The sequence below is a fragment of the Molothrus aeneus genome, chromosome 1 (assembly GCF_037042795.1).
Source record: "Molothrus aeneus isolate 106 chromosome 1, BPBGC_Maene_1.0, whole genome shotgun sequence".
Lineage (NCBI taxonomy): Eukaryota > Metazoa > Chordata > Aves > Passeriformes > Icteridae > Molothrus > Molothrus aeneus.
Window position 1 is genome coordinate 100017241 of NC_089646.1, and position 287614 is coordinate 100304854.

At 40.5% G+C, this 287614-nt stretch overlaps 8 protein-coding genes across 14 annotated transcripts; 4 read left to right on the forward strand and 4 right to left on the reverse strand.

Moving 5' to 3' along the window:
* The first annotated feature begins 9561 nt into the window (after positions 1 to 9561).
* Positions 9562 to 39813, forward strand: PTPN2 (protein tyrosine phosphatase non-receptor type 2). Of its 2 annotated transcripts, XM_066561377.1 has the most exons (10): positions 9562 to 9780; positions 12333 to 12423; positions 19937 to 20037; positions 20714 to 20812; positions 21976 to 22113; positions 28841 to 29050; positions 30434 to 30592; positions 33036 to 33226; positions 34809 to 34910; positions 39451 to 39813. In XM_066561377.1, exons 1-10 carry the CDS (start codon positions 9712 to 9714, stop codon positions 39470 to 39472), a joined length of 1182 nt encoding a protein of 393 aa, XP_066417474.1. In that variant the 5' UTR covers positions 9562 to 9711; the 3' UTR covers positions 39473 to 39813. The 2 variants fall into 2 exon arrangements, with proteins under 2 accessions (XP_066417474.1, XP_066417465.1); XM_066561368.1 differs by lacking the exon at positions 39451 to 39813 and having other exon boundaries at positions 34809 to 38782.
* Positions 39814 to 43120: 3307 nt separating this feature from the next.
* On the reverse strand, positions 43121 to 50463 carry PSMG2 (proteasome assembly chaperone 2). The gene is made up of 7 exons (XM_066561390.1): positions 50192 to 50463; positions 48436 to 48607; positions 47614 to 47672; positions 46664 to 46782; positions 45146 to 45319; positions 43840 to 43960; positions 43121 to 43479 (listed from the first exon to the last, which is right to left on the reverse strand). The coding sequence occupies exons 1-7, from the start codon at positions 50258 to 50260 to the stop codon at positions 43387 to 43389; spliced, it is 807 nt and encodes a 268-aa protein (XP_066417487.1). The 5' UTR covers positions 50261 to 50463; the 3' UTR covers positions 43121 to 43386.
* On the forward strand, positions 50390 to 65384 carry CEP76 (centrosomal protein 76). The gene is made up of 12 exons (XM_066561356.1): positions 50390 to 50503; positions 51822 to 51977; positions 52300 to 52381; positions 52743 to 52967; positions 53467 to 53652; positions 55376 to 55473; positions 56567 to 56695; positions 59147 to 59338; positions 61766 to 61932; positions 62807 to 63140; positions 64372 to 64589; positions 65029 to 65384. The coding sequence occupies exons 1-12, from the start codon at positions 50441 to 50443 to the stop codon at positions 65165 to 65167; spliced, it is 1989 nt and encodes a 662-aa protein (XP_066417453.1). The 5' UTR covers positions 50390 to 50440; the 3' UTR covers positions 65168 to 65384.
* A 2254-nt stretch (positions 65385 to 67638) lies between these two features.
* SPIRE1 (spire type actin nucleation factor 1) lies at positions 67639 to 195978 on the forward strand. Of its 4 annotated transcripts, none has more exons than XM_066561419.1 (17): positions 67639 to 68213; positions 80047 to 80081; positions 122642 to 122875; positions 145254 to 145379; positions 155333 to 155416; positions 157304 to 157468; positions 163942 to 164028; positions 164403 to 164532; positions 168105 to 168146; positions 175090 to 175253; positions 179422 to 179512; positions 180255 to 180352; positions 186508 to 186645; positions 187716 to 187786; positions 188527 to 188554; positions 188649 to 188779; positions 189587 to 195978. In XM_066561419.1, the coding sequence occupies exons 1-17, from the start codon at positions 67907 to 67909 to the stop codon at positions 189837 to 189839; spliced, it is 2184 nt and encodes a 727-aa protein (XP_066417516.1). In that variant the 5' UTR covers positions 67639 to 67906; the 3' UTR covers positions 189840 to 195978. The 4 variants fall into 4 exon arrangements, with proteins under 4 accessions (XP_066417516.1, XP_066417500.1, XP_066417508.1 ...); XM_066561403.1 differs by having other exon boundaries at positions 180255 to 180397; positions 189587 to 194242; XM_066561411.1 differs by lacking the exon at positions 168105 to 168146 and having other exon boundaries at positions 180255 to 180397; positions 189587 to 194242.
* A 3735-nt stretch (positions 195979 to 199713) lies between these two features.
* Positions 199714 to 210734, reverse strand: PRELID3A (PRELI domain containing 3A). 3 transcript variants are annotated; one of them, XM_066561451.1, is made up of 7 exons: positions 210589 to 210734; positions 208079 to 208247; positions 207687 to 207776; positions 206856 to 206926; positions 206659 to 206761; positions 204976 to 205064; positions 201261 to 201375 (listed from the first exon to the last, which is right to left on the reverse strand). In XM_066561451.1, the coding sequence occupies exons 1-6, from the start codon at positions 210618 to 210620 to the stop codon at positions 205011 to 205013; spliced, it is 519 nt and encodes a 172-aa protein (XP_066417548.1). In that variant the 5' UTR covers positions 210621 to 210734; the 3' UTR covers positions 201261 to 201375; positions 204976 to 205010. The 3 variants fall into 3 exon arrangements, 2 of the variants coding, with proteins under 2 accessions (XP_066417536.1, XP_066417548.1); XR_010784654.1 differs by having other exon boundaries at positions 201264 to 201375; positions 204952 to 205064; XM_066561439.1 differs by lacking the exon at positions 204976 to 205064 and having other exon boundaries at positions 199714 to 201375; positions 210589 to 210731.
* A 2847-nt stretch (positions 210735 to 213581) lies between these two features.
* Positions 213582 to 238132, forward strand: AFG3L2 (AFG3 like matrix AAA peptidase subunit 2). The gene is made up of 17 exons (XM_066561462.1): positions 213582 to 213707; positions 218780 to 218879; positions 219357 to 219425; positions 219881 to 219999; positions 220920 to 221072; positions 223222 to 223296; positions 224735 to 224856; positions 227154 to 227427; positions 227973 to 228110; positions 229853 to 230006; positions 230597 to 230704; positions 230855 to 230980; positions 232009 to 232119; positions 232689 to 232804; positions 233642 to 233842; positions 235410 to 235604; positions 237120 to 238132. The coding sequence occupies exons 1-17, from the start codon at positions 213582 to 213584 to the stop codon at positions 237360 to 237362; spliced, it is 2430 nt and encodes an 809-aa protein (XP_066417559.1). The 3' UTR covers positions 237363 to 238132.
* A 4433-nt stretch (positions 238133 to 242565) lies between these two features.
* Positions 242566 to 250568, reverse strand: TUBB6 (tubulin beta 6 class V). The gene is made up of 4 exons (XM_066561475.1): positions 250456 to 250568; positions 249782 to 249890; positions 248562 to 248672; positions 242566 to 244181 (listed from the first exon to the last, which is right to left on the reverse strand). Exons 1-4 carry the CDS (start codon positions 250510 to 250512, stop codon positions 243118 to 243120), a joined length of 1341 nt encoding a protein of 446 aa, XP_066417572.1. The 5' UTR covers positions 250513 to 250568; the 3' UTR covers positions 242566 to 243117.
* A 14361-nt stretch (positions 250569 to 264929) lies between these two features.
* CIDEA (cell death inducing DFFA like effector a) lies at positions 264930 to 277768 on the reverse strand. The gene is made up of 5 exons (XM_066546242.1): positions 277668 to 277768; positions 273617 to 273773; positions 273301 to 273447; positions 270934 to 271115; positions 264930 to 267862 (listed from the first exon to the last, which is right to left on the reverse strand). Exons 1-5 carry the CDS (start codon positions 277703 to 277705, stop codon positions 267730 to 267732), a joined length of 657 nt encoding a protein of 218 aa, XP_066402339.1. The 5' UTR covers positions 277706 to 277768; the 3' UTR covers positions 264930 to 267729.
* Positions 277769 to 287614: the final 9846 nt, after the last annotated feature.

The window sequence follows — 287614 nt, forward strand, 5'->3', positions numbered from 1 at the left end:
TGAAATACAACTATTTCAGATAAATGTATCATTGGTGAGAGGCTTATGTACCATCCCGAAGGGTTGAGCATCTCTTCTGAGCCCCTGCCCTTGAGATGTCTGAAATACAAAGAAAATACCCAGTACATTGAAGCGCTCTGTGGGAGGACAGCAGGAGCAGATGATATTTATATACACAAGTATCATGCACAAAGTATAAGCCTACAAATGGAACATTGAACAGTGTACAGAGACTACTTAACCACCATCTGCTGACTTGCATAGATTAGTGAAAGCAAAAATATTATTTCAATTTTTCCCCCAATAATGCTATAATCTGATGAAAGAAGTAAACTTCCAAGAGTTAATAATGCAGTTATCTGCATGATCATTAAAAGTATCTGCCTTACTTCTTATAGAAATATTTTAATTATCAAGAAAAATATAATTCAGCACTTGATAATTTTAGCTAATTTAATTTTTATCACGTTGTGTTAGAATGGTAGATTTAAAAGTATACATCTGTGAAATTCCCATTAGAAAAACAATTGTATAAAATGCTGTGCATATAAGTTTTCAGTTAGAGTAACAGAGGGCTACAACTTTCAGCATAGATTTCATTAATCTGATTAATTATCAAACCTATTAATGACTCATTCCTCTGTGTGAAAAAAGCACCCCCACTTCTTCCTCTCTGAGAAAAGTGAGAGGTAAAAGAAAGAGAAGGGAAAGTTTTAATATCACCCTGCGAAGCATATGTATTTATGTTTTAGAAATGCAATCCTTGCATTACTTCATTGGAACCTCCTGTCCAAAGAAATTCAAGATTTTTGCCATTTGCTGTGACAGAATTGTGTAAATTCAGTAGTAATATTGCACACTGTTGATGCATATTTGACAGCACAATTATCTGTAATGACTGATGCAGTCACCTCCTTCAGTTGTCCTCTTCATCCTGCTTTCCAAGGTTGCTGAAACTCTGGACATTACGTGAGAGTTATCCTTAACACTTTTTCAGAGACAAAGAAATATTGTCATCACATGATTTGTGATGTTCCCCAGAGAAAACCCCAGGACAAAAACTGTGCACGTGGCAGAGTTTCACAAATAATACATCCCACTTCTCATTCACCATTGCTGCTGGCATATTGTTCCTTGTATGGCATTTACCAGCCAAAATATAGTCTGAATCTAGAAATTGATTGTGCATTTATAAATTCTGATAACAGTATCTGTAAGGTATTACCAATGTGCTGAGAAGCAATGGGAAATCCCAACTGTTCTGATTATGACATACATGTTAATGTAACAACTTAGGGAATGCAGACATGGGTTTATGGCAGTTGTATCTCCTAATCCCTACTCCTAATCAATTCATTGTTCTTTCTTAAGTAAGAAAAATAAAAGGGAAAACTGAGGTGGTCTTTGATGAGCACAAAATAAATTAAAAAACTCCAAACGTCTTTGGTTTTACTCTGCACCTTACCTTTCCTTCTCAGTGCTTCAGAGGGAGCTGGTATGAAGAAAGCAGCCATATTGGACAATGAAAATTAATTTCAAGTGAATTGAGCTTCCAAAATTAGCGTAAGAGAATGGGAGCTAGAAGCTACCTTGATGTTGAAGTGACCGTGTGGGATATTTCTTGAGGAATGCAATCTTAGTAACATACTTTGTTTCTCTATTTCTTTGTAACATTTTTTCCTTTCTGCAAGTCTGTGTTAGAAATTCTGCCACTAAAGAACTTGCAGAGGTCTGCTCGAGGAGGGGTACCATATGATTTTTAAAAGGAAAATAGTTTCTTTTAGTGATGTCTCTTTGTATGCAGTGAGAGAGTAGGAGAAAAAAAAATTAAAATGTATAACATGTAAAAGATCCAGAGAGTTTAATATACCCATTTTGATACTGGACACGTTCTGCACAAGGGCACTTTTCTCCCTGGGTTGTTAATTCCAGTAAGTGGTCATGTCATGACTTGAACTGCTGGAACTGTTCCACTGGCTAAAATAAGATGTTAAAGACCTTGACAGCATTCCAATTGGAAAACGCGTGTTATGGATCCTTCTTTGAGTACATTACATTCAGTTTTTCTTTTCTTTGAGAAAACAAACAAATTGGCTTAGCAGTTATAGCCCATTTGTATGCCACAAGGGTATGAATTAGAGGTTTGAAATGTCTGGAGCAAAGGAAATATAGCATACATTCAAAAGCTCTATTATACTGGTTATGCAAAACAGATTTTTAAGACTACTTACTTTAGTAGATTAATTTCAAAGACATTTTTATAAGAGACATTATGAAATTAAAAAAAGGAAAGGTAAATTTTACACGCACTGCTAATTTGTTTTTGTTAGGAAATCATAGTGCCTGAAAAATTAACAATATTTTCATGGCTCTTTGCCACCTACAGGCAAAATCTATTTTCCTCTTTGCTTTTTGATTTACTTTGGAGGTAAAAAGAGAGGTGCATTGATTATTGCAGTCCTGCCTTGCCAATTAAGTGCAGCAATGTGAATTTTGCTGTAGTGTTCCATGGCCTCACAAGATCCAGTGCCCAAGTTTCCACAGTGGCACAAGTGTGAACACCTTGTCCTCTATAACATACCGAAGGACATCTCAGCAGGAGAAACGAGCCACACACTCATGGAACTCTGCCATCAAAACAGTGACTCAGAGAATGTGGCTCCTACAGGGCTGCTCATTATCTCAAGAGGACAAGCTTCTACGGGAAATTGTATGAAATTCGATATATTAACATCAACTTAAAAACGGGCAAAGATATCACAAATCCTGTACAGACCTACCCCTGCTATCACAGGAAAGACAGAAGTAATTATTGTAATAAATGCTAAAGGCTCACAACCACATGGTAAATTTTAGTATCTATGAAGTTGGTAACAGTATGATATTTTAAATCCCTATTACAGCAAGTAGTACAAGGAAATCCTTTCCTGTTATTGGCACATCAGATTGTCTAATGCAGGAGTATAAATTACAAACATGGATTACAATCTGAAGACTCTTATTTTGAACAACTGGGGCCAAAAAAAAAAAAAAAGGCAAAAACAATTCAGAGATTGTTAGACCCATGAAAATAGTCACAATTGCTTTGTTCTGATGCTGGGAAACACAAAGGAAAACCGGAACATAAAACTGAGAATACAAGTTTATAATAGAAACATTTACTGTTACTCTTCAGGAGAAAGTCTTCTGTCTTCTGCTAAAACAATATTTTCTTACCAGAACTTCTCCTAGCAAACAACAGTGGTCTGGTGCATCACAATCTTTCCTGCTGTAATTCAGAAAATTACCTTAATTTTGTAATTTGGAAGATAAGCTTGAATATAGATGAAGATACATATAATCAAGCATGGAAACCACTAAAATACAGAACCTGTGCTAGAAAGAGGTGACAAGATCATGTTACTATGACTTCACAATTGTAAGAGAACTTGAGTGAAAGACTCCCTGGCCAGCATAAAGAACTACTCCAGAACTGTTTCCAGAACTGCTCGTTAACCATTATGCCATCATACAAACTAGTGCTTTGAAATAATAGCTGTGAGATTAGAAATGGTCTAAGCAGGGAACAGCCCTATTCAGTCTTCGAGGCAATTTAAAAGTCTAATAAACCCTTGATCTTCAAACAAACTTTCAACATGAAAACTATGTCAGCTTCAGGCAGTTACTAAAGATGTCATTTCTGGCAAAAATTGACCTTCTGACAAGGACCATGGAATGATACTAAGCCACACTCACTAAATTAAGAGTTTCTCACTTGCAAATGATGATTTCAATAAATGTCTCTGTAGCTTGGGGTGAAAAGGAAAGAAAGATAGAAAGTCAAGTAATGTACACAAATCATCCCCAGCAAGCAAGATCCTCTCTACAAGCAAGAAAAATAATAACTTGGAGTCATCTTTCTCTTGGCAACTGGCTCTTTCCTTCTTCCCGTAGCTGTACCCAGCACCCCCTGCATTGACTCATAGGCATTAGGCTTTGTGGCTGACTGCACATCCCAGCTTAGGTTGATGGAAGGGCTGTTTCACAAAGCCACAGCAGAGCCTAAAGTTGTTCTGTCCCTCAGACATCCTGGCTGGCTGCCTTTTCTGCCAGCTGGTGTGTCCATTCATTCGTGACAGCACTTCTGCCAGTTACCCTTTTCTTTTCATACTCCACAACTATTTCAGCTTCACCACGGGACTCCAGTGCCATACAGACTGGCACAAATCTCTAGACTGTGAAACAGACTTCCTTAATAGTTCTTAATATTTCCCTTTCTTCTTTGGCCATGAATTTCTTCTACATAGAACTCCAGACAACAGTTTGGACAATCGTATAGTCTGGGCACAGCTGTATTGCCCTTCCCCTCCATAATCCCATCACCTTTACTACAGAGCTGGTTTTTATCAGACACTAGACACTAGGATCCCACTGTTCTGGATTTCTGGCTGATGTGAAAGATCTCCTCAGCTGAAAGCAAATCTGTTTGAGGCCCTTGCACTTCTGCTTTTGTTGCTGCTTCAATGATTTGCATTTTGCTACATACATTTTGAAGGGTTTGCTATGGGGGTCTGGGTGTTTTCTTTCTTTTTTCCCCCCCTTCTTGTTGTATGCTAGAATACAATTTTGGGCAGGGGAAGGAAAGCAATAATATAGCTGAGGAAAAGTATTTGCAGCAACACCCACTTTCAGCTATGAAAATTTTAACGTTCACTCGAGCAAGGAATACAGCTTCCAAAAGTCTGAAATAGGAGTGCACTGTAAATGCACACAAAAAAATGAAACCTGTTTTATCCTGACCACTGGACCTTCTCATTCAGCTTCTCCTACTCCTACCAGATGCCAGAAGAGTGGCCAGCCCTTCTGGGTTTCAAGTCCTATCCAGTTCATCAGGGAAGGAGGATCCTCTTGTCCTTTAGGCCTTGGGCTATAAGACTTAAATCAGGAATTATATGTTCTCCTCCTTTCACATTGTGACAAGCTCAAGCACATTACAGCTCTCTTCCTTAACAATTAAAATTGATGTGGTGTATTTGTGAATAAAACTACCTCAGGGAAGAATTTGTTCTTCATCTACCAATATCTAAAATGGTTCTCAGAAAAGCAGCACAAACCAGATCATTTCCAATAAATGGTGCTTAAGTAGTTCCAGTGAATGACCCAAAAAAGTACACACAGAGGAACAAACACTTAGTCTGTTCCAGACTGGTACTAAAATAATTGTTCAGCCAAGGTCACTGGACAAAAACATTTAAAATTAACTCAATTGGTCTTCATGGGCACCAAAGTCAATTTTGAAATCAAAACTGCTGCAGATACCAATTACTTTGGGGTGACTGCTTTGTCAGTACAGCAAAGGGCTTCTCAAATTATCAGAGATTTTAATTAAAAAACATTGCTTGCTTGTGTTTATGCTAAGACAGAAAACACTACAATATACTAGACATTCCAGCAACTGTGTTGTCCCTCTTTGCATGTCTCACATGGTCTCAAGGGCATAAGGCTTCATGTAGTAGTTCATCTGGGCTTGGCTGCACAGCTAATACTGAGTGGGAGGTTACTATTGGCAGAATAAATTTTCTAATGAGTGTAATTGGTTTATGTTGTATATACAGTTCTCCTTCACAGACCATTAGAAATGTAATCTTGGGCCTATCCTGGGCTCAGATACTAAAAGCCAGAGAACTGGTGCTGCATTTTCAGCATATCTGCAGTAAAAATAAAGCAACCCAAATATGGACAATAGCAATTTCTTCAGAAAACCCTGGTTTACAAGTTACTGCTTTTCTAAGCCAGCTGCAAATCTCAACTAATAAACATTTAGCTTTCCATAAGATGCCTCTGGGCACTGATCTGTATTAGAGATTCTAGATGGAGCTGCTACCATAAAACTCTCTTTCCTAACCACCCAATTACATTGCTGACCCAGTATTAACTACATCCCCAAATATCACAAGCACAATGAAAAGCACATCATGTCATAAATGCTATAAATCCAGACCAATCAGCAAGCTTATATACAGGGAAAAGCCTACCAAAGACTAAAATCAGTGAAGAAGATTTCTATTTTAATTTCTTTATTAAAATACATTATTTTGCAGACAGCTTCCATGTACCTATTTTCTTTCTTACACCCAGCTTGTGCAACATAAGTTTTCTGATGTAAAGAACAATTTTATTCATTGAATTAAAATAAATCTATTTCAAATGAAAATCAATCATTACCTTGAGGATGGGCACTTGGACTCTTTTCTGTACTCTTAAATCACAAACATAATTCACAAATGTTTTCTTATTTGCTTGTTTCATAACTGATCATACATAAAACACTGACTAACTAGAGAGCACCTGCAGAACTACAGACATGACCCATGCCTCAGTCATGCAGGCAGAAAAATCCAAGAAAGCCATTCCCTATATTGATTTCAAAGCTTGAACCCATAGTTCAAGAAGAACTTGTGCAACATTTCCTTGAGTTTCTTGGAAAAACTTGCTATGAACTTACTGATCCATGCTGTCCCATCTGCTGTACTTCAAGGCATCACACAGTTCCATGGTGTTTTCTTCCAGGACTTGGGGGAGCACATGAACCAGTGGACTTGGAGCATTGTGTGGCAGAAAGGAAATGCAGCAGCATTCAGTGACAGGTATTCAAAATCAAAAATCTGTTTCCAAAAAAATGCTTGTTGTTGTTGTTGTTGTTGTTGTTGTTGTTGTTGTTGTTGTTGTGCTTAAACATCAGGTGAGGCCCACAGGAGGCAGGGGCTGTGGTGGGGCTGCGGTGACAGCACATAGGGAACCACAGCAATGGCACAGCCACACTCAGCATTGTGACACTGGTTATGACAGAATCATATGATCTGGAAGGGATCTTAAAGATCCCCTAGCTCCAACCCCTTTGCATTCCACTAGAGCAGGTTGCTCAAAGCTCCATCCAACCTGGCTGTGAACACTTCCAGGGATGGGGCATCCACAACTTCTCTGCACAACCTGTTCCAGTGTCTCACCACCATCTGAGCAAAGAACTTCCTCCTAATACCTAATTTAAACCTACTCTCAATTTAAGGCCATTCACCCTTGTCCTATCACTACATGCCCTTCTAAGAAGAGTCTATCCATGTTTTCTTGTAGGCTTCTTCCAGATACTGGAAGGCCATGAATAGATCACCCCTGAGCCTTCTCTTTTTCAAGCAGAACAAGTCTTTCGGCCTTTCTTCATAAGAGAGGGACTGCATTCATCTGATCAACTTGTTGGCCCTTCTCTGGACTTGCTTCAATAGGTTGATGTCCTTCCTGTGCTGGGGACTCCAAAGCTGGATGCAGCTCTCCAAGTGGGGCTGACAAGAGCAGAGCAGAGGGGCAGAATCCCAGGATGTGGTTGGCTTTCTGGGCTGCAAGCTCACATTGCTGGTCCATGTCCTGCCTCTCACCCAGCAGCACCTCCAAGTGCTTCTTGGCAGGGCTGCTCTCTATGTATTTAGACCCCAGTCTATATTGATGGCGGGGTTTGACCTTACCACTGCGTCTTCTTAAACCTCGTGAGGTTCCCATGGGTCCACTTCTCGAGCTTGTCCAGATCCATGCCATCCTTTCATCTGTCAGCCACAGCACAGTTGTCACGCCCAGCCCCTGTCGGTGTGTACGTGCCCGCTGTCGGGCACTCCGAGGGGCCCGGGGCGGTGGTGGCCGAGCAGGGAGCCGAGGGGAGCCCCTGGGGCCCGCTGCAGGGCGGAGGGCCCTCGGGCATGGCAGAGGGCAGATACAAACGTTTCCAGGGAAACCTCCCAGCCCGTGAGGGGCCGTGTTGGGGGTGGGGGAGAGCCTGCGGCACGGAAAGGGTGTGCCAGGAGTTAAGGTTCAGGACAGGAGCCCGCGGGAGAGGAGGCGGCGGCGGGGCCGAGGGCGGGACTGTCACCGGGGTGCGGGAGGCGCTGTCACCTCTCACAAAATGTGGGAGATTGGGAGAGAATATCTGATCCAGCCTCCCTGCTCCAGCGGGGTCATCCCAAAACACATTGCCCAGAATTATGTCCAAACGGTTCTTGAGTATATCCAGTGAGGGAAACTCCACAACCTCTCTGGGCAATCTGTTCCAGTGTGCGGGCACCGGCACAATAAAGAAATTTCTCTCCATATCCAGGTGGAACTTCCTGTGCATCAGTTTCTGCCGTGGCTCTTGTCCACTACTGAAAAGAGCCTGGCTCTTGGCACCCTCCCTTCAGACACTTACACACACTGATCGTTCGTAGTTCCCCTTTGTGGCACTAATTCACTCATTTTTAAGGCGCCGGGCGTTACCCAGCGCTCTGTGCTGACCCACGATCTGTGCTGGGCCCCGCCTGCCCGGGGGCCCCAGGCTGGTGTCCCCCGGCAGCGCAGCCCTCTCTGGCCGGCCCGACCCTGGGCTGTGCCCAGCGTCTGCCGGAGCCGCCCTTTAAGGGACTTTCTGTCCCAGTGAGGCAATCGCTGCGGGACACGGCGTTTCTGCTTTCGGGACGGCGAGCCCCGCCGAGATTTGTCTGTCCGACACGTCCGAGTCTCCGCACTTCTCCTTTTCGGAACCAGCGGCTGCCGGCGGGGCACATGGCCGCGGGTGTGGCGCTGAGCCCGGCTGCGGACTCGCCGGCGGCTCGAAGAGCTCACGCACCCTTCCTTCGTGCCCGTGTCCGCTCAGTGACATCGGCACAGCGATGCAGCACTATAGGCTGAGGGCGGAGTGGCTGCAAGGTGGAAAAGTGGAAAAGGACAAGTGGTCAACAACAGCTGAACGAGAGCCAGCAGAATGTGAAGGTGGCCAAGAAGGCCAATGGCATCCTGGCTTCTATCAGCAATAGTGTGGCTAGCAGGATCAGGGCAGATTATCCCGCTGCACGCACTTTGGTGAGGTTGTACCTCGTATACTGAGGTCAGTTCTGGGCCCCTCAGTTCAGAAGAACATTGGGGTGCTGGAGCGTGCCCAGAGCAGGGCATTGAGGCTGGTGGAGGGTCTGGAGCCCATGTCCTGTGAGGAGCAGCTGAGGGAGCTGAGGGTGTTTAGCCTGGAGAAGAGGCGGCTCGGGGGTGACCTTATCGCCCTCTACAAGTGCCTGAAAGGAGGTTTTGGCCAGGCTGGGGTCAGTCTCTTCTCCCAGGCAACCAGTGACAGGACCAGAGGACATGTCCTCAGGCTGTGCCAGGGGAGCTTCAGGTTGGACATCAGGAAGAAATTCTTCACAGAAAGGGCGATTAAATACTGGGACGGACTGCCTAGGGAGGGGATGGAGTCACCGTGCCTGGAGGTGTTTAAAGAAGGATGTGGCACTTAGTGCCATGGTCTAGGTGACGCGGTGATGTTCGACTACAGGCTGGACTCGATGATCTCGGATATCTTTTCCAACCGAACCGAATCGGTGATTTTTGTGACAACAAGCGCTCGGTGCCCGTTTGGCGACCGAAGCCCCCGGCCCTGCCGAGCCCCCGCGACACCTGGGCGCGGCCCCGCCCCCCACCGGGCCAGTGACGTCACCCCAGGTGCTTCCCGCCTCCTCGTGCCGGGGAGGCGTGATCTCCGCGGTCCTCGGTGGGCGGGGCGAGGGCCGCGCATGCGCCCGGCGCCGGCTGCGGGACACCCGGTCGCGAGCGTATGTGCGCGCCCGCCGCTGCCGTGAGGCGGGGGGCTGCGCGTGAGCGGTTGCGGGCTCGCCGCTCTGCCTCCTGCGAACAGGCTCGCGCGCCCTGGCGGCTGCCGCCATCATGTCTGCCGCCATCGAGCAGGAGTTCCAGGAGATCGACGCCACGAACGACTGGCAGGCGCGTTATCTGGTGAGCCGAGCGGCGTGGTCGGCTCTAGCCGGAGAGCCGCAGGGAGGGAGGAACGGCGGGGGGAGAAAGACCCGCGGGCCGGCTGCGCCCGTGCCTGGCGTGCGGCTCCGCCGCCGCCTCAGCAGCGGGGAGAGCGGAAGTCGCTGGGCCGACACGACTCTCGCCCTCAGGTGCGAGCAGCGGAGCCGTGGGCAAGCGCTACGCATGCGCACTCGGGGCGTACTCGGGAGGGGGGCGGTGGCGCGCAGGCGCGGGGCGAGGCGCGTGCGCGGGCTCGGCGGCGGCTCCGGGTCCGCGCTGCCGCCCGGGCTGAATGGAGCGGGGCCGCTCCGAGCCGGGGCCGTTCCGAGCCGGGACAGCTGCCCCGGGACTCCCGCGGCTTGCGGGCGGTGTGGGAAGCTGTGCCCGATAGTACGGATTCGGCCGAGGCTTGGGTGCCCCCGCCAGCCCTCCGCTGGTTCGTGCGGCTCCTCAGGCACCCGTGCTCCTTCCTCAGCCCCCGTTCCCGCTGCCTTGGCCAGCTCGGCGTCTGCTGCGGGGGCTCTGCACGAGTGGCAGTAAATAAAGTGCAGTATTTGCAATTTTATTTTTAACGAGATTAAGAACTTCCAAGAACAGTCAGTTCCTTAAACAGGCATTATGTATCAGCTAGCGTCACTAGAGCAGTTATTTAAGCTCGCATTATTTTATAGCACCGTTTCACAAATTAGGAAAGAGAACCGAACCAAAGTTTTCTTTACTGACTTCAAATTATGCTTTTTCTCTGTTGAATCAGTAATTTATTTGATTTATATGTGACTCAAATACAGCATCTCTACTGCAGTATTTCAGATGTTGCAGTTTTGGATATATTTGTTTTACAAATAAGTAGGATCTAGCACCAAGCCTGCCAGAACTCAGGAAGAGTTTGGAAAATGCTTTCAGGCACATGGTGTGGTTCTTTGGGTTATTCTGTGCAGAGTTAGGAATTGGACTTGATGGTCTTTGTGGGTCCCTTCCAGGTCAGGATGTGCTGTGATTCTGTGTGATGGCTGGATATCATGTGGGAAAACTGATTTCCGAATTAGTCATTAATAAATTTAATGCCCTCCCACACCATTACTGTAGAAGTTTTTCTAGCTATTTTAATGTTTCTTTACCAAAGCATGGGTCTGTTTCTGTGCACTGATGGTGCAGGTGCTTTAGGAAACAAAATATGTTGCATCCTGTTACTGAGTAATACAAAATTTACCTTTCATGGAAACTTAGGTATGAATGCCTGCCAGATCCATTTGTTCCATGATCAAGTTCCCAAACTTGTCAGCCATGTAAACAAGAGAAGTTTCAGTGTGCTGTATCAAAATAGAAAACCTAATAGATCAAGAGGTTTTTATACAAATATGTGGAGTATTGCTGCTTGGCAGTTGCTGCTCCATGTTGTGATTTATGTTCTTTGCAGATTGGCAGTACATTTTAAAGAAAGGTCATGCAACCAGTGCTAGAAATTAGAGCTTTCTTTTGTACGTTATATTTCCGCTCATGCCCTTTCTGGCTGTGTTCATTGTCTGGGAATAGACTAGACTATTTAGGAAGTTTGAGGACAGAGATAGTGGGAACATTGAGAAGACCAAAGAATGCTCAGTTGTAATATGAAGTTTAAATGCCCTTTGGGACATAATGATCAAATGTAGCAACATAATCTAAAAACAGAAGGAGAATTCAAAGTAAAATATTGTTAATTCTGTACTAAGCAACATTTCTGCTGAGATGGCATCAGTACAGAGATATAAATACAGAGCAGAATACATTGAAGGCCATTTTCAGTTTTCTACATAAGGTAATTCTGTATGCCTTAGTGAGGTTGTAGAAAAGGTGCACTCAGGGAAGAAATCAATAAAGTAGAACATTCAGAACATGTGAACAGTAGGGTCCTTAAAATAGTGTGTGAGTCTGAGTATCTCAAAGATTATTAGAAGGTTTGTGTTAATGTGTGGGGAGAACAGGCTTTGATTCACATTGGTATTGGTGACTTCAGAATTCTTCATACTGGTTTACATTTAACTACAGCTGTATGGGTTGAGCCATCAAACCCCCAAGAATAATCCTATGGCCCTTAATAGCAGCCATAAAATCATTAACTGGTTCACTTAGGTTTGTGGGGGTTTATGCTGTCAATCGCTTTAAAGGAGCCAGCAGAATACTGCTGTTGCATCTGAGTCCCTTACTGCTTTGGGAGGAAATGTGCAGCTCTGAGGTAAACTGTAAGCATAATAAATATCTGGGATTAGGGGTGTTTTTGCCCCTTGGTCCTGATGCATCAGTTGCTTGTCAAATGGTCTTTACATTTGGTAGTTTTAGCCAAATATAGGAAGATCTAAATGGTAGCAGTTTAGCCATGACTGAAGTGCATCTTCTGGGTGAAAATGACGCTGGGGCAATAAAATTTGGTTTAAAAAATGTTGGTTATTACTAATGTTGCTTAATTAATAGTATGTGTAGAATGTTTATGTGTAGAATGTTAATCTTAATCATGTTGCTGGCTATAAGTCAATTATTTATTTTGTCTTTTTAAGGAAATCCGACACAAATCCAGTGACTACCCTCACAGAGTTGCAAAATATCCAGAAAACAGAAATCGAAACAGATACAGAGATGTTAGTCCATGTGAGTATCCTTTCTGCAATCATTGCACTAGGCCTTCTCTTACCCTGTCGACACTGGAGGTGGTAAATCATGGTCATTGCAAATTTTGCATTGGCATGTATCCTGTGATAAATGTGGGATTTTTGGTAACACATACACAAATGTGTATAACAGGAGGGAGAAGAGTCTGCAGGTTAAGCTCATTGTGCCAAATGGTGAATGAGAGGTGGTTGCAAATCACAGGTATTAATGTATAGGCAAATTTTTGTGAGCTACAGAGTAATGTTTTAGAGGTATTTTTCTCATAGGGAAATTATTTGTTTAATAGTGCTTTATCTGTTGTAAAAAATGAGTATAGAGGTTAAGTTAGTACACCTTGACTAAAAGAAATGTTTTCTTTTTGGACTGAGTGATTCTGTGCATTTTTAAGGTGGTGTGGATAAATGCCACTCAATTTCTACTGTTGCTTTAAAAAATGCTTGAAATTATGTTGGTTTTGCCCATGTAGTAAATAAGGTGTGGAGTGCTTTGTAATTCTACTAATTGCTATAAAATGGTCTTTTTGACATAAGGATCTTACGTCTCACGTGAAAAAAAATTTTTTTAGACCACCTTCTCTGCTACAGAGCTGCTGTGGGCTTCTTTTCATCAGCATTTTACTTCAGAAATTGTAAGCCAAAATTATTGCAAAAAGATATGTGAGCTACAGATAGTGGAAAAAATTACACAGCTTTAATTTTTTTGCAGTATATTAAAGTTGGGACAGACAACATGTTTATGTGTTCCTTATGAAGTTTCCCAGAATACTGAAGGGTCCTAAAAACCACCTTGTTACTGGATCTAGAGCTTTTGGAGGGTTGCTGGTATATTGGGACTTTTTGAGCCTAATCTGAATACCTATTCTAAGATTTGGAGAAGTGCTGAGCTCCTTGTTTCCAGTTGAAAGTTGTGGTGAAAGCATGTGCACAGCACTTCTCAAAATGGCACAGAAAGGGTCCTGGATTGAGTCACACAGGTCAGATGCAGCGCTGCTCCTTAGGCTGCTGCCAGGATGCTCCCCTGGCTCAGTGAATTCCTACTAAATGGGTCCAGTCTGGCGTGGTGCTGACCCCCCCTAAAATTTTCTGTAAATCCATTTCCCACACATGCTGATGGAACTCAGCCTCGGTATTCAGTGCATGGCCTCCTTGCTGTGTCTGCATGGCATCCCAGTGGAGGAGTGTCCAGTGCTGAGGGAGATCCCTCAGATGGGCCAAGGCTGACTGATTGTCACCAGGCTCAGGAAATGGAGCTGGGCCTCTGGTGGACACGAGTTGGTCTGTGCAGAGGCACTTGGGTGTCCTGGCTTTGCTGTCCTGTTGCAGCACAGCATTAGCATCTTACCAGTGCTGAAAGAGATGTTTTATTCAATTTCTGTTTCCTACCTAAGTTGCAATGGGGGTTGTAAGATTAGAATCAAGAAGTAAGATTTGAGCCCAGAAGTCCTAGGTTCTAGTCCTGGGTCTAACATCCTATGCAGTTTCCATGTCAGATGCTGTATCTGTGCATTTATCTACTGTTTCTCCCACACATGAATGTAATTCATGTAAAGAGAGTGAAGATTTACTTTCAAACAGTTTGTGCATTTTTAAAAATAGTGTTTCTAAAAGAAATAAAAATACATTATATTATTTACGTAGTATCTATTAATGCCTCCAGTAATACCTTATGGATGTGACTTGGATTCATCTCCTGCAGTTATGTAGAGCTCAATATTTTCCTTAATCATGGCATGCCTTTTACAGTAGTGGGGAGCATCAAATGCCTTTGCTTTAGTCATAGCAAAACCTGCTTCTGAAATGCATGTTTAGCCAGTAGAAAAAAATATGAATGATTTCATTAATTCCTGGACCCAGTGCAAAAGCAGAGAGACAGATAAAATCTGAAATTGAAGTACTGGTTGGGCTTAGGAAAAGGCTAGAGCTTTTCTGTTACACTCTGACATAGATTATTATTACATGATGAATGAACTGAATAAGATGGTGAATTTTATGAAGAATGAGTAAGTTTCTAGCATTTATAAAAGAAGGATGGTTTGAATTGGTCCACCTAGATAGCTTGCAGAACTGGGCACTAGGAATAAAGTTGTATCAGGAGAACAGAACAAAACACTATTTGAACTAGCTAATTCTTCCTGAATTTTACATCTGTATTTTTAAATATGACTCAATTACTTCAGTAAGAACAATGAGAGTCAGGAGCAGAAAGAGGCCTGGAAGGGGAGTGTATGATAAATAAGATTTCAAGGTAGCAGTGCCTAAATTTCAAAGCAGCTGGGATAAAAGCTGCATAGTTTGGTCACTGTGGTGAACACATCTAATTGTGGTGCATGCATGCAAGGACTTGGTGTTGCAGAAATGTGTGACAACTCAGTCTCGCACAATCTTGACATTTCAGTCCTTCACTTTGCAAATTTCGCTGCTTTTTAACAGTGTTTAGATGAAAAACGGGTGGCACTGATATTCTCAAATAGTCAAATGCCTTCAGAACCAGCTGTTGGACTTTTAAGATCTAGCTACTTAATCATACTGGAAGATGTACTTTAAAGAAAGAGTTTTATTTCTCCAAAAACAATGAAAAAATGGTTTGTTAACCATGGTAGCTGCCAAGCCTGTCTAAAATCTGAGGTGGTGTGTCTGCAAGAGGAAGTGCAAAGGTTGTTCAATTTTACGGGAAATATGTCAATTACGAGTCCAGGAAAAATGTTTTGGGTTGATTTGCCCCATTTCAACTGTGATACCTGGGACAAGTACACTGAAACAAAGTTGTGTCTGTTACATACATTTCTAGATAAAAGTTGATTTCTGTTTGCTGGGAAAGGCTAAGCATCTCTGCCCATTATGGCTGAGTTTCACAGTGTTTCCTGTTTCATAAGTATTTTTGTTAGTGTCCGTTTTCATTGGCTAAAGATCTGTAGCATGTGTAAGTTTGGTTTGGTAAAACCCCTCAAGAATTACTGCCTAGATGAAAAAAAAACCAGCAGTCTAATAGTTTGGTATTAGTCTAGAATAGGCAGAGGAGTATTTTGGCTTCATAGTACTGAAACAGGAAGTTAATCTGAAATAGGTTTGGTTTGACAGCCAGTCATTTCCGGACAGATGAAACCATTTCTCAGAAAACGTTGTTAACAGAGGAAAGTAGCTTGTGGGGTTGTTATTCTTTCTTAATAATTTTAATGAAACTCCAAAGATTTCTGTAATTAACTTTCTTTCTAAATCTTAACCTTAGTTCTTATCAGTGTAGTCTAGTGTCTCAGATTGACTGTAAAGACCTTTAGAGCTGAGGTCCCAGATTTACAGGCAAGAAGGAAATCCCCTCAGCAAAATTGGCAGGATTTTTTTTTTGCCTTTTGCTTTTGGAGGGTAGATGGGGGTTTACACAATTGTCTCTTTAGCCTTCCTTTGTAATATGGTGTGTTGCTCAAGAACCTGGGTCATCTGAGCATTTTTGCTGTGATAGATCATGTTGCTTTTAGAAGATCTTGCAAGGTAGTGATTTCTCATGTTTTCTTCCTGTGGCCTTGAGTAGATTTTGTGTCAGATCTTTCAACCATAGGCTTATAGAGTATAGAGGAGGAACATGAAGAGAATTGTGCTTTACAGGAAACAGATTTGGAGCTGATTTGAATGGTTTTACACATGGTGCTGATTAATTATCATTGCAGGAATGTTTGTTCCCTTTCTGTCCTGTGCTTCAAGTGTGTGTCCTGAAAACAGGCAGATGTTCAGCCCAGAATAAGCCTGCTGCATTTCTTGTCCACATTAGAAGCTGACATTGGTGATTTTTATGACATTATCTAATGATTCTCTAAAACATCTTACCACATGAAACATTGTAAAATAAACTGAACTTGCTGTTCAGTTTGGAGATACTTCTTCCTTTGGGGTTGGGGAAGAGGGGAATTTTATAGCACACACTGATCTAAACTTTATTGTGCCCTAAGATTTTTTCCCATAATCCTGCTTGCAATTGTAAGGATGCTATGTAGTAGTGACATGTATATTTCAGTATGAATACCTTTCAGTGGTGAGCTAGGCCATGACTGATAGGATGGCATTCATTGTGTACAACCAGTGACACAGTGGTGAGGAAAAGTCATTTTGCCTTTCCTTTGCCTTAGGCTACCTCTGAAACTTGAGGCTGTAAGTCTAGTGACAGAGTATTGCAATTTTAATAATTTAGCAGCTCAGATAGGGTAGATTTAGATTAGTGAAATGGAAGGGATTTGTTGGTAGGCGGGAAAGGTTAGGCAGGGTCACTGGGATGTCTTGCGGCTGCATGTTTTATTTATGACTTTCTTTAATCCACTAAGTAGCATTTCTCCTTCTTCTATTGTTAATAGCCCTATATTTGGGGGACCAGAGATGTCTCTTGGATAAAAAATAATTTTGAAGTTATACAGTGTTCTAGAAAAACACTTGTTTTATAATGAAAGCCCTTCATTAACCAACTGCAAGAATTGCGTGATGTAAAATGCCAAACATTTTGTATCTTGATTTTAACTGAATTTGTCATTTTCTGTTAAGCAAGAGGTGAGCAGATGGATGAACATGGTGAAGTTTTGGGAAGTATTGTCAGTGGGATAGAGTTCCACTGGAAATGGGTAATCAGAATTGCTTACTCAGATGGGGTCATTCTGGGAGTGTTTTTTCTCAGTTCGGGAGCCAGAGTGAGAATAATTTTTAAGGTTTCCACTTCCTTTTCAGGCTGTGTAGTTTGTCAAAATAGGGGAATTAGCACTTCAGAAAAGCGGTACTGTGTTTTAGCTGCTGTGGGCATAGCAACACATAAGCTAAATCTTATCTTAAAGATGGGTTTATCATTCATATAAATCTAAGTACTTGGTAACTGGAAATTATATACATACGGGAAATACATTACAGCTAACTCACTGTCAAAAGCTGGCTTGCTTCAGTTAATTCAGAAGAGCAAGCCAGGGTTTGAATGAGGTTTCTAGGTCACTGTGTCCTTTAAGAACCTCATCCCTTGAAAGAAGAGAAATCAATATATTCTAGTGGTTTGTTTGTTTTTTTTTTTTTTTTTTTTGTCCTGTGGACTGTCTGCCAGAGTACTTGCAGGATCTCTTCTGTTTTGGTTGGGGGGGGAGAGAGAGGCTGGCTGTGCATAGAATTAGTTATTAAAGGGACTTAAAAAAACCAACTTGCAGAACTTTATTTGTCATGTTTACAAAGCAAAATTTGTAAGAAGGGAAAAAATGAATCTGAGAATGTAAGGATTAAAGTAGGAAGCCTCCTTGGGGGCTGCAGTTATTTGTCCCTGGCAGCAGTACAGCAGCTGCCGCTGGGTGATTAAACTGTTAACTGTGCTTGCTTGCGTCACCTTTCCGAGAACACTGGTACCGGTATGTGTGATTTACTATAACAAGATCTTAAGTTTTTCCTGTTGGCAAATGACATGTAATATTTACAGAGGTCTTGGTTTCTTTCCAGTAGAAACATTTCAGATAAAGTGATACATGAAAGGAAAAAGTAATGCTTTCCTATCCTGGCAAAATAATACAAAGAGATATATTTTACTTTAAAATGCACATGTGTCTTAATTTTGCTGTGTCTTGGCTTTGATAATTTTTCTCTTTCTTCACACAGGGGTATCATAGTTCTTTTAAGACTCCTGAAAGTTAAGATGGCCTTGCCTTACAGCTGGAATGCTAGTGAAAACAGACTAACCCAGTATATTTCTCAAGCTTTTATATCAAAAATAAATTTTCAGCATTTTTCTGTTCTCTGCACGTTTGTATGTGACTGCATATAAAAGCCAGGAGCTAAGGGAGGTGGGGCAACAACCCCAAATTTGAGTGCTTCAGCAGCAGCAAAACAGTTCTGCTTTACTGTTGACTTCTTTCCTCAAATCCAACAAGATCATCTTTGGTGGTTGCCAATAGCAGTGGGCGAATGTAAAGGCAGATCAAGACCTAGTAAATGTACTTTTCCCAGGTTTCCAAACACATGGAAAGTATTCATATTAAATCATACAAGCACTCTGTAGAACAAGAATCTATCTAATTCTTTAACTGTTTTTTGATTGCCATCAGCTTTTTGCCTATCCAGGTTTATATAAGCCTGGTGCTGCACAGGCTGGCTGTGAGTTCATCTATTGCAGTTGTGCTGAATTTGATACTTGGTAGTTGCTAATGTCTTTGTGTGTTTCCCAAAGTGTTTTGTCTAAAGGAAGTGAGCCTTTTGGTGCAAGGATGGGTGGGCTGGCATTTTAACAGCAGTCTGGGCCCTAATTGAGTTTTGTGGGTCAGGCTAGGTGAATTCAGTTTTAAAAACTGATATTGCATCATAATTCACTCTGTTGTCAGTTTCCTTATGGAATCTCTTCCATCTCTCCCTGAGATATGTTGAATTTTCTTAAAGTAATTTTAGTTTGCTATTTTTTATTTACTCTTCTTATTCTGCTAGATGTTGAGCTTCAGGAGGTTTACAGTCAGTTGAATCTCATTTTCTGGCATGTAGTTGTGTACAAATTTTAAACTGAAATTACTGTTTATTTAATACAGTGACCGATAAATGGCTGAAGGATTACTTACTGCCAACAACTCTGATTACCTAAATATCTTCTAGAGGTTCATAAACCTCCTAGAGGCTCATAAATCACATACTAAAAAGTTCTAGAAACAACCAAAATGACTTTTTATTATGCAGTTCTTTAGTTTGACAGTACGATAATCTTTCTCATTTTAATGGTAGAATTTTAAACAGAGTCCTTTGCTTGCCTCTGCCATAAAAAGGAGAATCGTCAGTCTTGCTTGTGTAATTTTGAGATGAAACCATGTTGTTAGATTAGGCTTCATTTAATTGGATGATTTGTTGACTATTTTTGGTTTTGCATGTGGCTTTTTAGTATTTTTGTGTTGTATAATATTAGACAATAGCTTACAGGGAAAATGAAATTAATCAAATTCAAGCCTGACTTGAATGACTGCAAGTAGATTTTCCTGTTTTTTTTTTTTTTAGCTGTGTGAGCTTAGCTTTATGATTCTACACCAACCTTTGAAACTTCAGTTCACCAAAAGTCTCAGAATTTAGGAAATAATGATAATGAACTTAGGAAACAGTGCTGTGGAGTGATCTGGTGTGATAGGACAGTGTTGCCTGGTGTGAGGTGTGGTGCCGTTGTATTAAGGAAATGTAACTGTTGAGGGATGACTGTGAGGACCTTTAGGCTTGTGCGGGAGTGTTAATTTGTTTGCTTGGGTTTTTTTAAAGAAAAATAGGTATTCCAGTTTTCTGAGCAGCTATTCTATTAATAGCTGCCTGAAATTACTCTGATGAAATGCCAGTGGGAGAATGGGACCGTTATCAAAGTTATGTGAGAAATTAGTTTTTCTTATTTGTAGTTTGCTATTTGGGTCATCCAGCAAAATTTAGTTCTAGTTGCTTGTAGACTAGACCTAAACCTAAACTTTCCTGTTAGAGAGTATTCATAAAGATGGAGGCATCATTAATTCTTGATTTTCTTTGAATTTTAGATGATCACAGTCGTGTAAAACTCCAGAACACCGAGAATGATTATATCAATGCCAGCCTTGTGGTCATAGAAGAAGCCCAGAGATACTATATTTTAACACAGGTAAGCAGTACAATTACTGGGTTATTACAGGGATTGAGAATCTAGGGAGGGGGATTTGTACAGTTGTAATTCATATTTGGATTGTTTCATCTCTCTGTGAATTAAAAGTGTAATTCATATTTGGATTGTTTCATCTCTCTGTGAATTAAAAGTATCTCATTATTACATGAAGTACAATATCTGTGTGATATAGTTGCTAACAGATTATTTTATGTTATAAGAAAAGCTAAAGGGGATATTGAAGTATGAGTAATTTACTGCATATGAAGCTTCTCAAATACTTCTTACACTTTTCTTCAGTTCTTTTGTAAATATGTTGCAACAATACTTTGACCTTTTAAGCCATCTTGTACCTTCTGAGCATGCCTGCAGTAGCTTTTCTTTTAACAGCACAGTAGTAGCGATGCTTAAACCAAAATAACCATTCCCTGAGTTCTTACTGTTTTGTTGTTTGGTTTTGTTTGGTATTTTTTTCCTTAAAAAGCCCCCAGCCTTTTTAAGTTCTGGAATGATCTGTGGCTACTTTCTTGCCTGCCATTTCTATAATTCTATTAATAATTTGTTTAAACTTAAGGGGAAGAGTCTTTCCTGTTTCCCACAGTGAACTATTAACTGTGCTCAAACACTGCTTTGCCTATACATTCTCATGCCTATTTTTGTATTTTTTACTCCACAGGGTCCACTACCTAACACATGTTGTCATTTTTGGCTAATGGTATGGCAACAACAAACCAAAGCAGTTGTCATGTTGAACAGGATTGTTGAAAAAGAATCGGTAAGTGACATTGGGCGTAAAGTTGTAAAATAAGCCACACAATTTTAATACAGTTGAGCAATATTTGGTTGTTACATTAGAAGAACTAATAAATATCCTCACTTGTGTGCAGTATAATGTGTATTTAATATGACAGTGAAGTGTGGGAGCTAAGACCTGCAGTTCACTTTGGTGAAAATAGCATCTAACAAACGTACATCCAGAAAGGTGAAAATAGCATTCTTAGAAAGGATGTACAAATAGAACTGGTGAGGAGTAGAGGCAGTGCAAGATGTTCCCAGGACAAAATGGAAGGTGGGAAAAAAAGTATCTTTAGATTGATTCTTCTAAATGTAATGGAGTAGCACATCTGTTATATAGAGGTGTTAGCTGTGACAATGAAGGCAGACTGCTGCCCAAGAGCAGTTGAATTGATCTATTAAGTTAGTTGTTTTTGGTTCTTTAGAACCATTGACATATGTGCAGAATACACAAATCTTCTGTTATGATGTAGTTTTTCTGCTATGGTGCCTAAAACCATTGCAGATTTTTGTTATAAATGCATGTCATTTGAGATTAATGTTTTTTATTCAATGCAGATTTGTGAAAAAAATTTGACTGGTCTGTTAAAAAGTCACCAATTTTCTTGTGCAAAAAATTTCCTACAGAAAGTTTGAGTGCAGAGCAAGAGGAATACAAGACAAGGAATAGTTTTGCATTGGTTTGTTAGTTCATTCTTTTGTTTAACTAGAACCTTCCAGTATTCAGCAAGCCTGGGTAGAACTAGGTGTGATAGATGAGTTCTGTAAATGTGCAGGTGTGCAAGTCAGAAACTAAGGGGAGAAATGCTGAAATAGCTGAGCAGCGATCTCAGTTCCCTGTGGAGAACTGGAGGGGGGAGGGGGAAGGCTTAAGATGTATTTCAAAGTTTGTTAGCCGTGTGATGGAAGAAAGCATAAACACATAAAACTGGAATGCATAATAGCCACTGAAACAGTTGTAGTAACTTAGCTGTAAACATTGTGGACTTCAGGAATTCCTCAAAGTGGGAGCAGGTACTTGAGTCTTCTGTATTGAACAATGTGGACTCAGAATTTGCACATGCAAAGCCTAAGATACTAGGGTATTTAACAAGATTTTTCTTTTTTTCTTTTCCCTTCTTTTTCTTAAAAAAAATCCATTAGGTGAAGTGTGCACAATACTGGCCAACAAAAAAAGACGACGTTATGACTTTCAATGAAACAGGATTCCGTGTGAGACTGGTGTCTGAAGATGTCAAATCCTATTACACAGTGCATCTACTGCAATTAGAAAATATCAATGTAAGCTTTGCTCAGTCTGTACAGCTCCTATTTGTGGGCTTAAGTGTGTCATGAGAACAACTTAGCATGATGTCACTTCAGGTTTGAGTGAGCTGTTACACTGGAAATTTTAATGCACTTTGCTTCTGAGAATGTTGAAGATGTTTGTGTGGAAATAAGCAGGTGATTTAGACCTCAGTCTATACATTAGGAGAGATAACATCTTTGGCATTTGTGTACTTGTATTTTCCATTTGGCAGTACCTTAACATGCTGAATTCTAAATGATGGTAGTGGTCATTCTAAGAGGAGCTGTAAGAATTAACTTGAGGGAGGAACACAAGAGTGGAAAATTCTGATTTCCTTTGAATATCAGATACCTGACTGAGTAATTACTGATTTTGTACTGGAACTTGAGTTTTCTGTGTAATTTAGTCCAGCTGTCTTAAGTTTTTTGGGGGAGGAGTGATTACCACCTGTAGGTAGGTAACTTCATCTTCTCTTGCTCTGCCTCCCCTTTTGCTCCACAGGACCAGCCATCCTTTTATCTTAAAAAATTAAGCACGTTGACAATTTAACCAAGTTAAGCTCAAAAGAATTGTTTCTAGCCTGAGCTTGGGTTGGAATTGCTTCTGTTTCAGATTGGAAGACAGGATTGAAGAGCTCATCTGTTTGTTCCAGCTATGTCTTGTAAGATATTCTCTCTTCCTATAAATCTTGCCTTATTTTAATTGAAAGTGCTAGTATGGCAAGTTTTCAAGGTTGGCTTTGTCAGAGAACTTGGGAAAAGAAAGCTTGAAGGTGTTCTGCATGTTGTTTTATACAACTATTGATATATTTGTTCCCAGATATTTGAATTTATAGTAACTATTGATAGTATTCTGAGATAATATTCATTAATTCATAACCTCCCTCATGACATCAACATGATAAAACTTGGCATGTTATTGCTTGGTCTTCTCCATTTTAGAAGAACTTTATGAGATACTGTCCTGCTGACCTGAAGAATTTCTCTTTAGTAGTTTGTTTATTGACAGCAAAGGCAAAAGAAAGATGAGTAATGCTGGCTAGCTAGTGCCTGAAAAAGAACAATTCTGCCTTTTGGAAAGCTGAGGCAAGTTTTCCTAACTACCAAAAGGGCTTCTTTGTGAAATTGTTCGGCTGATGTTGGCCCTTACTTTTAAACTTCCTATTTTCAAAGGATGCAATTTTCTTTACATGTTTATGTTTGAACATAACATTAACTGGAAAATGCAGAAATGCCTCAGGGAACAGCACAGTGTGTACTTTAGTAGACTTCTGGGTTGGTACTATTGAGCACTTAAATTTCTGGGTTTGTTTTGGACCAGCAGTGCAGGCCTGTCAGCACTGTACAGAGTTTCTTGTGTGTCATTGTCCTGGTTTAAGATGGCAAACCCAGGACAGTCATATAAATCAGTTTCACAAATACCAGTCTTTCTGTAATGAATTTTTATTTTATATCTCTAGCAGTCTGGTAAGGCTCCATGAATATTAACTCCAACACATAATTTTTGTAGGAGAAGCAGAACATACTTGGTTACTCAAGCAAAAAAAGCTGCATAGTTTCTAGTCTAAAACTGTCAATGTTATATGCAGTCTTTTGTAAGAATTTGATAATTATACCATAAAACTTGTGGGAACTGGCTATTCACAGTAACTTGAAATGTGAGCTTAACTGTGTTTATGTAAGTTATTCTGCAGGGGCCTTTGGTGGGGGCAGAGTGTAAGACATTTAGCCACTCAGTGCCTGGAATATAGGATGACTCATGAACAAAATATACTCTGAATGCCCAGAATACTTAAAATTTAGTATTTCCTTGAAAACAGAGAGAACCAAGGTTGTCTTTATAATGCAAGCATTCTGAGCTCAATTAAGTTTGTCTTACTGCAGCAAATCTCTTTAAGAGATAAACAAAATATGGGTATATGAAGAGTAAAGTGTTTATGTTGTTACCAATGAAACAACCTCTGAGTAGTTGGTTGGTTTTAAAGATTACTTAGAAATACAAGTGGGATTTGGCGCTGTTCTTTCTCAGGATTGTATCCAGGTATTTGTTGGTTTGATTTTTTTCTTTTACATCTGTTCTAGGAAAATTTTGTTCTTGGGGCTAGCACAGAGAAAATGGAGAGAAAATAGTGTTTATTGGTATCTTTCCAAATGTTTTGAAAAGATGCCTAATGTTCTTTGTTTTGCTGGTGATCATTTTTGAATTTGCTTATTTTTTTGCCTGACCCAATCTGCCTTTTAGAATACAGGTATTTGAAGCTGCTTTTCCACCATGGTTCATTTTGTATCTTCCATGGGTTTGGTGGTGTCAGTTGTCAGCTTTTCTGAAAGTTGAGTCCTGCTTTCTACTGGAATAGTTCAGGTATCAGAACTGTCCCTTAATAGAGACTTATTGTGAAGGCTTCCACCAACCAGTGCCTCTTGGAAAATAAAGGAGAAGGAAGATACTGTGCTCATGGTTAAAATTTTATAATAATTTATGAGTGAAGCTGTTGAATGGCTGTGGTTTGAAGCAAAGTCTCCCAGCTTATTGGAGAAGTGATAGTGAGGTGGAGAAGTGATAACGAGAGCCTATTAAATCTATAAAATAATCTTTGCAAAATGCTGCAGGAGAATTGTTAGATACTGACATCTAACTTGGGAAAGACTCCACCTTGTGTTGAATATGTATTTTTATATTATTCTTTATTGTTGCTGTTAGCTTTTTTATTCCTTAATGTCACAACTTTCTGTATTGGTCTTTAGAGAAAGAAAACTTTATTTTCAGTAATTTCACGTACAGAGGAATTCAGACAAACTATGCATGGGCAAATGAACATCAGATCTTCAGGGAAGACAGGGATTACTCTGATAAGGAAATGGAGCAGTAGAATTTGAAACTGCAGAAGGAAACTTTCTGAATTTATCTCAGTCTGCCTTTCTGGACGTAAGAATACAGCAGTGGAAGGAGAGGTTTGCAAAAAAAATGCTTGTTGGCAGAGAAAGGACTAGGACAAACGAGCTAAATTTGATGTGACACTGGTGCTGTGATACTTTAGAGCAAGGACCATTAATAAATCTCTAGTGGAATCTTGAGTCTTCCACAAATAGCAAATATTTGGAAAAACCCATTAGTAAAATGGATTCTCAACTTAGTACCAAGCTTCTGTGTGGCTGTGACTGTCGGATTAAGATAATGCAAGGCTGCTTAGCAGCCCTCACTAGCTGATCCTGTGGATGAACCAGAATGTTTCTGGTAATTATTTGGCCCCCTTATCCTCAAGGCCATTTTTATTTAAATTTTGGAAAACATTTTGGCCATCATGATTAAACAACTAGAGGAGGCTCTGGTAGAAATTGATTTATGATTTTGAATTTCAATTTGTAGAATAATGCCATTATAGGATGCCTTTTCATTTTTATGTGATCAAATTAGTTGTTAATGACTTTAAGGCATGTTCATTAAATATGGAACCAATGTAAGGTTATAGGTTATAAAAGCCATAATCAAAGTGCTACTGAAATAGTCAAATATATCTCCATATATTTGACTATTTCAGTAGCACTTTGATTATGGCTTTTATAAGCAGCGTGTGGAACTTGACAGACCGGCATTGTTTTGTTATCCCCTGTGTAACTTGACCCTGAAGGCACCAACTTAACCTTTGAGCATTTTGGTAGTGTTTTATTCATGTTCAAACTCTCATGTGACTGAAAGACCTGAAGTTACTCTGAAGATTTTTGCTCCTTTTTGTTTTGAGTGATTGGATAGTCACTGTAAAAAGGTTATGGCAAGGCTTGTTTTGCTGGAAGTTAATCTAATGGGATATTCCTGTTCTGTTCAAGTCCTCATGTGGATCTCTGTAACTTGGAGCTTGTCCTTTGATTATACTGTTGACCTTTCCAGCAGTCAGTGCAGAGCTGTGCAGTATGGTGTCTGCTTTACAAGTTCATCAGGTTCAGCTATCTTGGTTATTTATGGAAAGCTTATCCCAGTAGTTCGTAAAACTTCCACAGTTTAAGTAATTTAAAACCAAAATAGTTGTTTTAGTGTTGTTCCATGATGATTCAAGGATTTTTTTTTTTTGAGGGAATAAATCTTGGAAAATTGCATTGTGGTTACCATAGAACTAGCTGGTTTTCAGTTACCATGCAGAGATTTATAATATTTCTATGTTACGTCCCTTGTATATTTCATATAAAATTTTATAGCGCTGCCTGAGTCTTGGAAGTCCAGGGGTTTTTATTTGAAAAGATTAGCTAGTTTCCTGGTAACACTTCAGATTAAATTAGTTGTTATTTAAATTTGACTTTTTGTCCATCAAGAGTTGTGAATCAAAAAGCCAGACCTCTTGTCGTAACAGTCCCACGTCACTTCATGGAAGTGCTGCATGGCTCAGTGACTGGGAGTTGTTTAAGAAAGGGTGGTACAGATCCTCACAAAGGCAATGTTTCAGCTGTACAGCTTGGCTGCCAAGCACCACTTGAAAGAGCCATTCTGTTTAAGAGAGCAGTGTGGGAGGTTTGAAATACTCAAATGGGATTTGGCTGTAGGATTAGAGACTGCGAATTCAAAGATGACCAGCTGGTTCCAGTGCCTCGCAATGGGACTCTTGTAGAGAGATGAAGAGACTAGGTATTTCTAGAATGAGCTGAAGGGATGGAAAATCATGGGATGGATAAAGCCTTCATACAAGAAAGGAAGGAAAAATGTAGTTCTGTGGGTTAGAGCAGAGTGACGTGTACAACAGCACTGTTTCATCTCTCTTTCAGAAGTAACTATCTCAGATTAGTATATAAGTAGGGTGACACTTAGCCATACTTTGTTCTTTTTCTTTAGGAAGAAGATGCCAGTGCTTGTTATGGATGGGATTGGGGTAAAAAAACCCACACAAAAGAATCCCCCCCAACCAAACAAAAGCCCACACAAACAAACCCCACAGGTCACCTTTTCTGAGGTGACAGAAAAGGCATTTTTACCTTCTTGAGGTGTAAGGGATGCTTTCATCTGGAATGCTCTTTCAGAATGTTGAAGTAGGGAGTATCAATTGCTACCTACAGAGACCATCTAGATTCACAAGAACAACTTCAGCCTTTACTTAACATGTGCATTTAGCTCACCTCTCTAGTATTTTCCTTAGTTTTGTTTCTAAAGTGATGAATTGTTTTTCTTAGAAATGGAGGAAATTGCTTAAGTGTTACTTACAGATTTCTTATGAAAAATGTTCCTTCTTCATAATTTTTAAACAAACAGGTCATTCAGTTCATTTGTGAGTTAACTTGCTACTTGAAAAACTAGGTACAGAAGAGCAGTAGGAGAGCAAATGCAAACTCTTTAATGCTTTGCTCCAGACAAGGGGAAGTTCCAGTATATTTATACAATTTTGGGCCTGATATTCCTTTTTTCCTCTATGAAATCTTAACGTAAACTTGTTTTCCCAATACTGTAGATCACACTTTGTTGTCCTTGTTGAGCACCTAGCCAAAAGACAAAATATTTCTGGAAGATAGCTGTGCATCTGAGAGTGACTGGACTCATGTTAATATCCACTGTTTTCTGTGAAAGTATTGGCAGTCTTGCAGTATTGGGCATTGAAGGCAAAAGACAAGTTGAGAGATTTATTTTTGTTACTGCGGAAACCACAAAATGGATTCTTTTAGTTTCACAAAGGAATTTCATAAGTTGTCTCTCATAAGAAGTAGAAACAGACTGAGCAGATGAAGAACAGAATTTATTTTATTTCATGGCTATATTTCACTCTTGCTGAAGAAGAATAGCTTTTCTGGAATACATTGATTTTTTAAATCCATTTGTGTTCAAACTTTGCCAAGGTTTATGTAGGTGTCAGTCTATGTGAAAAATTAAATAACTGAAATAATAAATTATAGGTGAATTAATTAAAAATTAAATAACTGAATTAATACATTTAAAAAAGTAACCGAACATTTATAAAATTCCTGAGCTAAAATCAGAATCACCATGGCAAGGAGCAACATTTAACAGCAGGTCTGGAGTGAGTTCCATAAAAATATGATCCAAATTTCATATACATACTCTCTTGCTGTCATTTCAGTACTTGCAGTTAGTTGGTTATGTTAGGAGAGGAACTCTAACAGAGTGGTTCCAAAGCAGCTGTATGATTTTGGAATCCCCTTTTTTTTACCTAAAAAAGATAGAAGATGTCCAGCAGAAGTCTTGCTAGACATCCTAGACATCCATTATGCTGTATGGCTTTATAGCCTTTTCCAGGAAAGAACGCTTCCTGCTGCTCTCAGTAATGTGGTTAGTATAAAGGAGATATAATACCTCTTGGCACTACAACTTGCTTGAAGCAAAGTGCAGAGCGTGTACAATGCTGACATGGGTTATTTCAGTCATGTTAATTCTAGCTGTCTAGTAACTGCTGTCAGACTTTGAACTGCATTATTGGTAGACAAAGAAGGACATTTGGGAGTAAATAGTAAAGCAAACCAAACATAATCTTGGAAGTTTGAGAAGAAGAAGAAGAAAAAAAAACCACGTGTGGTAATAATTGCAAAGGAGAAAATTACCAACTCAGATAAAACTGCTTCAGTGTGCACTGTTGGTTGTCATCCAGTTTGAAGCAAGTTACTGGGTTATTTGTCTTAATGGGAGGTTTAAAATAGACAAGAGCTGTTGATTGAGCTTGGGGGAATGGGCACTGACTGAGCCAAAGAGGAATCCTTTCTAGTTCTAGTGTTTATTTGTTTTCAATTCTAGAGTGGTGAGTCCAGGATGATCTCTCATTTTCATTATACTACATGGCCAGACTTTGGAGTTCCTGAATCCCCAGCTTCATTCCTGAACTTCCTGTTTAAAGTCAGAGAATCTGGTTCACTGAGTCCCGAGCATGGACCTGCAGTAGTTCACTGCAGTGCGGGAATAGGACGTTCTGGCACATTTTCATTAGTAGATACTTGTCTTGTTCTGGTAAGTGTTTGCATTTTCTCTGTCACCCCTTCCCTTATTCTGACACCCTGCCAAACTTCCCAATATGGGCTTTCTGGTCAGAAGGCTATAAAAACATTGAAGTTAATGACATTCCAGTGGAAACTTAAATTAAGACATCATGCTTTTTTTTTTTTTCTTCACATATTTTGATGGCAAAACCACAGCTCTTGAAATGCATTTACAAATTCCTCTTGAAGTACCCCAGGACAATAATATATTCTCAAAGCTTCCTGGAAAGTAAATGTAAACATTCTTTTCCTTTTACGTAAGATGTGCTTAGAAAAGGTTGAGGATTGGTTGGTTTTTTTCCATATGAAAAAAGCTTGTGAATATATATTGAGATGATTGAATCTGTAAATCTTTTTCTCCAGGGCCTTTTTAAAGCATGGAGAAAATTGTTATTGTTATCTGAACTAGGATGAGAACTCAGGCATGCTCCTAATTCTCCTGCAGTGTGTAATGGAGGGTGATGCAGAATTTCCCCTGCTGTGCAGCCCTCTGGGTAGTGGGGCTTGGCAGCCAGTTCCAGTGCCACATGGATGTATAGATTGTTTGCTTATAGTGAACTGCATCATCTACGATTGCTCATGACATGAGTGAACCATGAATGTTAAATAATATTTTAAATAAATCAAAAATTTTATTGGACTTGAAAGTCCAGGCACAGAGTTTTCTCTTTGTGCTTGGTAATAGTGAAAAAGACAGGTTTAACTGAAATAGAATTTCAATTGAATTACAAGAGACACATTTTGTGGTTTGATTAGATCCTTTCAACTTACTTTTTTGTTGTTGTTTGGTTTGGTTTTTTTTTACTTTTATTTTTCTTTGGTTTTATGCATTTTGAAAAGCATAGGGGTATGAGGCGTATGTTTTGATGGAAGTGTACTTCAGAAACACCCTGTGAATGTAATGTGGGGACAAACATGTTCATTGCTTGGGTTTGGGGTTCTGCTTTACATAAGGAAACTTCTGCCATAATCAGTCAATCTGAATTGCTGTCTATTCAGAAGCAGTAGGAAATATTACTTTACAGCTCTGATTCTTACAGTCCTATTTCAAAGTCCAAATACAAGCCTGAATAAAATTAAGCATATCTATATGTCCTAATTTTAAGACTTAATGTTAGGGTACAGTTTATTTGTTTAATACACTATCCTTGATTTGTTCATAGTAGGTTTTCATTAGATGGTTTGCATTTTTCCTTCAAAAATAAATTAGAAATCATTTGAGATGTTAATCTTCCTTATAACTAATAGAAGCATAATATGGACAAATTAGATTTTAGATTGAATTTTATGATTAATTTTTACTTGTAATTATTTTTATATACCATTGACACTTTCAATGTAACTTGCTTTACAGATGGAGAAAAAAGACCCATTTTCTGTAGATATTAAGAAGGTATTACTGGATATGAGAAAATATCGAATGGGACTTATTCAGACTCCTGATCAACTAAGGTTTTCATATATGGCTGTAATAGAAGGAGCAAAATTTATAATGGGGGATTCAACTATACAGGTAAATGTTTATCTCCATGTATTTGGACAGCAGATTGCAACAGTAGTTAAAAATAAGCTCCAGATGATTTTAAAGCATGTAATTTTGTGAGATCTAAATGATTATCCTTTTTCAGTAGATGCCTAGGAGGTATCAAAGGGTATCTGTTCAGTGACTTCTATCAAACTAAACTCTTGACCCTGTGTATACGTCCCCTCTTAGATAAAATATGAAAATAATTTGTCCAAATGTTTAAAGGAAAAAAAATGGTTCAATTGATATTTTCAATACTAAAAAGGGAAGGTAATGCCCAGTGTCACTTTGAAGATAGCAAGGCTCTGTTTTAGAATTTCTTTGCTATCTTCCTAGCAGATAAGTTGCCTGATGCTACAGAGAATATTTATTAGTAAAGTTGCCTTTACCAATAAATAACCTTTAAAATTTGTGTTACAGTTAGTATCATCTAGCCAAGTAGAATGATTTTGGGTGCAAAGAGATTACCAAATCTCACTGTTTTATCAGTGCAGCTTGCAGACATAACAGCTTACAGCTTTAAGTGGCTAGCCTGGGTGGGAGGGAGAAATGGGAGGAGAGGCTTTGAAACACATTTAATTCTGCTTTTGTATGCTAGGGCTCTTTTATTTTGTTGATTTCTTGAAATCATGAATAGAGCAGATAAGCTAAAACACATTTCCTTTCTTTGTGGTATTGGTAGTGGTCTGATTCTTCCCTTTAACAAATGTTTCTTGATTTGCTGTGTAAATAAAGAAATAATTTTACACTAATGCTAATCAACACCTAGATAGTGTGCTGCTGGTCTGGTACCTGTGCCATATGTCTAGAAGACTTCATGATTCATTCTAATGCTAACAGCAGTTTAGTCTCTTCATTTTGTGGAAGCTGTTTCTGGTGGTATGAGGTATTGTGTCTAGTAATATTTTTCTGCTTGGCTTTTTTTGAAAGCCATGCTCCAAAGTGAGCAGCTCTGGTTCCAATACTTACCCATCTAGATCACAGGATTTCTTACTTCTGGATACAAGGGAGCATTGTCAACTCAGAATACTGCTTGTCATGTTCAAGTGTGTTATTTATTCCTAGTAAGAGAATGCCTAGGAAGGTATACTTCTCATTTGTTCTCTTTTTCTTGTTATGATTGTTCAGATGATCTTCCTTAAATCAGTGTTTCCTGTAGTGCAAGGCATTTGTCCTGATGCTTCTCTCTTTAGGCCTTGGCATTATGTGCAGAAAATCAATTGGCAGCACTCAAAAAAAGCACATTTCTCTTTCAAGGTCAGCTAGGTCATTTTTATTCCATAAGGAATGGTTGACTCTTCAGAGTGTGAGAGCTGTTCACTTCTCTCTGCTAGTGATGGAGAGGGCCTGAAGTTATTGAATGCCTCTCTTATTTAACATTAGCCAAATGTTCATCTCTGATGTCTCCTTGGACTCTGGAAGGCAGTAAACTGTGCAAACACAACTTTAGATTTTAATGGAGGAGTCAGTTCATTGTTAAAACTCATTTTGCCAGCAGTCCATTTATAAGTAACTGATTTTTTTATATCACTTTGAGTTAGATATTTAGTTTAGGCCAGCAGTCTTGAAATCATTCCATGGACAGGAGTCTATTGCTTGGTTTAAGAAGATTCAATTTTCAGTTCATTTACTTTATCATAGACTTCTAAAAGTAACTGATTTTTTTTTCCCCCAAGGTATTCTTTGTCTCTGTAGGCACTGGCTGATTTGTGTGAGAAAAGTAATTGTTTTTTAGGGCTGATTCTTTTCCTTCCTGTGCACTTTCTAGGCTTCTTTTCTGCATGAAATTTTGTTGTAGCAATTAGTTCTTCAGACCATTTATCATTAGGACAGAGATCTAGCAAAACAGGTTTATGTCCAATTTCTTTTTTTATTCCATCTTATTTCAGATTACTTCTCTAAACAAGATGAATAACTGTTTTATGATGCTGCAGATCTCTGGGCTAATGGGCCACTAAGTGAAATAGTAGGCCATGACTCTGGCATAGATAACTCTAAGTTAAATTTTCCCAGTTCTCTCTTTTTAGGCAGTTCTTGTATACAAGGTCCTGCTGTATTTTGAAGCCATAAAAGGTAAGAGCACAGCACAGGCCTGTAGCAAGTAGAGGGACATGGGAAGTGCAGGACAGTGCAGGATTTTATAGGACACAATGCTTCCTAATTGTGGAGCTGCTGTGGACAGTACAAACCCTGAAGGTAGAGGCCTCATACCTTTGCAGTGGCACCATCCTGGAAAAATAGAAAAAAGGATCATTGATGGTTGTGGAGAAGACACATCTTGACCTAACTTTATTTCTTCATCTAGCAATTTTTTTTCTTGATCTGGTAGTTCCTTTAATCTACTTCTGTGACTGTTCTTTTGGAAGACATCTTGGCAAGGGGGCCCTTTAATATTAGGGGAATGTTTGAAATGTGTTCTGCTTGTTTTCAGGAACGGTGGAAGGAGCTCTCTAAGGAGGACCAAGCGCCAAGTTCCGAGCAGTCTCCTCCACGCCCAACCAAAATAACCACAGAGAAGTACAATGGGAACAGCATAGGCCTGGAGAACAATGATCAGATGGAGAAAATAAACACTGACCTGTCCACTAAGGTTCAAGATATCGTAGATGGGAACATTGAAAAGTAGGCAAGATAATGGAACTTTAAAAGGCAGATACACTCTCTCAAAAGGCTGAATTATTAGGCTGCTTTACTTATTGTAAAAACATTCAAGATCTTTCTGCAGTAGCAAGGGAGAACAGGTGGTGTTTGACTGTCTTATTTAATGATTTTAAAAATGCCACCTCAATGATTAGTTGTGATTTGGTTTTATTATTCAGAAGTCAAGAGAAGAAAAGTTAGTGTCTCTAACTGAAGCAGCTTGACCTCACACTTTGAAAGCATTTTCTTAACAGATTATCAGTGAACTCCACTGTGAAGTGTGAATAAGGTCCTAAAATTGTCCAGTATTTCATACTGACTTTTAAATGCAATTCTGACCTGTGTTTCAAAAATTACATGGTTCCTCAGAAACACAAAGGTTTTATCACATACCACTTTCTGTGTCATGGTCAAAATTGTATCTCTGGAGCCATGAATTACCCTCTGTTCATGTTAAATCTGCCTGCTGTGAGTAGGTTCCTGTGGTTTAGCCGTGTCAGGTGAATTTGCCTTTCCCTCAGGAGTGTTGATGCCTCAGCTGGGAGGCACGGTGTCACTTGGGCCTTCCCACATGTGGGTTGCCAGATGTTGATCCATAGCCAGAGATCCAGAAACTGGGCCAGGGCTGTGCCAAGCTGAGCCATGTGGTGCACAGAAGGAGGCAGGGTGTGTCCCAAAGGGCTGCAGCCTGAGATGAGACTCAGCAGTTCAGTGTAGATAGGCTGGAATTGCAAAATAACAGTTAATGCTGTTGTAATAACAGCTAATATAACAGCTGTTATAAAAACACGACTACAGAATTGCTGTCATTCTTTCTCCAAACACTTCATGAGTGTTTTGAGAGAGAATGACAGCAATTCTGTAGTGGTTTGATGGAGCCCCTCACAAGAAGGAAGAAGGAGTGAGGTTATGGGGTTGTGTGTTAGAAGTCAATCGAAGTTGGTTTTTGTGTCAGAGTTATGCTGTCTTAAGAGATTTCAAGGGCACTTTGGAGACATAAATTACAAGGTTGTCCTGCTAGTGTAACACACAGAACTCGGTTTATGGTGTGTCCTGTATCAGGATCTGGTTTGCATCCTGAGATGAGTACCCTTAATCCTGCATGCAGCTGTGAGTAGGGGTTGGAGTCAGTGTATCATTGAGGCTGCTGTAAACTCTGCAGTGGAGGCACCCTTGTAAATACTGGGACACTTGCCGTGGTACCTGGCACTGCATATAAAGGCACCCTCCACACAAAACATCTCAGCCATCAAATGGGGCCCAGACAGGGGTGAAAGACTCAGCTCAGATAACTTAACTTTCTGTTCTCTGTCAAACTCGTAGATGAAGTACCATGTACATCTTTACATCTGTCATTTACTTATTTGTGGGGCTTCGCTATCTGAAACTCTCTACAAGGTGGTTAAAACATAATAAAAGATTGCTTGGTTTGGATTTTATATACTGCTGCTGTATGCTGCTGCTGGGTTAACTCTTGGGCGTGTTGGAAAGAGGTTTGTTTTAATATTATAATAGCCTTTTTTCCTGTTCTTCAGTGTAAGAGTCACCTTTTTTTCTTTTTAAGTTCTGTCCGAAAACGACTGCGGGAGGACAGAAGAGCGCAAACAGCACAGAAGCTGCAGCAGATGAAGCAGAAGCTAAATGAGACTGAAAGAAAAAGAAAAAGGTGGTTATACTGGAAACCTATTCTCACTAAGATTGGGTTTGGTACACTGTTTTTAGTTGGTGCTTATTTTTGCTGGAAAATGTATTTTCAAAAACATTCCTTGTAAGTGAACAGTAAGTGTGACTGCTCCAACAGCTGATTTTGCTGGAAGGTAATGAGTAGGGGTGTGACTTTAAGCATAAACTCCTTATTCCTGGAATGGGTAGAGACTGTTACATACAATAGAGAAGTGATGTAAACTTGATCTCATGTCAACATCTCAGGACTTTCCACTGCAGGTACTTAGAAAAATGAACCGCTGCCCCCCACAGAATTGATGGTTTTTGTTTAATATGAGCAGGTACAAACTTGCTGCAACTGTTTATACACTTTTTAAAACGGTGTTCTACCAGATCTTGAACAAATGCTGAACCATGGAGGTTTAGCTACTGAAGGCTGTCTGGATTTAAATTTACATGCCTGACATAAGCAATAAACAGTGTTGTATCATTTACATTATTAATGCAAAGAAGTTATCCTTAAATATGTGTAATGTGTAATGTACTAGTGACATGAACATAAGCATTTTATATTCTTACGACCTAGGATAAATATATTTTATAATTGCATATTTAATCTTTTTGTAGTTCACTGTACTTTTAAAAGCTCAGTTTGTACAAATTTCTGACCAAAAGAATTTCATTTTGAAACTAAATGTAATTATAATTTGTGCATGAAAAGCATAGTGCAACCATTCCCCACATTTGACTCTCCAGTTTGAAATGAGCAGCTAGGGGTCTGATGAAGCACTTGCCAATTTCTACTCTGTTAATTTACATTCCTTATTTATTTTTTGTAGTTTTCATTATTTAAGACTTGGAATTTTTTTTTAAGGCTTTTGAGAACTTAGCCCCGACTGAAAGTCATACTGTTGATTAATGTATTCAGACTTTAGCTACTGTTTGAAGGCCAACATTGTTCAAGTTCTGACATTCCATTCAATGTAAAACATGATGTTTTGTGTGTCTATAGATTTTTATTGCTAGAACAAATAAAATTAATTCACCAGTAATAGTTATAGGAAACACATCAAAGGAAACGGTAGATGAACTTCCAAGGGTGGCTCTAATAGAAAAGAAATGTTGGTAGTGTTCTGCCATACCCAGTGTTTTCAGCTGTATGAGCCACTTTAGTAGCTTCACAAAGTCTAGAACTGCTTTTCAGGTTCCCCAGCACTGTATTAGACATGCTAGTAAAACACTTTTAGGACTAATATTTTGGGAGTATGTGTGCTAAAGCCCCTTTAAGATTATTGAGCACTCCCTTTCCATTACTTGAGTAGTAACACTTCCTAAATAGTAATTCAACACAAACCACTTTCTGCCCTTTAAATTAACTTTGAATACAGAGATGGTATATGGCTGAATGTAGCTTGTTGTTCAAGCTAGGATCTAGTAATTTGTAGGATTGGATTGTACTTTGAAATGGGAATTTTATTTATTCAAGCATTGCCTTGTTGGGTAACTTCAGAGAAGTTATGTTTTCTCCTTCTGTTTTCTGAGCTTGGTTGTTTTCTGTTGGGTCCTGGGGGTTTTCTTCCACTCCCCTCCCCCATTTTGTAAAGCACTTCTTGGATTTACTGCTGAAAAATACTCAAAAGAGCTGGATGATTATTTGCTCCTTATTCAAAGGAATTGACTTCAATGCTTTCCAGTACGTCCAGGCTTGGTAGTCACATAAGAGGCATGGGGCCCAATTCCTCTGACATTTACTACACCAAGCTAAGTACAGTTTACTCTTTAAAATTCTCATTTCACAATAGCTAATACTATTCTGGACCACACTGTTTGTATAGTAAACAAATGCTGAAGGGTCCAGATGAGGAAAACAAATACAGTTTTGTGGAGCACTGGATTTGGGAAGTTGTGCGTCAGTAGAACGAGACAATTTGTTCCATGGCATTGCTGACCAACTGTGCAGCTCCAATAGCAGAATGACTGCTGGGACAGCTAACTGCTGGGACATAGCACAGGCAGGCAGCTCATGTATTTTAAGACATTTCACAATTTTTACAACCACGGTAACTTTTAGCCAGCAAGAAGACTGTCAAAAGATTTTTTTTTTCCTTTAAATTGAGGATAGGTTTTTCAGTATCAGCTGTAACTGATAGTAGGTGTAAATGTATGTGCCTTATAAAGATATTTTGGTTATGGAAAAATACATGGAATGTAATTTAAGTGCTTTTGTAACAGAAATATTCCAGATTTTATTCTAGATACTTAAAAGCAGCTAAGGAAAAAGTGCAGGCAAAACTTGGACTGATACCACACTGTTATTTATTGCCCTTCTTTTGGCATGAGGAGGATTTCCTCAGCTACCAGTATCCTACAGGCACTGAGCTCTAACTACAGCTTGTCAAGTTGTCACTTGATTTTTTTTCTTCCTAATTCCATCTTCTAAATTCTGGCTTTTCAGTTTTCTTGATCCTGAGTAAGCATTCCTCAGTTCAGGGTGGGGCAGGGCAGGGGGCAGCCAATTCAGATCACCTCATACTCTGTTACCTTCTTGATGCAATAAAGCAGGACTTGCACATTCAGCAGTTGTTCTGTAAAAGTTGGGTTCTGTGATTGCAAGTACCTTGGGAGTCTTAAATGTTAATAATTTAAGGAGGATGAACCAGTACAAGCCTTGGACAAAACTTTTGAACAGTGAATTGTTCATGGTAGTCTGAGAATAGTAAGAAAAATCAAATGATTGGTTTCTTTTTACATTCCAGGAAATAATTTGGATAAAAATCTTCTTTCTGGTCCATCACTAATCCTTAAAACCCAAAATCTGGAGGATTGTTTTCCTTGATGCACACTAAGCCCTTGTGATACTTTGTTATTCTGGAGGATTTAAATTTGCAGCATTTTTGCACAGCTTGGATGTTAAATAGGAACAAATTTGGGCCAAAATGAAGAACTGTCAATCCCGGTCATCTCTATCATAGGAAATGCTTAAAGGGTGAAATTGAAGGACATGCCTTCTGACCTCTCTTCTCTCCCTATCCCTGAGTTCTGGCAAACTGCTGCCTGGTCCCATGCTATTTCTAAAATGTCATTTGGCTCGATTCAAAATTGGTTTTGGTTCGGTTGGTGTTGGTTTTCCTCCTCTTCTCTGGAACTGCATCAGTCAAAATATTTGATGCATAGTGGGCATCTCTGATTAAACATTTGGCTCTCAGATGAACACTTGTGTACAAATCACGCACGTTTTCATAAAGAAATACCTAGCAAACATTTGGACCTCCACTGCAAGGGGTTTGCAAGATTGGAATTAATCCTCTAGGTTTCCTGTTTGTGTTCTGGGTGCAGGGACAGTCCACTTAGTGACGGTACATCTGTATTTTCTTTGAAATGTATTAAGTAAAATAATTTAATTCAGTGTGAAATAGCAATTTGGAAAAAAAACCTCTGGATTTGTTATGGAAGTGAGATGTTGCCAGTGAAATGTGGCTTATTCTGTTAAACCTCGAGTAATATGGTTTACTGACATCAGTTTATGTCCCCCTGAAAAGGGAAGAGGCGTAAATGTGTATGCATGTATGTGTGACTGGATCATGCAGGCGATGAAAAAGCCTGGTTAGCTTTATGTTTAATGAATGTAAACCAAATTATTTAGTTGTTTGGCATTATAGTAAAACCTGAGACACTTGAGGACTGCACGAGAAACTAAATTTACAATGACAAAAGAGGAAGTCTTCTGCAGGGCCAAGTGGCTTAAGCTAGAGGACGGTATTTGCAAAGGTGATGTGACACACAGTAGTCTTCCTGGGCCTTTTTGTTTGCCCCCAAAGTTTTAAGTCAGTCTTTCATTTTTATGTACAAAAAATAAACGTGTTCAAAATTGCATCTCTGTCTGAGTCTTTATTTAATTGGAAGGATAAATACTTGGAAGCCCTCTTTCAATGTGTCATACCTGGTGGAGGAAAGCTGCTTTATGAATCAGTGTAGTACTTGCAGAACTCAAATGCATTTTACTTGTAGTAGCTCGGGGGTGTGGTGCTGTGAAAAGTCTCTTTCTTAGACTCTCGGAGTAGAGCCTTCTCTTGCCTAAAAGCAGAATGTCCAGTGCTGGGGTGTCTTTCTCACTACAGGAAATCTATGCCTAGAAACAGTTACTTTCGAGCTGCTGTAGCAGGATTGGCCTCCAGAGCTGTGCGAGGTGATGTGTTTTGAGATGCAACCTGCCGTAGTCCCTCTGAGGCCCAAGGAGACTTCTGCAGTGCTTGTGGGTTACATGTGTGAGGAAGTGGTTTGCTGGACTGAGACCTGTACTTGAAGCTCTCCAGCAAGGATGTGCCTTACACTGTAACATGGAAATACCTTCTGAAAAGCAACGGCTTTCCAAGAGTACTTGCTCAGAGGCAGTAGTTGCTCCAGGGAACACATGAGAAGCTGTTTGTGTTGACAGTGAGCTGCAAACCTGCTGTCAGTTCTTAGCTCTTTTTTTTTCTTGTTGTTTTTTATCCCCGTACTCTGTACTGAATCGGTGACTTTCTTTTGGTTGTATGTCGCAGGCCGAGACTGACTGACACCTAAGCCTTCGAGACTTGGGAATATTCTGCAGCTATAAACTGCAAATTATTGACATGCAAAGCAAGACATGACCCCCCCTCTTCGGGAACAAAAAGTGAGGTCTGTTAAGTACCAAGAGGACCTCAGTTATCTGTTTACAGCGTAAACTGCACCGAGGGGATGAAGACCACCAGCAGCGTGTGCTACTTTGCAAAACGAAATAATTTGCCATCTTGTGTTTTTATAATGCCTGTATTAATGTAGAAAGATGTAAAAGAATTAAATTAGGAAGTATTTTGTTTTGTACTGCCATTCTTATTGTATTTTTATACTTTTTGGCAGCATTAAATATTTTTTTAAATTGATGATGTGCTGTTGTGTGCGCGTTATGTTAGGGAGAACCTGTTAAGAGTGTGTGTTGTGGAAAAAGAAGGGGTTTGCCTTAAGGTTTCCTGATACCTGTCTTAACTGGAAAATGGCAAAATTATTAGAGTGTGCTTTTTGCAAGTATTTTCATTAATGCTAAGTATTGTAGTTTGATTTAGGAGGAACTCTTGTACATTTCTTTTGTAATACACCACTAAGAATATTATTTTAATAATCTGACCAGTTGGTTTGGTAATTCTTTTTATGTTTGCTATAAAATATGCACAAAATGTTCAGAGTAACTTTGTGATGGGAAAATGTTCTGTTGGTGATTGCTTTAAAGGAAAAAAAGAGGTTGAACTTGACCTTTCTTGACCCAGAGTCCTGTGTAGTTAATGGGAGCTGAGGAACAAAAACGAAGTGCACAAAAGTCAATGGTGTCTGTAATTAAACAGGTTTTTGATTGTGCCACTGCCATGTGTTCTATGTACGGTATTTTCCTCACATCTCCCACTTCTGTCAGCCTTCTCCTTGATATAGTCAGGATGGATTGAAAATGGGTAAGCCAGAGTGCTGCTTAAAGGAGCAGCGAGGTCAGCAGGGTTTCCAGCCCTGTGCCTTCTGTAACAGAGCTGATACCAGTTCTGCACTTGTTCTCTGATGGTTTTGGATAAACCTTAACTCACAAAACGATATATTTACTATGACTGTCTAAACAGGCATGTGGTGGGGTTTTACATGGTAGCAGCCTGAAATCTTATCAGAACTTGGTCTTGAGGGCCATTCATGAAAGCAGTGATATTCAGAGTTGTGTTCAACTTGAAGGGGAAGCAGAAGCAGGGGAGTACTTAATGCTATTACTTGAGCTAAAGACATACTTGACACCATCCTGAAATAGTCTAAATTTCCAGTCTGGTTTGTCCAATTTTTTTTTTCTTTCCATGATTACCATTGTTCTGAGCCTATGCTGGAGGAGAAAACAACATTGTGACTTGATTCAGTTTTCATTTTCAAGTTGGTGCAGCTGTGAAAACAGGAGTGTTTATAGCAAGAGATTAAGCTCTGCCAAAACCACTGCAACAAACCCTGCTATTGTTGATTACAGGAACAGGGCCTGTTATACCACTTGGGACATCTTTGGATAAGGCTTTCAGCTGTTCATGCCTTTTACCTTTAGCTAGGGTTTAGGTTTTCATTCTTTTCCCCCTCTTGGAGTTGTGAGGAAGCATACAGTGCATGACTACTGGCAGTGTGCAAGTGCCGCCTTATTCTACCTGCTGCTATCACAAGCTTGTTTATCTTGTGGGGCATAAACAGCTGAATATCCCAATAAAGATGCTGATTGCCCTTAGTTTTTAAATGGTTTTCAACTACTGAGATGCTGGAATAAAGTTGATGTCAGCCAACTTGATGAATCAGCAAAGGAGATCAAGATAGAGTAGTTCCAAAACTTTTGTTGTGTTTAGTTGAATGCTGTCTTGTTACAGGAGAAGTTTTGCTTTCTGACCTCTATACTTGTTTGGTTATTTCTACACAGGCCCCAATTCTTGACAACTGTTGAGAAAGTGTATTTAAAAAGGTGAAGGAAGGGGAGAGAAAGGACCAAGTGAATGTGTAATTGTAGCCTTTAAAGAAATGGCATTAAAATGATCAGACTTGTGAAAGGCATTTCTTTCCAAATGAAGAAGCTGTGATTTAATGACTGCCATTTCTTTTCCCCATGCTCGAGGGCAGTGTTGCAGAGGTGTTTTTATTTTTGCTGGTGATCTGAACAGCAGGGCAAAGGCACAGCCTTAGTCCTGCAGGAAGGTTTTGGTGCATGCAGGGCTGTGCTGGCCTTGGAGAAGCTGCATCCTTGTTCCTCCCACAAGAATCCGAGTGCCCTCTACATTCTTCACAGGGAACAGGAAAGCCCTAAGGATTTGCTCTTTCAGAAAGTACTCCCAATGTTCTCCTTTTCCCTTCTCGAGGTTTTGCTGGCCATGCCTCTTGAGGAGGTACTGAACATCTTTGGCTCACTTACGAAAAATACTGTGAAGCAAATAATACCCCTTTCATTGCTTGTGTCTGCTCCTTCAGTCCCTCTAGACTTCATTTGCTCTCCTGCTCTATATACACCTCATAGTCACTTGGCTCAGTTTGAATATAGGTATTTTTCCAACTAGCTTTAGGCTTATCAGACTTGCCTTGTGCTACACGTGGCCTTTTGTCTACATTCTTTGACTACATCTGCATTTTGACTCGCCAAATTTGACTTACCAGTCTGGATACCTGTGGGAGCTCCTAAAAACAGATTTTGGTTAATTCTCACTTTTCAACTCTAGAACTGACCATCTTGCATCCATGATTTAAAGTTGTTTTTAAATCAGCTGATGTGACCAAGCACTTCCAAAAGGTCAAAATTGAACACATAGCTAAATACTATAGTGCAACAGGTCCCATGACAAACATGGAACACTGAACTGACCATCAAACAGCTGCTCTCTCAGACTAAGCCTGTGAAATACACAGATACCAGACTGCCTGATATCAGACAAGGTTTCCTGATTCCTTTAAATTTCAGGGCACTGTATTAATGTTTAGTCTAAGAAGGCTTGTTGACCTAGAAAGCTTTAGTTTCAGCATCTTAGCAGCTTCTGGAAATTGAATGGAAGCCTGGAAAGGAGAAGGCTTAGGGGTAACCTAATTGTGGCCTCCCAGTTCCCAGAAGGACCCTACAAGAGAGCTGGAGAGGGACTTTTTAGAAGGGTATAGTGAAAGGATAAAGGGAAATGGCTTCAAACTAAGAGTAGGTTTAGGTTGGGTATTAGGAAGAAATTTTTTACTTTCAGGGTGGTGAGGCACAGGCTTAAGTTGCCCAGAAAAGTTGTAGATGCCTCATCCTTGGAAGTGTTTAAGACCAGGTTGGCTGGGGCTGTGAGCAGCCTGGTCTGGTGGAGGGTGTCCCTGCCTTCTGCCTCCAGGGATTGGAACTAGAGGATCTTCAGGATCCCTTCCAACCCACACTGTTTATGACTCTATATAGACAGAAAAGACAGAGCAGGCTGTTACACTGCTTGCAGTCTCCCCAGTTGAAGCTACCACAACGGCATTGGGAAAAGAAGGCAAAACCAGATCACTTCTGACCTTCACTTACCTCACCAGGAAGTCTTGGAAAAAAAAAGTTAAGATCCACAGAGGACATGGAAGTGGAGGGTTTTATCTTCCAAGAAAATCCATGCCTACACATCACTCTTAAGTTCTCAGCTGCATTAGAAAGGAGCACCTTAAGCTTGTCCATGGCAGTAACACTTAACCAGGGAAAAATTTTGTCAAAAAATATTTTATTAGAAAAAACTTCCAACCAAAGTTACTCAATAAACAACTGTACAAAACATATTTCTTTGGTGAGATTGTGAAAGTTACCTTAATTTCTTTAGCTACCCACATACACAAAAGGAATTTGTTTTAAATAAAGCATTTATGTAGACAGACACCAAAGCAAGCTGCTGCTCCTTGGCAATTACTGTGTAATCACCAGCTCAAGGGACATCTCTGACTGCACACGTGACTCACAGTGAGCTCAGAGCTGATCAGAAGAGAGCAGGTGGGAGACCATTGCCAAAAAGGAGGCGCCAGGAACTCGGTATCTTCCACTGTGAAGAAGGATCTGAGGAATTGTTGCTCTGCAACAAACCCAGGATAATTAAGTTTTAAGTAGTAATGATGTAACTGGGTATTAAAATAATAGGCAGCAGTACAAATGTCAGTGTCATGGTGGGTTGCTTTAAAGAAGGGCACTGGAAGAGAGAACTCAATCAAACCTTTACACAATTTTTGCCCACACCTGTCAAAACAGAAGAACTGGTGTTCAGATTTGTTTTTTCAGGTGGGGAAACTCCCAGTGAGATTTTAATACAAATATATATTTTATTTGGCATATTCTTGATGACCAAGAGCCAAAATGAACCCATCTGGACTGAAGAAAAATTAAAATAATGGATATAAAATATGACAGCAAGAACTTTAGATCAAACAGTACTTACTTCACTTTTAATTAGCTGGAGCCATTCATTAAGATAGTTAACAAGAACAAATGCATCAGGGATGTTGTCTCCTTCTGAGCAAAATTTCAGAAGAACTGCCATCTGGATTCCCTCTGAACAGCTGCAACAGAAATGAGCAGGCATTTATATTGAGTTTTTAGATCCACAGTAATTATATTTATGTATTAAGAGCAGCAACAACATGCATGTATCTTGTGAAAAGCCAAAACCAAAAAGGAGAAATGTATGTGTATATTCTTTTTCCTCCAGATTTCCTAGATCACATTTTCACACTTCATGCTTTTTTGCTTAGTCTTGAATTTGTTCCTTACTTTGCAAAGCAAGAATCCTACATCTTGCAAGAGTATTCAGGCCTTTTACATACTTAGTTTGTATTTTTGTGCTGGTGAGGTGCCTATACACATCCTTTGATACAATCACTCCTTATCTTTCTGTGTATTTTAAACCAGCAGTTTTGCAGGCTGCATATCAGTACTTCACTCAGAATATTCTCATTTTTTAAATTTAGATATTAAGATGGTTATTTTTAATCGTTTTACCTCAAGTCCGGGCAGCTTTTTTCTTTTGCAATTGTATATTGTTTCCATTCTGAAGTCAATCTAAGTGTAAGCATGGCATTAGTAACCTTGCTGCTGTTGAATGCAACAGTGTGGTCAGGTGTCAAAAGTAATAATTAAAAAATAAAAGTCAATTTTCCACCATACACAACACATCTTTTGTAGAACCACACAGTTGTGTTATAACTAAGTATTAGTTTCTAAAATTTAAAAACTCAGCTTTCAGCACAACTTCTGATGCACGTACCTTTTAACAAAACCCCCACATCTCATTTTTTTGCTGGCCCTGAAATCTTAACTCATTCATAGTGCTCAGAGTTGTTTGTGGGTTTTTGGGGTTTTTTGTATAACTGACATTGGAACCATTTGCCTCAGGAAACAGTTTTAGTTAAAGTAGCACAGGTACAGGAATTCTACTATTTACAAATAGTGGTTTGGATATTATCAGATACCAGATTGATTGTGATCATAACTGTAAAGACTTCATTATTTTCCTTTAGCCTATTCCCTTATATTTTTATCTTATTCTAACTTTATGATTCAGGACTCCCTACTTCTCTTCCTCCTAATTATGCACCTGACCTGAAAAAAATTCTTTTCCTATAAATCCCTGTTCTATAAACAGGACTCTTCTTTTCCTGTAACATAGCAGTTTGTAAGATAATTTTATCCAAGTACTAAAAATAAGACTTCTGACATGTTTCCGTGCTTATCTTTAGGCAACTCACCTCTCAGTAAACAATAGTTTTGTGATGCCACCTCCAGGTATATGCAGAACTTTGTCTGTATCATTTATTCCAGGATAAGCTGCTACTTTTTCCATTTCTTTCCAGTTTAGCTCCTTCATGTGGCCTCCAACTGCTTTCTCCAGAGCGGGTGTGAGCAGGTAGCGCAGTGGTGTCCTGGAAACAAGTCAAGGATGCACTCAGTCTGCCAAGGAAGGACTCTGCCCCACTTAGCACTTGCGGCAGACAGAATGTGCCAGCACTGAGGATCTCACACCTGCAGGGAAGAACTGCTCTGACATTCTCTCCCTCTTCAGATCAAAGTGAGTCTATGGCCTCAAAGCTGTACAAACTATTCAACTTCATGCCACAAACAGAATTTAGGTACCCTTTCAGGGGCTCAGTTAACTGGCAAGTGCCAAATACATAAGCACCTAAATAGGGAAACTGCTTATGGTTGTTAAAATAATTTAGAAATAAAATGTGCTTTTCCTTCAGACAGGAGGTGATTAATTCAAAATCTGTTCGGGTAAACTTAGACTTCACCACAGTACAGTATTTTTAGTAAGCTCACACCACCAATACATTTAGACTTTGGTCAAGGTAAAAGTATTTTCCAAATGAACTACCCTCACTCTTTAGTAAATCTTCTATAAGGGAGTTGTTTTGTGGTGCTGAGGGAGCTGGGAGGGTTTAAATCACAACTTATGACTTAGACCTCATCAAATAACCATCAGTCCCTCTCACTTCATTCCATGTTAGCTGGCCATCCTGCAATTGTATGGATTTACTACTATATCTGGGACATGCATAGATGTATTTCTGCAGTTGTTATCCTCAGGCTCTATAGATGTACAGGGCCTCAAAGGAGGCCCCATGCATCTATAGAGCCTGAGGATAACAGCTGCAGAAATTCTGATTTTATTTGTTTCTCATTAAATCACCAGTTAGGATGCCCTCAATCATGAAGAAATGCCTGGTTTTTGGATGGGTAATATCTAGTACAAAAATACTGCAACTGCATCCTTGCAGTTGCCTCCCAACAAATAATAACTGATAACTTCCTATAAAAAAAAAAAAGAACAACAACTTACTGTACCAAGGAAAACCTTTCAAATGTAGAATGATGACAAAGAGGTCAAAAACAAACTACTACTGCAATCAAGTATTAAAAATCTAACCTGTGACCGGTATGTCAGCAGTTAACCCCTGACATTGCCTGCAGCCACAGGAACTTAAAACTGAAGCAGTGCAAGCTAAGTGGAATTTGCTTACAGCTTTTCATTTGATCAGTACATTTGACAGCAGTAACCCAGAAAATTCAGTGACTTATCCTGTAAAATGTCATGTTTTAACAATATACTAAGCATTTTATGCACACATGCAAGCAAACATGCAAGCAATGCACACATGCAAGCAAAACCATCTGCCAGAAATACTCAGGACATAGAAGCAGAGGGAAATATGTCAGTCAAAAAAGCCCAGAAACATCAGTTAGGTCTTTTAAGGACCCAAACATACCCCAGAAGCTGCTCATCATCACGCTGGTATGCGTGGCTGCTGGACAGAAGGACAACCCTGGCACATTTGCTGCTCTTCACCCAAGAAAGCAGGGTTTCACAGAATGGCCTGTACTTGTTCTTCATGCAAAGACACAGACAAAAATGTGAAAAATTTAATGTGTCCTTAACAATACTAGGTTTTACATATAATGTTTAGCACTGATGTAAATTATCCTTCATATCCACTTAAGTCTTCAGCCCCACATGTATTATTAGAAAGCAGAGAACTGCCCTGGTTGTTTACTTAAGCAAAACTACACGCAGAATTACAAGAATTATCATTAAGGCCATGTCAACAACAACAGTACTACCTGTTTTGTGTGCCATTAATACCAGAGGGAAAAGCTTTAGAGCAAGTTGGGATGGCAGGATCACACAGAATTTTTCCACACTTTGAACTGCTAAAATACTGCACCACAATTTTTTTTTCTGTCATGGCATTCTGCTTATCTTAAGTTATAGTCACTGCCCAGTTAATGAGTAATACTAAATTCCTCATTATTACCAAATGATTGCTGTTAAAATGAATCTAGAATACTATGAAATAATTAAATTGGCATGACACACAAAAATAAAGCTATTACAAAGAACACAGAAAAATAATAAATGTAAAGGAAAAAAATAGACAAAACACAGACCATTTTGTATTTTCATGACTCTAAATAACTAAGGAGATATTTACATTAAAATCTACCAACACAGGCTGCTGTTGTGGGGCATGGAAAAACAAACTGCAGAACTCAATGATGCAAAAAGTCTCAGTAAATGCAGAAATCAGTAAAACTTTACCAACTGCAGAAGGTGTTACAGCATGAAGTAGAAAAATACTTTTGCCAGGCCACTTAGTGTTTGCCAGCAGAACTATTCAAACCAAAGGGTGAAGTAAGGACAATCAATGAACATACATACCTTTATAAAAGGTGATCTGATCTGCAGAACTACAAGTTTCTTTGAAGGTAAGGAGTACACTACAAGAAGAAATCATTAAGTCTTGATAAGCAGACACTGAGAAAGAGATCTGGGTTTAAATATATCAAGAATTACCCCATTTACAAACTTCAGGATAATAAACCTTTCAGCTATCAATTCATATGGGAAAGCCTGACAACATTCACTATGTTAAAAACAAGTATTTCTGTGCATTGTACTTTCAATTGTACTAAATTCAAGGACTGAATTATGAAAGATGTATGAGGATATGCCTCCTGTAATGATTCAGATAATGTATGCATCTTTGCAAAGACTGACAGATTATTCTGAGATTACTGTGATTTGAAAGGGTAAAAAAAAAGGAGATACATTGATCAATGTAGGGAAATAAACTAAGAATTTGTAGGGGGACTGGGAGAAACATTACACAGGGAAAAAGGCAAAGGTATGTAGGAAAGAGGAAGAGTGGATAAGAATCCTTCTAAATCAGAAATTCAACTTGTATTCCAATAATTTATTTTAAATATGCGCACACTTGATATTGCTTTGGATTAACACCACAGTTTTGGCTGCACTGCAATGGCTCAAATTCAACATTTCTCACTGGTTCCAAATGTCAAATTGGTTTTTCAAAATAACAACAGGAACCGTTTCCTTTGTGAGGAGTCTGTAGGTTTCTGCAGCTGTTATTACTGACCTTAATTTAAGAACATCAACAGAATACAACAACCACAAAAAAAGTAAATGTGATGTTCTTGAATCTTATGTCCCTTGCAAATACCTTCAGCATTCAACACCCACCTTCAGCATTTATACTCAGCTCCACTGAGTTTTCCTCTGCTGTTGCATATGGATTATTTCCAACCATTGGCACCAGGCAATCAGTGTAGAAGTAACCAACTTTAGTCATGTCAAGTGTGGAAATCACCAGATCTATTGCCAACTGACCGACATTCCCCACGGACACTGCTGGCTGAAGGAACAGAATGAAATTAATTACAGCGTGCTTTGTGGATGGCATAAGGTGCTCTTCAAATAGTGAAAGCTTAAAATCTGGTCAAGCATGATTTCTAAAAGTGGCTGCTCATCCTCTGGCAAAGATGACTATTTCCTACCAGAAGAATTGCTAAATATAGGATTTGGTCTCTGTCTGACAAAAAACATCCTGGCGACTTTTGTGAATAATTCTGTCTCATTGTAAACTGAAAGAACAGCTTGGAAATTTACCTCTTTTCCCACATTTTTGGATTGAGAGTAGGTAAAAGCCACTCAAGCAACTGATGTGAGACTGGCAAAGCTCACTTGATGCCCAAAGGCAGCTCTGGTATTATATATTAAGCCTCTAAATCTCAGACTGACTCATAGACAAGAGTAGGTTGTTCTGCAATTTTTTTTAAGGATAAAAATTATAAGAGTGCCCTTAAATTAATTTCACAGGAATTGCTGCGGGTTATCATCAATCGAGGCAGATACTGACCTAATATGATGGCACGGAAGGAGAAAGTCAAGAGTCTGTGTCCTTCCAAAGAAACTATTACAGGAAGACAACCATAAAACGTTCGGTTGCTTTCCTCTAATTTATAATCAAACCTAAGACTTGCTGCTGCCCATTGGGGAAAGACAGCGAGTTTGAGGCTGGCAGAAGGTGCGGGAAGCCGCGGCAGCGCTGAGGGTCCCTCGCCCTCGCTGGTCCCCAGGTCCCCGGCAGTGCCAGGCGCGGAGCCCGGCAGTGATGTGTTTCCTGCTGCTGGTCAGCTGACCGGGAATGCCTTCCTGTGCAGCCTGCACAGTCATGCCGGGCTCTGCAGCCCTGCCTGGGAAGCGATGGGGTCCCTGAAAATGCCGGAGAAATTGACGGCGTTTGTCCCTCCGCAGCCTGCGCTGGAGCTCTCGTCCCACAGCGACATCGTCACCGCGGGCACATGACCTGACACTGATGTCACACCATGTGTGAAGGCGATAAAAACACTTCCTAAAACAATCCTAATCCGAGATTTAAATGTAGCAAAATGATGTTTTGAACACTGGAAGCATTTATATATCGCATCTAAAGAGAAAAAAAAATCCTAAGCTTTTATTGCAGTGACAACCCACGGGTGCTGCCAATCCAGTAAAAGCGCATAGGGCGCGTCAATTTTTAGAGCAACAGCCATTTAGCTACAGCTCCGAAATAGCAAATAGCTCTTGCTCTAAAATAAAATACAGCTGTTGCAGCTCGGCACGGATCGTCTTGAAGGGGCAAACCTGGGGTTCTGAGGAGGGAGAAATTGTCAGAAACGAAGACCGCGCTAAGCTCTGCTGCAGACAGAGCCCTCCAAACCCTCTTTTCCCCGGCAGAACACCCCAGATTCCACACACACCGCCTGCTCTGCGCTTTCTCCGCTTATCCCGCGGCCAAGTACCCAGGGACGACCCTCGGGCAGGGCAGGGAGGGACACCAGAACCCCCCGTGTCCCGTCCCACCGGAGAGGAGCGGAGCCCTCAGCACAGGGACCGGGGGCAGCGACCCCTCAAACCCACCGAGGGCGGGAAAAGGGGAAGCACGAGCGCGACTCACCATGAGCAGAGTGAAGCCTTTAAAGTCGGGGGCGGCCAAGCCCCCGCCGCGGTCGCACGGAATGAACATGCCGGCGGTGAAAGGAGGAGGGAAGCAGGCAGTGAAGGAAGGAAGGAAGGGAAGAAGGAGGGAGGGAAGGAAGGAAGCGGGGCGCGGACGCCGCACCCCCGTGCTGCCGCCAGGGGGCGGTGGCGGCGCTGCCCGCGCTCGCCGCGAGGCCGTTAGAGCTCGTTCCCTGGCGGCTCCGCCATGTCGCTGCCGCCGGAGAAAGCCTCGGAGCTGAAGCAGATCATCCACCAGCAGCTGCTCAAGGTGGGACCGGCGCCGGAGAGACTCCCCCTGGCCCTCAGGGAGCTGTGCCGGCCCCCGTGCCGCTGTCACACGGCCGCGGGTGGCCGCAGCGCCCGCTGAGGCGGTGGCGGAGCGCTCCCGCTCCGGCGCCCCGCTTTGTTTTCCCAACTTGGGTCGCTGCAGGTGGTTTCCAGGCGCCGCTTGCTCGCTTTCGTGCTGCTTTTTGAGCGAGGGTCTTGAAACTGGCCGGGAAATAAGTAAGGAGGCTGTAACTCCTGTATCTCTTGTCAGTGCAGTGGTGAATATCCCTGCCTGTCACACAGGAGAACGGGGTTCTTGGACCGAGTCCGAGGAGGCCAGCTAGATGATTAGAGGGAGGCAGCTTCGAGGAAAGGCTGAGACAACTGGGATGGTGCAGCCTGGAGAAGAGAAGGCTCAGTGGAGACTTCATAGCAGCCTTCCAGTTCCTGGAGGGAACCTGCAAGAAAAAAGGGGACAGACTTTTTACCAGAGTGTGTAGTGACGGGACAAGGGGAGATGGATTCAAATTGAGAGACAGCAGGTTTAGATTAGATATCAGGAAGAATTTTTCACTGTGATGGGTGCTGAGGCACTGGAGCAGATTGCCCAGAGAAGTTGTGGATGCCCCATCTCTGGAAGTGTTCAAGGCCAGGCTGGGTGGGGTTCTGGGTGACCGGATCCGGTGGAAGGTGTCCCTGCCCATGGCCGGAGCTTTGGAATGAGATGATCTTTAAGGTGTTTTCCAACAAGCCGTTCTGTGATTCTGTTCCAGGTCCCGGTGGCTGTGTTCTTAGCATCCTTCCAGTGTGAGAGCCAGCTCTATAAATCCATCTGCTTTCACGGCTCAGATGATGGGCAGACATTCTCAGACTTCCTTTGAGCATAGGGAAAGCTTGCAAGGGAGATCTACAACTTTTCTGCCTAACCTATATAAAAGCGTATTTTTTCCCCTTAAAAAATAAGGAAGTATGAAATTAAGCTTGAATTTTGGGGGAGATGAGAAGTTGGAACAGTGGCCATTTTGTAGTTGACAGATTTGCAGACCTTTTTGTAAGGAGGGAAGTTCAAGATGAATTGCTGTCAAAGAGCACTGAAAATGTTTAGGTTTTGTATGCTTGTAATTTTTTTTACTGGGAGAGCTGCTTTTGTGAAATAGTGGCTCATTTGATTAGTTCTGCAAGGATCAATATTTTGGTGTAGTTATTTCTGTGTTCTTAGGAAAACCCCCTAGCCTTACAGCCTACAACTTAATTGGTAAGTTGTACCTGCTGCGATACAGAGGGCTGGTGTTTGTAACACAAAATGGATTTTCTTTTAGATGGATGTCCATGGGAGGATACGAGAAGTTCTTGCTGAGACTATACGAGAAGAGCTGGCACCTGAACATCAGCAGCTGTCCACGGAAGATCTGATAAGAGCCCTGAGACAGCGGGGAATCATTGATGATGTTATGAAGGAGCTTAAATTTGTAACTGTAAGTAGCTTTTAAAGAGGGGAAATATTTCTGCTTATTCCTCTTACTGACGTGGTGTTTTGACAAAGTGAAACTGTGCTGCTTCTGGAGGTTTGTAAGGACCTTACTGATGTGAGACATTATAGGAGCAGAGAAGATTAATGCATATGCTGAAATCACTTTGGTATAGTACTGCACTGAAAATATTTGTTCAGTTTTAGAAGGGAGCATACCTAAGGAATGGCATTCAGATGAAATGGAGGATCCTTTAGTTTTTAGAAGACTTTGGTAAAAGCACTGTTGCATCCTTTGAGTCCTTAAAAAGTCTTAATTGTAATTCCAGGATGTGAATGAAACGGGGAGGACTTCAGCTCCAAAACCATCAACACATTTTGTTGACAGAGAACCACCAGTTTTGAAAAAAAGTATGTTTCTTGTTTATTTAAATGTTGGATCATAGTTTTGAAACAAATTTGAGGTGTATGATTTTTGCACTCTGAATTAGTAATCCAGTATGAACTGGCATAAAGGTGGATGTTTCCTCTGCTTATCTGCAGGGAGTAAACTCATGTAAGCAGCAGCAATCAGTGTTGCATTAAATATGATTTATTATTATTTCATTTACTTTACACTAAGATAACTTCCATATATTTTAAAATCACTTTCTCCTAAGCATGTTTCAAAGAAGTTTCTTTTTTTGCTAGTCTCCTGTTAGCTGATATTTAGCAAATTAATCTTTCTAAGATCTGTTTGTAGTCTCTTCATTTTTATTGCTACGCTTTACAGCTAACATTGACCCAACACGGAGGTATCTTTACCTTCAGGTTTTGGGTGGAAAAGCTTTTCTGGAGCATCTTCAGGAACCAGAGCCTCTGCCTGGCCAGATCTGTTCTACCTTCACTCTGTGTTTACATTTTCGAAACCAGCGCTTCCGTTCCAAACCTGTACCCTGTGCCTGTGAGCCAGATTTTCAGGATGGTTTTCTACTTGAAATACACAAAGATAGCCTAGGTAAGGAATATTATGGGTTTAAAACTGATGGTGTTGGGGTTTTTTCTTACCTAAGAGTTATTGTGAAATATGTTTGATATTATTTTGTGGATTTCTTTCCTGGTTTTTGTCATGTTTTCCTGAGGAAACTGATTACTGTATTGGGTTATGCCACTTGTAGATCTTTTCTGCTCTTGCTCTTTTCCTTCTTTTTCACTCTAAAATAACTTGAAATTGACCAGCTTTATAAATTCTTAAATGTTAATTCCATTTTAATTTTTTGTGTATCTGAACTAGTTGTATAGCAATACTGAACTACAAAAATCATTTTATCTTCTCTGTAATCTCTCTGTAGCTCTGTCCTAAAATGAGTATGGTTTTAGAGATGGGACCATTGCTTACACATCTGGACTCAGGATCTTTCTTTATACTTCCTTGCATTTTGTTGCATACTGTTTTAAAATCCTGAGGAGAACTTGGGATGATAATATTATTTCTTATTTTGGTTTAATAATGGCAGGTGATGGAAGCAAGATGGTGGATGCAACCACTATGTTATCTATATGTGACCCAGTGCATATGGTTCTGATCAAGACAGACACATTTGGTGAGACCACACTGGTAGCATCCTATTTCTTGGAGTGGAGGTCTGTCTTGGCTGCAGAGAATGGCATAACAAATGTTGCTGTGGAACTCCTGGGTGTGGGTAAGGATGAAAAATGAGCGTATTATGATGACTTAAAATATTGGGTACTGAGCTTGCTTACAAGCTTGAAGCAGTATTTTTGATCTAGTTCATTTTTTTCTACAATTCAGATGTAACTGTAAAGTATCCTTAGAAAATGCCTAGAAGACTTAATGGTCAGATTTTTCTGTTACCAAGCTGCTAAAATGAGTATTCCAGATGCCATGTAAAAATGGTCCTCATGTCTGGGAATTCTCACTATTGATTATCTGCAAAATCTGGTTAAGGTGTCAGAAACAAACCAACCAAACAAAAATCCAGTAGTTCATCTCCAGGAATATATCTGATCAGTGCACTGGGGAGTAAAATTGAGTTTGTGTGCCTTTCATAGCAAACCAATAATTGCTGGAGAAAGGGATCTCTGCTCTGCTTCCATTTATCCCAGTGGCTGGAAGTGAGTTTTCTGAATGGCTTGGTTTAGGTGCTCAGCAGTTAGTACACGTGTCTATTTTTGTGTGTCACTTGTCCCCAGTCCTCTTCTCAGGAGCTCCTACCCAAGTTTTTAGGATATGATTTAGTGAATAAAGGCTAGGTCTCTCATTACTTCCTACAAGACTTTTTACAAGAGCAGGTAATGACAGGACAAGGGGGAATGGATTCAAACTGAATGAGAGTAAATTTAGATTAGATCTTAGGAAGAAATTCTTTCCTGTGAGGGTGGTGAGGCACTGGAACAAGTTGCCCAGAGAAGCTGTGGATGCCACATTCTGAGAAGTGCTCAAGACCAGGTTGGATGGAACTTTGAGCAACATGATTTTGTGGAAGGTGTTCCTGCCCATGGTAGGGGGATTGGAAATAGGTGATCTCTCAGATCCCATCCAACCCAGGCCATTCTGATTTTAATTTTCTATAATGAATTGGAAATGCATAACCAATAAGTTGGGTTTAATTCTCAGATGGGTTATGGAGCAAGTTAAATTTAATTCTCATAAGCTTTTTTCCAAGTAATATGGTATCAGTCCAATAAATCCAGTGCTTTTTCTCCTCTTCAGAATCCTATCATTGTACAAAATGCATCAAGAGCATCAAAGGATGCTTCCATCTCAGATAAACAGATAAACTATTGTGCAAGGTTTCCACTGTTTGTATTGCTTATGGACCCATCTGTAATCTGTTTTGTAATGCCTATTGTTGTTTATGTAATCTAAAATTTTCAGGGGGGTTGCTGTTTGTTTGTTTGTTGTTTTGGGGAGTTTTTTCTAAGTTGAATAATTTCTTTGTATGACAGCCAGAGTCCTTCATAATGAATTGTGTCCTGGGGGAAGATGAACTCCACTTATTTCCACCCATTTAAATTTGAGCTACTTGTGTAATCAGTAGAAATAGGCACATTTACAGTGTGTGATTCTCTGACTTGATTTTAGATGCCTATTCTAGACATTTCTAGAATACCAATCTAGAATTCATCTCATATGTCCCAGTACTGGCTGCAAATAGGGCCTTGGATAATTGTCTTGGATGTCGACACCTGTGCTTTTTTTGTATATTATGCTTTCTTATAGCCTCATTTGAGTTTGAAATTTAAATAAAAATTCCTAATTTGCCTATGTTGAAAGAAGTTTAGTTACTTCTTGTGATTATATAAGGCTAAAATACATATTTTAATGGTTTGCCCCTGACTGCCTGAAATAATCTAAGCAAAATGAATATGAGAGAACTGATGAAAATTAATTTTGTTTCAAAGGTACAGAATCAAAGGTTTCTGTTGGTGTTTTAAACATCAGACTGGAAATGTATCCACCGCTTAATAAAACACTTTCTTCAGAAATAACTAGTACTCAAGTAAGTAATTTTGGGGAGGGCTAACTTATTCTTTTGTTGGTGGGGGGGAAGATCACTATAGAATTGTAGATGTTGAGGACTGTGGAGTTTTTGAATGTTTAATACTTCTTTTTTTTCTACTAAATTTAAATATAATTCCTTTTTTAAACTGCTTTGTCTATACTGAACATTACTAAAAGTATTACTGTCATAGGTTTTTCTAATTACTTGTATCAAAACCTCTGAAGAAAAAAGAAGGATGCAATATATCTAATTTTCTTCAAGTAGTATATATCCTTTCTTGCTCTTTCCCATGTGAAACAATAATTTCAAGTTAGCTGTTCCACTTGGAAAGCCAGTAAATGTTGGCCTGAAGGTGCATGCAGATATTTTTCTGCACATTAAAATCCAAGCAATCCTTCTGTGCAGAAATGCATTACTTAAAATGAACAGTACTTCAGTCAAGCCTAATATATTAACCTACAAACAAGAAATACAGCTTGAAGTTTTTCCTAATTGGATTTCCATTTAAAAATACTATGGATTTGCATGATACACTTAAAATGTTAAGCTTTATTTTAACATTTATTTTAACATACTTACTGGGTATGATGCCTTGAGAGGCTACCTAGAACAAAGGCTAGACAGTGTTAAAGGAATAAAGTAGGTTTTTATTAAAAGGCCTTTAAAGGTTACACCTTGGGCAGTGCAAGAGCCCAGCCATGGCTACACCCAAGACGGACACTGGGTCACGAGTTCTCACGCTTTTATAAGTTCTGGTTCATTTACATATTGGGGTTAATTATCCAGTTACAACTTCAGGTTATGAAGCCCCATCTTCTCAGATTGCTTTCCTCAATTCACTGTTGTTTGTACTTTTTGGGCCTGAAGCTGCAGTGGTGACCTTGGTTCTCAGGCTGGAAAAGGATCTTTTTGTCTAACTACCCTGTGAAGAGAACTTGCAAACATTTTATAGGAAGTTCAGAGTTATATACTAATGCAGTATAGAATCTGGAAAACATGAAAGCTAAAACTTAAGGCATCATTCATGGGCTTTTTTCTCCTGGTTGGAGTTAGTATGTGCAAGATTGTTTTTTTTTATTCCTACCTACAGTTCACTTTGGAACGTCAGAAAACAGCAGAAAAAGAACGCTTATTTCTTGTGTATGCTAAGCAGTGGTGGAGAGAATACCTGCAGATCAGGCCTACCCACAATGCAAGGCTTGTAAAGATCTTTGCACAGGTTTGTATGTTTTACAAATAGACCAATCCTTTCTTTAAGTTATCTTTTGATTTTATTTTGAACTTCATGCATACGTAATATCTGTATAGATTTATGATATGCTTATGTTTGGGTCAGGGCTAAATGTGGTGTATCTTGCAAAAAAATGAAATTTGAACTTCTGTTTGTCTATTGAAGCTTAAGAGAACAATGCAGACAGGAGGATTGCTCTGACTACTTTTGGTGTACCAAGTGAAAAAGCCTGTTCAGTCTTGTCCTTGAATACTCACAAATGAGAGACTTAGGTGATCTGTACAAACTATTTCAGATAAGTTTTGTAACAGATAAAACAATAACAAAAAATTGACTTCCTAGATGGATTAGAGCAGATCCTCAAAACATTTGAACTCTGTGTCATCTGCAATGCAATCTCTCTGGTTTATGTCACACAACAACTACAGTCATAATTACTTGAGTCTGATAAGTTACTGTATCAGTTACTCCTCAGTAACTGTTCCTCAGGGAAAGGAATGTTATGATCCTTGCATTTTTCACGCTGTGAATTTACCCTGCATAGTAGCAATTTTCCTACCACAGTAACTTCTTATCTCAGAGCAGTGTCCTGAAGCGATCTGTGCCTCCTCTTGAGTGAGGCAACAGCGTCCCTTCTGGCTGTGCCCGGAGTGCACAGGAGCGATGAAAACTTCCCAATCCCAGCCAGCAGCTGAGCCTCCATCCTGGCACTCTCTCACTCCTCATCAGTGGGATGGGGGCAAGAATAAAAACTGCAAAAGCAAGGAAAACTTCATGTGTTGGGAGAAAGGTGGCTTAGTAACAGAAAGCAAGCAAGGAAGGAAGGGAGGGAAAACATTGATGCAAAGACAGTCAGTCCCCTTCTCCCAGAGCAGACAGATGCCCCAATAGTCTCCAAGCAGGGGCAAGTTTAGAAGAAGTCTGTTCCCCACCCTCACTGGTTTTATTGCTGAGCATGCCACTGTATGGCATAGAATATCTCTTTGGTCAGATCAGGTCAGCTTTCCTGGCTGTGTCTCCTTCCAGCTTTCTGTCCAGCTGAACCCACAACTGTGTGGTGGCAGAATGAGAAGCAGAGGTGGCTGTGATCCTATACAAGCCCTGCTCAGCAGCAGCAGCTAAAACCCTGGTGTGTTCACAGCACTCTTTGGGTCACAGATCTAAAACACAGCACTATGAGGGCTGCTGTGAAGAAAACAAACTCCCTTCCAAATAGACCCAATACAAAGGCTAAAGGGTTTCAGGGCAGGGTATAAAGAGAAACAAGTCTATAATTAAATAGGATAGGAACTAGGCCCCTGCTAGTTTAGTACCTATATAGAGCTTATCTTGAGTTTCCCATTGGCCATAGCAAATCTTAGTAAAACTTTCTGGGAACAGAAACGAGTTAATTAGATTAGTTTGATAATGTAGTTACCATCAGGTTTCAGATGAGTAATGCAAAACAGGCATTATACATATGAGATAAAATTTAAAACTAAATCCTGCCTGTGGGGTTTTTTTTAATTGCTTTTGAGCTGTGAAATAGTTTTCAACAGGATTCCAGTCAGCCTCAAATAAATGCTTTTTTTTCCATCAGCTTGCTGGAAAAGCATGACAAAGCCTTAACAAGGACAATGTGTGACTACAGTAAAAATAGGAGACCATAATCTCCTGAAGCTGCAGAGATTCAAAAGGCTTTGATCCCTTTTAAAATATATATGAGCATGAAAGTACCAGTTTAGCCCAGTGAGGAACAGAAGTCCTCTGTGTTCCTTGAAATAGTTTTAATAGATGATAATCATAGTATTTGCCTGCAGCATGTAATAAAACAGATTTTTAAAAGTCATCTTATTTTTTCATTTTTACAAGAACTTAGAAATTCTTAGTATTATTGCTTAGCTTAGATCTAGTTACTAGATCTAGTTGCTTAATAGATCTAGTTACTTCATTTTGAGTAATTTTTATTGCTTGCTGTTATGAAAAGAGATATTCAAATTTAGAAGCAAGTAGACACCTTTTTAACTCTAGAATCAGTTGTTGAATGTTTTAATGTTTTTGGGGGAGGATTTTTTTGTGGTCGTTGTGGAATTTGGTGTGTGAGATTTGTTCTGGCTTGTTTTTATACTTGATGATAATGTGGAAATTGTCAGTAGGCAGCGAATAAACAGTTCCTCACCCATTTGAGAAAATTAATTGCAGCTTGTGCTGTTCCTGGTTTTCAGACATTTAGTCCAGAATGCCCTGTGAGTGACAGAGCCCCACTGAAATCTGTGATGTCTCGAAATGAATGGTCTTAGTGGTCTTGTGTCCTAATTCTGGGGGTATTTTCGTATCTTACTGTTTCTGAGTGATACTTACTCCAGGGAGGATACATCCCAGAGGAAGAAAAATCTAAGCTCAGATTAACGTTTTTGGGACACTTCGGCGGCTGGCGAATAACCCCGTTTCCATGTTCAGGATGAGAACGGGGCGAACCGGCCGGTGTGTTCGTTCGTGCGGCCCCTGCGGGCCGGGCGGCTGCTGGACACGCCGCGGCAGGCAGCGCGCTTCGTCAGCGTCCTGGGCCACGAGAGAGCGCCCGTCATCGGCGGCGGCGGCGGCAAGCAGGAGCAGTGGTGCACCCTGCTCGCCTTCCTGTGCCGGAACAAGGTGCGTCACTGTGCCCTGCTGTGGCACTGCGGGGCTGGTGGCCTGCTCTAACCCAAGGCAGCAGTTTAAAACAGGCTGCAAATGCATGCATTAAAATCAGATTTGGGTGGTTCTGTTGCAGTTGCCCTTGAGGTGTTTTTAAAGAGAAACAGGTGATAAATAGTAGACAAGTGTTGTATTGCACTAAATAGTTTATTTAGTTGTTGTTTTGCACTGGGTGATTCAAAATGGGTACTGAATATGTTATGTCATGTAGATTGTTATTTCCCTTCTCCCATCACATACATGGTCTTTCCCTCATCCACCCCTTTGCTGTACCCCCTGGTGGTCTGGCCCCTGGTTACCCCTCCCCTCGCCCCTCCTCAATGGTATCCCAGTGGCTGCGGTCCTCTTCCCCTGCCCTCATTCCTCGGGTATAAAAGTCCCCTGCACCAAGGCAATGCTCTCTTTTCCACCTGGAAGGTTGCTGGAGCTTGAAGTGTCTCTTCCCAAGCTAATGCCACTCGTCCCCAAGTGGAGAAGAGCGTTTCTTGTCTTTTGCTTCCGTCTATGTAAGACTGTGTGGGCAGGGTCCATAGCCGGAGTGGGCTCAAAACAACAGCCCGAGAGACACGGATTCTTACAGACGAGAAGGCTTTGGAGCAGACTTCCTTTACTACTGTACTTGGGGTCCATTTGTCAATGCATATCTTTGACACTGAAATTGCATCTCTTCTGTTGCATTTCTAAGAACACTTATTGTCATCCAATGAATCCCTACTACTGTGCAGGACACTAGTTAAAATTCTGGACTAATCCAGGAAGAGTAGAAAAAGTCTCTTTAGTCTCTTTTGTTGATTTGATGGTTGGTTTTTTTGTTGTTGTTGGTTTTTGTTTTTATTTTGTTTTGGGTTTATGGTTTTTTTTGTTCAATAGATGGGCTGAAATATGCTGATGGTTTTTATGTTCCATTTTTGCAAGACAGGATTCTTCACTAGACGTTTCAGCCTATTTCTTGCTGGTCTGACATTTGTATCATATGACTCTAATCAAAAAGCACATCAAATTGTAACTGGTTCTAATTTATAGCTCTTCTGTTTTATGAGCAGAAGTACCAGTGATCACTACTGATAACTCTTTGGAGTGGTCAGTGCTTTTCATTGCCATGGAGATATTTCTGCCTTCAAAAATGACATCACTGATGTGTTTGCATTTAAAAGATGTGTTCAGGGCAGCGGAAGCTGTATCCCAGATTTTAGACCTGCCTCCAAGACCACGTAGAACAGGCATTGGCTATTGTCTCTGAATATCAGATGATGCATAGGTGCCCTATAAAGGCAGCTCTGGCTGCTCACTGGCTTTCAGATGGAGATGGCAGTAGGGACTTTGAGGACTGCTGTGTTTGGAGGCACAGAGAAAGGTGTTCCTTCAAGGCAGAAATGGAAAACTGCATGGAAAATAACTGAATTTAGTCCCTGAGACACTAGACACCATTATTTTTCTTGTGGAAAGTTGTATAGTCTTATTAAAATAACAGAGGTTCACTACAAACTTGTTTAAACTTACCTTTCTGCATATTTCCCTTTTATACTGTGGTAGGACGAGATTGTGTTGTTTTGATACATCCAAGAACTCTGAATTTTACATTTTCAACATTCTGAATAGTTATTTGACTAAAAAGCCTTACTGTTCTGCTTCTGAATGCTGTACTTTGTGTTATGAAGCCTTCATTGTTTGAGCAATTTTTGTTCTTACTTTACAGCTAACAATTGTAAAGAGCTCGAGAGACAAAAGATATTAGCCATTGCATTTGGAAATTGTTTTCTGTGAATTATCAGTGGTAGTAATGTGTTTATGAGATAAATGTTTTCCTGACTGAAGGAAAAAAACAGCTGCACATGATTCCCAGCTGTTTTACAGTTAGATCTGTGGGGGGCCTTGTTTTATCTTTGTCTAGTTTCTGAAGATTGACAGCACATTCAAGAAGGTGAAATACCAGTAGAATTACATTTTATTAAGTGAAAAAATTCCTAACTGTGTGAAAATACTGCATAATTTCTAGTCTTACCTCAGGTGTTTGCCTTATATATATTTTTACATTTAATTAGAACATTGTTTTTTGTTGTCATGGTCAATAGATTCTGGTTTTGGGTTTCTTGAAGGTATCTCTGTAATCATAAGAAATATTTCCCAGTGTTAATCATACACTATACTTGAACAAACATTATCAACAGTCTATCATTAGAACATTAATTTTAAACTCATTTATTCTATTACAGAAAACCAAAACTTATCTAGTTTAAATAGTAAAATACTGACTTTTGATACATTCTTTAGATAAATAGGAGATTAACATAACTTGTTAAATGGTTGTTTGATAAATACCACTATTTTATTTCTTTAAGGTTTTATTATTAATAATAATATTTATTGATATTTACTGTCTAGGGTGACTGTGAAGACCATGCTAATCTTCTGTGCAGTCTTCTTCTTGGGTTTGGATTGGAAGCCTTTGTGTGTGTTGGAACAAAAGCAAAAGGAGTCCCCCATACTTGGGTAATGACTTGTGGATCTGATGGAACAATTACATTTTGGGAGAGCTTAACAGGACATAGGTGAGTAAAAAGAATATAAGAAAACAGAACAGTGTATTTTGAGGTTTGTGTAGGATATTTCTGCTCTTGTGGGATTTTTAAATCTTCATATCCTATCATATAATCCAGGTGATGTTTGTCTTTGAATTTTTTTTCCGTCTAGTGCTTTTGCTTGGAAAATAACTGATTCATTGTGAGGGGAAGTATTTCATCAGTTTGTAATATATTAGTGTCCTTAATACTGTATGGTAATTGTTTTGTGTCTTATGGCAGCTGATTGCCATCGATGTTACTGCTGCAATCATTTGTAAAGGAGATGAAATCTGACATGATTGTTTAGGAACCCATATTTTTTGCATGATTTCATCAGTGAAATCAGTGTTGCATTAGTTTTTTTTCCCCTGAAGAAATCTCTCTGAGTTCTCTGAGATTTTCCCTTGGCTTGAGTCATTTCAGAAGGGCACATGTAGTTGTTTGGTGTACTAAAGGTTCTGAAACATGTTCTTTCCAGTGTTCAAAACAAGTAATTCTCTTTTGCCACTGTTTGTGTATCCTGTGATTAGCCTTTGCAGGTGTATTTCCCTAAATGTGATGAATAGCAGGGAAACTGTATGAGCATGTTCTTATAGTTGCAAAATTTAACTGTTTGATTAAACAGCTTATTTTTCTAGATTTAAAGACTAAAAATGATGTAGTATTTGGTTGTATATTATGCCTCCAAAGCATATACAATAACATTTCTGTAAACAAATTAATGCCATTTTGGGTGGAAAAGTTAATGACAAACTTGGCTTGTATTTTTAAAGGAAAAATGGCTGTATCTGTGCCATCTAAATATTTTTTACCTTGCCTTGAAAGAAGTTGTATTAATGAGAAATTGAATCTTTTTGAGTAGGTACATCCACAGACCTATCAACCCTGATGACCCTCCCCTAGCTGAGCAACCCAAGCCACTGTATCCATACCGCACAATTGGTTGTATCTTCAACCATGAGAAGTTCTTTGGAAATTGCCAGCCCTCTGACGCTGTGGAGGTGTGTGTGTTTGACCTGCATGATGAATCCAAATGGAAACCCATGAGTGGAGAAGCAATAAAATCTGTATGTGCTCCTGGAGCAACGTCTTCAGTTCCCCCTTTTCCTCCTCTGTGTGCTTCTACAATAGATGCTGCTGTGACAAGCAACGAGATGGAAGTGCAGCTGAGGATACTGGTCTCTGAACACAGAAAGGTGAGAAAGATTGGCAGTGATCTGTCATGGTAACAGAGGTTCTTGTGTTAATTGTGTACTTGTTTTGGATAGCCATTTGCTAGTTCACATACTTGTATCTTTGCAATGTGTTTTCCGTCAGCTTTTGCAGAAATGTGATATGGGAAAAGTGAAACAACTGAAAAAAAATGTTTGGGAAGACTGTAATAAACTGTTTTAGACTATTATTTGCAGTGGTGATCCACAGCCTCATGTGTGGGCTTTTCCCCCCACCCTGCCTTTGCCCCTCATTCTGGGTCTGTGATCTTCAGCTTACTGACACCTGCAGACCACCCATGAGGGGTCTCTAAAAGCACCAGGAAGATGAAATCTAGTTATTAGTGGGCTTTGCCAATCCAGCACAAATGTTTCTGGTTCCTAGTTAAAAGCAGGCTTTCAGCTTTCGTGATCTTACTCTGACTGCTTTACAAAATCTGAGATACTTTTAGAAGTTAGTTTTGTCCTTTACCAGGATTTTTACAAGGCATAATGTGCTGCCAGAAATGATACTTCTTGTGTTGGACGTGAAGGCAATGATATTTTAAGTCCCTGTTAGCTTATGTCTGTTTTTAATGAGTTTTTTTTATTGTTTCTGTTTTATCTCCCCACACAATGTCAGCCTTTAGGGTGACAAAGTAATTCTCAGAGTATGAGTCTGATGCAGTGTTGAATACATACATAGAAGATTTTTCTACTTCTTTGCATTTGGGATACTGGGAGGAAGGTGCCTGTACATGGTGGGAAGATAGATGGTAGAAAGAAGGTGCCTTTGTGTTTCGGGGAGCTGTTGTGCATCATTTTTTCAGAAAGGGTTTTCCATGAGACATTTGAAAAAATGTCAGGTGAATCTTAGTTGATATTTTCCATAGTTTGGCTGTGTATTTATGCATATCTTCTTACATTTCATACCGCGGTGTTGTAGCTGAAACATCTGGTCTCAACTCTGCTGACCTTATGTTTTAGTCTAATAGTTTAACTTCATTCCTTGATAGATGTTTGACACTTGTGGTGTCACTTGCTTCTGGTGGTGGTGTTTGCTTCTCCCAGTTGGTGTGTGAGTCAATACACGAATCTCACTGCTTCATGAATTCACTGCCATTAAGTACCAATACAAAGATTCTTGGATTTATTTGAATCTATACAGTAGGCAAGTTTAGGCATATCCTGATGTACCTTCTGCACAGTTCTCATTGTTCTGTGACTTGCCTCCCAGGATCTTGGCCTTTCAACTGTTTGGGATGACCAGCTGTCCTATCTGTTGTCACAAGCATTAGCAGCTTATGAGCTGGAGCGCACAACAGGTGTTTCTGCAGGGAATGAGGAGTTTCAGGATGCCATAAGGAGAGCAGTACCTGATGGTCACACCTTCAAAGGGTTTCCTATCCACTTTGTGCACAGGAATGCCAGGAGAGTATTTGCCACGTGTCTTAGGTAAGTCTAAGTGTAAAGATACAGGTCTATGTTAAAACTAAATAGTTATTTTTTTAATAATGAATTTTAAAGAAAATGAATTTCCTTAGGTTAGAGCTGGAGGAGGAGCGGTGTGGTGTGTGTAATGGATCATGAGGTACAGAGCTTTTAGGTTATGTTGGTGATTCAGTGGTGATAGACTTCTTGTGTATTAAATTGAAGAATGAGGAGTTAATTTAATTTCTCTGTACCTCTTAAAAATTATGAGTGGTGGTGTCATTTTCCTCCAAGGCAACAGCCCTTGCACTATAGAACGATATTATCATTTGTAATGACAAACTCAAGATATTCATTTTTACTTAAATGCTAGTCACACTTTAAAAAATTGCACAATGTAATTAAAAGCTTCAACAATATCTTAGGATTGTCTGTTATTCTTGTGCTTCTTTTTGTCATATAGGTCTCCTTTTTGTGAAGAAATAATCTGTTGTAGGGGAGACCAAGTGCGACTTGCAGTTCGTGTACGAGTGTTTGCATACCCTGAATCTGCGTGTGCTGTTTGGATTATGTTTGCTTGTAAATACCGCTCTGTCCTTTGAAAAACTCCCAAATTGTTCATACCTTTTTAGTGCTGCAAAATAATGTATGTGGGTGTAAAATGATTCTATTAAAAACGAATATAGTATTTTATATAAATGCCACTGATTTTGAACACCACAATGTGTGTATCAAAGGGGATTGTGTACACAGTAATGATTGTATTTATAAAGAGAATTTATTCTTTGTAATAAAAGTTACTTTTTATATTTATAGAAATGTGAGTCATGTAACTAAAATGTGTCCAAAAAACATTGGCTTGTTTTTGCAGTTCTGAATTGGTTTAAAAGTTTGTTTAGGGCTGCTTTACCTCTGCAGAGTAAGAGACTCTTTTCTACCTCACCTGTCCCTGTAGTGTACAGTGTGTACTTTGTGAGTGACTGAGATCCAGAAATACTGGTGTTGAGGCATGTGTCCTTCAGACAACAAAATTTATTTCTGCCTCTTGTGGATCTAACAGTAACTTCTGCATTCAGCTTCTGAGAGCAGTTCAGTCAGATAAAGGTAAACTTGTTAATCTGTGAATTTAATAATATATGGATTTATTTAAAAAATAAGCATTAAGACTTGGATACCTGAAGATGTGAATAGCTATGATGGGTTAGATAAAGTAGTTAAACCTGATGCCTTTTGCCTCTTGTTACCTTAAGAAGTTTCTGAGGTAGAAGTTGTAGCCAGGCCATTTTGCTTAACAGCCCTTCATGATTTTGTCTAATTCTGATGCTCAGATCTGTACTTAATTAACTATCTGTGATTTTTGTCATGGGTGGTGATTTTGCTGAGTATCTTTAGGTCTTTATGCTTTGCAAAATGGGAAGCTTGTTGGCCTTACTGAACTTTTCCATACCAAACTTCTCAGGTTTTTCCCCATGTGGACTCCAGGCATCTCTTCTTGTGGCTGGAAAATCTGAAACTGTTTGGTTCCTTCTGTAGAAGCCATTCTGTGTCAGTGATAGCCCATGACCACCTCCTTTGGTTGTCCTTGTAAGAAAGAGGTAGCTCTTTTCTGCTGGTGCTGGACCAAAAAAATTACCTTAGAGAATCTTGCAACACATATAGCAGGAGTGAATGTTGGCATTTTGCATGTACATTTAATCAGCACTCTGGCAGTGTGACACCATTTGTGTCTTTTTTCAAGAGGTGTTAAATACTTCCTATGGCAGCACTGAGGTTTTTTAAATTTAGGACTCTAATAGTACATAATGTACTTACTGGTCCTGCTGCTAACTTTACAAGTCTGCCTGCTCTACAGCATACAGGATGGTGATAAAAGCTTCACAATTTCTCCCCCAATTTCCTTGTATTTAAATGTAGCCTGAAAGGCTGGATCATATTGCATGGTGAATATCACCAAATTCAACAGCATTGCTCAAGTACCAGTTGTATCTTGTATGCAGTGCTGTATGTTACACAAGAGGAAAGAAGCAGCTGCGTTGAGTACAGCTGGAAGTGGAATGGGAAGGGGAGAGGTGGAAGTGGAATGGGAAGGGGAGAGGTGGAAGTGGAATGGGAAGAAAGGAGCTGGAAGTGGAATGGGAAGAGAGGAGCTGCAATGGGAAGAGAGGCGCTGGCTGCTTGCCGCGGGCGGCGGGGCCCTGCCCAGGTGCAGTACCGCTCCTGTACGGCAGGGGGCACCCCCGGCGCTGTCCCTCACACCCTCCCGGCTCCCAGAGGATCAGGCGCGAACTGGGGATTTTGAGTTTCCTTTCACATCTGAGAGGTACAACACTAAAGAAAGAAACAGAGAGTGTTCAGTGTGAGCTGCAGGGTGTTTAGTCTGATTTTTTTTGCGTGAAAGTGCTCGTTTACCTGGGGCTGGTATGAAGGGCCGTGCCCTTCTGGTGCCCAGGTGTGTTCAGAGGCAGGGACGTCAGCTCCCAGCTGCTTGAAGACGATTCCCTTGTTGTTCCCTTTCCAGATTGAGGTGGTTTAACTCTGCTAGCCTCTCTATGTACCCTGGACGCTTCCAGCCTTGCTGCTGCCGAGGATGGAGCTTTCCCGGAGGAAGTGATTGCTTTGGGAGTGCAGACCTGTAATTCAAAGGCACTCGCCCTCCCGCTATGAAAGCGGGGCCCTGCTAGTATGTTTCGCTGTATCCGTGATGGCGCGGGTTGGTGTCAAGTGTTCAGCACTTGGGGGTGCAGGGAGTGTCATTCCGCGTCCCGCCGGGAGTTGTTTGTTTCTGAGGGTGGTGGTTCCCAATACACGGCGCAGAAACAGCGGCCCGGGGGCTGTGGGAGGAGTGCCGCACGTCTGTCGGTGTCTCCGGCGGAGCTGGAAGCGGAGGGCTCGGCAGCGCTGCGGGCTCGGTTGCCGTGGCAGCCCCGAGTGAATGCTCCCCGCGCCCGCCATGGCGGCCGTGCCGGCAGGGGGCGCTGCAGCGGCGGGCGGCGCCGCGCGGCGGGGGCGGGCGAGGACGAGGACGCCATTGCGTTGCTATGAGCTGTCGCTCCCCCTGCGGCGGCGGCGGCAGCGGGCGGACCGGGCGCCGATCCTGTGCCTGCCTTCCTCCTGACTCCTGCCTGTTTCCTGGCTTCTGCTGCCTGCCGCGCGGGCCGGGCTGTCCGTCCGGCGGCCTGGTGGCACTAGCGGGGCGGAGAGGATGAGCACGGCGGGACCGGGCGGCAGCAGCAGCAGCACAAGCGGCAGCAGCAGCATCAGCGCAAGCAGCAGCATCAGCAGCCGCTGCCGCGGCGGCGGGGCCGGTCACTGAGCGAGGAGCACCGCGGCGGACGCAGGGCATGGAGCCCCAGCCCGGCGCCTCCCGCCCGGCCGCCGAGGAGGAGGAGGACGGCGGCGGCGGGTCCGGCGGGCAGCCGGAGGCGCTGTCGCTGGAGGAGATTCTCCGGCTCTACAACCAGCCCATCAACGAGGAGCAGGCGTGGGCCGTGTGCTACCAGTGCTGCGCCTCGCTGCGCGCCCGCGCCCGCCGCGGAGAGACCCCCGCCGCCAGGCTGGGGGCGGCGGCCGCGCAGCTCCGCGTCTGGCGGGACGGCGCCGTCACCCTGGAGCAGGACGAGCCCGACCGGCCGCCCCCGCCCGCCGCAGGTAAGGCCAGGGGGCCACCGGCGGCAGCAGCCGGGGGTCGGGCGCCTGTCTCCATCAGCCTTTGTCCGGGACGTGGCGGTCCTTCCCGCCCGAGGGTCGCGGTGGGCGAGCGCTCGGCTCCTCGGTCATGCCGTGGGGGGTCTGCGTGCGTCTGTGTGTCTCTGTGTGTGTGTGTCTGTGTGTCCCTGCGGCATCTCGGTGTCGTGCGTGGAAAGGTAGAACCGCTCTCCTGGGATGCGATCGCCTGCGTGCGGGTGCGGGCAGGCGAATGCGGGTCCAGTGTTTTATAATTGCGTCGTCTCTCCTGGTGCGTAATCAATCCCGTGTCATCCGCACACCGGGAGGGAGCGCCGCTCTTGCGGGCTCCCCGCTCGCTGGGCTCCTCCGGCCGGGCCGCGCATCCCGCAGGGGCTCCCGGAACAGTTGGGCATCAAAAGGCACCCATTAGAAATATATCCATTTAGATGTGTGCTGACACTAAGTCAGTGAGAAAGCCGTGTACAGGGGCTTAGCACCTACCATCTGTTTCGTTAAAATGCCCAGGAAAGCGTATTTTGCATTGGAAAGGAAAATGAGGGCGCATGTCTGTTTCTCAGCCTTTCAAAGCTTCCGATTTTAAATGTGGAAAGCAGTATTTTTTTTGTTGCAAGTAAAGCTCGATTTCTGAAAAGAAATCAAAGATGGGGAGCAGAAGGATGTGGCCAATACATGATGGTATTCCCCAGTATCAGCCTAGACCACATTCAACGTCACAGAATTTTTCGAGAAGACAGGTTTCAGCATTTTAAAGTTGTGTGAATCAGAAGGCAGTGGTAAATTCACAAAATGGGATTAATGGAGCCCTCAGCATTTAGAGCACGAATATTATGCCTGGTGTTACAATTTAATGAAGCCTTTTGATACAGTCCCTGTCTGAAAAGTCTTTTGGCAGAGAGTTGCAGTAATCCAGTTTGGAGCTAGTGGTACATGCAAATATCAAAATATATTTAGTGGAAGAAAGGACATCATTTAGTTCTGCAATTGTAATGAGTCTAATAATGACTTCCATTTAAATGTGATCTGGTGTGCTTTTAAAATTGTTTTAAAACCCAGGTCTTTGTAATGTTAATTAAATGCCAGACCAGCACCCAGAAATTCCAGGAAAATGCTCTCCTGACCAAAGGCATCTGCATGTCACAAGCACATTGAAGAGTTTTGTGTTGCATGTCGTGTGCTGCTTTTGCTTACAGTCTTTTGAGATGACATCAAGACTTTTTCTTTTCTCTTTCCTATTGCAGAAAATGCATTAGTTTCCTATATTTCTTTCTTTTGTGGCTTTTTTTCTTGCTGTTGGTGGACTTACCCTATTTCCTCTTACACAGTATCATTACTGGCTGTAGGAGAGTGTTGAATATACTTGGATATAAAGTTCAGGCCCCTCACTGATATCCAGCATGTTTATTTTATGCTAAAGCTTTACTGTGAAAATGTTTTAGTCAACATGTGCTAACCTATGTATGTTGATACCACATCTAAATTTTTGGATGGATGAGATTATTTTAAATATTTCAGCCCTGTCTATTTTTATTTTTTCACCTTATTAGTGTATGTATTATTTTGTATAACACCGCATGTGTGTGCTTATATCTTGAGAATCTTAAGAGAGTGTGTCTATGTACCTAAACAAAGATAACCAGTCTGTGAAGACCTGCCAGGAAAGCAGGAGGCGGGAGCTATCCCAGGGAGAGTACCCCCTCCAGTGCCTATAATAGAAAAGGGGAGGCAGGGATTTTTCTGCCAGCTGTCCATTCCTAAAGCATCCTTGGTGAACTCGCTTTTCCATCAGCTGCAGGCCGGTAGGTGCCTGGATTTGAAAAGAGGCAGGATTCCTCCTGGGGTCCTCTCCCTGCCCCTGGCTTTTCTCATCTTCCTAAATTTGAACAGACTTTGGACACAGAGGCCGCTCAGCCTCTAAGCTTTCACGAGGAATTTTTTGTCTTCTTTGGTTTGTGAAACCTGGAGCAGGTTTTCACTGGAAATTGTTATATATGTGATGCATCGAATGTTGGAAGTTCATTATACTGAATATTGAGGAGCTGACAGAAGGCTTGCTTGTCGTTGGTATCTTTTGATCTCTTCCTATTATTTTCCTTATTGCTCACTGCATTCTCTTTACATGATGATTAATGTGCTTCCTCAGCCAGTTACAGCTTGAGCCTCTGGAGTAGTTGTTTGTTTGTAGACTCCTATGTTCTCTTTGCACCGGTGAAAGCTTAGGAAGAACCAGTGCTCTGGCTCTATGGCCTGGGGAGCAGCACAACACAACAGGCCCTGAAGCAGTATGGTCACAGTAATTTTACTTTCAAGATACAAATTAAAGTTCTCTTAGAAAGAAGTACTGACTATGCAGAAACTGATGGTATTTTTCCAAAGCAGTTTCTTGTGAAACAGTTTACCAGTTCATGCTCAATACTTGAAATTCCAAGTAACAATACATAGAAATTGAAGGAAAATGTCCTTGAGGTAGGAAAGAGATGAGTTTCGCTGATAGTGGGGCAGAAAATGCCCTTTGAATTGAATCACATCCTTAAATAAAACCAAACTGATTTTCAGATCTTTCCAGTTTTATCTATGTGATCTATTAATATTTCATTATCTTAAAAAATACAAGGTTTTGGTTAAAAAGAAGTAAAAAGATGAAGGATGAAAAAGCTGCCCAATTATTCCTATTAATGTCACCATTGATATCACCTGAATCCCTGACAAGAGGAGGATCAGGAAGGATTCCTGCCTTTGTATTGCAGACAATTTAGATTTAAATGCCTGTGTCAGGAGGTTTGTTAGAGCAATAGGGGTTCTGCAGGTTAATGCTCTGAGTTGTAAAGCTGTTTTGTTCCAGCAATACATAAAAAATGTATAGGTGTAGGTTGGTGCATAGGTTTGGATAATTCACAGGAACAAATATTGGCTGTTAGTTTCCATTTTAGTAAACAACAGAATCCTGTGTGGGCAAATAAAGGAATCCCTGAAGAATGGTGTCTTTGGGTAGTGAACATTCGGGCTTTGTCCAGGACTGTGGCAAACGAACGATGTGATCAGTCACGCCTGTCAGTGGGGCTCGGGCAACGTCAGGAGCAAACGCAGTCATGTCACAGTTTGCTCTAGAGATGCACATGAAGCCATGTTTTTACAGAGCAATGTGAACCTTTTTGCTTTTCCAGGACCAAAGTAGGAAAGAAAGAAAGATTTTGCATGAATATGCAAAATAAACACAGTGGTTGTCTTAGTGACATCTAAATGCCACAGAAGTGTGGGTTGCTTCAAAATACCCATGGTGGAATTGGAGATGCAGTGTAGAATTTATTTTGACTAATGAGTGCTTTAGCAGTCATTGTAACTTGTAATTTATATGAAAAGAGCTAAGGGTGGCATCCAGTAAAGCGCCAGATGCAATAAAAAAATAACTTCTGAATGAGCTAAAATGTTTGGGGTAAACGTTTGGGAGAGTTGGGGTAAACTCCTCCAAGCTCTCTTCTTGCAGAACCACATTTACACATGTTTTTATAAACCTGAAGCAATAATGAAATGACAGACAGAGGAGCAGAAAACCCACACAAGAGCTGGCAGTTGACACCATGCCCAGGATCTGGGGGCACCGGGATACTGTAGGGTGCCAGAGGCTGTTTCACTGGGGCTGTGCCATTGCTGCAAGCTGGATAAGGAGCTCTTGCTTTTCAGCACAGAGGCTGTGCCACCTCCTTACCAAAGGTGGGAAACAGAACAGTTTTGGGGGTAAGTGGGTTTGGTAAAATGAGGGGTTTCCCTGCATGTTTTGTAAGTGCCGCATCCCTGGCTTAGCAAAGGTGGCCACTGACTTTGGGCATTGCACTGAGCTCCTGAAGAGGAGCAGGCCATGGGGATCTTGGAAGGTGGCAAAGAAGGATACTTTGAACACCAGGCTGGGCTCACTTCCAGCTGTTGGCTGTTCAGGGCTGGCATAATTGTGGCTCTTCTTGGCCTTCATTTCCCTCCCAAGACCCTGAGCTGTGGGTAGTGTCAGTGGCCCTTCTTTTGCCTCATCCTCCAGCCCTAAGAGAGAAAACACACAGGGAAATTACTGCTGGTCTTACCAGAAGCGAGTACTATGCAGATTTTTGTCTTGGAAATCTGCCAGTTGTTCAGCAGGAGGGCATAATGCATGGAGTATTCTGGCTTTGAATCAAAAAGATCACAGAAAAGTTGACTGCATGGTGGCTTTCATGGGACTTGGAGGGCTCAGGGTGAGACATGCTGGAGAAGAATAGTTTATGTTGTCTTGGCAGTTTTAATGACTTCCATGTCCCTCTTACATCCTTGTGTGCCCAGGTTTTGGAAAACAAGAATAGAGAAACAGGATGAATAAATGCAATTCAACTTGTGTGCACGAAGATGTTCTTATCTGTCAGTCTCTGGTGGATTACTGAAGAAAATGCATGATTTTTAGTGGAAAATGAACATACTACCATTTTTCTTCTAATTTTGTTGACCCTTCTTAAAGATGAGGGGTGGAAGTAGCCTTTCTTGATGTTGAAGTTTTGGAAGAGGTGTTGCTATGAATAGTGCTAAACAAATAGTACCTTTAGGATGATGACTTAATTATGTTTGGAATTCAAATCTAATTCAAGGATATTCAGAAACATCTGCATTTAAGAATAGTAAGGCTTGATGTGTTGAGCCTCACTTTCTTGTGTGAGAGTTTTAAGATAGATGCCTATATAGGTATTTTAATATTGGATGTCAAGTAGGAAGAAAATGCTACTAGACAGCAGAGAGGAGCCTCAATGAGTTGATACTTTTTTCTCTTCTTGCCCTACTGATCTGTGGAAGAGAGAAAGCTTAGGCCTTATTTATGCCCGGCTTTCTGTCATCAGTGTGGTTCCCAGTACGTAAGCATGAACTGGAAGGCTTCCAGTCATGGCTCATATGGATGCATCCCATGCACTGGGGGTTATGTGGGCTCTTTGTGAATATCAGCAGATGCTGGGCATTCTATTGTAGGCAGTTCTGGTAGTGAAGACAAAATAAGCAAAGAAAAGATCTCAGCATAACAAAATAATGTATTTGGTTAAAAAAAATGCATATTTCAAATGTCTGCACAAAAGAAATGGAAGGAAATTGCCAACAGGGATAAGTGACCTTGTTTGCCTATATTTGTATGGAGAAATACTGAAGATGGTAAATATGCAGTGAACGAATGAACTCTGATTTGGTGTTGTCTGAAAACTGCATTTACTCCGAAGGAAAACATTGAAATTTGAACTTAGAAAGAAGAACTTTGAGGAATTGTGGGCCCCTGGTATTAATAATGACTTAAAGTAAATGATAAGACTTTAACAGAGATTTTCTTGTCTAATTCAGTAAAAATGTTGCGTTAGGAAGGAAAATGGAATTTTAGCTGTCGTTGTTAACAGCAGTTGAAGAGAAGAGTGAAAAGTGAGCCATCTGCCATGATGTTGTGGAGAGTTAATATCATGTCCCTGTGGGGCATTGCTGGAGAAAGAACAAAGATGCTTTTTTTGGGGTGGGGGGCGGGGGTTTGGAATAGGTGATGGATAATGGAGTCCTGCTTCAGGGCTGGCTGAGGTGATAGTTTACCCCACAGTGCCCGGTGAGAGGTGATGGGTGGGACTGGAGGAGCACAGAGCTTTGAAAAGGAAGACAGTAGCAGTGTTTGATGTGACAGAGGGGAACAGAGAAAGAGAGAGAGCCTTGAACAGGGTGATTCAGAGCAGGACAGGATCAGAGTTACAGCGCAAATGACCTGCACAGCAGCAGAGCTGTGGATGAGTCTTACCCAAGCCTGACTGTGTTTGCCAAGTGTGCAGTAGGAATGTTGCAGGTAACAAGAGGATTAAAGGTATGTAACATCCTGCATCCATGTTGGCAATGAACATGAAAGTGGAGAAGCTTTTTCATAATATCTGTTAAAAAGAAACTGAGGAGTGTTTGCTCTTTGTTTCTGAATTAGTTTATCACATTACAGCATCAGATACAATAAGGAGACAATATTGTTTTATTCCTGATAAAACCTTAAAACAGCTTGCATGACATATGCAACTATGATTGCATTACTGTATTTTATTGCTGTGCACTTTAAGAGGAACAAAAGGAGATGAGTCGCTTTGTATAGTGCTAAGACATAGCTGAGGTAGAGAAGAATTAAGAGAACTCCTTTTTCATTTACTTGAGAGAGTTTATTAACAGCTGGTGACAGTTCTTAACAGATCCAATAGTGCTGACTTATCAGTTTAGAAAAGCTGTAACCTGCTTGAAGCTCTGGATCCATCAAAAGTGATGGGAGAAACTGCTCATGACTTGAATGGAGTCACAGTTCTGCCAGGAGCACACATATGTATTGAATGAGCAGGCAGTTGAGTAGCTCTGGGAAGAATTAGAATGTGATCAAAGTAACAGAAATTTTAAACAATAAAAATCAAGACCCGTGAACTCTGTGAATTCACACTGTTTTTGGAAAGAGTTGATACCTGTACAGGCCTGAGGAGAATGAGTGCAGTATCTGTATTTATTTAAGCATCTACAGAAGAGATTGGTGTCCAGCAGTACTTGGAGATGCAGAACTACCACAGTATTTATCTTAGAGTAACAAAAATTGATGTGATCCCAAGGAAAACTTAACAGGTTTGCTGAAGAGAGCAAGCAGTGGAACACAGAAAAATCCTATGTTGATCACAGCCTTGTGCAGAATAGAAGTGAGACAAGACAATGACCATGTAATTATATCTTAGGAAGTAGCACTAAGGTAGCATGGATTTGTTAATTTGCAATTTAAAATATTTTTATTACAAAATGTAGCTGGGTATTAATACAGAAGACCTCTTAGTCATTACCTTTACTTAGTGCAATAGACAAAAAATGCTTATGACTGTTCAAAATTAGGAGTAACTTCCATGAAGTGTTGAATGGAGGAAAAAGAAGGCATGAAAAAAGATTGGCACAGGGGAGGAAAGTCTGATTGCTGTGGGTCTAGAAACATCTCTAAGAATTTTCCTTGTATTCTCTTAACATTTTTACAGTTTTCTCTTCCCTTTCCTAAGCAGAAAAGTGAGGCCTATAATTACTAAGTCATCAGCTGTAGTCTGATACAGAAATCATGAGTCATAGCCAAAAAGCCACAAGCTCTAAAGTGTCATCCCGTTTCTTGTTGCCTTCTAATTACAGTTTAAAGGAAGGATATGTTGATCCTCAAAGCCTAAGTATTTTTCTTAAAAACTTGGGTCTCTGTGCTTCCTGCTCAGAGGGGGTCTCTACCTCTCCTAATCCAGTCTGCTTCCTTCCACTTCCTCATGTTCTTGCTCTTTTTGACCTTCTTCCCTGCATCCTGACGTGTCTTGCTCCTAGATATCCTTTGCCTATATTTGTCTTTCTGTTTTTCACTTTTTTTTCCCATTTCTTTTTATCTTACAAGTTTTCACTGTCTGTCCTCAGCCTGGCTCATTTCTCCTACATCAATGTTTTCCACTCCCTTAATTTAATTAGAAATCCCATTCTTTGCGTATTTATCTCTTTTCCTTCTGTGGCATGATTGCCTTTGCTTTCTTCTTTCATTCCGTTTTATCGGTGCTCATCTTGACTCTTGTATTGATGAACTTGTCACTTTTGGCAACTAATCTGACCAGTTTCAGATTAGTTACCAAATCTCCAGTTTTTGGTAATTGCAAAGTTACCAAAACTCCACTTTCTGGATGTTTAAATGTGAGTCTGAACTTTTTTTTATTTTTTTACTTGAGGAATCCTCATTCTCTTAAGGGCAAAGAAAAGCTCACTACTGTAGCTACAGTGCCTCTTGAAGATGTAAAAGCTAGAAAGTAAATACAAATTCAGTTTATTGTTAATTTGGGGAGTGTGACTAAAGAGTGTTCAACTCAAGGAACTTGAGTTAGTGACTCTCATGTCCTTCTTGCTCCCTTTCCCAGGTTAGCCCTTATGTTCTTTCTTCATCCTCTTCTTCCACTGTCCTCCAGTACGTACAGGCAGTGTCTGTCATTCCTGAGGGCAACTTGAGTTCTGTTGTTGTAGCAACAGCAGCTTGATTTCACTCCAAACCTGCAGAATTGGGCTGTGACATTTAATTATAATGTTAATCTTTAACACAAAATGAGTTTCAGGTTTGTTGCCAATATGTGCATCAGCCACAATGTTGCCAGAAAAATCAGTGTTTATCATTCAATTCTGGAAGAAGCTGTCTTGAAGGAACTGCCTGTGGATGTGAGCAGAGGAGTCTGAGACACCAGAGGAAGGCTAGGGAGATGCTCTGAGCTGCAGGGCTCTTAAACCAGCTGGTTATCGCCAAAATGGTGCCTCTGTTTGATTGTGGTGTCATATCATTAAAGTCAACTCAGTAGCTTGGTTTTTCTTCAGATAGAGGAGTGCAGATGAGTTGGCACATCCCACAAGCTGTCCTACAAATACCCTGGGTCAGTCCATCCTAACATGCTGAGTTGTCTGTGTTGCTTTTAAAACTCAGTCTTAAATGTGTGCTTCTTACAATTGGTAGGAGTCCAGGGAGCTGCTGCCTGAAGGGATGAGGCAGTCTTCCCTGGTGCTTGAGGAAAGTTTGTTATGACTCCTCTTGCTGAGGGTTTGACAGAAGAATACTTTTCAAAATAGAAATTTTGAAAAACAAAAAATGAATGTGAGGGTTTGGGGTTTCTTTGTAATTTTCTTTTTTCTGTCAAATGTGTCTCTCTGAAGACTTTTTTTAGAAATACAGGAAACCTCCAATGTAAGTCACTTTCCTTCTTTAAAAAACTCTTTCGTTTTTTCATTTCAACAAACTGAGAGTGAAAAATGATCTAATTTTCCAAACCATAGTTTGTTTATAAACTGCAGTTGACAGTTAAAGTTGTGCTGTTTACTAGTAATGAATGCATTAGCTTTTATTTGAAAACTGTCATGGAAAATTACTGTTGAATATTTTTTGGCAGTAAGAGTGGTAAAAATGCTGCACAGATGAATATCTAGTTGAATGGTTCTGAAGTCTGGAAAAGTCTTCATTTATGTTAAGAATCAGCAGCTGCAATAGTTTTTTAAGGCTTCACCTGTTTACCAGAGAAGCATTTCATCATGCTTGCAGACAGAGACTGTTCTATGACTTACGGGGAATTTTTTCTTCTGCAGTGCTAATCAAGGAAGTGTGACCTCTAGGCTTCATTTATGAGTTACTGCTTTTTCAGTCATGTCAGCTGAAGAGAGAAGAAATTTCTACTCCCGGCCACTCTAGATAAAGCCAGTATAAATAAATTGTCTTGCCAAATGAAAGCAAATTCATTTCAGTCTTGATAGATGCATGTGTGCGCATCAACAGTATTGATAATGATCTCTGCAGAAATGTAGTAAATTCCCAATGGAGAGAGTCCACAAGTGACTGTGAACAGCTTTGGGAAATCTGCTAAGTGTATAGCTGGTCTCAAGGTACAGAGGCACATGGAATGGTTAATAATTACCATAATGCAGTGTATATTAAAATGTTGTAAGTCAGTCACTTGCACCAGCTAGGATACTGTCTGGGTGCATGAAAGACTTGTTATTCCCCAGCACATGCCCTCAGGACAATACTGTTGGGGTTTAAAATACTAGTATAAATAGAAATAAATAGTTGAGTTTAATAATAAAAAAAAGCACTCCAGAGTTTGAGTGCTTTTCCTTGAGGAACAGCTTTCATGGAGGTTTATCAAAGGATCTGCAAGATAAGCATCTTGTTACTTTCAGAAATTCAATTTTTGTCTTTCTTGTTTTGGTCCAGGCTGATTTATTTTTCTGTGCTTCAGGACTTGTTTGGGACTTCTGCTAAAAGGATGTTCATAGGATCTCAGCTCTGCTGTGAGGTGCAGCAATGAGTGCTTGGTGCTACTCAGAGGATCTGTGGACAGCTTGGCTCCTGTTCCCTTAGACCATAGGAGATGCAAGTCTGAATATTTTAAACTATCAGTGATTGCAAACGTTGGTGGCCTAGTGTATGCACTGCATTGCTATAGGTTTAAAATTAGTACTTTTTAATGAACAAGTAATTAATTTTTTTTAAAGTAATGTCTTTTTAAAGACAGCATGTGCTTTTTTTCTTCCCCGGTCTTGACTACATTTCTCTGAATTAATCTTGTATCATCTTGTATCATAAAGATACATTGTTTTGGTCACCTGTCATTTGACTGCACAAAAGTAGCCCCTAATAAATCTGCTAATAATCCTAGCAGTTAAAAAACATTCTCAGCAAATCTCCCCTGTTTATAGTTTGTAACAATCACATGAATGTTACCATTTTAAACACCAAAAAATTTATTATGTGGATCTGAAAGTAAGTGAACCAGAGGTACCAGTCCTTTTGAAAAGATAATATGGGATTCAAAAGCCTTTTAAAGTCACTCTTTGCTCTTGAAGTCAGACACCAGCACTAAGCATTAGCTTGCTTTGGCAACAGTTCAAAAGGAAAATAACTTTCACTCTGTTAGGTGGGTGTTCCCTATTAATCCAGGATGTGTTTAACCTTTAGTTTCAAAGGGAAGGTGACCAGTTCTGTATGAAAAATGAGGTTTTTCTGTGCAGGTGACTCTTCCCAGAGCTGAGTGTTTTGCATGCCGTTCACATTTGTCATATGGAGTCAGTGGGATCACTCCTCTGTGCAAGCATTGTGCCAGCCAGTTGGTTGAGCTTCCTTGGGCTTGTCAGCCAGTCTGATGAAATAGTCCTTCCAGTTATGGGTACAAATCATAGGCTTTTCCAAACTACTGCACTAAATCCTTCCTAATCATCACCTGAACATCTGCTCTTAGAATACACATGCACAGTCAAGCAAATGCATCCTGTTCTGGTTTTTGAGTACATAAGATGTCAGAATTCTGTCATGCATTTTGTAGGCTCTATGCTATTGGGTCCAAAGCTGCAAATTCTAAACCAGCTGTGTGAATGCAATGAAGCTGAAAAGCTAAGACAAAAAATGTAACATTTTATATCCATGTGTTTTGAAATTAAAGTTTTGGGTAGATCCCCTTTCAAATGGATGGATTTCTGTGGAAAAATTAAATTCCTTGAATAATTTTTTTCCAGCAGGAAATCATCCTGTCAGGATTCCTTGACCCTACTTTGATAAGGATTATTAATACAAAATTATAAACTTGCTGCTTTTAGTGACATGATTCTTTCCTAATGCACTGTGAAATTTCATTCTTTTTGCTAAGCTGTCAAGCCACTTTGGTATAAAACTATTTTGTGTTTCAGAAAACTGAGATTTCAATTTAATGAAACATTTCAGAAACCTTATTTTTCTTTATTATGCAAATTCCTAAGTGATGTTTTGGAACTCAGAGGAAATGCAAAAATTGACAATTGGGATTTACAAAAATAGTATAGTAATGTTTTAACTTTGTTTGAACTTCATATATCTGTTGAACTCTTTGAAATCCCAGAAGTATCAGATGAAACAGTGGCTTTTCCCTAGTTTATGAATTAATGCTGCTTATTTTCTTGAAATAACTATTTGCTACTGCTTAATTTAAGCCAACATGTTTTCATGTTCCCTCCATGGCTAAACATCAATCATATGATTTAAATAATAAAGCCAGGCATTAAAGACACATCTTTTTAAAAGTCAGTATTGTAAAGGATCCAAAGAAAAATCTTACAGGGTAGGGCCTTCTTGTTGTTAATACCAGGATGCATATATAATAAAAACATTATTGAAATGTGTGATTCAGGTAAGACAAGGAATATTTGGCAATTACTCGAAAAAGAGAAGTGACTCAAGTTTTTAGTTTTGTTCTTCCATTTTCTCTTTATCTGAAAACTTTTTTTTCTCTTACAGATAAATCAGGCCGTTTACACTGCACAGAAATGGAGGTAAGAGAAGTATTTTGTGTTCTCTCTTAGTGGTGATTTAGCTCAGCTCTTTCTTTAACTTATAGTGTAGATGTAGTATGCTTACAGTGTGGAGTGTTCATTGCAAAGTTGTAATGTTTATTGTATTTATGACTTTCACTGGCAGCTGATAAGCGTGTCTTAACATGGGATATTTAGTCTCATGTTCAAAAATACAAGAAAAAAAGGCTGTGTGGTTTTTCAAAACCAAGATTAAAGATTTGTGATGCAGCCAATGTAATCTCATTTGATATTAATCTCTTAAAAACATATGTGTATTTTAAAGAATATTTAATGTAGGTAATTTCTGTTGGATAAATTATTCTATTATACTTACTTTAGAAAGGACTAATTGGTCATGGAATAAATACTTTGTGTTTATGGAATGGCTTGGTGATTTTTCACAACCTGAGAATTTTGGTGGAAGCAGAGAATACAAGTGATCTCAGGGTTGCTTGTTCATTTAAAAGCATCCTGATTTCAGATACTTTTGGTATGACCTTTAATTTATCACTCGGCAATGTTTTGGGGTCCAAGAAATATTGTTGTATGTCTTTCTGTAACAACAGAAACACAAATCCACTTAAATCTGCTTGATTTATATCTTGACCGTTACTTAATTCTGTATATTTGTTACTAAACTGTGATTAGTGTTGTAATCGTTTTATATGTCAGATTCATAGATTTAATCCAGGACTGAATGCAAAACTAAATAGAACATCTAGTTGATCAAGATGTGGACTCACAGTCTAATTTTTATTATCATAAATAATAAGAGTAAATAATACAGTCTACTCAAATAAACTTTTCCAGCAATAAATACAATTTCTGTGTCCTTTGCAGGGCAGCCTTTTCTCACTGCCTTTGAACTTTCTTTGAAATGTAAAACTGAGTTTTCACTGCAACTATTCCATCTGTACCTCAGGCTGAGCCTGGAGATGGGACAAGCAGTGGAGCATCTTTAATTGGCAGCTTGTCAGCATTCTCATCAATAATATATGTGAAGATGACAAAGTACTGTTACCAAGTGGTTTATTCATAGGTAAACTGTGCAGGATGATGGCTGGCTATAATGAAAAAATGAAAGACTAGATAATTCAACTACAGATGGTAAAATGCTAAGGCTATCCAGGTGTTTTCAAGTATTATTAATAATAATAAAACCAGAAATGTTCTTCCTGCAGGATACAGTGTAAGGAGTAATTCATAACAGAGAGAAGTACAGAAATTGGAAGTAGACATGTTTTATTGCTTTGTGTGGTTTGGTTTAAACAAATGCATCCTGCGTTTGTTTCAGGATTTACAAAATCTCAGTTCACAAAATCTAGTGCCTTATTTACAAATTATAATCTAGTGTGTTGAATGCTTTATGTAGTAAGTATGTTTACAATTTTGCTTTGTGTTTTTTAAAAGGAAGATAATCAAAGGCTCTAATATTAAAAATACAGATAATATACCACTGTTAAAATGTTTTTCACAAAAGATTAAGTCTTTCATTTTGGGAAGGTAGAAGTGTTATTGCTTCAAATGGAAATGTCTACTAAGAGTCAGTTCAATATGCTATATTCAATCTTCCATGGGAAAAGAGTTTTCTAATTTTGATCTTCTAAAAGTGTATTTGTTGATAGTTGAAAAGCAGATTGGAGCTTCCCATGAGACAGAGGCTTCACTTTAGAATGTCTCTAATAAGCAGCACTGTGACCATTATCACGTTGACTCTTCGCTTTATCTTTGTCATTTTGAAGGAGGCTGTGAAGGAGTCAGTAACTTTTTTCTCCTCCAAAATTCCTTTGGGGTTGCAGCGTTAGACTTGAAGTTGATGATGTTTGTGTTTTTTAGAACTAGGAATTCAGCAGAGACAGCTCATCTCTCTTTTTTTGATTCCTGTGGCCTAAATGAGCTACTACATACTAGGATATGTGGGAAACTTCTTAAAATATTAAAGAATGACAATCATAACTTTTTTTTTTACAAAACATAAACTAACCAGAATTGGGACACCTTTTATTTCAAGCCAGCAATATGAATGGTGTGTCAAGTTCAGAGTCCAGGTGCCACAGCCATAACAGGAGGATGGGAGTAAGGAATAAGGTGACCTTGTTTAATCTGCACCTGCCTATAACTCTGTTATGTACATAATGATAGCACTCCTTAGTCATCTCAGCCAAGGTGGTGAAATTATATAAAATATGCCAGCCTCATTTGTAAATATTTAGTGCTCACATAGAAAGTATTCTGTGAATGTGAAGTGATTCATATGTAGGAGGGTTTAATTGCCATCTATTTGAAAAGACCCACCTAAGTGAGCACAGGCCTGTTGTGTGTGATTAATGCAGTTAACCAGGATGTGCGCTAACATAGAGACACACGCAACCTCTCATGCTGTTTAAGGGTCAGAAGGGAATTAAATAGCCTGTCCCAAACAATGGTGAATAAATTACTCAACACCATTCAGTCCAAGTCAAATCACAGAAGGAATCAATTGTAGAAGTGTTTTGTGGAGACTGTGCGCTGTCTATGTAAATTCTATTCATGAGCTCTCGGTATCACCATTAAAAATCTTAATGTATGTTGAAAATCACAATTCTTGTCTATGGAGCTAATTTTTTTTAACCTTTTCATTGGAAACTTGAAGCACTGACTGTATTTTAGATAATAATTCAGGGGAATAAATATACAGCTTATGAGAATACAGTGTTCACTGTCATACAAATGAGAATATACCTGTTAGTTCAGTGTATTGATGCAAATAAAATTAATCACCTGTCTCATGCAGATGAAAATGAGAACAGGTATTTAATAGCACAGAATGTTAGGATTTCAAAAGAGGTGTCATAATTTTGCATTAAAAGCCATGCCACACCTGTATTAAAGTGTGTTGCCTGCTCACAATTCAAGCAGTGTAAAATGTGTATTTAGCATATGGTAATATCTAGGGTTCATATTTTTATCCTTGTTGAATGTAAACAAAAGTAATATTCTGATTGAAGAGTAATTGCTGCAGCAAACAATCCTTGTCATGCACAGTAATAGTCACTTTGTTCTCCCTCCTGAGCATTAACCTTATGGTGACAAGGGAGAAGAAATGTCACTGCACAGAGGACAGGCAAAAATGTTTGAGAATAATTTCTTTTAGTAAAATATGAATGCATGTGACTTCCATCAAAATAAGTTTCTCTGTGGAAGCTTGGTTACAAATCTGGTTATTCTATGAAAGCTTTTGATTCCTTGTGCTTTTAAGAGGAAAATTAACAAGAGCTCTGAATTACCTTCTAGAAACCAAAGCAGAATCATGCATTTTTTCTTGCAAGCATTAATTTGTGCTTGAGCATTATGTGGCAATTCTGATAAGTGAAGCACTCATCCCTTGCTGATGGAATTATCTCACAGAGAAGCTGCACTCTAGCCTTTGAGGGACCTGTTATTTTAGATACCTGAAAGTCCATTATGTTTGTTCATTGATGTGGGGGTTCTCTGGCAATCAGTCTGACCTCCAGATTTTCCTGAAATACTCCATAGTTGCAGAGAAGCAGCTTAACAGACACTTAATTATATAGCAAATGCACAAAAAAGTAGAGTTTAGGTTTTGACCTTTGGTGTTTTGTAATGAGCTGCTTTTTCAAGAGGAGCTTTGCCTTTTTGTAATTTGTATAAGTTTCTAGCACATCAGGAGGAGATTTATCTTGGAGAAAAATGGATTTCTGATTTTTACTTGCTATAAGCTCGACACATTGCCTTTTTCATTCAGCAGTTTCATTGGGAATACCCAGCAAATATTGGGCTGGAGAACTAATAATGTATTTGACTAAGCTGATTTAGTGATAGTCAAATCCTGCCATCTGTCCAGAGTTCTCGAGGAGAATTTGGCTGTTCCTTGTAAAGGCTTTGTAATTTTGCAGTATATGATGTGCCTTTATTAATCTACACGCCCTGAAGTCACACAGGATTTATGATGAAATCTCCATTCCAGAGATACCACTGATAAACCTTTCAATCAACTGGGGAAGAGTCCAGAGGCAGTTTCAGCCTTTGGTCTTCTGACAATTTCAGATAATGGCTGGTGGAAAACTAGGTCTTAGAGTAACTTGGGCCCTTCCAGGGAACATTTTGCCTGCAAAAAACCACAAATAATAAAGCATAGAGCATGAAGTTAAGTAGTGTTGGTGTTTCTTTGATATTTTGGAGGTTTTCTTGATTTTGGGGATTTTTTTTCTATGTTTTTTTGGGCTTTTGGTAACTACAGAATTCCCTTTTTTTTTTTCTTGGGATGAGATGGAAAAGTCTGCAGCTATAGAATATATGGATCTGAAAGAAGGCTCAGAGTTTTGGAAGAGTAAGATAATTTTTACAGAACCCTTTCTATATAAATTCTATTAAATTGTGCTTGTGAAGATACCCATCTAATCAGAAGCATGCTAGCATACCTATGGCAGCAATCATATGTACTCATTGATAGCTATCATATCAATTAGCTTTAAGGTGCTATTTTTTGAGTAAAGTAGCTGGTGGATGTATTTGCCTGTCTGTTCAGACCAAGAGACTAATTTGATTGCTCATTCAAACTGGAAGAAAAAATTAAGCTTTAGATGTTTGCATACTGACAATTTAATAGCCCTTTGTGTTGTCCTTCTTTGTTGTTCTGTATAATAAAAGACAAGTTTAGAGTATCTGTATGAAATAACAATGCTGTCTCATACCTTTTTTTTCTGCTAAATCTCTTGAAGCCTTCTGAGATTATATAACATTTTCCTATGAACTCTGCTACTTATGGATTTTCTGTTAGAGATGCTGTGTTTTCCTACCTCTTTGCTAATTTCCAGAAAGTTAAGAGTCAAAGCACAATAACATAAGGAGCATTCTGTGGATGAATAAAAGAGGATAATAGTGTGGTTGCATGGTGGGAGTTCTTTGTTATTGCTTGAAGGACTTTGCCTAGGGCAGTGCTGAAACTGAGGTAAAATACACCCTGGACTTCAGTAAGTTTCAGTGATAAGTTTGACCTGATAGCTTTAGCTTTTGGATCTTCAGGGGACAAACTCCAACTCAACCCCTATTCCTGAATGTCTCTATTCACTCAGAAGTTCAACACCCACAATACAACAAGTGCAGGAGATACACAGGTGATGAGAATAAAATATGTAAAGCAAAGGTTAAATGACAGATGAAAAGCATATAAATCAGTTCAGTCTCTGAAGATTTCCTGTTGTTTGCAGTTCTTCTTTCCCTGCACTACTTCAGTCCACACAGCGCTTACTTGCAGTGATGAATTTAGGAATATTGAATAGGTTCAGTTTGGTACTTGATATTTTAAAAGCCAAGGAAAATGAGTCTTTAGCAAATTTTCAGGGTTTTTTTCAGATGAGCAAGGAGCACTTTAGTGGGCTGGTTAAGTATATTAACATAATATTGCATTCATTTTCTGCTGCATTTTTTCTTCTATATTTTACTTTTGATGCTGTAGGACATGAGTAACCTCCTTTGACTGAAGTAGAGATTCATGATGTTTCATTAAGAATACTGGATTTTTTTTGTTTTTGTAAAATGTTACCGTTTTAATCTTAAGGGAGAATGTTGTTCAAACAGACCTTTTGTGTCTGTGTGTTTCTAACTGATGTCTAATTTTTTTACATTTCTGTGTGACTGGGTTTAGAGGCTCTCTAACATAAGGTTCCTTGAAAATCTAAGCAGCATTATTTCAACAATAACCTGCATTACTGGCCATGGCTAATTTTAACATAGCTAAGATAGCCTAATTGCTTGTTAATCAGTTTTGAATTTGGTCAGTGGTCAAAGAAGACAGGAACTCAAAGGAGCTAAACACTTTATTTCACTTCAGCAGTTCAGTTACCAGGCACCAGTTTCCCAATTTAAAAGCAAATGTTCTTTTAAATTTAGGCATTAAGAATATGAGGTAAGGATTGAAAGACGGTTGTTTTCAAAATGTGAAGAGATTTAAAGTGAGAAAAATAGTTGTTTATGAATAAGGTCAATTCAGAGTGCTCCCAGCTGCTTTGTTAAATACACCTGTGCTCTTCTTTCAAGTGATAACTTATTGAGTAATTCTAACATTCCTTCTTTGAAAGCACTTAGAAATATCGATCTAGTTCATCTAAACAATTCTTGTATGAAGTAGATAATGTTTTAACATTTAAATTCTTGTTAGTCACTTCATACTTCACATGTATCAGACCCCTAGCAATTTATACTTGGGAAAATCACAAGTCCTTATGAAAGGCTTTTTTTTAAATGCAGCTTTAGCTGACCTAATGCAGATGAACATGTGGAATTTTAAATGAACAAATAGACGGTGCTGTTAATCTTTATTTGGTCTTCAATCTCTCTTGCTGCCTTCTGTTATTTTGTCTCTCTCTGATATGCATTTTCAGAAGGTCAATAACAGGAGAGGTCATGGTGGTTGCTTCAGAAATTCCCCTTAACACTGTCTTCAAGCATTCAAATACCATAAGGCTTATTCTTGCATGCAGTGAGATCAGCAGAAAACAATCTGTTGAAAGTAACATGAGGGGTTTTTTTATTAGTTTCTAGGTTTTAGTTCATACATACCCAAATAACTAATTTTTTTTTTCTTTGCACTTCTATGACGAAATGTTTTTTTCCACAGGAACATTTATCATGTAGCTTTTTATTGAAATCTCTTGACCTGAGAAGTTGAGGCATTGAACAAAGCAAGATTTGCAGTGGAGTCGTGAGAGTGTGCAGCACTGCATGCTTTCTTTGGCACAGAGGATCCTGACTTGGTCTTGGGGCTCACTGAGGCAAAAGGGGGTTTTGTTAGTTTTGTACTTTCTTTTGTTTGACTCGACACAGTGCAATTCATTTGAGCTTTTGTTCCAGAGTGAACTTTAGAGAAACTGGTAAGTTTCTGTGCTCCCCATGACCTACCAGTGTGAACATTTTCATCTTAAGCTGTTTGATTTTGTCTGCCAGTTACATGTCTGTAATGTCAATCATGGGAAGACAAAGCAAGCTCCAAGATTTCTTCTTAATAGCGTGAAGGAAAGAAAGATGTTCCATGCCGAACTGTTGGATTAGCCTTTAGTGTTGCTGTGAGCTGTAGCAGGTGAAACAAAATACTTTTATTTACCAAAAGGAAATGCAGAGGGTAAATTAAACACACAGATAAAATTAGACTAAATTCTAAATGTGTATTTCATCACGTCCCTTTCTTCTATTAACCAGTGGCAATTATGAAGCACCTGTAATGCTTTTAGTACTTCACCCTCAGCAAGAAGTAAAGGTTAAATAATTAACTAGGACAAGGCAAGCTGTTCACACTTATTAGATTTACTCCTGCTTCATTTAAGAAAGTAGAGGTACTCTGTTAAATTGACAAGTGTTTCTCTTCCACCTGTTAGACCCTAAGCCTGAAACATCCTTGTCCAAGTCTCAAGTCACTGTTTCTCATCTGTATTGTACCTTTACTTCCAAGTGTCCCTCTCCTGCTTTCTTCCAAAATCTTTTATAGTTCATTCATTAACTTCCATTTTTTCTGTTTCTCCTTAACCAAAAAGTTAATCATCTGCTTTTGCAGGTGTGTGTTACTGCCTCTGCACAATATTTTATGATTCTCAGTGTTGCTGAGATGACTCTCTGCTCCAAATATGTGCTTTCACAGATCTCTGCTCTTCTGCTTGTTTCTTCTGTTGGTCCTACTGGATGATGTGCTGCTATCTGAATTCATTATTTTTCTGCTGTGTATTTCTCATTGTGTCTTTATCTTCCTCTGTTATCTGGACCAATGACACTGGCGTTATCTTCGACTCGCAACCTTTCCTTTCCTCCAGATGCTTGCCAAATCCTTAATTGCTGTCTGCTAAAAGCACCCCTCTCTTCTCTGTTGCCAAGCAGGCTTTGTGTTTTTTTGTGTTGGGTTGTCTTGGCTAATGCAAACTGCCTGCCACCTACTCCTTTCTGAGCAATGATGGGAATTATTTCTTCAAAGTTTTTTGAAAGACTCTCCTTTGGCTGCCTTGTGGTTTTGGGATTGCCATATGTTGCTTTTTGCTTCACCTGTGACCTACACATTCAGGCTATCTTCTTTCTGCTCTTGTAGATCTGAAGCAAACACTCATTGCATAGTTAACAAGTTGCTCCATCTGGTCTGTTTGTTAGGAAGATGTGCCATGCGTTGTTTGCTTTGAAGGGAAGCTCTTACAAATGCTTCAGGGAACATAGATGAGACAAACATGCATGTATCCTTCGACTACATATTTCAAACTCCTTCACTAGTTGGTGATTGTGAATCAACACTGCTTTTTGAATATACTTTGTAGCATCTCAAATCACCTTGTTTTTCTGAGCATTCTGCCTGTCCTCGAATATTTGAGTATTTCATCTATATTCTCAGAGTGAAAGCTCCATGCAATTCCTAAGTCTTTCTGAAATGTTTCATGTCACTGGGCATGGAGAAAATAAATATGGTTGAAACTGCATGAAAGCAGTCAAGTAATTTTGGTCTCTGGTCCTTGGCCACCTTTTTACCTAGTAATCTTCCAAAGAGCTGTTCTTTATAATTTTGTATTGCTTGGTGTTAGAATTAATTTTAAGTCTACAACTAGTAAGGCATGTAGAAAAATGGTTATTTTCCCTTTTCTTCTTTCTTTTTTTATCTGTCTGTACAATGACAGAAATAATGTCCTTAATGAACTTTGTTGGCCAGAATAATAACATCCAGCATTACTTTATCATAATAGTTTTAGATTTCATGGACCAACTGAATGTACTCAAGGACATTTGATTTTATTTAATACACAAATTTATTGTTATAGTGAATTTTTCTTCAAAATTCTGCCAGTTTCAAAATTTTGTGAGCTGTCATTTTGATCTGATAGAGAGAGCTAGTGCTGAATCTGACTTTCTTTATGCAGAGTCTGGTGCTTCCATTTCATGGCATAAAGGGCATTTGAACAGTAACACAGCGTGTTTATGGAGAATCAGCTGCATAGCTATGCCTGTAACATTTAAACTATTGGCGCTGGGAAAATGTGTTGGAATACTATTTGTTTTTCATGCTTTGGTTTCATTGCTGGATGAGAAATAAAAAGTTAATCTGAAAACCATATGTAAGGATTGTTATATGAGACAAAGGAAGAAAAACATCCCGTTGTGATGGGGAGAGTTTTGCCACTTATTTAGAGACATTATAGCCAAATTATTTTTCAATTTCAAGTACCTCATTCTCTTACAGAAGGAAAATGTTTGTTTAAAAGTTAAGATCTCTTATCTCTGGGCTCCTAGCTTTCTGGAGTGTTGCCTGGCTGCAGCTCTCAGATCCTTCAGATGATTTCTGTGTCTTGTTATGCTTGTTATATACACAGATGTAGTAGCAGACTTCACAGTTTAAAACCCAGACCAGGAGTGAACGAGTCCATGATGAACTTTTGGTTGTATGAATTGCCCCAGTGACTTAATCATATGGACACTAAAGCAGACTAGATTAATATTTTGGTGTGAGAAAATGAACATTCTCATTTTAGAGAAAGAAAACTGAAGTTTGAAGACATCAGGCATATTGCCTGGTGTGACATTTGGACTACATGGTGGAGCCAGCATAGAATCTAGATTGTTTAAGCCTTAATCACAAACCCCAAGATCATCCTTCAGATTAAAAAAACTACCCAAAATAACAAGCCCATTACTTTACTGCCAAGAAATTACTAATTCCCTGGAGAGTCATTTCATCAAGATAACTAGGAATTTACTTTCAGGCTAGGCTATTCTTTATTTCTTATGTCAACTTCTTAAATACTTTGAAATTCTATAGAAGTAGTAGCCTATTCTCTTTAAAAATAGATTTCTTATCTTTCAGGTTTATTCATGTAGATGTTGCCATCCTAATACAACATCAGACTTTACTTTCTATTGTTCCTTTTCTGAAAATAGATAAACTTTGTTCCTACACAGAAGACAGGCTTACCTCTAAATTTCTTGTATACACTTCAGTCAGAGAAAGCATTTCAAAAGAGATATAGAATGTTTGGAAGAGATAAAAATGAACAGTTTCATAGAAGGAAAAAAGCAAACATGGGGAATTTGAAGTAGGAGTCATATTTAAGTGTGAATAAAGGGAAATTATTCCAGTAATAAAGGATAGAAGAATCAAGAACTAATACGAAATAAGGAAACTTCTTTTCTGCAGTGTTTGGAAAGGCAGTGAAACAAATGAGGCCTATTGTCATTTAAATGTGGATTAAATAATATTTGGCTCTGCTGTGTGGTATTACTGTAATAGTGATTAGTAGGACAATGAACTTGAACAAAATATTCTGTTAGAAGTGAGCAAGCTTGGGGTCCTGAAAAGAGAATTTCTTTTCACAAAATCTGCTTGAGAGGACTGGTATAATTTTTTTCTTGCACTTGTATCATGAGCAAAGATACAATCATTAAATCTAGCCTGAAGCTCACTGTGAATTTATAGTGTAAAACAGCATGTTTGTGTTGTTCTAGCATTTGAAATGTCATATGGAAACACAAAGTGTCAGACTAATAACATTCCATGCATTTTCCTGTCAGTGGCTTGTCCTTTTGTTTTTGGAAAAGATGGCTTGTATGGAGATCTTGTTTCTTCAATCTTATGTCTGTGTGACTATCTAGATAAATGGATTTTAGCAGACAGTGGGCACTGCAGCAGATACACATATACAGTGCTTTGCATTTCCTGGCATGGAAATTGGACATGGATCATCAGACAACTGCATTTATATTTTTGTTGTGTGGTTGTTTACCACTGATTGAATTTGTATGACACTGGGGTTTTTGTTTGACATGGCCTATTACAGGTTTTATAAAGTGACAGTGAAAGCAAGTTTTCAAAAAGCTTTCTGAATAGAAGATAGAAAAGTGTTGGTTGCTGTGCTTTTCCCCTGTTTAATGGCTGCAGGAGCAAAGATCTAGTTAAGATCTTGCTAATGTCTTGTAAGGAGCATGCCCGTCCCTCTCAGTCACCCAGTACAACAGGAACTATATATTACTTTTTTATGATTCATTCTGTTGAAATTATCTTGACTCACTTCTACTCTTTTACATCCCTTTCTCCCTTAAAATAATTATTTTCTAATTACTTTGCTTATCACCTCTTAGTGCCAGATCTCTCTAGTTCCTCCATGAATGAGGATCTCAGTCTGCCCCTTTTTGTTTTGCTTTTTAAAAAAAAATTATTTTAAATTGCTGCAGTCTGCCTCCAGAGAACAGACTCCTCAAAGCATTCTTCTTGTCATCCACCCACACATGGAGTATCTCTGCTGCTCCAGAGAGTTCCTAAGTGTAGAGCTGTCAGTGGATTCAAATCCCACAATCAGAGGAAGCAAAGCCCACATCTGCAGAATCCTTCCTTGTAAAGGAGATGGGTGGCTGTTGAAACCATCTTGGCCCTGTTTGTGTTCCAGGCTAATTCCATTGTTCTAACCCAGTTCTGCCACGGCCCCAGGGGCGGCAAATGGCAGCAGCGCTGAGCATCGTAGTGCAGGATTTCGTCTGCAGATCTTATGAGGGTATCCTGAGCTAAAAAACCCTGAGCAAAATAAGCTGATATGAATGGATACAGCAAACAGTTGTCCGCAGCCACAAATTCTGCTAAATTCTGTTTGTCCTAAATCTCGCAGGTGCTGCCATTGCACCTTCTGACAACACCTACAGCTGCAGAGAGTCAGGATTCTGAATGTACAGCTGACTCTTACAGGCGCTGTATCTCCCTTTCCACCTTGGGCCTGTCACTTGTTCTTGGCCTCTGACCTCCAGCACTCTCGTGGGTACTGTGTCCTCTTGACACTGAAGTAAGGGAATAACTCCTGTTGCCACAGTCCATTTTAGAGATGTAACTACTGCACTAAGTCTCTGATTTCCACAGCTTCTTCTAATACAGTGGCTGACTTAAGAATGTCTTGCAGAATTTCTAAGGTCAAGAAAAACAGGCATTGTCCTTTTCCAGCCTGCAGAGAATACTCCTAGGTCATAAGAATACTCCTAGGTCATAAGATTCTAAACAATCTGATTCTTGTATCATGAGACTGAACGATGCAGCATCTTACTGAATTTGTACCTTTGGCAATATTCACTTGTGTTTCTTTCAATGAAGTTGGTTTTCCTGTCAATCACAATGTTATTTATGAGAAGACATTGAAGGCATATGAAGACATATGACAACTGTTCCTATACAGATAATGTGTTTTTCTTGTGGATACATAAAATTTATGAACTTCATAACTTGCTCTGAAGCTGAAAAATTATCTTTTAACATTCATGGGTCTGAGCCCTTCATATTATCTCTCAGATATTTTTCTCCACTGTGGAGTGAGTAACTGTGGGGTTTGCCTATCCCTACTCAAGTCCTTTTGACATGGCTAATGTGTTGTGCCAAGACAGATTCTATTAGCTGTGGTTGTGTTGGCATTGCTGATTGCCATTTATTTCATGAGCCTTAGCTGCATTAGAGTTGATGCTGGGAAGGTTTTCAGCACTGACTTCTTCAGCTTGGGCACCAGGATCTCTGCAGTTTCATCAGCTCTGGCATTGCTGATGACTCTGGCAGCAGTGGGGTTTGCCTGGGGCTCTGCAGGGCTCTGGGTCCTTGCATGCATGAAGGCCTCTGCATTTTAATGCCTGTGTATTGTTTGTGAGTCAGGGCTTGAAATCAGCCAAAGCCACAATGTTATGGAATCACAGAATAATATATTTAGAAGGGCCATTTGAAGTGACCTCTGGTCATCTGGGATGGATGACCAACATGCTGAGGACAATACCAACTTCAAGTTAAATGTGGTTGATAAGGACCTTGTCTAGCTGCATTCAGGGTTGGACATCCCACAACCTCTTCAGGAAATCTGCTCCTCTTTCACCACCCTCCTTGTGGAGAACACATATGCAGACTGCCACCCACCCAAATATAGAAAAACAACTTCTTAGTGGTAGCTGTAGTTACTTGAAAATGTAATTCATGGGTATGAATACATTCTTTCTGTCTTGTCTTTAATCTACCATCACTTGTTTTAAATTGCATGTTGAGAAATACTGAGGGCATGGAGGTTAGTGCTCAGAGCAGAGCAATAATGTGGCAGCACAACATGAAAGACAAAGGCATGAGCTCCATCTTGGAGTAGTGTTGAAGCTAGAGACAATGAGTGATCTAATTTAAACTTTGCATTATTATTATTATTATTTTCTGGATACAAAGCTCATATTTTATCATGTATAGCAAGCAAAACCACATAGGAGTCGTTGTATGTATTTATTTATATTTATTTTTGTCATGGTGAAATAGCACACAAAAGAAAGCAGAGTGGACACATTGGTGTTTCCTGTGAGGAGCAGTGTGGTACTGCTTGCTTTGCAGGCATGTAAAACAACATCAGGAATTACTGTGGGTTGCACAAGGAAAAAATGAAGTGAGGCTTGGCAGCTTTTTGTTAAGTAAGTATGGTAAGCAGATATGTGCTCATTTTGAATATGTAAATATCTGGGGTGGGATGGAACAATTCCCCTTTAAGTGAAATGGTGATTTCAAGAGTCATAGAACCTTGTGACTGATCACAAGTTTTAGAAGAAACTTCAGTTCACTGAACCTAACTTTACTTACATAAAGTTTGTTGTTACTTAATGAGTCTTATGGATTGTGATGTTTAAAATACCCAACACATGTTACCATAATGTAGCCATTTTCAAATGTTACTAAATGATCTTAAAAAGACTCTTAGGCTGTCATTATTATTAGGCAGCTGGATGTATTTCATTTTCTGATTTAGATTGTATCACTGTTTACCTGCAGTGACACCAGTGATGAAATGTTTTCCAAGCATATAAGCCCAGTTTCTACATAAACTAAGAGCTCTTTGTATATCCTGGGTCTTTCTGCCTTTGTTGTATACATCCTTTTTTTCTTCCCACCTGGATGTTTCAAATTTAGATAGATCTTTGACAGGGATTATTTGTATAGATTTTATATACCTGAGATTATTTAATGTTTCTTATAGAAATGCAGCTGCTAACAACAAGTAACATGTTATAAACCTTTTGCTCATGTATATGGCTATATAAATAATTCAGTTTTAAAATAAGAACGCTTCAAGATAAGCAAGTATTTCTCAGATATTAGTAATGTTTTCTTAGCTGCTTGTTTTGTTAAACCAGCCTAAACATATGCTGTTTGGAACACTGGTGGTTTGTTTGCTCATTTGTCATAATGAAATAATTTATGTAAAAAAGACTAAATCCCTGTGTGTAAGTCAGTCCTTTTTATTGCTCCTTAAATGCTCTGAGTCAGGGTTATTTTAACTGTGCATTAGCCTCTTCAAGTGTTTGATGGAAAGAAAGTTTGGTTGTTTTCCAGGTTCAGAGAGGAGAGAAAGGGAGTCTAACACATGGGAGTCCTAAAACATTTAAATAGCTTGGAATACCCACGCTGCCCTCGCACAGGGAGATGAGGTGTCAGAGACAGCACAGAGAGGTTTCAGGGAGGAGGTGGAATTGCTGCCCTGGCCTCACAGACTGCCAGCTGACTCACAGAGTGTCACTGGGCGTGTAGGATGCTCAGGTGGCTAAGGGGGAATGAGCCATCACGTTGGCTAAACCAGGTTAGTGTCTCTAAGAGAGCCAGAGTCCTTACAAAGGACAAATGGGAGGAGGATCCTGCTGCTGCAGCCCCCCTGCGTGCACTGGGGAGGATTGTGCCACCCAAAATGAGTCTGCCAGCACAGGAATCACAGTCACATGAAACCAGGACTGGTTTGTGGATGTAAAAATCACATGCATGTTCGTGTTCAGTATTTTCTGCAAAAGTTGGTGTCATTTTTTTAAAAGAAGGTCTTGTTTATTTGTTACTGTTGATGGACCTAATTGGTGTTAGTTTCATAACCAATATTGGATTAAAAAGGCCATTGTTTGTTCCCACAAACCCATCAATGACTTGATCACAAACATTTTCCAGGATATTCCCAAATACAATAGACTTCATTTAATTAAAAAATGAACAGAACAAAAAAGAACAATGTAGGCTTGTGAGTAGTCTCATGGACAGCTATGAAACAAGTGTAGTGAGCAAATTGCCAAATCTTTATTCTGTAGGATGAAGTTTCTGTTTTCCTGAAGAACGTGACTATTATTTTGTCTCATAGGTCAGAAAAACTCAAGATTAATTAAGAATCTGATGCAGCTTCTCACAAGTGAACTTTCAAGTTCCATATTTATTTCAGTTATGTCTTATATATCCTAGGTTATATCTGAGCACTAGATTTTTACTTTTTCTTGACTTCAGACATCCGATTTTCAGTAATATTTTCTTTTCTGACAGTTGCCACAACTGTTTAATAGAATAATTCACACTTTTTGCCCCGTGTTTTGGTATTTCCTGGTACCAAAGCACAGTGCCCCTCTGCACATACCTCTGGTATAGGGATGGGTTTCCCATGCCCTAAGCTGGTTCTGCTATGGCACAGTAGCCTTGGATTAGGTGACTGCCATGTCAGAGGTGTGAAGAAGCCTTGTTGCAGGCATTCCACCTCCTTTCTAGGAGGAACATTTAAGCTGAGCCTTCACATTTTGTCTCTTGAGCCGTGCTGCAGCTTGTTCTGTGCCCAGCCACATCCCTCGCTGGACCTGACCCACTGGCTTGCCCTCCTGGCCAAGCCTCCTCCTGCCTTGTCACTGTGGCATGACTTTGGTCATCGTGGGCTGTGGCTGACCCTGGTTCCTCTGACCAGACCTGCTCTGCTTTTCCTGTTTGAGGATGTGTGCCTGCATCCCTGGTCAGTGAGGGCACTGCCCCTGCCTCTGTTGTGGTCACCCTCTGCTCCTGACTCGCCTCCTCTTGCAGAGGTGGCTGCCCTTAAATGCTTCCTCACATGAGTTCTTTTACTCATCCAGGAACAGGGAAGCATGTTTCCTTCCCTGATCACAGCATGAAAAACCAGTACAGAAAATACACACACACACACAAATGCTGAGCTTTGAAGGTGGGTATGCATGCACTTCTTTTCTCTCCCTGTAGCACTGGCTGCCAACACATGCATGTGAGCACAGGTATACACAGAATACAGAAGGTTTTTAGGTAAAGTTATGAATGATCTGGAAAATGCATACCTCTACTGCCTCATCTTTTTTGAGAGTATCATAGGGGGTATCAAAGTAAGTACTGAGAAGCTGTCCTGTGTTTGTCCCAGTGATTGCCATACCCTAACTGCTGGCAGGAATCAGCATGCCCCAATGCCTGAGAAATTAATTCCAGGTTTGTTTCAGTATTTTACATCTGCATCCTCTCCCAGGCCAGTGAAGATGCCATGATGAAAGGGCCAATATCCATAGAAGAGCCACCAGCCAGCCAGCTGGGTGGCAGTGGCCTATCCATTATTTTCATCTTCCCACCCTTGATGTGTGATTTATGTGGCCATTGTGAGCTAGTCAAAGTATAAATTTAGATTGTTACTGGGATCATTGTGCCTGTTTGCTTGAAGGTCAAAGACTTGTTTGTGATTGAGAGAAATTCCTTTGTGGAAAGTCAAGCATCTCAATTGTTTCATAGCAAATTATATTTAGAAAGAAATATTTTTACTGTAACTTCTGAAGAGAGAAATTATGACTTACTTTTAAAAAGTCTTCTTACTCTGATACTCTAAGTGCCCTCCACTTGCTTTCTGTAGCTGTGTTACTACCACACACTGCTGTAAACACAGTTTTAAAGCAAGCTAATACATTTTGTGTCCCTCTCTATCAAAGAGAAGATATTACATGCAAAGAGGGAGCTTCACTTGCTTTAAAGAGGAACAGTAAAAGCCTGACCTTTCCAAGGATGGATAACAAAGTCAGTCCTGTGTTTATTCTCCTCTTGCAGCATCTAAACTGGGAGCTGTTTTGAAGAAACCTCAGTTTTGTAACTTCCATAGTGTTTATGTATTAGTTAAAACTAGGTGTACTTTAATACCAGAGTTGACTTTGGACCCTACAGAATGCACAAAGTAGTTCTTTGCCCATTTTCATTGCTCCCCAAAGAGGAATGAACACATGCTTCATGTATTTGTGGAGCTCTTCAGTTGGGAATATTTGTCTGATGGCTTTGCTTATGATACTGTTGTTAGTTAGAGTGGTAAGGGAACAGAGCACATCAGAAATCTTCCTTTTCTAAATTACTAGGACAATATTTTGGAAAAGCCCAGCAAAGAAAATGGCAATCTCTGTCTGACCTATGGCTACTCTATGAATAAAAGACTGAATATGAAAAATTATGAATCCGTTACTTAGTCAAGTGGTTATATTTAAGAAATCCTACAGAGTGAGCATCCCATAATCATCTGATGCCACCTCTTTCACATCTCTGTGGCATTCTGGCTCATCTGACTAGATGCTGCTATATTGCAAATACAGAAATTTCATTAAAAACAAGAAACTAATATATTCATTTATTACATAAAAATTTTTTTTGGACGAAAGTATCTACAGATTGCAAACTGACTGAAGCTGTGAACCAGGGAGATTGGGTAGGGTATGAATTGACATACAGATATTTTTCAGCTGCTGTTTTGCAAGGGGTACCTCTCTTCACCATAACTGAATCATTTCCTAATTGATGTGGAGTGGGCAGAAGTTCCCCAGCCAACGAGTCGCAGGTGAGATTCTTCCATCCTGAGCTGACTGATGTATTTGGGCTGCCTTCAAGGCAGTGGAGCAGAGGTTGCAATGCTTTGGATTTGAGCATGCAGTTTTTCCAGAAAGGAGGTTCTTTTTACTTAGAAAAGCCTCAAATATACACATTTTTTTTTAATTAAAATCTATGTATCTGATGCTACCATCTATACAGCAGTGTGTATATATATGTGTGTATGTATAGTAATATCTGGTTGTATAAATGCTTCAAATCTCAGTCTGGAATGTAACTAACTCTTGGTTCAATTACTGTCTTGCAGTGTGTTTCAGTGTTTGAGCAGGAGTTCTGTCTTGTTGAAAGAGTACAACTGCCACAGTTTCCAACAGAAAATACAAAACTTAGGACTTGTAACCACAGGGAATACCTGGCTCTCTGTTTCAGCCTGCTGGAGCTGACAGACATGCCCAAAACTAATGGTGTATCTTATAAGTCAAAAATTGTCACACCAAGCATGGAGCTTCTTTTTCTTCTCTTAGCAGCAGAATGTGAAAGTGGGAAATCTCACCACATTGCAGGTCTTCCCTGAAATTCTGCAAGATAAATAAACTTTTAAGAGAATTATGTCCTGCTAAAAATAAATTTTGTCTGCCTTTTAGGAGGAGTGGCAGAAATATTTTTTAGAATATTGCTGTCTCATCAGAACAATAGAAACATTCTGTTTCTTAGGTCTCATGACATCTTGCATACTCAGTGTGGAGACTTTGGTCATTATAACTGCCTGAAGCTCTACTAAGCACAGAATCATAAACATGTACATAGAATGGACTTTTAAAAATCTTGTGTAATTCTCCCTTCTACATAGAAGCAGAAAAAAAAACTCAGTATAACTTTTGCCATCACCTTTCACCCACTAAATGGTTTCTTCATAGAACAGTGTTGATTTGCTTGTTTATTCCTGTTGACTTGCTTGTTTATTCCTGTGCAGCTCCTCTTTGTTCTTGCTCTTCCTACCAAGGAATTAGATTAATGCTCATAGTTAAAAAAAAAAAAACAAAACAAAAAAACAAAAAAAAGAGCAGTAATAAGGAATGTGAATCCTTATCTTTTGCTTTCTAGGTGGTGCTTTTCATGCCTTTGGGTAAATGTAATGCAATAGATCAACTATCTCAGCCCATAAATAGTCTATCCTGTTGATAATATTCTTTAGTTCTTGAATTCCTTGGGATGCAATAAAGAGCTACCTGGTCTCTGTCTGAGGAAGCAATGAAGTGACAAACTAGCTAAGATTAAGTTTAGGAGAGTTTTAATGTAAAAACTGACATGATTAATGGTTTTGGAAGAATAGTGTATTTCTCTTTCTATTTCTGCTTTATTTTGTATGCTACATTAGGTAAATATCTTGAAAGTTTGTGAATTTACTGCATGTGATTAGAACATAGGGTACAACAAGCCTGGTTTTTGTAATTCTGAATTAATAATTAATTAATAATTAATAATTCTGAATTTTTGGCCTTGCTTAGTTAATTACTGGGAAAGTACTATAGTGGTAATGACTACTAAATCTGATCATTTTGGGTAGGATTTGATGGCTGTTTAAAACTGCCTTAATGTTTCTAGTAGTGAGAATGTTGACAGTGGGATAGTGTGAGTTTGGCTTTTTACTTCTTTTTTATTTTCCTCCTTATTTTCCTTCCTCCTTATTTTCCAGAACTTATAATACTGGTGTAAAATGTATATAAAGCCTGTGTATCCTAAACCTCCCTAGAAAATCTGCAGCTGTTAAAGTAGAAGTTACATAATGATTACTGTGGGAATACTAAATCTGAAATGAAGCAAAGCAGTAGTATAAAAGCAAAGCATTTAAAATTGGGTCAGGCTTTAGAAAACTATTTTTCCCCCTCAGAAATTCTTGAGTTTGAATTATTTTCTTTCTTCCCTAAAGCCCCAAGCCTTTTAGGATTCCTGGGGTTTAGTTTTTGGTTTTTATTTACTGGAATTTAAAAACTAAAAAAAATCTCCATGTTAAAATGAACAAGAAAAAAATCCCTAAACCTTGTTGCTCAACTCAGGAATTGCAATTGTAAGGAACAGACTAAATTGCATGAGTCTTTGCTGAAATCATAAAAACTGCTAGTTAGTATTTCAAGTGCAATTACAAATATGTCTCAAGACAGAACAGGTTTTAGTAGAAATATGACCAGATAGTTTTCTACCTACTGTGCTACAGTCCTCATCATTTGTCTTAGACCACTATCAGTTTATTTTAAGGGCTTGTCTTTAGATTTACTCTAAAGTTTTCAGTGCAAGTTTTCTTGAAGTCCCATGGAATGCCTAGAGCACATATTCCTCTGCTACAACTTAAATATCATATTATCATGAGTAAGCATTATGTTTTAGGGGAGAAAGGGGAGAAGAGGTAGCTGTTTTATGCTACAAAAATTGGCCTAAAGTACAGCAAAATAATGTGTTTGTGATGAAGCCTCACCTTCTTGGGGAACAGAAATCAAGGGTTTTTTGATTAACCCCATCTGGTTCATATCCAGAAACTCGATCTTCATCTGGCAAAGTCAGAATATACTGGCATAATTTCTGCTTTTAACAAATAATATTTTTGTGATGCTGGTACAGTCTGGCTGTTCTGGTGGGAACATCTAATGCATTCCATAATTACTGAGAAGAGAAGGTGACCTGGATTTTACAATATGAATTTATGTATTTCAGAGAGTCAGCTCTGTCAAACAGCAGCACTTCTGTGAGTCAATTAAACTATTTTAATTTTTCAGATGAGGAAAACCTTACCAAATGAGTCAATACTAATATTTTTGTTAAAGTCAGGAATTCTGAATATACCTGAGTCTTCCTAGCTTTGTTTCTCTTTATATCTAGTTTGTTTGTAGTTGCTGTCTTTCAAATATGATACAGTGCCATCCCATCTTCCATTGAAGTTGAATGTTTCCAAGATGGTCTTCTCCCTTTGGGATCAAGAAGGATGCATTTGTGTTTGGTACTGCCCAGTAGGCAGCTGAGTCAGATGGGACAAAAAGAGTTACTGTGCCAGGAGTGGGTTCTGGATCTTCCATGTTTTTAGTGACTTTTAGTTCTTTGGTATATTTGGTCTTTCTTTCTTAGAGATTCTTATCCAGAATCTCTAAGCACTGTTTAGCACAGTTGGATTAGTTGCTTATACAAGGATTAGTTGCTTATATTTCTTATTAAAAAAAAAGGAGGGAGACTTCTTACAGATAATTATTTTTGCACTATTTGATATAAAGTGTACTTTTAAGTCTGTATAAATTATCAATTTAGAAATTATTAATTGTTGTGTGCAAATTTTAAATCAGCTTGTCAGGAAAATTCTTTATTCTCTGTTAGCCAGACCAAATGCCAATCCCATAAACGCCTTTATCCCAAAATATCCATACATAAATATGTAATGACTTTTATATTTTCATTAAAATAACACATAACAATAGCATCTATGACATAAAAGAGATAATAATACTGCATGCATGTGCATGAACTTGTGCCCATGGCGAGATTCCACCTTAAAACCTAATAAATACTGTCATATAAATAAAGCCTCTAAGACTTGGGTTTTAAGTGACAGGCTTTATTTTCTTTTAATCATAAATGTGTGATGATTAATCACCATATTTCTAGAAAAAGGAAATTCCTCATTTCTCTATTTGCTGCTGTTGAGGTTGTGGCCATCAGTATGATTGCTTTACGCAAACTGCTGCTTCCTTTGCAACAGCCACATGAAAATTTAAAGAGATATGTTTGCTTTAAAATTTCCAACAGAACCATTAGGTTGGAAGGGGCCTCTGTTCAGCTCTCAGTGCAGACTAAGTTACTCAGGGCTTTTTTTTGGGTTTTAAAACCCTCCAAGGACAGTGGTTCTGTAAGATCTCTGGATAGCCAGTTCCAGGGCTTCGTTGTCCTCCAGGTGTTTTTTTTGTTTGTTTGTTTTTGTTTGGTTTTTAAAATGATATCTAGTCTGAACTTTTCCTGTTTCACTGTATTTTCATGGGTTTTTGTTCCCACACTGTGCAGTGCAATGAAGAGCCTGGCTCTGTCCTCTCCATGACTGCTTTGCAGGTATCAGCAGGCTGTGCTTCACTCCCTCAGCAACATTTCCTCTTTTCCAGCCATAAAGAAGGCCAGGCCCTTCTGCCTGTCCTCTAGTGGCAAGTGCTCTGGTACCCAACCATCTAAAATAAAGGAAATAAGGACAGTCTCATCCAGAGAATTTTTTCCTTGTCTTTTTAATTCTTGGGTTTTTATGATTTTTTTTAAAACATGCTTTTCAATAACCTGTCTTTTAAGGGATTGTCAAATACCACTAAGGGGCTAATTAGAGCAGAGGATGTGGGAGAAGCATTGGAAAGGAACACCTCAGAAGTTTGTGAAGTTAAACAGAAACTGCCTATTCACAACCAAATCCTGGTGCAAGGAACAAACTGCTTTGAAATGTGGCCTTACAGAGTCATAAGAACCTTATTATGATACACATACAGGGTATTTTAATGATTAAAAGTGAAATGAGAATGAGGAGGTGTTTTAGCTTTTGAACCATGCAGTATAATAGCCTGTCCCATATTATCTGATTATCGTTTGTAAGCAGGCATGTTTTTGGGTTTTTTTTCTGTAGACTTTCTTGGGCTGCTTTGTCAAGGTTTTGTTTAAATGAGCTCTAAGAAGTGGAGACATGTGAGATACATCAATAGTTTTGAATTAATGCTCATGGAAACAGTATGTCATGTTGTGAAAGCAGAATATTTGAAAGGAACATATTCTGCAGGAAGGTCTGTGTGCTTTTAAAAATGAAAGCTCTTTATAATTCATTTTGCTGGCAGTTATTCTGATATTGTGTTCATCCTTTGTTTTGAATTCTTTAAACTGATAATGTTCAAGATGTTCTTGGGATTTACTGGTTTTTAGTATAGAGGAAAAATAGTAGAGGTACTTACAATACCAAAAATTCCTCTTTACATGAACAAAAAATCCTTGGTGCTGGCTAAAAGTTAATGAAGCTTCTCTCTGATCCTTTATTTTTTTGAAAGCAAGGAGGTAGAAAAAAATCCTTTTGTGATGCTTTCTTTAACTTTCTTTCTTCCTGCTTGTAAAAATGGAGCTTTGTATTCTTGACCTTTCTGCCCTTGCAGGCACAGAGCAAAATTCCTGTGCTGCTGCTCAGTGTGTTTACTAACAAACTATCTCATTGAAAGCCTCCAAGAAATCCTCTTTGGTGCTGTCTGTATAACATTAATGTTCAAGCGATACGATTTTTTATCAGGCAGAATATTTGCATATATATATATTCACAAAATTACTTTCTCCTACTATCGTGCAATCATCCCTGCCTTTTTTCCTTAGCAATTGCTGGCAAAAGTGTTGGAAATTATGTTGAAATGGAACACTTTGCAGAATGCAGAATATTTTGACCTGAATAGATACACAGTAAAAGCATGTGCAAAAAAAGAAGCCATTCTGCTGTAACAAATTTCGTTTCAGCTTGCTGGTAATGCTTGTATTGACTGAAATGCATATCTTTCTTTTCATATATCTACGGAGAGGTGTCAAAGTTCATATTCATCCATGATCTTACTAAGAGCTGATTTTAAAAAAATTTACTTCTCTTAAGTCCTTAGAAATAATTGCTCCTTTGTTCCCTGTATGACATCATTAATTAGAAAGAACAATAAAATTTTAAATATTTTAGAATTATAGAATTTTTCATATTTTAACAGACCTTATGAGTGTTCCTTTTAAAAACTCAAACAAAAAAAGAAACACCAAGAACAGCAGTATATTAGATATATTATCTATGAACTCCCTAATTCTAGAGACCTATAAATTGGCTAAGAGTTTCATTTCTAAAATGTAATTACTGTGTCTAGGTGATTATTTTTTCCCAATTAATTTTATGTAATACCCTTGCAAGTCACATTTCATAACTGGAACTTCTTTATGTTCAAACTATGGTTGAACTTATAATTTGCGTAATGACACTGTAAAACACTTGTAAAGAAGACTTGCTATAATTAAGCATTAAAAAAGCTTAAGCTGATTTTCACAAGCTCTGTGCAACTGACCTAATGCTTGAAATTTGTAGGTGGTACTAGCAGTTGGTAGTCAAGAAAAGCTTGCATAATTTCTTTAAATTAATTAGTTTTAATTTAAAGCAAGCTGCTAACAAGTGGCGATGATTAACATCTGATACCTTGTGCTGCTGGGGCTCCCAAGCCCTTCCTCTTGGCTGCTCCTCTGGCTGTTCTGGCTGATGGTCTTGGTGAGAGGGACTGAAGCATGGTGCCTGCAGCTCACTGCTGCATGGCTGAGAGGCCACATGAAGGGGACAAATGCCAATTGTCCCCTGTGGAAGGAGTGCTTGGTGCCATGCCCACGCCCTGTGCTGTGCTGGCCGCCTGTGGCATCCTGGGTACGGCTCCAAATGGGGCTCCTGGGTTCAAAGCCCTAAATGGGCTCAGACAGCCTTATCACAAAGGCTGCCTGTCTCCTCCACAGCAGCTTCTCCCAAAGGAATAAAACTACTGAAAGACACCTTTGGTCTCTGCTTTGTGAAACACCCAGGCACTAGATGGAAGGCTGAACATCCTTTATGGTCTTCAGAAAAAGACAAATCTATTTTATGTCTGGGAATGTTTTTTAAAGCAATTATTCCCCTAACAGTTTTGGTGTTAAATTGCTTCTTGTAATAAGCTTCCAGAGTAAATAGAATAGGTTCAAGTCTTTTAAAATAAGCAGCTTAGCTTCAAAGCCATAGGAGGGATAGAGAGGAAAGTGGTTTACTGCTGTAGGTTGTTGTGTAGACTTGTGTGTGCCCATGTGCATGTGCTCTCACACACGTGCACACTGTGTGGGCACAGTAAAAACATCACTGAGGTGGGCTATGCACTCATATACTTTAAACATTTTGAAGGAATATCTTAGTGTGCTACTATTTCTTGACACACACATTTTTAAGAAAGGAAAAGCTTATTATGGATGTACATTCAGGAGTTCACAAACTGAGAAAGCCCATAATTGACGGTGATGGCTTTGCAAGAACAGTTTGGTTCCTTTCAGTGTTTGCATCATCCTGCAGGTTTTCCCCAGGATTTTCACAGAGTCATCCCATTTTATAATTGCAGCATTCAAATCAAATTTCAAAGAAGGGTTGGCTCTGTCATCGGCCTTGCCATTATATTAATTACTGTAATTTGAAAAGGTTTTACAAATGTATTTTCATAATATGCTTTCATTTTATTGTACAGATAATCTAATTTTAGATGTCCCATTTTGAATACCTAGAACCCAATTTTCGGAGTACTTAACACTATACAGCACTTGAAGTTCTGAGCATGCAGCTTTCACTGATTTCCTTCCTTTTCAGCTCTGGGGGTTCAGTGCCTCTGTCATTCTGACCTAAGTGAAACTGGGCTTTGTTGGAAAAGAGGGGTACAAAATCTAGGGGTGAACTGTACTAAGTATGTGCAGCAGGTCTTTTGGATACTTATAAAGGTCTACTGTGACTGAATGGTAGAAGGTTTTATTAAAGCTAAGAGAAGTCATTTCTGAAACCAAAGCCATGGACACCCAGATGTGTTTTAAGCCAGTTTTCCAATCAGTGAAGACTGAAGTTTTACCAGCATAAAGTTGCCTGAGTTTAACACAATACATCTTTGTTCTCCCCATGAGGGGATGAAACAGAGTGAAGAATGGGTTGAAAAGCACGGGGGGGGGATGAAAGACAGGCCATACATTTTGAAGCATTTTTGGGTAGAAATATCAAGGACACTGCTAAGGATAAACCAGTCCATGTGGAAGGCTGCAGCCTCATATTGGATTAGGGCTTCAACTCTTTTTTTAGGGTTGAAGCTTGCAATTTTACAGGTGTCTTTATAGTAATGCTTTGACAGAGGTCATTTTTGTTAGCACCCAAACCATCCTTTCTTACTTCTTGCTTTGCCACAATAAAACCTATGATCTCACGCATGTGGCAGTTGGGAAATGGCAAAATTAGAGTTGCCCCTTCCATCACAATAGCAAATCTCTTCTGCTTGTATAACAAGATTTTCATGTGCCATGACAAGGCATTCTGCTGTCTGAAAACTTAGCCTTCATAACAATGAATTATATCCATTACTAGAAATACCCTTGCTGAATTCTGATCTGTGTATTCTTTTTAAAATAAAATTAATTAAAGTGTCCTGGCAGGCGGTTGCTTCATTGCCCCTTGCCTGATTCATGCTATGCCAAAGGCATAGATTACATATGTTTTTCTGTTTGGTTGGTTCTAATTAAATCTGTTCAGTGTCTATAATTAACAGTAACAGCAAGAGATTCAACAGACTATTTTCTGTCCTTTAAAATTTTAAGAAGCCCCCTTTTATTATTTCATTTTAGTGGGAGTAGCTATGAAAAAGACATCTGCTATCTGGAACTAAAATTAGACATCTAACAATGCCTGTGGGTTCAGGGACAGGAGAGGGAAAGAAAAAAGACAGAGACAAGCCTGTGTAGCCAACACAAACTTTCTTTCTGTTTCCCTTTGCTCTTTGTTGGAATAGGATACTTGGGAGACACTGAAGCTTTCTCTTCTCTTTAGCTGCGTTTATCCGAACTCTGCCAGAGTTCAAGTTACAAGCAGCTCGAGATATCTGACCTTGACAGCCCCAAGCCCTGCAGGACAGGTGTAGACCACCTGAGATTGCATCTCACAGGCTGGGCATTGTTGAAATAACTACAATAACTACTTGTAATGTAGATTTGTACATCAATGCTGCTTTGTGAGTCGTCCTCATTAGAGGCCTTTATAGTCTCTTGTAATGTAGATTCAGCCTGGCAAACTGTTCAAGGTGATGCTGGACAAATGCTGATCTGCTTACAAGTTATCTCCCCTTTGGAATAAAACCTCATTTGAGTGGGGTCTCCTTGGTAAAGATCTGTGTGATAAGATGGCTTAAAATACTACATCCACTTGTGTTCCCAATGCCATTTGTTTTAGGGACCATGTATCACAATTAATGGCTGTCTTTTCGGGTGCATTTCACACAGGTTATCAGTTTTCACTTGGCTTTTTGATCCTTTCTTTTCCCACAGAGACTCAACAGTTCATTTTCACATAGGTGTGAGTGGTTGTATGAGGTGTAAGGTAGTCTTAAGCATCTTAAGCATCCTGTTTCTTTGCAGTGTCCCTCCCCTTTCCCACTCCTGATTCTGATCCCTCCAAAGCTCCCTTACTCGTTAGCACATGTACAGGTTTTCTGAGATAGCACATTTCCTATAGGATGCAGGTTATTTCAGGTGAGGGGCATAAATGTAAAATCGTGGGCATTTTGTCTCTATGGGATTTTAACCTACTGCAACATCTGTGGTATAAAGCAGAGGATTTTTGAAAAGCAGAGTGATCAAACACTGTGAGATGACATTGAAAAACATTATCTCATGTCCAGATTGATCTGATATTTGTTGTCATGAAGCAAGTGCTTATTATTGCATATTTTGCCCCACTATTATATGATATATTATGATATAATATATCATATTTTTATTATGATATAATATGATATAATATATAATATGATATATTATATCATATAATAACCAATGTGTTTTAATCAAGCATGCCACTTCATCTTAATAGCTCATTTCATATGCCTCCTTTCCTACCTTTATAAGGCTATGAGTGTCATGTTTCATTTTGCAGAGGAAAAGAAAAACTTTGAGAATTTAACTGCAGTCCTTGTTTGGCTTTCCTTGAAAAGCTGCCATTCTCTCAGTTGCTGATTACAAAGTGTTAAGTAATTTATCCCTGGGGTGGAAAGATGGACTAGATTTGGTGAGTTCAGAGAATTCAGAATCCCTCTGGCCTTCCCAAATCCTTCTTTTGAGGTACTAGAAGATGTAAGCACCTGCTGGTTGTAGAAAGGGCCGAGTCACAGTGAATCCATTCTCCTATTTCGCTCCCATCTCACAGTCCCTGCCCAGCAGACAGGGCCTAAGCAGAGAGGACATCCCCGACTGGCAAGCTGGGTACTACACAGGTGAAAAGATGGTGTTATATGGGGATGGTGTGACTTGAGAGATTATAGTTTTAGTACCTTATTCCCAGGATGTTGTAAATGTTGAGCATTTAACTAAGCTTTTTTACATCCATGTTTCATTATTGGTAGTCCCATTGAAACTGGACTTGCAGTAGGAAACATAGATGTCCTAAAAGAAGACAAATAGAGTGTATATATACTGGTATTTATTTTTAAAACCCCACAACATTTGTCATGAGTGTTAGACTACCCATTAGCTTTTAGTTTCTTCTATTTAACTTACATTAACATATCCATGGCCTAGTCTACGTAGGATTTTTTTCCACAAAGGGTGAAGAAAAGTGGGGAGCAGGTGTAAGTTTGAACTGCAGTATAGGTGTACATGTATTATTTCACCTTTTAATATCCAAAGCTCAAAATTATTTTAGATCTGTTACATTATGTTGGTTATTACATTCCCCTGGTAATTCTACACTGATGGTAATGACTTGCAGTTTCACAATATTGTAGCAGCAAGAAAAAAACACCTAAGTGTATCTGAGCTGCCCAACTAAAACTGCAGCTTTTTGTTACAGAATTTGGCCCTAGAAAATGGCTGCTGTTGTTATTCTTTCTGTACTGGCTTAATAGTTTCCTGGTTATTTTACAGTTTATGACATTTCAGTTTCAACTCAGTCTTTTGAATTAACAAATAGCATTTTGCAAGTCTGTAGAGCAGCAAAGTTTGTGTCAGGACCCCGTGTCCATGGAATACATATTCCAGTTGCTTTATTTCAGCTGAACTCTCTTCTGAGAGCCTTAGGCTGAGTGTACCATCAGCAAAATGAGTACCTTAGGTGAGCTTTTGGATTTCATCTAACGTTTTACCTTCATCCAAAAGAGCCCCCTTCTGCACAGCACCCCATGCTGCAAGCCAGAAGCTCAGGGATGGATGATGGGGAGGTTCCCTTCAAAAGGTCTATTCTGATCAGTCAGCATAAACATTAAGGTGAGATCCCCAAGGGAGAAGGTCAGTCAAATATCTGTTTTATTAAGGTTAACAAAAGCCCATTTTGCTTGAGAAATGAAGTGCTGCATTACCCTCTAGCAACTGTGGCTGCTTTATCCAGGGCGGTGCTTCCTCACTTTAGCAGCCCACAGTAAGCCTGAAAGCATCATTTGGCTGGGTAGCACGTTCATCACAAGATGAATGATGAATGCAGAAACCCAGTGGTTTCTATGCAGTCACAATTTGTATGCAGTTACTTCTTAGTTACTGAGTTATAGAAGAGAATTTTTTTAAACAGATCCAGTGTATTTTTTAATGCTGTAGCCCAAAAATGTGACTGAGCAATACACATAAAAATGGGCCCTCAGCAGCAAATATTGCAAAATTGGTGAATTGGTAGCACACCTGGTAGGTCTGATAGTCATCACAGTTTCCTTTCCTAGGTTTAATGGCTGCTGCTCCTTAGAAAACAGTGACAGGTGATCTGTTGTGAACAGCTTAATGGTAACATGCAACCATCTTGTGTAAAAAAGCACTTTGAAAAAGAATAAAATACTCCAGCAGAGATTTAACTGGAAATTTCATAGCAGGATGAGGTATGTTTGGAGGAAACATCTGTAAATCAGTCCAGAAAAACTAGCTGCAGTCAATGACTAAAGAGGTGTGGGCAAATATCACATATGCTCTAAGAATATTAAGACTTGCCTTCAGGTAAAAATTCCTCTGGAGTTGTTACTGTCTGTATCTGTGATGGCTGCTGGCAATTCTGCCTAACACAGGCTTCATGTAGTATTCCCATAAGAGCAGCAGCCACTGAAGTCTCTGCTCACTGGAGGAAGCTTCTCCCTGAGGCCATGCTTTCTAGTGAGCAGTAATCCACAATTTGAGGTGTACCTTATGCATAAGGGAAAAAAAAAATAATTTTTTGTACCAGTTTCTAGGTCACATACACACTTCCACTGGTTGGTCAGTTCATGGTGTTTTAGCTGGAAGATGTGTTTAAAATTATTATAAACATTATTCATTTGCATCTAAAAATAGAGAGCTTTCTAGGACAGAGAAAAGCTTAATTTCTTCTGGTAGAACACTTTTATTGGCTTAACTAGGTAAGGGCAGTGAGCAGGGAAGGTTATCTTTTTAGTCTGCTTGTTCCTTTGCACCTGGGCTTTGCTGGAATGCCACATATTACTCCCTAAAAACACCTTTGAGTGTAATGGAAAAATCCTTAGAAGCTTGATTTTAATGGGTTTTATTTAATTCAGTTCAAAGAAATATCTAAAAGAACACATTGTATTTGGAGTATTAAATATTTAAATACACATTGTATTTAAAATCTCTTTAATGTTATTGGAGTTCTCTTACTAATAAATCTTAGTTTAAAATATTATTATGATTTGAGTTAGACATTTTTATTTTATTGTGTCTGGCTTTTGGGTGACTTGATTCATCTTAATATCATATTTTTAAAAGAACCAAATGTTTCTTCTTTTAATTTCCTTTTTTAAAATTTATTTGTTTTTTAATCTTAACTATACAAAGCAAACCCTCCTACTTTTTCCTAGGTAGCTCAACCTACCCATCCCAGCTATACCTATCATAACAAGTATTTGGTAAAAATCATTGTTCATGGGTTAAAAATGGAGATTAGGGAAGACTACAAACATAGGAAAAATGTAGAAAAATTGTTAGAGGGAGGATTGCGTTACACCAAGAATTTTATCAAAATATGTTATGGCAAACAATCATGCAGTCACTCCTTTTTAAGGCTAATTTTAGCTCTTCCAGTTAAAGCAGACATTTATTTCTTTCACGGGTAGGAATAGATCTGAGATTTCTGTTGTGCTGTGCTTTCTTTTGCCCTAAAGCCAGCACTGATGTCTGGTAGCACAGGATGCATCTGTGCAAGCACAGCGAGTGGGGGTCTGGGTCTGTTGGCCTTTTTGGTTGGGCTTTTTTCCCCTAAGCTGCTGAGGGAAATGTGACTTTTCCCAGCCAGATCAGTTTTCTGAGCTGTCAGACCACAGTGCAGCACGAGCCCTGTGATGTTAGCAGGGGGTTCAGGGGGCAGGGGGGATGACACCCACCCACTCCTCTGGCTTGGCAGGTGAAAGGTGTTCCTTACAAGCAGCATTTTCTGCAACTGTGCCATTGCAGTTTGTCTCCTGGTGCTGATCCTCACCAAAGGCTCCTCTCCCTTGAGAGGTGTTGCCTTTGCATAAAGAGACATTTACATGTCCCTGCCTGTTTGGTGCAAATAATCCCGGCAAAGGGCTGAATGAAAAGAAGAGAAAAGAAAAGAAAAGCAGATTCTGCTGTCACTCTCTGCTTCAGAATTCACAGATATAAATTGTTCACTTGAAATACTGAATGTTTGAGTCCCTGGAGGTAGCTGAGTAGATGCTCTTTCAATCTGATTTAATTGAAGGTTTTTAACTCCTTCAAGAGTATTGATGACTGTGCTCATTTAGTCAGAGAAATCTAGGCATGTCTTTATAATACAATGATATTTTTCTTCTAGTCTTAATTTCTTAAACTTTTTGGAGGCTACTAAATAAGAGAACAAGAGAAAAATATTCTCTCTTTTTTTTTGGAGTCAAATGGAGATCTCTCAAATCTAAGGACATTACTTTTAAGTAACTTGTTTCTTGGCTAGGCAGGAATGTTTTTGTTATTCCAAAACTGGGTTTCCTGTGAAAGTCCAGCATAATTCAATGTTTTATCTTTTATGGACCTTCTGACTGTTACATTGTTGTTTAGTAGTTGGGTTTTTTGTGGTGTTTTAGGGGTTTTTTGTTATTTTCTTATTGTTGTTGGGAATGTTTTTGTTTCATTTTGTTTTTAATTAATTACATTTTTTATTCCCTCTAGGAAATTTTTTTCTCTTGTTAGAGAACCATCTGAAAAAACAACCATTTTTTCATTTTTATTGGTGTAGGAATTGCCACACAATTTCTGTTTGGGCTGTAATATGAACTGTAGGAAAGATATTCCCAAAAGGGTATGTGGATATGGTAGAGTTTGTAAAATGTTAAAGTCTTAAAGGACATTAAAAATACTTAGGGATACTTAATTTAATTAAGGAGCAAAATTTAAAGCCACAGTGTCAAAAAACATTAAAACCTTGCTTTTCCCCCCATTTCTTAAGCTTCAATACATTAATTCTCTAGAGTGTAGCCTGGTAGGTATAATTAATTACACTGGTGCAACAAGACAAAGGGATGATGCTGTCAGAATTTATTTTCTGTGAAGTTTAGAACAATCTGATATTCAAACCTTAGTAACTGTTTTCTCTGGCTACTTGTGCTACTTAAATTTAAATAAACCACTCTTACATCTTGCTTTATATCCTCAAAGAAAAGCAGCTTTATGTGTTGCATTGCACCCAGCTGATAAGCCTAACCATTAGCCTCAGGCATGTACTTTTCTTCATTTTTCCTGCCTCTGGTTTATTGGGAACAAAAGTCATATGGAAAACTGGATGATTAGAAGCACTTCCAGCTGTGTTTAAGTCTGTGTGCATGTCATGCAGAAATATAATTTAGATTTGCACAGCACTTCTTATCCAAAGCTTTGAAAATGGGTTAATATCCTCATATAGCAGGTGGTAAAATTGTTATAGGAGAGGGGAAATGACCAGTGGGAGGTTTCACAGGGAAGAGTGATGAGGAAAACTCCACAGGACAGACCTTCAGCCCCATACAGTTCCTACATTTGAAACTAGCTCCAGTAGTCCAGAAGAAGTAATGCCTGTGCTTTGCAATGAATTTAGGAGTGCAGTGCAGCTTGTTTTGCTGGGGAGGTTGGTGGTGTGAAGATGGGACTAAATATAGGATTTGAAGTCTTTGGCTCTTTTGTGTCGCGAAAATTGCGGGGGCATTTGTATTCTGACTTCAAGTTGATATGACAACACATACCTGGACATTATAAACATTATATGAACATTACCTGGACATTATAAACCCTTAATTTTAATTTATATTTTACCCCGAAATTTTCAAAAAATCGTGAATTTTCAAAAAATCAGGGAACTTGCCACAATATGAATATAATTCCTTGACTTACTTTTTCTGGGTAGGGATCTCTTTTTGTCATTTAAAGGGTAATAATGTGGTTAGAAAGACAGGGTAATATTGCAGCATTATTTTAGTTTCCTAAGCAAAGAAGTCCAAAGGGATTTATAATCCCTGTACACCAGAGCTCAGCTCTGTTCTTTACAAACCAGTGAGGAAGCTTTGGGGAGCTTGTTGTGAATCCTTGATCCAGGGGTGAATTGTGTAGAACTGCTTTAGAGCTCCTATGGATGTGAAAGGTCCCTCTGTCCTGCTGTTCTCCCTTACCCTTTCTACCACATTACCTCAGATCCACACCTTTACCTACCTCTCTTTTCCTTGGGTTGAGCACAGAGAGTGCCTTATACAGGAACTTTAGCACATCCATTAACAAGGTCTCAGCATGGGAGAAAATCAGGATTGCTTCTTTTAGGCCTAAATTTATGAGACTCTCAAGTTTCCCAGGCAGTGTAAAATGCACTGAATGGAGCAGATTATTTTACTACAGTTTTTTTGAGGCAGTAAATCTATTTAGTTGATATGCATATAGCTTTTTTTTGGTGTGTGTTTTTGTTCTCAAGTACTTGTGTGTCTTACATAGATGGAAGTGTTGGAATTAATCCCTCTCCACTAATTGTTAGATACCTAGTAACTTGGCTGCCACCTAAGCAGCTAAATAAGTTATCTGGATAATATCTGTATTCTATTCAAAGGTCAGGTGCTGAGCATTGTAGAAAATTTGGCTGTGTGATGGAGGTTTCTGCAGACAGACAGAGTCAGGAATGCTTTGGTTTTGATATAGTTTTTGGAGGTTGGTTTTGTTGTTGTTAGGTTGGGGTTTTTTAAATCTAAGCATAAAATCCATATGAATTTTTTTTTAAACGGTGTAACACTTTTGACCTGTGAATGAAGGCAAATCTATGTTATCATCACTGTACTGCCATACATAGATATTGCCATTACTGGCAGAGAGCAGTGAAACAATGCTCAGCAATTTGTAATCCAGGAATATGGCTGTTCCATTAAGGATAATAAACTGTCACTGTTCAGCACTTTGACAGCTGGCAGGTGCTGGAATATCTTGTGCTAAGGTACTTCATGCCTGAGGTTATAAACTGTGTGCTTTATGTATAAATAGCTTTTACCTGTGATAGAGGTGTGTCTTAATATGTATTTCTTCTGTAGTGTTTTCATTGTTCAGAAGGAAATAGAAATAGAAATCTGTGAGTGGCATTTCTTACATGGATTCTCTGAGGTTTTGTGGCCCTAAGAGCAGGTGCTGAGCTTTCTGCTGAGTTTCAGCCACATGTTCTGTTGCTCTTTGGTGTAGGGTAAGTCAGCCTTCCATGCTATGATTGCAAGAATTTCAGACCTGAAAAAAAGAATGTCAAGCTAATGTCTTTTTATAGGTAGGTAATTTATCAACAGTGCCTACTTGTGCTTTTTTGAACTATTTTAGCAAATACCAGTCTTTCCAATAAGGCCATTATGAGAACTTGAAGGTAATTTTGGAGTAGCTCCCCTTGCTTGTTACTCAAATATTTTATGTTCACTTAGGCATTCAGTTTTGGATGAATATTTGAGAGATCCAAATGCCTGGTCCAATGTTGCTTTTGTGGGGAAGAGGGCCTGGAAGAACATTCATAAAATCAGGAGCTTTGCAGAGGCTGTGTCAGCCTGCAGTAATATTTTGCATTACTTACTCAGAGATCATATGTGACCTAAATAATTAATGTGTCTGACTCATTAGTAATTCCTTGGACTATCATGATAGTCTATGTGAAAATTCACATGCTTCATAATCAAGGCATGTCCTTATGTCAGGATGATGTTTCCTTACATTTTTTTAGCAAAAATCTCTCAGTAAGAGTCTTAGATTTTTTTCCTTTCTGGTCACAGGCTGTATGTGTGAATTCCCATCAGCTTCTTTAGGAAAGAAGCCTAGGTATGGCTGAGTGACCTTCCACAAGGCAGGGGAGGTAGCTGGGCATGGTTTGTCTTAGGTGGCTGCATGATAAATGCAACATCCCATAGACATCTTTGAAGTTTCTCCTTTGGCATGGATGGAAAGGACACCTTCCTGTGGGTGGTTATGTGACTTGCCATGAGTATGTGGTACCTCCAAGACAAGCAGTGTTAAATGAGGTTTGCTTTGTGTGGGGTTAATGAGTGCTGCAGTCACTAGAAAGGAGCAGCACATACCAGCCTGCTTTTGTGGCACATCACTTTGAAAGGAACCTGTGGAGTGGTTACATTTGGGCTTCTTTCTTGACATATTTGATTTTATGCATGGAATCTTGGAATTAGGACAATTTGACTGACAAGAGAAGTCTGTTAGGAGGCAGAAAGACATACTTTATCAGGAATGGAGGAAGATGGATCTGAGGAAAGCTAAAGTCAAACCAGAAGAGTTGTCATGTTCCCCACTCTGTGTAAACTTGTTAGGTGCTTCATCTGTCTATGCGAAGTTCATCAGCTGTGAAACACTTGAAATGCAGGCAGAGCCCTGACAAATATGGTGAAACCAGCCTAACTTTTATAAAGTCTGTTGTGAGCTGCTGCTGGAAAGCTTCTAACATGTACATGGAAATGTAAAACTTTAACTAATCGAGAATTTGTATTTAAAAGAATGGCTTTCATTGTCCTGGTATTTTGTTTGCTTGGCTTTTGTAGTCATTAATTTTGGTGAAAATAGGTGTGAGAAAGTTCTTAACTCAGAGGAGAACAAATATTTTATATTGCAGCAGGTGTTTACTCACTTTAATTTTTGGATTAATTAAATGAGGGCCAAGCCTATAGCAGGCAGCTGTAATGGCTGACATAAAAGCCATTGGGAAGGCTGAAAAATTCATGCAGACTGACTCTCTGAGTAGAGCAGTTAAACTGTGTAGATGTTTTGAATAAAAGTGGCATTGATATTGCATTGCTTCATGACTACCATAAATTGAACTGAATCAAAGCTCTGGTAAGCTCTTTATTATCTATCTTCTATATCTTGTCTGGCAGACCATAGGCAGGTGTGCAATGTCAGCCAAACTTAAACCAGTCACACACGAATTCTCAGCATCAGAGCTACTGAACTAGTCTCACTCTCCTTTGTACCAGTTCTGCTTGAGCTCCTTACTTCTCTCCCTCACTGCAAAATCTTTTGCTGCAGTTAATCTGGTACTCTCATGTAATCTAGATAAAGCTTTATTCAAAAGGCGGATGTGATAAATGGCAATTTCTGTCTCTTACACAATTTGAACCCACTGGCATTTCTGCGGCCTGGTTATGTTTTAGGAAGTCAGCTGAAGTCTTTGCCCCTTCTGTTTCCTCACCTGGAATGTTCACCTGATTGCCTTCTATTTCTATAAAAAACTATATGTATATGTTTAGCTATGTTTTATAAAATAAAATTTTAAAAAAAGACAACAGAACTAGAAGTTTGTGACATGATTGGATTTTTTGTCTTTAACTTAGGATAAATCTCCTTATTTAATGGCATCAGGCTAACATGACCTGTATTTGAAGCCTGATATGAATAGAGGAGTATTTCAAAACTTTCAAATTACTTTCACCATCTAGGTTACTTAATTATTGCATTTAATGCTTTTACTGAGGCTTCAGCCGTTGCTAGAGTCTCCACAGTTAAATTAGAGAACTTTTATTTTTTCTCTGGGTATGAACTGTCACTATGGTGAAATTCCTTCAGGTTGAATAAAGTCTGCAGTAACAAAGTAATGATTTGTCATGATCTTGGGGATTATAATGTCTGAACTAAAGCTAGGAGAAAATTGACAGTTTTGTTTCAGTGTTTAAAATGAAACACTGTAGATAAAATGTAAATTGAGGCTGATACAATAGAAAAAAATTCTGCTTTCATTTATGCTAATAAATTATAGTTCTCCTGAGATAATATCTATAGTGCAACTTTAACAACTAAAAACCACGTTTATAATTATCAGATCTTTTGAATAAGTCGAAAAGTTGTATTAGACTTGATCCTTAATAAACTTATAGTTACATTACTGCTACACTCCAAGAGGCAACTGTGTCCAACAACATTTAACTGCTTCAGTTTTCACATATTCACTTAATAATAAACCAAAACAAAAAAAAGCTAGTATCCCCTTTGTGTGTTTTAGGCTTGTTCTGTGTCTTTGATCAAAAGCTCTTGCACTGAATCTCTTTAACACATACCTGAATAGTACAAAGAATTCAGTAAGTAGGTCTGTCTGCCCACTTAGTGCATTCAAAGACTCGGGATATAAAACCATTTTGAAAAAGATTTCTGAACATGGTAGAGAAATTTTCTGAACTATGAACATATTTAAACGAGACTGAATATAATTAAAAGGATTTATTTAATTTTATCTCATATTTATTTTCTATTAGACCTGATATACTCTGATTTTCTTTTTCTTTGCTTTCATTACTCCTTTGACTTAAAAAGCAAGGCTCATTATATTGCAGAAAGCAGTACCTTGTTATTTCAGTAGCAAACCAACATCACACAGAAATTAAATAATTCTGTATCTTATGTCTATATTCTTTGGAAATGAATGATTCATTTGATTCATTGGAAGTAGTCCAGATCCTTGCTGCTTTTCTGGAAGCACTTGGAATTTTTTTCACTATTCTCATTTGACAGTCCATTGCACGTTGCTCTAATTTAGTGAAGGTCGCATTTAAATTTAGCAGTGTCCCCTGCCATTAAAACCTGGGTAATGCTACCCCATTTCCACTTGGGAATGCTCTGGTGAAAACTACATTAATGTACCTATGGTGTGCAGTGACAGTAGCACATCTCTGGTAGTGTCCTATTTGGACATGTTTTTCCACAAGGTGCTCCTGAGAGTTATGTAGGGCACCTCAGGATGAGCTAAATAACCAAAAAAAATGTGCATGGGGTTATGCTAACTCATTTATTTGTTCACCTTTCCTAAAACCCTGGTGTTTTTCAGTTCCAGAATTGAATGCTGAAGAAACAACAAATTACTTTGTTATAAATGGAAATGAGAGCCAGAGCAAAAGCTTTCACCCTCTGTCATCCAGCTAGAGAGGATCAAGTTGGTTTTGCATAAGATTTTAACATGCCAGTTCTTTGGACCATATTGCAGAAATTGAGCACAAAAACTTGTGTGTGTTTGTCTTCTAATATGTCACAGATAATTTAAGATACCTAACTCTTGACTTCAAGGGTGTCTGTGTCTATGTTTATACAGCATGTTATGGTGTCAGAAGCATGGTGTGGAGCTCCTGGCAGGCTAATTGAAAGTCAGCATTAGGACAGGTTAGTTTTTACATAGCAGAGTTGGTGGTGGAGAGGAGCTTTGCGCTAAGGAGTGCCAGTCCTGAACTCTGAGCACTCTCACCATGAGGCAGAATGATTCTCCTTCATTAAGTGTGTTGGAGATCTGGGTAAAATATGGAAGCACTTAAAAATAATTATTGTACTGCATATTTTTAATAAAAAACTATTGGAATTCATAAAAGTGCAGTAGTAATGCAAATTTTGCTGTGGCTGGTGGCCATACCTGAGGTCCCCGTGGGAAAGTTCAAAGTTAGTTAACTCACTTTAGGAGCTGGAGCTTCACAGCATCTTTAGGGATGATAAGTTTAGGGACCTAAAAAAAGCCACCTAAGTGGCTTTTGACCAAGGGAGAACTTTAGGGAGGGACAGGCATTTGAGCTGAAAACAGCCCTTTGCTGCTCTAAGTACAAGCCTGTCTTTGGGCTTTGTGTGTTTAAAAATTGAGGCAGGCCTAGGAGGGGATGAAAGGTCAGACAGTGCCCCATTGTGTGTGCTGTGAGATGTGGATTCTGCCTGTTCAGGGAGATGTGTATGTTGAGGGGAAAATAGGCTTTTTCTCAAAGTGAAGTACTTGCAATAATTGCACTTTTGCAAGTGTCAAACCTCTTTGGTTCCTGTACAAAGGCTGTATATTTGAAGAGCTCAAGAATGTTAAACTGGCAGAGTTCATTGGAAGAGTCTAATTTGGGTCATATTGAAAACCTAAAACACTGATGAACCCCTGTCCAAGAGGCATTCCTTAAGGTGTTGGAGGAAGGTATATGGAATGGAAATATGGGCAGTGTTTGTGCATGAAAAGAAACGAAATAATTTGGGTTTTGTTTTTGCCATGTGTGTAAAAGGAGTGTGTGGATGTTGTTTTTACATTGTTTTTGAAGTCAAAGTGTTCCAGCAACTTTATCACAGTCTATTATAAAAACACTGCATGAGTCCAGACTGGTGTAGAAACTGCAGGAATGCTCACAGTGGGACAAAGTTGCCCTTTCACTAATGATTTCAGCACAGCAAAGTACAAGTTCAAAATGTGGGAAATGTTTGTATGTTGGGGTTTTCTTTGGTCTGAAGCCATGACTTCCAAAAGAACTTGATGAGAAGGTGTAAAGCTTAATAATACAGGCTTCCTTGTTTATTTTTAAAATTTATTTATCTGCTGATTGATTTCCAGAGGTCAGGTCTTTGCTGAAATTTAAATCAATCAGGAGCAAATGTGTTCTAAAATTCAAGGTTTCTTTTTTTTTTTTTTTTACCTGAGTTAAGCAGCATTATTTAGTGTTACTAATGACACTTATTTCAGTGTTATGCAGTTGTTTTGGGGTGTAAATGTGCAACTTTGTGGTTTAAAAAAGCTTTGCTAGGTCCATTTTTACCCTTGTTTTTCTCATATATATCTGTTTTCACTTATAATTGAAGACTGTATCGGTGCTTGTCACTTGCTAGGTGCCAGAGGTTTTTATTTTCTGCTAAATTGGCCAACAGTAGGGTTTAGAACATGTGATTTCTTTGTAAATAATTTATGCTTTAAAAAAAATTTTAAAAGTGACAGTCCCTGATTATCCAACTCAAAAATCCCTCTTATTTATCAATTCATCCAGTTAGCTGTGAAAAGGTTTTCCTTTTTTTTTTTTTCTGTTTTTATTTGATTTGTATTACAGGTAAAGTGACAGCACACATGCACTGAAGCAGCAATCAGTTGACTTGTATACTTTGCTTCTAGTTATATAGACCTAAAAGGTTTTTTTGTATGAAATTGCATCAGTAGTTTTATCCATGGGAAGAAGCATTGACAATTCTGTGACTTTTGTTTGATAGTTGTATGGCAATTGTGTAGTTTACAGGATCCTTGGTAAACTGATACTCCTGGAAGCACTGAACGTTTCAGTTTCAATGCAAGTCAAAGCAAAGTTACTTAGTTAAGTTGTTTGCTGTTTTGTCTTTCAGCAAGCAGAATCTGTGATACAGACAATGAGTAAATATGGCTTTGATTGCACGTCCTAAACTAAGGAGCTGAGAGACTGAACTGCAGCTCTGACTTGGTGCTGCTGTTACAGGCTTTTCTCTTGTGTCAGCTTTGCATGCATTACGAAATGAGTTCATAGCACATAAAAATGCACAAACCATATTCCTGAGCTGCAGAAGCCCACTGCTGGTACATCAAAGAAAGCAGCAGCTATCATCCAGTTTTAGCCACAGTGCTTTTGGATACCTTAATCCTCTTCCCAAACAGAAGAAGGCAGAGAGAGTGCACTTTCTTTATCCATTCCCTCTTCTACTTTTTTTAAGTTTTGGTAGCAAAATCCAGAAGCTGTGTTCAGCAGCCATCACTGCATGACACAAGACATAATTTTCTTTGCATCTGATCTGGACATTTCAGTCTTCATGTATGCTAAGCTCTTTCAAATGTACCTTTTGTTAAAGTTAGAAATTACTCACTTTGTGTTTATTCCCAGGTGCTCAACATATCAAAATGATTATTCAGTTATACTTCATTTTGATGTCAGTTTCCTTCAAACTGCTATTCTTTGTTCCCTTTCAGTTGCTGAAGGGGTGTATGTTGGGATTGTACTCAGCACCTGAGTTACAGGAAACACATGTCTACTGCTGGAATTAATATATTTTACTTTGTGTGATTCCACATTTTCAGTTTATTTTTTTTAACAATACAAGTTTTACAAGACAGTTACTGCAAAACAGCTTCCTTAAAAAGTGAGCAAGATATACTACAAATACAAGTTTAATATTTTAGAGCTTTTTTAAGATCTGTATGGTGCAGTGTCCTGTCTCCAGAGTGAGTCGTGACAGAAGTCAGGGGAAGGGTACGAGAGCAGAGCAAGAAAGCAGTGATGCTTCCCTGACATACCTTCCTGTCTCAATAGCACTCCCCAAGACAGAAGCTGTTCTTTGAACTGAAAAAAACACATACAGGTTTTTCTTCTTCACTAATTTGCCTAATCACTTTCCCTAGCTGCATTTTAACATAAATATGTATAAACATATTTCAAGGGTTTAGCATGTGCAAAATGTTTTTATTGAACAAAGTTAACAAAATTATTGGAAATAAATTATAAAATAAAGTGTTTTATATATTGGGGTTTTAATTTGTTTTTTGTTTATTAGCCACTGTCTTGCAAAGTGAATTTGCACTGTAAAGTAATCCCAGCAGAGGAATGAAGTACACAAGTGTAAAGCTGTCAGACTACAGCAGTCATTAAATCGTCTGTCTAAATAAACTAATGGGAAACGATTTTAAGTCTTTGCTAACCTCCAGCCTCTCAGACCAAAAATACTTTGTTGTGCTGAAATAAGTAAGCAACTAGAATAAAAATTAATGTCTTAAGAATCCCATTGTGTTGTCCTATTTCCTGAAAAAGAATTTCAAAACTCTGCAGTAAAAAGTGTGTTGACCAGGATTGTACCGAAAGGCAGATTAGAGAAAATGTCATTTGATGACAAGGTTTGGTATATTTAGAAATGCTCCTGTTATTAAAGTTGCTGCTGTGCCAACTACTCCTACACTGGAGTCTGCTAATTTGTGTGACATGCTATCTGTCCCAACACACAAGGAAGATCAGAGATTACATGCAATAACTCCAGTCCTACTTCCATTGTCAGACAAGGATCTCCCAGCAATGACATTACCTTCTTGTGGTTTGCTATTGCAATCCCATTTTCCCTTCCCTCTTCATTAATACCCATTTTCAAACTCCTGTTTGAAATGCCATTATTTACAACTTTAACATTCCAGAGGCTTTGATAGTGCTCATAAGGAAAATAACTAATGTCAAGAGAGAAAATGTGCATTTATCATTGCGGGATGTTCAGGACAATCTTTTCCTAGCTCACACTGAGTAAGAGGTCATTGGTTTGCTTTGCTCTTGACAGGGCACAAATAAGAAGCCTCAATTCAATGAAAAATTGAGGTACAACCTCATCACTATGGAATACAGTTGTTGGCAGTTTCAGTGGCAAATGTGTGCCTCCACAGCTGTGCAACAGGCAAAGGAGTCCTTGTGGGCTGTTGTCCCTGTGCTCAGTGAGTAATGCTGGGACATCCTCAGCTGTGTCCAGACACCTCTCAGATCAATGAAGAGGCACAAACTGAAGGGCAGTTTCCAAGTGTCATTAAGCTGTGAGAGAAAGAAGGCATCTCATGTTAGTTTATTCTTTCTTTGAATTTCTTCCTACCTGCCCCACAAAAAAATTATGTGTGCGCAATATAGTCTTAAAAAGTAGAGTAATGTTACTTTGAGGTTTGCAGTATCAGAAGGAAAAAGGGAAAATAACCTTAAAAGGTCCTGTTTTGTTTTTAAATTATGAATTTTTATTTCAAATATTGAAATAAGAAAGCTGTAGGTATGTGATATTAGTTGCTCTTGCTTGTTCTATGCTGTATTACTTAAGTGCCTACTCAAGTGCTACTATAGGTATTAGCGGATCATTTTTCTCTTAGATTTTGATGGTTATTGCCCTCTCAGTTGCTGGGTCTGTTATACAAACACCAGAAAAGGTTGTTCCTCACTTGACCTCTTCGTTCATGTGAATGGCATTAATATATATTTCTTCTTTGTTTTTACAGGTTATTGAATCACTAGGGATTATTATATATAAAGCCCTGGACTATGGTTTGAAGGAAAATGAAGAGAGGGAATTAAGTCCTCCACTGGAGCAGCTTATTGACTACATGACTAATGCCACAGAAACAGATGGGAGTAGGGATGAAGGATATGATGCTCTGGATGAAGGAGTGGAGGATGAGGATGATGACAAAGAAGAAGTTGAGGCCATTCACTCCTATAAAGATGTCATGAAGGTACAGTAGTGGGCAGTTTATATGATAGTTCTGTCAATGAGAAAACTTTTCTGCATTATTATTCTGTGTGATACTGGCTGTGTCATTTTCTGATTTCCCTGGTCCTTTTATAAGGTTTGTTTGTGAAAATGACATGCAGCATTATTTCAAGCTTGACAGTAGGCAACAGAAAATCCATTATCAACTTTAGCATTGGATGTGCCATTAACATCACAATCTGATTTAATCCCTGCACTGGATAGTCAGCCTTGCAGTGTAAACATGTGTTGAATTACTTTGTGTACTCTTGGATACTTCATGGTGTGTTTCAATTAATTCACCTTTTCATTAGCAGGTTATTAGGGTAATTATTTCTTATCAGTTCCTTCACTTGGCACCCTCCCCTCCTGAAGCACAGCAATGGTTTTGTACCATAGCTTATTTGGATGGAGTGAGTCAGAACACAGTATTTCACTGGTGATCATTATGGCTGCAGTTCTTGACCTGAGTTGTGATATTCAGAAATACAGCTTATGAATTTTAATTGTGACAAGTTCTTTAATGTGTGATCATTATGGCTGCAGTTCTTGACCTGAGTTGTGATATTCAGAAATACAGCTTATGAATATTAATTGTGACAAGTTCTTTAATGTTATCTAGGTGACTGTGAATAATCATTTAAAAGTATTACCTTCTGTTTTCTACTGAGTAATGTGTGCATGTTTTAGAGCCCAGTGAGCTCTTATTACAGACAGAGGTATTAATAAGCGTGGTTGAAAAAAAATAGCATAATTGGTTTAACTTATAAATAATCTGATATTAATATAGGTTGGAAAACATTATGCTAACTTCTACCTGAGGACTGAGCCATTTATAGTGCTTCTTCATAAATGCAAGTCATATCTAAGGACCAGGAGCTTAGTGCACCACATAAATTAAGTGTCATGGTGGAAGCTGAGACTAGAGGAATGTCCCAAATAGCCCATCAGAACACACTGACACAAGAAAGACACCCCACTAAAATGCTTCAGTTCTGCTGGGTTAACAGTAGAGAGAAACTCTTCGGAAACTGGAGAGGGAGTAACTTTAAGATGCTTTTGCATCCTCCTTGCATCAGAAGTAATGATTAATGCTTAATGCCTTTGTTTTTCCACCCTCCCTTAGAAAAGCAGAGGCAAGAGGGAGAAATGAAGGAAATGTTCCTTTGCTCCCTGTGATGGGGAGGGCCTGGCTGGCTGAAGTGCTCTGCCCTTCAACCCCTGCCCCTGCCAGCCTTGCTGAGTTGCTGCAAGCAGGTGCTTTGCTCTCTCGTCCCTCTGCCTCTCCCTGACACCCAGAGGGGGCAGTTGCACCCTGCTAAGCCCCCATGCAAGCTGCTCCAGACATTCTTGAGGAAATTTAGAAGATTGATGGGATACATTCCTCTTTTTCCCTGAGTTTGGCAAAATGCTGTGAATTGGTGACAGCTGAAGTTTTTGATAAATGTTTTGATAAGATTGATAAGTGAAAGTTTCACTTAGTGCAGAGGCAGACAAGACCTTTGTATACACAGAGCTAAGACAGTGGCTTTGTGGAAGTGATTGTTTTGCAAGTTCTTTACTTGATTTCTGCAAACAATAAAAGATAAATTAGGAAAACTTTGCTGAACTCCTTTAGGTACACTGGTGTAGACATCCCTGAAATCAAAAGCGATAAGAAAATTCAGCAGGTTTCAATGGTTAAGGCCTTTTCATTTGGCTTTGTTAATATCTCTGCTAGTTTGAGCTATCTGCCTGTTTCTATGTTTTAAAATCAGCATCTTACCTTAAATTTCTTCATCATATTTTGTTAATAGTTTTATATCATCCTGGACATGTACTGCTTCTGTGACTTCATCTTAGTGAACTGGTCAGCTGTCATTTGTACATCATCCTGACTTTTACTCCTACATCCCTTGGAATTCTCTTTTATTTCTGTTGTTATTTTTGCCTTAATTATGTGCTGCAGGCTTAACTCTGCAAATTACCTTTATTCCATGCTCAGTGTTATTACTGCATTGAGAGGACTAGAATGGCAGCATTGTTCTGCCATATTTTGACATGACTGCAAATTTGCAAGATCTTTTTTTTCTTGACTTAATACCTTTTTATGGGTCAGACCATCTTCTGCATGTGGCTTTCTCTTATCCCCCCCCTCAGCAGTGGTAAAATGTTAGAGGCTACACCCTTATTTACCCAGTGACTGTTTCACAACAGTAATGTGTGGTCTTGTGACCATGAGGTTCAATTATTTTAAGATCCTCTTGGCAAGACTCACTGCAAAGCTTTTTCCTCCACAGTTTGTAGTGAATGCTGAAGCAGGTTTGCTCATTGAATTGAGAACTGTTGTTCTTGCCTCCCCTGCATTCTCTACATCACAAGCTTGGAAAATGGTAGTGATGGCCTGTGTGCTACTAATACTGATTTTTAAGGTTTTTAACTATGTAGTCTCTGGTCTGGAAATTATTTCGTCCTTGAAAAGTGATTATATGGTTCCTCCTCCAAAAACTGTCTTTGTCTGGCCACTAAAACTGAACTTTTCACCATTAATCACTAACTTAGGTGAGCATATTTTGTGATTAAAAAACACAGAGGTAGTTAAGATATGTGAGGTTTTTCTGTAATGTGAAGTAAGCAAGGTCAATCCTGCACCCTCCCCCTAGCCTGGAAAATGCTGAGTAATATGGCAAACACTGATTCCCAAGAACGGGGAAAAGGGTAAGTACTAAATAGTACTGCCAAGATTATCATTGGCAAAGCCAGTGGGGAAGACACAGACAAGCTTTTGTGCTGCTTCTTGGTATATTTGGCTGATTTAGGTTCTGATTTCCTTGGCAGGACCAACCTGCTGCCCAGACTTGACCTACTGTTTTTAAAAATGCATCTGTGAAGAGAGGAGACATTGGTTACCAGAGGCTTTTAGTCTTTGATATATTTCTGATTTGCCAGCCCTGCTGCAAAAGAAGGGAGAAATGGAGACAGCAAAGACTGGACATTTTCAGACAGATGCTTTCCTTGTTTGAGTCCCTCTCCCCACCCCATCCACTGTGTGTACACACTGTGCTCTATAAATCTGTACGTGTGGGGAGTGCCAGGTTGGCTCTGCATGTACACAGTACAGTAATCCCAGGATCAGGAGCACAGGTTGGCAGCACACATACACCTTGGGAAGCCTTGGTCAACAGAGAATACACAGGGAAGGCCTGGCATGCTGGGCAGTGCTGGGCTTGCTAAGGGTGTGGGAAGTCCTGTCATGTGGCACCTTTATCACAGCGTGGGGCCCTCCCTGATACTGAGACAAGATGATGTAGTTTATCAACCTCTTCCAGAGTATGCTCAAACCCTAATTCCACTCCTGATCTTAACATTATCACACTCCTTATCCCACAGATCTCTGCAGACAGATGGTTTAAACCAACAACATCTTCCTGTTAACCCTGAGGCACTTTCTAAGCTGCGATTTATCAATATCTGCTGGCTTGAGCCCCAGCCCTAAACCCAGTTACAGTATTATACTTCAGTCTAGGTCAACACCCCTTTCTAATTCTGCATGTAAAGGTAACCTCATAAGGCTTTGATAGCAGGTTTTATTCTGTGCTGGTATTTGCTGGGCTGAACTGCCATCCTAGCCTGTCATTTCTTCCAGATTTGAACATCATTGTAGCCAAATGACCACTGCCAGTACTAGACTGCCTCAGCCCTTCTGCAGAGCAGAGGTGTTGTAGAGGTGTTGTCAGTTGTGCCTGCAAGTCACAGCACTAACCTTTGTCACTGCCTTGCTGCCTTTTTCTGCAGGTCTTGTAGAAGGTACAGAAAGAAGACAGCACCCTTCCTGAACCAGTATGTTTCTCTTTCTTATGTTCACCTTTCATCCCAAAAGTTAACTCAGGTTTTAATATCTGTAGCTAAGCCACACCTTCTTGTCTAGGACACAAATGCAGGTGGATGGTCTCTGGTGCTCGATGGCTTTGGGTCCCAGGTCTTTCCTAATTGCTTGTAAGAAGTTCAGTAATAGTGTTTGTTAGTTCTGACCAAAAATTAACTGTCATGCAAGTGCTGCTTCACAAAGGTGAATTAGTGGCCCAGGTCCCATCGTAAACAAAACTCATACATAGAAAATCTCCATGCTGACTTAATTTGCATGAAATTTTTTTTCAGAGCAGCATACTCAGTATTGTGTTTTCTCGCTATAAGAAATGTAAACAAGGATGCAGTTTGTAATATTTTTATTGGTAAAAAATTATGTTTGTGCTTTGCAAAGAGGAAGAATAAATTGTTTCTCTCAACCTCAAACACTCCGTCTCTCCCATTTCAGTTTTAATCATTGGCATGGTGATGAGATGAAAAACTTGGATGTCTAGGTGACTCATATGTCTTGGTAGTTCAAGGGTATGGCTGAAATTTACAGTGGTGATATTGATCTGCCTCTGTTTTATTTTGAGTGCTCTGATAGTAGAACAGATCTACCATCAATGGCATCTGTAGGATTATAGGGGAAAAGAAAAATATGTCCTGTCTCACTGCAATTATAGGCAGGATAAGAAGATCTACATTTAGATCTAAGTATTTTGGAGACTCCCTTCTGAGTCTGAGGACTATTATCATATAGATGCTGTGACCCCACGTAAGTATAATATGGGAACCTGTCAGAGAGGAACCAGAAAATGCAGTTAAAAACAAGTCAGGGTATTTGTTTATGACAGACAGTTAAAGAGTTCATGTAAAGGAATTCAAAACCCCATAATTTTGTCCAGTACAAGCTTAGTAAGGTGCAGCTTTCTGTGAGTGTAATTCAGTTTAAGGCTGGGCTGGCCTAAGCATTTTTGTATGAGCCTGAAATTTATGCTTCATTTCCAAACAAGCAACTTGCAGTGTATGCTGTAACTCTGTGTGAAGATGCTGATGAGTTGGAAACTTACTGAGATGGTAAAGTCCCAGATGTTGCCAATTCATTTTATATTAAAAAGGAATGCAGCAACGTTGGCCATTTGTGAAAATGCTCAAAAAAGACAACAATTGATCCTTTTTCTTTCTCTTGAATTCTGTACTCACATGTTTATGCGCTAGTCTTTATCTCAGTGGATCTCATTTTAGAAAAACATTATTTTTGTCTCATGTGCATGGAGAGGCATTGAAATTACAGTGGGTTGGAAGTCCTCAGTTCTCTTCACTTTTTTTTCTCACAGTACTTGCTGGCTTGAACAAAAATTTATCATATTCCACTTGGGGATCTTCAGTCACATAGACCGGCTGTCTGAGACCTCCTTTGTTATATTGGGAAACCTCCTGTCCCATCTGTTTGGGTCTCTGAAAGTGCAGCCATCTAGTTTGTGTACCTCTTAAGTTCTGAGGAAGGCAGGTTCTCCTTTGGCTGTTCCTTTTTTGCAGTTTAACTCTTTGGGGACTGTCAGCTAGAAAGAAACCCCAAAATCTCCCAGAGTGACTTTGTAAACACAGCCCCATCTCACACTGCAATGGCAGGACACCGTTGAGTGGATGCCCCTGGGCAGTGTGGGCCTCTGAAGGTGCAGTTTTGTGGTGCTGCTCTGACCAGGTAGACAGCTTGTGTCAGCACACCTCCTGGCCACCCTTTCTCTCTGCTGCATTGACAGAAGTGGGAGCTCTGAGTTCAGCAGTGAAGTCACAAGGACCAGGGCTCATCTCCTATGCTCAGGAGGTGAGCATGTGCTCAACCATTCCCTTTGGGACTCCTACAAAACAATCACTGAGATTGGACTAGCAAAGGAATAGATGGATCTTGGCTGAATAGGACCCATCCACAGGCCTTTTCTTATTCTTTCACTGTGCTTTGAGAGAACTGGGAATTGTCTTAGAAATGCAGTAAACCTGCTGCTTTTCTCTTGTCCAGGCAAGCCTCGTGCATCATGGCTATTCATTCAAAACAGTGTGTTTCTCATGTCTGTGCTGTCACCTTTGCTGGGACCTTTGTCACCTATGTGTTGTCAAAGCATCCCAAAAGTTTATTTGTTTGCCTTTGTCCTTTAATCAGTTCCTTCATCTACAAACACAATTGTGCAGGTTCAGAGTAAACAGTGCTCCTGGCTGAGTCACGGCCAGAGCCCGTGTTGGAAGTCCTGTGCTGTGCAGGCCCACAGAGCTGAGCTGAGGACAGACTGTGCAAAATTAAGCAGGAGTGTCTCTGCATGTTTGAGTGTTTTTAATGTATGAGCAATATCTCCATGTGCTGGTATTAAAATAAAAGTATTTAACAATAATAATAGGGCTTTGATATAAAGGGCTTCTACCTGATGTACTTGCAAGGAAGTTGTCCCTCAAGACCTTGCTCTTTCATTTAAAAACAACTTTTTGTCTTCCTTACTTTAATTATTATTGGAAACATTCCTTCCATCAGTATGGGCTTAGATAGATTGGAGTGTCTTACTCCAGGCTGGGAGACACAACCAAATGACCTTTTCTGCAATGATTTATGGCTCACAGTAGCACATTTACACTGGTTTAAAAACCCTGTACCCATAATTCACTTAATTATACTGGTATAACCTGTCTAAGGTCTAAAATAGTCTGAGGAATCCAAGGAGTTGTCCAACAAAAACAGGAAACACAGATGGGGTGTTCAGATTATTTTTATGGGGAGGTTAGAATACACCTGAAATTTGTGTGTGGGCCCTTATGCATCTAAAAGAGGCACAGTAGGGCAGGGACTTTTTCCCTCTGTCTTTTTTATGCTGTAATTATTATAAATAATTTATACAAGGGTAAAAATAAAGTTCCATACTTTAGTGCAGGTGGAAGGATTCTTTGGTGGTAATGGTGGCCCATAATGCATAAAAGGCAGAATTTGTCATGATAGAGCTTCAGTTATTCCATAAAAAATACAAGTTTGAAAACATGAAAAGCATTCTGTAAGAAAGAATACATCTGAAGTATCAAAGAATCTGTGTGAGCCTGTGCTGCCTAAAATATACCCTGGAGACTAAAGTAGATCAATGAGTGTTTACTCTCACAAAGTATGTTCTGTTTGATCAGATTAATTTGAAGTTCTAAGTAATGACTGGAAATCAGGGTAATGGTCAATTAACACAGTAAAGCTGTAGAGACCCAAAACAAAGTAGGAAAAGAACAGAGCCACAATTACAAAAAGGACCCATATCTTCTCTGCCCTGCAGATTAACTGCAGCACTCAGCAAAGCAGTGCTGCCTGACCTGGCCAAAGCTGGAGGGATCTGCCTGAGTCTCCCTCTCCAACTCTCAACCTCCCCTCTTCTCCAGGTGTTAAAACTGCTAAGTGCACAGAAGGCTGTGATGGGTTTTTCAGATTTGCTGTCAGCCTGGTAAAGGCAGTAGATCTGCTCAGAAAAATTAGCCAGGACAGCAGCTTGTCTTACGTTAGGATTTGGCCAAGGTTCATCTTGTCAGAATCCTTTCTACCCATGTAGGCTTGGATGTTTGTGGTGTTGCTGGCAGCTTTTTATCTCTGCAGGCTCCTTTAGCTACTTTAAAAGTGAAGGCCATTCTTACACAGGCTCACGTGACATCTTCTATCATGCCTGTAAGGTGCAAGTGTTTGATTTATATTCCATGTAATGCCAGCATCCCACAAGGGATAACCCATGAGGGATTTCCAGTGTAGCTTCCCAGGACACCCTGTATTACTTACATCATGTGTGGGATACATGTTTCAGTAGACAGATAAACTAATGGTGACATGCAAAACTGATGGGCAGTTTTCTCGTGTAGTATTGTGTGCTGCTGATTCCCAGTGACTGTACTCACTGACCATGTTCAAAACAGCAGATGAACTTATTTCTGCAGTTTTTATGTTGTGCATCTGCAGCTCATTTGAAATAGGCACTGTGGGTGTTCTTGTAGCTCTAGTGCTCTACAGGTATGAGAGAAGCAGGACTTGTGGGGTGAGGAGAACTTCATTAGTCTGACTGATTTAGCTGGGGTAAAATATGTTACACCTTCCAGGGTGAAAGAAAAGGTCCAATGACAGAGTCTATGAGTACTGGTCCTGTATAAATTGTGGAGACCCTAATTCTCTGAGGTGTTAGAGCATCACAATTCATCAGCCTATTCAGGAGAAAGTTTAAGAGGAAAAGTGGCTGTGGAAGTTTTGCCTTTTCTAGTTCTTGCCTGGAAGTAAATCACTGAATATGAGTGTGCTAAGTTTATCTTGCTGATAGCAACTATGGAAAAACAATGTGCATTTCAGTTGTCAATGTTGCTAGTCCAGAGTCACTTATAATGGTATAATTGCATTGGCAAAGAAAATAGAAGCAGGATAGGTGCTACAAAATTAACTCCTTACAGAGGCATATTGTCCTGTAACAGCAACATGAGAAAAATAAAGAAACTGAGGGAGGGCCCTTTAATTAAGCCACTGTGATCTTCTTGCTTTTGAATTATTCAAGAGGGAGCCTTGGGCTTGAGGCAAAATTTCTTTTGGCGCATTTATTTCAGTGCCAGTAACAGTATAAAAATAAATTAAGCATTTGGAGGAAAGGTCATAGAATTGATTTAAAAATACCATTAATTGTCCAAAATAATAATCACTTTCTTTTATCTATGTATTTTTTTTGTATGCTTTTGACTACTGTGCTCCCATTATACTATTTTCTGCTCCCTTTTGCGTAGGGTACTGTTGCATGCTGTATTTTAGAAAAATATTTAAGTGAGATAAGGCCATTTGATACGAAGAAATAAACAGTGTCTGCTAGATTGTGCTGACCCCTGAAGATTCACATCTAAAAGGCAGGATATCATATTTATCCCAAAGATTGGTCTGAAGACAGAGCATGTTTTGCATTTTTTAGTAAAAGGTTTTTTACAGTAGGTTTTTTGTTTAAAACATTTACTTCCAACATCTTTAAATAGTATTGTAACTGAAGCACTCCTGAGAGGTAGCTTTCAAAACATTATCGTCTGCAGGATGCATGGCCCTGAGTGTGTTTTAAGTGATAGATTTGTAAATATTTTTAATGAAATAACAGAATGGCAAAAGCAGTATTCTTCTGGATGATGGCTTCAGGGCACTTCTCATGTAGTTTCAGGTTTGCCTCACTGCAAACTTTGGGCCATACATTCCAAAGCTTCTTCATACGTGGGCTGGGTATGCGGAATTGTGGAAAATGATTTGAATGTTTTAACCTAGCAGCCTTTCAGATAACTCACACTAGTCTGTGCAACTAAATCAAGTGGTCCCAAGAGATAAATTCTTTGAATCTACTGAGCTTGGCAGAGCTTTTACTGAAGGGAATGTATTAGGGCAGCCTGGATGCTATAGAAAGGTAGCAGGCATGGGAAATTAGGGATTTTATGTGAGGAGGCAAAGCAAACTGGCAGCACTGAGCAGAACCACGAGTAGTTGTTGTTTGGAGATCCAAACTAAACCCTCTCAGGAGGAATATGTAGCTGAGGGCTTGACAAGGACAGAGAGCTCAGGGATTGTGCTAAGGGCAGGCAGCTGCACACAGTGGCAGAGCCTCACACGCTGCTCTCAGTCGGCTTTGTGTAAAGGCTGGAAAGAAGGCACTAGGAGGATTCTTTTCGGAAGCTTGGGTGAATGGAAAACAGGCATTTTATTGCTTCTGCACTGAAGAGAGAACAACACCCTTTGTTTTGTTATTATTTAGCTATTTATCTCAGAGAAAGAGGCTAGAAACTTGATTTTAAGCACTAGAAAAACCAGGCATTTGTTTTGTAGTTATTGCACTCATGTTGGCAGGGAAGAACATGATACTTTGAGTGATTTAAGCCAAAAGAGAGTTGTATGGTTGAGGTTTTTGGAGCAAGTTGGCTGGATTTGGGGTTTTTTGCCTTCTCTTAGGATAAAGCAGGCTTGGAGTTGGGACAAGAAGGTCCTAATGAGCAATTGTATTTGTTTTTTCTTTTTGGCGTGCCAAGATTTCTTGATGTGAGCATTAAGACCACCACGTGCTTTAAATCAGCAAATTATAAACTGATCTCTTCTAATCAATTCACATCTCCCAGTCTGTTATATCATACTGTATGTAATAAGCCCCCATTTATGTATTTTGTACAGTCAGATATACTTACATAGGTAGATGCAAGATATCACTATCCTCAATCCACCTTTTGGAAAGACAAAATTGTAAGGTGATGTTTAAAAACATGACAGTGTTAAGTGAAGAAAGTGAGCTATAGGGCTTGTTTTTAAACAAATCTTCTGTGGTAGCATGTGATATTAAAAAAACAAAAAAAAAACAAATGAAAAAAACTGAAGTTCAAGCCAGTATTAGCAAGATTTATTAAGTCTTTTCATGTCTGGACAGGAGCACCATGTCACACTTAGAACTATTTTTAATGGCCCAGAGGTAAAAAAAAAAAGGAATATGTTTTCTAGGCAACACACATTTGGAAATAAAAATACTCAGTGAGTTAATTTTGTCCTTGTGTTTGCCCTTGTGTTTAATTTCTTATAAACACATATAGAAAGTGAAGGGATTCTTGTACCTTAGCTTGATGAAGAAAGCTGGGGACAGTTCCCATAAATCCCTTCAAAGTAATTTTAAAGCAGCTTTGAACGTGACAAGTGTTTAAGTGAATTATGTTGATAGACAGGTTTCATTAATTAAAGTGATGTCATTTGCTGTCTTAAACATTTGTCCTGATTTTTCATCTGGGGCAGTGTAACTGGAGGTCAACATGTGGTCAGCTTTACTTTGAAAGTAACCACTGTGTTCCTTTTAAAAGGGTGATGTCAGTCCCTTTCACATTTGAGTGTGCTGGTCAGCAAAGGAGGGTGCTTATTGCAATTTCTTGCCCTGGTAATGGTGCCTACTGTGTTTGGATCCAAGGCACTTTGCTGGGGACTTTCCAGTAAGGTCTGGTTGCCAGAGACACTTGGCCTCATGGTGTCACTTCAGCAGAAGTGCTGAAATCTGTCCACACCAGAAACCTTTAAAAACCAAACAACCTTACCTCAGAACACGGAGTTGGGCTTACTTTCCTGCCTTGGAGAGGGAGAGAGGGAACATCCCTGCTCCTTCCAGGTGCTCTCCTGGTGGCCAGGGGATGGATGGCACTCACCTCCCTCAGCCCGGCTCTGTGGTCAAGCGAGCAGGTAGAACAGGATGGGTGTTTCTGTTGTGTTCAGGACACTTGCTGATGTGCAGGTGAAACTCAGGAGGTTTGCAGTCTCTGGGCAGGTATTGCTTGTGCCTGGGTGCAGGGCAGTGAGCAGCTGAGGGGAGATAACCAGCAAGATAACTAGACACCCCCCACAAACCTCTTTTGTCTTACATGCCTACCACAATAAAAGGATTATTAATTTTCTTTACCACTCTGGCAGATAAAGCTAACCTCTCTTTGAAGGTAATTTGGCAGCTATCTAGGCCTTTTAATGAAGGTGCTGCAAGCAGAGTGGTTTTTTGGCAGCTCCTTGCTGGTGTCTTGCAGAGTTTGAGGGAACTGATCCCCCCTTGCGTGCCCTGCCTCCCCCAGATTCCTTTTGATGCCATCTTTCTTGTGGGACACTGAGGTGTACTTCAGGATACTGGCAAAAAGTCCTTTAGAAACAGTTTTGGGCTTTTTGACAAAAGAATGATATTGTAAGTTATCTTTGCTGACAGAACAATCTGTGAGCTTTAACACTCAGCAGTTTTACACCAGACTTTTGGTAGATGTGATGGTAGATCCGAAATTCAGTTCAGAGCTGTTGACTAACTCCAGTTGAGGCCTTTTGCCAATGTCTTAGGGATATCCCTGTATCCATTGCTATAAAGTTCAGTATAAAGTTGATGTTAAACTGCTTTTCATCTTTCTGATGGTAGCAACATTTGAAATAGATGTATATACTTGCATTTCTAGTTACTGTACTTTGCTCTAAGTCCTGGTTTTTAGAAATATGACTGCTCTGACTTTTAGCCTTCAAAAGTGGTTTTCTTATGAAAAAATGTTAGTATAGAAAAGAGTTGTCCAAGAGTAACAATTGGTCTTTGAGTACATGCAGGAGAGTGCTCTAACATGATCACCCCTTTGATAACCTTGCTCTCTCTGGACTGAGGTCACCATAGTATTAATTGCCTTCCAGATAAAATTCCCTTTTTATTTCTGCTTTAGAAGGCATTGATAGACTTATCATGTAAAAGCATCAATTTCAATGGACATGTAGTAGATGCTTCTGCAAGTGCCAGGGGTTTTAAAGGTAGCTTTGAAGTTGAAGAACTGAGCTGAGAGTTCCTGCCTGACTTGTAGAGATATATCTTTCATGATGTGTAACTGAGAACAGGTAAATAATTACCTATGGTGCAGGTCCTTAGAGTACTTGGCACAAAATTGTTTAATTATTTCAAGGGCTGTGTTTGAAAACAAAGCAGTCATGCAGCACTTGACTGGAGAACTAGTAAAATGGTTTGCCTACCTCCATTTTCTCTTTTTCCCTTCAGATAATAAGATTTTGATGAAGAGTTGGCTGGTAGCTGGGGTGTGGTGTGTGGGGGTTTTTTTATTGGTGTGTTTTTTTGCTGTTTGCTTTTTTTCCCTGAACTATTCTCTTTTGAGGGCCACATCCCTTTTCGTGAGGAACATACTTGTTTCTACAAGGTTCCTTCTCAGATGAGAATGGTAAGACTTATCTGATATGGTTGAAATAACATCAAGTACAATGCTAATTAAAAGTAAGGTAATAAAGGTTGGAAAGATTCTTCAAATACTTTAAACTATATATATGTTTTCCATGCATCTTTTTCTGAGTGCACAAGTAAATTAATTTCCAAAAGAATGCTCAGCATTTGAAAGTACAGGGAAGTTTATTTGAAAATTAAACAAACTGTGCTCGTGCAGTCAGAGATTGGCCCATTGGTTGGTGCATGGGTTGCCCTACTTCTACAAGTGGCATATTTTGAAATAAACAAGGTAACTGTTAGAAAGGACAGCCAAGCCCTAAGGAAGAGGAAGAAATGTTCTTGTATTCAGTTTATTAGCAAGAGACAATCTCTCTGGCTCTTCAGCTTGGGGTTCCCCTCTTGTGTTGAGGTCTGTGTTGTTCATCTCTTTTGGAAGCAGAGACTCATTGGTCTCCCCTCCAAGCAGTCATGATGTGAGGAAACTAATATATTTTAAGATTGCATCAAGAGATCAGCCTTTAAAATGTGCTAGAATCTTCACAATCTCTTAATTGGGAATAATGAAGGTTATATTTTGTATATATTCCTATGAGTTCAGCACCTAAGATTTCAAGAAAACCTCAATTACTGCAAAATGCTTAATAATTCAGTACAGCTATCCATCCTAAATGTTCACATAGAGACCAAGATCTTTTGAGCAGAGAGAAGTTCAAATGGACCAACAGAGCAGAGAAAAATATGCTGTAGCATCACATGTGATTTGGTCAGCGACAGCTTTGATCCAGAATTTTTTATTTTCCATTTCAAAAAACGTTCCTGACCAGCCCACTGGGCTTTGCATTGACCTCAGCTGCACTGACAAAAATAAAATTTGTAATTCCTAATATCACAAGGGAGAAAGAATATGTGTGGGCATGGACTGCAAGGCTGCGACAGAGCCCCAGCAGCACAATTGCAGTCCCCACAGTGCAGACTCAGCACAGTTTGGGGTACATGAGCTGGCCTTGAATACTTGACAGAGTGGTAAAAATGCAGTGACAGAGTGGTAAAAAAATGCTTTTACTCCTGTTGCTGCAATGGCAAGAAACGTGTGGAGGCAGAGTGAAGCAGCAGAGTTGTCTTTGCCTCAAGCCCCTGAGCATCCAGGGCAGGATAAACACCATCTGCAGTCCCTACAGGTGGTGAGTCCCACCTATGGGCAGGGAGTATTTCAGAGCCTTTGGCTCCAGGTAATTCAATTTCTAGTAATTACCATACTGGAGACAATTTCCAGGAATGAAGTGTGTGTAAGGAAAATGACAAAAAGGGGCACCACCACTACAAACATAGGGAACTGAGAAGAAAATAACACTTTTAAACATTTTTAACGTTCTGCTTCATTGGATATCTATTCTGTTTGAATAAACAATTATATATATTCGAATCAAAATTACTTAATCAATTTAATCAATAAATTGTGGGTTAAATAATTTTGTTCATACCTACCTTAGAGTGGCATGTTTAACATTTATGTAACTGATATGCTTGGTAAGACAATTGCAATGTAGATTCAGTGGCTATAAATTTTAAGAGAAAAGTGTTAAGCATACTTGCCTGGAAGAAAAAGATAAAGAATTTTTCTGTAGGCCTTTTTTATGCAACCAGGGTTCCATGACCTGTCTTCCCTAACAAAGGTAGTACAAATAAGGAGTAGGCATACATGAAGGAGTAGAAAAGCTTTCCATATGCTGAGGTCTAATGAAAGCAAAATAAGACTGGTTAGAAGTTACTTGATTTTTTCATTGGGATGAAGTTTAAAAGCTTGTTATGCTTTGTCATGCTGTATATTTGTTTATGTGTCTGGAAAGCTGTTTTTTTGGATAGGAATAAAAAAGTCATGCTTCAGGACAAAACATGAAAGCAAATTATTATTATTATTATGCCTACTGAGAGAAGTTTCAGCACTGTACATAAAAACAAACAAGCTTCCCACACACACACACATACACTTTAAAGCTTTGTATGTGAACTGTAAATTGCTGCCAAGGAAAGTGCATGTTTTTATTTTAGTTGATATATTTTAATTGGATTTTAAGTAGCTCATGAATAAACTGCCTTACATTAATATATTGTCTCTCAATTAGAATGTGTACAAACATCTGAACTGTGTAGTGATGAGATTGATGGGCATTATTCAAAAGCTGAGAGCTGCAGCCTCTCTTCTGCAGTATTCTCCCCTTCCTTTTCTACATGTGTCTCTGTGATTTGGTTTCTGATTTGGGGGTCATTCCCCAACATTTTATGATACCTTTTGATAAAATTGTTTTCTCATTTAAACTGTTTTAAAAATTCACTATTTTCTACTGTTTTTCCTGAAATACTCTTTTTTTTTTTTTTTTCAAGCAGCAGCCTGGGTGTAATCACTGCTTTATCTGCTTGTGTGGGGTCTTGGGGAGAGGAGAAGAAAGAAGGGCTTCCATCCTGCCCTCATTCTCTGCTGCATATGCCAAGCATCCTGGTACAAAACCAGCTCTCCTCTCTTCTCCTGAACAGAAGCAGTAATTCAGGAGTAGGAGAAGGCACCCTGCAGCCCTAAGGAGGGCCTGAGCAGCATGGCAAACAAACATACAAAATAGCATTACAAGGGTGCAGCTCTTTGCTAGCAGTTGTTCAGCTTTAAGTTATTTAATAATGTGAAGGGTGGTTCCACAGCTTAATGGGCTGTTAGCTAAATAACTACAGGTAGCCCTGTGAATTTGCACAGCCACTCCCCTTCTCCTTTAATTATCCAGTTTTATCATGTTTTCCCATCTATGCCTCTGCTCTGCTTTTGAAGCTGGTTTTCTTACCCAGATGCCTCCGTCTCATCCTTCGCTCTGCTACTCCAGCATGAAATGCAGAGGTGTAAGTGGTACAGATGAGAGTTGCAGTAAGCTCTTGTCTACCTGTGAAGCAGAGAGCTTTAGAAAGCAGTTGTTGCTGACAGGCTACCTAGTGGTTTTGCTAAATGTTGCAGGGATTGACATTTCATGCAAAAAAACCCAGAAACAGTAGGTTTTCTCCCTTGCCCATGAATAATCCCATTGATGTTCCACTGAATAGTCAAAGAAGGAGAGCTAGCAAATTCAGATTACTGCATATTTATATTATTAATTCCTCCATTATTCTGCTAAGAAACAACAGAGCACAGTTTCTCTGAAACTAAGACAGAATGCAGAATTGGTTTTCACTTAATTGGCTCTTTTGAGACAAGTCTCTTTGAGAAGCAGGATGTTGTTAGTCCACTGTGTAAAGACAGTGTAACAATACACTTAACACATAGTCCAGAAACAGCTGTATGCAGGGGCTTGTATTTGAGGGGTAAAAATACCCTCATGGCATTCAAGTAGAAATGAGAATTTATACAATTGCAACTTTGACAAGAAGTCTGTACTAGCACATAAAGTTAGTCAGTCATTGAACATTTAATATCAAAATGTCCAGTGGAAATAATCATTGTCTCATAAAGACATAGGTTAACTTTCATTTAAAGTCTGTTTCCATAGTCATGGTCTTCCTTCATTCTTAGAAAGCTAATAAAGAGTGAGAATAGGGTTCACTGAGCATGAAAAATACAGGATTTGGCTTAAAAATTGAGATGTAGTCAGTAACATATAGTGGAGTTTTCTTTCCTTTTCCTGACACCAGTGTAAGTTTTAAGTACTTTCAAAAGTGTTTGTAATTATGTTAAATATTTGTAAGACTCATTTTCCTAAAGATGGTATCATATAAATGTAACAGATTACAAATTATCTTCACCTTTAATTGTCTGTTGTTGGGTGAGGTTCAAGTTTATAGGTGAGACAGTTCAGTGGGGCGTTAGTCTTGCAGTTGCCATCTGTTGAAATTTTATCAAGATTCTCATCACTGCTTAAATTCAGTCTCATAGCATGGAAAAGTAGCTAAGAGTCATCAAATAATTGTGTAGTGTTAAGATTTTAAGAAGCAAAATGAGTCATGGTGCTCAGCCCTTCAATGCAATTGGTACCTGAAGGAAAGAGTGTCAGGACAGATATTCTGTTCAGGCGAAAATAGTGTAAGGGAGTCCTTAACTGTGAACCAGTTTCATCCTCAACATTTTTAATCTGTGTGTTTTGCTTTGTGTTTCAAAAACAATGGCAGCATCCAAAACCTCACAGCAGCATTTCCCAGCACAGTCTACCCTCATGAGGAGGGTCTTTCAATTTTACTTGCAGGCTGACTTCAGTTTTGACTCAGGAGGACATTTGTAAACATTTGTTAGTCCATTCCTGTTTGACATTTCAGCATGTATATGAATAATTTGCTCAAAGCCTTTAATCCTTAGACTTTGCAAAGCAGAGGGTAGTTAGCGATGACGATGATGATTATCTGATGCAGACAAGTGGACATTTCTTTAAGGATCAGCATCCTATGCAAAGCAGCGTTTTCAATCCTTGCATCATCCAATTTCCATTTGCAGTTTTGGCTTTAATTTCAGCAGCTACCTTGTTGTGTCCTTTACACAGTCTTGACAGAGAGAACCAACCAAGGCCACTGTTTCTTCAAATTATACCTGTTATTGCTAAATGCAATAGCTTTGCTGCTGCATTTGCAGGTTCATGCTAGAAAGGAAAATCTGTAAAGAAAGACTGTATTTATGAAATGATTTTATGTGTAGGATCACTCAAAACATTAAATCTGGAAATTGTGAAAGTAGGGAACTGCATAGTACTTCCCTTGTCCACCCCAAGGCGATTATCAAAACACCAAATAGCAGCACAAGGGAAGGCCTCTACAGAATGCTGGAGAACACTTAAATACCAAGGTAGATGTGCTTGGTACTAGCAATTTGCATCAATTTTCACAAAACCTACCTTTTTCTTGAGGTGTCCAAAATTAACTAGGAGATCGCATGTCAAGCAGTTGGGCATTCCATGGCACTTGCAAAAGATCATTTAAAATATCAATTAAAAAGTTACCAAACTTTTGCAGGTGAAGAGTAACTTTTTGTGAATACTTTCTGTATTTTCTGTTAATTTATTTTGCGGATTAATAGCTAACTCTGCTCCCATCCCTATTATCTTACTGCAGTTTTTCCTCAGTAGTATTCCCCTGGAATCCTTATCAGAGGGACCAGACAGTCCTTGGCCCACTGCAGTTAAAAGCAGCAGAGCCAGGGGCACATGGCTGCCTGGAATGTTTGAGAGAGCAGCTCTGAAGTGCTGGGAAGCAGCTGAAATTGGATCCAATGAAATTGGCTTTCATTGTCATGAAAGCCACCTCAAAACTTGTACTGTGCCTAAGTTGTGGGTACTATGCACAGGGGTGGTCCTAGCAGGCAGAAACATCTTACAAACTCATGAAAAAACACTTATTTCTGTCAACAGCCCATCCCTCAACATTATTCTGGATAATAAAGCAAAGCAAAATGCTTAGTTGAATTTTACAAATATGCAGGTACTGACCTGGTAAGATTTCTCTGGTAAGGTATGTGGTTCTTGAAGTTCATATTCATATGAAGAAGGATATATATGAAAACAAAAGCCTTATCATAAACTCTAGTTTATCTTCATGGAGATAAAATCTTTCAGAAAATAGCCTGGACTTGAAAAGGCATCTCAAGCTGAGTTTTATTTTGTGAACCTGTTGTAGTACCATACTGCAAAAGATGAGGCAAATACCTAGTACACTTGTTCAGTGTACTGAACTTGCATGTTCAGTGATCTGTTGGTTAAAGTAATTTCTTCTTGTTGCTTAAGAAAAAGTACATCTTTTAAGTCTTTGTTAATACTCCAAGGCTTTCAAAACACTTAACAAGCCTGGCATTTGCAGGCTGGTAATATGTTTTGCATAATATCAATGGCCTGTCTTTGTGGCCCATGGGAAAAAGAAATCTTTTTCTTCTTTGTGGTGCATTCCCCAAGATAATTACAAGTGGAAACACTTTTTGTCTTCTGAAATCTTAATTCCAGCAGCCCAGGTGTTTTGATGAAACTTCCAGTATATATGTAGCCAAAATGGTTTTGCAAAACTTAGCTGCATTTTAGTGGGAGAGTCAGCTGTATTTCTTGTAACTTTATGGAGGCCTTGTTGGACTATATTCAAACAAATGCAAGAAATGCTGTTTGATCTCTTCAGATGGTTAAATTGTGATTCCTGTTAGCACTGCTTTGGCTTGGTGCACCCTGTTTCCTAGTCAACTGAGGATGAAGTTGGAGGAGCTGGCAAGGCTATGATATTTACATAATGCCTTTTTTTCCTGTGAACCCTGAATGTGGATGGAAACAGCCTCTAATCTTCTTAGTGATCTAAGCAAAGATTGAATGCTTTGGGTCAAGCTGGGGTTTTGGATAGGCTCAGTTAGGAAAAAAAAAAATCAGAAATCCCAGCTCTTCACAATGATTGCAAATGGAAATATTTACAGACTGAGCTAGTTAATGTTTTAGTAGTTGATAATATTTTTATTATTTCACCAGTTTGCAAATACCACATAATCTGTTTTGAGCCATACTTTTTGAGACTTCTTGGAAGCAGAACAAACAGCCCTTGTGTTAAGCTCTGGGCACTGCTCGAGTTCATTCCCCTTAGGGTAGTTTTAAGTTGTATCATGAGGCATGAAAAGGCAAGTGTCAGAATAAGCATACAACCTCAAAATGACTGGGAAGAACTCTATACATGATCTTAATCCTTCTTGCACTACTACCACCCTGACATGGTAAGAGGAGGAGCTCATTAGGTAGTTGTCCTTTCATATCTCAGTTATTAAAACATACTGACTGGGATTTTTGTTGTGTGTTACAGAAACATAGCTTTTTAAACACTACTACCATAAACTTAAAGATTTTAAATTTTTTAAAGTGGATAAATATCCTGAACTCAGTCTAGAAGTGACATTTCATGCTTGATTTGCCTTGCCTGCATAGATTTTGTGGTATTTCATGCAGAAGTTACAGCATGTCAGGGGTTCTGAACCAATGTGCAAGTACAGTATATTACAATGAAGGAGAAAAAAATCAGCCTGTCCTATTTACATTTTCCTTTTTCTTCAGGCTTACCTTCCCTAATCCAAAAAACTCATGTTGAGTTGTTTGACTTAATATTACCACAAGAAGTTTTCTTATGTAATGCATCTTCACATAATATAAGATGACTCAGAGACTGATTTCTCAGAACATGAAAGTTAGTAGGAGCTGCTGGCCCTCTTTTAATACCTGCAGTCTAAGGTTTGCAAAGCAAATGGTCAGGTTTTATGTGATTGCTTTTGTAACTTCAGTTCAGCAACAGGCTTTTTTTTTTTTTTTGCTTTACTTTGTGTTTACTGATAGAATCAATATTACAACCATTCCCTGCTTGAACTTGTCACCACTGCATTTCATTAACTTTCTCAATATTTGATGCAAAATGTTTCTAATTAACATGCCTCTGAATAAAGAAAAAAAGGATTCTTAAAAACCTGTGTGCAGTCTGTGTAATAATAAAATTTTATTCTCAGCTATGAAGACTTATAACATTTTATGAGCTTTTTCAAAATTGCAGTTGCTATTATTTTTATTTTTTGTAAGTAGTGTATTTTAGAATGAAACCCTTTGTGTACTATAATTAATAACTAGAAAATGTAAAGCATGGTAAGGCAAGTAAGGACATGATTCATTATTGAGAAAAAAGAGCACAACCATACTCAGAACTGGTTTAATGTTCTAATATTTTCATTAAGGGAAATATTTAGTACATTCTGTCTTTTTGGTATCACTATTGCACACATTAGGAGTGCATCTGTTTGGGTTTTTCTCCCTTTATCTGCCAAGGAGATGATCCAATTTATTTTAAAAAAAAGGAAAAAATAAAAGGAAAAAAAAGGAGAAAAAAAGGAAAAAAAGCAGGGAGTTGGGGGGGTAGGGAGAAAAAGGAAGGCATATGTCAACTATGTCCTTGTGATTATCCAGAAAGAAAATTGAAAAGTATAAGAAAATTTTGGCCATCCACTGTAAAACAGCATAAATTTTGAAGTGGCAGGGATCAAGGGCAATTTCATGAACATGGCTACCTTGCATTTCCTATGTGGAAGAGAAATATATAGGAAGGAATAAAAATACACATACACATATATATAAGCTTTCTATATGGATATTCATTTTTACAACTAAAAGGACATAAATACATAGGGGTACATAATTGGGCTTGTAAAGGTTTATCAAAGGAGCTGACCAAGTCTGACCACTGAGCTCTGTATTGTTATTCTAATGGGAAGAAATAAAAGATAGCAAGGGGCCTATGGCCTCAGAGAGCAGCTTTTCAATGAGATTGAGGCACTCTAAATCTCTTCAGCCCTTCCTCCCTTTTCCCACCCTGGCAGCACGTTCTCCTTGCTCCTTTTTGCCTTCACTTCTGTGAGTGTGTCCATGCCATGAAGGTAATTGTCTCCTGCTCCACTTCCTTCACATTGTTGATTTTTGTCAGGGTGAGTAATCCTCTGAGTTAGGGCATGAACTCCCGTGCCAGCAGGAGGGTATCTGTGGATTCCTACAGCTGGAGGCCACAGCACCACACCTTTGAGTGGCAGTGTGGATTTAAATCAAATTGAAAGCAATATGGAAAAGCAGCCTGAGCTTTACATGCATCGTGCCCCTTGTAACCACAGCGTTCACTGAAATAACAGGAGAGATTTAGACAAGTATGCTACTAGGCTAATTAAAGGCTCTTCTGCTAAAGAGGCTTTTGTCTCAAGCTTTAGTTCTGGAGATCTGAATGTAGCTGTATTTATATAAAAAATAGTTACAATAGACCCACATAAACAAGACCAATTTTATGGCCTTGGTTAAGACTTTTTTTTTTACATATGTACCAGTATATGGCTGTCCATACTCAAGTTTCAGCTTTGGGATTTTTTTAATTTAAAAGTGTTGAGGAAACAAATTAGAGATGTTATTTTATTTTGTCTGTTTTCAGCCAATATTTCCATGTAAATGGTATGTCCACCAAGCTGGATGTCACTCAAACCATTCAGGTTCTTAGTTTGAAATGTAAAGGCTGGTTTCAGTGAAGCATCTCTTGTTGGAAACAGGAGCTGCATGTTTTGCTCTATAAGCAATGCTGGACTGACTGTTCATCAGTAACTGTGAATAATTCTTAGTGATTTGAATAGACTTTCAGAGTTTGACAAGTTTAGCATATATGGAAACACCTGTAGGGTTCCTTTGCATTAGCTATTTGAATTTTTTTTTTCCTTTGCATTAGCTATGCCTGTGTTTGAAAATGTTCATGAGTGTCTGAGATAAAGCAATAAGCCTGTGCTTCCATAGCTCTTGCTGATTTTTAAAATCTTTGTGCTGCTTGAAATAAATCTGATCAGAGTTTCAGCTTGATGATTACACTGTACTTTTTTCCTTGCTTCACCTTCCATCCTTTCATATACCAGTAGGGATACATTTCTCTTCCATGTTCATAGGAATACTTAACACTTACTGTTAAAGCTGGTTTGAATTAAGTATGTTTTCCCAAAATTTGCTAATACAAGATGGCTTGTTTTCACAATTATGTTGAATTATATTCTCCTTGCTCCTTTTTTTTTTTTTTGTTATGAAAAGGCAATGTCTTGGTTTTCTAGAACATGGTCTACCAGTCCCCTTACCATTCCCATAATACTCTTCTCATAAAAAAATGGGAACAGAAGGTTTAGGAAATACACCCCAGTCCCTGACTAAACTTAAATATCTCATGGATGCTTGTGCCCTTAATGTTTGGTTGCATTTACTTTCATGTTATTTCATGCTCTGTAGCATTAATAAAAGCCATGGGGATTGTTTTGATCCTGTTATTTATTTTTCTTCCTAGCTGTGTGCTGCCCACCTGCCAACGCGATTGGAGGCGCCCAACCACTACCAAGCTGTGTGTCGGGCTCTGTTTGCTGAAACAATGGAGCTCTACACTTTCCTGGCCAAAATTAAAAGTGCAAAAGAGGTGAGCAGTCTAAGAAGGTTTTTCTGCTTTTGAGCTCATCACCATGTGAATTTGGTTTACAAAATCACTTCTGTGTGCAGCCAATAGGGACTGTCAGATGCTTGAGGAGATGATCTGTACTTTTCAGGGAGTACACTCCTTCAGCTGAGGTGTTTGGTTTTTTTTTTAATTTTGGTCTGTAACCATTTACATCCCTCAGAATTTGTTATTAATTGTGATGAGTCTATTTGGGAGTAAAGCAGAATATTTTCTTGAAGGGTAACACATTGCATACATATGCCCATTCCTGCATGCAATATATTTGAGTCTAAATTCTTCTCTGGTGTTTTGGGGATGTTATGAAGTGTCAGAGCTTTGCCTGTTCTTCCTCAGCTCATTCCCATGAGGGAATTCTCTTTGCTGAGAATTAGCTGAGATTCTTCTTGCTCGTATCTTGTCCCCAGTCAGCAGCTTCTCTTACATTTTGCTGTGTGATTGGTTTGTTGTCTGTCACATTGGTTTCACAGCAGAGCCAACTTTAGAAATAGAAAAATTTTCCCCTTCAGGTCACAATGCTTATGTTCACTGCTTGTTTGGCTGTTATTGTTGGCTGAAAGGCCATCCCGTGAACCATTGCAATTATCAGGTCTGGCTGAAGAGTGATTTTAAGGTTGATATTTACTGCAGATAGTTTCAGTGATCTGGCCTGCAGAGTGGCCCTGTGAACAATTGTATTAAAAGTCTGGGTGCTCATAACTGGTGGGTGAGGGGAAGGGCAGGAAGGGAAACTCATTTCTCAAAGCTGGTTTCTTCACCAAAGCAAACTTGTCAAGTAGCAACGCTTTCATAATTTTTTTTTCCTTAATAAATCCCTGAAGGATTTTCTTTTCTTTTGTAAGTCAAGGTCTACAGTACCTTTGAAAAGCAGGATAAGATTTTACAGGCTGACCTAAAAATTTTGCTGCCGAAAAAGGCTGAGCTGTTCCACCCATGCACATGTACTCCCACTGTTTCCCTTCTTCTGGTTCTAGGGAACAAATCCAGTAAATATCAAGCAAAACAAAAAGTAAAGGAGTTACTCCTTATCAGGTTAATGAGCTGAATCAGCTCATTAAAGGGTCAGATGAGCCTCAGATGGGTACAAGAGAGCTTTTATCATGTTGATGGTGGAAAATGCAAACTACTCAGAGGTGTAAGGGGCTGCTGCTCTTTCCTTCCTGAGTGAGATGTATCATCCAGGAGGGAGAATCCTTCTGAGATGTTTTTCTGCTGCACAGGATCATATTGCATCTCCACTTCTTCTCCAGTCCTATTCAAACTGAAAGCAATTTTTAAACTAAAGCAGTGTCATACAAGGATAATTTTGGCAATGTCAGCATGACTAAAGAGCCACTTGTTTTCTGAAGTGCCTGTGTTATGGCACATCTGCATCCAATGTCCTGATACAGGAAGAAGCCAGGATACAAGATCTCCATGCTAAAGCTGTCTCCCAAACCTTGACATCAATAATTTCACATCTTGGCTTTTAACTGCTGGATATATTAACTGAGGGACCTGTGCTGGAAACACCTCACTCAACAGCTGTTGTAAAGTCCATGTTGAGGCTCAAGGATAGCACCCTTCAGAGTTCTTTTTTCTCCTCAGAGAGGAATTGTTTCCAATTGTTCTCAAACACCTTGGCCACAGTGAGCAATAATAGGGCATCTTTGTTGTCAATGTCAAAATAAAATATTGTCGCCTATAACCATTTAAAATCGTGTCTTAACAATAATATTTTTAAAATTCTTTTTAAAAGTGGAAAGGCATTTTGAATTTGCAAATTATTTAATCACCTTATCATTGGGCATAAAAACCCAACAACATCTGAACACACCATAGAGAATATTATGAGTTAATCCCAATGAAAGAAGCCATTTGCCTCTCACAGACTATTAGGCATTGATTCAAAGCACATTTAGGTCAAAAGAAGTAATCCTTGTGGACAGAATTTTGGCCCAACTGAATCAGTAAGACTTTATTGCTGCACCTAACCAGGGCCGGAATTTTGACCTTTTGATTTCATTTTACTCTGGATCACTCCCTCAGTAGGCATGTAAGAAATTACCAAGAAAATTATCTTGGAAGCAGCTTTTGGAATCTGAATACTTTGGGTTTATGATGTGCTTGGTCCTTGGTCATAGCTTTTATCTAACTATAGATTTGGAAGGTATTTAATTTTGAAAATAATACAGTGTACAAAATAAAAAATTAGGTATGAAGAACATATGAGGTGGAATGCTGTAAATCTTGTTGCACCATTTTAAAGTGACCTTTATAGTTTATACTTGAGGCAAGCAGGGATCATATGATCACGCTAGGTTTTAGCACAGCCAGTAAAAGCCGTGCTATTGTTTACATGCTTTTCTGTCTTGCAAACACACAGCAGAATCTTAAGTCATGAGGAGTACAGTTAAATACTCTTCTAGTGAATTCCTTTTTTCTTTTGCTTTTGTTGTTGTCATACAAGTAATGGGTATAAAGGAGATAAACACTGAATACTTCAGTAAGAAAATTTTGTTCTCATGGATTTGTGGTGATTCCATTGTCAGAGAACTGGGGGAAAATAACCAAGTTACATACATCAGTTCTAATTTAAAAAAAAAAATTATACTGTGTAATATTGTGGGTTTGACACTAAAGATGCCAGGAATTTTAAATTTTTAGTTTGTTTCAAAAAATAACAGCCTAATTTGGAGAGCGTCCTTTAGATTCCCTCAGACCTAGATGCAGTTGTGGATGTGAGATCAAAATGAAATTAAAAACACCAAAAAAGGGAAAGAATCCTCTGGAATTATTCAAAGTAACTTTCCTGTGGATAAAAATTACTTCGAAATTACTTTGATTCCTTCTAGGGCCACTGAGTGGCAGATGCCACTGTATCTGTTTCCCGGGTACATGAAGTTCATATTTTTTGGTCCATAAATGCTTAAATAGGCAGCTTCACTGTAGTAGAAGGGGGAGAATTTCTATCAGTAAAAATTCACTTGATTGGAGTGAACTAAATCTGACCTATATTATGCTGCAGCCTAGAACAGGTTTAGAGGGAAATAAACTGTGAAAGAGTCAGGGAAAAAATATTGCTGTGATGCTGTTTTCAATTTGGCCCTATAAAGCCTTAGCAGGACTTTGAAAGTCCAGGATTTCAAGAGGGATTGAGTGGTAGGTAGGAGGGGTAGGTTTATAGGCGGTAATGTGTGGTAATACAAATAAATATACTGAGGAGTTACGTGTTCCCCAGTCATCATCTGTCATATAACAAATAGAGCATAGATTCACAAAGGGCTGGGCTGCATGAATTTGGGTGAGTGTGTTAATCAGAGATGATGAAGTGATGAGTGAGCTGTTCACATCATCTCAATGGATGTCAGATAGAATGTTTAAGGCACTTTGTCACATAATTGATGCCATATTATTATTTCCAGTCTGATTCCCTGTATATGAAAGGTCAGCAGCTAAGCTGACTTGCAGACAGGGAGATGGTGCTTCTATTCTTGAAAAGTGTGAAATATTTCATGTAGTGGATACAAAGGATGAGCAGAGTTGAGAAAGATGTGATAGCACTGTTGCAATAGTTTAAAAAACTAAACAACTAAAAGTTTTCTTTTTGCAAGGTGAAGTTTTTTTTTTAGCAAGTTTACTGGGGTATTTTCCAGCTTGCTGGCAGCACCTGCATGCTGCTCAGGGTCTGTGAAAGGTGCCCTTGCTGCAGACTCACCCTGGGTACCATCTGCTTGGCATCCAGGAGTGGTTTCCTGATGGTCCAAGACCTCCTAATACTTGTGACCTGCTGTTTAAGCTTTTACAGCTGATAACAAAGATAGAGTACAGCTTGTTTTTCGTGTCAAGAAGTGAGCTTTCAAAATTGCAATAACAAAATCCCACTGAAAGGAATTTTTTTCTTTTTCTTTTTTTTTTTCTTTTTCTTTTTTCTTTTTTATCCTTTTTTTTTTATTGTTTTGGGGGGAAAATGGTCCACAAGGTGAAGGAAATGCACACATGTATGGCACGGGCAAGGTAATTTGAATATCTGCTAAAAGTTGACCCATGTAAAAGAAAAGAGCCATCTTTTTCAGAATTGTCCAGAAGTCATTGACATAACCTTTGGTGGCACCTGGCCATAGACAGAACTGTAGGCACAAATAACTGATGTCCATGAGATTGAGCAAATGTTCCTGCTGTGAAGTATCTGAAAAGGTCACACACTTTGCTCAGAAGTGGCATCGAGTGTGACTGAGAATGACAGGGGGAGACTATGCAAGCAAAGGAATGCAAAATTGGTGCTCTGGATCAGACAGGTGATCCACCAGGCCTGTATCCACATTGTGAACCTGCTTTTTGAAGGAATATCTGCCCTAGTCCTCCTCTGGCTCCCTGTTACTGCCCGGTCTTGCCTTCCCCTGGAGTTTATGTTCCACATGCACTTCATGGCTGAGCGAACCAGCAAAGTGCCCTTGCTGCAAAGAAACCTTATGGTGTCCCAGGCTGCAGTAGGAGGAATGTTGCCAGCAGGCTGAGGGAGGTGATCCTCTCCCTCTGCTCAGCACTGGTGAGGCCACAGCTGCAGTGCTGGGTCCAGTTCTGGGCTCCCCAGTACAGGAGAGACATTGACACCATGGAGAGAGTCCAGGGAAGGGCCAGGAAGATGATGGAGAATTGACTGTGAGCAGAGAGACCCAGGGCTGTTCAGTCTGGAAATAAGAAGGCTCAGGGGGATCTCATCAGTGTCTCTCAATACCTGAGGGGAGAGTGCAAAGACCACAGCATCAGGCTCTTTTCAGCGGTGCTCAGTGACAGGACTGGGGGAAGTGGACACAAACTAAAACTCAGGAGGTTCCTCTGAACAGCCAGAAATATTGTTTTTACTGTGAGGGTGAACAAAGATTTTCTGGGGAGGTTTTGGATTCTCTGTCCTTGGAGAGATATACAAAAGCTGCCTGGACATGATGCTGGACAATTGGCTCTGGGTGGCCCTGCTTTAGCAGGGAGCTTGGACCAGCTGCCTTTCTAAGAACTCTTCCACTCTGAAACACTTTGTGACTCTGTGGGTGGTACCAAAAAAGGTCATACTGGCATGTGGGATGTAGACCTGTGGGTGATAAACTCCTCAGCTGGCACAGGTGGGGCTAGAAAACGCCGTGTGATGCTGGCCAGCATGGGAGATGAGTGTCCAGTAGGCAGATCTGTTGCAGTAGGTTTTACTTATACCTCAAAAAGTTTTAGAGATTGATGTAGACCCTAGAGCATCAAAATTAGTATTCCTTCCAAAACTAATTAAGACTTTGTATATTTTTATAATTGCCTACATCTCTAATTGCAGTGAAAATCCATGCTCATCAAAAACTCATCCATAATTTCATTATCCACAGCGGGCCTTGTAATTAGGCTTTTGGTAGAAAACAGAGAAAGCTCCCAATCTGTCATCTTTGTACTGTTCTTTTAAAACATTGCCTTGCATTTCTGTCCTTTCTGATGTAAAAACATAATTCTTTCGGTCTGCCTGGATATATTTCAATCCAATCTGTATGAAATGCAAACATACAAATTCTAATTAAGGACATGCATGAAATGAAATTGTTCCTTTCTTTTATTCCTAATTTTGCACCATACAGAGGTTCAGTTGCAAAAGAGCTGATGAAAAAGGTCAGGTGGCCATACTGCTGTATTATTTGTACAAAATATGATAATGGAGGTAGTTAATAGGTACCTAAACAATGTTAATGGCTAACTTATTTTGGAAATAGAGTCATTAGCCAAGTTGTGCTCAAAAGTCTTGTGACTGTATTAAGTTGTCAAATAATCTGCTGCTTGGATTTTCAGAGAGCACAGCTGTAGAAATAAATCAGTTCACAAACTTTTCAGCTCATAACTACACTTTTGCCTACACTTCCAAGTCTCCAGCGACTCCACCTCTGCAGCTGTGTTTTCATCAGGCTTGTGGCTCCATTCTGATCAGTTTGATCCTTCAATTTAGGACCTTTAATAAAGGAAAATACTGCTGGTTTGTCTTGGGCAGGGGAGGGTTTGGTTTTCTTGTGTGATGCAGCTGCTGTCACTCAATCAGTGTTACATGCCCTTGATTTGGGCTTTTTGTGCCTCTCCTTGCACAGTTATGTTGAGCAGCATGATGATTATTGCCCCCTCCAGAGCTGAGCAAAGGGCATCAGCCCATATCTCTGTACATTAAGAACCTTGTCTGCTATCAGCTCAAGGTTTTCAGGGACTGATTTAACTGATCCTATTCCCAGTTTGAATTAAATGGGGTTTGGGTCTTTTCAAAGACCTAGAGTAATGCTACTGCCTAAGACCTTGGAATTTAAACCCATGTTGAATAGATGAAGGTATATAAAAGGAGTTTTTCCCATGTGTGAATGTTATGTATTTTTAAATTAAACCTAGATGTGCAAGAATGTTTTACTAGTTACAGAGATAGAAGTGTAAAAATCAATTTAATCAGTGAAAAAATGACTCCTAATTTACAGTATGAACTGGGAGCCGCAGACTGTGCTCTGCAGTTGGTGAAAGTCAAAGTCCAGGTCTGGATTCCCTAGAATACCACATTCATTAAAGCATCATGTTTTTAGAAAGCATTTTATGGAAGGGAGTCTTTGACACTGTGCTGACAAGAGTCTTACATAAATTCCCATCTGTCACTGAGCACAGAAGAGCACATCTCAAATGTGGGCCACACAGCAGCAGCAAATCAGCTGCCTGCTTTTAATAGTACATCAAGAGGTTTGAAGACATTTGATATTTTTATTACTGTTTTTTGCCACAAAATGCAGTCTTCTAAAAAATGGCCAAATGCTGTAAAGGTTTTTTAAAAAGGTGAAAGCTCTTGAAGCAGTAATTTCCTACACATCCAGCCCTTATTGCCTGAATGAATGCCCAGGCTGTAATAGGTGAATTGGGTCTGAGGTTCTGGGATCATTTAGAAAAACCCTTTTAAGATGTTTCTGCTTTCTGGAATGGAAATCCATTTAGGCCATGTATTTATTGTACTGTAATAGCTTTTCTTAAGCCATTGTCCCAAGGGTAAGTGCAAGTGGCTACAGCAGCAGCAGCTGAGGTTACTTGCAGGCTTTGGAACACAGCTGAATTCTGACAAAGGATCTATTATATTTTAAATATGTTGGTTTCTATTATTTATGGTTGAAACAGAGGCAGAAACCCACTGATGCTGGCTGAGGATGCTGGAGGGAAACCCTAATGTTCCATTTAGTCTACAAGTTTAAATATAATCACTTGTCACAGTGAATTTATTCCTTCCCAAGCAGCACCTGACAGGTGCAGAAGAGCTAAAGAAGCCTTCCTAAACACTTCCTGCAAGCATAGAGCACTTGCTGGTTTCTTCCAAAGCTTTGCTAGTTCTATAATGATGGAAATTCCTTTATCTCCTATTCTTCCCTACTGATTGCATGGTGCATTTAAGTGCCAGAGCCAGGTGCCAGGGAAGATTATGACCGCTCCCTACAAAGTGGGTGTCTGTGGTTGCAGGGCTGCAGCCAAGCACTCAGCACAGGGATGGGGAGTGAAAGAAGCCCAGCTTTGGCAGCAGCCTGTGCTTGTACCAGCTCATTTGTATCATAAAACTACACTTGGAGACACTTCATCTCTTGGCTGGCAGGTTTTGCTCCTGCAGCTCTCTGGTGCATGGTAGCCAGCATCACTTACACCTGTGCTTTTTTGGGTAGGAGCTGCCCCTCTAGCTATGTTCCAGAGAAACTAATTAGATGGTTGCCTTATTTGGAAGATCTTTCAGCTGCTCAGAGTGGGTTTTTTCCCCTTCTTATTTTCTGCTGTTAAGAAAACCAGGTTGTAATCTCTTCTAGCTTCATGAAATATTTATGTCAGTCTAAAGCATCAGCCTTTGGGCATAAACCAGCCCTATAAACTGTATGGTAGGGAACCTGGTTGCTGAGGTGGGTGATTGTTACCAGTCTTGTTGAATAGCTGAGGTATCAGTTAAGCAGCTGGAACACATTAATTTTTAAAAATATTAAAGTTTACCTTCCAATATGGGAAGGAGGAGCAGATCTGACAGTTGTAGGCTCATTTACTGAAGTTATCTTTTTGATTACAAAGAGATAAGAGAAAAAGTATCAGATGTTTTATTTTACAGTTTACCAGTAGATGTTAGCAGTTTGCAAGAAGGAAAGTAATTTACAGTTCATTTGACTGCATTTGAAATGATGACTCCAACTGCATGATACAGAACAGAGGAAATCCTGAATAGCAGAGTACACATGAGCAAGGCCTTTACATTACCCATTCTTTCCATGTTTCTGTTTTTCCCTTGGAAAAGGCAATTGCCTGTGAGTGTCAGACTGACCACAGTGCCAGGGCCAGCAGAAGTTTCCATAAAGACATTCTTTCCCAGTTGGGTATCCTGTTGTGATGCTGCAAGTCATGCCAAAATGTTCCCACATTGTCCCATGATGGATCTGCTTTTGCCAAGTGTGGGTGATTTATGCTTTTTTGGAGTCTCCTTGTAAATGATGTATTTTATTTTGATAGGGCAATGGTAATATTTCTTCTTTGATACTAAAGCAATTGTGCTACTTACATAAATAAGACAATAAAGAACCCATCTGGTCTCTTTCCAAAACCTCTGTGGTAGCTGACTCACATGTCCTGTCTCTGCAGCCAGGTTTGGTAGATGCTTGCACTCTTGAATGTGCAAGTTAAGCACTCTTCCAGTGCTTCCATTTCTTACACTGAAACGTTGGCAGTTTAGGAACTACCTCCAGGAAAAAAAGAGTCTTTAAGAGTATGCTTATTTTTATTTTTTCTGGAAAGCTCAGAAGCTGAATTGAGACTGATTGTGCAGTTCTGTTAAAAGAAGAGCATAAGTGCTTAAAAGATGGAAATACTTTTGGTAGATACATCTGTCAGATCTCTGACCTGTTGCTTTTGTCTCATAAAAATAGAAAAGGTTTTTAGTAGAGGACATAAATATCAATTTCAGATATATTAGTGAGTACTTAGAAAATTGATCTAATTAAACATTGTTAAAGATTTCCTGGAAAACTCTCCATAAAAGTGAAGTGGATTACTGAAAAATTGCTTGTACTGCTGATTCCAAAACATTTCAATACAGAAGTAAACAAAAAAAGAAAAAGCCTTTTGAATAAAGAAGTGTTGATGTGTATAAGAAAATTTATGTAAAGCCACAGCCTTCTGTCTTCAAGCTTGCCTGTTCTATGGTCTGCTGTAACTTTTAATTGTTTTTCATATTCTTGTTGGTATGAAAGCTTTTTTTTGCCCCTTTGTACTCCATCTTTTCCATATTTGCATGATCTGATCTTGTTAAATAAGCAGCAGTTTTCATCTTTTAAAGAACAGTTTCTCTTCCTGCTGAAATATCCATAATAAATGATTTTATTATGGATATTTCAGAATCTATATGCATATTATACTGGCTAATTAATTATTTTATGTATATAAATATATATATACACAATTCTGGCACTATTCAATGTTTCTCCTAGTTTATTTCTCCTTCTACAAGAATGAGCTGCCTTGAATTCAGCAAGCATTCATTTTGGTATGAATGGATCTTTATTAAGCTAGTAATATTTTCTGTGTTGTAGCTTAACAGACCTGACAGGTGGTTAAGATTTTTTTTTCTGTGCATATAAAAATTTAGGGAGATAAACATTTTAATGTGTAGTTTTATCTCCACCATGTTAATATCTGAAGTACTTTCATACTCAAAACTTAACATTTGTTCCCAGCATTTAAGGTTAACTTTCCAAGGAAGAGAAATATATTCAAATAGTGTTTCAAGTTACTTTTACAGTCTTGCTGTTCAAGTCATGAAATATTCAGTAGACTACCCAAACAACATGATACAAGAGATTAAAAATTAAGCTTCAATTTTACTTGAGAGTTAATGCCACTCTTCATTTATTCACTCATTTCCTTTTCATTGCCAGAACCTGAAGAAGATTCAGGAAATGGACAAAGAGGCAAGTGATGATTCCAGTACGGATCTTGATGAACTGAAAAATGCTGACTGGGTAAGACAGCAATGGAATAGTGATTCAGCATCACTACTGGCAGTTTATTTTTCTTTATAAAACTTAATTAAGGCATTATTACCTCTGCCCTCATGAGACCCCACCTGAAAGAGTGTCCATCTCTGTAGCTCCCAACATAAGAATGATGTGGACCTGTTGGATTGAGTCCAGGCGACACCAAAAAAATGCTCAGAGGGCTGAAGCACCTCTCCTATGGAAACAGGTTGAGACCTGGGATTGTTCAGCCCAGAGAAGAGAAGGCTCCAGGGAGACCTTAGAGCAGCTTTCCAGTGCCTGAAGGAAGGCTCTGAGGGAGCTGGAAAGGGACTTTTAATATGGACATTTAGTGACAGGACAAGATGGAATGGCTTTACACTGAAAGAGGTTTAGATTAGATATTAGCAGAAATTCTTTATAATGGAAGTGGTGAGGCACAGGAACAGGTTTCAGCAACCTAGTGAAAGGTGTCCCTGCCCAGTGCAGGAGGGCTGGAACTAGATAAGCTTTAAGGTATTTTCTACCCAAACCATTCCATGATACTGTGCTCAAATCAGTCCTTGGGGTTTTTTAAGTATATGTATTAATAGTAACCCACTACAAGTTAGAACTAAATGAAATCCCAACTTCCCTTTGCAGACAGATGAAACAGTACAAGTATCCAAGCTATTTATTGTTCCTTAGGCTGTTTTCATGGGGGAGCTTTTGCAGTTTGCAGACTGGACATTTAGACAGGTACCATGCTGACTGCCCTTCAGAGGGGCAGTCAGGCAGTAGACAGAGCCACCAGCTGAATTTCTCTAGAGATGAAAGAAAAAGGCAGCAGCGAAACTCTTAAGCAGGAAGTAACTTTATTTATTTTCTAGGTACTGTTCTTGCCAGTTCATAGACAAATATTTCAAGGTTCTTCAAACTACCTGATTTTAATTTCCAATCTTCAGTTCCACCCCCTGTTCTTTCTTCTCTCCAGCCATTCTGCTGCACAGAAAATGAGAGGGAGGTGTTAGTGTGAGGTGCTCTTACAGGCAGAGCAAAATAGGTTGAGTTTTTCTAGTGCAAGATGTGACCATGGTCACAAGGGTTTTCAGGATGAAGAAGAGATGAGAATGTTGACTCCATGATCAGAAGGCTTGATTTATTATTTTATGATATATGTTACATTAAGACTATACTAAAAAGAAATAGAAAGGAAAAGGTTTCTTCAGAAGCTAGCTAAGTTAAGAATAGACAAGAATGAATAACAAAGATCTGTGTCTCAGACAGAGCAAGAGCCAGCTTTGCCATGAGTGGTCAGGAAATCCAAACACCCACAGGAGACCAATCACGGGTCTACCTGTTGCATTTCACAGCAGCAGATAACCATTGTTTACTTTGGTTGCTGAAACTGCAGCTTCTCACAAGGAAAAATCCTAAGAAAGGATTTTTCATGAAAGATGTCTGCGACAGCAAGATCTTAGGACTTGGGAGTCCATTCGAAAATTTCTATTTGAATAACAACTTTTGAGGAAATTTTACAGGAGAGTCTTCGGTAACAAAGTTTCAGATTCAATCACTGTTTTAATTCACACAGTATTAGCTATAAGTCAAAAAACTTTGATTATGTGATTGCAGTATACTTGAAGTAGGAATTTAGATGTAAGGTATGAGAATTTCAGATCCTCTTCCATACTTGAGGTGGGACCCAGCAGTCCTGCTGAGTTGCAACAAAGTTTTGTTATGTTCATGAGTGTTAAAAATAAGCTTATGTAAAATAAAATGGAATTTGGTTGATGTGTTAAAATAGTACAGCTGTAAATATTTGGTGGTGTCCTGGAAGGAAACTTTGGTTTAATGTGAGGTGGTATTCATGGGTAAGGTATGAAGTAAAATTTCTGTGTCTTTGGTCTTCAGGCCCGTTTTTGGGTGCAGGTGATGAGAGATTTACGGAATGGGGTTAAACTGAAGAAAGTCCAGGAGCGTCAGTACAACCCACTGCCCATAGAATATCAGCTCACACCCTATGAGATGCTGATGGATGACATCAGGTCCAAACGCTATACCTTAAGGAAGGTCATGGTAAGTCAAGAGATTTACTGGAGTTTTTCAAACCTGAAATGTTATTTTCCTTTTTTTGTCTTCTTTCTGTCTTTTTTTTTTTTCTTCTGAGAATCTTGAAATTATTATTTCTTATAGATACTAATGTTCATGGGGTTTATATGGCATCATAAATTTGTGCAGTGCATTGAGGGAGAGAACATGAAACCAAAAAATGTAGTGTACTTTGTTTTCCATGTGGCAGGCATTTAAAAGTCTGAAAGACATGCCTACCTATCACCTATCATAAGCTTGAACAAATCACTTGTGTTGGGTTTGTGATCACTTTAAGAGTTATTTCACAAGTCCTGTCATGCTTTCCAATGAGAGATTGTTTTAGACTTTTCTTATTGTCAGTACATTTATCTTGAGCTGCAACATAGTTTTGGAGTTCCAGAACGTGAAGTGCTGCCATGAATGATACTGTGATGGGAAAGGAAAACCTACAGTGGTTGAAAACTGCCTGTATCACAATGTTTGTAAACTTACTTTACCGTGATCTGTTACAAATTTTCAAGGAATAGTCTATGTTAAAAAAAAAAATCTTCCATTTGTAGAAGTTGAGCTCAGTTATTTTCAACATATTTCCTTGTTGCTTTCAAATCGAGACTATGCCATGGCAAATTAGAGAATGTTCATGGGTCTCCTCTCCCTAGATCCTCATAAAGGTGCTTGTAAAATTGACTTGAGGCACTCTTTTTATCAGAACACATTTACTGGTGTCTCCCTGTTCTTTCTGTCCTTTTGGGTTATATATTTTTTTCAATATTAATATCTTCTTCCTGATCATCTAGCAACTGATCTAAAGGGTGTCTTATATCTGGTAGGACATTGTAAATCCCTTTGTCAAGGGCGTGTATTTGGTCAACATTTATACCTTACACTTAGTTATCTTCACCTGGCATTAGTTACAATGGAAGCATTGTCTTAGAATATTCAGTATTCAGATATATTTACTTTCCTGACAAATCTTCACACAGAGCTGTGATTCCACCAAAAAAAAATCAGAGGGGAAGGTGGGGATGAGGGAGACAGATGAGAGAGGCAGAAAGTGTGTAGTATAAATGCTTTTTATGCTTGAGCTGAAAATACTTTCCTAATCGAGATCTGGATTTAGACTATCCGATTGTATTTATTTTCTGCTGCAGATGTTGCTTAAATGTTAAATCAATAGGGTAAATGCATACCCAGGTAATGATGTTGTCTGTCTTTCACCTAACAATTCAGAGAACTGTGCTAAGTGTTCCTACTACCCTCTGCAAAAGAGGACCAGTCCCCTCAGGACCTCAATTACTGTATGCAATCAGAACAGTAATTTTGTTTGAATGGGAAGCCCTGGGTCATCTAATTTTGCTTTTGTCAGACCAGCTTTTAATTCAGCTGCTGCTAAGCAAGCTCCTGCCTCTTCAGAAGAGATTTCCTTCATTATGTGGTACATCTTGGGGGCACAGCTGCTGTTCTGCTTATCCAGACTCTGGCTCTGTACAAAATCCCTGGAAGCAGCTATTTTTGGCCTGCTATCTTGTCTTCTAGACTGATTGTCCAAAGTGAACTCTGGAAATAAATGTGATTGCAATCAGCTGCAGGTACAGTACCTGTAGGGCTGTCTGTGATGCAATTGCTGGCTTAGTCTGACAAGTGCTGATGACATTGTGTTAGAAAAATCACTTCTTTCTTACTGGAAACCTTAAGCTCAGTAACTTGGATTCTGCTGCAGGGTCTGCTTGAAGATTGTGCAAAGTATGTTCAACAATGAGAGTGCAGCTTGACATGGAACATGTGGAACCTGAAGGATTCACACAGAATTACAAGTTTAGTTAGATTGCATAGATGCATCTTCTAACTGGCTATATCAGGTTGAAGTTGATTGTATGGATTCCCATCAGCAGAAAGCTTTGTGGTTCTTGAGAAGAGGAGAAAAGGATCCCAAATCTGAATTTTAAGGAAGTCTAAGAAAGATGGATTATATTTCTTTCTATTATTCAAAATAGCTCAGCAAAATTTGTATTAAAAGTAATTTTGCTTAAAATTTATGGGTGGTAGGTTTAGACTTGTTAGCTTGTGAGGACATGTATCCTACTAATGATACCAAGAGGTTAAATAAATTTCCAAAGTAATAAGTAATTTCTTCAAATAAATGAAATGCAACATGAAATCTTTACTGTTCTTTTTGTTAATGTGATGCTGTGTTTAAAAGAGTATCTTGATCTGTCATTGACTGCTCAGTGTTCTGCGTAGAAATTAAGGAAGGAACAGATGTTCCTGTTAGGCCATATTTTAGTGTATCAGACTGTTGTGCTAACAGACAGCAGTAACTGGAGCTTCCTGTTCTCACCCATTGTTATAGTGCAAATATTCAAAATGTTTTGAAGATGTAAAATGTCAAATTCTGGGCTTTTGGTAAATAACTGGTTTCATTTGTTTCGGTGACGTTGGCATTTCTATTTCAGTACATCTGAAAATAATTTCAGATTTGTCATCTTTCTATCCTGAGGCAAGAGTCCTCATTGCTGCAATTGTTGTGGGAGCAAGATAGCTTTCATTCTGGAATTTTATAAACTTTAAGTATCTACCTTAGAGAGATTTAATAGCTTTCCTCACCTATGAAGCACCCACTCGCACAAAAGCTAAAAGCTGTGGTCATTGCTAGAGTCAACACCTGGAAATGAAGAAATGTAAGAATTAAATTGCTCTTTTAGGTTTAATTTTTCTTGATTATTTGTATGTGTTGAGCTACAGTTTTTAATTTCAGTTAAATTGTGCTTCACAATTAGCTCTGCTTTCTGCCCGTCTCCACCTTCCTCCAAGATATGCACCATTCACTGTATTTCTTGAGCAGTGCTTATTGAACAGTAGCTGATATCTCTTGTGTTACCTGCTCAGTACATGCCTGTCAGGTACTTTTATGCCCTATCCAAACTCAGCATTATGTTACATAACAGTTACACTCTGTGTAGGTAAGAGCACTCTTGTCATCATATTCAAGCTCTTCACAAGTACCTGTCATGCAGTGGTATTGGCCATGTTGCAGAAGGGGAATTTAAACATGCAGGTTGAAGCCATTATTATCAAAAATATCCAGTAATTTGAGTATCTAAGCTGAGAATCCTGTGGCATGGGTGGTTTTTTTTTCTTTTTTTTTTTTTTCCATTTACTTCTTTGCAGTATTTATCATCTTAGAGTACTTAGGTTAATTGCAGTTACAGCTGTGCACAGACAGTATTTTCATAAGCATGAGTTCATATGCTTCAAGCAGGACACAGAGAATGTGATCTTTGCTGTGCAAAGGACTTTGACCACTTTATCCAGCTGGACATTGTAGAGTTTGTTGTCCCCTTACACACAAGTCTGACTTGGTTGTGGTGAGTTGCTTTCAGCAGGGGAACTGTGCTTTTCATTTTACACCTTCATTACATGTTTCTACAGAAGTGTAGGAGTCATCCTAGGTAGAGCAGAGAGCTTTGCAGTTCCTAGTTATGCTTTAGGGGTATTCAGAGGAGGGACTCTGTGGTTACCCTGTGGTATCATAAACTTGTTTCTGCAATAGATGTGCAGGAACAGCAGTGTGAGTATAGTACCTCATGATGGGAAATACCAGAGCACTTCATTCTTGGACATTGCTGCTTCAGCTTGCTGTGGGGTGTCAATATACTGTGTATCAACAGTGTTGACTAAAACACTATAGTGTCTGCATAATGCAAGCTGGTAAATAGATATCTACTTAAAATAATTTAATTCACCACTGAACTTTATTGTGTGCTCTTCTGGAAATGATGTAGTGTGTCCCCTTTGTTTCAGTGCCCATGCAATTTTCTTTTAAATGAAAATTTCTAGATAGTACAACAATATCAGTTTCCCATTGACTGTTATTTAAAGATAGCACTCCTACTTATTGCTGACAACTTTTATAGCTGAACCAATAAATGACTAAGATAATTGAGTATCAATGACAGGTGATGTTATTTTTTGTGAAAGTTATCAGCAATGTAATTCTTGCTTGGGGTCACCATTTTTAAAGCTTTGAGCTTCAACCAGAGGTAATTAAGTACCATTTGCCATTATTTTTTAAATTGCAAATCCATGTTTGTATATTAGAATGTGATGGTAGCAGGTTGTTGGTAGATAATGACATGCTAATTTTTTCTGTGCATTAGCTGTTTAGATCTCTACATTTGTGTTTGATTTTTATAATAATTGGTTAAGCTTTTTTCATGCTGTCTGTTCTAATGCATACTGCTGTACAAAAACTGTTTTACACACATGAAGGCTTAAGGTAGTTCTACTTTATTTCAAATACTGGTTTGTAGTTGGGGCCAGCCTGTTATGTGGAGAGGAAAAAAAAACCAAACTTTTTCCTTGTGTTTTGGTGGTTTTTTTTCCCCTGCAGCCTGGGTATCATGGCTGCATCTGTGCAATGTCTTTGATTGAGACTTTAATCAAGAGCCATGAATTTTAATTAAGTAAAAGTAAAGGATGCATTTGAAGTTGCTCACTACAGAGAGAATTAGTTTGAGTAAATAAATAAATCTAAATAAATCTAGTCTGAACAGAGAGGATAAAAGTTTCCTTGCAGTATCTTTCATGTCAGTATCTTGTTTGGGTGCCAAGTATGAAAAGGTGGGTTCTGCCACTGATGCTCCTGCTCTTGGCTTCTTGGCTGCAAAGCATCCACTTTCTTGGCCACCAGCTCGCCACGTATCCTGTGGAAAATCACTTAAGCAAATCCTACATTTCTCTTTTTCCAATCAGATGGTAATACTGATACTAATTATACCCTGGTGGCATTAAGTCAGGGCCTAGAGTGCCCTGAGGTGAAAGGCTCAGAGCCATGTATTATTTATTGACTATTGTCACACAGAGGGTTGTTCCCCGAGGCTCCAACAGAGATTAGCAGTTTACAAAACGGCTGTTCTGATGGTAATAATTCTCAACTTCAGCCATCAACTTTGACATCTGATGAACAGTAGCTCAGGGAAGAGACACTTGTCATTTCATTAACCATCTTCCAGGGCATGCTGGCCTCAAAAAACTGCTAAGTCTTTGAACAGAAGAAATCAATCACATCCCTTAAAATAGTATTCTCCTCATCAGGAAATGTCAAATCATGGTTTAGTATAAACCTTTTCCATTTTAATTTTTCTGCACTATTTTTAAGAAGATGATGCAAGTTGCAGAGTTTAGCAGCTTGGAATTCTTTGCCAAGCAACATGAAATTCACTCTAAGGAAACTAAGGAGGGTGGAACAAATAGAGTTTGGAGCGTGTCTGGGTTAGGATATCTCCAGATAGAGTCCTCAGGAAAGCAATTAAATGTTCCCCAGGAGGGACTCTGTATCTGATTTCTTAGAGGGCAAGGGATGAATCTTCTCAAGGAGGCTGTCACTCAGCTTCAGCCTGGACATGGGGCATGCCTGAGGTGAGCAGAGCTTGTATGGAAGCTGCATGGCATTGGTGAAGTTCAATTAGGGATCATATTCAGGTGACCTTATGGGCATGTAAACCCTGTTTTGTGATAGCAGCAGTCCTTCTGGTTAGCAAAAGAGCATGTTATTTGTCAAACCAGACATGGGTCTTTACATAGGTTTTCTGGCTACAGAGTTTGTATGAATAGAGTCCCACAAAAAAACCAAAAAAAAAAAAAAAAACAACTGACCCTTAAAAAAGAAAAAAGAAGTCTGAAATATGGAATACTTGGTCTAAGCAATGCAGTGTCATGGAAATTTCTGTCAAATTGGAGGACAGGGCTGATGGCCAGCTACTGTGCAGTAAGAGGAGGTAGCAGAATGATATATATGACATAGGATGATCTCTTGTCCCTGACAGCATGCTTGGGCACTGTGCTCTGTGACAACTGAACCTGACAGGTGGGAGTCTTTTTAAGAAAATCCATACACTTATTCCCAGCTTACAATTTGTACATTCTTCATATGATATGAAAACTTCCATTGCTTTCTTTAAATCCTGTACATATAGTGAACTGATGATTCTTCCCTGTGATGTCTTGTATATGGTCTTACATCTAAATGTCTAAGTGTTTCTGGAGAAAACCAAAAAAAAAAACAAACAGTCCTCACCCAGCCCCTCTGCTACAGAAATATCTGATTTACAGTGAGGAAACCTTCTTCTCCCACAGACACAATTGCAGCCTTGATGCTTGATTTCATTACTTCAAAATCCTCAATATTGCTGCTTAAAGCTGCTGCAGTTGGAGTTATTTTGCAGCCATCAGCAAAACTGAAAAGCTGCTAAGTACCTTTTCTTTTTGCTTGCCTGTGCTCTGCATATGGATTCTTGCTCCACTCAGGACTGGTGGGGTTTTATGTCTGGTGCAGGTGTCAGAACACTGCAGCTCTGTCAGGGTTGTTGTGAGTTTCCAGTTGATCTCATCTGCATAAATGTGAAATATAAATATAAATGTGAAACACAGCAATATATATTTCACTTTCTCCTTTCCAGGTCAACGGTGACATCCCACCTCGATTAAAAAAGAGTGCCCATGAAATAATCCTGGATTTCATCCGATCGCGACCTCCATTAAATCCTGTACGTAATCCAGTGGCCTTCATTCCTTACAAAACAGTGGCTTTTCAAAGCATGTTTGGTAATAGCAAATACCTAAACATCATATTTTCTGCCAGGGCTTTCAGAAATACTGTCTTTTGTACATAGAACAGGATCCCTTAAAAGAGCAGTGTGTAGTGTGTTACACATCCCAATTAACAGCTGTTATTGCCAGCAGCCCTTTATCCCTAGGGAACCACGATGCATAAAACCCTCTTTCAATTTATGCTGAGGTTTGAAATTGAGTGCATGCAAAATCATATCACAGCATTCCACATTTTTTTTCCAAAAAAGTGTGAAATCTTCTTTCAAGGATGCACTTTTCAATGTAAATATGATTATCTCTGTATCCCAAGGCCTCGGCAAGGAAACTGAAACCAACCCCGCCACGGCCCCGCAGCCTCCATGAAAGGATCCTGGAGGAGATCAAGGCAGAGAGGAAGTTACGTCCAGTCTCCCCTGATGAGATAAGGCGGAGCAGGCTGGGTAAGCACCTGGCCAATTTTTACCTGCAGCATCCACAGAACACTTCCCACAAAGGAAGGAGCAATGTTAGCCACATCTGTACAGATGTCACCAAAGATAAAATTAATCCTGCAGAAAAAGAAATAGCCTACAGGCTTTTCTAGGGCTGTGCAATCTTTGTGCTTAGTTATATTTTAAAGTATGAAACTGAATGGTTCAGCTTGATTCCATTCAAGTTTTTAGTGTATTAGATAAATGGAATGGTATTGTTTTGCTTGTTGCACGTGAAAGTTTATGTTAGATTTGCTGAGAATGGAACAGGTATTGCTTGTCTCTAGTGCAGTATACCTTGACTATCTGAAAGTATTCTTTACATGTTGATTTTTAATTAACTTATTCTATTTTTTTCCTGTTTTTAGCATCATCAACTTATTTAATTTTAAATCGGCTTTTATTTTGTTTACTGAATCTGTTGCATTTATTTTGTATCTAAGTCTTTGCTTCCTTTTCCAAATTATGGAAAACATGTTTGTAGGTCTTTTCATGGGAAAATAATTCAGACTTGCACTGCAAAGCATTTCATTCCTGCAGTGTATTTTCAGCAAACCACTATGAAATGATGCAAATACTATGTGATGCAGCAGTCACCCGTTTGCATTATTAGTTCAGTGGTTCTGCTGGCAAAAGCATGACAAATACAGGCTTACATAGTGACTTAGATTGCTTTCAGTGTACTGTATTAATCTGTATCAGAAAAACTGAAGTAGCTACATTTTTAAAGAGCAAATGTAGAATCTTATGGCTGAAAACTGTCAAAAATCCACATACGTACTCACGTGTCACTGCTTTTTGAAAGATATTTGTACTTGCCACATGTGCCCAAAGGCACTGGTCCAGATTCAAGTGGATTGTGACAACCCGTTGTTTCTGGAGAAAACCAATTCCATCAGTCTTGCTTTGTTGCATTGTTTTTGAAGTGCTTGATGGAGTTTGGGGAATGCTTACGTGCGTTTGTAAAAGAACAATGCTTCAAATATTGGATTTTTTGGGCCTTCCAGTTTCTGGTTTGGATTTAGTTTATGTTTGCTGTATCAATTAACATTTCTCACAGGCCTAGACTTTTTTTCCAAATGTAGGAAGCTTGTAGAAATGTGGCATGATTCCTTACTTTTCTTTCAAACATTCAGTTTCAGTGTTTTATATGTTGTCTGTCTGGGAACTACTGTGTTGTCTCAGGAGCAGCAAACCTAATCTAATAAATCTTTGCAATTTCTAACTGATATAAATGGAATCAAACCCAGTTAGTAAACAGTTTCTAAAACTGATGTTAAATTTTGAACCACTACTGCTTAGGACTTCTGGACTGATTTCAAGGCATTGCCTCCAATGAGGGATACCTGTCTTCCACTAATTCTTCCCTTTTTTTTAGAGCATTAAATTTTTGTGTTTTGGAACTGGGGTAATTCCTCTTAAGTCCAGTGAATTGACTGGATTAAATACCACATTAATGGAGGTGTAAAAGTGGATGCAAACTTTTTTCCAAGTATATATTAGTTGCTGGCATGAAGAACTAAAAAGACCAAAGTCCTTTAAGATAATTTTCCTTATGTTGACATATGAGGTTTCATTCTTTCTCACAATTGGAATGATTGTTACACCTTAAGTTCCTTTTAAAAAAGAATGTGCTTGTGCAGTTTGGGAACAGAGTAATGTTAGTGGCATTCAGTATGGCACCATAAATAGATCTGCCATACAGTTTAAATGACCACTGAATGTAATTTAGTGTAACAACATGTAAGGTAATGAGGTTTAAGGATTATAAATCTAAGTAGAAACACCATGTGGGACACTTGCACCATCTGGACAGAAATATTTGTTGCTATTAAAAAGGAGAAAGAAAATAGCACATTCCAGTGATGTATTCAGGAGCATAAGGTGTGTTTCACATGTCCCAGACATGTTTCACATGTCCCAAACTCCTTTTTGCTCAGTTTATACAGTCAAGAGCCCAACTACAGTTGGCTGTTGGGGTGAATAGGGGCTGTACTCTTGCAGTTCCTCCTCTGTGTTAAGGCTGTACCTATGGCATGTATTCCCCAGCAGCCACAGGCTTTGTCCCTCTCTCTGCACCACACATGGTACAGGTAAGATCTTCTCTACCCTGGCCAGTCTCAGTCTAAACCTTCTGTGGGAATGGGGTTGAACTGTGCTCACAAAGGGAGAGGTTTGAGTAGAGGAGTTGGAGTGAGCTTTCAAATGACCCCCTAAAATCATCAGTGTAAGCCATGGAGACAAGCACAGCCTTGAGGTACATGTGCTTTTAATTAAAACCATGGGTTTGTGACTCAGGCAAGTGGAGCTAATAGAGCTTGGAGAAAACTTTGTTTCATGTGCAGGTTTTATCAATGTCTCAGCATCAGGTGATAAACACCCTTCTGCTTTAAGTATTGTGCCTTTATGCTAAGTATGGACAGAAATTTTGATACTGTTACTGTAGCTATTACCTATGCATAATTTCTAGTTAATGAATACAGAAAAACTTCTCTGACTCCCAAATTTAGCTCTGAGTCAGCCACCTACTGCATGCAGCACTTTAAATTATTCTCATGAGCAAAACTTGTCCCAGTACAACCTTTTCATAAACATCTTTTAGGGCAGTGGTATATGTGTTTGACAAGCTCTTTCAACCAGCTTGCAGGATGATCACCTGTCAAGTAAAACACATAAGCTGATTTCAATTTTGATGCATTTTTGCACATTCTTGCCATTGGGCTTGGCCGGCTTATCTGGATTAGTGCACTGAAATTTTGTTTTCAGTTGAAGAATATTTTGAGGGTCTGCTCCCTGAATACACTGTTTACTTGGAAATATGGACAGGTCTTTCCAGAAATGAAGAACATCTGACCACTTTCTTATCTAACAATAAAATCATCAGAGGCCCAGGAAGAAGAGAATAATATTATGGATATATTTTAAAGGCTAAGTGGACCTCCTAAGGTTTTTAAAAACAACAGGAATCAGCACAAATCAGATTTTGTTTGGCCTTTTTTTCCATCCCCTTTAAGGAGGATTGCTCTACTGCACAAGCTTAGCTTGGGTGTCTCTCTTTATTAGTTTAATTATAATCATTGGAGATTATGATTAAAAAAATTAAAAATATCTTTATTTCAGGTCACTGAAACTTGTGTGAAATGTGTCTTTGTGCTTTCAATTTTTTTCCAGCTCTTTCTCTCCTCTCTCTCTCTCTCTCTCTTTCCCTTTTTCCTGTTGCTCTTTTGTGGTGATTTTATTTTAGAGTATTAGATTTTTTAGATATTTGTCTCTTGTTTTGATATTTGATTTATTGAATTCCAAAAATCTTGATTTACTAGTAATATAATTGCTCTGTTTGCAAGTCCCATTTACGCTACTGTAGTTTTCAGACTTTAAACTTTACTACAGTAAAGCAGTTGTATGTCTGACACATTTTGGATTTAAGCAAGAGAGTCCAAAATGTCTCAAGTGGAGTTAATATTTTGTTTTTGTTATCCTTCTGCTTTTCTAAGAGCTGAATCATTTTCTTTTCTTGTTGTGTTTGTTTCTTTTTTTTACAGCAATACGGCCACTTAGCATGTCTTACAGTTTTGACTTGTCAGGTAAAATGTGCTGCACCACCTGACGTGGTTGTTGTGCTTATTGTGAAATTTGTTCCATCTGTTTGTTGAATTCCCATCTAAGAAAGAAACTTGAAGGGATTCTTCCAAGATATGGTCAGTGAAAATAAAAAATTTAGATAGATTAGTTATTAATACTTACATTTCCCTTGCCATAAAAGGATGCCTAGGTACAGGAAACATCTGCATTTCACCTGAAATACAGAGTGTATTGACCAGAATGCTGCAATTCTGCTTAAATTAATAAACAAAATAAGGTGATACAGATCAATTCCAGACTCTTAAAATGATTGCAGAGTTCAGCATCACCTTCAAGTCTGATTTATTTCTTGATAAATCTGACTTCTGTGTCTTTGCACTCACTTTTTGGCTAGACCATCTTTTGCAGTACTTCATTTCTCACCAGGATCCTAAAACTAGCTTTGAACTCACTTCTAGACCTTTCTAGATTACATGAAATATACCTATGTATATTGATCTAGAAAGAAACTGTCAGTTCTACAGTGTCTTTATGGCAAAAGCTCTGTGAGGTATGAAATCCAAGACATTCACCAACAAAAAGGCTAAACCTTCCTTCTTTACTTGTTAGAAAAATAAGGTTTGCTGGTAATAGCTGGTACAGAGGATCCAAAAGGTGACCCTTGATCAACTATCTAATATAAGATTTCAGGTTTCCTCTGGTGAGCCATTAGTTAGGACATGCAGCAGCTGTATGAACCTGCTGCCCTTTGGATACTGCAATGTCAGATAGCTTAGTAGCCAGAAAATAATTCGTTCCTTCCTCATTATACACTAACATTCCAGGATGATCAGGCCCAAAATTTCCGTCATTGATGTTGGAAATATTCAACATCACCCTTAAACGTTTGTTGGCAGAGGAGATAGCTAGCTCTTATCTAATTTCCCCTAGGTGACTCTCAAAAATGTCTCCAAATAAATCCATGTACCACCTCCCCTCCTTCTTCTGAGTTACAGATAGAAACATCTCATCTAGGACTTCAGCACAGTTCACATCCTCAGTTTTTCCATGCATACTTTAGCCTCATCTGGTTATTTTCCCCACAGAAAGGCATCATCTGACTGAAATGCTGGCATATTGTGAACTAGAAAGACCACATAGAAGTTTTTTTATTACTATAACCTAAAAAATACAGCATTTATGTAATATGGGAACACAGTTCACAAGTGACATATCTGTGAACATGGCTCCCTGTTCTGACTGAGCCAAGGAAACAGCTTGCCACTGTTGAGAGGGGAGGAGGGACTCTCACTGCTCCCTTCCTCCCCAGGCTCCCCTCTAAGCATGTGATTCTGCCCCTTCTCTGTGTCAGTCCTGCTCATTTATTCACAGGAGGACTGTGTTAAACTCCCATAACCCAGGAACAAATACTTTTAATATTTTTTACCAGGTTGTTCTTCTGCTCTTTTAGTGATTGAAAGGTGCCTACTATCTGATCAGATGATCAGAGAGCTGGCTGAGGAGGGCAGCTGATGAGCAGGGGTGGAAGGAACAGGCTCTGCTGTCAGAGGAGGTGACAAGCTGTTAATGCAGCTCAAGCCTTTTTGTGAAACCTTACACTTCGTGGTGTGTGATGCAGCTACTACAGCTGTCTGCTGGGATTCAGATTACATATGTACACGGCATCATATTTTACTCCACTGAAAGCTGCAGGGTCCCCAGGGCCTCAGATAGAAGCATAAACAGGCAAACTTATGTTTTCAAAAAGTACTGCTACTTTCAATGTGCCAAAAGTTCTAGTTTTAAAAATATAAAACTGAATATGCCAGTGACCAGTTAAAGGGAAATGTTCAGATCTTTCTATGTGTGTCTGTCTGCTTCTTTTGCCTTTCATTTCTAAGAATTCTGAGACATCCTCATTTGTTTAAATCCAAACAATATTTTGTAATCCATTAATTCATAACCATAATATTTTTATTTCAAAGAAGTAGCTTTAAAAATCTGTACTGTACTTGGATTTGCTGGTTTTGACTGACCACCGAAGAACTCTTCCTGGTTTCTTTATCCATCTCCCAAATGTGATTGGTTTTGTTTTTGCAAGTCATGTGGTTCTCAGCAAGTAGCATCATATGGCGTGACTGAGTGATCTGATAAAGTGTCCTTAGAAGTAAATTCATGATGATTAAAACATTCCAGTTAGGTTGATATGAGACACCAGATGAGCAGTAAAGTGAATTAGATGGGTTGGGATATTAATAGTAAGCAGATAAGCAGTAATTTTGGATGCTGTTGCTTTGCGTGCTTTTACTTTTTTCATTCTTTTAGAGGCAGAGAGGCTGTACTGTGCTTTCATCACTGCTTGCACACACTTGCTTTTTCACTGCTTTCATTGCACTCTGCTTGATGGAATTGCTGTCACAAAAACCCCACAAACCAGCTGAAAAAGAGAAGTGTTTCCTGCTAAGTGCTAAAGGACGGGTGCAGGTTTCTATTATTCATGCTGCCTGCGATGGAGAGGATTCAGAATCCTGAGAAGACTTTTGCTGGCACCAAGCCAGTGTAGTTGGTGTGTCACAGTGCCCAGCTCCACACATCTGCCTGCTGTTCTCCTGAAGAGGAGAGGAGGGGCTCCTGGGGTCTCCTTTTACACTGCTTTTTCCTTCTGGTAGAATAGAAGGAGCAAGTGGTAGCCACCTGTAGTGAGTTACCTGAGAGGTACACAGATAACAACTGGGGACCAGGGCAGTCATTACCACTTCCTTTAATAGAAAAATAGCTGAAAAGCAGCTTCATTTCAATGCAGTGCTGAATGCAGCTCAAAAGATCAGTCATTGCCACTCTTAACACTTGAGTTCTTACCTCAAAGCTGTGTGCATTGCTGCTTTGAAGTTGTTATTTCAGAAACAATTTGCACATTTTGGGGGAAGGGAGGATCTGGGAGGTGGGCAGGGAGAGAAGAGGAAACTGAAGCATTTAACATAGAATTTCATGGGGATTATTACTTTTAGATTATGTCTGTCTCAGACCAGTGGGAGGCAGGAGCTCCACCAGGTCTTTGTAAACTCTTTAGTTTACATAACACAGTGATACATGGGATGCAAGCACAGCAAAAGACTGATTTATTAGTTCTCAGGTTTGAATTCAACATCTGAAGTCCAGTGAAATGAGCACATCTCTGTTACTTTTACTCATTATGTAATATGTCCCACCATATTATCAACATAATAGCCAGCAAAAAGCAAACATATAATGATTCTGCAAATCCATTTTAGCCTTCTTTTAAACTCAGTGTAAAAAATTATAATCCCAGGGAGTACATTTTCTGGATAGAGGAAAATTCAGGTTTCTGTCATTACTCTTGGCCAAGGAGAGCTGGTTAGGAAGCAGACAGCATATGGTTACATGGCTGCTGAGGTTTGCATGTAATTTGTGGTCTGCTTAATTCCTTGTTTCACGAGACATAATCTTATATGTAAATAAAGACACATTTCATATTATCCTACAGTGGGGTTTTTTGTCTCCCCCTTCCTAAGGCTGGTCAGGGAAGCCCAACACAACAATCAAGTAATCAAATCAAGACTTCGCCTTCTTTCATTTGCCTGTTGTAATGAAAGCTTAGAGAAAAAGAAACCAAGCACAATCATTTAATTTTCAGGTACTGTTCACTGTACTTGCTGCCTGAAAACACAGAGAAATGACACTCCCCCAGTGTGTCTGGTCTGACTCTCTAATAAATCCTTAACCGCAGGCTATAACTCACACAAGCCTTTTTAAATATCATTGAAATCATCTTCAAAATGTTTAAGTGTTCTGTGAACCTAGAGATTGTAAAATACTATCTATTTTTTTATCTAAGTTTTGTTTCAAAGAATTGTCTATTGATTTCTTCTGTCATGTTCATATTTATAAGATTTAGTCTCTTTGTTGCTTCTGACTTGTTTATCCTAAATAATTTTATCTTGTTTCTGACAGTGTGTGATTATTCGTCACCTGCAAATGTTTCTGTTGTCCAAACAGATCACTAAAACAGTTTAAACAAACTAATCAATTTTTGGTCTATGTCTGCTAACAGATTCTGGTTTCAATTTTAGAACAAGGATTTTTCTTGATATCTGTTTGTTGGAACTCAAATGTTTCAACACTTGAGTTGAAACATTTCAATGTTTCATGATCTTTTCCTTAAATTATGATAATCCATTTATTCACATGGATTCAGTACTGTAAGTGCAAGAATGATAAATTGAATTTGATTGATCAAATTAATTTTATAGATTGGACTGTTTTCTAATTTTATTCTTTTTTATTATTATTCTTTGGTGCTTGCAAGTTGCAAAAACCCACTGTTTTTTTTTTTCTCTAGAGGAAAGAATGGTGGTAAATCACATTTCCTACGGAAGAAACCTTGAAAACAAGTACTATGATGGGTTGTCTTCTTGATTCACCTAAAATTTCTTTGGTATTTCAAGAAGACTTGAATCAACATATGAGCAACTCAGCAATATGTATGAGCAACTCACATGTGCCTGACTTTAAATAACAGCTGGTTTAGGCTTCCTAGATCGTCATTGGCTACATAAATTACTTTCAAAATGGACCAGAGAGTTACATTTCTGAGGCCTAAAGAAATTTGGCCTATATTACTAGGGGAGAAAAAAAAGCAAGCAAACAAATAACACCAGAAAACAATTTTTGATGTGAAAACACATTCCATTCCCTGCCATAGGGGGTGTCTGGCGGTGTCCCCCCTTTTTCCTTTCCCCAGGCCTATTGTGTGTTTTGCTTTTTGGCAGGAGGGCAGTGCTGTTGGCCTTCCATCATTTATCTCCCAGTGAGTCCAGCAATGCCTACAGGGCATTCTTCACCCTCCATACCACCAGGCAGGGGAGTCCCCACCCAGGAGGTTTAGGGGGGAAGGGGCACCACCTTTGGCTCTTGTGTGGGTGGTGCTGGGGTTGCTTCCTTGGATGGTCTGTTCAGGAACCGCCCTGTGCCATCCAAAGACAAATCAAAGGTTTTTCTTGCTCATTTGGGAAAGCCAGAACTTCTTCAATCAGCTACGTGCCAGCTAGTTATGAGGTCTCCAGAAGTGTCACTGGCAGCAGGGAGGGGAGGCAGTTTGGGTTTTGTTTTCCTGCTGTCTCTTTCTGGAATTGCGTTGAGCTGCTGGCAGAGCAGGAATGCATTTGATGTGGGGGACGCCCATGCTGTATCCACAGAAATCCAGGAGGAAGAAAACCCAAGACCTGTAAGCCATTGTGGTAGTCAGGACAGCCATTAGCAAAGCCTTTGAAGATAGGAAGTAAGGGTTAGGGAGTCTAAGTCTTTGATTGCAGCTCTTTGTAGGAAGGACCTGAAGGCAGTAATAACACTGTAGTACACAGATTCATGGGTCTGGAATGTCACCATGACTTTATTAGCCCAAATAATTGCCTTTTCTTATACTCCCAGTTAAAGATATGATTTATATAGCAACTATAATGCACCTCCTCTCCTTTTTAGATCCATTTCCAGCATTTAACAATAACCTGGATAATTCTTTAAAAATATATATATTGGTTTAATTTATTCATTTTCTTAGTTTGTTTATTTCAATAGGTGCTGTGGTGAGAATGTTGTTAAACAGACCTACTTCTGTAGCTGTGCTTTGGTGCTTTGTGTAGTCTGTAGCTTTGATTTACCTGGTACAAGGATGGCTTTATCCATGCAAATGGTGTTGTACCAGGAGTGACTGTCTTTTATACCAGGGCAACTGTGTAAGTAACTCCAAATGATGTGTGAGTACTTGCATTGTTGGCACTGTGAAGATCTGGGTGATATCATTTCCCTGTCTTCGTCCTCCCAGTAACCTAAGGTACAAGTCACTTGACCCTTTGTGCCTCTTTTCACCCTGCATAAAAATGGGAATAATTACTCATCATTACCCTAGCCTTATAATACCTGGAGGTACCTTGTTATTACAAGGCTGGGGAAGGAGTCCTATAATTACATGAGTAGAAAAACACATTTGCAGAAAGACCAGCTGCTTAGACATACATGCAGATGGGAGATTAAAAGCTTCTCTTCCTTGTCCCTCCAACATAATTTTCTTCAGATTGGAATACTGTACTTTGTACTTTTACAGGGATAAAACTGATTTATCAGACCAAACTCTAAGCTCTCCTAAAATATCAAAGGCTAGGTCATTATCTTAATGTCAAAAGCTAACCTGGGCTAAGCACAGCAGACCCAAAGCTTACCTTATCCAAGATGCATCTTCATTGCACACTGGCAGAAATCCTAAGTAATTTACTCAGTGGAGTTTCATCCTTGTAAAGTTATGTAGATGAAAATAGAGCTGGAGCTGGAGCCTCATGTTTCTGCTGTCCCATGAAGGTCTGACCTCTCAGACCTGTTTTTATTACAAACGGCCAAGCAAGCCCAAGAGTTGTGCATGTGTTTGATGAACACTCATTATTTACCTCATTTTCATTCCTTCTCTGTATCCTTTGCACAGAGTAAAGTGCAATTCTGTCCTCACAGGAAAAACTGGGTTTACTCCATGCTAAACCTCCTAATTTCTGTGTGGTGTTGTCTTCAGATTCACTGGAAACCCACTTGCCCAGATATGGTTGTGCATTCTTCTGGTCCTTGTTACATAGTTAATTACAGACTGTACCTTGAAGGAAGAATATTTTTGGGTTTAACAAGGCAATTTTTTCAAAGCTGATTGGTGTTGGTGTGAGGTTGGGTTTTAGCGTTATGCAATGCTGCTTTTTGCACTGCTTTCATTCTTTCATACTGCTTCTGAACTGCAAGCCATTGCCTGTAATTGTCTGAGAAGTGAATCGCTAAAAGTAAAATAATTACACAGATACAACTATCACAATAATTTTTTTTTCCTTTTGTGTGTATTGCCTTGACAGTAAGATTTGAGAAGGCAAAATGCATTTCAGGTGCAAACACCAATTGTTCTGTTTCTTTTGGTAGAAGTACCGACACCAGAGGTTGGCAGAAAATTAGCGGATGCCTCTGTAGTGAACGGCGGCCCGGCACCCCAAGGAAAGCAGAACGGGGCCACACAAGTGACAGTGCAACGCAAGAGACTCCTTAAGGCTCCCACATTGGCTGAGCTTGACAGCTCAGACTCAGAGGTAAAAAATCAGGACACAACTTGCTTCTCGATTTGTCAGAACTGACTCTTGCTTCATAGTTTGCTGAACTGATCAGATGAGAAGTGACTCAAATTATGTGTGCAAATTATAATCCGAATTTTCCATGGCTGCTTTGTCGGCCCACAGAACTTCAAAAATACTAAATCAGACCCAAAAAAGGAGAATACTCTTTTGAAAGATTAAATGGTAATTTTGGCCTTAAACCCACATTTACTTACTTTCCTAAATACCCAGTATCTGTCCACAGTGTGTTTGTAGCAATTATGCTTTTGGGAATTTAGGAAAGTACATAGCACCCTTCTGGCACTCATGCAGTAGCTGCTAAAGGACTCAGATATGGGGCTAGCCTCACCATAAAAGCTGTTAATAAAGAGCAGCAGCTGTGCCAGAGGGGTTGCAGTTTGGTGCAAATGTCAGTGCATTAATTTACTATATAAGATTGGGAAGGAACACCGCAAAAATGTTTCATGGATAGGGACAAGCAAATACCACTCAGATGGAGAAATAATTTTGAATTCATCCACTCCAAATGAAGAGTTAAAGATTTAAAAGAGCATTAGAAGGAGAAAACCTTAAAAAGCTTTTTAGCTTCAAAGCTGCATTATATATGATCCTCAGGAAGCACCAACCTCAAGAATGAGCTTTGTCTTCTGGACCAGTAGTGTTATTAATTGAGTTTGGACCTTTCTGAAAGTTAAGCTGTCTGGAAAGCACATGCAGGCAGGCTTTATTCACAGAGGATAATTTTAGCCTGGGGAAAGCAGTCTTCCCTGACTCTTTTTCTCTCTTGTAAATGGGAAAGGAGGGGTTTCCTGACAGGGTGGTTACAAAGGCGTCTATGCTGAAAGATAGGAGGCTGGGAAGAAATATATGTGGGGAGAAATTTATCTCTTTGCATAGTTTCTGATCTGTGAAAGGTTGGCCCTCTTTGGGGTTATCCTGTGGGTGACTTGTGTGGGTGCATAATTTGGTGCATCTGTTCTGAAAGCAGAAGAGATTTGCATTCTGAGATCACTCATCAGTCTTTAAAATTACAATGGAGGCTATATGTGGTTTGTTAATATGAATGAAGCTGGGCAGGATGCAGGAATACTAAGATCTGTCAGTGAGAGTTGGGTCTTACAGCCTGTACCTCTGTGTATCCTGAAGCATCATGCTATTTCACACACAAAATGAGCAGAAGACAGTAAAAGAAAATTGTGTAATGGGAAATGTGAAATGTTTCTTGTAGAAGGGAAAAATAAAAAGTCTAAACATGACTATTGATTAGGGAATACTGTGTAGGCAAGCAAACTGGTATGGAACAAGCTCTGGAACATAGAGCAAAAGTTAAATTGAAAATAAATCAACCACATTGAGCTGTCACAGAGAACAGATGCTGGACCAGTTTGGGTCAATAGAAATAGCTGGTGAAGCAACTGAGATGATAAAGATGCTCAGCGGAATACTGGTTGGGCTCAGGAAGAGTGCTAAAGTAGTGAAAATAAACTGAAGGGAGTTTGGGTGACGTTTTTCAAGGTGGTGAAGGACACAGAACATGGAAGAGAGTGAATATTGCTCTGTCCAAATGTTTTATTTCTTCCCTGACTTTTACTTTGTATGTAACACAGAGAAGAGTCTGTGTGTTGTTTTGATTGCCTGTAAATGACTCGGCCACCTCTTTGTCTGCAGTTTGAGTTGGGCTTAACCTATTTGGAGTTACTCACTGGGAGTGAAATTATTACTGTGTTGTGCCCTAAATTACAGGCTGGAAATACCGGCACTGCTGAGCTGTGGACCACCAGATGAGCTGTGATGCAGATGCATTTTCTTCTCCATGCGTCCCCTTTGTTCTTTCATGAGTGTTGCAATGCAGGCTGTGTCCCAATACTCAGTGTAGCCAGGCAGAGGTGAAAGGCAAGGTCTGATACAGCCCTATGCCCATTTTCTATCAAGGATGAATATTATATAAATTCTTCCTTCTTTCTGTCCTTGATTTTTCTGCATCACCAGTAAAATCACAGATTCCAGGGGGCATGGAACAGGAAGTGCCATTTTGCTTTGTATGGCTAAGAGAGGTAGCAATCTAATAGTCACTTTTGATACAGATAAAAAAAATTGTCTTTTCCTAGTGAAACTACAGTTATCTGGCCAAAAATTGTGTCTGTAATAGATTTAGATGTTTTAAGCTGCGGCTTTCTCAGTAACTGTAAAATTCTCATTGTTTGACACTCTGGAGAAGTGCAGAGTCCTGGATGTTTGGTTTGATCCAACATCAAATGTAAAATGTCAGATAGTCTAAAATAATAATCAACAGTTGCTGTATAGATATGGAGGAATTCATGCAGTGGTTCATCAGGACTTCCTACACAAGATTTCATTCTCAAAAGAAAGCCCTCTATGTTTGAGAAATTGTAGGACTGAAATAGCATTGTCAGTGTGCCTGTTTGTGCATAGAAGTACTAATTTGAAATTACTAACCTTGAGTACCTGTTGTCTAAGTAGGATTTTATGTCCAATTTGATTTCCTCCTGGCTTCTGTTTTCCATGCCTTGGTTTATACTTATTATTTTTTATACTTAACCACTGGCTCCAACAGTTCATTCTTTAGAACAGCAGAAGAGCTTACTTAGTTCTTCATCTTAGCTCTTTAGCTTCTCCAGCAATGGTAAACTTGTTGTCCACTCAGAACAATCTGACTTCTACAAAGTGAAAAGTTTAGTTCCCTTTGTTCAGGGCTGTTCTCTTTCTCAAAATGTAAATATTTTACTCTAGGCTTGTGAACAGTCTTGCACCTCTTCTAAAGGACAGTGCATCCAATTGTCATGGAGGTTCTCCATTGGTCTTTTAAGGCAACCATGCAGCAAAGTAGAGGTGTTTTAGCCAGCTCTGTAGCTGAACTGTCCTGCTTTCTGCAAGTAAAACAGCTGATGTAGCTCAGAGTGCTAATCAAGCTTCCTTAAAAGCTTCCCATCACAAGTGTCTTGTGGGGTCTCAACTGAAGTGTTACAGTGAACGTACTGTTTTGGGATGTGAGCTGGTTTGAGACCCCTTGCAGAGTACTGTGTTGTGGCAAATAGGTGGGAACAGCTTCCTCAAATACAACACCTACCCTTGGGCTAAGCCTAAAGGACAGATCACCTGATGGGAATTTGTAGAGGCCTGTGTCCTGTGATGCGTGGTGCTCACTGAGGTGATCCTGCCAGCTTTTCTTTCCGACTTGCTGTTACCAAAGAAGGCAATCTTGCAGCCAGTGGAGATTTTCAGCTAAGGAAATCTGTGAGAGAGAAGCTTAGCCACTTGCTGGATTTTAGGGCAGGTCACTTGTTTGATCTGTAAATCTTGACAGCCTAAATGATGTTAAGTCTTTTTGGTTGAAAGCATTCACGTTAGAGGTAAAGAGCTCAGTCCTTCAGCACTCTTCATTTGGGAGGCTTCTGTGACCATCTCTTTCTTTGCTGGTAGCAGGTAGCTAGAGACAGGCTTTAGGTGACAGCAAAGGATTTAATAATTTGGGTGGCATAAAGCTTTAGATAGCTGAGAGGTATTTAGTCAAAGCCCATTTCACTTTCCTTCATCTTATAGGAGTTGCCCTTGACTATTGAGAAGAAGCATGCAGATACAGTGAATGAGATTTCTTTTAAATACAGAAGAAAGGAAAATCACACCAGGATTGGGAATTAGGGAACAGTGCAATCAAATTCAGTTTAATTTCTCTTCACCTGAGCCACTTGTGTGAGTGGCTCTCCTTCCTTTGGAGGCCAGAGAAATCTAAGTGCTAATTCCTTGTTAGTGTGAGCTATAAAGCTGTGTTAACATATCTGCTGTAGCTGCAAATCCCTAGGGATCTTTAAATACAACAAGGAAAATTAACAGTTTACAGTGGATTCATGCACCTCTCTCCTGATCTTGTTCTTTCATGCAGTAGTTAAACACACTGAATCCAAATAATGTACCATTTATTTCACTTTCTAAAAAAACGGAGCACTGAAATTCTGTTTGCTCAGTACTGTGGAGAGTCAGTGTTTTTCTCAAGACTTCTAGGACTTTAAGTGACTGAATGGTCCAAAATATCTTTGATAGCTTGTGTTTACTGTGTGCTAAAAAGCAGTAGAAGAACTAAAAACAGTTCCTGAAGATTTCTGTTTCTTTCTCTCTTGCCACACAGGAGGAATCAGTGCACCAGTCAGGAAGTAGCAGTAGCATCTCCCCCTCACAGGTGGAAGACCCCTCTCAAGAAGGCACCAGCAGCAGAAAGAGTGAGTTATGAGAGAGCCCAGTGGCTGCTTTTACTCACCTCTGTTGTCTTCTATGCTATGAACTTTGTCTCACACTTATAGGGAAAGCTGAAGCTGAGTGTTGTTAATGGAATAAACTTCCAAAGCTGAACCCTGCTGAATCGGTCAAGTGTGATAAACAGTTGAGAGACATTAGCCTCCGCTCTGGATGGATATCTTTGTGAAACAGGTTTCATCCCTGAAGTTTATGTAGGACTGTAGAGAAGTCACAAGTGAATGGAGGGGATGGCTTAGCTATGCTCATCTCTTAAAATAATTTTTTGCTATGGAAGCATATTCTAACCTAAGACCAATTTAAAATTCTCCTCCATCTCTGCCACTGTGGCAATGTTTGAAAGACACTTAGCAATCCACCAGTATTTCCCAAAAATACTTACTGGGAAAAGGGCAAGATCTGGCCTTTTTTTTCAGGCGTAGTTATTGCAGTTATTTACTGTGTAACAATATTTTTCATTTGTTTGAAGCATTTCAGTTTCATTTGGAAGGTTTTGTAACGAGCTGTGTAATCTGTGCATGTGTCTTCTGTGTATGATGGTGAAATAATGAGAACAATATCCTGAAACACTTCAGTATGGATATGTAACTTCAGCCACCAGTAGTAAGAATTCTAGCAAATCAGTGGCTGGATTAAGTACTGAGAAATGTTATCCAACAGTCTCTCATAGAAGAACTAACTTTTTTGTACTGATTGAATCCTCCTTAGTGCCTCCAAAGTTCTTGCCCATATCGTCCACGCCGCAGCCCGAGAGACGGCAGCCGCCTCAGAGACGACACTCCATTGAAAAGGAAACACCAACCAATGTGAGACAGTTCCTACCCCCTTCAAAACAGAGCTCCAGGTCACTTGTAAGTGGAGTGGGTGGTAGGAGAGAGAAAAAGAGGAATGCTAAGAGTATAATGAAAATTAAAACTTGGCTTCAGTGTGATTAGAACATGACCCAAAGAAAACTCCTCAATTCAGAAACAGCTCTTGGCTACTAAAGGTGTTTTGAAATCAAGATTTGAACTTTGTCTCTCTAACATATTTATCCAAAATCCCAGGTACAGGTGCCTCAGAAAACATTTGCACTGTGATTAGGACTCCGGGTAAACCACGTGTCTTGATTTTTGTTTCAGAATGTTACCAAAACAGATGAACTTCACCTTACTGATATTCCACTTGAATAGAGACAATTCCAAAGCAGTGGATCTATTTTGGGATTTGGGGGAATTTTTTTACTTGTTGGAAGTATTGCAGCTAATAACTGGATGAATTGAATGATTTTTTTTTTCCCACCTCAAGAACTTGCCTGGTAATGCTTATACATACGAAAGCTCTTTCAGTAATCCAAATCAAGGTTTGTCTGTGTTGCTTTGTTGAAGTTACTGAGGCAAAAACCTGTTTTACTGCTTGAAAAGAAAGTACAGTGCATTTGATCAATTAGCTTTAATTGAGAACTGTTTTCCAGCAGAGTACAAACAGCAGAGGGTATGAAATCCTGGTTCGTTTATGCTGACATACTGATTAGTGCATTGTAACTTCATGCAGGGTATGTTCCTTGTCTCTTTTCCTACCAGCAGGGTTTCAGAGTGTCCCCCATGAGGTGCTGGTGAACAGAGAAATCAATAAACACATCTGAGTTTTAAAGGAAGGGAATATTCACTTGCCCTGTCTTGTAGTGCAGTGGTATTAAAGGGCTTTGAAGAGCATTTTTGTCAGCCCAAGGGATGACAGCCAGGATCCAAAACTATTAGATGATGAAGCTGATCAATTATAGGCAAAATACCTCCAAATATTCCCACAATGGGCTTTTCCTTTTCAGAGGTCTGCTGGATTTTATTACATCCTTCCAAGTAGAATGTAGTTTTTTTATTCCAGGTGCAGGTCAGGTAGTAACATGTTGATAAATGCACGGCCCAGGTGGACATCTCCTGCCAAAGTGAATTTGGAGCAGGATGTATTGCAGCAGACCCATACTGGAGAGCTCCTTCAGCATGTGTTTGAAGTCACTGTCACATAAAATGGGTTGCTCTGGCACCTCCTGCTGCAGGAGGTGGAAACCTGTGGAAACCCAGACTTTATTTCCTGGTAAGCCCAGTGTCATTCACAGACAAATAGTTCAAAGGGAGGATGGCAGAAAGCATCCTGTGTTACACTGAGACATTTGCTCCATCACACTTCTAGTGTATCTGAGTGTCCTACATTGTAATATTAATCTTGTGTATTTCAGAGGATCATGCAATTTAAAATCTTATATGAGGCTGTTGTTTTAAATAGGTCAACCAAGTTCTTACCAGGATCTTCTTGACCTCATACATACTCTCACTCTGTTAGTCTGTTCATTGACATATGCCTAGAAAAATACATTAAAAATAAAACCATTGCAGAAAAATGAATTCAATTATTCCATTCCCCCTGAAAAATACTAAAGGAAAAGGGAGAAAAAAACATTAGATAAGTCAGGCTAATTTGGGAACAGATGGGAAGGGTTTTACTAGTTTCTTTTGTGCTTAGGGGGATTTTTTTAAATTTGTTTTGGTATTTTTAATTTTTTTTAAATCTCTAGAGAACTGTCACCTAGCTTGGTTTTGACTTTGAAGTGAAAAAGAAGGAAGCTGGTAGTGAAATGATGTTCTGTTAATAAGAACCTATTTTATTTGATGCCTTGAGAGCTAATTCTTTAACTTGGCAATAGTGCCCTCTAGGGTGTAACAGACGCCTCCCTCAACACTCCTGTTTTTCATTTTGGGAGATGTGTTCTTGTATGCCGGCACTGGCCCAGTTCCACACTTTGGCTTTCTGCAACTCTCCCCTTCCCAGAGGGATGCCAGCCTCTTCCAGGGGCTGCTCCAGATGTTGCACCTGTAAAATTGCCATTCCCAGAGTGACTGCTTCTCAATAAGTGCAGAGTATTATTTATTTTGTATTTGACCTCACACTTCTTTATCCCTTCCTCCAGGATTGATGGAGTTTCATTTCTTATCACCAGCTCCTGTGACCCTGGTTTCTCTCCAAGGTGAAAGAGGCCTTGTCAGCAAATAGCTGTCAATGCCAATGAAACCAGGCAGGGGCTTGCTACAGTCTCTTAGCAGGATTAGCAGGAAACTGCTCTGTCTTGCATACTAATGATGATTTTGTGAGCTGGCATCTCATCAGACAGAGGTAGTTAGGCCCAAGTAGGTGGGGAGGGGAAACTAACTTGGAAAAATGCCAAACACAGTCCTTTTGACATGTCACCCTGCCAGTGGTACATGGAAAGGCAGGGTGGATCAGTGATTTTGGGGGGGTCAGCCCTGGTGGTTGCTGTAGTGAGCTGATTTGGTGCTTAATCAGTGAGATCAATTCAGTGTCCTGAGATTTACCTGTGGGTGCCTTTGCAGTCTGTTTGCTTTTTTAATTATTATTTTTTTTATCATTATTTTTTTTTCATGACCCAGAGGACCAAAGCTAATGGTTTCATTTATACACAGCATTCGCTTCTCTGCTTCCTATCTATTGTTCAGGTTCCTAGGATAACCAGTTTATTTCCAAGGATGACATTCAGACCACTTTTTTCAACTATGCAAACAGCTTCTCTGCTCAGCTCTCATCCCGTTGAAGCAGCCATGTGTGGGGTGGCAGGGGCTATGTACTATCTCTGTGAGAGAGCTTTTGCCAGCAGGTGGAAACCCGCAAAGGTTTGCCTCTTTTTGCTGGCTTTGGAAATCACCTTCACCAGCATGTTCCCTCCTAGGGGAGCACTTCCTCAGCTGTGGCAAGAATTACAGCTTAGGCTGGGACATTGCACCTGATTGACTTTGATTTCAATGTGTGTAGGATATTTGTGTGTCTTCAATCACCTCACGGGGAAAAGAAATCAGTTCTGAAAGGACAGCAAACTAAAAATGCAACATCACCAGATTATCAATGGGACAGACCTTAAATATTACAGCACATGAAGATCCTGCAGCAAAAATCCAGCAAAACTATTGTGATCCTTGGACTATGTTTAAAAGAATGAGGTTTTATGTTTCTCCCAAGGTACCCTATATAGAATGGGAGGGCATGTGCAATCTGCTTTACTTGAAAGCCCATATATTGTTTTGGTCCTCAGCACACTTATGTATCAGAACTTGCAGAATAGCTCATATCCATCTATCAGGGAAGGCAAATCCACTGAAAATAAAAAGTAATTAATTTACCCCTATGTTAACTGAACACGAATTATTTAATTTTTCCTTTGTTTTGTTGTCCCAACCAATAAGTGGAAGGGTGAAACCTCTTGTAGGAGAGTTTATAGTTGAGATATACTAAGCTGACCTTTTAGAAACTTTTAGTCTGCAAAAGGAGCAAGAGTTTAGAGTGCCTGACTAATTGTGAATTGCAGAATTTAGAGGCCACTCTGGCACTCATTCATTTTGCAATTTACTAATGCAACTCATTTGAATGTCTAGTGACATTCTTTAATGAGAAGAAGGAATACATTAGAGTAAAAATGTGTTAGTCATAAGAACCTATTAGATGTGTGTACACTGAGAATGACCTACAAAGCACATTATGGGTATGCAAGTCTTACTACCTGCTTTCCCTGCTTAAAAAAATGATACATACACACTTTAAGGTATAGTGTTTATAAAATGATTGCATAGTCAGAGTTAAGCCAGTCCCCAAGAGGATCACGGATACTTCAAGTTCAAAATAGTATTTACTAATAATATTTTTTCCCCTTTAAAAATAAGCGTATTGGCTTGTGTTTAATATTAAAAAGATTATTGAGTGTAATTCTGGAAAATCAAGACCATTCAAACCACATTTTGTCTTTACCATGTTCTGTCGTATGCGAGTATTGCAGAGAGTACTCTTACTTGGAGCTGCTGAATTTGAGTGCAGGTTTGGAAGTTTGAGCAGTATCTCCAAAGCATCATTGTTCGATGAAGTTTAGCCAGTGCTTAGCAAAATTTAATTAATTTCAATGCCTTAGAGGTAGTGTAGAAAAAAAAGATTTTCTTGTGTACTTATTTATATTCTGAAAAGGGAAAAAAATAACCCCAAGCAGTTTTCTGAAAATGGATTATTTATCTTTCATTTAATGTTGCATTAACATTTTGTTGTCCTTGTGTAACCACTGGAATTAAAACATTAGCATTTAAACATGTGAATATTTTCTATGTTTCCCCTGCTGCCTGCTGGCTATTTCTATTTTAATGGTATTCATTTTGATTGGTACGACAACAGGCCCACACTATTCCCCTAGTACGTGCTCTACACCTATAGCAGATCCGCAGAATTTCTTCAAAGGAGCAATATTCCCCGACGTCATCGTTCTGTAAATTAAAGGAATGGGCGTTCATGAGGGGGAAGGAAGAGCTTCAAGTAAGAAATGTCTTTCTAAAGGACTTAAAGCTCTGGTTGATTGCAAGCATTCAGTCAGCTCATTCACCTCGGATAGTTCCCCTCAGTCTCCCAGGATGCAGACTGGGGGGTTTTGCTGGCATTGTGTGCATCCCGCTTTCCCACCCACTTCCTCTCCCGAGCCGCCCCAGCCTTCAGCCGTGCCTCCCCATAACAAGGCAGTTGCTATGGGAAGAACCCAGAACAAAATGCTGAGAGCTGCTGGTTAGCTGTAAAGTTGCTCATAAGGAACAGAAGATACTTTGTTTTGGCTGTGCAGTTTTACACCTCAGAGCTAATTGCAGCTGCTTTTGATATAGTTTGGTTTTTTTCCAGAAAACTAGTTTTCCATATCCCAAAGGTTTAGCTGGCAAATCTAACAAAGTTAACTCAATTCTAGTCTTTTGTGGGGTACCCTAAACAGAGTGAAGTTTCTTTGTGTTCCCTTTCTAGATAGGTAAGACAACAGTTTTTAAAAATGTGGTGGTTCCTAAATGCTAATGTTTGCCAGGTCTGCAATGTAGAAGGATTTTCTTTTTAATCTGATGGAAAGACAGAACTCTGAGTACATGGAAATGGAGCATTTCCGTACTAATCCGATTCATCACTTCAATTTGTAAACGAGATCTCCAAACTGTCAGCCACGTCTTTGTGTATGCAGGAGAAATTTCCTTCGTTTATTCAGAGAGCAGTGCCTGTCATTGTCATTACTGCACAGTAGCCCCTCTGGGCTGACTGAAAAGGTTCACTAAGCATTAAGCAATGGGAGTTCCCACAGAGGTTTCTGTCTTTCTTTTGGAAATGTATAATCAACTACTGGGCTGAATTACAAATTGGGTTGGTGCTTTTTATTCCCTGGTACCAAATTCAGGAGTTCTGCACTCAATATTCTCCTAAATGCTGCAACACAGAACAAATACAAAATTTTGTAAGTGGAAAGTTGTGCTGTTAATTCTCTATTTGAGTCTCTACCATTTATAATGCAACACTGGGTAAGCAGTTCACCTGCTTGATACTGGAGCATTATTCTGTAAAGCTTAAATTGCTGCTGTTACTTTCTGGGGCAGAAAGGAGAACTTTTTTTCTGCCTGAGCTGATATAACTTCTGTGGTCTTGGTGTGATTCTGATCATGTGGTACCACTGAATAAAAATTTTTGCTAGAATGGGCTACTAACAACTTTTCTTGGCCACTCTGGGCATCACAAAGTCTGAGAGAAATTATTTGATGTATACCTCAAACAGTATGCATAAAATAATGCCATCTACCATATTACATTTTCCATTTCAAATTATAAATCTGAATGTTGATTGGCTTGAAACAAATATTCACAATAAAAGACAAATGGACAGAAGGGTCAAGTGATTTGAGGAGGAAAGATGAAGAAAACTGTCATAGTTGTGAAGGCTGAACATAAGATCATTTACATTTATGCAGCTTCCAATGGTTTGGCACTCATGTGATGCCCACGAATGAGCCAGTGCTATTCCAGTTTGATGGGAGAAACCCTCTGTTTCTGGAGTTACTAACCAGGTGGCTGGTTGTCTAAGTTGAACTCTGGAAGAAGCCATTTGTCCTTGAAATAATATGGGGGTTTTGGCTTCCAGGAGGAGTTCTGTTACCCTGTGGAATGTCTGGCTCTGACAGTGGAGGAGGTCATGCACATCCGTCAGGTGCTTGTGAAGGCGGAGCTGGAGAAGTACCAGCAATATAAAGATGTCTACACTGCTCTGAAGAAAGGAAAGGTAGAGCTGAGTCATGGGAGGCTCTGAAGGGTACTGAGAGAGGCCAGTTGCACAAGCCTCCCATTTACACATTTGTTTCTTACCCTCTATTGGAGAGAAAAAAGAGTTATCCACCAAACATCTCCCTAAATGGGTCACACATGGGTCAACTTCCTCAAGTGATGTCCAGAAACATCAAAACTTTTCATGGAAACACCTTGTTTGTTCAGATATATATATATAAATGCAGTAGCATTTGCAATTATCAGAGTGTATCTGTATGTGTCTGGTTTGAACTTCATTGACTGAGGTGATTTCTGTCCCCATGCCTTCTGCAGATTTGGTTACCTTTCCTGGTCCAGAAAATAGAATAGAATTACAGATAGCAACAGAAAACTGCACATTCTTCATATATGAATCCTTACTATCTAGCACAGAGGGAATTAAAGCCTTCAGAGAAGTGCTGCAACCAGAAAGAGGTTTAATTTTAGAGACCCCTTAACCAATGCATTTTTCTGTAAACTGTGGATTGGAGATTGGTACTTCCCAGTAGAAGCAGCATTCTTTTCTCCCACTTTTAAAACTTGTGCTTCTTGGACACCTCCAGAAAGCCTATTTTGACTTCACTGTGTATTTTATCTACAGGCCTACCTGTGTCTAATGTGCAGATTTATTTTAAAGGTTTAATACATTTAAGGCAGAGGAATAATCTTATAATGTCACTCATTAGATTCAGCTATTGCCTGTTGTCATGACATAGAAAGCTTAGTAATGAGCTTTTCTCAAATCTCAAAGTAGGTTGAGGATTTAATTAATTTACCCCACTATTAAAATTGTTTGCTTTTATTTCTAACCAAAGTTATCTAGTTAATGAGCAAGTATTTAATTTAGGCAAAACAATTAAAGGCTTAATTCTAAATATATGAAGATACAGTTCTGGACCTTGTTCTCAATATCATCTTAGAAGTACAGACCCCAGAACTGGATGTAGCCCTGCCACTGTGACCTTGCCAACAGCAACTGGTCAGTGAAGTCATCACTGTGTGGGACTTTGCTTAACACTCTGCATTCCTCTGTTCTTCTTCCTCCAGCTCTGCTTTTGCTGTCGAACAAGAAGGTTTTCTTTCTTTACCTGGTCTTACACTTGTCAGTTCTGCAAGAGGTAAATATTTTATTTCTGTTAATAAATGAGTACAATTTCATAGGAAAAATGATTGATTTATACATTAGAAACCCTCAAAAATTTCTGCTGCATACTGTTGGTTTGGTTTATTTTTATAACAGTCTGTGTTAAAAAAAAGAAAAAAGTATGCAGAAACATTTCATTTGTAAATGACTGAATTGCTTCCTTGGACTGAAATTCTTGACTAAAAGCTAGAGAAACTTTTTTTTTTTTTAATGCTTATGAGAAAGCAACATGAAATTTACGCAGGCCCCCCACTCAACAGTTCTACAACCTCTGTGCTTGGGGAAAACATTTCAAAGCAATTTATTTTTTGGGTGATTTTTTGAGTATTGGGGCAGGGGAAATGCAAGAAGGAATATTTGCAGGCAAAATGATAAATTTTAAGTTAACAGTGAGACAATAAGTCAGAAGATCTATGTAATCACTGAGTTTTGGTCTCATTTACCAGAAGAAATTTCTTTAGAGAAAAACCAGTTTATTTTTCTTTTTTTTTTCCCTGTTTTTTCATTTAGGTGACATTCTTGTTTAGCATTTCTCCTTGCTTCTGGCTTCATGTTCTAATTGAAGTTACTATATTGAAGAAGCTTTAAAAATAAATATGTTTGTTTAAGGGGAGGATGGAGGGGGACGGGTTTCTAACTCCTGAAATCCCTTATTCTTGATTTAAACATAATTTTTCCCAATGGACTGATTCATGCTCTTGTTTTTTTACACAGGCCTGTATGCTCACAGTGTTGCAAGAAAGTAAGTAATGAAACTTATGTTTATGTTTCGAGCCTTTCTAAAAAGCTGCAGCCTTTGTAATGATGCTGCACGTGCCTTGTGCTGTTCCCAACAGATGCGGCTGCCATCGAAGCCATACTCCACCCTGCCCATCTTCTCCCTGGGACCCTCAACCTTGCAAAGGGGAGAAAGCTTCATGAGGCCAGAGAAGCCCTCTACCAGTCACCACCATTCCCTGCGGAGCAGGTGAGCGACAGCCCGGCCCCACTTGTGTCTGTTGCAAATGTTCCCCAAATGTTTCATGCTGGCTTATCAATCATGAACATGCTGCTCACCTGTTTTGTAGTTGGCCATATTTCTAGTGCCTGTAGTAACTTTCCTGAAGCCTAACAGTGTCCTAACAGTGTCTTAAACCTTTTTCAGATTACAGCTGAAAAATAATGAGAGTCTGGGACAGCTGTATTTCTGTAGGGCCTCTGAGAAAATATCTTTAACGTGTCTTTTTTTTCTGGTGTGAATGGACTCTTTGGAGATAAATCTTACGGGCTGAAATCACAAACTGAATTCAATGATGAGAATTCAATGATGTCTAGTGCACAGATTTATCTTCTTTTCTCCTAATTTTTCTTACTCCAATTTTCATCATTTTTTCACTTTATTATTATGAAGTTATCTGTAGGCTTTATATCTTATACATGGATGGTTGTCAAAGCTAATCAAATATAAAAGAAATGCTCCTTTTTGAGGGAATCTGCTGTATAAACCGTCTGCATAATCACCATTGCTATGGTGCTGTGTAGATTAGCCAAAAATATCAGCTATTTTTAGTTACTAGGAAGGTTGTTTTTGCCAGGATGTAAATGTTACACATGCCCTCAGTCAGTGACCCTGCAATCTTGCCAATCCAGGCAGAAGCTGTCCTCTCCAGTGTTTGGTGTAATTTGGGACAAGAGAAAGAAGAATTTAAATCCAGACCTTTCTGAGGTGATTTGTTCTGGGGCCTGCAGCCAAGCTGACAAATAACGTGACAGATCCTGCTCTTTTGCCTTTCAGGTTGACCTCGAGGTCCAAGTCTGTGGATAAGTCGCACGAAGAGTTTCCCAAAGAATTAATGGAGGACTGGAGCACAATGGAGGTTTGTGTGGACTGCAAGAAGTTCATCTCAGAAATCATCAACTCAAGCCGGCGCAGCCTGTCCCTGGCCAACAAGCGAGCCAGGTTGAAAAGGAAAACGCAGTCCTTCTACATGTCCTCAGCAGGAACCTCGGAGTACTGCCCCTCGGAAAGGACGATCAATGAGATCTGAGCCTGTGCCTTCTGCTTTGCTTCAGCTCCAGGAGGTCATCATCCATCAGCCAGCTCACTGGGTCTGGATCATCACCCCGTTGCTTTGTTCCACCTGACTGGCTTGGGTTTGCCTTCAGTCACAGGATTTCCTGCTCCAGCAGCTCCCAGAGACACAGAGCTGTGTTGGGATCTGTGCAGGGCGATACACGACGGGGCAGCTGCTCGCACTGGGAGAAAATCAACAGTTGGAAATTGTTGCCTCTTTTATACGTGTGCGTCGAAATGAGAAAGCCTTTTCTCGCTTTCAATCTTTTTTTTAACCATGCTTTGAATCATTTTTCAGGAGATGAGCTGAGAGCAGGTGTCTGGTGCAGAACCAGATCTAGCACAGTGTCAGCGTTAGCACACTAGCAAACGGTAGGTCCTGCTGCATTCCCACCCTCAGAATGCTCACGCCCTTGTTGAGGCAGCCAAGGGCTGCATCACACAGCAGGCACCCAGCGTGAGCAGCTCCAGTCAGATCCATCTTCCTTTGAGCCATTTGGTTGCTCTGAGATCAGGGCTCAGCACGGGACTCTGCAGTGTCAGTGTCCTGGGGCAAAGCAGGTGACAAAGCTCTTGGCCCGTGTGGTCGGTCATACCCCTGAGCTGCTGTACTTCTTAAGCCTTAGTGTCCTTCTGAGTGACTCCTGAGCAGGTTTTAGTAGTTCACTTTCTATCTTGAATGTATGATAATGACTACTAGTAGCAGTGAATTTTAGTAGTAGACAAAGTTGTACAGTTTATGGGGAGGATGGGAAATAAGGGAGGCTTCTAATTTTAACTGAATACCTATAAAATTGTTCTCGTGGTTACTCAGAGAAAGCAGTGAGTAAGGTGTAAATTTGTATTATAATAGAGCACACAGATACTGCTAGAGTTCTGTCTGACAGCATATCCACTAGTAACCCCATTTTTTCTGGGGTTTATAACTTGGCTGTAAAAATTCGTGTTCGGCTGAAATTTGGGACAGTGCTCTCTCAGATTGGGAGTGATCTCTTTTTTGTCTTTAATCTTTTTTTCATTCTTTCCCCCTTTTTAATTCACTCACAAGGGAGTGCTAGACTAATTGTTTAGAAGTTCCAACAATTTTACAATGTTAACTGACTTCTCATGCTTTTTTGCACTTTTTTTAATATTCAAAATACTTTTTTTTTTTTTAATTCAGTCATAGCCAGAGTTTAGTCAATAATTTGGGGCCAGATCTTTTTGGTATTTAAAAACAAGCTAACATAGCCAAGTTATTAATACTTGAAATCAACTACTGTAACTTTTTTCATAAATTTTTTAATACCCTGAGGCATATTTAATATCTATATAGCAGTGTATTATAGAATGACATAGCAGAAAAGTTTCAGATCTATTTATTAACATTTCTATTCTTCGAGTTAATGAGAGATACCTCAGAACTGCTCCAAAGTAGCTGGGACTGGACTTCCATAACATAATTTTAAAGGTATATTAAACAAAATAGTTTCCTCTGTCCAAAAAGCCCAAGAGGCAGACTGCCCCTCTGGCCCTGGCAAGGCACAGTGCCCAGGCTGGAGGCACCAGGGCTGCTTGGCTCCCATTCGGCAGCCTTTGGAGCAGCCATCCATATCATCTCTTTTAGGCTGATTTGAAAAGCACATGCAAAAGTCTCTGTAAACCTTCCCAGGGAGTCAGCCATCCTTATTTTTTCTTGAAAGCCCCCTTGGAAAATGAGAATTTTCACATATGTAGGGCTTATTGAAATAGTTTCTATTTTTTTCTGAACCAATGCAAACAGGAAAAGCAGGGCTCAGTGCTAACTCTCCCTCCTTGCTGTCCCATTTAAGGTCAGGTGTCACAGCCCTCTCCTCATGGTACCTCTGGAAAAGTGTCTTGCATGTTAAGGCACCTGGAGTACTGGCATGGGATAGGGATGTAGGATTGCAGGGCAGCAGCACAGGCTGGATGGTGGGAAAGGTTCTGCTGTTGCTGGAAGGGTTGCCTGATCTCAGTCACATCAGCACTTTCTCTTGTTTCTGTGCCAAAACCAGGCCGTGTGTTTGCTGCACAGTGCACCAGGGGAACCAGACAGAAACAAATGCAGGAAATCTCACTTTGCATCTGCCCTGTTGTTGTCAGGATTTTTTCATGGAGATGCCCAGGCCATGTTACAGTTGCACAGTCCTCTGCTCACAGTCTGCTTCCCTGGTGTCCTCAAGCCACCAAGGTGCAGGGCATCCAGCACATTTATTTTCCTCTTGGAGAGGTATTTGGGATGTTGTAGAGCAGGCAGGATGAAGGACTGAGTAGCTCCTGAGCATGTGAAGGCAAACAAGTCTTTCATGGCTGTGCCCTGCCCCACTCTAGCAGTGTCCAGGGATGGCTCTGGGGCAGTGGCAGAGCTTTGTGATCCAGCCTGTGCCTTCCCTGAAGTCCCACAAGTCCCTGGCTCAGGGCAGGCTCTGCTGTGCTGAGCAGGGCACAAACACTGAAAAACAACTCAGTAGTTGTACAGATGGCTCCCCGTTGCTCACACAGAGCTGCCATGGGCCAGGGCCTGGATAACCTCCCTTTTTCCCTGGAAAAAACCCTCCAAGCTGCTGACACGTGCTTCAGAAGACACGGTGTGGAGGGCTGCCTCTCCCCTTGGCTCCATCCCTTCCTCCCTGGCACAGTTGCTCCGCATAATCCCAGCATTTCATTCTGCGAGCGGAGAAGCAGCGGGGTTGGTTGGTCGCGGGAAGCCTGAAGGAGCTCAGCTCGCTGCTTGCCTGGCTCTGCAGAGGGGGCTATTTTTAGCTTTCCATCTCCTCCCTGCCTGCACCAGCATCCCAAATGCACTGCAGCCATTGGCCCAGCAGCCCGTGGTGCTGCCCAGCATGTCCTAGTTACGGGCTGAACTTCACGTCAGCGTCGGAGGGGGAAATCAGAAGCTTGTAAATATCTGTAATATATTTATTAATATTTAGGAAGTCTCCATCAATCATGCAATGGGAATTGAATTTCCCATGATGTTTTAAAAAGGAAACGAATCTTATTTATATGTGTGTTGGCTGTAATCTTTTATTAGAGTTAACGCTTTCAGCCCCCTAATACAGTTTGCACATCTTAGAGCGAATTACTGCTGAAAAGAACGCGGCACTAGCACAGAGAACTCCGTTCCATGAATTTAAAAATTATTTTCTTTGGGTTTTTTTAGCTTTATTAGTATGCCCAAGGTCTGTTAAAATATATCATAGGAGACCCAAGGAGCTAAAAATGCCTCTGGCAGGATCAGTCTTGTTTTGTATGTGAACCTGGTTGTGGGGAATGCAAAACCAGCTCTGCCTCACGGCGGTGATGGAAGATGTGAGCAGACTTTTGCTGCAGCTCTCAGACGTGACCTTTCAAGTGTTCATGGTGACAGTAGTGTTTTGAGGGGTTGTTGGGTTTTTTTTTCCCCTTTCTCCATTACTTCCTTTATACAGGGAGGGGTGATACCTGGTAAAAATAAAATGTCTTTCCATTATAACCTTGTCTGTGTTAATTATTCATGGGGAAGCTTAATTAAGGTTCTGTCTCTCTCTTTTTCATGCTTTTATAGTTTTGTAAGATCAGTCAGATGTTTCTTTTGGCAAAGAATTGTTAACAAAAATGATTGCATAACAGCTGAACACTGGCTGGGCTGCATGAAGGGATGAAAACCTGTCGAAGTACCTTTAGAATAGCAATAAAAACTGCTTGTGTAACCCCAGTGATGTGATTAACTCCTTGTCATCATCTGCAGCCAACTCCCTCTATTACCAGTGTGCTGCTTCTTCCAACGCTGGCGGGCTGTACCTGAGGCAGCACATTTGTCCTGCATGTAGTACAGGCTTTGGGAAATCTCCATCCCTCCCTCATCGTTGGGAGAGAAATGCTGACAGTCTTTTGGAGAGGTTTTTGATGGATTTGGTTTTGTTTTTAAACCAGAAATGGAGAGAACATTATTATCACAACTCTTACATTGTTCTCTCTTCTCTCCTGAGCATCCCTTTTTCCCCAGTCAAGTTCAGCATCAGCTTCCCTGGTTCATTACTGGCTGCATGCTCTATAGGTTAAAACTTATTTAGAACCTCCAACTTTAAACTCCTGATTGCTACCTTCCTGCTTTACTTCATCCAGCAGCTCTGCACAACTCTTAGGAATGTCTGTCTTGCAGCTCGGTCTCATCTGTGAAACAGTGGCAGCAGCACACAGGCATGAGAGAAAGGTGCTGCAACTCTACACTCTGGTGCTACAGCACATGGATTATGTTCATGTTACCAGAAAACTTTGTACTGTTGCCATGTTGATAACTTGGAGCTGCTCTGGTTTATTTCTTCTTTTGTATATGTGTATCTTAAGGCCAGGCTGAGAATGTTTATGAATACCAATTCTAGCTATAGAAACCTCTTTCATTGTTTCTGTCTGATTTTTACTATTGTGTTTTAGACTTTTTGGGTACCTGTCATTACTATTCCCCAGAACTTCCTTGAAGGAGAACCATGACAAAGAGCATTAGCTCAGCCTGATGTGACACACAAAGCACAGAACCCCCGTGCTGAGTGGCACCTGTGAGCTCCAGCAGCCTGGAGCAGAGGCAGCCTGGGGCCTTCCCTGTTCCCTCACCTTGACATTGAAAAATCCCAGAGCTGCCCATGTTGCCCAGCTGCCCTGGCACAAGTTGTGAGCTGCTTTGTGTCCCAGAGTCCCCAGTTGCAAAAAGACACTTCAAAGTGGTTGCAAACTGTTTAAAGAATTTTGAGAGCTGCTACTGAAGAGCTGAGTGCTCAGTGTCAGAGCTGAAAGGATCCTGCAGTGCAAGTTTCCATCTGTTTTCAGTACTGGAAAACAGTTAGCCCTACTTCCAGGTGAAACAAATTCCAGAGAGGTGAAACTTGACAATACTCTGACAAGCAAGGACTTGTGAATGAATTTTTCTATGGTAGGTCTGCACTCAACAAATGTCATGGGGCGTAATCAGGAGAAGGAGCTAAACAGGCATCAAATTGTATGCAGTAGTAGCTTAGTTTGTTTATTTGCAATAAATCAATTCAGTAACGTTCCAGTTTCTTCCCTGGTCAGGCTGTTTTGCAGTGGCAGTGCCTGCCTGAACTGAGTGTCAGATGAGGTAGCCCAGGCTCTGTGTCCTGAGGTAACAGGAGCTGCTGCTGTCTGCACAGGGCAACAAGATGGGTTCTGTAGAACATTCCTAGATCTTTGGAATAGCCTTTGAAACAGACCCTTCAGAACAGGCCTTACTATAGCTAATTAAAAAATACACTTGTAAGCAGATAATTTTTCAAGGTGCCAGACTGCTACTGCAAACTCACAGCTAAAAAGGCCCTGCTTGATTATTGATATATTTGATTTTTTAAAAAAACCAACCCATAAGAGACTCAGTATGAAAAAAACATATTCTTGGTCCCTCCAATGAAGCTGAAGGTGTTTCCACTAAGCTTCAGGTCCTCTCTGCATTTCTCTAACCAGTGACACCAGTGCTTAGAAATGGGAGCCAGCAATGCTTTGGCTTTTGCAGGACAGGCCCTGGGCCAGACAGAGTGGGATTTTTTAAACTGGATTTCAGAAATCTGAGTTCAGAAATCTGCTTAATCTAGAATTAAAGGACATGGGCATGAGTTGATGGAAGTCCTGCAGGAGGTGTGCTTCCAAAGTTTGGTGGAAATAAGCACCAGTTCAGCTGGCACAGATCTATAGAGAGGCAGCACTCTCAGGGTGCAGCTTCAGCTGAGACATTTAAGGTAGGCATGAAGGTATTGAAGGGCCGGTGTTTACACTACCTGTGACTCAAAAGCAAAATGAAGATAATGAAAAGGGGTTTTGAGCTGTATTTCTGTTAAAGCTGGTACCATTTTCCTCACCCCCTTCTTTAATAAAGAAAAAAATTCCCAGACAGGAGGTGCACTTTTTGGACATGAACAGGCCTAAAGCACAAACCCTTCCACTCTGAGCTCCCCCTGCTTCTGTGCTGTCACTGTGCATGTACCGTCTGCGCATCTTCAGGGACACCAGGGCATCAGCTCTAACAGCAAAAGGCCACAGAATTGTCTTCTGCTTGTTTCCATGTTATGTGGTACTGAAAAGCAATTTCTTGTCCACGCATTACTAATTAAAACTCTTTAAAATTACTGCATTGCTCTCACTTTCTTGAGGGAACTGTAAAGACCACAGGCACCCTTTCCTACAGAGCACATGTGGCAAGGCCGTGTTCCACATTTGTTTGGCCAGGCAGAGCTCTGAGCTTTAGCTGCTGCAGATCTTAGCAAGGTCAGAAACAAAATTATAGCAAAGCAAAAGAGAAGGTATTGTACCAGCAGAGCCCCACATTAGGAGCCCTTACTGATCATTTCACTTGCAAGTGCCTTCCAGTAAAATGAGAATCATACCTCAATCCCCTCAGTTGTGGAAAAATTAAAAGGACAGGACTTGTGTTTCACAGAAATGCCTTCTCGCTGAACAAATCCATAGTGAAAGCATGACATGCTCCCTGGAGCTGCAATTAAAAGGCTTAGCCCATAACCTGCATGATGCTCACAGGTGGCAAGTAGTGTTGGTGGGGTGAGAAGATAATTTATTAGATAAATAAGATCTTATTTACAAGTCAAGGCTAGTGATTTTAGATGAGTCTTTCCTGTTCTAATGCAAAATGAAGCAGCTGCCAGTCCCAAATGCAGTTACCAGCCCAGGCCCAGAGGACCCCAGCAGAGCTTTTGAGCAGTGTGTGGCTTACAGCAAGCTCCAGGGAGACTGGTACTGGATCCTGCTGCCTACCCAGCACAGACTAATGGAAATTGTTTTTCTGCAGTTTTCTCAGAAAACCAACAGCATGTTAGATATTACCACAGTCACACCCAGAAGTGATTTTTTTAAACTGCACTTGGCGTTTATTTTGGATAGCACCACAGGGTACATGGACACTACACAGCTCTCAGTCTAGGGAGGTGCAGCAGCAGGAATGGTGTTGCCTACCCACCACTGCTCCACCTGAGGATTTGAATGAAAAGGTCTCATCAAGGAACATGGCTGGTCATTTACTCAGTGCTAGGTTATTACATTGTCAGTACAGCAGTGCCCAGTTTGTGCTCTGCAGCAGTTCCTGACACCACCTACTGCAGCTCAATACCTTTGCTTACTTTAAGCAAAATTTTCAAGAATATGGGAGCTTTCACTAGGATTGCATGTTGTCCCAACAAATATAACCCTTTCTCCAGCATGCCTGCTGGCCTGATGGCAAAGAAATAAGAAGCATGGGAGAGCATGGAAGATTCACACTGGCACGAGGCCAAATTAAGAAAAAGAAAGGGTAGTCTAAACAAACCCAATTAATTACACACCAGACCATTTGACTACAATGTTTTAAGTCAATACTTTTGTTGCTAACATGAGCCTGCACCAGCACAAAAACTAGACATCAACCAGAAGCCAGTCTATTTTGAGTGTGGGATCTTCAACATCTTAAAATCCTTCAGGGCCAAAAACCACCGTGCCCAGTTTGCCCCACTCTGGGAATCACTGCTGCTGTCTCCCCTCGCTGCTTCCCCTGCAGTGAGGAACCAGCTCTTCCCAGCTCCTTCCTTCCACAGCAGGTGTGTGTGACACAGCTGTAGGGACAGGGAGAGCAGCCACACTTCTATCCAGCGTGGAGACCTGATGTGCTGGCACCAAATTCTTAAAATCCAGCCACCTCCCTACAACACACCCTTGAATTGCAACCCAGCAGCTGAGAAACACTGAACTGCAGCTTGAACAACTGCTGTACATAACCTCCCTCTCACAGCTCACAAAACCCAACTTCAGTTCCACTTTCAACTCTCCAAGTGCAGAATTCCTACTCCAGATGGCACTTGCTGCCTATTAATCAACACGGTTACAAGCTCTGAGCTTTCTTCTGCTTGGCTCCCAGCACTTCAAGATCCCTCCAAGTAAATGAGCACTGACTTTACACCATTTCTGCTTTACACATTTTTTTCCTCCTACATATCCCTTTTCCTCCTTCTGCTGTAATCCAAAAAGCTGCACTCTGCTGCTGCCACAAGCAGCCTAACACTTTCCCTCACATGCAGCTTTCTGTCTTTGAGAAACCTCAGCCAATGCATGTGACATAAAACCGACTCCAGAAATATTTTTTAACCATTTCCAGTGAAGAAACAGAAGATGGAGGAATTTCTCTAGGGAGCAACGAAAATAAACAATTCCAAAGGCAGGAAGTTTTTTCACCTCAAGGGCCAACTCAGCCTATAACAGTTAAGAACTGGAATGGGAATGGAGATGCTTCAAAATCAGTGTTCTGCACAGCACAGACAGCTAGAGATCCCACCAGATCCCATCGATCTAACCAGTCACATGGCCAAGGGAGAGGGATTGAAGCCCCATACGCCAACAATAAGGACAGAGAGCAGGGTAAAAACTGCCCAGGAAAGCTTGTGGGAAATTAAGAACGCTTCATCTGCTGAACACTGGAGCCTACCTGTAGCCATGATATTTTCTGAAAAATCCTTTCCTTAGGATTTTTTCTCCTGAGAAGCTGAGAGGCCTCAGGAACAAAATGTAAACAATGATTATCTGCTGCTGTGGAATGCAACAGGTGGATCTGTGATTGGCCCATGTTGGTTGTTTCTAATTAATGGCCAATCACAGTCCAGCTGTCCGGACTGTCTCGGTCACTCACAAGCCTTTGTTATTCCTTCTTTTTCTACTCTTAGCTAGCCTTCTGATAAAATCCTTTCTTCTATTCTTTTAGTATAGTTTTAATATAATATATATCATAAAATAATAAATCAAGCCTTCTGAAACATGGAGTCAGATCCTCGTCTCTTCCATCATCCTAAGACCCCTGCAAACACCATCACACCTACCTGGTTCTAACTGTGACCCACTGCAAGGTCCTTTGTACACACTGGCAAAATGAACAGCCACAGGAAGATCAACAATCCCATGGATGCACAACAGGCACCTACCCCTAAGATGAGAGGGAGCTAAATGATGGAACAGGCCTCCAGAAGAAATTTGGTTTTTTCCTACCCAAAGTGTCCCCACTCTCCTTTAGCCTAGAGAAAAGCAGGAGAGGACTGAGCACAAATAGGAAAGGTGCTGATGCCTGGCAGGTGGAGCAGCAGACAGATTGGAAAACCAAGCATTTAGTCATATACTTCCTAAGTGGGAGGAAATTGTGGAGTGAAAGCAGCCCAAAACCAGGGAGGAACAAAACAGAAAGGAGATAACGAAAGCAGCAGATAGGGATTAGTTCCTGCAAGGAAGGAAAGTGTCAAGAAAGTAACCCAGGAACCTGACATGCAATTGTCACTGACCCGAGGGTGTGGCAGAGGAGCTCAGCTCCAGAGAGCCTGTGGTGACTCTGTGGAAGTGCCATGCACAAGTCAGCCAGCCCTAAGACAACTCTAAGTAAATATTTCATTTCTGATGCAAGGAGCAGCTTTAGACAACTCTTCTCCCATGCCAAGGCAACACATGAGCCTCTCCAAAGGCCTTCCCACCCCTGCTGACAGTCATGTTTTCATCCTCCAGCAGGCAGGCACGGAAATGCTGCAGCACAGGTTTCCAAATGGACACACACCACCCAATTTTCTTTCTTTTTGTGCAGAGCTCTGCCATAGCTGCACTCCCCTGCCTAGCAGAACAACACCAGGAGTTAGAACATCTTCTGTGTTCCTCACCCAGGAAGTGACATCACTCCTGAAAAGGGGACAACAACAGACCTGCACCAAAGCCATCCATCTTATTTTCCAGACACGGGCTGCTTTAAGCTCTAAGTTTCTGTTCCAAAATAGGAAGGGCTTTAGGTCCACATAAAAAGAGCAATGTGAATATCTGCTATTCATTTCATTGCTTTCAACTAGTAGACATATTTTTTAAAGTAGGTTTATTCATTAGGATCATGTAATTTAGTTACACCCAGATTAAAGTTTACTTTCAAACCAACCAGAATATGAATGCTGCAAACTCCCTTAAGCTACAAACACTTTAAAATTATCAGATCAAAACAGTGACCAACATTTTACTCTTCAATTTTTTCAGAAGTTACTCATGCTCTTTAACAGCTTCCTGAGCACATGCTTGCCACTTGAACAAGTAAACATCCTTGCAACATTTGTTTCACTTTGTGTGCACACCAAGAAATAAGTTAAAATGCCCTAACAGAGGGTTCCGTCAGAGAAACACATACTACATCTGGTCCAAACATGACAATTCTGTAAACATCACACAAGGCTAGAGTCATTACCAATACATATTTATGCATATTTAATAGGAAAGTTTCTGCAGTTACTGGAGTCTGTTTCCAGATAATGAGAAGCATTTCAAAGGACTTTAAAACCATTTTGTACCCACGTGGAAAAGAGTTGAAAAGGTTCAGTTACACTGGTAGTCAGTAGTTAACAGAAAGCATTTAGAAATGAGAGTCCATTTGTGGTTCTTGTACTCTTGTTTTCTCCACTCAGGAAATTAAAGGTTTCTCTTCATGAAACCTTATCATTTAGATTTAAAATTTTCTGCTCATTTCTCATTTCAACTCTTCTGGTTACTGCATCAATTTCTCCCCCAGTTAAGATGTGCTATGAAGAGCAAGGACCGGTGGCACAGCACGGTCTCTTCATTCTAGCAGCCTACAAATACCCTTCTTGGAGATAAGTAAGTATTTTCCAGCACCTTCAAGTAATCCCTGTCCCCACAGGGAGGGGAGGAAAGAGGAAAAATTAATAAATAACAAAATAAATTATACCCTACTTCCCACCAGAAAAACTATTTTAGGCTATTAACATCAATAGAAACTTTATCTTTGTTTGGATACAAACATCTAAGAGGTAAAGTATCTGTGTGTCATGTTCAGGCAGCACCTAAGAAGAGTTAGTTCCACATAAGATGTAGCCTTTCAAGATGATCCTCTAGATAAATATCAGATTCTACAGTATCATGTTCTGACTCATGTAGTTTCCTTTAACTGGCCATAAGACATTATCAGATTACAAACCAGACAAAATTCAGTGCTCTGGGACCTATCAGCCCTTTACAGAATAAACGTTCACACAGAAAACCCTTAATCCCACACATGCTTTTCTTTCAAGCTTTTCAATTTGAGATGGTGTAAATATAACATGCCCTCTACCTTTATTTGAAAAGGTTGCTTTGAATGTGCTAAACATTTTGTTTCCAGTGTTAAACATAAATTGTTCAAATGAAAAGAGCATCTGCAGGAGGTCAGTTTAAACTTCAGTAGGCAACAAGAGCTGCTGTGGAGATGATGGATGAGGTTGTTTTTCTGCTGATCCAGTATTCTTATAAATGGACAAAATCTCTGCAGATCAGCCTTGGGAGGGAGCTCTACAGAGCAGTCTGCAGAATAAGACTTTTCTGTCAGTTACTTGGTTTTATTTGGTGAACCCAAATATTTGGCTTTATTTTTCCGTGGACGCTGCTGCCATGGCTGGTTTGATCCCCTCGCGCGTGGACTTCAGCTCTTCCAGTTCTGTGTTTAGTTTGCTGATCACCCACTCCAGGGCATCCCGGCCCTGCCAGAAAAACACCGGGATTTAGGATCAGAACAGACACACCACCACTGCTCATGCTTCTATAGTTCTTCCTCTGTCAGACATCAAACTTGCTTTAAAATCAATGCCATGCTCTGCATAGTTTGATACCAGATTATATTGATAATTTCTTAGCATTTTCTTATGGAAACTTCACTGCAGAGGCATTTGCTTCACCCCAAAGCCAGAAGCAAATGCACTGCTGGTGTGAGCTCCCAGTAGCACAAGGCCTAATTCAGCAGTCAAGTTTCCTTACCTAAGAGAATTGCTGGTTTTGCTGTTTGCTGCTCCCACCACCCAAAGAATATTATGGCAAAATCCAGGTACTGTTCTCAGCTTTATTAGCCAAGTTATATAGAAAGTTCTTGAGAAGATCCAGGACAATGAAAGTCTTCCAGAGCTCTCTGAAGTAGCAGCTAAGTGATCTGATACCAATCAAGAGTTCAGAAGTGGACTCACACCGAATTCTACATTTGTACACAGCAACTTTTCAGCAGCTAAATCAGACTAATTGAGAGTTGCACATTTTATATCAAGGTATGGGAATGTCTCAAGCTCAGAAGTGACAGCAAGTACTTCAGTAACAGCTGGAGAACCCAGGGCAATAAGCCTGGCAAACACCTTTCACCTGAAGAAGACTCTTAGCAGCTGCACCCCAATGACCACAAGATGCAGCCAGCAGCACAATGAAGTCAAGAAAGACAAAGACTTTAACTAAAAAAAAGTCAAGACTTTAGAACTCTGCAAGCTCAGAATAGCAGCTTTTGTCAAAGCAAGCATATGGGATCAGACCAGGAGAACACCTGGCCTTTTTTCACTTAGAGAGAAGTCAAGAGACATTAACCTCTATTCCTCCACTAAGAATAAGAAATACAAAGAGTGGAGAGCAGTAAGTGGGAGCTGCATGGCTCTGGCCAAGTTTAGAATTCTGGAGATAAAGGTTTGAGCCCAAGAAATCATAAATGTTCAGGAGAGCCACTGTCAGTGTTCAAGCCTTCTGTAGACATTGACAGAAAGGGCAAGCACGGCCTCCTCTGCACAGTGTTGTGTTCCAAACTGTGATGTGCTAACTTTGTTGTATTCATTAAAGGTGATAAAGTGCACAGAAACATCACAGTGTCCTGAACCTGTTGCTGTCCTTTATGGACTACTAAGCATGAACAAGAATCTGCATAAGCAGCTTTGAAAACCTAAGGAAAAAAGAATGTCAGAAGAAAGCTCATACACACATAAAGGATTTTTTTGCCAGGCTAGAAACATCAGCCTACAATAATATGAAAAGCCCAGATCCAGAGTGCAAAGTATAACCTATTAAAAGAAATAAAGTTTTACTGTGAATAGGAGCACAGTTATCTCAAGACTCCCTTGAGATGACTCACTAAGGTCAGTGAAGGGCTGATTCCGTTTCTCTTTGGGTTTGCCGTATTCGAGGGACTCACAGAATAAACACTAATTGCTACTTCTGCACTGGCAGGCAGTCCTTAAACTGAGAAGAGTCATCCAGGTATCACAATAAAGTGTTCAGCTCTTGGTCAAGGCTCAGAAAGGGAGATTAAGCTCCACCCCAAATTACCTCAAGAACTAGGATGTCTAAGTTAACTAGTTCCAGAGATGTCTTTAAAAGATAATAATAATAATATTCAAGAAAGCATGATTGAAATTGTCCACTTTAAGTACAGGTTGCTGATAGAAGACCTTAGAAGGGATGATTTAACTTCTGAGCTCCTCTCATTTGAGCACCAAAGTGACTGTTCTTCAGCAGGGACTAATTTCCAACTTCTCTACAGGCTGTGCAAGACCTGGGAATGCCAGCAAAGCACAAATAAAAGCACCCAGACATGGGCAAGCTACTGCACAGCCACAAGTTGTAACCAGCTGTGAAATAACTGAGATGAGTGCTCACTAAGGAAAAAGTGGGGGGCAGGGAGGAGGAATCATCTTTCAGTAAGCAGACATTTGGACCTTTAAAAGTCAGGTTTAAATATCCTCTCTGAGGTGACACAGGCACACAGAACTGAGACAGCAACAGCTTAGATGTTACATTTGTTGTATTGCTCAAAGAAGACTTGTCAGAAGGTAAAACACCCAGGCCATAGAAAACAATCAGTAGAAAAACACTGAGATTCTTTTCAGGCCCTGACTTGAAACAATCACATCATTGTGTCTTACTGGATATCTCTGTGGATGAGATAAATTAATTTAAAAAATCCATGACATTCAACTGGGGCACCAAGATATTTCCTCCAGTTTTTGAGAGTACATAGGTCTGTGTATATCTCCTTAGACTTGCATACACTGTATATTTTGCAGCTAAGAATAAACTCATGATTTTGGCAAGGAAGACTTCAGGAACATTCTGCACAGGAAATTAAGTTAGAAATCTCAACCAGATCCAAAGCCTCCAAGTGCCATGAAACTACCCAGTTATGAGGAAAAATCTGACAGAGGACTGTCTATAAAGTGTCATACTGTACAACAAGTTCTGCAGTCAGTCATTAAGCAAGCACACTCATCCCCAGGCATGCACGGTGTGTTATTCATTATTGCAGGTGTCAGCAGCATGACGTGGCTGGCAGGACAAGCGCTGCATATGAAGATTTGTTGGTAGAGCTTAATGACTGATAAGTGCTGAGCCTTTGTACTTGATGTTTTCCAGAAAAACAGCCATAAAAGCTTAGTGGAATGAGAACATAAAAGCAAACACTCATGGCATACATGGATCTCAAAGTAAGCGGTGTAAAAAGCCCAACTTTCTTAACTAGGAGAAGCAGCAAAATGGATTTTTTTCTTTTTAAGAAATCTTATTGGTTGAAGCAGAAGCCAATACAGGAATGACAGGGACAGGCTACACTGACTAGTGGAAGAAAAATAATCTGCAGAGGTCTCATAGAGGCAAATACACTCAGTTCTCTCAACCCTGAACTCAGATTTGTTCATAGTTATATAACTGCAGGGACATGTCACTACCAAAATGAACATAACTACAAGACCAATGAAAAACAGGAACAGTCTGGCATCCTGGCAGCTCCAAGCTTTGCACAGATTTCCTCAGAAGGGCAACACTACTCCTCAGGCAGAAGAAAAGCAAATACAATTCTGCTACGCAAAACATTATCCCTGCTAGGCAACCTGTTTCAAGAAATCAATTTTATATCCTAAGAACACAGTTCCATTTCATTTTTACAAAGCCAATTCCACTCACTAGCCAATTTATTAATTTCTTTAGGTACCATCTTTATGTACTGAAATCACAGAAACTCAGACCAGATCAAACACTCAGTGGAGGGACTCCTCACAGCCCTAGCTGTCTGCAGTCTTCAAGCCATAAGCAAGGCTGTGTGGCACATGGCTGCAGCACCTCGGCTGCCCAGTGGCACAAGCACGGGTTCATGGATCCAGCCTGGACTGGGGCTGCACTCACACTCCACAACTGCAGGGCAAGGAGCAGCTCTGCCATTCCTGTATGCAAGGTGTGTGAAACAGACATGCAGGGTCATTTATGAAATCCACGTGACAACAGTCCATGCAGATATTCGCTAGAAAGCTGAAATGCTGTACCAAGAAGGAGAATGCTGGCATTACCACTAGTTAGTACAAACTGCAGGTGTGGAGAACTGCTAGCTTAGAGCGCTCTCAGAATTTTGAATTATCCACTCAATAGCATCCCACCCCTAGAGTAACACAAAAAGATTTACAACAGACAGCAAAATTATTTTTTTCATCGTCATTAAAAATAACAATGCATCACCTGCCACTGCTACCTCAGAGCAAAGTCTCAATAATTCCTATTTCTTGAGAGCAACAAAACATTTTTCAGTAACTGTCATGAAGTTTAAGAGGGGTGTTGAGAGCACAGAGGCACAGCACAGCATGCAAGAAGAGCTAGTAGTAGCACAGTAGGTACTGGCTAGCAAGGAAAGGGCTGGTAACAGCAATTACAAATTCCTGCCAGGTTCAAAATCTGTAGAGACTTTTCAGTGAAATACACAGGATAAGAAGATCTTTCTGATTTGCAAGAAGCTTGTAAAGCAGTGTGCTCATTGAAAATGGCAGAACAGAACAATCTTTAAAAGAAACTGAGCTCTCTCACAGGCAACACATCAGCAGGTACCAAGAAATATTTATAGCTTCTCTGATTTCAGAGATATGTAAATGTAGCCAACGCCTCAAGAGGAATTTTGCCAGCATTTTTAAGTGTGCCTAACTTGATCTGGCACATGAGCCAACTAGACAATGCTTTGCTACCTCTGGGTCAGCCTGAAATTTGGTTGTGAGCCAGGGTTTGTTCCTCTCTTTCAAGAATATACACTCCACACAGACTTTTAAATGGAAACCGGATCAGAACAGAACTGTTATTTAACTGAAATACCTTCCATTTCAAACAGAGAGCACCCAGCTAGGTAAAGGTACTCTTCAGTGTCTAGAAATGACCCATCACTCCTACCCCATGCCATAATTTTAACATGTTTTCCTCTCACCTTAGGAGAAGTACACAGAAGGGTGGAAAAGGAGGCTTTCTGCTCTCTGATCTAGTTGGTCCTACCAAGTCGGCTTACACTGGCTTGGTCAAGGAGCATCCCTCACAAGGATGAAGGGATGGCCAAAGCACAGGATTTCTGGCATAGCAGGAGTTACCTGGGCCAGATTCCCACTGTGCTGAACCCCTCCAGCAATGCAGAACAAAATCTCAAACTCCTAACGGCACTCCTCCTACTGTTAAGGCAGCAAGGCCTATGCTTCTCTAGCAATTCCATTTCTTCCCCAAAGAACTGTAGGACAAAGTGCTCAAGAATAAGCACTCCCACAGCTCTGCCTGTGCTGAAGAGCAGCTCCAAGGCTGCAGACAAATTAGAAAAAGCAAGTACAGGACAGAGCAGTCAGTGCAGTGTTACCCAGGTGAGCCAGCACAGTCTCACCTCCTCAAAGATATGCTTCTGCTTACACTAAATTACTTTTATCCAAAGGCAAGGAGACAGCTCAATAATGGATGTCAACTGGAACAACTGACAAAAGCAGCATAAAAAAATCTGCTGGTATTAACTGATAAATCCACATTATAAAGACTGAAAGTGAAGTTACATTTTCTACTAGTACTAGGTCCTAGAAATAGATTGCTGAGGTTTCGATAAAAAATCTACTGAAACACTGTGCACAAAATCTGGAGAAATTAAATATAACATTCAACACACACCATTGACAATTACTATTTCAAAAGAAAGAGTGATTGGGTGGGGAAGAGAGGAAGAAAACAGAATAAAGAGGTACCTTTCTGGCATTAGAAGATATTGTATTTGCCATCAAGCTTTCCAGATAACTGCTCAAGCTAATGCCTTTAACAGTAATAATTGCTTCTTGGGTTAGCACAGTCCTGTAGGGGAATAAGGAAAGGTTAACACCTAAGCTGAACTGGAGTAACAAATTGTCTCCTAGACAGAAAGACACAAACAAATTTCCCTACTTACTTTTCCGGGTTTTCTGGGTGAGGTGTGTAAACCAGTCTCTCGTCAACAGACACCAAGTTTGTGAGTGTAATCTTAAGAACAAAAACAGAGCTGAAATCCTCACTCCCCACCTTTAATTTTTCTGTTATCAGCAGCACTCAGTATTCAATAGCAGAGCACTCAATTTAATGTCAAAATACTGTACACAGACTAAAACCCAGAACACAGTCAATAAAAAGACTTATAAAGGGTGATGCATCTTCTCCTATCCTTGATCTAATTATATCAAAATTCCCATTCACAGGACAGAGCACCAACAGCTTTCTCTGAATGTCGGGTCTGATTTATGGACAGTGGTTAAAAGAGGCTCTTCCAGACCCCCATAGCACCACCTGGATTAGACAGAAAATTAATACTCAGGAAGGACAAGGCCTCTTGTACAGAGACTAGGCTCTCCTACAGACAAGCCCACGTTAAATCTGAGATCTATGAGTTACCAGGATACCAAAATCTAGCACAATGCTTCATTCACATTCTTTGAAAAAAGGCATTTCACATTAAAACTTTTGTTGGAAATGACAGAACGCATTCATCTAAAAGTCAAACTATTTTACATGCATTCTGAGAAATAATCTTACATTAAAAGCAGAATTACAAATGTTTGATGATGAAGTATCTAAATTAGAAGAAGAAGAAAAAGGGAAGGGAAAAAGAGTCATCTAAAACACTGATTAAGACCTGTAAATTGTTGCCTCCAATGAAAGACACAGCTACACTTCTAACCTAAATGTTAAGAGCAAAACATCCAACTTCCAGAACTAACTATCAGAAACTTCTTAAGCCACCACTCACATTAGTTGAGCAAAGCTCCATCTTCTTTTCCACTGGATCTACCACAGAATGCTCCTCTATGTAAGTCAGAGTTCTACTTGTTCCTAATATCTGAAGGGGGAAAAAATGTTAAGTACCAACATCCAACAAACAAACTGAACCTTAAAACATGTAAGTGCCAAGTTCTCAGTGACCCCAAATAAACACAAATCCATGGATATCAGAGGATTGTGATCAGTGGTGAGACTTCATTGTGTAGACTGTATAAGCCACAGAGCATGGCACAGACCAGCCTGGAAGGCATTGACAGACACACACAAATTTCAGCTTTTACTTCGAAGTCAGCTCCAATTCACAGGATGACATAAAAACGATCCCACCCTAAATAAAGAACGAAGGCTGCAAAAATGTACCGCTTTGACAATACTGGGCAATCCCCACTCCGTGCTGAGCAGACGGTGACTGTGCAGCCTCCCCTGGTTATCCAGGCTCCTGTCGAGGACATCTACTCCTACCACGCAGGGATTCATGGGGTTGGGGTACTTCCTCATAGCAGCTTTGATCACAGTATCCCAGGGATGCCTGAGGAAGGAAGAGGCCAGAGTATCTGTAAGTATTTTATATTGAATCGCAAATAATCCCATGATACTAAATCAGGATATAGGTTGTGCAATATGGGACAGGCTGTGCAGCTTCATCGCTCCCAGAAGTCCCTTTGGAATACAGTTATGCTTGGAAAGGCAATACTGATACAAAAACAGAAGAAAAAAATTCTTCTCTCCAGACTGAAGCAAGGAATTATTAATACAAGACTAAGAAAAATGAAGGCAAGGGGCAACAGTCACTCACTGCTACAAGTGACATTCCAAGTGGTGCTCACAGAGATGGTGGGAATATCAGCTCATTCCAGAACTCCACCAGGAAAGGAACCTCACCTAACACTTAAGCTTGCCCTGCTTGGAGAAGAGGGCTAGACTACACGACCTCCAGGAGTCTACTCCACACAAATTTTTCTGTAAGCTTCTGCTCCTTCCTATAGCAAAAAAAAAAAACAACCAAAAAAAAAACAACAAAAAAAACCCACCCAAAAAACCAGCAAAGTGAAATTAAATTCTACTAAAAAAAGGATGATTGGGAAAGAAACAGATTTTTAGAAAGCCCAACAGCTCACAGCCTGATGTCTGCACCTACACTACTGCTTCCAGCAGTTTGTTATCATGAATTCCACTTCTGGATGCTCTTCTCAGAACTGTTCTTACAAAACAAAGTTTGATAACCCCAGATTCCTGGGATTGGAGAAGTCCTACTACACAAGGCCAGACTGTCTACACAGCACTTCAGGTACTTCAGATATTTCCTTCTGAAACAGAGGAGGCTACAGAAACCATGGACTTGATCCAACAGAGAAATTCTGTCCCTAATTATTTCTATATTCAGAATAACTGACTGTCCTGACATAATAGCCTTAAAGCTTTTAAAGGTATGTTTAAAAATTCAACAATTGATATCTAACTTAAGAAGGCATAGGGGTGCCAACTTGTACTTAAGAGTTGCACTTGGGACCCTAAATGGATTTTATTCTTAAAATAGACTGGTACAGAAAGGCACTGACAGTACAGCACTACAAGAACAAACAGAAAGTTGGAAAAATAAGTTATTTTTCTAACAAGAAAAGTGCCAGAAAGCTTTACTGGTGCAAGCAGGAGAAATAAGAGCCCTCAATTCCTGCAGCAGAAGGTGAGCTGGAGGATTACTCCTTGTTCCATCTTTGGTGACTTTACACCTCCATCAACAGAAGATACACAAACTGAAAATGACAAAATTCTGTTAAATATCCCTAAGGGATTGAGTCAGAGAGCTGATAAGGCACAACAACATTTTATTAACCATTCAAATTAACTACCTACACCCACACACATTACGCCATAAGACGTGGATGTTCTAATACAGAACTTGGTGAGAAAATGTCAAATAAAAAGAGCTTTTGCATTCCCTAGGTGACAGATACTCATCTCAAACTAGGGAGTTGTGTCAGGCTGGAGCAGCCTCTGCCTGATATTTCCTGCTAGAAACCACAGTTCACTTACACCAGACCAATGCTGCAGCGGAGCACCGAGTATCTGCATCAGTGCAAGGAATTCAGCTGTGTTGAGCTAAATAAGGAAATTCAGAGCAACACATCTGGGATATTTTGTAAATATGTTAAGAACTATCACCCCCGGTGCTCTTCGGGCCTCAAGACTTTGGGAACACCTGTAGCAGAGGAATCACCAGCGCTGGCATTCCCCAGGCGGCACGGGCACTGCCAGGAATCACCGACGGTGGCATTCCCAGGGCGGCACGGGCCCTACGGAGCCAGCTCCCGGGACAGCTCGCTGCACACCTCCCGATGCTTTTCCCTGCTGCTTCCTCGTTAGGTGGAAGCGGCGGGCCAGAACCACGTTCCATGCAGAAAAGCGCCGATGGAAAGAACACTTACTCAGAGCTGGCTGCTGGACACACAGCGGCACACCTGAGGCTAAGGGACACCGTCACTCAGTCCACACCTCTTGGAATATATCGTAGGCTACATCGGTAGTTTAGGATTTATTTTTAGTTATGGTGTGAAAGCTGTTTTTCCTAAACACCCAGTCCTTCACCAAGCCACCACGCTGTGGGGCCAGCTCCACCATTCCATCCTGTTGGAATGCTGTTCCCGAGACAGGAGAACCCCAGGCGCGGGGTCCGGCCGCGCAGGAAGCAGCTCGAGACAACGCAGGACCGGCACCACCAGAGCCCGTTCCCGGCCTCCCTCCTCCGGCCGCGCCCGCGCCCGCAGCATTCCCATTTCCGCCGTCATCCCGGCGGGACTCGGCTCGCCCCGCACGGCCCGGCTCGGTGAAGCGCCGGGGTCGCTCCGAGCCCCCCCCGCCCGGCCCCTCACCCGAACACGTGCTCCGAGCTCCAGATCTTCATGGCCGTTCCCGGTGTGTCCCTCAGAGCCCAGCGCCAGGGAGGGCGCGCGGCGGCGGAGCCCGGCTGACTGACAGCCTCGCGCCGGCCCGGCGAGCGCGAGCGGCCCCCGGGAGCGGCGCGGGGGGCGTGCCCGGGCCGGGCGCACGTCACGCGCCTGCGTCACCGCCCCGCCCCTCCCGCGCCCGCGGAAGAGGAGACGCAGCGCACATGCGCAGGAGAGCGCGCCGGCCTGGCCCCGTGTCAGTGTCCCAGGCTGGAAGCGACTCAGGGGGATCATCCATGTCCGGTTCGCAGCCCTGCAATGGACAGCCCCAGGAATCACGCCGTGTGCCCCACAGCGTTATCCAAACGCTTCTCGAACTCTGTCAGGCTTGGTGCTGTGACTATTTTCCTGGGGGCCTGTTGCTGTGCTCAAGCAGCCTCTATGTGAAGAACCTTTTCCTGATATCCAGCTTAAATCTCCTCTTTCCAGTTCGCGCTGGAAAGGTGCATCCTGAGAAAGCAGTTCTGTGTTACCATTGACTGGTTGTTCCCCCGGGTCCTCATAAACCAACCTTCACCTTTGCTCGGTGCAAAGGAGAGGTGGAGCTCCTGGAGCAGGTCTGGTGGAGAGCTGCAAATATGATGGAGTTGGAGCATCCCTCTCATGAGGGAGGAAGGGCTGAGGGACCTAGGCCTGTTCAGCCTCCAGAAGAGATGGCTGAGAGAGAACTCCATCAATGTGTATATGTATTTAGAGCAGGGGGTGCCCAGAGGATGGATCCAAGCTCTGCTTGGTGGTGCCAAGCATTAGGGCAAGAGGCAATAGAAATTGATGCACAGGAAGCTCTGTCCAACTAAATATGAGGGGTGTGTGGGTGACTGAGCACTGGAACAGATTGCCCAGAGAGGCTGTGGAGTCTCCCTTACTGGAGATATTCAAGAACAATCTGGATGCAACTCTGTGCCATGTGCTCTGGGATGACCCTGGTTGAGCAGGGAGGTTGGACCCAATGAGCCACTGTGGTCCCTTCCTTTCCCATTTTGTGATTCTGGGGTTCTGTGAGCTACCAGCATTTTGGTTTAATCAAACCAGGAGTTTTGATTAAATACCCTAATAACAGCCATAGGGATGACACACAGCCAGGACATCATGTGCAGGGCTGTGCCCAGGGATGAAGGGATTGTTGAGGCATACATGTGGGGCAGTAGCTCTGTTTGCAAGCTGCAGATGGAGAGGTAGGTGGAGCTCTTGGTGGGAGCCTGAAACAAGAGGCCATGAACTGCCAATCCTTTGGTGGTGCCAGCCAGGTGAATGGACACTGGGAGACACAGCAGGAGCAAACACTCATGAGTAAGAGTGAGGTTTGCATGTGGCTTGGATTCTGGGGGTATAAAAGCTAGGGGTTTCTTTCTTGGGGTCCTTTCTCAGAGGCACGAGCTGGGGCTGTTTCTGTGTTACTTTACCATGAATAAATTGCTTTATGGAATGAGATGTTTGAGACTCTGCCATGAGGAATGTGGGGTGGATCCAGTAAGCAAACCTGGCCTGACTGTGTGAGGGAGGTCAAATGGGGCACCTGTGGGTGCACTGGAGCTGCCTGCTGGAAAGGGGCTCTGGTTCCAGCAGTGAAAGTCTCTGGCCTTGGGAATGTGAGGGAATGGGACTGACAGAGAGTCTTGTCAATGGTCAGACTGGGATGTTTCCTTAACAGTGATAACACCAAATGCCTGAGTTCACCTAGAGGACTTTGCACAGACTCATTCTACAGCAAACACATTGATATTAAATGCCTTACACAATGGGGCAAAACCAGGAGACATGTTTCCTTATTTCCTACCTCCAGGCTTTGTAGAACATTGCTGCAGGCTAAACCAGGCGTGGCAGCAAGGAGACCCGTCCTTCTCAGTGAGGCTGGCCAGCCTAGGCTGGGCTGGGCTAAGCCTGCCCTGCTGACTCACCCACACCCTTGAGTCAGCAAAGGGATTGGGACAAGCTGGAAAGATGGGCTGGGACCAATGGCATGAAAAACAAATGCTGGGTCCTGCACTTTGGCCACAATAACCCCTTGCAGCACTACAGGCTGCGGTCCGAGTGCTGAGAAAGTGGCCCAGGGGAAAAGGACCTGGGGGTGCTGGTCAGCCAGAGCTGAATGTGAGCCAACTGTGCCCAGTTGGCCAAGGAGGTTAGTGGAACCCTGGCCTGTATCAGACACGGTGTGGCCAGCAGGAACAGGGCAGGGATTTCCCCCCTGTATCCAGCACTGGTGAGGCCACACCTTAAATATTGGGTTCAGTTCTGGGCCCGCAGTTGAGAAGGACATTGAGGTGCTGGAGCGTGCCCAGAGCAGGGCAATGAGGCTGGTGGAGGGTCTGGAGCCCATGTCCTGTGAGGAGCAGTTGATGGAGCTGAGGGTGTTTAGCCTGGAGAAGAGGCGGCTCGGGGGTGACCTTATCGCCCTCTACAAGTGCCTGAAAGGAGGTTCTGGCCCGGCTGGGGTCGGTCTCTTCTCCCACGCAAGCAGGACTAGAGCACATAACTTCAAACTGCGCCAGGGGAGGTTCAGCTTGGACATTAGGGAGAAATTCCTCAGGAAAGCGTGATTAAATATGGGAATGGGCTGTTCAGGGAGGCGTGTTGTCACTGTCCATGAAGGCGTTCAAGGAGACCTCGGACGTGGCACTTAGTGCCATGGTCTAGTTGACGTGGTGGTGCTGGGTCACAGGCTGCGCTCGATGATCCCGGACATCTTTCCTGACCCAATGGCTTCCGGCATTCGGAGAAACCCCTCCGCCCCAAGGGGCGTGTCTCCGGCCGTGACGGCAATGGGCGTGGCCAGAAGACGGAGCGTGACCCTCACGTGGGCGTGGTCTCTCCAGGGGGCGGGGCCAGGTGTGCCCTTCGGCCGTAGGGGAAATGCACGCGGCGTCGCGGTGACGTCAGGCGGCGCGGGCCGGCGGTGACGGCGGGTCCGGGCGGCCATGGCGCACCGGTACCTGCTGCTGGCGCGGGGCGGCGGCGGCCGCCGGGGGCTGCCCGGGGCCCCGCTGCAGCAGCTGCTCTGCGGGAGGGGCCTGCTCGGCGGGGCCAGGCCCTGCCTGGCGCAGGTGAGCAGCGAGCGGGCCGGGGGTCGAGGGAGGGCCGTGGTGGCGGTGGGGCGGCCCCGGGGCGGGGAAAGGCGCCCCGCTGCTCGGAGCCGGGCGCGTCTCTGCTGCCCGCGGCCTTCCCCGGCTCGTCCTCACCCAGTCCGGAGGAGGCAGCCCCGGCCTGCTCGGTACCGGCCCTTCTGGGCGGCGGCGAACGAGGGCCCGTAGGTGGGTGAGCGAGCGGGCGGGCTGGAGTGCCGCGCTTCCCGGCCTGGAAGCGGCAGCCGGCTCCGTGCCGGAGAACCTGCGGGCTCCTTCGGCCGCAGCAGAGTCCTCCTGCAGAGGGAGGTGACATCCCAGAGCTGCTGCTGGTGCTGCACCCCGTCGGTATTCATAGAAACTTAGAATGTTAGGAGGTTGAAGGGACCTTAAGGATTTTCACTTCCCAACTCTTCTGCCATGGACAGGGACACCTCCCACTACACCAGGTTGCTTAGAAGCCCGTGCAGCCTGGCCTTGAACACTACATCTGCAGCTTCTCTGAGCAACATGTTCCAGTGTCTCACCACCCTCACAGTAAATAATTTCTTGCTGATATCTAACTTAATTTCTCCTCTTTGAATTTGTACCCATTTTTTCCTGTCTTATCACTACAGTTCCTGATAAAGAGTCCTTCTCTGGCTTTTCTGTCGACCCACTTCAGATACTGTGAGGTAACTGTGAGCTCTCCATGCAACTTTCCTCCAGGATGAGCAGCCCCAGCTTTCTCAGCTTCTCTTCATAGAGTAGGGTTCCCACTGGTTTTCCAGGTGCTTTGTCCCACCTGATTCCAAAGTCCTTCCATTGCTTTCTCAGGGTGATGAGTTTTGTTAGGTGGGTTTGGGGCTGGGTGAGAGACTGAAATGTTAAATATTAGTGACTGAGCAGTTTGGTTTGGGTGTCAGTGTTCTGGAAAAGAGGAGCCTGGTTGTTTGCATCCTGGGATTGCACAGTGCAATGATGCCATGAACCTGCAGTTGTGGTACTAACTGGTAAAGCATGATGTCTGTGTGTTCATTCTTAGTAAAATTGCCTGTGCTGTCAGCTGTTTCAAGATGTGCATTACCCTTGTGGACAGCTCTAACACAGCTGTGGGAATGACAGGCCTGTGGGAAAAGGAAGATGCTTAATTCCTCTTCCTTTCATGGGCATTTTGCTTTTCTTTGTTTTCCTGTAGCATAGAGTGCTGAACAGCCACACCTTTATAGCTGTGAAGGTTATCTCTAAGACAGTGGTAACTGTGAGAGGAATACACACAGAAGGATGTTAGTAGCTTTGTTGTCAGCATGAATATGTGGCTTGTTTTTAATGGTGAATTTGTTTTTTTTTGATCAGAGCTGAACATCATTTCAACAATAAATAAAGCATTGTCAGCAGTGCTGCTGAGCTCTCAGGAAGCTAATTCTTGTTACCTTCAACAGAATTTAAAGAGTTCCTATTTGGAATCAGTCTTAGGAAGGGGACTTTGTATTCATTCTAGCATCTGGCTTTGCGTGCAGGCAGAATAATGAGGATCTGTGTTCCATAAAAGCCATTACTTTTTAAAAACTGATCTTTCTGTAAGAAAAAGTGAGTAGCTTGGAATCATAGAACCTTAGAAAGGCTTTGGTTGGAAGGGACCTTAAAGATCCTCTAGTTACAGCCCCCCTTGCCATGAGTAGGGACACCTCCCACCAGACCAGGTTGTTCTGGGCACCATCCAGTCTGACCCTGAACACTTCCAGGCATCCACAGCTTCTCTGAGCAAACTGTTCCAGTCGCTCACCACCCTCTGGGAGTAAAGACTTTCTTCCTAATTTCTAATCCATATCTCTACTCTTTTAGTTTAAAAACATTTCCCCTTGTCCTATCACTATTTGCCCATGTAGAAAAAAACTTGCATTAAGGTAGATTTCTTTACCAGCTTTTTGTTGTGTGTTGTCCCCTCTTCCCATTACATTCTTATGTAATATTTTGGTGGCTGTTAGATAATTAAGACTTTTGGTTTAATTTTGCTTTGATTTGGAACTTGGTAATGGGTAAAGCTGTAACTTCCAGCTTTCTAGAATTAGTGGATTATCTATCCTATTTGTATAGCTAAGCAAATGGATTTTCTGTTCCTGCTTTGTGTAGCCTCAGTTTTGTAAACTTTTAAGTAGTTCTGCTTGTGGTCTTGGGCTAGTAACATTTTATGGGTTATTTTAACTCTAAAACTGACCTTTGTGTATTTTGCTTATTTACATTATAAAAAGTCTTGATTTTTAGGATGGTGTCACAAGGTTTGCCAGAAAGAAAAAAAATCAGATATTTGTTTTGGGGTTTTTTTGGTTGTTGGTTTTTTTTAACATGTAGTGAAATTTTTTGCCTCTGACTGGGAGATACTTGGCAAGAGTTTCCTGGTATACAAGCCTGAAACAGCATCCAGTCAAAATGCGCTCTGTTTGCTTTCTCTCTGTCTAGGCAGTGGGTGTGCTTGTATTAGCTAAGCTTACTGTGGCATTCCCATTGCCAGACAGACTCTGTATCAGGATGATCAGTTTTTGTACTGGTGTTTTAGAGAATTCTTGAATATCTCCAGTGAAGGAGACCCTACAACCTTTCTGGGCAGCCTGTTCCAGTGCTTAGTCACCCACACAGTAAAGACATTCTTCCTCCTATTCAGATGGAGCTTCCTGTGTGTCAGTTTCTGCCCGTTGCCTCTTGTCCTGTGCTCAGCCCCACCGAGAAGGGCCTGGATCACCTGGCACCCTCCCCTCAGATACTTGAAGACAATAATGAGGTCCCCTCTCAGCCATCTCTTCTCGAGGCAGTCAGGTGACACTGAAGGTGCCATGAAGTCACTTGTTCCTTTTTCTCAGAAAGCAGTTTCAAAGCACTCAGCTCTCTGCATATTAACTTGACAGGTGACTGTGTGTGTTCATGAAATTTAGGATCTGTAGAGACAATCCAACAAGAAGCAAGTCCCGTTATTCAGGTCTGCCCCAAAGCTCTCTCTGCTTACCCTTCTCTCTCCTTCACTTAAACTATAACTTAATTCTGTAGTAAACCTGTGCTAGTCTGAGCCAGGCAATTAGATTTGGCTTACTTAAACTTTTCTTTTAAACACGAGCAGTTGTTTTGTCTAAGTTGGAGTAACTTTCAGAATATTCCAGTGTCTTTGCAAATAAAAAGTAATCTGAGTTTGCAGAAGAACTAAGACCCTAATTTTGTAGGGGACCACTGACATAGGAGAAAACCCTGCTGTTTCTTTGAGTTTTGTCAGTTGCTGCAGCATTTGCTCCCTGTCTGTATTTGAACTATACATGATCTGTGGCAAGCTCTTTTTATTTTATTGCCCACATGGCTGCATCCCACTTGTCCTAAAACTTCTAGGAGCACAGATGGAATTGCTCATGATGGAGGTCATAATGTATGGGACAGAAATGTATGTAGCTGTTCTCTACATTAGCTTCTCTCTAGACTGTCTGCCCTGCACATGCTTCTGAGAGTCAGTGAAATCCCCTCTTGGATTTTCAGTATCAGATTTTATTCAGAGATACACAGCGGCACAAAACTAATCTTGATGAAGCAGCCTGAGTTCTAAAGGAGCAGAAGTTCTGAATTCAGCAGTTCTGAAGCAGCAGAATTCTAAGAATTCTGCTGAAGCAGCAGAATTCTTAGCTCAGTCCACAGCTAAAGCAAGGAATGAGAACATTTTGGTGTTCTTCTTTGTACCAGCAGGTGGAACTACAGGGATGCTTGAAATAGGTCTAATGTATTTCATCATTTAATAAGGGGTGGAAGGGAAAGCTCCAGACAGAAGATTTCAGTAGAGTTACAGCATTCACTTAGTGAATGACAGCATGTAGGGTATTTCTACGTGTGCAACCAAGAAATCAAAAGTATCTTTAATGTGCAAAACCAGGTTTTGTTTACAGCCACTGTAGCTTGACTGTAGCACTGAGCTTCCCTTCACCGAAATAGTCCTAGAGGTGTTAGTCCCAGATGGATGTTTGCTGTCTTGCAAGGATACTTGGAGTCATGTTTTCAGGACCTGTTACTTTTCAGTTAGTGTTTGGTTTTTGCATTTTACTATTTCTGTGGCTCTTAAGGTAAATAGCTTCCAATCAAAACGAACAGGAAGCTGAATGCCTTTATGTGGTGGAAGGGAGTGGAGACAGAAGGAAAGTCAGTCTGTGGGGAAATCTTGGCATGGATAATATTTTGTTTCTCAGAAGTGTTGGAAAAGCTTATGAAGGGGATTTTATCTAAAATATGTCCTTCTTGAAGAAATCAGATATGATTTCTCTTGAATAAAATTGCAGTTTACACTTTTTAAAAGTATTCAGCTCTAGTAGCAAAATTTTGTTAAGAATTAGTGAGTTTAAAAACTTAATTTTCCCTCGTTAAATGATGAATAACAGTAAACAGCCTTAGAACAAGGAGCAAGGACCAAAACAAGCCATGTTAAGGCTTAGGTTTGTTGTGGTTTTATAACTGGATGTTTACCCACATAGGGCTTTAGATCTTCTTTTTGAACTGAGATTCCTTGTCTCTTTAGTTTCTTAGCTGGATATAAGCATTGTCTGCCATATCCCTTTCTTTTAGACTCAAGTAGATCTCTCATATTCAGAAGCTAAAACTTCTTAATTATTTGAAAAAAGGTTGCAGACAAAACATGATTGAGTACTGTGTGGATCGTGCTTGTACAGTTACAGTTAATGTTGCACTTTAATGTCATTTGGCTGGTATCATTAAACATGTCCCATAGAAATCAATGTGTATTTAATGTTCATAGCTTGTAGTGTTTTCTGCTTGATTTTTCTCTTTTAATGAACAATGTTTTTTTTGTGTGTGAGATGAAACTCAGTTCTTAACAACGAGAATAAAAATCTCCTTGCTGCAGAAATTACTCAATTGATGAACTTTTCTTTTTACATTGTTGTCTTACTTTCCAGCATACAGCAGTTACTACAATATCTGTTGTAAAGTTCCAGTTGTAAAGTATTGTCTGACTAGCTGCAAGGCTATACTAGAGAGCTTGAAGATATTTGTGTTGTGTTCTTGTTGATTTATATTTCTTTTTCATCTTTCAGCTCTGTGACCAAGTTACCCCTGGAGTTACTGCTGATAGAAGCACTGTTTTGGCAAGTGTAATAGCTGCTTGCAGAAGGCTTTTCTCTCAACCTCCCAAAGGTGACTCTAACTTTGATTTGTGAAACAAAGCAGACTGCTTGCATACCTTGCTGAGGACTGCACTTATGTGCTATTTAGCTTTTTTGTCTGTGAGGAAGCCAGTTCTTGTGCTAACCAGCCTGTAATCTTGAGATGGAACATTTGATTTATGGGATTTTTAGGAGCTATTAAAGAATAGTGTCGTTTGCTCAACACTGTGCAGTGGAGCTTTCTGTTGACCTAATTTTCTCTATCTAGGGTTAAAACATAGCTTTACTTCAGGTTATTAAATAGAAGTGATATTCTCTTGTCAACACAGCAGTTTTATTTATGGAGACCAGGTAGAGCTTTTCAACAAAAAGACAAGAAGAAAGCTGGTTTTGCAGTCTGTATGTTCCTAGGTTCTTTGCTGGTGTATACATTCAGCTTGTGATGACTGAAGTGTGATGAAAGAATTGTAAAATAAAAACCAATTGTGAGCTCCTTTCCTCTTCATAGGATTTGAAAAGTATTTTCCCAATGGGAAGAAACCTAATGGAACTAAAGGTACACCTGGAGAAACAAAAGGTACAAAAAGCTGCTTGACTTCAGTTCTTTGTGGAATGTGTATTCATTAAATTAGATTTTGGCATAACAATTGTGAGTTTGGGTTTTAGGTTTTTTCTTTATTTTTCAGGGAAGATGTATTTGTACCAGATTAGTTTAGAAGTGCAAATTGTTATGTTTTTATATACATGATATGAAAGGAAAATAATGTTCATCTTCTGGAATAGTATTTATTTTTATGCTTCTGTTGGAGTGCTGTCCTCAATTATAAGTTAACAGACCTCTCTTCTGGTCATAACTGTCTCTCTGCCATTTAATGGACTATATATCTGTTTTTTTCCTGGAAAATGCTGTTTTTCACATCATCTAATTATTGTAGTATTGCAGACTAGTATATTTTCCATAACATCTCTTAAATATAACTAATAAAAGGTAATGTGAGGTTAGCATAAGATGTAAATTTATTTTTTTTTTAGAAACAAAGCAAGCTACTACTTCCAGACAACCCAGTGGAACTAGTAGTGGAGGAGGTGGGAGTGGTGGAAAAAAAGGAGGCAAGAAAGAAGAAACTAACTGGTGGACCAGATTACAGAAGGTTTTGACTTTAAAATATCCTTCTTTATGTCACTATCTTGTCTTCATGAAATAACCTTGCATGATTTTGCTTTTTAAAGCCATATTCTGATTGCCCAAATCTTGCTCAAGCCTCCTGTGCCAGGCCTTTCATGGCAACTGGCTCTAGATGGCTCCCTCAGTGCCTTTCATGAATAACTATTTTGTGCATAACTCCAGAGGCATCTACCTCTGTTCAGGAATGTTAATGAAGTTTAAGCTGTGTGAATGTGGTTGCTAGTAGTCAGTATTCTTAGAGGGGAGCCTCAGACCTTTAAAGGTCTCGTGTTTTGTTTCAGTGGCAATTTGGAGAATTTTCTGACCACACAATGGTCATTAAATGTAGTTTGCTCTTACATGTTCTGACCTTGATGGAATACTTATGTGAGTTTCCCTTTGAAATTTATTGCCAGGTGTAACACAAAGATGAGGGCACTTGACAGTGTAGGAATATATAAAATATTCCTGTATGTATATAAAGAATGTTTTCGGTGCATGGTTTTCATTCTTATTTTTGTTTTTGGTTTTTTTCTTCTGTTAGTTTTTTCCTTTATTTTTGTTGGTCTTGCATGCACTCCTGGAGACCAAGGATAATTGTTTTAGAATGGAGTCAGAAAGGTCATGTGACTTTTTTTTTTCCTTTCTAAAAACAGTAGTTCATGGATCAAAACTCTTCAATTACTGTTTGTAAAACACTTGAAGAATTTCTATTGCTGTAATTCCTCAGTTCTGTGTGAAATATCTGAAGTGTGTTCATACAACAAAACAGACCTTTGTTTAACATTCTCTGTGGCAACCTTGAGGGCACGGAATAGCAGCTGCAAAGAAATACCAGAACCTGTTTCCTATGTGCTTACTGTATTACAGACTCTAATTTATTTTTTTGTCTTCTCCATTTCCTAGGGTGACATTCCATGGGATGTCAGGGAGTTTCGGATGTATGTAGTGGGAAGTTCTTTTTTCTGGACAATGGTTGTGTACTACTTCTTCTTCAGGGTCCCTGGGAGAGAAATCACCTGGAAAGACTTTGTCAACAGCTACCTTTCTAAAGGATTGGTGAGTGGGGAGGGGAATCAGTGTGAAACATCAGAGTGCTGAAGATGCTCATTTCTGCCTCCCCAGTTGGGCTTGTGTTTGTGTGTCTGTAGAGTGAGAACTGGCTCAGTGTAAGTTTCAAGGGAGAAAAGAATTAGCTTTCATTTAAATCAGTTCCTAGATCTGATGTTCTGGATGGATGTGTGAAGATTTATGTCATTTCAAGAGAGGAGAGGGAATAGCAACTCAGGACAAAGCTTTGGTTGGATAACTCCTGTGGGTTCTGGGGCAGTGTCGCCCCACTCTCTCTGGGTATGGCTTTGCAGTACAGGTAAGCTGACATAATGGCTTAAAGAGACATGCCAGCTGCCTTTGGAAGCAGTTTGCTCCTCACCTTGTCACTTGCATGAGCCCATTCCTCTGAAAAGAAAAGGTTTTTCATATCTGAAATCAGTTCCTTGGGGAATCTGAGAAGCAGCAGTGAGAACATAAGGGGATGGTTGGGGAATGGAAGAATCCTTTCAAGGACAGTACATTGACATTCCTTCACCAGCCTGACTGTGCTGTAAAGTAGCCTCCTCTCTTTGTTTTCTCCTCTTATTTTTTCTTACCTGGAGCCACTACTGAAGCAATCAATTTTATCATCAGTATCCTATCTCTCTGTAGAGCTTGGCAGCTTTCCCTACTTGGAATAATAGGTTGGTGATGACCTGAAGTTCAGGAGATTGTGTCTTGCACAGGCTTTTTCCTCTTCAGGAGCCATGAGTTCTTTGCTCTGCTCCCTCCCTGCTTGTAGCTTCACCTTACAGATTAGGAAAGCATTGGTTTGCTTTGTCCTCTAGGTTTCAGACCTAGAGGGATTTTCTGTTAACATAAAACTAACCTTCCATTATCTTACTTTGGTAAGCTGCTGAACAGGGTGTCTCTTACCTTTCTTTTCTAACATCTCTGCAGAGCTGCTCTGTATGCTTCTGCCCAGACTGTCTTACAATCAGTCCTGTTCTAAATTGGTGTACATCTTGTGAAAAAACTCATACTGATTAAATTTCTGAAGCAGTAAGACACTTAAATCTGTAAAAATATTCGTTTAGCTGTGTGTGAGTGAACAAAGCCTGAAGTCTCCTTGCAGAAAAGCATTGTGAAATGAGGCTGTTGCACAAAACCAAGTTTCTTGTGTCTTTGTAAGATGTAGTGTGGATATTTGGACAGACTAAATGTGTGCCTATCAAGTGCTGTTGGCTGCCTTAGTGGTGGGGAAAAGACAGCAATACTGGAGTCATGTGCTTTTGAAAACAAAGGTGTTCAGGTAGTGTTGTGTGAAATCAGGTTGGTTCTAGAGTGACTTCTTAGCTCACGTTTTCCTTCAATTCTACCGGAAACGGCCGCATGTAGAGAGTTCAGGGAACAACCTTACTAACCTGTGTGCAGTTCAGGCCCAACTTCTAAAACTAGATTGCTAGTTTTAAATGCTTTAAAAATGTTAAAACCGGTTATTTTATGGAAAAGGGAAGAAAACATGGAAAAATTTTTATTTGACTTCTAAAAAGGCCCTGTCAAATCCAAGAATCTAACCATTGGAGGAGACCTAAAAAAAAAAAAATCTTCTGTAAAAAAGATCTTAATGGTATATATCTGCTAAACCTGTAGCAGGTTTTTTTATTTTTTTATATGGTATCTGTTACCCCAGCTAAATACTTTTCTATGTAATTGATGTTACTGTATTTAATATTGTAGTACAGGAAGCCCTTTCTAGTAAGGAAAACAGTTGTAAGAACAAAGTTCAGATTTCCCTCATTTTGCTCAGTTTGGTTTGTTTTGGAAGCTGCTCTAAGAGTTTGGAATCATATAACTTACTGGTTTTGGTGTTTGGCCACTGAGACAATTAACTACTGTTTAACTATTTTACTGTAACTGATTTTTGCTGATGCATGCATTGAGTTTTTCCTTGAGAAAAGGATTAAATTCCTATGTGCCAGTATTCCTTTCTTCCTGATTACATACATGATTCCTAATGGCAAACTGTAGACTGTGGAACTTTCCTGATGTACATGATTAATTGTAGTCCCCTAAGTGGAAAACAGAAAGATTCACATTTTTTATCTGAAGCTGTGGTGGAAGCACAGTTACTGTACACTCTTCACTCAGGTTTTGTTCTTTTCTCCTCCTACAGGTGGACAGACTTGAAGTGGTGAACAAGCGCTTTGTTAGAGTCATCTTTGTTCCTGGAAAGTCTCCTCATGAATGGGTAAAGACTTAATACATGTACATGAGATACTAGAAGCAGCAAAACAGTCTTTTTATGTAAAGTTTGAGGCAGAAACTTGGTCTGGATCATTAATAATTTCTTAATCAAAAACATATTTTCTTGTTACATTATCCTACATTGTGTGTTTTTCACTTTACTGTATCAGTTGTTTTGCCATAGATACCTTTAAACTATGACAAGTAGTTCATTTCCAGCACTGTGCTCTTTAATACAGATACTTAAACAGGAAGAGCAGCAAATTGCTGAAGGTTCTGTATTTTTAACTGCTGTTTTCCATCTGCTCAAGAAAATCCCAGACTTAAGTCCCCAGACTTAGGAATCTTTTCTGTTCCAGACTGCTTTTAGCCAGTTACTTGAGAAAACAAAGAGACGTGTTTGTTTCCAAAGTATTTATTTCATGGAGTTGCTGCTCTTGTAGCACAGTGAGGAATATACTGATGTAGGTGAAAGTTTTCCAAAGAATGATACCTAGTGGCAGAGACCTATTAAAAATATATGTAAAATTTTCTTAGAAAATTCAAAGAAGCATTAGAAAAGCTTTATCAGGTTACTTCTTCTTAGGTGGCAGAGCTTTTCTTAACTGTCCTTATGAAACAAGGTCTGCAAGTCCCTCCTGGGTAAAGTGAAATCTGCAGCAATTACATAATCAGTGGGTTTCATTACGGCTTATTTATACACCTACTCTTTAGCCCACATGCAAACAATTGCCTTTGTTTCCCAATCAGTTAACTGCTCTGGTTTTTCTTTTTCAATGTTAGGGTGAGGAGGGACAAGTCAGGCAGGTCATGGTGCAAAACAGGAGATTTTCTTGACCAGATCTCAACACATTTTGAAAGTAATGGCTGGATTTTTCTTTCTGGTCTGTGATGAACTTGTGCTGGTTTTTTGTTTGTTGTTTTTTTGGGGTTTTTTTGTTTTTTTGTTTTTTTTTGTGAAGACAGCTGACTTTAAAGCTAGTATAAACTGCAAAAGCTTTTCTTAAGAAAAGCAAAAACCTTTCTTAATCAGAAGGGCTGTGATGAAATGAATGAAACAGTAAATTGTATGACTGCTGTGTTCCCAGGTTCAGTGCTCTGTATTATTTTGACTATATAGGTCCCTTATAAAGGTGTGTTTATTACTCCCTTCTGTTTTTTTCTGGAGAAAATGCCAGGACTTCCATTCTTTTAAAGTGCCCTGAAACTATTGGGATTTATCATCTCTGCATGATAAAGTGATAGATACAATTGTATTCAGGTTGGGAGGCTTCAGATTTGTTGTGTGCCTCTTATACCAGTTACACACTTGACAAGGCAACTTGGTTCAAACTTGGTTCAAATTTAACACATGCACAAGGAATTACCAGACTAGAGGAAGCTGGCTTGTAGTGAAGGTGAAATAAGAGAGGCACTTGACATCTCTGCTTTTTTCCTCGCAGTACGTCTGGTTTAATATCGGTAGTGTGGACACTTTTGAACGGAATCTGGAGACTGTGCAGCAAGATCTGGGAATAGAAGTGGAGAACAGATTGCCTGTGGTCTACTCAACAGAGAGTGATGGGTAAGAAGTTGCTTTAAAAAGTCTCTGGTAAAAAAACTGGTCGTGTTTACAGCAGAGAAGTAGGTTTGTAATGCGCATACCTTATGCTTCACTAGGTGGCAGTATTATCAGAATAACAATCAGCTTCGGTTTGTTTCTGAGAGTTATGTGTAAGAGAAGCTGTTTAGTACTTTGTCTATGAAGAAATCCATATCCTCTTACTCTAAATATAGCTTCTTATTATATAAATGTTTTACTGTAACTCCTTTCTTCATTTAAGCCTTTCCTCCCAGTGACTTTTACTAGAGCAAGAGTTAGCCAGGCACAGCAGTAGAGCTCCAGAGATGACGCTCATGTAGATTTTTGGGCAGACAGATTATATCATAGAACCACAGTATATTGGCTGAGCATCAGTTTTTGGCTGAAAACTAAGCATAAGTTAAATTTTGGGGCCTTGGAAAAAAGTAGGAAATAGGTGATTAAGTAGATCACGTTAATCTGCCTGTTAACAGAAACTGGAAGATGGATCATGCTCTTAATTGTTAAGAAAAATAGTACTGATATTAGATTTACAGCATTGTTGCTTCCCATTAGGGAATAATGGCTCTGATACTAGATTTGTATTCTTTGTATTAGCCTTATGTAGCTGAGTTTCATTAACCTCATTTAGAAGACAGTAAAATTGCTTCTCTGATGTATTTTTTCAAATGGCTTAAAGGACAAATGTAATCTTGTAACCCAAGGACTAGTTTCTTTTTGGTTCTAAGTGAGCAGTTTAGAAGTTACTCCTGCTGATGTCTGTCAAATAGGTTTTTTATCATCAGGAAGTTGTACTTTGGGTGTACTAGCTCATGTGACTAACGAAAATGGCTCATTTACTGCTGCTCTTGTTTTTACATACTTGGTACTTGGGTGTATTTGTTTTGATTTGGAGGCATGGAGGGGAATGTCTTGGTTTTACTGCAGTGTGTGTTACCAAGCTGCTGCTGCCTGTTGGTCTTGGTGGCAACAAGAAAAATGGTGGCCTTAATTCTGGGCAATCCTGCAACTTCAGACAGAGGTTTTTATTTCCCTGTTCTATACACTGCCTGCCTCATGTCTCTGTTTCTTTATAATGGAGCATGATCTTAAGGATGGTCCATAAATAAACCTGTTGAGCCCTTATTTAAACAAACCTAGGGATAAGTGATGGTCAGGGCAATGCAGCACTTATGTGAAAAGGCTGCATGTTGGACTGAGGCTTCTCACCACAGACTGGGAAAAGTAGATCAGTTCCTATGCCTTTTTCAGCCTTGTACAGACCTTTACTTCCTGAATCCCTCTTCCTGACCACAGCTATGATCCTTTCCTCCTCAGTGTCTGTTCTTCATAGAGATATTGGTATATATTGCTCTGCCCCAGGAATGCCACAGAAAACAGGAGAGAGCAGCTATATATAATCAAAGTACTGCTGTTCCCTGTTGGATCTGCTGAATAGCACAGTAGAGGGAAAATCCTTCTTTTCCTCTTTATCCCAGGAATGTGGGTTATCTGTAAAGCCTGGAAATCCTGTGCTTTATGATTGTCCTTCTTTTCTGCATTTTGTTTTTGCCGAGTGTGGATGGAACGTCTTGTGAGCTGTTTGCTGAACTGTTCCTTTTCACAGAAAAATCTGTACAGTGCTCAGATACTATGATAAAGAGGACTGTGTTAGGGTTTTGGGCTTTTACAGAGCTGTGCTAGGAAGCTGGAGGACAATGGACAATGAATAATAATTTAAAAAATACAAAACCACAAAACAGAAACAAAAAACCCCACCCCAAGAAACCACTCTCCCCCCTGCAAATCTGTATCCTTGAAAATGAAAATGGAAACATAGAAAGGAGAAAAAAAATGTAAAAGGCTGAAAGACCTAAGGGAAGAAGAGCATGTATTTTGGAGAGAAATTTCTGCTTGAAGTAATAGGTTACACTGTCTATATGCTACCTAATGCAACTTACTTTGAGAATATAATCATTTACATAACTAGTCCTGTAAATTTACCTCTGAAAAACAAGCTACTTCTGTTTATTAGGTAATGCAGTTTTTCCTCTGCAAAACTGAACAATGTTACTTGATGTGCTTGGTTTAAAAACAAGCAACTATAAGTATAACAATTTGTTCTCAATTTTATTTTGATGGTTTCCCAGTGTGAACAACCTGCAGAAGTACAAACATTACATGTTAATAGAGTATTAGTCCTGAATTTGCTTAGGATGGAACCAACATCTTATATGTGTTATTTGCAGTAATGGATTTTTGTGATAGGTTTCTCTTTTTTTGTCTGTTTTTCTCCACAGATCATTTCTCCTCAGTTTGCTGCCTACAATTCTGATTATTGGTTCATTGCTGTACACATTAAGAAGAGGTCCTGCGGGCTTGGGTCGGGCAGGGCGTGGAATGGGTGGACTTTTCAGTGTTGGTGAAACTACTGCCAAAGTCCTTAAGGATGAAATAGATGTTAAATTCAAAGATGTAGCTGGCTGTGAGGAGGCCAAATTAGAGATAATGGAGTTTGTTAACTTCCTGAAAAATCCCAAACAGTATGAGGATCTGGGAGCAAAAATTCCAAAGGTAAGGGATTGATGACTTAGACTTTATTCTTCTAGTAGTCCTCAGTATTCTGAACTGTACTAGGATTGTTTACATATGCAGTACTTTCCAGTTTCTGTCTTCCAATCAGAAAAAAAATAAGTAAGCATTGAGTGCCACCAGTGTAATTGTGGTGCCAGGAGACTTGCTTTTTGGAATACATTTTCTGTTCACATGGACCAGAAGTGATACACATATAGGTATAACAGCAATCTTGCAAGTGGTTATTACAGAATTGCCTTTTGGCTGTGCTGGCAGGGGAGTCCACCTGATGACATACCTTTCTTACTTAATATGTCAGTCAAAGAAAACACTGTTCCTGCAACTCTAAGACAGCATGGTAGTGTTGTATCTAAATTGTTTTTCCTTTTGCTCCTTTAAAGGAGGGATTAATCTTCAGTTATTTCATTGCATGATTTTGACTGTGGTGAAAGAAAAGCCAGAGGGCTCAATATTATTGACATGTTATTTCATAGGCTTAATACTATGTTTTCTTCATGAGGAAAATATACCTGTTTGTGTTGCAGGGGGCAATTCTGACAGGTCCTCCAGGTACTGGGAAAACACTTCTGGCTAAAGCTACAGCTGGAGAAGCCAATGTGCCATTTATCACCGTCAATGGCTCAGAGTTCTTGGAGATGTTTGTTGGTGTGGGTCCAGCACGAGTAAGTCTTTGGCCTTGCTCTTTTCTTTCAGTATTGGCTGTTGAAAGGATGCTGTCAGGTTTGGGAGACAAATGGTTTGATTACAGCTGAAGTTGTTTCTTCTATGTAGATTTCTTACAAGTGATGTCAGATGCGTGTCTAAACAAAAAAATCACCAGTGTACCTTTAATAAAAGTTACTAAGGCCGTTCACTAGCTGGTTTCAGGCCATTAAGGATGTGCCTCTTTTCAGGTGCTTGAGAACACAAAACAGCACTCTTTAAGCTCTGATCTGAAGGACATTTACTAGCTGGATCAGAAGTCTGTAACTCACTCGACTGCAGCTATGGGAATGCCTCCTCCTCCTCTAAATCCTGCTTCTTTGAAGAATTTTATTCTCTTTATAGTTTGAAACTTTTAGTTGTAAGGAGTTGTCTAAGACAGACAAGCTTCTGACTGAAATATGAGTCCAATGACTGATTTCTGATGATCAGGTGTTTTAAATGACCAGATATATGTCTAATATTTTTTTATGCTTTTCTGCCCTAACTGTCTTAAGAAAGCTCACTAAAAACACATGAAGTGGTATAAACAAGTTACTGATGGTGTTTTATGGTAATCAAAGTTTGGGAAAGTATTAGGTATCCTAAAATTATAGTGATACTCAGACTTCTGTTGTCAATAGATACCTGAAATGCCCCAAAGCAAAGTGACTTAACTTTTCTGTACTGGTCTATGAAAATACTTTTACTGTCCAGTGAATTCTGTTGATATAACTTTGGCTGGGAATCAAAATTTCAACACAGTTGATAATTTCTGATGCCTATAGAAAACAGTATGAGAGAGCTTTACTTTCAGTTCCTGTTAATTTATTAAATAAGGCAGTTGTTAATGATGCTAAATTGATCGTTTGTAAATTCAATGTGTTAGAACTAAAACTATTTACAAGCCTTGGTTTCTTTGGTGACTTTTTAGTGTATATGCATATGGAAACCTTTAATTTCCATAGTGCATATACACTAAATATAGTTGTGTGATTCTGGATTTCTGCTTATTCCAGGGAAAAGAGAATTCACTTGAAGCATCTGACACATGTTTATCTTGTTCTTTCGTTGTATTTTTTTCAAAAAATTTGGGTGACTTTCTGTTATACAGCCTACTGTCCAAAATTTGCATCTCTTCATGTGTGCTGTACATTTTTTGTCATCAGAGAAGCGTTCTGTAGTTGCATCACTAATGTATAAAGTAGTAAAGCTCTGAGCTGCATCTAATTCTCACGCGGGTCCAAATTCTCCATTAATATTTCATTTCCTGTTTGCTCCAGTTGGATTCCTCGGTTGTAGATCTGTTAACTCACTGAACTGGTTTTAATGAGGTCCTTCTGATACGTTTGCAAGCAGAGCAGCATTGCAATGTTGTAAATAAAATTCAAATCAGATTGTGCTGCAACTACCACAGTAGTTAGGTAATACCTTGCTTAAAATATGAAAGTCTAAAAAAAAAATTTCAGCCATCTGCTCATGTCCTGGATGTTTTTTCTAGACTTCTAGAAGCTAATTTAACTTCCAAATGAGTATTTGGAGGGGAATTAAGTAACTTATCATTGCCTTGAAGGCTGGCTGAGGGTTTTGGAGTGAATGCTTGTTCAGAGCCATGCCCAGTTATAGGGATACTGTTACTGATGTGCCTCTTCCCGGCCCTCCCCACCCCCCAGCTCAAAAGAGTTACAAACCAGTCTGATCCATTCTCTGTTCTTTTGTTAAGGTTAGAGACTTGTTTGCTCTGGCTCGTAAGAATGCCCCGTGCATTCTCTTCATTGATGAAATAGATGCAGTAGGGAGGAAGAGAGGGAGGGGCAACTTTGGAGGACAAAGTGAGCAAGAGAACACACTCAATCAGCTTTTGGTAGAAATGGATGGTGAGTATTTAATGCCAAATACTGTGTTATAATTACATGGATATTGGAAAGAATATGCTTGTTCAGACCTGCTAACCAAGATTTGGATTCTAGCTTAAATTCAAATTGTCTCATTGTTTCCTTGTTTCCTAAAATAAAGCATGGTGACTCACCTTGCTGCAGCCTGATGTTTTACTAAAATTCATTCAGAGGAAAAGAGCCCTAATTCTGTATCTCCTAACTCTTTGTCATAGTTGAATAGTCAAAAAAATTCTTCACAATGAGACCAGTCTGTCTATAAAAAAAATACAGCTACCCATGCTGGTTCTGTGATTTCCTGAGCAGTTAATCTATTATTGTGTTTTGAAGATAAAGCAGGATTTGATATAGTACTTCACAAAGCAGAGCCCAAGGCCATTTTCTTGTTTGTTATGAAAAGCTGGACAATGCAGCAATAAATATAAATATTTTCAGCTTTAAGATCATTTGTTTGAACTTTCAGTTCTTACATGACCCTGTAAAGTGGGCAGTCTTTATTTCTGTTTTTGGGTTGGTTTTTTTTCCCAGAAATTATATTTACACAGCTTTTCTCTATCACTTTTCTTTAACAGGATTTAATACAACCACAAATGTAGTCATTTTGGCAGGCACTAACAGGCCAGATATTTTAGACCCTGCTCTGATGAGACCAGGACGCTTTGACAGGCAGATTTACATTGGTAAGTTTTATCTGGGTGCCTGCACCATCCTGTGTTTGTAGAACACTGCTGAAGTCACTGCAACTATTTATACATGTAATTACCTTGCACACACTCAATTTGAATATATGTGTGTGTGAAAAGTAAAACCATATGTCTTCTATTTTAAAGGACCCCCAGATATAAAAGGAAGAGCATCCATTTTCAAAGTTCACCTTAGACCTCTGAAATTAGACACTGTCTTAAATAAAGACAACCTAGCAAGAAAGCTTGCATCACTAACACCTGGGTTTTCTGGTAAGTGACTCCTAATGCCACTATTATTCTCCATGCTTTAGATACTTGATTTCCCTACTAAAGCTGGTTTTCTTGCACCTGATCTTCTGGATGGCATTTGATTTCATTGTATTTTACTGGCACAGCCTGAAATTCTCTTTGCCTGTTAGAGCAAGTAGGAGATTTGTGGGGGTCTCACAAATCTCCTACTCCTCACTCACCCAGCTTCACTCAGGGTGACATGAAGAGGGAGTTTCTTCTGTCTTCAGTACAAGCAATTCAGAGTTTTCTGATTGTTAACACTTGTGTGTGTTCTTTCTTTGTTTCATTCTTGAACACTTCTGGAGAAGACCTGGGTTTTGTGGAGTTTGTGTGCATGTTCTGTGGGAGAATTTATGTTTCTGGATGTAAAAACCAAAAACCAGTGCAGAATCAACTACTGGTCAATACAGATTTGAAATTAATTAGATTATAAGCCAGTAATGAGAGTTCTCATATCTATTCTGAATTCAACACTTGTGAATTCTCCACTGGTTTTTGGTCTATATAAAACTGGTTTTCTGTGATTTGACTGTCAGTGTTTCTGGTAGCTACAGTGATGTTTGTTACCTCAATAGCCCTACTGCAAATAGTTTTAACAGAAAGTGGAGGGCTTGAAATCAGTAATGTGAAAGGATATCTTGTAAAGATATGCCAATATCTGAACAATACAGAATTCAGATGTAGGAAATGCGTGCAGCTAAATATATACTAGTTTAAGTATAATCTGCTGCAGACAGAAAAGGAAGGTGAGATGTATCAAACAAGTACTTCACTGGTAATAAACTTTATTTGCTGGCTGTCTACCTATGAGAAAAATCATAAAGCCTATAACTATAGTACATGTATTTAAATATATCTTAAATAATTAAGCTATTTCAGAACACACTACCTTTAATTTTCAAGCTCAGTGAGAGTTTATAGCAAACTAGTGGTAGGTAAGATTATGTTTATGCTAAACTCAGAGAAAAGTGTTGAAAAGGATCAGTAATTCTTGCCTTCTCTTTTAGGTGCTGATATTGCTAATGTTTGTAATGAAGCTGCTTTAATTGCTGCAAGGCATCTCTCAGATGCTATAAACCAAAAGCATTTTGAGCAAGCAATTGAAAGAGTTATTGGAGGTAGGTGAATAGCACCAGTTGTTTCTCAAAAATTGTAGTAAGCAACTTCATTTTTTAGAGTGTAGGAAGCCATGCTTTTGAATCTTTGTCCTGCTCTTCAAGGTGTTTTCTTTCTCTCCTAAACACACTTGAGATTTAGAACAGAAGCATCCTGTCTATATTGCTGACTTCTGTAATAGAGGAAGGGGTACAAAGAGAAATTTCATCCGGACACATCTTTAATTTCTTCTTCAAAATGGCAGGAAGAAAAACTGTTTGGATTTAGGGATGCTTTTAACTGCTGCTAGCCTGAAAAAGATTTTTCAAGTTCATATGTTTTATATAAATATTTGAATATATTTAAGAACTTCCATTGAAACTAGAAAGTCTAAGGAAGGACAGGGTTACAGTGAAACCTGGAAGATGTGAATTTCTAAAACTTTCCAGTTTTGAGGGGGTGTTTAAATTTTTTCAATGGATCGCATGTATGGCCTCTAAGTATTGCTCACCATCTTTGCAAATGAGGTAAAGGATTTCAGAGGAGAAAGTTGTGTCTGAAGCTATTAATCAAATTTATTCATTTTTCAAAGGTTTGGAAAAGAAAACTCAAGTACTCCAGCCAGAGGAGAAAAAGACAGTAGCATATCATGAGGCAGGGCATGCAGTTGCGGGCTGGTTTTTGGAACATGCTGACCCCCTGTTGAAGGTAAGAAGGCTAATATGAACTTTTAATTTTAACAGTAGCATGAACATCTTTTTCTTTGTGGTCCCTCCCCCCTCTCCCCTCAATGTTAAGAAGATATTAAAATATATTAAAAAGCAGTGTAAGTGTGTCAATTTTAGAGTACATTTTCGTTCATTTCTTTTTACTTTCTTAACTGTTTTCCTTGAGGGCTGCTTTTTCTCTGAGGTTTTCAGTACTGATCAGTGGTTTAAGTTACTCTTACCAGCTTACACAGCTATATATCAGGAATATAGAAAGCTAAATTTTAGTTTCAATTTGCTTTCTTTTGGCTTCACAGTGTGACAAGTTGAACATAGAGGAAAAAGCACCCCAATCTCCCCAACTTGCTTTAACATTCATAGTTTTGCATAGTTGTGTTTTTCATCTCATCTCAGGCTTAAAAATATTGTATGATTTACTTCTGGAAGAAAGGTCATTAGCAAATGTGGAAATTCCTTAAACTGTTTAAAATGCTGTATCTGTTACAGAGTACATAATGCCCACTACATAATATTCAAGGAATTGTGGATTTTAATTAAAATGGTATTTTTAAAATATGATACAGTTTTTAGAGAAGATATGACAATGGTCTTACCTTTCTTTTCCAGATATTCTAGTAGTTGTTATCCCAGTTTAGAGCTAGCCAGGGTTTTTAAGGATAGAACACAATGGGGGCAAAACTGTAAAGGAAATAATGTCTGAATTAAACCTCAAGGGTGAGTATGGTGTAGGTTGTAGTATTAAAAACTAAGTCAAACTGAAGAATGCTTTATGGCTTTTAAAACTGTTTAGTTGTAGCCCTGTTACTTTTTTTTGTAGGTATCTATTATTCCACGTGGTAAAGGACTGGGTTATGCTCAGTATTTGCCCAAAGAGCAGTATCTGTATACCAAAGAGCAGCTACTGGACAGAATGTGCATGACTCTGGGAGGACGTGTGTCTGAGCAAATCTTCTTTGGAAGAATTACAACTGGTGCCCAAGATGACTTGAAGAAGGTGACCCAGAGTGCATATGCTCAGGTATGGGCTTCAGTGAGCCTTTTTTTTTCCTTTACTGTTTTCATCTCTGACCTAATATTTTGCTATGATGCAGTTTCATCAGGTGCATCCCTCAGAACCCTTGTTTCAGAAAACACTATATGAGTAAACATCGTGGTGTTGTTTAGAGATGCTGATGAGCAATTATTTTATTTCAGTCTCACAACAGCAGTCTGTGCATTAGGCTTCAATTAGTGCCCTACATCTGCCCACAGGAACATACACACTGATCCCATTGGATCACACCTGGGAGTTGTTATACTTATTTTAAAATGGAATTTAGTGCTCACATTTGATCATATCATCCTACATTTACAATTGCCTAGTGTGAAGATTCAATTTGGATTTACACTTGAATCCAGAAACCGTGTTTGAAAGCACTATTTGATGTCAGTTAAGGCTATGGGAATTAAGACACTGGTTTGTGTTTGTATCATGTTAACTAATGTAGATGAGTAATTTAAAATCTTATCAAATGCAATGACTCACCTAAGTGTAGCTGTGGGCTACACACAGGTGTGTTACTACATTTCCTGCATCAGGGCAAAGGGTATCATTTCATAAGACACTCACAAGGAGCAAGAGACGTTTTGGAGTATGCTTGTCTTCCCCTGCATGCTTATTCCCAAACCCCACCTACTTCCCGGTCTCAGGTGTGCTTCTTGTCACCTCAGTTCTGAAAGGCAATGTGTAATGATATCCTGTTAATGCTATGAGATCTTCAGTGACTCTTGCTCAATTTTAAATTTATAAAATAAGTCTACTTACAGACTTTTGTACATGTCAACCAAAATTAAGAAAGCAGGTAAAGATACTTGGTTCTAATGGTGAGATCTCTTTGAATTCTGAATATTCATTGTCATAACTATGTGGATCTTGCTAGACTGAGAAGTGCTGCTTTAGTAACCATCAAATTGATAGTAGCCATGGAGTGAATAAATAAATAGCAGTTTGAACTTGCTTCTGCCTCTGCTGGAGGAAAATGCAACTTAAAAACATCCACATTTGGCAACCGGACAAGTCAGTATTCAGTACTGAGTGAAGCAAGATAAGAATTGTTTGACATTTTTAAAGGGGTGTCTTGGGATGAAGAATAGCATATGATTTTTGGACTTGATAGAAAAACCTTCAAGACCCTCTACTTTAGTACTTAAGTCAGCTTATCTTTATGGTTGAGTAGAATATACTAAACTTTAGAAGTATTTTGAATTGGCAAAACACTTCTATTTCTGGTAAAGAAGGGTTTTACTGCTTAAGGAAGGCTGAAGTGTTTTTTGTGTAATATCTTAGAATTTAAACAGCAAAGCACTATGCATGCCACTAGCAACCACTTTAAAATGGTCTTATTTGTGTCCTTCACTTTAATCAGTAAAAAGAAATAACTGAAAGTCAATGCATGTGTGTAAACTTCAGTAGACTTGAGTTTTCAGGGAAGGAAATCTAATCTTTTCCTTAATTCTTCCTCTCCTTTTTGTTGGCCATATTTACTTCAACATACCCTAAATTCTTGCTATCTCTCCTTTGTTTATTTAATTTTTTTTTTCTTCAGATTGTTCAGTTTGGTATGAATGAAAAAGTGGGGCAGATTTCCTTTGATCTCCCTCGCCAAGGAGACATGGTCTTAGAGAAACCTTACAGCGAGGCAACTGCCAGGTTGATAGACGAAGAAGTGCGGTCACTAATTAACATTGCCTATGAAAGGACATTAAATCTGCTGACTGAGAAGAAAGCAGAAGTGGAGAAGGTGAGTATTACAGTGTTTTTAGCCACTAAGTTCCAGCTGGTAAGCCAAAATCTGAATTGAACTGATTTAGATTTAAAATAGAGACTGTATATGAGGAAGTTTGCTCAAAATCCATTTGATGTAATCTTAAGAATGTGTCACAAGACTTAACAGAAATCTCCTTCTGTGTTGGAACACCTCTGAGCATCTCACAAGCATGATTTAACATCCCTCCCTGCTTATGTGGTCAATATTCATTTGGAAAGTTGGAGGGAGGAGACTGCCTGCTAAATAGGGTTTAGTAGATGTGATAGGCAAACTTAAAAACCCAAAGATTAAATACCAGGATCCCAATTTTTTGGGGGCAGAAGAAGCTCTTGTAACCAGGGAAGTTCATATGACTTCCTTTCTCTGAATTCCTTTTTAGTGTTAATCAAAATATCTTTGTCTTCTTCTGTTCTGTCCTTTGGCTGCTTGTGATCTGCCTCACTGCAGGCAAGATTCAGCTTGTGCATATTCTCTTTCTTCATGCCACCTGATACAGCAAACAGATAATTTTCTAGGACAGGCATCCAATAGGCTTACTGACAAGGAGACAAGGAGACAATTTTGTATAGGCTCCATAAATCCTGTTGTAGCAGGTCAGCATCCCAAAAGAGATCATTGAATGTGGTTTGTGCTGAACAATGAGCTCACTGACCCAAGGCTGCAAACTCTCCTGGTGCAGTGTTCACACATTGGTATTTTATGGTGCTGTTGAGCTTGTAACACAGCAGCAACCTGACTGAACCATCCCCACTGACTGGAAGGGAACTTGTTTTCATGTACCACTTAATGTCTTGCATCAGGAGCCTTTTGGCAGAAGCAAAAAGCTGCTGTTCTGAAGCGACAATAAAAACAACAGTGACCCACAGTGAGGGCACTTTGCTTAGTCTTAAAAGCAGGATTAAAAATAAAATTGTATTTGTGCTCCCTAAAAATGCTCAAGGGGGAGAAGAATCTGGTATCTGATGAACTCTGAACAACCTGTTTTTCCTGTCAAAATTAATTGATGCCAAACTAAGTGTGACTGTGGTCACAAGGGTTTTCAGGATGAAGAAGAGACGAGAATGTTGGCTCCATGATCAGAAGGCTTGATTTATTATTTTATGATATATGTTACATTAGACTATACTAAAAAGCAATAGAAAGGAAAAGGTTTCTTGAGAAGCTAGCTAAGCTAAGAATAGAAAAGAATGAATAACAAAGATCTGTGTCTCAGACAGAGCAAGAGCCAGCTCTGCCATGAGTGGTCAAGAAATCCAAACACCCACAGGAGACCAATCACCTGTTGCATTCCACAGCAGCAGATAACCATTGTTTACTTTGGTTGCTGAACTGCAGCTTGTCACAAGGAAAAATCCTAAGAAAGGATTTTTCATGAAAGATGTCTGCGACATCTAAGTGCCTTAAAAAACCCCTGCAAACAGGACAGCCATCTTAGGTGTCCATCTTAGGTATTTGATGTGTATGACACAACTTGTTGTGCTATTCCAGGTTGCCCTGCGGCTGCTGGAGAAGGAAGTGCTTGATAAAAGTGACATGGTAGAGTTGCTTGGCCCAAGACCATTTGCAGAAAAGTCTACTTATGAAGAATTTGTGGAAGGTACAGGAAGCTTGGATGAGGATACTTCACTACCAGAAGGCCTTAAAGACTGGAACAAAGAGCGTGAAAAAGAAAAAGAGGAGACAACAGATGAACAGGTCGCTAGGCAGATCAGAGGAGGGATGCCATTTTAACTGTGAAGTGTGTGCCCATGGTGACTTGCACTCTGGAAGAGAAACAAACTCACCTAGTTTGTACTTCAAAACAAAAAATATTTATTCAACCAAACTGTATTAGTGATGGGTGGAAGAGTGATCTCTTGGGATGAGATAAGGATGTTCTGCTTCTGATGTACGTGTGTGAGATCATCAGTTCACTGGTAAAAGGTGATCATCTTTTGTTTGCCAGCTGGAGAAGCATACAAGGAATTGGAGCTGCAGTGGAATGCCAGAACTGAGCCTCTCAAGCACTGGAACAGTTCAGATTCATGCACAGATTTTGTGGCACTGGTTGTTTTGTTTGTTTTTTTTTTTCAAACATCTGTAAGCTTACAAAAATCAAAGGGGTTTTTTGATTATTTATCTAAACTATACCTGTATATGACCTCTTTCCAAAAAGAAAAAGAATCATACAAAGTGCATTGTCAAATGTGGAAGTCTGGTTGTACAAAGTACTAGCTTTGCAAAACTATCAGCTCTTTCATCTGACCCTTTCCCCTTTACCTCATTTTGATTTTAGAGTTTGTCTACAGAGAACTGCCATGTAAGTTGACAGTGAAAACTGAACACTTGCTTAAATATCTTAAAATGTACTCATGGTTCAGTGTCTTAAATTAAGTCTGAAACTGTTCGGCTCCTGCAGTTTTACCAGTCAGTTTTTTACAGAGTTCTGTAAACTATTGAACATATGAATGTGATGTGTAAATACAGTTTGAGTCAATAAAAACAGTACTTTTCTGAACAAAGCTGTCCCTTTTTTTTTTTGTTTGTTTTGCTGGTTTTTGGGTATAGCATTCAGAGCAATGCAAAAATGCAAAACTCTGTTAAAATAGGGTTAAATGGTTGTGTTCACAAATACAAGCAGCAACCAAAGCCAAAGGCCATAAAGTAGATTGTCAGAGTTTCATACTCATTTGCTTAACAAAAGCGTTGGGGGAGAATCTATGGGGATTTTTCCCCTGCTTAGTTGAATACAGTTGTCTTAGTAGTCTGCTTCTCATTTTCTGCTGCCTGCTAAGGATTCATTGGTTGGAGAACTTAGCTGTTCAAAAATTAATGGTCTTTCTCCTCATCCCAGCAGAAGACAAGGAAGCATGGGTGGAGTGGTGGTTAAGGCTGGGGGGGGAAGGAAAATGAACCAATCTTCTCTGCTGGACCAAAAATCCTTTAAGGGTAATGAGTCAGAGGGCAGGTTAGAAGGATAACTAGTGACTGATTCCATCTGTATGTTGCAACATACTGGGAACCAGTAGGATGACAAAGGAAAAAGTCTGTCTGAAAGTTTAGACCCTTGGTTCTAAATGTGTTTCAATTAAATTATTTATGGAAATTATTCTTTTGGATTTTCTTTTTCTTCATGACAGAACTTTTTCCACCTGTGATGTTACTTGGCTTTACAGTGAAGAGGAATGAGGAAAACAGAGCAAATATGGCTATTTTGGGCATATTTACTGGGAATTTTTAGTTGTTAAACACTTCTATTTATTGCTATTGCATTTATTAAAGAATGGATGATAAACTGGAAAGCAGCCTGAAAAAAACTAAATTTCCTTAATTTTTGGAGTCAAAGTTTAGAATGATTTATTGCAATAGCAAAATTCTTCTATAAAACTCAAATCTTGCACACATGATAAAGCAGTGCTTGATTTCTCTGCTTATGCTCTAGTGTTGTAGCTTATTATGTATTCTGCATTAATGCCTTGTTTGTTATTTTCTCATCCTCCAGTTTAGCTGAATGCTTCTTGTCTGGGATACTCAATTTGTAGCCAGTGCTGAGGACTAGCTGTGCTTATACAGTAAAGGTCAGAGTTCTGCATTTCTTCATTCCTTGGTAAATAAAACCAACAGAAAACTCAGCAATCAACCCCCAACCCCCAAACCCTTAACCTGATTCTTCACAATGGCACTACCAGACTGAAAAAATCATCTACAGGAGATGGTTTCTCTTACTCCCTGCTTTTAATAAATTCCACTCCTGTTCAGTTGCAGCATGTAATTAATAGATGAAAATGGCCTTACCTCTCCTTTACCTTTGCCTCTGTTTTAGAGCATTAACTTGCTTGTTTAGCCTTACATTAGCAGCTCTTAATCTTTTGTGCCAAAAACAGCAGAATTTGACAGTGTTGGGATTCTAGAATCAAAAATACAGAAAAACAACCCAAAAAAGCTGTTTACCCAACCTGCTTCTTTCAAGAGTATTGCTAGCCTCCTTCAACTCCCAAATTTAGGATGTCAGGTGGTTGAACATGAATCAAGAAAATCAAGTTTAGTCTGTGCTGTGGCTGCCAATAATGCCAGATGAATTTTTGCCAGCAAACTGAGCAGTGCTGCTTCAGCTACTAGGGGCTTGTGCAGCACCAAGGGAGGAGTTGAGTTCCCTGCTCCTCCCAAGGCTGGGAGAAGGAGCAGGTCTAGACCCACTTTCCCAAACTCACTCTGTTCCCAAGGGCTGACCACATTTTCCTGAGGGATACAAGTGCAAGAGAAGGAAGGGAGAGCATAATCTGAGCAGTAATCATGGAATGCAAAGAAACCAAGAGCCTGACATGGTTAAGGCAGCATGTGCAAGGACTCTCCTGACTGTGAGCTGAGAGGCTGCTCCATTGCTTGCTGGCTTTGACCAGATGGCTTTGCAAAGTGGCTGCCCTATGGAGTTAGATTCCAATTTCTGTCCTGATGCCACACCCTCTTCCCAGGCAGCAGCTCTCCCAGTTTCCAAGTGGTGTCAGTGGTGTAGATTGCCATCTTTTCTGCCCTCCCCAGCCTAGCCTTGACACCTGTGTTTGTGTCTGAGCAGTGGGAGCTGCACTTCTAGGACTCCTGGGGTCTGGCTTGTCCTGGCAGCCTGCTGCTAGATACTGCTCTGTGGCCAGGTCCAAAGCAGTTAAAAAAGAGAAAAATATGATGGGCCAGGCAGAGAAATAAAAGGTTTCAGCCAGAGACTAGGCTGAAAAACTAAAGGGGAAATGAAAAACAGACAGGTGAGGACTTTGAGAAGAACAGTAACAAAGCCAGGTGGGACTCACCATGGAGATTGCAAAATAAGAGAGAAGCTTCCAAGGAAAAGGTGGGAAGTTATTTGAAAGGAAGTGCAACTGAAGGAATTGCTCAGTAAATTTGCTACTAAAACAATTTTCAGTTGTTTCTCAGGAAAGGAAGGTGATTAGAGTTGGTTGACTGAAGAGAAACAGGAACTGTTTGTGCTTCCTGAGGCTTTGTTACCACTTATGCACAAACTGGTCCTCTGATGATCCTCCTACTCTGCAGGGTCCTGAGTTCATTATGGTGGGAGGGGTTTTTTGCCCCTAGGATCAGATGGAAGAGCTGTCTCTTTTTTCTAAAGAGAGCATTAGTTTGCCTCTTCCACCTCCACACATTCTAAAAATTCACATCAAACAGTTGCAAGTAAACACATGTGCAAGAATGGGTGAGTCAAAGCAGGATCATTGTGAGGGCTGAATTCCACAGCCTCAGAGTCTGCATTCTGCATTTTGAGTCAAGTGTATGAAATGCAATAAGGAACAGGCTGGTTCACCAAGTTAACAACTCCATTATTTAGCAATGCCAAGATTTCTGGCCTTTTAAAGTATTAACTTTTTTTTTTCCACAGAAATACCAGAATTTATGACTTGGACTTAGTTATGAAATGTGTGTTACAACAAAATGCAGTTTCACACACAATAAGAAGGTTAATTCTATTTCATTCAGAGAAAATATGCTAGTGCTTTAATTGGAAAGCCTGTGCCACAGCTGTGTGATGGCAGGCTCTGAGCCTGTAAGGCATCCCCCTCCTTTCAAAGCAAATAGTCAACCACTTACAAAGAATCAACCTCACTTTGTTTAATGGCTTTACTCCCAATGGATTTTGCTTTGTATTGTCCTGCACAGTTACTTCTCTTCAATGTATGTTATGTTATAACTTTATCTCATGCTGTAATTAATATATATCCACATCTCACATTTATAAAATACATATTAAAAGCTGTTCTATGGCTAGTCATAAATCCTTTTGGCATCACTAGACGTAGCAAAGAACATGGCCCTGTGACTGCTGTCTCCTCTATAATTCTTCTAAAGACAATCAGCTGGGCCCTCAAGCTCTGCCTCCGTGCCAAGTTCCAGCAACTGTCTCAACCTCTGAAGTCACTTTCTGTGAAAAACTTCATTAAAACTAATTTAGTTCCATTTCTGTGTGGAATTGCATTGGGCAGACAGCTTCAGGTTATGTGATTAATAGTTGCCTGGTTTATATACTTCCTAAATACTGGATTGTATTTATTGTCTCATTCCCTGGATCCCAAAGTAGCAAAGCATCCTCTTGTCAGGAGAAGCAGATCTTTGGAAATTTCACTATATTTGTAAAGTGCCTTTTTAAGTATTGAGCAACAGTTTTGCTTGGGAAGTGCTTCTGAAAGCAAGAAGAAAAAGCAAGAGTTCTTGAAACATTTAAAGTTTGGATTTCCAGAAGCTTTCTCCTCTGTTTGCTTGCTTTGTTGCCTAGGAACTGGCCTAAATAAGAGACTCCAAGTAGACAGAGTGTTCTCTGGTGGAGGCTCTCTAATGGAGAAGGGCTGTTTAATTGATATGAGCAGAAACATAAAGCATGCACGGAGAGCAAATGCCCAGCAGTCACTTTGTCAGCTGGTTTAGGCAGAGACCTTTCTGACTTGGCTTTAGTTGGGGCAGATAAACCTGTTGTTCATCTTTCATTTTGCCAACTGCTTTGAGTATTGTGGATAAATGCTCTTGTACTTTAACCTTTACCTGTCCAGGTGTTTTAATCTATCTTGGTAGCAAGACATGCACAGCATCTGTAGGTGTGGTGAACTTACAAACCCAGGTAGTGAGATCTGTTGGCACATAGCCTGTGTCCCCTGTCCCACCATGATCTGTGGAATATCTGGATTTCAGCTATATGGGCTGGGTCAAATAGAGTTAGGAATAGCATTAGCAGCTGGTGATAGCCAGGAAGACCAGTAAGATATTGGGGTGCCACATCACAAATGGAGGGATCTAATTTATATATCAGATACATCTATCAGATTCATCTATGTATCACAGATATCATTTGTGACTATTCAAGCAGCAGCAAGTGATGAAGTCACATCACACAAATCCAGCCTCTAGCCTGCAGCTCACTGGGTATTTATGTAGCATTGACTGCCCAGAACACTTCTGCTTGAGAGGGTACTATTAATTTTTATTTTATTTTTAGAGGACTGGAATCAAATATCACTGTTAACAGTTACTGTACAGCATATCTAAAAACTTTTTCTTTTATTATGAATAAATTTTGTTTCTGGCAGTTTAGTATTGTACATTTGGTACAGAATACTTCAAGCTCACAAGATTTTCTTACTCATATTTGGATGAAAATAGTGCAGCTCTAATTTGTAGATTTTCATGCCTATTTTACATCTTCTCTTCTGCAGCTTTAGGGATGACAACCCTAAAGAAAAAAGATCCCAAACCAGCAATCTCCACGTTCAGACTCTTAGGCCAAAGTCGTAACTGAATGCCTTACATTTGTCTCATGAATAGAAATGGCCCAATTTCCAGCAATGCCGAATGTCCACAGTGATCCAAATGGACTCTGAAAAGCCCTTCTAACTCCTGAAATTCATGCTCCCTTTTTTATTACTTTTTAAACATAACTATGGATTTACAAGCCTAATTATCAGAAATCCAGATTTGAGAATTTGGCCTGGAAAAAATCTCGCACCTAATTTTTTTATTCATTGATCTCTTCTTCATCATCTTCAAACGCTTCCTCTCCATCATTTGCTGTTGCTTCTTGGTATTGCTGATACTCTGAAACCAGGTCATTCATGTTGCTTTCTGCTTCTGTAAATTCCATTTCATCCATCCCCTCTCCCGTGAACCAGTGGAGGAAGGCCTTTCTCCTGAACATGGCAGAAAACTGCTCCGAGATCCTTTTGAAGAGCTCCTGGATAGCAGTGCTGTTGCCAATGAAGGTGGAGGCCATCTTGAGGCCACGGGGAGGGATGTCACACACGGCCACCTTGACATTGTTGGGGATCCACTCCACGAAGTAGCTGCTGTTCTTGTTCTGGATGGCCAGCATCTGCTCGTCCACCTCCTTCATGGACATGGGGCCGCGGAAGACGGTGGCCACCGTCAGGTACCGGCCGTGCCTCGGGTCACAGGCTGCCATCATGTTTTTGGCATCGAACATCTGCTGGGTCAGCTCTGGCACCGTGAGTGCTCGGTACTGCTGGCTGCCCCGCGCCGTCAAAGGAGCAAAGCCCGGCATGAAAAAGTGAAGGCGCGGGAAGGGGACCATGTTCACTGCCAGCTTCCGGAGGTCGGCATTGAGCTGGCCTGGAAAACGCAGGGATGTGGTCACCCCGCTCATGGTGGCAGAGACCAAGTGGTTTAAATCTCCGTAGGTGGGGGTGGTGAGCTTCAGGGTGCGGAAGCAAATGTCATACAGAGCTTCATTGTCGATGCAGTAGGTTTCATCTGTGTTCTCCACCAGCTGGTGGACCGAAAGCGTGGCGTTGTACGGCTCCACCACAGTGTCAGAAACCTTAGGAGAAGGCATGACACTGAAGGTATTCATTATCCTGTCCGGAAACTCCTCTCGGATCTTGCTGATGAGCAGGGTTCCCATGCCAGACCCTGTCCCTCCTCCCAGGGAGTGAGTGAGCTGAAATCCTTGCAAGCAGTCGCAGTGCTCACTCTCTTTTCTCACTACGTCAAGCACAGAGTCAACCAGCTCTGCCCCTTCTGTATAGTGTCCTTTAGCCCAGTTGTTTCCTGCACCAGTTTGTCCTGAAGTGAGATACAACAGGGAAAGAAAATACACAAAATTATTGGCAAGGTTTGATATTTGCACTCCATATTGACTCACATCTGTAACAAAAGCTGCTACACATCTGTCAGGTAGATAACTGTGCTCTTCAGTTTTGCCTACAAATATCTCTGTAAGTATCAACATAAACTTTTTATATAGTCTCTGGCAGTTTTCATTAATGCCTTTGAGTGTATGGGGGGTTGGTTTTTTTGGGTTTTTTGTTTAGTTGGTTGGTTGGTTTTTTGGGTTTTTTTGGTTGTTATTTTTTTGTTTTTGTTTTTGTCATTTTACCTTACATAAGTGCAAAAGGATGGCCTTAATTCCTTGTTTTGGAAACTTTCACACTCCCAGTCCTGATGATTCTGTAAACACAAAATGACTGTTTGATATTTAAATGCTTTCTGTCTGTAAGGACCATGATGCATGCAAAGCTAAATCACAGATGCATGTATCTCAATGAAAGTGAGAGGTTCTTGGACTGTTCTTGTGAGTCAAAGAGAAAACATTGCCATTCAAGAATAAATCTGGGCTTCAAAATCCTATTTAACTTGTTATATCAGGAAAAATAGCTTTTTAAATTCGTGGTTACCTAGCCTGAATGAAAATAGTGATCAACAGAAGCTTCAGGGACATTATTTCCAAAACTTAGAAGTTAAGTGCCTTTTAGGTTTTACTGATTTCCGTACAAACTCACTATCCTTCAGGATATGCAAAATGACTTGGAAATTTCAGAAAAGTGATGAGTCCATTCTTTTCTTCCCAAGACTTCCCTTCTTGTTTTATGTGCCACTCAGTTTATTAAGATAAAGTGTGGATCATTTGCCATTGTCACTGTTTTGTTATTGGTTAGATAACGAGGAGGATTAAATTGGGCAATCAATTTTTTACTATTCCTGTTCCTCAGTGTCTACTACACACATACATTGTGCCACTGAACTCACTTACTGAGTGAGTACTGGGTACTCCTGGGAGTGGTATTCAGACTGAGCAATGCTTTCAGAATTAATTATAGAGCTGGCAAATTCTGTGCTGTTCCCCAAGACCTTCCCCTCCCTTCCTATTACCATTTCTCATTTCAATTCCCACAGCACCATGTTGGTGCCAAAGATAGGAACCAGGGAAACTGCTGGCTGGGACACTTCTGAAATCCTCTGTACTTTTTTGCACTGCATAAATGCTTGGTTTCCTCATGGTGTATTTGGTTATCTAATGCATTGTTCTGTATGTTGCTATATTTTTCTCTCTTTAAGCCCAGGGAGCTCAGCACTTCCTGTCCAGCTGGGCAAAGCACAAAGTAATATCCTTCCAGAATTAAATATGTTTGTAACACCTGCAGCCTGCTTCAGCAGATCCCCTACTATGGACAGGAAAGCACATCAGGATGCACACAAACAAGCAGACAACATCTCCAAAAAGCAGAAGGCATTTATCTCCTATTGGACATAAATTCTGATTTTAGGACAACTATCAGCTACTCCTGTGGCAACACTACACTCCATCCACTAGTCAGCCATGTGCCTGGGGTCTCCAGAATTTTCACTGGCGATTTCCTGCTTCTACACCCAGTTATCTAATACTTCCAGAACCACTGGCTCTACAGCACTGTAAGGCTACCGCAACACAGAGCATGTAAACATGCCCTGGAAGCTCCAGCCCCATGACAATACAGTCTGGAGGTGCCATGGCCCTGACAAGGCTGCCACAAATCTGGAAATCCTGATCACAATTCTGTGAAACTCTACTGGATGCCCTCCAATTTTCAGGTGCCTACCTACGTGACCTCTGAAAATCTAACACAAACACATAGAAATTATCAAATTTCACTGGGGCTAAACTCTCTGGGTGGAAAATGAGCCTGTGTCCAAAAACTCAGGACCTGGCAATTTTTTTGCCCATCCTTCAAGCCCAGCTCCAGCATCCTCCATCTGTCATCTAAAGAATCTAAAGAAGCCTGTATGAAGCAATCCCACAACTTATCTGCATTCCTGGAACCTCCAGGTCCCTCTATTAATATTTCTTTCTCCAACACACTGTAGGGTTATCACACATGTTCAGGTTGAGCTGCACATGCAGAGAAGTCATTTGTCTAACAGTCAATTTATTTTTTAGTCCCTAAAATGGCACTTGTTTCCTACAATCTTCCTTCACTCCTCTACTCTCTTCACTGCTCAAAATATAAGACAAACCTGGTAAAAGAGCTCAGTAGCTTGCACATTAAAACTTAGGAGCCTGATGTGAACAGCCCTGCTGCAGAACTTGCCTTTAACTGCTGGACAGATATTTTTTGGTTGCCCCCATCAGTTCATACAAATTAAATTGAAGTGGTATCTCTGTAGCAAATCTACCAAGGGTGTACACAAGAAAAGAACAACAAATGCAAAAATGTACAAATGAATACTGGTTAACAGGAGGAGACACATCAGAGACCACAGCAGCTCCTGGTGGCAATTGTGTGCAGTCAGAAGGCCAGGAGGCCTACTGCTCTCTTACAGCAAGATTGTTCCACCTGCAGTTCTTCACCTTTTAAATCACTACCTTGTTAACACAGGCCTTAAAGTAGAAGGATTATTTTGCGGCCATCTCAAATTTCTTGCTGGTTTGATAGAAAATTCCTGTATCTGGAGTGTGTGACCATGTACTCAATACACCTGCATGAAATCCTGATTGATGATCCATGGCTACTTGCTGTGGAGATGTGGGCACCTGCAGGTTCATACAAGCAGAGGTAGAAAACACCCCCATCAGAATGAGCCCTTACAGCCTGGGCTACAGCAAGTATGGGACTGCCAGCTCCCGCCACAAAATCCTTTGTGGGCCCAGGCCAGATTTTTAAACAAGAAAACAAAATGCTTTGTTGGCTTTTAACACAGAAGTTCATTACTTCAGCACTCAGCCATTCTACATTATTCAGCAGGTTGGGAGGACAGTGCCTGATGCTGGCAGGGGCCTCTGACAGATACGAGTCGATCACATGCTATGGGTTCATTGTTATCTTGGCAGGAAGGGAGTACAGCAAACTGGGCTATTGTTGAAGACATTCTGAATTGATTTTGCTCTGGTTTTACTGGTGTTGTGCCAAACTGTAAAGCTCCAGTTCAGGTATTTCCATAGGTCAGGTGAATTCACTTTCAGAATGCTTGTGTGGTTCGTGCAGGTGAAAGGAAATGAAAGGAAAAACCTGAACACAGAAACAGACTTCATAAAGCTGCCTGTGTCTATGGCATTTCTCCCTAAGTTTACACCTTAAGCTACATGTTGTGATTTGCAGCTCCTTTGGAAGAGACCCTTAACATCACTGCCATGGAGTTTACAGGAGAACAACATGGATGGCATAAAAGTTTTAAATTCCTCTTAAAGGAACTCTGTATGGCTTTTTCACTCCCCTCTCCAACCAAACAAGCCAGATTTGTTTTATACTGTTCAAACTATGTTTATCTTTCCTCTGCCTGTCCCTGGCACTGTTCCTTCCTTATGTTAACACAACGTACCAAACTGAGTTCCAACCTAAGCTTGCCCTGTCAGGAGGAAATTGTGTTTGTGGCTAGTGCAGACTTGGAAACCAAAAGACATGAAAGTTCTCAGGGTAGCTTTCATTCAGACTTCCCGTTACAGCAAGTGGCTCACTTAACTTCCACATGCTGTTCCTCCTTTAGTGCAAAGGGACTGACAATGCTCCATAAGGATGCTCTGTGCATTTTTAAGCTTAGATGCAAAGTACTACAAAGTCCAAAGTAAAGCAGTAAAAGTAAAAACAACCCTCTGCAGGAACACTGCAAAACCAGAACGTCTCCACTTATTTTCAGACTGTTCCTCATTATGCTAGAAACTAACCCAGTAACTGTGGCTACATCTGTGTTTTCTATATTACAGATTATCTTCCTCCACTGTTACTACACTGCAAGGATATACTGAAAAAGTTTAATTACACAGCCTAAAACCAATTCTGTACTAGAGCATTTAATGTGAATTTAAGTGAAGGGTAGTCTGGCTGGTTTGTGGTTGAGGTTTTTCCCTCCCCCCTCCATTTTCTGCAGAATTTCTGTGCATTTTGTTGTGAAGAACTGGCCTCAGGATTTCTCTGGAGTTCATATATGTGGAAAACAAATGTACTTTCTCTGAATACCATCGGAAACTTCCAGCAGTTTGCTAAGTGAAGGAATGATCAACAAAAGAATGACTTTTTCACTTAACAGGATGTTTTGACTGGCTTACATAATAATTGCAATTTCATTGTTAGCTATTAGGATTTCTCAGTAGGATCCCTTTGGAACAGGGAGATTGAATGCTTTTTGACCATTCACTTGGTAATCAAACAGTTGTTGTAGAAGTCTGTTTTTTACAGAGAAACATCCACATACCAAAGATGAAATTATCGGGCCGGAAGAGCTGACCAAAAAGACCAGAGCGCACACTATCCATGGTTCCCGGCTCCAAGTCCAGCAAGACTGCTCTTGGTACAAATTTGTGGGCTACAACACAAAGTAAGCATGCCCTTAATGTTCAGAAATAAGCTAGCACAGTTATAGCTTTTAATACACAAATCTATTACATCTCATATTGTTAGTCTACATAGTTCATACATATGTAAGTACTTCCTATACAGAAAGTCATGGAGGTGAAAAACTCACCTCCACAGGAATAAATCAAATCAGCTTGGAAAACAGGCCTGACATAATTTGGACTCTACAGATTTTACATTTTGCAAGCTCTTTATTAGCAAGAGATATTAGGGAGTTTCTGATTAGAAAGAAATGGTTTACTTGTTCTTTTTAAGAAAGTAGGTAATATTTTCTGTAAAATCAGGCTGAGTGAAGTGCTTATGTTCAAGTTATCCACAAGCTTTTGTGTTTGAAGGATTCTCCTCCACTGAAAGAGCTACTTGGTGTACATAGCAAACAGTAGTAGTCAGCACATCTACCACAAAGCACAAAACAAACAATCTGTGTCAGGTTGAATTTGTTCAAGGAAACTCAGGTAAATAATATGAATTAACCCCAGCTGGACAAAAGATGAAACATTCACACTTGCAGGTTCGTGTACACAGACCAAAGGACTCCAGGTCCCCATTTTACACTGTGAACACCCTTCAATAGCAGAGGACTCTGAGGACTTGGATGCCTTTTGCCATCTCATTAATGAAACAGTTCTCTATTACCTGTGGCCCAACCCTCTCATTCATGAAAATTAAAGAGAGAGTACTACTGGTGTGGGCTTATGTAACCAACAGTTTAATTTGGAGTAATTGAAGAAATGCATTTGGTGAAGTAATCACACATTTGAAGAACAAACTCCTACTGTAACGTTAAATAATAAACAAACCTCCACCTCCAGGCCCTAAGGACAGCCCCTTGTGCTACTTCTCCGTGTCTGGGGAGATAGCACCCAGCCATCTTAATACTCTGTAAGAAAGTAGATAACATTTTCTGTTGAGCTGGGCGCAGCTGGGGGGCTGGTGGCATGTGAGGAGTGTGGCCAGATGTGCGATATGGCTTTATGAGCCCGTCATCTTCTGATTCCTGTGCCCCTTCCCAGGGAGCCCCCTGTCCCGCACCCCTCCCGGTCCCCATCCCACACTTACAAGATGATTCATTGTAGTAGACATTGATCCTTTCCAGCTGCAGCGCTGAGTCACCGACATAGCCTCCGGCTGGGTCAATGCCATGCTCATCACTTATCACTTCCCAAAACTGAGGGAGGAAAAGCGAGAAGTGGGTTGGGAACTTCCCTGCCGAGCCCGGGCCGGGGGCGGCGGCGGCAGCTGCCGAATTCCAGGCGTGCCCGCCACCCCTCCCGGCCCGCGAGCAGCGGGAGCCGGGCGGGCACCGGGATTCAAACCCCACGGGCAGCGCCGGCTCCGCGCCCCAGGGCCCGCCCGGGCTCTGCCGCCCTCCCCCGCCTCTCAACCGCGGCCTGGCCGGCTCAAACAGAAAAACAGTTTTTAAAAAGTTTTAAAACAATTTTTTAAAGCTGTCCCGTTTGGTTTCGGTGCTTCCCAAGGCCTTTTATGGTCACGGGAAGCGGAGCGATGCGCGGTGCCCCGGGCGCGGCCGGCGCCGCTCGGCAGCGGCATCCAAGCAGGGGCGAAGGGAGCGGGGGCGGCTGGCACGGCACGGCACGGCCCAGCCCAGCCCAGCCCGCGGTGTGCAGCAGCCCCGGGGGTTCCAGCAGCCCCGGGGAACCACCGGGCGCGTCCCCCGGGCGCTCGGAGGCTCCGCAAGCGGCGGGCAGGCGGCGGCTCCCCGTCAGGCTCACCTTGGTCCCGATCTGGTTTCCGCACTGTCCCGCCTGGATGTGCACGATCTCCCTCATGGCTGCAGCCGCTCGCCCCGCCGTGCGCCCGCTGTCCCGCCGCCCAGCCCGGCCGTGCACGGCGCCGTCCCACCGGGCGGTGCTTTATGGGCTCCGCACCCCCGCCCGCCCGCGGCCGCCCCCGCCCGGCACCGCCCTCGGCCCCGGGGCGCGACACCGCCGCTGGGTGACACCGGCCCCGCATTGTCCCCGACGGCAGCGGGGTCCCTGGGGGTCCTCCTGCCCCAGCGGCAGCTCCCATCCCTGGTGTGCTGCTGCTCAGCCCAAAGCCAGGCCAGCAAACGTGACTGCGGCATCTTCACCCCGTGCGGGGGCCGGACACCGCCGCCGTCTCCGTCCCCTGTTCCTGTGCCCCCGCCCCGACGGGCGCGCACATCGCAGCCTTCGCTGCACAGCTCTGCTTCGGTAGAATTTCTTCCCAGAAAAGGTGATGAGACATTGGGACAGGCTGCCCAGGGAGGCAGTGGAGATGTTCAAGGGAAGACTGGATGTGGCACTTTAGTGCCATGGCCTAGGTGACATGGTAGCGTTAATCATGGGTTACATTCAATGATCTCAGAGGTCTTTTCCAACCTAACTGATCCTGTGGTTCTGTGATTCTGTGAAGGGGCAGCATCCAAAAGGATGGGTTGCCCTTCTCTGTGCCCTGCCATCTTCTTCACCCAGCTCTTTCCTGATGGGTATTTTGGTTTTGTTTTTTTGGAGTGGTTTTCTTTGTGGTCTGTTTGGTTGGTTGGTTGGGGAGTTGTTCTTGTTTGTTTGTTTGTTGGCGGTTATTTTGCTTGGGTTTTTGTTTGTTTGTGTTTCTTTTTGGGTTTTTGTTTGTTTGTGGTTTTTTTGTTTGTTTGTGGGTTTTTTGTTTGTTTTTTGTTTTGTTTTGTTTTTTCCAAGCTTCTGTCTGAAAATTGTAACTGGGATGTCAAGCAGTCTGTGAGGAAACTTTCCTGACAGCTCATGTCACCACCATGCAGAGTCTGCCCTGGGATATGCATGGTTGGAAATGCTTGATTTTTAATGAAAAAGGGGATTTTCTTTCCCCTCCAGAGAGGAAGCCACTTTCCCACAGCTGCTGAATCTGCTTTATGACCCCTTTGGGTAAGTGCTGCAGAGTTTCCCAAGTAGAGAGTTCCTGCTGTCATGCCAGCATGACTCTGCCATTGTCTATACAGCCTATTCCAGTATTTAGCCCTAGTGGGAGACATTCATCTGTCCATGCATATCTGTGCTGCCCAACCCAGTCTCTGCTGTTGTGCAAGAGCAGCCCTGAGGCCAGAAATACAGAACCTCCTCATCCACTTGTTGAAAGGTGGCCCAGCTGGTGCTTTTCTGGAGAACAATCTTGGGTGCTTTCTACAGCTTGAACACAGTCAAGGTAGCCCCCACCAATCAACACATTACCTCCAAATAACCCAAAATCTGTGCATTGGGAGGCCACCCGCAGCCTGTCTGCCCTTAGGTTGCTGTGACATGAACAATGTCATCTCAGCTCTGTGCTCTCAGCTCCAGCCCTGCCTTTCCACAAATGTTTGTCAGCAGGGCTTGCAGCAAATCACCTCTGAGTAGCCCACATGCATCATGCTAGGCTGAGTCAATTCTCTTTCTGACATCAGGGAAGCAGCTGGAGGATCAGGATCAGCATGTTTGCCTTGCAAGCAGCCATTAGCAGAGGACTGGATACTATGTGCCTTTTTCTCTGCTGAAGGACTCCAAATAAGTGTCCTTCCGTGTGTGAGCTGCATTTTTGGAAGAGATCCATGAACAAGGCATTATTCAGCAGCCTGATTAGTGAGGTTGGCTTGGACATTGCCTGACTCTATATGTTCTTGACTGTGCCTTCCAGGCCTGGCTTTCCCCACACTTTGCAAACCCTCCCGTTTACAGTTCACACTTGCCATCCTCTCGCCTACTGCTGGTGTGCCAGTTCTTAAAATCCAGTAGGTTCCCAGATCCAGGTAGTGGCAAGGCTGGGTGTGTGTTCCCAGTAGGCTCACACACATACAGATACAGATACAGACATGGCTGGCCATGCTGACTGACCCAGGCAGAAAACACAGCACTCACACAATAAACAAACAGCGTTAATGGCCCCATCCTGTTCCTCTCTCTGACTGATCAGGACAGAAGCCCATCAATGGAAAATAAACATGTATTTGCATATGTTTATATGTTAACATGTTAATATGTTGTTAACACCTGGATCCCAAGTCTTTCCAGTTTTTGGCATGAGGATATGTTATCCCAGAGACCTGTAGTTCCACTCTAGTTGCTGGTAATAGATCTACAGCTATGAATGGTGGCCCCCTTGTCTAGTGCTGGCTTTAGGACACCCAGCCTGTTCAGTGAATGACCTCTGGATCCCCAGAGATACGAATCTGCCTCACACAGAGATACAAACAGGCAAACAAGTTCCTCTGGTAGCTAGTGCAGAGTTGTGGCCTCACCAGCAGCTGACCCCACCACAGTCTTCTCAGAAGGACCCCCTGTCTCTCCAGTAGCCAACTCAGAGATCCTCTGGTCTCTTCACTTTCTTTCCTGGACTCATGGCTACTCCAAAACTTGACTCCCACCTGCCCTGGCTTGCTGTTTGCTAAAGACCACACACAGACATTCAGATTCACATAAAGTGTGTGCTCTTGTCTCTCCAGTTGCTGTATCTAAGACACATAAGCCCCTGTGACTTGTGGCCCCCACAACTTGTGGCCCCTGTGACTTGTGGCCCCCACTTTTAATTGGTGGTACTCAGGCCACCATACACATAATATACACATGGAATATAGGCGCCACTCTCACCCAAAAAATAATTAAAATACCATCTACAAAGACAAGACACACTGAGATGATCAGGTGTAAGGCATAGCCAGAGAAGCATACTCACCAAAAACCTGTTTCCACCCTGTTGAGTCACTTTAGCCTCACATCCTTTTATTTTTCTATATCAAACTGTCTTTATCCCCTCTTATCCCCACCTTTGGTTACCTCCTCTAAACATCCCAAAAGTTGTCCTGTATGATCCCAAAGATGTTCTTCCCCTGCATCCCCAAGAGATTCCCACCCCCTTGCAGGCAGTAACTCCTCTCTATAGAGTGACCCACAGAGCCTCTCCCATGGACTGTGGAGATGGGTGTCACACCAGACCCCAGGCTGAGCCCTCACTGACAGGAGCCAGGGCAGAGGTTCCTTTTCTCTGGGTGTGCCATTGGATTTCTCCCCTTGACTCTGTTCCTTTCTGCTCCTTTCCATTTGTGGAGATAATCCTTGAATCACATAACCCAGCAGAAGGTAAAACCCATATGATGATCTGAATCAAAGTAGATTTTAAGAAGAAAAGCAAAAAGGACCAAATGGATATAGGTAGGCAGTAAGGGGAGAAAAGAAGCAATGAGAGTGTACTGTAGCAGAGCCTTTAGTCCATGTGCCTTCTGAAGGGCTGTATTGGTTGCACTGCCAATGTCTGTAACCTTTGAAAGGTCTGTCTACTCTTAGTGAGCAGCAGTTAGTCAAACAACATTTAGAGGCCAAAACTTCAGCCAGTTTCCCACACATACAAAGCAACCCACTGAGGTACACAGAAGGCTGTAGACCTGTGTGCCTGATGGAGGTCAGCAACAGCTTACCCAATGAATTTGCACGTACAAATTTTATAGTTACATGAATAACTTTTACTTTTCAGACAGACCTGAATCAACTTGCAGTTTATCCATGTTTTACTGCTGGTAATCTGAAAGAAGACACTTTTGTTGGTCACTGAATGTAGATGTACTTTCAAATCCTTTTCATCCATGCTTGTGTTTACTTAATAATTCAGCTGATTTAGGAGGTGAATGTGTCTTTATAACTTGTGTTGTAAACCCTGCATATTCTTCTTAGGCCTCCACAGACTTGGTCTAGGATTTTAAAGGTACTTAGGTGTTTCACAATCCTCCTAGGTACTTAACTGTTATGGATTACTTACGGCTGTATTTTAAAACCCCACTAAATATCTCTTGGAAATTTAAGGCATCTAAATTTCTCCCTGATGCTTCACCTGACCAAGTCCATGAGATTCACTGTATATTTAGATTAACATAGAAACACACTGTAAATTCTGTACAATGGATTCTCACTTGTTGTATTTAGCTCTCTCAGATATCTCTCACATACCTATAATATAGATTGACCTCTAACCTTCATAACTCATAGTCTTTTTTTTATTTCCTATTCACTCCATAGGTTAATTTAATACTTAGAGTATGGCTTTTTTTCCCACCATGCACAAAAAACCCCCAAACAAACAAACAAAGAAAACTCAACAAAAAAATGGGAGAAGACCTTTAAGATTTCCTTTGCAGATTTATTCCCTTAGTTGCTGTTCCTTATTTATTTCCTTTTGTAATTTTAACTTCATTTCTGCTGTAAAAATGAATTAATTAATATATTTAACCTGAAAAATTAGTAAGGTGTTACAACATCTACAAACCACCAGCTCAAGTTTGCGGATTCATGCTCCAGGCAGCCTTTTGAACAATCAGTTTACATGATTTATATCCTCATGGTATCTTTTGCTCCCAAGTGTGAAAGAAAACCACTAAATTCTAGAAGAAGTCAAAACTTGTGTTTTAGGGAATGGCATGACCACTTATGATAGAGAGGATATGGATTGAGGAAGATCTGGCTGCTGGGCCATATCTGGATTAGTCTGACATTGCTAGCTGGTAAAAACCCAAGACAATTTATTTCTACTGGACAAGTCTCTGGTGCTCCAGTGTGATGGGCTTCAATGTAATGTGATTCTTTATTCCTGTTGGTCAGAACTGACAAAGCATCAGACATAGCAGCAAATTAAATGCTCACTCTGATCTTGTGTGAGATCCAGCTGCTTTGAAACAGCTGCACACAGTCACAGGATGAGGCCATGGGGGTTGTAGAGCATTCTGTGTTCTGTCTTCAGGTTTTCTCATGTTCTCCTTGCTCGTGCAAAGGCTAAATAGAAATGGATTTCTACAAGATGATGAATTTCACAGGCAGGACAAAATGTGTAAAGTGCCCATGCTGCAGAGCAAAAGGATTTTCCAGTAATAGCAGCTGAAGCAACAGTCATGTCCCACAAAGTCACATGGAAATTTGCTTTAATACCTTGGAAAAAAACCAGCAAAGTTCTTCTGTATTCAACTAGTCATGTGATATGATTGTTAAGCTGCTTCCTGCTTTTCAGGAAACACATTTGAGTTTATATCAGGGTTGTTGCTAAGACTATTTCTATTTACTGAAGTTTTTAAGGACTAGAGAGAAATTCATAATGTAAGAGAACACTTAAGTTAGCTACTATTTTCTTTTTTCAGAATTATAAATTTGCTGTATTTTGATATTTTACAATATGTGTTATAAAACTTGTTAGCACTTACATTAAATACTAAAGCAATAAATGTAATCCATATGGTGGGTTTACTCTGACAGCTTGTAGCAGGCTAGCAAATGCTGCTAAGTCCATGGTGATCTTTAGGAGAAAAACCCAGGCTAGTTCCTCTTTCCTCTTTAGTCTGAAGAGTTTCATGCCAGTTAAGAAAGGGAAAAAATCTTAAAAGAATTTTTTTTTTACCTGGCTTCCTGAGAAAACCAAGCATGGGAAGTCATGCTCCTGTTCAAGTGTGTACCTGTGTACCTCCACCATACCTCTTTCTCCATCAGCCTCTTGTGACAAAATCTACAAGAAGCACATGAGTTACAGACACCCTGCAGCTGCAGATGAGTCTAGAAACAGCTCAAGAACCCAGCAAAAACATTCCAAAGGGGAAGTGAGACAGCAAGACACACACATGCACAGAGAAGTGTATGGTCTATTATGACAAACACCAGACTGCACATTTAGCTCAGATTTTTGGAGTTTGTATTCTGCCCAGAAAATCCATTGTATTTCATATGGTTCTCAAACAGTTTCTTGCTTTGTCACCCCCCCTTCCCATTAAGCTTGTTGCTGTGGCAGCTGTGGTTTCACGAATTGCCACCTATGCTCAAACACAGCACTGAGGGTGTTTTAATGCCACTCATCTGGCTGCTAGCTGTGGCTCTCAATGGAGATACTGCTGATGTTTGTTTTAGCCCACAAGATGTGGTCTGAACTTTGTAATGTTAAAGCAAAGGTCACTAAGTCAAGTTAGGAGAAAATACCTTAAGGTGCAAAGTCCAAGAGGCTGTGAAGTGACACTGGAGGAATTCTACATCTGGTCCAAAGGAGTTTCTAGCTGCATTTTCACACACTTTTATCACTATTTGACAAAACGGATGGAAAACTTTAACTCCAACCCTGAATATTCATGTGCTTGAGTACAGGTGCTTTTGCACTTTCCAGCACTTAATGTCTTTTGATTTGTGACACATTTTCTGTCCTTTGGAAATGAGTATTTTCTTTCAGCCCTTTGTTTCTCTCCATGCTTAGCCTCAATGCTAACAATTACTCATGCAGGACTTTTTGCACAGTTGGTCATAGTGATTTTTATGCAATAGCTGTAGCACCTGGAGTAGAGGGAAGCATGTACCTGCCTGTTTTTTCAGGCAGAGATGTGTGTTTGGTGTGGCTGTGTTTTTAACCTCCATTCTAATCGGTCACTTAGCTACACAAACAAACAGAGCCAGAGAATGGGCTGCACTCTGTGTTCAGCAGAGTCAGTAAAGGGGCCAGTCTAGTGTTTCCTTACAGCTATAACCAAGACTATGGGAATGCAAAATTAAGGCAGGCATTTATCTGTGTTCAACTCTCCAGCCTCTCTACACATTAAAGATTTTGGGGAACCAATCTGTTTGGAGGACAGAGTAAAAACATAATTGAGCTGGAATGTATACCACCCATTGTCTGTACCATGTGGTGAGTGAGTGGTACAGCTGTAAGAGGAAAATGAAGATGAGATATTGACAGCTTGCTTTTGGAGTTTAGTCAGCTCTGAATAGATGGCAATACAATGCAGAGCTTATCAATGAAGTACTGGCATTTTGAGTGTGGGAGACATCAGAACAAGGACAAAAAGGTCTCTTAACCAGAAGTCATGCTAAAGACTATCAGGGAAAAAAAGCATGTTTTCACCAGATGAGTGCATTGATGGCAGCTGGTCCTGATTAGATGGAAGATCTGTCTAACCTCGAATTCCACCTCTGACAGTAGTCAGTGATGGATGCTAAGGAAAGAATATGGTAATGCTCCCCCAAAAATGCCCTCCTGCATCTGGCAGTCAGTGATTAAACCTTTGGTGAACCACAGGAAGGATCTGGACCCCACATTTAATAGCTTGTTTCAAGTATCCCTGAAGTGATATGATTGCTTTTTAACACAGTTACACTTTCAGCCTCTGAAGTGTCCTATGGCATTGCCTTCCATGCACAACTGAATCCCATTCTGTGAGGGAGTAGTTCTTTCTCTTGTAAAGCTGACAGCTGAAATTGGTGCCCCATAACTCTCCCGTTTTGAGGAACAGTGACTATCAGTTCCTAATGACCATTGTAGCTGTGTGTAAGGGGAAGGTTTTAGTGGTTTTGTTCTTCATTTTGCCTATCTGTCCAAAATTTTCTGAGCTGAAAATATTACACTAAATAATCTCCCCATGTCTGAGTGTGATCCTGCACTCCTATCTTAGTCCCTGCTTATCAGCCTCCTTTACTGGCTCTACTGCAGTGTCTGTGAAATGGGAGTAAGAGTATTTAAATTATGGTCATCATTTTATGCAGTGTAATAGGATGCTTCTTGCTCCTCTTTTTATTTTCTAATATTCCTTGTGTTTGCCCTCTTGGTGGCTGCTGAGCTTTTTCCTTTTTTTTTTTTTTGAGCTGTTCACACTACCTCCAGCTAAACTAAATCCTGTCACTGGAAACACAGGGGTTGTTTTTCCTGTGAATGCAGTTATGGATGTTAAATTTCATCAGGTGTTGCTTATTCAAATTAGTATCATTAAATACTTCTGAAGCTCAGTCCACCTGACAGCCTGATTAACTGTCCTGAAGATTTTTGTACAATCACAGAGATTTAACAGTTCAGTACTTTTTTTTTCTCCCAGATAATTTAGAAATGAGCAGATCAGGTCCAAGCACAATCTATGGACTTCATCTAGAGTTTTCTTGTCTTTTGTTGCTAAAACATCTTATCCCATCCAGCTCAGTCTCCTTAACACTCTTGAGTAAAACCCCTTGCAGCAAAGATCTGAACTGCAACCTGCAGGAGGGGAAGGGGGAAAGACAGGTATAGATTTTATTGAACAAACTTAACTTTTCATGGTTTTATTCCCTGAGAAAAAAGAAAAAAAGCAATAGACCTCTAAGATGAAGGGCTAGAATCCTATTTAGACTGTCACTTATTTAACACTTACCAAGCAAAGCATGTATTTCAGATGAAATGTGTAGCTCTCCAGGTAAAAATGATTCATCTCACTGTGGGAAACACTTCTTCTATAAAAGCAGGTTTGCAGCTAAAATTGACTATAAATTGCTCCAGTCAGGTCTTGGATTTCTCAGGTGAGTCACAGTTTTCCTCCTCACCTGTTTTCTCAGGTGGTGAGTGGCTGCTGGCTGCCACCCTCCCCTCACCAGCACAGATCCCACTCATCTGTCACACATGTCCAGCCCAGACCAGCATACCACTCCTGTCCTGGTGCACAGATGATCCTCTCAGATTACATTTGTGAGAAGAGCACCATTCCTCACAAGTCCACAAGCCCCAGGACAAACAGCACAGCACAAGCTCTGCCTGGACAAAGCCTGGCTTATTTTTAACAGCACAGTCCTCAGCAGCACTGTCAGGGCTGGGTGGGTGCAGCCACTGAAGGAACGTGCCCTAAAACTGAGTGCACAAAAGCAGCTGAGCCATCCCCCTGTGAGCAGGGGACTCCCAGAGTCACCTATGGGAATGAGGAGAGCGAGCCAGCACTGACACACAGAGAGAAGTGAACATTATTTTTCTTAGGAAAGCACCCTGCAGCAGTGGCACTGAGGCTGCTCACCCTTGCCTGGGCCTGCAGCCATGAGCAGCATTACCATATTCATGATCTAAAGGCTGTTGAATGCCAGGAATGTACGAGGTCAGTCTGGGCCAGGGCCAGGACTCAGCCCACTGCTGGCCCTGTGAATAACACACTTCACGGTCGGTTTGTTGAACAGAGCCAGAATGGGGGAGAATATGGGGCTGCAATAGACACTGGCTGCACAATTGAATGCCACTGCTTTGAGGGAAGGGTGTGGAGACACAGTTGTTGCCTGTGCATGGAAGATTTGCAGAGAGATACATGTCTGTTGTGCAAATTTATTTCATTGTGGTGTCCTGACTCTGTTAATGAACAGGGACTTTATGTCACATGTGGCCTGGATGATCTGTCAGGAATAGGGCACAGCTCCAAGTAATCAGCAGTGTCTTAGGACACCACCTTGTTAGCATGGAACACAGTTATGCTTAAAGTGCTCCAGAAACAAGGAGGCTGATCACTTCTGTGTGAAAAGACTTAACATGAAATAGAGCAAGACAGATAGAAATGTCTTTTTTTCTTAATTTGTATTTGCTTAAACACCTGCCCACCCCTTCATGCCCACCCTCTTCTCCCCTCAGTCATGAAGTATTTTTAGTTTGAATGTGGCCAGAGGAGATCTGGAATAGGTGATGGAAGGCCACAGGAGAAACAACATAAAAGGTCTCACGTATAAAGGGGCCACCAGGGCAAGCTATCAAAAAATAGCCAAAGGCATAAAATAATAGCTTGAAGGTGGTGACATCAGGCACAGAGAATAAGAAGAACAGAATGTAGCAGCTGGAATTTTTCCAGTGAAAGAAAACCAAAATGTCAAAACCAACTAACCAACCAACCAACCAACCCACCTCCCCACTCCAGTAAAACCCCCAACCCCAAAGTCAACAACCTTTGGAGACAGAGAAGTTAGAGAAAGAAAAGTGACTTTCATCTGTTAGATTGCTACTGCCTTAGCCATAGCTGGTGCTGCAAGTGACAAAACCTGCTTTGTTTTCACTGATCACAACTCTTGTGAAATCTGAACATGGTACCATGTCAGGGCCAGCTAAGACTAGGAGGAATTGAGAGGACTATTTACTAAATTCAGTGGTCTCAAAGGTGGAACTATGAGAGACAGTACTCATCAAGATGAAATATTGATCCTAATGTAGTATGCAGAAAGTGCTTGTAAGAATGAGGAAAAACAGCTTGATCATCCCATGCAAAGATGAAATGGTTCTTCTGGGAGACTGGAATATTTGCAGCAGGTGTTGAATACTTTATGTTTCTGGTAAAATGGATTCATTTTTGAATAATCAATCATCTCTGAAAACACTTTGGTTATTCTGGAAGATAGTGGCTTTTATTTGGAAAGCAAGATCACTTGGGTGCAAGCTAGGACAATATTCTGCAGCTGTTCAAGGCAGCTTTTCTAAACAACTTCCCTAAGCAGGCAAGAAAGCAAGAGAGCTGCAGCTGGGAGAGCACCTACACTGAGCACATTTTGTACAGGAATCACTGAAATTATGGCATTTGCAATTTAGCTTCTCAGGAATAAAATGGAGTTTACCATAGACTTCAGTTTGTCTAGCTCAGTAGTCAATCTGCAGTCCTTCTACTTTAATTAGATTATTTTAGTTTTCTTGTACATTCTCTCCTGATTTTTGAGGTAGGAGAAGATTATTTGAAAGCACTCTTAATAAAGAGCAGCAGCAAACCAAGCTATGAACCTATGCAAGGGAAGACGCTTTGTTAATTAGAAGTGTTTTAAACATAAAAGATTATTATGGACTTCATGGTGTAATTAAAAATGTGTCATAAGAAATTACCTTTAGGACTTTAAAGGACTTCTTAGATGTCTGAGATTTCTCTGGGTCTATAATAGCCTGACTACACACATCATTAAGCTACTGTTTTCTTAAATAGAGTTGTTGTCTGAGGATCTAAGCTTTTTCTTTTTTTTTAATGCATGACAATCACAAACGACCTATTAAAATAATTACATTACATAAACTCCCCCCCAATCCATACATAATATATGCTAATTACTGAAGCAGACTTTTTAGAAAACTGTTGGTCAATCGATTTTTTATATTGAAACTGCATAAAATGCATTATCCTGATTCTGGGGTCTATTAAGACATACTTTCTTTCTAGTGCTACATCTTATTAGTTGTTTTGTTTTATGAAACTACTAACAGTACTATTTTAAAGTTCTTTTTCCAGTGATAATTGCTATTTATTAATAAATATTCCTAATCAAGAACAGATTAGGAATGGGGCCTACTATGAACTATTCAGACTGAGGGGTGAAAACATGCCTGAGACTGAGCTTAATACAGTGAAAATATTAACTCTGTCTCGCATATGACTGCATTCTGTCCCTCCAAACATTGCTGTGAAAAGCCATTCAGAAATCACTCCAAAAGATTTGTTTCCAATTTGGCCACCATCAGCACCAACACCTCAGGGTATTTGCTTATTTTTTCTTTCAGTGTTTTGTGCTTGTGGTAAGTTAAATTTTGCTGTCTGCCAGACAACCACCAGTTGATCTCTCACTTCATCCCCATAGCAAATGTGGGGAGAAAATAATATGTAATAGTCTGTGGGTCAAGATAAAGACAGGGGGACCACTCACCAATTACTGACATCAGTAAAACAGACAGAACTCAGGGAAGATCAATTTAATTTCAGAAAAAAACAGAATAAGATGGTCAGAAACAAAGACAAAACAAAACCACCTTCTCCAAACTCTGTTTTGTTCCAAAGCTGAATTTCACTCCTTCATTCCCAGCTCTTTGACCTCCTCTCCCTGTCCCCAAGCAGTACAGAGGAATGGGGGCCATGGTCACTCCCCATCCATTCTTTTGTGCTGTTCCTTCCCTCTCCCCCTTTCCCCTGCTCCTCCCTGGGCCCTTCCAGGGTAGAGTAGAGTAGAGTCCTTCAGAGCCTGCTGCTGTGGCTTCCTTCCATAGCCTGTGGAACAGGCTGCTCCAGAGCAGGTCCCTCACTGGCCACAGCTCCTGCCAGAGCAATTCCTCATCAATGGGCTCCCTGTGGCTGCAGCTCTTCCAAGGCAGGGCCCCTGCTCTGGGTGGGGGGAATCCATGGATGGATGTTGTTTTCTCCAGCATGTTCCTCCACAGGCTGCAGGGAAAGCTCAGTCTGGCACGTGTAGTGCTTCCTCACACTTCTTTTCTGACCTTGGTGTCTGCAGGTTATCTCCCACATTTTTTTCAGTCCTTTCTCACAGCTGCTGCCCAGCATTTTTTACCTTTTCTTAAATAATGTTTCCACAGAGACCCAGCAGCTTGTCTGAGGGTCTCAGCTTTGGGCAGTGGTGGGTTCCTTTCAGAGCCAGATAGAAGGAGCTCTGTATGACACAGGGGCCACCCCCACAGCATCCCTCTGATTCCCACTGCCAAAGCCTTGCCACTGAACCAAACACAGCTCTATCCTGTGCTTTCCCACAGCAAGAAACCAGACCATGATTCCCTCACAAGAGGGGCACTGCTCCTCTAGTCAAGCCCTGCAAAACTGTCCCTTAAGATAATACAAAATGTACTTGTTAGATAGAAGAGCAACAGACAAATCACACTTGCATGCTAACCCCCCTCAAGCTTAAGTTAATCCTGAACTAGACAAATATGATATTTCACCAAACTAAATTAATTTTTTCCCTGCAGTCAAATGTCTACTACTCTAGGTAAATGACTGCAGAGAGGTTTTTTGAGGCAAAATAAAGAAGTCCTTGATCCTAACAGTGTTAGTGAGCTCCAGAGAACACGGAACCTTTCTATCTCCTCTACTCAGTATTTTGTGCTCTTTTGCAACTTTGTAAAAGATGGAGGAAAGCAAAGCTTTTGTATGAAGGGAAACACAGTTTGCACAGCTTCTCTGAGGCCAGAAAGTGAGTCAGCAGTTGGGAGTTAGGAGTTCAGAGGCACAAAATAGTATCCAGTTACTTCACTGCCACAGTCCAGCATTTGGAAACAGTTTGTGCCAGACCATAGATTCATTAATATTAATGATTATTTCAGGAATAAGTTATTCTGGAAATTAATAGAGACAACATCCAAAGCCACTACGTGATTTTATTTATTAATGAACAATGTTCCTTCAAATTGGCACCACACAGCAGAAAATATTGCCATCACTGAATGCAATTTTCACCCATCTCAGTTTTCACAGCAAGATAATCTACAGCAAGATAATCTGAGATTAAAAAATGTGCAGTGCAAAAATGCTGTATTTTCCCTTCACAAAACAATAATCCTTAAAGATATCTTAGCTACATATATGTCAATGAAAAAGCAGTGATAAACTCTAAGCCCCACAAGGATACTTGCAGATACATAACTGAAGTGCTATGTTAATCACAATAATAAATAATAATCACAATAATAATCACCACAATAATCACCTCTAATAAACCTTGGGGCATCAAGTCAAAAATACAATTTGCACTATGGTGTTCAACTTTTTTTTTAAACTTTTAATTAAGTAGCTTGTGTCTTTAGTTCAAGTGTGATTTCAGGAAAGAAGCACACTGAAATGATTGAGAATTATATTTCTGCCAGTCAGGAATGATCATATAAAGTTTTCTTCACATTTCATATACAGAAATACCAACATTTCCAAAACTGTGAATACCTACCTCTCTGCACGCTTCACTGAAAAAAATTGCAGTTCAAAGCCCAATATTCCTGCTTTTATCTTCCCTCCTCTGTAGGGAAGGGATTCATAATGTTTCCTACAGTATAATTAAAAAGATCTAAGGAATTTAGACCCTGGCTTTTCCTCTCTCCCTGCACAGAAAAGCTTTCTCCTGAAAGAATTGGAAGGTGCAAGAAAACTTCCAGGGGTTTATGAAAGGAAGGAAATGAAGTAATGATAAACTGCACACAGATGAAAGCTACTAGATCCTTCATTCTGGTAGAGAAGAAAGCAATTTCGCTCTGTTTGCAGAACATGAGCAGTGCCTGAGTCAACAAGGTCTCTTACTTCAGTGAAAATTCCTTTTTTGGTCACCAGAGAGTAGGACTTGGTGCATTGTCAGTAAGTGATGCAAAGCAACAGGCAAAAAGGGTCAGTAAAACAAGGAGGCAGCAAACGTGTTCCACACCTCCTGCACACCCCTGCTCCCAGCCTTGTCTGCAGCAGCAACAGGTGCAGGGTAACTGATTTATGGGAAATAAAACTAAAGCTAAAAATGCCAAGTGGAAAAATCTAGCTGCTTCTCCACATTCCTGCAGTAAAGACTGTGTTTTCAGTTTTTCTGTGTCTTGCTAGATAATGTACAGCGCTTGTATATAGTTCTCTGAAAGATGGATAACGCCAAAGTTTTTCTGTGTTGCATACAATATACAGCTGAAGTAAAAGCTATTCTTCTTAAACATGTTGCTAAAAAAAAAAAAAAAAAATCAAACTGGTTCCAGCTCACAGAATGACAAAGTCCTCCAGTTTGACTCAAAGCCAAAACTTTATTTCCAGAAAGAAGCTGATACAGTAGAAAACATCACCTCCAAATACTAAGTCTGTGAAAGATCCAGATTCAGAAGCAATGAAACAATTTTAGACACAACTTCCAGGACACTCCTCCCACTTTGAGAAAATATCAAAGCTGAGCTACTTTAATTCAAAATGCAAACAGCTGAACAGAAGGAATTGCTCCAAGAAGGAGACTGCTGCACACAGGAACTTCAGCAGCTCAAGTTTTAAGTGTTTAAGCTGTTAAAGGAGCAGCTGCTTAAAAACACTGCACATTCATAGCAGGTTAGCTTTTCAGATCACTGCTGGATTCCCAGATAGTGCCACTGCAAACTGTGGTGTGTTAGTCCTCTAACAATTGCCTCTGGCTAGAGAAGGCTGGAATTTGGGATCTGCACTGTTCAGACATGCACAAACTTCTGTACTACAGATGTTGAAGAAGCAATTCAAACAAAGCAACAGTGAGCTATTCCGGTGGTTTTACCTTCTTTTAATGCTGGTGCTCCCACCACAGGCAACATAAATACTCATAGAAGCATTTAAGAGAATTTGCTTTCAAGAAGTGTGCTTGTTTTAATAGAATAAGTGGTCCTTAAAAGCTGAAAAAATTAATTACTGTGTCCTTGTAAAGTCAGTTAAATGCAATTCCTTGACAGGGAAAGAAAGACTTTGGCCAACTATTAGCATGGCAACAATCATTTATGCAGGCGATGTCAAGAAAAATACAGATAAAACATAAAGAGGTTATATCAAAATGGAAGCTTTCTCATTACTCCCAGAATAGTTTATTGTTTTCTTCTGAAGGACACCTGACAATGCTGCAAGCTCCAGGCATTTTCTCCTGTGAGAAATTAGGAAAGAACGAGTCCTCCCCTTATCTGGAGCAGTATGCCCTCTGCCTCCTCCAGCAAATGCTCAGAAGTAGATGGGAAACAACAGGGCTTAGGAAAAAAAATACAAAGTTTTTCTTAGCTATTTATTTGTAATACCATCACTTAAGAGATGGGCAGAGACCAAAAAAAAAATTGCATCCATCAGTCCCTTTAGCATGTAGGTTTAGGCTGCCTTTCCTCTCAGCAGTGATCTGAAAGATGCAGCTCCAACTGGCAGAGCCACACTCACAGTGGGAAGGAAAAAATAAGCACATGGAAGTGAGATTTGCAGCTAAAAGCAAGAGCAATTTCCTATGTATCAGTGACCTTTTTGAAGTGAACAGACCCAGCTAAGAGGTCAGAATAAATACCACCAACCATGATACTTCATCTTTTGCACCTTTCTGCTTCTCTTTTAGCAGATCAGGTCAGTGCAGTTGGTGCACACAGTTAATGGATTCCTGTCTGAGAGGCATGGCAACAACTGTGGGGTCCATAGTGGTATTTTCCCCTTCATTCCCACTGATTTCTGTGCCCCCCTTGTTCTCTCTGCACCAGATCTTCTCTTACTAGGTGGCACCTACTGTCAGGACAGACATTTCCTGCATCTGATGTCACCTTAAGAGCTTTCAGCCTCCCTAAAGTTCTTCATGTGCAAGCAAACAAAAACCTCAAAAGCTGCACCTGTGAACAACCAAAATTGGGCTTTTTTTCCTTCACCAACGTGAGTCTGCATTTTGACAGCAGATGCCCAAGGGTACTTGTTCTCCAATTTTTCACACTGTTGAGGGAAAGCTTACTGAAAGCTGGGCACAGCAACAGTTCAATAAACTGCAGGAAGCATTACTTTGTCCTCTAATACAGCTTGTTTTGGGAGATCATAATCCCACAAATTCTCACTTTAGAGCATACATGTATGTTATGCAAGACTAGACAGTGTCCTGCTGCTCTCCCCCGAACCCAAGGGCAACAAAATATCATCCAGCATCTCTTAAATGTACCTCAAGCCCAAGTTGACACCTAGGGTCATCTTGTAACAGTAAAAACTGCAGAAGTGGTGGTTTAAACCCCCCAAAAAAAGCTTCAGCCGGTTGTTTATAAGTCATGTTCACAGCAGATTGTTCAATGCTCAGGCAGAACCAGGCATCAGATTCATTAAGAAAATGTATCAGGTTCTTCCACTGTGTGAGCTGTAATAACCCAAACATCCTGAAGATTAAAAAAAAAAATAAATAAAGAACTATAATGAAAAGGTTTTATTTGTTTCAAAGGAAGTAAAGCTAAATTTTAACCTTCTGCTTAGTGTTTGCACAATCTCCAATTAGACTTCAGGAGAAGACTCAGTCACTGAAGTAAGTGCAACTTCAGTCTATCTAGTTCCCTTGTCAGCAGGAGTAAATAGGTACACTTCACCTCAATGTCAGCTTCATACTAATGCCAGCACTGTTAAGGATTAAAACTAACAAATAAACAAACAAACCCCACAGTCCCCCCCATGCCCTCACCTTACAGCCCAGTCTGTTCAGAATGCAAGTAGATAGTCATGAAAAACAAACAAAAAATAACCACACAAAACTTCCAATGTCCTGATTGGTGCAAAAAATATTCCATTGCTTACAAAGTATTAAAATTTCCAAGTATATTTATTCTTAATTTTGAATTTCTGGAACAAAAATCTGCCCTCTCTCTCCTTTTGCCAGATTAGGCACCCATCTTCTTGTGGTGTTAAGAGCCTGTGAACATCCAACACTTCATGACTAAGGCCTACAAGCACACCCAAACAGGAAAAATGTTAGTTCACATTAGTGCACACCACCCTGCTATAACATTGTAACAATCAGAGCTGGGCAGGAGAATGTCTGTGAGCAAAGGATTCGACATTAGGAGCACGGCTGCGGTCACTATTCCCGCCTGGATCTCATGCACATTTCTTCTTCATCATATTCACCCATCAACTGCAGCATGTATGTTCCAGTATAGAGCAGAAACTGTCCAGCTATTTGTGCTGCATGGGATAGTAGCTGAAGCACTTTCCTGGAAGAAAAGTAATTTGTTTACAAAAAAAATCACCAGCAAGATTACATTCCCCCTTTCCACCCGCAACATTATGATGAGTAAAGTCAATATATTTAAAAACCCCTCTTATTCCTTCTCAGTTCTGAGGAGATGGTCATTTTTGTATCTTCTTTGGAGAAAATACTTGATGGACAGAAAATCACTGGCATATTGGCACAATCAGAAATCACATTCAACAAAGCAGACTGACATCCTGGTAGACGCTTACAGGCCTTCTGCAAAGCCATCACTCAAACCATCACAGTACCACAGAAAACAACTTTGATTGTTGTTTGATTTGTTGCCTGGGAGCAGCATTCCTGCAGCATAAATTCACCTCATGTCTCACCTTTGTCATTCACTAATACAACCCTGTATGTATCTGCAAGCCACAGATCAAACCTGATTAGATCTGAAGCTGAACAATCACATTACAGTGGGTACTCAACAGCAAAACAGGTGAAGCAGGAAAATTACTGCTGGCCAAGCTGCAAGAATTCTCAGTTCACATCTACTTTGTTTTCTACAAATTTGATAAAATCAGCATTCAAGTATATAGTGCTGTGTAAGAATCAGTACAAATCCTTATGATAACATAAGGTAAGCATCAGAGGTTGGCAATGTAAACTGTGGATCTTCACAGGGGAAGAGATAATAATATTTGGATGGTCATTTATTCAACTTAGTTGTAACTGCATCTTTCCATTCTGCAAGAAACAACAGGGACACAAGTACTGAGGGCTACATGTGAGTCTCTTCCCCCAGAAGTTAGGAGGGCACTCAAGTATGATGCTGAGGCATTGGGAAGCAGTACAAAAAAACTGGAACTGTTCCAAAACTGGAAATGGGATCAGTTTCTGAAGATTCAGAAACCAGATCAGTCTCTCTTCTGAAAGAAAGAGATTTTCTGAACTCTTGTCTAAGAAAACATGCAGCTGTGAACCCTCTGCTTCTATTCACTTATCCTTTGAGCTTAAGCAGAGAAGGAAAAAATCTTCTTCCTACAAATTAATTTTTAACCCCACTGTCATGAAAGCTTTGCAGTTGAAATCCAATGCCTCAGCACAGCAGAATACCCTGTACTTAGAGCCTGTGAAGCCATTTCAGAACACTGTGCCCTTATTCATGCTTCCCACACGTGCCACTGCAGCCTGTTCTTCCTCCAGCACACAGAAGAGGCCAAGGAGCTTTGCAGTTGCAAGGAAAGCTGCACCTGGTGCTGGGCTTTGAGCAGCTGCAGTGTGTCACTTGCACACAGGAGCAGTTGCCACTTGAGCCACCGAGCAAGTGATTTGTTGAACCCGACATGTGATCCTTCAGTGGGACACTACAGGGAAACACCACCAGGGGAAGTGCACTAATCAGACCTGGCAGGCTTCCAGCCCCTCCCATCTGAACAGCTGCAGCATTTTTCAGTCTTTTCCCTCCACACCCAGCACGTGGGCTCGGGCAGAGGGCATCAGACTGGGCAATCTGGAACTCATTAGCAGAGGGACTGCACCAGGATCCTGACATCCTCTGTCTCTGATTTCAACAGCAAGTTGAGACAGGCCATGTCACTGTTGTGTTCAAGGGTACCCAAGGTTATGTCTTCTGTCACCCTGCTCTATGCTAGCAGAGTGCCGCCCCACCCTGACAGTGACAATTCCCTTACAGCTCCACTCTGCAACATAGCAGAACTTCCAGAACTCCACAGCAACTTCAGCTGCTTGCCAGCACTGCTCCTTTCTCACCAGCTGCCCTGTCTTGGCAGGGAGGCAGAATTGTCACTTCAAACTCTCCTTAGCAGCACAAGTTCCAGTGCAGATACTCAGTTCCATAGCAGGCAGGCAGAGATCAGAGTTTGTTTTGGCTCGAGAGAGTTTGACAAACATAAGAACTGGAAGAATGCAGCTGTCCAAGGGCAAACCTCTGCTTTGAAGAAACCCTGATGAAATCTGTGCTACAGGTGGGTGTAGCATGTAGCTGGATAATCACTCCAACCTGACCAGAGAGGAGTCTTGTCTCCAGCCACACCAGCTGTAGCCTGAAAGATTTAGGACCACCCAAGTCGAGTGGGACAGACCAGTGAGACTGAAGGACAGAGAAGATCAGCAGTACAGTGCTAATCAGCATACCCGCATCAGGAGAGGAAGAACTGCTTAAAGACTGCTTCATCTGAAGGCCACATGTCACTCAGGACAAATCAAAATTCACAGATGACCTATTCATTCATGATGAATATATGGCACTGATGACATATTCATCAGATTTGGTCCTCAAGTAATAAAATGTAGCACACCTTTGTGTCTCAACCACAACTCTAAAAGTCAGGTACAGAAACTTGGGGTTGCAGCTTAAACAGCTGTCAAAGCACAGCACCTCTGGGAAGGGGAACTCAGGAGTCTTCCTGAGCCAGGGCAGAACTCAGCTGATATTGACAAGGCACCAACTTTCAACTCATTGCTGAGAACAGGGAACTGGACCGGTATTATTTTGCCCCTGAATAAGACAGCTTTTCCTACCAGGCAGATCTACCAAACTCACAGCCCACAGCAGATCAGTCCTGCAGGAGACAGAGGTCCTTGACAGGCTCCCTTAGCAAGCCCAGAGACCACACCAGCTGGCTTAAGAATAGTGATATCAGTCTTACTGCAGATGACAAATCCACATTAGGAGTGTCATCTCTCTTCCATTTTCCTTTGCCTCCCTGTAGCTCTAGTGGTGAATCTGGCAAGCAGGAACTGCAATGTTTAAGCAAGCTTTAAGACCCCTGACATCAGATCTCAAATTCCTTTCATTTCATCCCCTTGAAGTCTCCTCTTCAAAGAGCTTCTTTCCCCAGCCTCCTGCATTCTTCAGACAAACAAGTCAAGGAAATGTGAGGAAATTCTCTCAGCAGAACAAAGAAACCCTACATACACCCTTTCAGTAAATACAATAAATGAGTCAGTAGCTAAGAAATAACAAAAATCCTGATTTTATAAACAGAACCACTGCTCCACAGAACCAATGGTAAACACAGATTTTTACATTAGCACGTACACTTGCCCAGTAGTGGAAACACTCACCGTAATACACTTTTAGCTCCCATGCATTTGATGTCATATGAGATAGAGTAGATCTCATAGAAGGTTGCCTTGATGTTTAAGCAGCCAATAAAATCCTTAGGGTTCAGCTTGTACAGATCAAAAGTGATGTTAGCTACTCCCATTTTCTTCTTTTTTCTCACAGCCACAACTCCATTTTTTGCCTGATTTAAAAAGAGAGAGACAGTTTGTACCACAACACAGGAAACTACAGCAAGGCAATTGTTAACAGTGCAGCTCTTCAGAAGTATCTTTGCTTACTCCAGTCTTGGAGCTAGTTCTTGGTCAATTCTAAACTAGAATTAAAAGCATTAGCACACAGAAAAGGAAGTCTGTAGCTCATGTATTATTTTTCAAGTCCTGAATAGGCTTCTGAAGTTTTTCAAATAGACACTAAAACACTAGAGTGACAGAGCCACTCCTGAATATTTCTTTTCTGTAGTAGGGCTTCTTCAGAGTACACTGAAGGCAGAGGTAATACCACTGGACAGTGTTGCTGCCATTTATTTACCCTGGTACATTCTGGCTTCTCTCTGAGGCAGCGAGGTTATGGCCTCGCTGGTTATCTTTTTGCACCAGATAACCAGGATGACATCAGGTCCTTCTGCTTAGGAACACAATACTGATGAGTGCTCTTGGAGACACCAACAAAGATGACATCTGTGAAAAGTCAGGGCACTCATTTCAAAACCTGGCTCACAACATCTTTCCTCCCACTAAAAAGAAACACAGGGAGGGAACTATTGCTGATTAGGCCAAGGGTTTAATGAGATTTTAAGAGGAAAAGCAAAGGAGAGAGAGAGAGCATAGAAAAAGTCATCTTCCACCTTAAATGCACCCTCCTTTATTGAAAGCAGCTCTTGTCTGCTGCGGGGTGTGTGCTTCAAGAAAGGAAAACCAAAAAGAAAATAGCAAAGAGAACCCATATTCACAGAGACATCTAGTGGATACACGGGATCCTCTGCTCAGCACATTCCTCTCAAGGTTACCGACCTGGCAGCTACCAGGCTGTTTTCTGCAGGCTAAATGAAGCAATGAAGTTGTGTAAGACTGGGCCTTTCTGTACTTGACACCCCAGCCCTCAGACAGTGTCACGATAAGTCAGACAAAGTTAAACACAGCAGTTCATCATTAGCCAGCAATTTTATGCCTGTTTTACTTTGATAACCTCCAAGCTCCAGCAACAAGGTCCCCTATCAACAACAGCTCTGGACATGTACAAGCAGTTGGTGTGCTTGGAAGCATCTCCCCACACCCCTCCCCGTTAGCACCCAGAATATTTGGAAAAAGCAGGACAGGGCTGGTGCTACACTCCAGGTGACTGGTGAGGCTGTGACAATTGCTCTGTTGTCATTCAGCACATTCTGAAGAGGGGCTGCCTCCAAACTTGTGCTGCTGCAATGCCAGACAGGAGACAGGGGAACGGAGCAAGGTGGAGTCACAACCTGGCTGCAGCTCCTTTCCTGCCCTTGGAGCTTGTGCCCCAGGTGCAGAGCTTGAAAAACCAGTGAGGTATTTGGGGAAAAAAATATAGAGGCTGCCCACACTGCAACAGGAGGCTGGGAAAATAGGGCCACATGATTGAGCTGTATGTGTGCAGGCACAAAAATTGTGTCCCTGCTTACAGACAGCCCTGCGCCTGGCACAAATAATTCTGATGCCAGCTTTTCAGCAACAACCATCTCATGGAAAAACATTTAGGAGCTTGACTCTAGGTTATTAATGTACAGATCACTATTTCCCCATAAAAGAACTAATTGAATACCGAATTCATATGATTAGAAGGCTAGAGCAAGCCAGTTTTAATAGCTCTTAAAATCTTGAAGCGTGCAGACTAACATTAGGTTCTGATGCCAACTTCTGGCTATTTGCAAAATCAAACAAGGCATTTTTCTAACTATCATTAACTATTACTGCCTTCAGATGCCAGACCTTGCTTTATATTACTTTGTTTTGAGCATTTTTACAGTCTAAATCTAATCTTTAAAGACACTGTATATTTTTAACTTCACAGAGTCAAAGTCCTCATTTTCTTCATGTTACAAAAAGGCTCAAGAACAAATATTTCTAAGCTTCTCCAAAAGCAGGGTATTTTCCCTGTAAGTCTTTTCAGTTGTAATGTTTTACTTCAATTCCTGATGGATTTTGACAACAGATCTATGTACAAACAAGGGACAATAAGAAGTAGGAACTTGATTTTTCATCCAGGAAGGCTCAACAAGAAGTTTACACCATACCTCTTCAGAGGAATTTTTCTTCCTCTTCTCCCCTCTTTCCAACAGTTTTAGCAGCCACAAACATTCCTCCATCCATTTCTACTCAAATGAGAGAGAAGCAGTCAACACTTACTGGTGTCCATTTCTGTCCATTTTCTAGAACCATGAAGTGTGTATTGTCATCCAGGGACTTGAAGAACTCTTCTGTGTCCACGACTGTGCCATCTTCCTCCAAAACCAGAGTAACGATTCCAGCAGTTATAACGAAGGCATCCAAAGTCTGAAAAAAACCCCAGGAGATTTTAGCATTCTAAAGAATCATTTCATATTGAGACTCACTTATCTGAAATACTTCCCTAGTGGTGTTTTTTTTAGAAGAACAAGAGTCTGTGGGCTGTCTTTCTGGGATACTGTATGAGCTTCAGTCAGAGAGGGACTGCTTGCTATACCTTGCTGAGGAGCTCCTGCAGGCTGCTGGCAACAATTCCCTTCCGGCTGCTGCGGGAGGCGTTGGACACACGGAAAGGGCGCCCTGCAGGCATGAGAGGAGGGAACAGGGTCTGTTTTGTTACTGCTCCTACTGATGCTCCCATGGATATGAAAGATCTAAGACAAATAAAAATTCAACAGAGTTACAAAAACAGTCATGGCAAGTACTGCAAGAAGGAGGAAGACTGTTGACATAATCACATTATACAAGTAATCCACAGATCACCTCAACACTCTTGGAGCTTAACTTCAAAATTAAATACTGCACTGCCCTACAGATATGTTATCTCTGAACTCTCTCCTGCCCGTGACATTTGGAAAGACTTTTAAAATTAATACAATTTCAAGCAGACACCTCTAGCTCGGCTGACCTCAAGGTCACAATCACAGTGATCTGATGGGTTGTAAAACTGAATTTAAAAGGCAGCAGCTTTTACTGCATTCAGTTACTTAGTTCATTCTCTTCATTTACAAGATAAGCACTCAGTGAGATACATAATTAGTTGAAAGCAATCTTGTGTGTTAAGATATGGGTTTGTTTTAGAAGACTGAACATATTACCCATATTGAAAGCACCTCCTGGCAGAATGCAAGCAGAGCTTTGTGATACAGCTACACCTGACTTTGAAGAGTCAAGGCATTTGTTTGTAAATTATACCTGCAGCCCATAAAACTCCATCTGGTTTTGAAAAACACAAAATAAGAGGCTTGTATGAGAAGGAGTTAAATGCAATCAAAGTTAATATCCAAGTATAGTCTGGGAGCAGGCTGCCAGCAAGGCTGGAAGAATTAAATCACTTTTAGAAAGAGATTTAAAATTTTTCTGGGCAATTGCGTATTTACCTTTGGTAAACCAAGAACATAACACCAGTAACAATCTACTCCCACACCAATGTACAGATCTGCTCTCATCTACACCTAGTGACAATTTTTTCTGCCAAATGATAATTGCTAAGTCAATACTCAGCTTGCCAGAAATGGCATTCTGCCTGACACCTGGGAAGGATTGATTGCTAAGCCTTTTAAAGGGAGGCAATATTTTGCCTCCCACACTCCTGGACTTTACGCTCTGTATGTACCTTTGGCTCCTTCATACTGAGTTGCTCAGGGGTGAGAAAGGGATACATCCCCATTTTGTTCTCCCACATAGGTGTAAAAAGTCAACTTTACGTAGTAAAATCTATTCTCTTTCAATGAGGGCAGAGTGAACTGCCAGCCTTTATCTGTAGCCAGGGAGTAAATACAGGACTTCATTGAACAACATACAATGAGATGGTATAAAGTTACTCAACTTACTCAACAAACGTTGATGTCCATTTTATGCAAATCCACACCAACCGTGCAGAAGAAATATCTTTTCCACACCTCTTATCTGGTCTATAAGCATATTTTTGGAATGCACAGAATGTCATTTTTGTGCCTGACCAGATTCAGATTTCAGCAAGTAATTTGTTTACCAATCCAATTCTGAACCACTCTTCTGGGCTATTACCTTTCCTCTAAACAATAAGTTTATACCTTCCACAAAAACTCCTTGGCATTATTGGAGCCTTAATTGTTTTTAGAGGAGGAGAATGTTCAGCAGTTTTGTTCCAGCTCATGCTCTTATTTTGTTGCTAGTCCTGGCTATACAGTGGCTCTCACCATTTGGCATTTACGCACACAGGGCTGATGGAAACCTCTGTCCTCCCTGTGACAAAGCTGGAGAAGATGAGCAGCCAGCCTGGCTTTCAGGAAACAAGCACTGTTTCATATTAAAGAGCTAATAAGCACTGTTCCTCCTGGAAAAGGGCCAGGGAGGAGGACATGGAGACAGCAGCCCTGACAAGGGCACTGAAGCCCCACAGAAGGGAAGGCTGCTAGGGCAGGCCCTGCTTGCCAATCTCTCTGCTGGCTAATTAATGGGCCCCCAGTCACCCCACTGCTCATGGGCGGCTCACATTCTGAATCACTGAGTCTCTCCCTCAGGAAGGAAGGAAGCCTGCTCATCTACTTTGGGGCTGGTGACATCACTTCACAGGGCACCCTGATGGCAAACAGTGCAGCACTGGGCTTTTGAGAGCTTTCACAGCTGATTACACCTCATTGCCTCCCACAATGTGTGTAGAATAGTAACCTGAGTGATATATGTGTGAGTACTTCAATTTTAATATTTTTTTTTTGGTGAGGACAGTCAATATCACTCCCATTGAAAAGTTTTCTTTCCCACTCTTAAAGCCAAGCTGTCGTTCACAAAAGACAAAGCAAAAGGGCAACAGCCAAAACACACAGGCTGATAAAGAATGAGAAATGCTAGGGACACAGCCCATGGACAGGACTTGAGCCAACAGGGTTCACCCCAGCCAACTCTGAGCTGTACTTTGAAGCTCTGAGCAAAGGTTTCTCAAGGAGTCAGGATCAGCCACCCCACACTGCTGCCTAGTTCTATCTAAAGTCAGAGCAAGAAAAACAAACAGATCAATAGATCAGGGCTTACATTATGGCCCCCAGACAGTCACTGAACAGGAAAGATCTTAAGTTATTTAACAGTGGTGACATTTCACCTACATATTGATAAAACCTGCCAATATCATCTTTAAACTAAGCCTGCCTATGAAGAAGTGAGTCTGGGCTCCAGGGCAGACTGAGGTTTCAGCTAATGAAAAGACAAAAGGCAGGATGGTGAAAAGCAGCAAGATAAACAGAGTGTGAACCCTTCCATTTCCAGGCCTATTGCTGAAAGCTTGTTTTTATTTTGTGTGCCACTCTCTTTCCTAGATCATAGGATTGAACAGACCAGGCTACATTCACAGCTCTTAAAAAGATGCATTCTTGCTGTAGGTGTCCTCAAAACATAGACAAACCAATTCCTGATACAGGGAATTCCTCTGTTAGACTTGAGTTACCAAAAATAATTTCCTATCAAAAGCTGATTAAGCTAAGTCGTGAAACAAGTGGTGGAAAGGAGCTAAGGTGCAGTTGCTTTTACTAGAAAGTTGAGTGACACGTTAAATACAGACAAATCCACTACTGCTTTATTAATCTTTAAAGCCAAAAGGATCAAGTCCTAGCTCTTCTCTAAAGGAAGAAGGAATCCCACATCTGTGGAAAATACAAAAATATTTTATATTTGAAAGATCAAATACCTTCAGACCCTAGCATCTTATCCAGTTTGTTTTGGATAGCTACAATCTTCTAGAGAGGGCTTCACAAATGCTGCCACAAGCACTCACTCCAGTGTCAAATCTGGTGGGAGAGATGACTTAATTCTTTACGAGGACATGGGGATTAAAAGCCTGCCTTGAACCCTGCACACATATTTCACTCTTTATCTTTGTTTGCAATGTGTCCCATATGTTTATCTAAGAATGTGGTGCAATGGTCTTCAGCCTCACTCAGAAAAACCAGCATTGCACAACGTGCTCCAGGATACGGCACAGATTGATTTTTAAGTTAGGGTTCACTGGCAACCACAGCAGCACTAACAGCCAGGCAAAACAACAGAAAAACCAAAACAAAATAGAAAAAGGTTGGAAGTTAGTCAGGAGACTTGGGGTTCAAGTCGCAGCGTGGTTCTCCTGCTCAAACACGAGCTGTGGTGCCGCCACAAGCGCAGCGGCAGCGGATGGGTGTCCGAGCAGCGCACAGAGCGGTACCGCCCCGGCCGCGGCTGGCTCGGTGGCAGCATCACCGGGCTTGTGGTCAGCAGCCTCGGGCACCGAGAGGCCACTACGCCCCAAAGGCAGGTAGGGCTCCTGCCTGTGCTTCCCTCAGCAGGGCCTCAGCCGGCTCCAGGGCTGCGACACCGTCCTGACCTGCTTCTCCCACGCAGCGTCCATCGGGGTTAATCCCGCGCCAGCCCCGCCCGCCCTCGCACCGCGCCCCCGGCTCCGCTGCAGCCCACCGAGGGCAGCCCAGCCCCACCGGGCACCGCTGGCAGCCCGAGCCCACCGAGGGCCGCCCGGCAGCCGGCATAGAGAAGGGCATGGAGTACTGGGCACGGAGAAGGGGCGGGAGCGTGCCCGCACTCACCGCAGCAGCGATCCCACGCAATCCCGTGCCACCTCCATGGCCCGCCCGAGCGCGGGGCAGCGCCGGTCACGGCCCTTAAGTGCAGAGGGCGCGGCTCCTCCTCCGGCCCCGGCCCCTCCCTGCCCGCCTTGCCCCGGCCGCACCGGGAGCCGAGCCCCGGGACAGGGGGCACGGCCGGGACAGCGCCTGTCCGCTGCCCCAGGATGCAGCAACAGGTGCCGGGCAGCGCGCTTTGGGAAGGGATGTTTCTTCAGGAAGCGCCTTGTGGTTTACCTGGGAAAGGAGAGGAAAGGTTTTGTTCAGCGTGTGGGGGATGTGCTCTGCAGGTTAGCTGCTTACAGCTCATGGAACAGGGGAAGCCAATCTCATTTGCGGCCGCCTGGCATAGGGTAAATCAGCAGATTAAGTGTCTCAGCTGCTGATTTTAGGGCCTGTGAATAAGCTTAGAGCTCGGATTAATGCGTACAGTAGTGGAGTATTTACTGTTACTCCTACGGGCAGGGGAGCAGTGGCTCCTGTTCACTACACAGGAACAAAGGCAGCGTTTTCTGCTCACATGGACACAAGTCCTCCACAGTCCTTTTGGGCCCTGGAACTAGGTTCTGTCACTTACAGCTGTCCAGCAATTGTTGTACAGGAAATATAGAGCCAGGAGCATCAGAACCTGCCTCAGGCAACAGCCTGGCCTAGGGCCAGGATCTGCACAGGAAACTTTGCCACTGCTGACTCCAGACGCCCTTGCCATCAGCACTCAGGTTACCCTAGGCTCAGGAATAATCGATTACTTGGTTGCCTCAATTGCTTTTCCTGTTTAGGGTAGAAAGGACCACTCAAGATACCTCTTACAGTCCAGGTTTCTTTAGTAGGCAGTCTGACACCTGCTAGATGTCTTCTTCAGTCCTCAGCATTTAGAGCCTTTACCAGCTATTAAGATTTCAACTTTTTTGGTCCAGGGCAAATTGCTTTCTTGGATGACATCTCCTCTCGAGCCTGATGAACAAATAGCTTCTTTCCTCAGAGCACACTCTAGACCAAGAAACTTGCTGTTAGCCCTGGGAAGCTAAGGCCAGACTTTTATCTCTTCCTCCTCAAGCAGCTTAGGTCTTGCAGGTGTTGTAGGGATCCTTCTCATAGGTTAAACCCTTTTCCCCCTGCTTCCTATGGCATTTAGTTTTGTTACTCTCCTGCAATTAGTCCCTGACAACATGTCATATAGAGCAGGCAATGAGGGGCAGTATCTAATTCTTGAGCACTGCACTCCAAACAGCCAGTTTTCCCCTGGATTTGTATCTTGTGGTGGATCGTGGGGCACAGCTGATATTGAGTCTGAAAAGTGATGCATTTTTAAGGAGTTCTTGACAACAGTTTGTCCCCTGTCACAAACTTGTGTATATACAACTTTTCCTCTTGTGGAGGGAGAAAAGGAAGAAGGTGTTTTGTCAGATGGTCTGTCTCCTCCTCTGTCTGTGGAAAGGAAGGGAAAGTGCCCCTGTGAAATCTTATGGAAATTGCAGTAATTTTAGGGAGTTTTCTGTACAGGCTGGGATACAAATGTCTGGAGGAGGTGGAAATTTTGGTCTTGCAGAAGCTCAATTTTTCTCTGGTCACATGGCTGTCCCCAAAGTTCTGTGCAGAGAATTCCAACCAGCGCAGCCACTGCTCAGCAGCCCCCCAGGGGACATGCTAGGCCTGCCACAGCTGTGTGCTTTGCAAGGATAAGCTCCTCCAGCAGCATTAGTGCTTCAATTTGCATTAGTTGTTGTAACTAATGCAAACACAGATGCCTAACTAGATGTACAAGAGTAACAGGAAAAAACATAGATGTACAAGAGTAACAGGAAAAACCATGTCCTTTTAAAGGCTGTCCTCATCTGAAAAGGAGAGAAGGGTATTGCCTGTAGCTGCACAAATACTTCTTACCCCTTTTGTTTTTTCTTTTTTCCTTTTACTGCAATGAGCAGTAAAACCATCAGAGGGGTAAAATCACTGACCTAGCAGCTGGGCTCCTGAGAAAGAAGCATCTTTGAACAGTAGCAAGATAGGACACAGTTGGGATTTGCACAAAACCTACTGAGGAGGAATACAAACCAGGAGCAGGTGCCCAATCTGGCAGGCCAGGGCAATCAAATGAGATGCCATTAAAAACTGATGTGACAAGACAACACCCAGTGTAAAGACAATAGCTGTAAGAGGTAGACTCTTTCCACTCTTTTACAGGGAGAGAAAACAAACTGCAGGCTGAGCTGAGGAGGCCAGAAAACTTAACATTTGCTTCTGTCACATCACTGGAGATATTAATCATGCAGGGGACAAAGTACATGGCTGATACTGAAGGGAGTGAATACTAGAGGTGGAGTTAAAAAAGGATGCTAATCCCTCTTGCTAAATGACTCTCTTACTGTCCCCTTGCTGAGTGCAGTGACTGCCTCCACAGGTGTTACTCTTCCACTGCAGTTCAAGTCAAACAAGTTTGGTTAAGTAACTCCTCACAGGGGTCATATTGCTATGGAAAAAGGTTTGCATCTGGCATGTTTAACAGGGAGGAGGAGGCACTTGAAATAGTTTTGTGTGCAACTTTGCATTAATGAGCTTGCAGTATCAGGCCTGCTTTTCCTTATTGCCCTTTGAGAAAATAATGTCAGATTGGAACAAACTCAGAGCAAAGTGGGAATGATCTGACATGCAGAAAAACATGGTATATGGGCTATGTAGTTTGGGAATTGGGAAGATTGGGTGGAGATACCAATCGTGGATTTCAATGATTTTAGAGAAGTCTCTGAAGAGGAATGGAATAGCATTTTCTTTGTGCCTACAGGGGCTTAACCTGTAGGAAAGGATAATCAGGTTGTCCATTAGGAAACTTTTCACCTCTAAGGTGACTGGTAAGTGCTGGGCTCAATTGCTGACTGAAGATGTGAAGTCAATTAGACACTGAGGTTTCTTGGGCCGGTGGTCAAATAACACAGAGGACAAGTCCAGACACTGAGAATCAATTTGGACATTCCTTCTGTTTCTCAAGGCTCTGACAAATGATATGAATGAGATTAATGCAGAATAAAGTGCATTAATGAGGTAAATTAATGAGGGGCTACCTCACCTTCCTTGGCCCAAGAGGGGAGTGAAAGAAGTGAGCAGATACATTTGTAGAAGTGTTAGCAACAAAGGCAGCAAGATTAGAAAGGTTGGCTTAAATTTGTAAAAGCTGACCTTCTATTCAGCTTTCTGGCCTTTCCTGCTTTCAGTTAAGTCTGATCCTGATTTCTGTTAGAAGCACTCTTGTGATCACCCCTAATAATAATCTCAAATTTGTTTCTTCTCCCTTCCATAGAGAATCAACTTTCTATTCTTCACTGTGTCCTCAAAATAACAATATTTGTTTCTAAACTGCTTTTACTGCTCAGCAGATTTCTATCTCCACTGCCTCTGGTTCTGTTTTGTTTATGTCAGGCTGTTTATGTTAAAGATTTGCTTGTTCATTCTTAATATTTGTGTTAACCAATACTGCACCATCCTTTAAAGTTTTAAAGAACAAATTAGACAAGCATCCTTCACAAGAGGTTAATATACAGCAGAATATTTTGAGAAAAGATTATCGAATAGATTTCATTAAGTTGCTTTTTGTTGTTCTCCATCTTTTTCAGAATCTTTGCCAGTGAAACCATATTTTGTGAAGTAAAGTTCTAGCAGCTTTGCAGGAGCCACGGAGAGTTTTCGTTGGCTGTACAGAGGGGATGAGGCTCCTCCTAAAGGTGATCTCGCTGCTCTGCATGGCAATGTAGAAGATGGGAAATTTTTTTTTGGTACTGTTTAAAATCCTCTGAAATTTGCTGGAAATGGTTCTGTGGCCACCAAAGATCCCAATGTTGAAAGCTCTGTTTGAAGTAAAAACTAACCTTTCACCGCAGTGAATTATCTGGACCACAAAAAACTTGTTCTTTATTCTGAGATTTCATGGGTGGGTATTTTGTTGTATTTTGTTCCTTTTGGTTTTCAATGATTTTAACAGTAGGATCAAGAGAGTGTTGATGGGTGAGCACAACTTAGGAACACTTAGGAAAAATTGCCCTGTCAAGGGTGTCTCAGGGGTGTGAAATACTTTGACACACAAGTTTAAATTTGGAGGGATTATAGCTAGAAGGAGTATTAAAATCCCAATGTCAGGCTTTGCTCTCCTTTCCCCCCTTTGCAATAATGCATGTGTGAATGAAATGCACATATTTGTGGGCAGCATTTAGCTGAAAGCTGACTTATGGAGAGCATCAGTGTGACAGCATTAATGAAAAAACAGAAATATTGCCCAGGAGGTTTTTGAAGATAATGAACTGGAAACTTATTATTTGCTTATTCTGATCATGCCAAGAATAATCTCAAATATTTTATTTTATATTTCAAAAGTTGTATCTCCAAAGATGTATAAGTTCTAAATAAAATGAAATCACTTTTTTGTTCATTCATTTCTAATATCTTTACAATTTCTTATTGCTTAGTGATACTCCCCACAGGAAGAAAAAATATTCAAGAAGAAATATGAATTTTTATTTTACAAACATTGAAATTTTCTTTTATGAGGCTTTTCATCACAAAATGAGAGGCTGTTAGCTGTGGAATTGTCCCATAGGTGCACAGCCATGTAATGGTTTCTGTAGCAGGGCTTGAAGAGCTTCAGGCTCCAGGCAGCACTCCAGAACTACTGGGCCTCAGACTGAACTGTGAGCTCAGGCTTCTTTGGTAGCTGCACTAATTAATCAAAATTAGATTAAAAACTCTTCTTGGACAAGGATCATCTTTATATCTTGTATGGCACTCTTTCATAGTTTAAAAATAACAATTATTGTACTTCAGTGTTGTCCAAAACAAAGATAAAGGCAATAATAGTCAGACAGGTTAATGGGTGACTTCCCTGAGGGTCCCCCTGTATTTGAATCCATGTGTTTCTGACTATTATGGGTTCACCTGAGAGCTTGAGCAGTCATTTTTAAGGCATGCAAGAACAGGAACTAAATTCATAGGCGTTACACGGTAATTTATGTGCATGTGAAATTTCCAAAGCAGCTCCACTAGGAGGTTTTTAAGGATCACAGATTGAAGCAGACTTAGAAAAATATTGCTATTACTTTAGATTCTGCTTAGGTACTTTGCTCTCTAGACAAAAACGCTCTTGGGAAGCTGCGAGCCTGAAGTCAAGTTCCTGTCAGACCTAATTTGACAACTAAGCCTGATTTAGGAGCAAAAATGCTTTCTGACAAGAGCTGGCCTGCATCTGTACCCATCCCTGAAAAATATCCAAGGACTCTAGCAGGTCTTTGCACTGCCTTGAGGTGGGTCAGGCTGCAGGAGAAGAATGGGTTTGTGCTGTGGGGCCAATAGCTCCCAGGCATGAATAATCTCATTCTACCACTGCAGCTTCCTGCCCCTGGCCACCTCAGATCCAAAGTCCTTGTCACCTCACACGCTCAGGTCTGCTTGTGCCTCCCCCAGCAGCCCCAGCCTACACAAATTGGCTCTGTTTGGTTTAATTCTGGCCACCAGATGATCTGTCCAACAAACCCAATTACTGTGGGTCACAGCACCTTGGAGCATGAAGTTACTACACCCTTCCACTTATGGTGAAGCTAGAGCACTGACAGTAAGTCTGGTTGGTTCCTGAGAAATGAAGCTGTTCATCACTTTGGAACACGTTGAGGAGGTGACAGGGCTGCCAGCCTTATCTCGTGGTCACTGTTGAACCATTCCTCCTAACAGACACAACAGGAATCTTACAGCAGCTCTTTGAGATGGAATAAATCTACTTTTGTTATAGCTTGCCTGACACACACATGTATGTGACAGCCATAGGCTCAGTGCCATGGTGGTTTGCTGTAATCATTCAGGGAAATCTCCCACATGGTCAGCGGGGATAAATCTTGCAGAAGGTGAGAAATGCAAAGGGATCACTTTCAAAAATTAATTCTTCATTCAGCTGATGTGTTTTCTGTTTAGGCCCAGCTGAGCGGTTTAGCAAAACAAAGACAGATGGCAGCAGATTATATCAAACACATCTTTGTTAGTGGATAATCAGCACAGATTCTACCACCTTCCCACCCCCTTCACTCAGAGCTCAGCCAAAGCCCATTAAGTAAATAGAAAGACTCCTATTGATTTTGGTGGGCACTTGGCCAAGGCCTCTGTCTCAACAGTTTTCTCAGCTTAACTTTGGCCTAATCATAATTTTTGAATATTTTGGGGTTGGGCTTTTTTTTTGTTTGTTTATAAAAAAAGAAGAAAGTAATGCTGATGTAGTCACTCTTGGGAACTACTGGGGGAGAGATCAGGGGAGAGATTGTATGCACAATACACTGCCATTAGCATATCCAAGGTAAAAGTTCAGCCTGCTTCAACTCTGAGTTTTATTCCAGTTAAGTTCAATTTTTAGGGAAAGTGTAGAGGGGAGGGATACAGATGAAGATGTAGAGATGTGCTCTCTCTGCCTTCCGAGCTGCATCCCCTGGAAGAGGTCCTTGGAGCAAGCTATGTTTGGGACAGACCTGGGAGCTTGGATGTGCTCAGAGTGGATTCTAAGGGCTCTTGGCTGCAGGTGCCTTGTGAAGACTTTGTCCCTTTCTGCTGAGGTCTGCCAGACACTGCCTACTTGTTTCTCCATTTAGAAACACTTTATCAGGCCAATCTGACATTTTGTTCTGAAACTCATTGCTGTCCCTGGCACAACCTTGTGGAGATTGGTTGTATTTCATGTTATTTCCACAAATATAACTGAAGCACTTTACCCTGTTGCCACATATGAACTATATTGATATCTAATTGGCTTTTCTGCATGGCACATGCTGTGCTGCTGGCTCTCCCTGTCAGTGCCAAAAGTGCATTTTGCTCTTTACAGTGGGTACATGTAGACCCACAATCGTTCATAATGAATCCTCCCTGTCTCAGATGCTGTGTTTAGTCCTTCCCTTCTGACATACATTCTCTTACAAGAGGAGAAGCATTAAATGTGCAGTGACCATGTGTTGCTTGACAAGCCTTAACCAAAGAGATGCACCATCAGCAACGTTCTCCTCTCTCAGAGCTCGAGGGGAGATGTAGGGCAAGGCTTTGAGGGCTCCTCTTGTGCTTCCATATTGCAGCACATCAGCAATGCCAGAGGTGCGAGGTCGTCCTGTTTCTCTCTCTGGCTGGCTGACTGGGACAGATGGGGGAGCTCCGGTGTGGCAGCGAGCATCCAGGAGGCATCAGGATGAGTGGATCCTGGGAACAGAAACCCATCCCAGCCTAGAGCTGCCCTCTGTTGGCAAGCCGGGCTGCCTGAGTCAGTCTCCAAGAAGGTTTTTTTTTTTTTTTGTGTATGGGAAGGACCCTATTTGGGGCAAGTTACAGCTCCACAGACCCTGAGCTGCAAGGTGGTGAGGGAAGATGAGAGCTTGATGCAGCCACCAGAGACATTTCAGGATGACTGGAACAGAAAGGGATCAAATGCTGCTGGACCAATAATTGCATCAGGTTTTGGCAGACTTCTTCCATACAGCTCTGAGAAGGAAAGAAACAGAGACAGAACTGTCTTTTGTATGCACCTCTCTCATTTTTTCATACAGCTCCAAGCAGAAACAAACATCGCTCTCCAATCCGTGCAGATTTACAAATGTTTAAAAATTCAACAGGGCTTCTGCATAGTTATGTTTGTTTTTAATGACCTGCTTTTTAACTTCTGTCCCTCAAAGCCCTTTGATAAAGAGAAAAAAAAGTGTCAAGAAATGTTGTTTTCCCAGAAACAGAGATACTTCAAACTTAATGTGTGAATATACTTGGCTGTCAGCAGGTGGCTCTGTGCTGAGTGAGCTCTGGATCTTGATGGATGCACGGAACTGTAACTGTTCAAAACAAACTGTTTTATTTTTTCAAGCCAACAGGAAGATGATAAAGGCCAATAATTTGTCAGTAGGAATGATAGTGGTCAGAGGAAAGATAATCAGTGAGAGGCTCTTGCTTGAAGGAAGCTGGCAATGATAACAGTCTGCTGCTAGACAAATGTCTGGTCTTTTCAACAAAAGCCATGTCAGCTTTGCTAGATATGCAGGTTTTCAGGTATGGCATCAAGCATTTTATTTCTGTTTGAGGGTTTGGATTTTTTTTTTTCTTTTTAAAGTTCCTATTTTCAAGGTATGATGTCACTGAATGGAAGCACTGGGGCACAGGATCTTATCTATTTGTTTGCAGTAAGTGAGAATCTTTCAGTTTCATTCAGTGGGGGTAGGACTGGTTCCTGATTGCCTCGTAGTGTCAGGCTGAGGACTGTACCAGTGGTTCTCTGGCAGGGTTACAGATCAGATGGTGTCTGAAAATAGCTTCATGAATATATAAAAAGATACCCTTATTTGAAATGATAGTTTATTAGATAAACAATACAATGTGATTTCAACAAGAGGAATGTGCTTTCCCAGTATTTCAGTTGCCTTCTTGTTTTAATGGTGGGGAGCAGCTGTCTGTCATAAGCAGGTGAGAGGATCTTGTGTGAAAGCATATTTAATAGCTTTTATGAGAATGGTGAATCTGAGTAAGGTTTTGAGAAAGAGAACTGGCTTGCACTGGATGAGTGGGCTGTGGAGAGATTTCAGTGTGTAAGGAAAGGGCAAAAACAATATGTTAGCCACAGTTCAATAGTACTGGCCATTTCCATAGCTTAGGATAGAGATAGATTAAATGTACTTACAGTGCTTATGTTGAAGATGTTTCAATGTTTTCATGAGATTCAGAAAGAAATTACCACCTTTTTCAAAATTCAGCCCTGACCTTTCAGTCTTACCTATGCTGTTCTGTGACATTCTGCTTGGCAATGAATTATTTCTCTGCAAGGTTCTGCATGTGTTTTGGGGCAATCCCAAGCACAGAACACACCACAGAAGGCCATTGGATCAGTCAAGCATGATTTTCCTTTCATAAATCCATGCTGACTATTCCCAGCCACCTCTTTGTCCTTAATGTGCTTTGAAATGGTTTTCAGCAGTTTTTACTCTGGAAATCTTCCCAGGGACTGAGGTGAGGTTGGCTGGCCTGTTGTTCCCAGGGCCCTTCTTCTTGTCCTCCTTGAAGTCAGGAGTGACATTTGCCTTTTCCCAATGCTTAAGAATGTCCCTAGATCACAACATTTCAAAGACAATCAAAAGTGGCATCAGACTGACATCAGCCAGTTCCCACTGCACTTGTAGGTGCTCTCCATCAGGTTCCCTGGACCTGCAGTGCCTGGCTTGAGAGGGAGAGCTTCAGCTTTCAAGCAGCTCCCATGGGGAGAAGCCTCATTGGAGCTTTTTCCAGACCTTTCTTCAAAACAGATCAAATCACCTTTGCCTTGTATGTGGCCAGCTAACCCCCTGGGAGTGAACTCAAAGTCCTGACAGTGAATTTGTGAGGCTAGCTAATAAGATAAACTGCCTGACTTAAAGAAATAAAAGGGAAGTGGAATTCAAAGGAGGCATAACCATAATGAAACTCTGGGTTTTGCATTTGTGTCAGTGGGGAGAAGGGAGGAACTGTGCAAAATGTGCAGGTTTTAATGAAATTCTACTCTTCTATGGCTAGCATGAGTCATTTTGTGTTTATATCATCTGAGCATCCTTTTTGGGTGTGAAGTTTGACTACTCTGCCTCCTGGAGTTACTCCTTCTCAGTCTCTTCAGGAACTGGCAGACTCAGAGCAGAAATAGCTTCATTTGAGCTCACATGCACACAGAATCTGTTTAGACTGAGAGGTGTGTCCAGTGTGAAAGTTATTTACACAGAGAACAACACAGATTTATTTTCTTTCTTTCTTTCTTTCTTTCTTTCTTTCTTTCTTTCTTTCTTTCTTTCTTTCTTTCTTTCTTTCTTTCTTTCTTTCTTTCTTTCTTTCTTTCTTTCTTTCTTTCTTTCTTTCTTTCTTTCTTTCTTTCTTTCTTTCTCTTTTCTTTCTTTCTTTCTTTCTTT

Coding starts and splice junctions, on each gene's coding strand:
- PTPN2 (XM_066561368.1), top strand. CDS start 9,712: ATGTCTGCCGCCATCGAGCAGGAGTTCCAGGAGATCGACGCCACGAAC. Junction 22,114..28,840: donor TGCAATTAGAAAATATCAAT/GTAAGCTTTGCT, acceptor TTTCAATTCTAG/AGTGGTGAGTCCAGGATGAT. Junction 30,593..33,035: donor TGGGGGATTCAACTATACAG/GTAAATGTTTAT, acceptor GCTTGTTTTCAG/GAACGGTGGAAGGAGCTCTC.
- PSMG2 (XM_066561390.1), bottom strand. CDS start 50,260: ATGTTCATTCCGTGCGACCGCGGCGGGGGCTTGGCCGCCCCCGACTTT. Junction 48,608..50,191: donor AAGGCTTCACTCTGCTCATG/GTGAGTCGCGCT, acceptor CTGTTCCTTCAG/CCAGCAGTGTCCGTGGGGAA. Junction 47,673..48,435: donor GCTGAGTATAAATGCTGAAG/GTGGGTGTTGAA, acceptor TTCTTCTTGTAG/TGTACTCCTTACCTTCAAAG.
- CEP76 (XM_066561356.1), top strand. CDS start 50,441: ATGTCGCTGCCGCCGGAGAAAGCCTCGGAGCTGAAGCAGATCATCCAC. Junction 56,696..59,146: donor TTGTAAAGATCTTTGCACAG/GTTTGTATGTTT, acceptor TTCCATGTTCAG/GATGAGAACGGGGCGAACCG. Junction 59,339..61,765: donor CCTTCCTGTGCCGGAACAAG/GTGCGTCACTGT, acceptor TTTACTGTCTAG/GGTGACTGTGAAGACCATGC.
- SPIRE1 (XM_066561403.1), top strand. CDS start 67,907: ATGGAGCCCCAGCCCGGCGCCTCCCGCCCGGCCGCCGAGGAGGAGGAG. Junction 168,147..175,089: donor TTACAGTTTTGACTTGTCAG/GTAAAATGTGCT, acceptor TTCTTTTGGTAG/AAGTACCGACACCAGAGGTT. Junction 187,787..188,526: donor ACTTGTCAGTTCTGCAAGAG/GTAAATATTTTA, acceptor TTTTTTACACAG/GCCTGTATGCTCACAGTGTT.
- PRELID3A (XM_066561439.1), bottom strand. CDS start 210,620: ATGAAGATCTGGAGCTCGGAGCACGTGTTCGG. Junction 208,248..210,588: donor AGCTCGGAGCACGTGTTCGG/GTGAGGGGCCGG, acceptor TTCCTTCCTCAG/GCATCCCTGGGATACTGTGA. Junction 207,777..208,078: donor TGCCCAGTATTGTCAAAGCG/GTACATTTTTGC, acceptor TTCCCCCTTCAG/ATATTAGGAACAAGTAGAAC.
- AFG3L2 (XM_066561462.1), top strand. CDS start 213,582: ATGGCGCACCGGTACCTGCTGCTGGCGCGGGGCGGCGGCGGCCGCCGG. Junction 223,297..224,734: donor GAAAGTCTCCTCATGAATGG/GTAAAGACTTAA, acceptor TTTTCCTCGCAG/TACGTCTGGTTTAATATCGG. Junction 230,981..232,008: donor ACTAACACCTGGGTTTTCTG/GTAAGTGACTCC, acceptor CTTCTCTTTTAG/GTGCTGATATTGCTAATGTT.
- TUBB6 (XM_066561475.1), bottom strand. CDS start 250,512: ATGAGGGAGATCGTGCACATCCAGGCGGGACAGTGCGGAAACCAGATC. Junction 249,891..250,455: donor GAAACCAGATCGGGACCAAG/GTGAGCCTGACG, acceptor TTCCTCCCTCAG/TTTTGGGAAGTGATAAGTGA. Junction 244,182..248,561: donor GCCCGATAATTTCATCTTTG/GTATGTGGATGT, acceptor ATCTCACTTCAG/GACAAACTGGTGCAGGAAAC.
- CIDEA (XM_066546242.1), bottom strand. CDS start 277,705: ATGGAGGTGGCACGGGATTGCGTGGGATCGCTGCTGCG. Junction 273,448..273,616: donor TGCAGGAGCTCCTCAGCAAG/GTATAGCAAGCA, acceptor GGTTTTTTTCAG/ACTTTGGATGCCTTCGTTAT. Junction 267,863..270,933: donor GGAGCTAAAAGTGTATTACG/GTGAGTGTTTCC, acceptor CTTTTCTTCCAG/GAAAGTGCTTCAGCTACTAT.